At 42.0% G+C, this 262070-nt stretch overlaps 2 protein-coding genes across 3 annotated transcripts; both read right to left on the bottom strand.

The window, feature by feature from the left end:
• Window positions 1-12005: 12005 nt before the first annotated feature.
• FRRS1L (ferric chelate reductase 1 like) lies at window positions 12006-18751 on the bottom strand. Its single transcript, XM_059815713.1, has 5 exons — window positions 18544-18751; window positions 16675-16759; window positions 16063-16201; window positions 12645-12891; window positions 12006-12178 (listed from the first exon to the last, which is right to left on the bottom strand). Exons 1-5 carry the CDS (start codon window positions 18749-18751, stop codon window positions 12006-12008), a joined length of 852 nt encoding a protein of 283 aa, XP_059671696.1.
• Window positions 18752-44151: 25400 nt separating this feature from the next.
• EPB41L4B (erythrocyte membrane protein band 4.1 like 4B) lies at window positions 44152-229206 on the bottom strand. Of its 2 annotated transcripts, XM_059836006.1 has the most exons (25): window positions 228913-229206; window positions 174078-174182; window positions 156146-156188; window positions 153863-153941; window positions 150349-150393; window positions 149476-149528; window positions 145038-145158; window positions 144346-144433; window positions 143221-143309; window positions 142835-142904; window positions 142493-142662; window positions 142280-142389; window positions 139912-139942; window positions 139368-139401; window positions 138266-138333; window positions 120200-120381; window positions 114429-114544; window positions 104976-105101; window positions 93368-93435; window positions 80081-80185; window positions 75598-75736; window positions 75073-75150; window positions 54733-54801; window positions 50565-50728; window positions 44152-49001 (listed from the first exon to the last, which is right to left on the bottom strand). In XM_059836006.1, the coding sequence occupies exons 1-25, from the start codon at window positions 229204-229206 to the stop codon at window positions 48932-48934; spliced, it is 2517 nt and encodes an 838-aa protein (XP_059691989.1). In that variant the 3' UTR covers window positions 44152-48931. The 2 variants fall into 2 exon arrangements, with proteins under 2 accessions (XP_059691989.1, XP_059691990.1); XM_059836007.1 differs by lacking the exons at window positions 44152-49001; window positions 50565-50728; window positions 54733-54801; ... (5 more) ...; window positions 114429-114544; window positions 120200-120381 and adding an exon at window positions 135356-135504.
• Between the last annotated feature and the right edge of the window lie 32864 nt (window positions 229207-262070).

Genomic DNA, 262070 nt, shown 5'->3' with positions numbered 1-262070 from the left:
TTTTTTCTTTTTCCTCCCCTCTTCCTTTTTAGGATTTGCATGCAAGTTTAACATTATATAACTTCATGGTAGATTTGTGTCTACCAGGACTTTGGTGGCATATTTCTTGTATGATGCAGATGTCTAAAAGCTGAAATTACCCTAAGCACAATTGTTTTTAACTTGTAAAATGGGAATATAACTGTTCATAGCCCAGCTTTTAAAGGCAAAGCAATATAAAGACAAGAGGCTATAACTGAGACCTATCCCTATCATCACCCCAAGGAAGAAAGGTAGAGGTTTTTCCACACGCTTCCTGTAACCACATTGCATCCTACAGCTGGGGGGGGGGGGGGGGGGGGGGGGGGTGTGTGTGCTGGGCCCAGCCAGTTTCCTAGAGCTTCTACATTGTGGTCCTGACTTGTCCATGCTGCAAAGCCTTTCCTGTCAGTTACACACCCATTTGTGCTTATAGAGTTCCCTCTTGGCTCCTGCAGCTACTTGTTTTCCATTGCTGAACAGATCACGTGTAGGTTTGATAAAGTGCTTTAATTTCATGCAGTGGAGGCATTTATAGACCTACAGGTGCCTCGTTTGATCCTGATTGTGATGAGGCATTACGAGCAGTTGTCCATATGAGAACCTTTTATTGCACCTTAAAACAATACTGTCACTGACTGCTCTTTGGTCAGATAGATCTGCCTCCTGGCAGGGTGTTGAAATAGGTAAGAAGTATGGATCACTACCTGAACCTTTTCTCTTCAGTTCCTGCAGAGCAGAGGAAGCATGCCAGAAAGAGATTGTAATGGCTCATTATAATACATTTATTGCATTAAAGTTCAATTAGCAAGTGCCAATTAAGATTTACACAGCAGGGAGTTGGGAGTACAAATCCTCCTGTTGGACAAACAGAGATGCCAGCAAACCAAATCTTCACAGGCACATCCTTATTCCTTTGATTTTTCTTAACAGACTCAGGCAGTCATGTTCTTCATGAATAGAAATTAGTGTCACCTCTTTGACTTGAGTGAAGCTATAAATATTGATTTACATGAGCTGAGGATTTAGTCCCTACTGTTGAAAACCTTTCCTTTCCAACTCTTGTGTTTCACTATTCATTACAAACAACTAAACATATCACAAATAAAATTAAAAAAAACACACAACAAACCAACATTGTAATAAAATAAAGATTTCTAACTCCTGTATTACCACAACATGAACACTTAAGAACAGGGACATGACCATTTAAGAACAGGGACATGACCATAAACATCAGAAAACAGTCTCTGAGGTGACAGCTGAGGGAAGATGTATGATCTTCACAGGACACACCTCAAGCTCTGAAAAGTTAATTTCACAACAGATTTCAAACAGTGACTGCGGCCTTAACAGGTGGTTTTGTTCAAGTTTTAGGATGTTATGTGATTCTTAGATTAGATGCCTATTCGGGTATAAATTGCATTGATACATTGCAGTTTAGGGAATTCTATGGCCATAGATAAGTAGTGAACCTCAGGGTCCTATAGTACCAGAAATTCTCCAGTTTGGATGTATTTTTACAATTAGTAATTCTTCAAGGGTGAAGAAGGCAGCAAAGGAATGCTTTTGTGTCAACGTAGAAAACATGTATGAGCCTAAAAGTACACATGTGGTAAGTATTGATAGTCCTCAGTGCTCTCTTATGTAGAGGGAAATATAAAATGGGGTATTAACTCTTAAGAGAGACACTTGTAACTTCTGTCTGCTGCTGCAGTAGCACCCATGATTTTGTGCACTGAACTGAAGCTTTTTGAGTCCCCTTCAAGAGATCCCAGTCACCCGTAGTTCCTATTCACTCGATGTGGCCCAAAGTCACAAGCTGTCTTACACGTGATAAAAAAAATACCGGGTACTGAGGTGTCCCTGAAGCAGAGGAGACAGATAATGCTGGCAACAGCAAGTTAATCCTGATTTATACCCGAAATAACCACAGGATACTATGAAATAACTCATTAATGAAGCCACAAGGTGTCAGCACTGGTCTGCGTATTTAGAAAATAACTCTATCCGTGCTTGAGAGACTTTTTGTTTGTTTTAACCTGTGTTACTGAGCACTTGTGTACATTCAGTTGACGTTAATCTCGCTTCATTAATTCACCTCAGTTTAATGACAAAGTAATATTCTCTTCAGATAAATGAAAAATACCAAATGTGAACTACTATAGTTTCAACAGTAGCAAGACCAAAGAAAAAAATTAATCTTTGAAGTTCATCATTAAGGTATAAACTTTGTACCTTTAGGTCATTGGCACATACCTTTGTATTTTGGACTAAAGAAAAAATTAATCTTTTGTGCAGATCGACTGCTAAGATGAGATGACACCAAATTAAACATCACTTAGAAAATAGTAGTAAAAAGAAAATGAAAACCAGATCTCGGGAACTCTGGTTGTACCCAGTGATCATAGCAGTGCCCAACTTTATTGCGGAAAAAACTTTGTTCAATATCTCAGTTAAAGTGTATGATATTATCAGAAGTGCTACACTTGAATGATTCACGCAGAAGATTGAGTCTTATTCATTAACAAGGGGAAATGAAATGCATGGTCCTAAGGCACAGCAGTCAATAGCACCAACACCAAGATGTTCACTCAGTGGGCCAGCATGCAAAACAGAGCACCACTAAGACCTTGGGATGAACAAAATCCAGAGCACTCTCCTGCAGGGTTAGCCCACATGGTAGCTGCATGCATGGAACAAGAGTTGGATACAGAGAGATCTGAGTGACAGAAGAATATTTTGGCCTCGTCAGGTTTGTGACAAAATGCCTTAAAAATCCGTCAAGTGTTACGTGGCACAAACAAAATACGATTTAAGACCCTCTATTGAGTATATTTAAGGCCTCTATTGATCATGACCACTTGGATAGTGCACAAGTAGCTAACACACACAAGACCCATCCTTTCTTGCAGCCTGCAACTACAGGGTGGCAATACTACAAACACAACAAACAGAGCACACAGTGTAAAAGCAATACATTTCTTGGTGCCCTGAGCCAACTCTTCTTCTCAGACCACCGTTTTAGCAAGGAGATAAAATACCTGCTCAAACCTGAGAGATCTCAGAAATTGAAGCATCCCTGTTTGAGAGACTTCTACAGCTGCTTTTGCTTGCTGAGTATTATGGGACTTCTTCCTCTCTGTTCCCAATCTCTAATGTAATGGCATCGTCTTCTTTTCTGCACAAGCCTGTTCTGACTGCTTCAGGAGCTGCTCTGTCTGGCCAAGCAACAGGGCAGTGATGACAGTAGATAGAGAACACCCAGATTTGTAATATTTTATGCAGGCCCAAATCAAGTATTACGATTGATTATGGTTGCAGCAAATAGGTTCAAAAACTAAGCACAGAGGTCACCACAGGAACCTTTACATTCTACTTATAGTAAGTGACAATTGGGTTAATACTTTGTTAAAATACAGACGATTACATTCATTTACAACTTTACTGTGATTCTGATAGTGAAAAAGAAAAAAAATGTAGTCCCCCACATCTATTAATTTGCTACTGTGACCAGCCTCACTGACTTAAATGGAATTACTCAGAGTAAGAAATTCAAGCCCATGGCATAGGAAGGAATTGTTAACACAGGGCAGCAGCAGAGACTTCTTCAGCCTCACAGAGGCCTTTTTTTTTTTCCCTTTTATAAATGCCATACCACACATTTTTCTTAGACTAAAAAGGCATTTATTATAACAGGTTTCTAAATAGTTGTCTGTCACTGTCAAATAGCTAACAAGGCTCACTTGAACACCAACATTTAGTATAAAACAGATGTTACAAAGCAGTATTTTGGGGCATGCACTGATTGTAAAGCAGTCCTGTAGGCCACCATAATTTCATTATGTATTCATTCAGTGTTATTTTTCTGAAAAGACTAGTGCATAAATACAAATGAGTTTGATGATTATTTCTGGACTACTACAAAACCGCAGTTTTGCACTCCTACCCAACCAAATGCTCACTGACTTCACATGGATGCTGGGTATTGGCATACAGAACAGAGCCTAGCATAAAATATGCAGAACACCACTTAGCACTACAGTTACAAGTTGCTTATTTGTAAGTTTTATCTATGTATTAGTCTTGAGAACGCTGAACAAAGTCAAAAGGTAGAGATAACATTTCAGGTTCAACCATTACACTTCACGTAATACAAAACAAAGTGGCAAGAGTTAATATAGTTACGACAGCCTGCTTACTTGCAAAGAAGTTGAAGCAAACCGGACTTCAGGATATATTAATCAGAAATACCAAGGTGTACCAGACATCTGTTTTAACCTAAACAGAACTCATGATGCTTCAAATATGCTAACAAAATATATCTGCCTAAATAAAGGCTGGGGACATCACACACAAATATCAGGGTCCCACCATTTCATTTTTTTTTAATTAGTTAATAGGTTTGGAATTTCATCTTTGACTATCTGCATCAAGACTTGAATGATACTTCCAGCTTTAGAGAAAATCTGTTGTGGTAATTTTTTCTATTTCAATTTTTATCACTGGTTTTAGATCACCAACTGTGATAAACTGAAAAAGAAATCATTGCTTTATATATCAGCAGTCTAATATTCCAGAAGCAGATGTCATATAAGATTTTTTTCCTCCTAGATTTAAATATGGCATCTGTGCTTCCTTTCCTATTATCCTAATACTCTATATGACAATATTTTCTTGACTTATTGAACTTATCCTTGTTTCATCTTGTTTGGAAAAAAGTAAATAACACTGTAAAAACACTAATATGAGGCTATTTTTTGTACCAAAGGAGGCAACAAAAGGTTAGTATATAAAAACTGCAAACATAATACCCTATCAGGTAGCATCTCAGCTCTTGAATATTTCTCATTAATCTAAACTTTGCAGATCACTGTTGCAAAATCAGCAAGAATATTTTTATGCCTTCGCACACAACCTAATTGAATTGTTCCTTTATTTAGTCTTCTACTAGTACCATTTTATGAAATTGAACTGAATGATGTCAAGCTTAAGAGAGAGATGTGAAACTAAATTAGGCAACACATTGCAATCACTAGTTGCCATCAAATGGTCACTGCCCTGAGTAGGCATTGGAGCCATAAAAGATTTGCAGCTGGTCGGCACTTTTGAAAAATCCAATTACTTCTTTAAAAATGTAAACATGTATTTGAGTAAGTATCATTTAGAAACAGTTCAGAAAAGTACTGCTACCAAGTAATTCTGTAACACTCTAGTCTATAGAGAGCACAACACCTTTACAGAAAGTTTCTTAAGAGCACCATATAAAAGTTCACTTTGTAAGGACATTCCTAAATAGCCTCTAATTGCAGATCAAAACTAGCCTATACGGAGCAGCAGCTGTTCTAAAACATGGGCTGTTAAGTCCTGCACATATTCCAACCTGACATCAGTTTGAAAGGACATTCCTGCTTAGATAAGAAACACAGAAGTAGGGCAAAAGCAACAGTTGTGAATGACTATGAAACCGCGTCAGGGGAAGTTCAGGTTGGACATTAGGAAAAGGTTCTTCACTAAGAGGGTGGTCGGTCACTGGAACAGGGTCCCCAGGGAAAGTGGTCATGGCACCAAGCCTTCAGAGTTCAAGGAGCATCTGGACAACGCTCTTAGTCACATGCTTTAGTTTTAGGTAGTCCTGCATGGAGCAGGGAGTTGGACTTGATGATCCTTATAGGTCCCTTCCAACTTGAGATATTCTATGATTCTATGAGTGCAATTCAAACTACTTAGCAATCCAAGGAAAAAAAAAAACCTGCCCTTTCCTTATGGCAGATTCACTGCTATTTCCAACTCAAATCACGGATTTTCAAAGCAAGTAATGTCTTTGAAGTCCGCTTTTTCACACCTATCAACTCCACAAGCTGCACGCATCCTCCTTGACATTTCAAAATTACACCGGTTTTGCCTCACTATCTGAGCCCAAATTAGATAAGTTAAATAACCAAGTTTAAGATACATAATTTTACCAAACCTGCTGTAAAAATAAAAAAAATAGTATGGTAGTTACCCAGGTGATTATTTCATACTAATAAAACAGGTTTAGAAAAAGAAGGTTTACCTAGATCTTACTCTCTATCTGTAAAAATCGGATACCTCAAAATATAAATTTCACAGTAATAGCTAGATATGAAAAAAAACTTGTGGTGAAAAGTTGGCATATGGTAAAAAAAATATTTTGATTAATTTTTGTACTCAGGAAATCGAGATTTTCTTTAAAACCTTCCAGTTAGATCCGTATCTGTGCTGGGCAGACTGTGGGAGAGCTGCATTAGGACCTAACACACTGCTACAGAAATACTGATAATGAAATTTTAATTAGGGAAATAGACAATGTATAATGAAAGCTGTTAAAAAAAGATGTAGAGCCTCTATCTTTTGACACTTCAACTGCTGCAACAGGAGTTTGTAAAATGGCCAGTGAGCAGGTACATATGCAGTAGCTGACTGTCACTACTGTCTACAGGGTGTTGACAGGTTTTCACACCTCCAAAGGCAAGATCAAGCCCCTAGCTCTTGCCCTGGAGTTTGATGGGAGTACACATCTTGAGGCATAGTCTGACCTTGTGCCCCCACCAACCCTCAAACAGCCAGGGCCTGCATAAAAGCTAAATTCTTGTTGAAGTTAAACTCTGTTCCTTCTGTTCACATCAAGTAATACTTGCCTGTGATTAAGAGTGCCAGACATGCTCTGCCACATGTAAACTCATGCAAAAATAGGAAGTATGCTAAAACCAGTAGTCCTTCCTTGTCATTCAGCATTACTACCAGTCTCTCCACTCTTCTGTCCCAAAGTATTTGAAGTCACCTATGCCTCACTATATAGCATTCAAGCAAACATTACACACAGTGGAGTCAAGGTTGAAACAAGAGGTTGCTAATTCATACGCTGATTATGCACACACACAGCTCCATGAAGCACTGAAACAACTGTAACAGTTAAATGTGTTTCCAATTCTATCATAAATCAAGGCTCTAGAACAGTTATACTTCATATAAAATATTAGCGCTCTAACAATAGATATCTCTGAAAATGAGTGATATTAGACCTTTTGTAGTTCTGTGAAATATACGTTTCCTTCCCCTAAAGCTATTACCCAATACTTTTATTTGGGGAAACTGTTTGGAGATGTTAAAAAAAAAAAAGGGGGTGGGGGAGTACATCTGCTACACATCAGTGTGGCAAACCAACACAACCACGAGTCACAAAATGCAATTTAAATGCTAATAAAAGTTACAAAGTTTGCGTATAAGCTTTAATTCTGCCTCTGGAGTACAGCATAGTGCAAACTTACAGTGGACCCAGAAGACATCAGAAAGACCAGACAGAGGATCTATTCTCTGAAAGAAGAATAATTTGCTTCTTTGTAAATGCCTGATGCGCTGGATAGCTGGGAAAGAAAGGAGAAGACAGACAAAAAAATAGGGAGACCTGCGTCTTCCCTTAAGCTTAAAGCAGCCATTTACTTACAGATAACTGGAGTATCATCAATGACACAGATTTCTAATTGTGACCTGGATAATCATGAAGACAGCTGTGTCAGTCCTCCTTACCCACTAACTCCTCTTCACAGCTGGACTAAGACTTCCCAGGATCATCTCACTAAATAGCATAAGGCATCTGTGGAAATGGGGACAGGACATAGGCTAGTGACAAGGAGCACGGTACTTTTCAGAGGAAGACTAGACATTAATACTCACAGTAAGAACACCATCCACCATTTGGCAAAAGAAGATATGCCTATTTAAGGGATTTGGCGTTGGATGGATTGTGCTGTTTGTTATTTCTGTTTCACAGTAACCCTTGAGTATATTGAGGCAGTTGCAGGGCTCTTCTTGGTTCAGACCCAGGATATGGTGCCCCAAGGGAGCTTCAAGACTGCTGCCTGGGTGGCTTGCTAATGTACACCACGCTCCAGTCATTCTCTAATCCCTGTGTTGAAGACTGGAAGTCAGCGCCAAACACAGCTTTGACAACTTTTAGCCCTATCTGGGGGTTTCCTCAGATTAGGGAGACCAGAAGTGTTTATTTTCTTGCTATCCGAGTATTGCAAAACCAGTCAAGAAGGACAAGAATGCCACAGAGGGATTTCAAACTTTTCTCATCAATATGTTCTCTTTCAAAACCAGAGTATTTCCCTTATAATAGTAGAATTTTGAAGAAAGCATCATCCTGTATCCAATGACATAACCAAATGAGCTAGGCTTTTTTTGGGGGGGATCAATTAGCATCTAGGAGTATCTCACCTATACATTAGAATATACATAGTTATTTGATTTCAGGGAAGAAAAAAATTACTTTACAGAAGTCTGTCCTCTCCACTTTTTTTTCTCTCTTTCCTATCCTACTTATTATTAATGTCATCTCAGGCCTACCTTATTATTTGTAGCAGGGTACCAGTCAGACACTACAGCCACAAAACAAGGTCCCTTTGTGATAGGCACCATCACAAACATAAGCAGCTAACTTCTCTTCCAACAAGCTTACAAACTTGAAGTATAAAACATTCTAGATCAGGTGGACAAAGCGAGCAGAGGGTGATAGCATGGTTCATGTAACAAGCAATAGTGACAACTGAATTTTGTTCTGCATGGAAAGGACATATTCAAGGAGGGTAATTAATGCCTTATGGTTTTTGCCAGTCCTATCTTTCTAATTAATAAAAGTTAAATTTCCAAAGAACACCGTACTCTAAACATGCACTTTCTAAACTCTATGGCTCTGTATTAGGTCACCCTGCAGCAAGTAATTCTCAAAATAAAAGCACTTTGGAAATGTGTTCTTTAACAGCTGCTTGCTGGTAGTCACCATAAAGAAACTAAAAATGGTTTGGTTTGCAGAAGGAAACGTTTGCCTCCTTTTCCAAAGGAGACCTTTTCCAAAGGAGACCTTTTCCAAAGGAGACCTTTTCCTCTAGCTTGTGTTGGTACCCGTTAATTAGAAAAATAAAAAAACCTATTTGAAATGCCATAATCACTTAAAAATCACTTTGAAGAAAGTTACTTTGTAGTAACTTTGTGTAACAGGGATCAATCCTGCTTTTCAATATTAAAAAGGAAAAAAAAAAAAACCCCACATGAAAACCAAAATACCTTCCATGACAAGTTACTATGCCCACTCAAATGTTAAGACTTACCAAGTATCATACAAAGTTAAATACCGCTGAGTTAAAGCATTTTCATTTCTCTTATGGCCTTTTTCTTCTCATATGTCTTCCCAACTAGTAATTTCTGAACACTTGTACCTTCTTTGTCAACTTGAACCTCATATCCCGGCTTTTCCCACTCTAAAGAGCAACCCTCAGACAAACTCAGTACTAAACTCACCCATCAGTTGAAATGCCAAAGAATAGATTGTTTTGCTGCTTGTTGTAGCCTTTTATTTCCTCCCATTTGATTAGAAATACTTAATTAGTGCTAATTAAGTACTTTGTAGCTTGGGTGTAAGTTTTTATAGAAATGTACATTTCTGCTAATACTTCAACAAGAGAAAAATACGATGATGAAAACACCAAACAGCACACTGACAAGGAAAAAAAATACATGTTTTCTACCCTAACTGAGAACATGGATACAGCTGAAGACTGAAGCAGTTTATACTTTGCAGCCAACATATCCTTAAGCAGCTCTGCCTGTGCTCCGAATTTGCTGTTGTTCTAGAGCCTGAACTTTAAACCACAACTGACTCCATCTAAGTGGAAAACAGCTCTGTGGGTGTTGCACATTTACCTTGGTATTATTATTGTCATCTTTATCTTACCTCTGTGCCTGGGTCCAGCCAGACTATCCTAAATCCAGCACTGTATTAAAAAAGAAATTAGAAGCCAAAATGGATTTCTATCCTACTTCAGTACCTTTCAATTATTAGATTAGCCCTGTAGTGGGTAATCAGGTAAGTACCTGAAACTAAAACAGTAAATACAAGGCCATAAACTAAAACAACCCTGAGGCTACTTTAAATAGCTGTGATCCCCGAGAAGGAGCTGCACTATCTCAGCTGCCTACAAATTAGCACAAAGGAGAAAGAATTTCCCCTAATGATTTCTTCACTTCACCTGGTTGCTGAATATAAAACTCATTATCCAAGGCTTCAGCTCTCTGCTTCAGCCAATCTTAAGGCTAAATTTTACAGCCATCATGGACCAAAGCAGACCTTCCTTATTAGGTGATCTCCATTATGTATTTCATCAGATGATGAGTAGGTTATCCAACTTGAGAGAAGTGATTCGTACTAAATAAAGCTACTATATGCACTTTTAAAGTTCACTTCATTCTGAATTTCTCTTCCTCCTCCTGAACTCTAGTCCAGTAATTTTAAGTGAACAAATTCTTAAAGACATCAATGAAAATATGTATTACTAAGCAGTCTTCCTTTTGAAATAGTGATGAAGTGTTTGTGATGGAGAAAATTCCTCTCCAAACCTAATTCATATACTCTAAGCATAGATTTGAGGAATGCCGAGCCTAAAAAAAAATTAGTCTACAAACTTCAGTGTGTGAATAATGATGCAAACCCAGCAAAGCTAGTTAATTTACTCTATGCAGCAATGAAAATAGAAATGAGGTCCATCACATACTCTGCCAAGTCCTATGTTACAGAGTCCTCAAGTGTATCACAATAGATAGAACTTCGGCACAATTCAAATTTTATTTCTATTTAAATAGAATTTTAATGCAAGTTGGGAAGTGAATGAGCAACCTTATCTAAGCACATTTGACTACTACAACTATATATGTCATACACTACCTATTATGTGAAGAACAGAAATTCTCCTCAAGAAATCAAAGTTTTTCATAATATTCTGTGGCTCATAAATACCTTTTGACACTTCCATTTTGGTAATATTTAGTGCTCATCTTTGTAATATTTATTAGTGATAAAAAAAATCTAATGTATTTCCTCCTTAGCTCATCTTTTTCCACAGTAACTACATTTTAGCAATGGTTCTTATTAATCCCTATCTTTCCTTACAAATAATCTCAATTATATTTCCATTTCTTTGTAAGTTAACACTAGCTGCCCATATTCATCTTTAATATGAACGGAATATACAGGCATACAACACAGAAAACCAGATTACTTCATACTACTACACAACTGCTTAAAAACATATTTACATGTCAGCAATATTACTGTTTTTTCACAAAAAGAGAAAAATTTATTTAATCTATTGGGAGGACGTCTATGGCTTGTTGGGAACTTCTATATTCCCTATGTTTTACATCTGTTTTTCCTATGTATGGAGAATTTACGTGACTGTATTCTCCCTTCCCCTTGTTTAAATAACTTTATATCTCACTCATAAAAGAAGTAGCCATTTCTTTCAAGAAGGCTGTTGAAACAGTATTGTTATAAAGACATTCATCACCTCTTTTCCATTGAAAAAAGTCATGTTAATGCTTGATTATGCAAATTTAGTCTTGGAAAGTACCAGAGCAAGTGAACCTTGATAAATATAAAAAAATGTGGGAGAACTGTCCATTACTGAAGGGCAGGTTTTATACTGCTGTGTTGGTATCCTGATATTAAGTTCAGAAACTGCACTTGGAGTTGTGCTGTCTGCACCAGAACTACCAAACAGCATTATAATGTTTTCCCAAATTTGCTTTTTGAGAGCAATTCAGAAGGCAATTTTATTATTTGATAAGATGTCCATCACTAAATTCGCCTAAACACACATACAGACACCCCTCCCAAACACGCACACATGCACTCACATTGATTTTACAAAAGTCTCCTTTTCTTTAAGCAAGTAGTCACAACACTGAAAATATTCTCCTATGTGTTCACTGATTATTCTTAAATGATTTGTCACCACTCTGCCACTCATAGGAGATGGTTATTTCATTCTTCTGAGAAGCTATGTTCAAAAGCAGCTAGATGATGATGGTGGTGTGATATAAATTTCAATAGAAAAATGCATTGTTCATCCGTATAGCAGTCCATCCTGAGAAACTTCCACTGACAAATTCTTGCTGTTTTCCATCGGTCATGGAGTTCCCATCAATAAATAGAAGGTCAGTGCAACAATGAGAAGCAAGCAGAATGGAGAGGAGAAGGTCTGATAGGCAGCTGATGGCATGAAAATATCTTCGTACTTGTAAATACTGACAACACGCTCTGATACGGGTGGTGAGTCTATATCATGACGAGTTATAGAACCTTTAATAGGTAGGGGCAGAAAGAAATAATGTCAGATGCATTTTTTCTATTACTCTACCAAAGAAACAGGTAGAAAGCCAAGTAATTTTCAAATCTGCAGGAGCATGCAATATTACGCTGTCAGAGAGTAGGGTCATTTCTCCGCTTTCTGAAATTAAAATTCTGAATAAAACAAATGAAATTCAAGTAAACAATAAACATCCTTCAAAGGAATTCAGAACTTATAGTTACGAATTATCCTTACCTAAATTTAGCTTTGGGGAGAGGGAATAACTGCATAGTGAAGAAAACATGACATGTAGTACTCTGCTATTTATCTCGTCTTCCTTTTAATCTGTTTTTAAGCCTCATGCTGCCAGAATTTTAGTTCATTAAAAAAAAGGGGGTCTAGTAAGAATAATGCCATTGAAAGACATTTCTCAATTTTGGCACTCCAGTTCTGTCAGAAGCATGGAAATCAACTTACCCTGAATTGCTGGACCCCAAGCAAACAGATAGTACCAACTCAAGTGCAGATCTACAATGGTTTCCTCTCGGGGAACATATACAGGACGCTTGAATCTACATGTTACACGATTGTTTTCAAAAACCCCTTCTTCATCTCTAGCAGGATTTCTCTGGATTTCTTTAGCCCACTGACCGACATTATAGAAGTGCTGTATTCGGACTCTTCCGTTATCATCATGAACACAAGCCATGACATCATCTCCTCCCTACGTGGTAAAAACATATTGGTAGAAGGAAAACAAAAGTGTCACAAATTTATTTATTTATCTATATAATTTTAATTATTGAAAACCAATCAAGACCTGGGGCTCTCGTTCCCTTTTTCTAAGTTACATATACAGAAATATTTGTTTCCCTAATAATATGTCAATTAACCAGATTGAACAGCATAAAGTGGATAGTAATATTTACTTACCCTTACTATCTCTGAATTCTCTTTTGGATCTTTCTAAGAGTTATTTTACCTAACAAATGTAAGATATTTGTAAGACATGATATCACCCTGACATCACACAATTAATTGATCAGTGGAAGGCTGTTTTCTTCTGTAATTTGTGAAGTTGTGGGATCCTGCTTCATAAAAACTGACAGTCTTGAATCCTTGATGTGTACAAAATCCACTGCATGGACAGAAAACCAATACAATTTAGTAAAATAGAGGAGGTGAATCTGCTAAATCTTGGCAAATAATAACATAAATTACAGTCTGTCTTTTCTAATCTCTTTTCATGTTCACTTAAGAGAACATCACTTATGTCTCTTAAGAGAAAATGAAAAATGTTCAGCAAATAGTAACAGAATACAGGACACCATAAGATACAAGGAAAGAGTAAGCGACATGTGCTTCTTCACATATCATAAACAGCCACCAAGCAATACAATGAAGCAAAGAAACAACGGACAGAAGGAAGTGCAAGACAATTGTTTGTAGAGGTCATTTGTAGGAATATTAACCCAGTTGCTAGAACAGTTACTCAAGGTCACTGCCAAAGTGGTAGAGCACTGCATTACTCTGGGATTAGCTTTAATTTTAGGAGTACTATCTCATAGAAGCCTTAGTATGAGGAACCATTAAAACACTTTGCAAATTGGAGGAAGGGCATTTTACTGAACACCACTGCCACAGGTATCGGCACCACATTAAGTATAGATCCTACTTCTCCAATACTAATCTTTCTGATACGTCATGCTGATGATAGACAATGATGCTTGCTACTGTGATCATCTCTGAGTTCTTTGTTATAGGGAAAGGAGAGAAAAAGGGTGCAGTTCAGCTCGCTGGGAATATTGCTATGTGGATTTGTAAAAGATGTGCTGAAAGTGAGGAAAAAAGGGGACAACTAGGTAACACATAAAACACATGCTTGAACAGTTTCTGCACCTCGGTGCTGCTGCAGGCAACCTTGCCACCTTCTGTCTTGAGCCTATCCTTGCTCTCCATAACTTATTTTCCAAGTTTAATTTTTGTACATCTGAGTACAAATCCCTCATTCTTAAGCACAGAGTCAAAAATAAAGCTGTTTTCACATAGAAAAAAATAAAAAGGAAAGAAAAAAGTATTCTGAATCTCAATTAATAGAATGATATTATAAAATCCTGCCTAGGCACAAAAACCTGCAAGTGGAAATGTTATTTGAGACAAAGAAATAGGTCACAGGACTTAAAGAAAAAAAATCTATTGAGGACACAAAATAGCTTTTTTTCCTGAACTTCTGTAGCTATCCAGGCCACACCGTTTTGCTTAGGGCCTCCAAGGTACAGCCCACTTCCCACAGTCAAGCTGTTTTGACCCAGAATCATTTTGCCATTACAACCTCTGTATCCCAGGACACCAAAACATCCTGAAAGTTATGAAAAAGGATGAAGTCAGCAGGGGAATGAGAGGAAGGCAAATGCTAGCTGGTTTAGTCCAGCTGTCTGATGGGCATTAGAACACATACACAGCAAATTTGGTAGCAAAATCTTTTACTTCACACATACTTTATTCTTCTTACCAGAAGCTAAGACCTAACGTGCTGCTTGGTGTGCCCAGGCTGAAACATAAGGGGTGCTTTCCAAGGGGTTGATGAGGTGCAGGTGGTGGGACCCTGGGATCTACTGCAGGTATATCAGAGTTACAAACTGGTAACACAATCTCCGATAGCTTGGGGCTAAATACTTAAACGGGCTGAGGTGCTTTGAAAACCCTGTTGAGTACTTGCATTTCCAGGCATCTAAACTCTTTCCAAAATTTTGCTGTAATACTGTTCCTCACAACATTAAAAACATAAACTGTTTCTTGTGGCGTGAACTGTTCTTTATGACACAAAAGGCTTCTATCTTTATTGTGTTTATTTATAGAGTCATATTAACACATGCATAGTAATGACTGAAAAGCACCTGCCCTCACTTTTTCTTTCTATTTCTCATTTTGGGTCTGATAAAAACGTTGTTAAGTCAGTGCGAGTCTTCCCATTCGTTTTTGTGGGTCCTAGCCCAGGAGGTCTAAATTCTGTATTTTTTCAGACTACTGCTTACAACTGTACAAGAAACAGTCCTGTCCTCTGACTTGTGATTTAGGACATAGGCTTAGTATTGTTTTATATACTTAGGAGTGTTTCTGTATACAAACATCTACATTAAGAACTGCATTTTAATCCTAAACATTTTACCAAGGATCACAGACAAAACATCATTGCATAAGTTGTCTATTGGTCAGGTTTTTTAAAGTTTGCACAGTACATGCTCCGATTTTGCTCACTGAAACACAATGAAAAGCGAAGCTTTTGAATTAGAAAGTAAGGACAGGAATAAGCATAAAACCAAACCAAATAAAATCCAGCAGAGATAGAAGAAGAAAATTTTACAAGACTGCTTTCCAGGATATGTCTGTTTAAATTAGCAGGAGTCATTTATCACACATTTGTGGCTTCCCTGGAACAACACACAGGTATGAAAGAAACAAAAAGATATCCAAAGTTTAACGGTGAAAGCTAGATTTATATCACTGAGAGACAGCTGATTTACAGAAGAATAAAATTATTTGCTATTTCGTTTCTGGTGTGCCTTTTGTCCAAGTAACACTGGCACAAAGCACGACAGAACATTTCCATGTGAATTGGCTTATCCCTGAGGGCTTTTCTAATAAAAAGGCAAAAAGCTAATGACGTTTGGACATTCAAAGCTGAACCAAAACACGGTTGTAATTCTCAGAGAAGAAGGGAAAAGACATATTAGGAAGGATGAGGTAGTAGGCCTGCCTTCTGCTCCCAGGCTGGCTACGAAATGGTGCTTTGTCTTCAGCAAGTCAGTTTTTCCTGACCATTTACTTAAACCATTTACATCCTAGCATGTAAAAGTATGCACACTGTCAACATGAAGAACCGTACATGTCTTACCATTTTCTTGTCTGAGGAAAATCCCACTGCCACCCAGCCATCAGTGTCGGCACTCAGCTCAAATTCAACATCAGCTCCTATTCTACGGTAACTTAGAAAGTAGTCACAGGTCTCTGCATTGCATCCAGGTTTACCATATCTAAATGGAATTGGAAATATATGTAACTTTTCCTTGCAATTTCCTGCTATGGAACTTAATTACGTTTCTGCAAGAAAAAACTGAAAGAATGCATGCTATGTTATGCTATACACAAAGTACCATTAATTAAGTGTTTGCAATTATTACCTTTTTAGTGTAAGAATGTGTAGTATTTAAACATTGCAGCAAGCAATTAATTACACACAGTATCCCTCTGTTGACCTTCCTAGCCCCGGTTTTGTAAGTGCGTGCTTCATGAAAACACAAGAAACGTGAAATAACTGTAGGTCCATAACTATGACGTACATCCTTAAATATTTTAGTTTCCTCAAGTGATATTGTCCACAACTACAAAGTATGTTCTCAAATAATAATCATTTATTAAATTAATGTGGAACGTTTACCAAAGTCTCCAATCTGATCAGTCAGCATTTGCAAATATAAAGCTATCTGTACTCTTGTATCAGACTGACCTGAAGCATCCCTTGGTTTTCCCACAGTCATCTACTCTGATTTTTGCAAATGGATCCACAGGAGGAGCAGTAGGGAAAGGATAACCTGTATGATCAGAACAAATCATTACTAAATAAAATACAAGGAATAAAAATCAATAATACTAAAGAGAAAGGGTTCCCATAGCATTTACTTTGCCTGCTGGTAACTGAGCTGTTCAGATGAGGGACTACTTTGTCACATACACAATCCCTTGCTCAGACAGTCCTAGGTCCAGGTACCAAAGCAACACTGATAACTGGAAACAAATTTTTTCTCAGTTTGCCTACATTCGTCAAGAAGGGAGAAGGGTGCTGGAGCATGGCTTTGCTACACCAAGGGCAAAAGTTAACTTAAGGCAGCAGGAACACGGAATAGTGCAGTCAACTAACAATTAGGGATCTCCGCTCAGCTATCCCTTTGTGCACTCTTACTAGCCTCAGGAAATCCATAAGGGAACTAAATCTGACTCCTTAGCCATAAATGAGAGTATTAAGTGTAAATGCAGGGCATCAGATTCAGAGCTGTAGGAATGGATACAGAAAGGACCTTATAATACATGCTCCATTAAGAAGTAAAATAAAACATGCATTGTAATAAAAGGTAACAGAGTATCAAAATGCAGAATTGTCTGCAGCGGTGACCTGCAATCACTTACGAGGTAAGACCCAGAAGAGCCGGACAATGAGAGTTATGACTCCAAGCAATTCCCTGTCTGCTGTACGATAGTACACCAAAGAGAAAGTGCGAACATTTGCAAACAGACCTTCTCTGTCTTGGCTTGTAGAAGTTTGTGTCCGTTGCACAAACACAGATATTTCAATAGGATGTTCTTTTACTTAGCCGACTGAAAAACAAAGTGCTAGTTGTGAAACTAGAAAATCCTCTGAAAGTGCTTCATTGAATGGGAAACACACGGGAATGTTTACTGTACACAACTTTAGGAACATGTAACCTTGGGAGCCCTGATTCGCTTTCCTAGATTTCTGACAATGCCAATGGAGAGACAAAGTATGCCGTAAACTGCAAATGACAGCCTCCGTTAATAGTATCAGGGGCCTGGGTAAATTAGCCAGCTTAAATGTATGAAGTGAGCAAAATTTCACTGCAGCCTGTAGCGGATCATCACCGAAAGACTGGCCACTGGACATCCTATCTTCTCACTTCTTCCTTCTTTTCAAATGCATCAAACAACCAGGTTTCAATGACGCCTAGCCACAAATCGGGAGTTTTAACGTTCTGCCATTTGTAACTCAAAAACCCACAAAAACCGGACACGACTACTGCATTTCTTACCACTTAAGACATCACAGGGCATTTCGAAAACCACAAAAACCGGGACTCCTTTTAAGTTAGCAGCCCGGAAAGCTTTTCACGAGGGGGTTTGCGCCTTGGAAGGCGAGCCGCCGCCGGCCGGCCCCGCTCAGCGGGACGGGGAGGGAGCCCGGCCCCGCGGCCGCCTCCCCGGCTCGGGCCGCAGCCCCGCGGCCCCCGGCCCCGCCGCCCGGCCTGGGCTGCCCCGACCACTGCCTGGAGGAGATGCCCGGGCCCGGGGGTGCCGCTGCGCCGCAGCCCGGCGGGGAGCGAGGCGCCAGCCCTGCGGAGGGCCCGGCCGCCGGGCAGGGCACCCGGGGCTCCCCGCGCACCCCGGCCCGGCCCCGGCCCCCGAGCGGCAGGGCTGGAGGCCGAAGATGGCGGCGGGCGCTGGCCTTCGTGCTGAACGCCGCCGCCGCCCGCCCGCCGGCGGGCCGCCTCCAACCGCCCGGCCCGGCCCTCCCTCCCCCGCGCCGAGCTCGCCCAGCGGCCGCCGCGCCCCTCCTGGCCCCGCCGCCGGCCCCCGGCCGCCGCACCCTCCTCGGAGAGGTAGCGCAGGTCGTAGAACTCGCTGGCGAAGGTGCCGTACGAGGAGTCGTGGTGAGGCCGCGCCGCCTCCTCGCCGTGCTCCCCGCCGCCCGCCTCCCGCCGCCCGCCGCCCTCCTCCGCCGGGCTGGCGGCGGAGCCGGCCAGGAGCAGCAGCAGCAACAGCCGCCGCCAAACGCCGCGGCTCCGCACCGCCATGGCGGCGGCGGCGGCGGCGGCGGGGCGGGGAGGCAGCGGCGGCGCCCGAGCGCGCCTCCTGCGCGGCCGCCCGCGGGCTCCTGCGCCGCCGCCGCCGGCGGAGCGAGGGAGGCGGAGGGAGGCGGAGGGGGGCGCCCGGCCCCGGGGACGGGCGGTGCCGGAGGGACGGGGCCGCGGGTGAGGGGGCGGTGTGGGAGGGCGTTTGGCGGAACAGGTGCAGGGGTGCGGTGTGCGTGGGGGGTGTGCGTGGGAGGCGTGGGGTGCGCGTGGGAGCAGTGTGCGTGGGCGGGGCGGTCCCCAGCCCCCTCCCGGGCGAAGCCCTGGCAGCACTGAGCCTCCCCGGCGGGACCGCTCCTTCGGGGCTGCAGGGCCGCCTTTCCCCGCGGCCCCCCAGCCCCACACCGGGAGCACCCCCCGGCCCACCCCACCCCACCCCACCCCACCCCACCCAGCAGCCACTCTGCCGCTGGGAGACCTTCTCCCGCCGGCCGGTGCCCCGCTCTCGGGGGGCAGCACCGGGCCGTCCCCGGCCGCCCCTGTGGCCTCGGTTCACCAAAACCTCTCAGCACGTGCTTCAAGAGGACGTGGTAACTCCTGCTCGGTGACTGCTGGGCGAGCTCACCTCTCCTTTTTTATTTTTAACGACTTCTGAGACGGGACTGAAGGCGCAGCGCGACTTTACATTCGTTTCAGGTAAAGCCCCAGACTAGCGAGCGCTCGCTATCTGATCGCGTGTTCTTGATTTGTATTTTATGCAATGTAACTGCAGCGGTACGAATATGCTGGAAGCCTGGCAGAACTGAAAGAAAGCCCAGCTCGTGCCACCCCAGCCTTGCCTGGACTCTTGTCGCTGACGCTGGACTTGCAGCTAGGCGTTACGGATACGTGTGCGTTCTCGCTGTGCCGTGGTATCTACGGGTTGATGGAGGAACAATGACCTTTTGTCCCCCATGTTCACTGAAGTGGCTCTTTTCTCGGGTTTGGATTGCCGTCTTCTGGTTATAATTTCTTTTTTAGATTGTTATGCATGGTTACACTCCCTCCTCTGAGAGTCTGGAAGAAAATTCAGCAAAACATCAGGGGGGAGGGAGGGAGAGAGAAGAAGACGCAGGAGTCGGCAATATTCTGAAAATTAAAATAACCCTCAACTTAAATCTTTTCTTTTTTAGTATCGATGACTGAACCCAGTTACTTTTTGATAGGGCACCAAGACTGCTCAAGACCTAGGCTGTGTTGGGGATAAGTTCATTCCCTTGGGCTGTGCGGTTGCTTGTAATACCAGAGTGTGCTCAGTTGCATGGAGTGCAGGACGTTAATTCACATCTCCACACTTTAGTCCAGTGGCGTAGCATGCTATCTCTCACTCCAAATAGAGAAGCAGCCACACAGAGGTAAAAAATAAGTTGCAAAAGCAGTTTCAATCGCATGCAAATTCAGCGTGTTCCATAGTAGCATATGGAAAAAGCTACGGGAGAGCAACACCAAGCTCAAATGCAAAATAATGAGTCCCCTCTTCCCACCTCGCTGAGCCTGGCAAACTTTACCAGGCCAGTGGAAAACAAGCAAACAAATGGCAATAGAAAAAAACCCTTATAAATCAGTCTAACACGGAAATAAGGCCGCAGCTTATTCTTTCTGGCAATAATCAACTCTGATGAAGGCCCCCCGGCTCCTTTTTGAAGCAGCTAGCCAAGGGTTGTGATGCCTGTGAAGAAGCATTTGCTCAGCAAGGGAACAGCTGTCAGCTGCATGCCGGTTTTTCCTCCCTGGAAACAGGCTTTAGCGCACTGCGATACAGGCCATGCTTCGCAGTAGTAGTAAACACTTAGGATATTTATCATGTATTGCTTGTACCTACATGACGCCTAGCATTTTAAATCTGACAGCTAAAATAACTGTCTGTGATTACAGTGGAGCTGCACTGATTTTCTAAGGTGAAGATATGGCTGACCCTGTTGCAGGTGCTTCCCTCCTGGTAAATACTTAAAAATTAAAATAACTCCAGACACCTTTTTTTTCCCCTAAAACCTCTTGTGTTTTCCTGAAAGTTGTCTCTATCACAGAAGTGGGTTGCTTATAGGAAGCAACGTCATATTGAGACTGGTGGAGCGCTAATGAGGACCTTCATTTTTCAGCAAACAGGAAGGTCTACACTGGAACTAATAGCACTGCCTGTGCGGCAGCAGTTCTGCAGGGAGGATCTTTATCTGGTCAAGTGGTTAAGGTTGCCATCAAAAGAAGCATTAGCAGAAAGAATCCAAACTGCAGTTGCATGAGCAGCCTTAATGCTCAAATGCCTATACTTTCTGAGTGCCATATTTTGCAGCTTGCACATGCTGGTAACGCCTTTTTTAGATGGGACATACACATGCTGCCTCGTCTATGAACCGCGTGTTGGAAGGCATCGCTGTCCTCTGGCAGCAGGAGTCCTCCTGCTTTTGGTGAATTAGAGATGTGGTCATTTCCACCACTTCTTGCACCATCACCTCCTGCCTCAGGGGAATCCAGCACCCAAATTCCCTGTACAATTAAAGTGGTTTCCTTAGCTTGGGCAATTCTCTGGTGCTAGTGCTCAGTCTGGCCGTGTCTTCCCAGAGCTGAAGACTGGGATTAACCCCAGCCATTCCTTGAGGCTTGATCCGTTTTATCTCTTGGCTCCCTTTGTCACCCAAAGTACACCTTTCTCCTGGAGGCTCACACATTTTGGGGTATTATTTGGACTAGAAATTAAAGCTTCAGGAACAAGTCATAGCTTACATAACAGATACTCAGAAAAAAGTCTTGTCTCAGAGTCTCTAACTGCGTTATTCAGGAGCGGCTGCAGCTCCCATACTGGGGTGGGGGGAAGAAGGTAAAACCCCACTAGTCATATAAGAGCGTGATCTGACTAAGGAAGAGAGGGGTGGGGAAAGGCAAGTGGTGCTGGCAGACCATTAAGTCTGGAATAACCTGAACCAGAATTTGTAATTCATATGCAGTTTTCTCAAACCCTTACCCCAATCTTGTTTAATATGATGAATGTATCTATTCTACCAGTAATTTCTCTTGGGCTTTCCTTTATTAAACAGCAATACAAATTTTAGAGATTGAGAAATTACTCTGATTTTGTTAATAGTCATTCATCCCGTGCTCTAGTCAACTACCTGTGACTCTACAGAAACATGCTTGCTGTGTTAGTTACTTAGACAAAGATATGGGAGAAAGTACACTAGGAATTTCTTGCAAGCAGAGCTTTTTCACAACGTTGTACAAAACTGATTGATGAAGGAAAAAGCATCAAATGCCAATTCATTAAGAATATCTCCTATGAGAAAAGTAAAACCTAAGTGATCACCTTAGAAAAACCAAAACACTATGGAGGGAAAAGATGTGTGCTGTTTCTGAAAGCTACTAAACAAAGAGATGAGTGAGGTTTTTGGAGGTATGGTACTGCTTCGGGTCTTCTGGAGAAAGGCAAGAAAATATAAACTGTAAATATGTTACCATCCAAATAAAAACTGCATTGGATCGTTAGATCATCTATTGCTCAGTGCTGGTAAATCTTTCTTTTTCTGCCTCCGCTGAGTTACGTATCTGGTCTTGCTCCAAGGGCAATCGTGTCTTTGCAGCCAATACTGCTCACAACAGCACTCTTTCTATAAAATTCATCTAATGTAGGAAAAAAGCAACGTCTCCAAGTTCTTTTCTGAAAGCTTAACGTCCACCGATCTAAAGACTAAGTCCAGCAGTCTTAGGCACTAAATCAGTGTGAGTTTTGCTTCAATAAGCACTATGGACCCTTCCCAAGGTATATTAAAACGGCAGCTTTTTTATTTTGTGTTGGTTTACATCAGGCAGCTCATGTCTTTTCTCCCAAGATTGCATTTTTTTTACCTCTCTGGCACTCTTTACTACCCCAGCATGAATACAGTGCTGGGAGGTAAATCTACCCTGAAAGCCAGATCTACCAGATGGTGGCACAACGTGCACCAGGAGGTTTTGGAGCAAAACTTTTCACATTTTTTTAAAAAGTCCTTGTTACAAAGAGGCTATTTATAGTGTTATTCTAATAAGGAGCCAAAACAGAGCAGCCTTTTATTAGAACTCGCAATAGAGGGCATTACACTGAGGCCTCCCTGTGCATAAATACCATTTACTTATTGTGCAAAAATTGGCCCAGAGAGCTGAAAAATTCAGCTCATATTAGCAAAGAGCTCATCTAGGTAGGAATGTTTTAAGGAGTGTAAGCAGTACTGGCAGAATTCAATTAATTCTGTGTGTGACAATGTAATTTCATCCTAATTAGTTAAGAACTTGGAAATAAGAAAAAAAAAAAAGAGCAAACCCTGTTCACTCAGGAGAGTCCATCCGAAGAGTTATGATAAAAGTTTTGTAAGTTCTGCCTGTTGGAAAACAGTCATTTAAAACAGCCTTTCCCCAGCCCAGACTCCGACCGCTCTGAGTCTATATAATAATAACAATAACAATAACAATAACAATAATAATAATAATGAATGCCCTTATCTTCCAGGTGAATGTAAGCAGGCAGGAGAAATCAGTAGAGAAGTTCTTTCTGGCTTGCTCCTCTTGCAGGGAAGTGGTTTTCCGTACGTCCTAACCGAGGCAGCTCCTGCCAAGGAACCGGGCGACCATGGGTTATGCCTTGTCCCCTCCTGGGTATAAGCTACAGGAGGGGAATGCTTTACTTCAAGCACCCCAGGGAAAAACTTCTGGATTAGGGGAGCTTGCTCTTTCTCCTGGGGATGTTGGAGCCCAGGCGAAGGGCAGCCCCAGACCCCAGGCTCCAAGGGACACGCGCCGAGTCTGGTTTTGGGCTGGAGCACCCCGGTCCCCCTCCGCTGCCCCCCAGCACCCAGAGCCCCCCGGCCCTGCTGGGCCCCTGCCCAGATACACACAGTGCCTCCTCCACACTTCTTTTTGGGCTCGGGTGGCAAGACGGGCTCGCTCTCATCCGCCAGCGGCACAACGCGCTGCATTACAGCTACAATATGGCTTTCTTCTTTCGAGGCAGGGGGAAGGCGAGCAGAGGCGGAGAGAGAAGAAACGGGGGAGAAAGAGGCGCGTTTCCCCCGGACGCGCCCCGTGCCCGTGCCTGCGCCGGGGGCTGCAGCCGGGGCGCTGGCGGCAGCCGCTGCCCGGGGCTGCCCTCCCGCCCGCTGCAGGGCGCCGTCCCCGCAGCGAGTCTCACCCGCCCGGCGGCACCGCCGCAGCCTCCCGCCGCGCTCGCCCGGCGGCTCCCGGGGCAATAGCACCCGCTGGCCGCCGAGGGGCTCCAAGTCACCGGCCTACAGCGAGCGCCCCGAACTGCTCCTGCCCGCCGAGGCGGCAAGAGGAGAAATGGGGCTTTTCCAGGCCCGCCAGCCCGACGGGGGGCGGGGGGGGGACGGGGACACTGCCCTGTCCAGGGACCCACGGTGCGCCTGGGGCCCGAGGGATGGACCCTTACAGCCAGCTCGGGGGAAGCTGGGGCAGCCAGGGTCATCCCTGGGCATCCTGCCTCTTACAGTCACTGGATACCTACGAACTGAATAGGTGTAAAACAGAATCACAGCATCACAGAATCACTAAGGTTGGAAAAGACCTGTAAGATCATCAAGTCCAACCTAAAACGTAGGAGTACGTATAAACCCACATATTTGTGAAAGCCATCGGCCGCTAGAGGAACGGGCTGAGCGAGATGGACACCCAAATGACTGAAAAACATTTGTGGGACCACAAGAGTCAGACTTCTCTGCATTTAAACAGCAGCGAGGTAAAGGCTTCTCGGGCAGAAGGGTGAGTTGCACAGCAGCGAGGGGAAATTGCAGCGCAAATTCTGGCCTTTGTCTCAGGCTTCTCTCTTTGCATGTCATTATCTAAAGGCACGTCCATATTCATTATCTGCACTCACCCGGATGGCAGAGAGAGTCAGGTGCACAAGTGGCTTCGCTGACTTTAAAACGATCTGTTCCCTTGTTCGCATTTGAAACAAGTGAAAGTCAGTTATACTGAAGGCTTTGGTTACCAAAGGGGTAATGAATCAAGAAGAGTTAAGCTTGGCAAAAGCCTCACTGCAGGCTTTGTTAATAGCCACGAGATGCATGAGAGTCTTTGAACCGGGGTGAACTAAGCATAAAACAATTCACTCTGATGTAGAAAAGATCCCATAGGGCTGCTAATGGCATAATAGCAGCAAACAACTTTGGAGAGCTTAGATATATTGTTTTGAAATGCTTTTAAACTAAGTTAAAAAAGAGAAATTTTTGATGTTTTAATTTGCTTGTTACTAATATTTAAATCAGCAAAGTCAGGTTTACTTCTCACAATGCCAATGAAGTCAAAGTTCAACATGGTTTATTTATCCAGAAATGCTAGAATACAGGAATATTTTATAAAACATGGTGTTATCAAACAAAATGAAACATTGTGTAATGGCCAAGATTCAGAAACACTTATACCAGTTAGTGTGGGGATAAAAACATCATATTTGAAGGTTGTTAAAGGAGAAGTTGCCTCCTTGAGAAAGGATCTCTAGCCACGTTACGTCTCTTGTTTCTACTAACCAGAAAGATTGTAGCATTGACAAATGGTTGGGATTTTCTTGTTAAGATCTTCATGTGACACCAGCAATAAATAATACTAAACTTATGTTTTCTTGTTTCTACTGCGCAACTACGTAATATATCCTAAGGTTACTTCAATGTTTTTCACACAGATGTTTACAAGGATAAACCTAATTAAAGAACAGGTATTTAACTGGCTTATCTTCATTTGGCAGTCAATGTACACGGAGGAAAGGTTTCCAACAGCCTAAGGTGTATGCTGTGCAATAACCCCTTCCCTTACACTTCAAATGATTATGAATTCTGAAGCCATTTCAGTATGTCAAGTCGATGCTTTTGAGTTTTGTTCTGATGCTGTTGCTATGCCAATCTGAGACAGGAAGACAGTCTTTACAGCATTGAAAACAGTGCTCATCAATGGGAAAAAAGGAAAATGGGGAAAAAAATTCAGACATCACTCTGGTAGTTGGAGAAAAAGCCAAACTCCCCTGGTCTGATGGCCAGTTCTCCCACATGTGCACAGGGCCCTCTCCCTGACGCTGTAAAATATTCATATATGTCAACACCCCCAAAATGTAGCAGCGGAGAGCAAAAAAGCACTAAGCTGAGGCTTTCTCACCACTCCTGACAGGCAGTTGCAGTGTTGCTGTGCTGGTACCCGGCGCCTTTACCAAGCTCAGGCAATGCTGGGGCGAGGTCCTTTTTCCACATGCGAATAGACATGCACAAACCCTGAACCCAAACCCAGGAAAAGCAGTTAAGCTGGTATTTGCTGCATGATGTAGACACTTTAAATCTGCCATCTGAGTTTTCTTCTGGACAGCCCCAAGAGAAGTTAGTTGGCCCATTCCCTTAGCCCTTTTCTACCCACATGCTGAAGGGAGACATCCCAGGTGGATAGTGCTGTACAACTGGCTGAGGAGTGCCGTGATTTCATTGTGCAGGCTCCGAGCGAAATGGTAACGGTCAGGCAGGGACTGCATGCCGTTATAGTCCCAGCTCCAGCAGCCCTTAAGGATGGAGTTAAAGTTGTGTGGCACTAGTGCTTGCGAAGCAGCACAGTGTTTTCCATCCATAGTAAACAATGCTGCTTCTTATGAAATGTCTCAGCATTTAGTTGGAGCATTTTTAGAAGCGTTCATGTTTGCTAAAACAACACAAAGCAAAAAACCCTCAACCTCATCTAAACTCTCGAGTAGGGAAGTATCAATATTGACAATATTTTCAAAGTGAATGTCAATAAAAGGGCTTCAGTTTTCTTATTTTCTTTAGGGAATCAGAGTTCTTGTTTGATTCTAGCATTTTGCTCAAACTCATGGCATAATACTGTTCTTATTGTATTCATATCTATTTTGTTTGTCATTATCCAAAGAGTTTAGCGGCATCAGAAAACGGAGTTTGGATACTTTGTTTAGTTGTATCCAGGGGAAATTTTGACTTTTCATTCCCCATTCGAAGGCAGTTCTCAAAACACGAGAATCTCCTATTTCTGACCAGCTCTTCTCTGAAGATCAGTCCGTGCTGCAGTTCAGGTTGCCGGCAGTCGCCCCAGCCCCCCCGCCCGCTTCCCTGCCCTCGCATGGTGACTCAGCTTCTAATGACACAACCACACATGAGATTTTCCACAGCACCTGTCCCATCTGACAGCTTGCAATGAATGAAAGCATTGAGCAATGTGTATTTTTATCTTCCCTCTTCTATTTGAACTCTACTTCGGGAGCAACTGTGAAAAGCATATTTAGCCACTTACTTACTTTTAAAAACTTGCACACATCCTTCCAGCTGTGGCCTCAGGCTTAAGAAAGGAACCTTCTTCAGAACTACAGCTAAGCAAAGTCACAATTTCTTAGTAGAAGACTATTTTCTGATTATGTTAAAGAAGGGACCCAGTAACATTTTGCATTTCTCATAAAGGAACCGGGAGACCTGTGTAGGCTTGAGATGCAGTATTGGTATGTCAACTTTGGGAGAAGGGAGCTCTTCCAGCTCTTCCACAGCACAGTAGTTTTAACAGAGAGCGTCATCCTGCCCCATTTCGCAAAGCAACACTGTTAAAGGTATTGCACCTAAAACATCTAGTGGGACAGCTGGCCATGGGTCTGAGGGACGCTCGCACGGACAGCGCGGGCTGTGCCAGCAACTGCTGGCTTAACAAGTGTGTAGGCAGGACCGCAAAAATAAACATTTCTGGTGCTTCCTTGATCCTTGTTTGAGCAATTGACCCTCACATCACTTCCCCTTTTCTTCACTGATTGTCCTCTATCTCATCTCCTTGTGCTGCTTCCCTTCTAACTGTTCCCATCCTGGGAGGGTTTGACAGGTACCTGACCCCAGGAGGGGGCTGGCAGAGGGCCTGAATGGATGCTGGGTGCTCTCTGTAAACCCTCAGCACATTCTCCTGCCCCAGAATTTCCTCTTCAGTCCTGGCAGTTCCTCCCTGCAAGCCCACCCGCTCCCTCCCACTGCTAGATCCCTGCGGGCAGGAAACCTTCTTCCTCTGGCTGCACGCGACCGTGACAGGCAGCAGCTCACCCGGCTGCCTCCTCCAGCTCAGCAGGTGCGCGGCTTAGCCAACAGAAATGGCAAGCGTATAACCTTTTAGCATACGAAACGGACAGCAAACCTCTGCTACCTAATGCTTGCATAGGCAAGAGCACGAGCATTTTGGTCCATTCTTCAAGTGCTTTCACTTCTCCACTTTCCAGGAGGAGTGGATACGATGACCATTTTGGGGGTGTGTGCAATGGACTGAACCTTTGGCTTTGCACACTCTGAAATAACAATTCCCATTTGCTCACGTCAGCTGCTGCTTACAGATCAGTCCTGCAAACCTCTGTGACTGGGCACTAGAGGATCAGTTCACTCACAGAGGACCGTATCATTCATTAGCCCTGACCAGGTTCATTGCTTTCTCTGGGGTGATGGGTGAGCAAGCTGGCTAGTTTCCTAACAAACGCAAGCACCTGAGGTCCGTATTTGCACAGCTGCGCATCCTTCAGGTGAGCTGCTCACCTTACCTGACATCGTCAGATCCCCAAATTGTATTGCAGGTGAGTAAAAAGGAAAGCAGTCCTGGATGCAACTGTATACAGGGCCACAGGACATTGAAAGTGATGCCAGTTGTGCACCGCCTTGCTTTCAGCATGTGACAGAAGAAAATAGAAAATGAGTTAGGACAACATTTACAGTAGCCATCAGTGGAAAAAACTGGGAGGCTTTATAAAAAAACTCTTTTCCAATTATTATTCACATTTGCACCTAACAGCGGGTTTTCAGGAACCTGCCTGTCCTGTCTCCCTCTCCCCTCCCTGGATTTCTACTCAGTAGGTACCACAGGGGTAATGTGGTCTTGAACCAAGATTGCTATTTACAAGCTATCAGTGGTTATTGTCATACGAGGCCCACAGATGAGATCAAGGCTTCATTGTTCCAGGTGATGCAACCACACGGATGTCGCGGGTCCCTGCTGTAGGGCTGGTGCTGAAATGAGGCAGCAGATCACAGCGAGCTTTGAAATACTACGCCCAGCTGCTAGCTCAAGGTTCAAATAAGCCAGTGGAGTTCCCCAGAGAGTGACATTACCAAAATCTCTTGGTGAGCTGACTCCACAGGATAGAAGGGAAGAATAATACTTCAAATAAGTGGACTGGCAGAGTTCAAAGGGATAATAAGCATTTAAATTCAGCATGAAAAACATCTTCCTCTGCAGAGCTTTAGGATGGAATACAGCCAGGCAGATAAACTATTTAAAAAGCCCCTTTAATCAAGACTATTAACATGGAGACTTTTGTCTTAATTAAAAACAACCCCCTATTCAATCACATTAAAGAGAAACTGATACACAATGTAATTTATTTTTCTATTTGATTTTTTTTAAAAAGAACAGTAAAAACATTTTTCTCTGCAGAGAATCATGTCATCGTTAAAAGTTATCTTTGAGAGAAGATTCATTTAATCTATCCCATTTCTCACATTTTAACTTGGAGTGAACTGTTGCGCTCGTATTTCAATGGAAGAGGTAGAAAGCCTACTTTTTGGCTTCCCAAATGTTTAATTTTCTGTCCATAAGCAATAGTGGGACAACCTAAAAGGAAAATTTTTCTTCTCACACATTTCCTGGGATCTCAAAAGATCCCGTAGAAAACAATGCTAGCTCACATATAAAACACACTTTCTTTTTTTGTGCTTTTGGAAGCAAACCATGTTGAAAGGAGCCTATCCATTCTGCAGAAAGCAAAGCACCCAGAATATTACCATGCACTTGTATTCAGCAAAGCCTTTAAGTGAGCACCAAAAAGGGAAGATGACGCTTCAGGAGCCAGAGAGGACTTCCAACGCACCTCTCTCCTTTCCTCAATTAGGGCCTCAAAGTCCTGCCTGCCACTGGGCTCCCCTCTTACCTCCAAAATACCTGTTGACTGTTTAGCTTACAATGACGAAGAACAAGAGAAAAATGAATAGGACCAAAGAAGTCCTTACAGAATGGTCAAGGCAGGGATGCTTCACACGGAAACATGGCATCTGAATGGAAATACGCAGTCCTTAGCAGGGCAAGGGTTGCTGTTCACTTTATTTTCAGCCAGATTTGCAGACCTGTGTGTTTACAGAGGAAGGGCAGCATATGGGACATGCATGAAACCTCACTGAACCTCCCACATGGTGCTAAGCCTGCCAGCTGAGAAACCTAACCCCGGGCAGGGAAAATATCACCATCAGACAGAGCTTTGCTGGTGTGAAACAGCATTTCTCACACGCTGAGAAGCGGTTCTGTGGGACAGCTGTGGTGAAGCTGAGGACACACTCTGTTGCTGTGACTAGACCTGAAGAGGTTGCAGGATCATTTGCTCATCAAGGTCCTATTGCTTTGCACTCCTTAGACTTTTAGGTAACACCTTTGCTGTGAATCCATCCTCCTTTCCAAGTTGATACTGACTAAACTGGCAGATCCAGAAAAAGGAGCATATATGGCAATATATCAGATAAATCAGTGCAGTGCTACATCTGGTTTATAGCACAGCTGTGTGCTAACTCAGCTACATTGCTTTGACGCTGGGACTTGGTTGGTCAGCTTCTGCAAAAAGCCTTTTGTCAGATTGCAGAAAACCTAAAAATAGCTTTGGAAGTGCCCCGTGTTCTCCACGATGTCCTGAGCAGTGCAATGTCAAGGTGCATCTTACCCTCTCATGGTGCCCGAAGTGATCAAACATCCCCTCACCTGAACTGAGCAGCGCTAGAGCAGCAGCATAACCAAGCATGTACTTGATAAGGTGGAATGTCCACATACAACCACCCATCCACACAGCCTGGTTCTTCTGCACCCTCCTCAGCCCTACCACACTTTGCAAGGCTAGCGTGCCATTTGCAAATGGCAAACTTTTCAGCTTCACTGTCTTGCAGTAGTCACATTAACTTTGTCCTGGTGTAGCTACCCTGTTTGGGCAGAAGAACATATGTTGGATGGCAACTGCGTTCTAAGGTTGCTGCCTGCCAGGGCTCTTCAAAGAGCAAGGTTGCTCCCTGGAGCTCACTAAATATTCTGTATGTGTATATCTTGTCCTACAGATCTGTATGGGTACAGAGCAGCATCTACCTTTTTACAGGGAAGGACCATCTGCATTACCATAGCTATCTAGAAACTTCAAGTAATCTTTTCCAAGCGGGTCTAAATCACAGGCATCATCTTCCTTTACTTGGCAGCTTAGTCCTCTACCTTAGCCCTTAAGAAACTTGATGAATTATGCTTATTTCCACCAGGCTCTATTTGTTCCCACTTCTTAGAAGGTATTTGTGCAGGCCGTGAGCTGAACAGAGCTGCGCCAGCTTACGGCAGCAGGCATCTGGCCCGTACCCTCTTGTGAATGGTAGTAAGACTTGCTTACTAAGCCTTGAGCATTGCCTTGTGCATTACAGGCAACCTTTCCTTGAGCATTCACTTCTGGAGGAACAGAAAAGGCAGGACCCGCCTGAGGTGTTTGGACGGTTCCTAGGCATTAGATCTATTTAGTTGCTACTTGAAACTAAATCCATTTGAGGGTTGTTCGATGACTTTAGTTAATTAACCAGGCTTTTATTTGATGCTGGTTACTCTTAAATTCAATGAAAAAAAGATTATTTCCAGTATTGTCTCTTCAGATAAGAAGAATGAGCTGCTTTTCCTGAAATAATCACCTCTTAGTAAGTAGCCAAGAAAGATTCACTATTGTCTCTTGAAGCTAAAGAAATGTCAAAGGTATTAAAATATTGACATTTTGTTGCAGTGAGATCTGTGAGATCAGCCAGACAGCTGCCTGAAGGCAAGTTCCAAGATTGCTCATCCAATTTTGTTGCTGTGATATGGTACTGTGGGGCACGATTGCCATGACTCACTCCCTCCCCTGTCAAGCTGCACACAGATGGCTTTGCCCCATTTATTGGTTATAATGGACTCGAAAGGGCCAGCACTAGAAACCCAGAGCTGCTTGTGGTGTTGGTTTTGATAATGAAATAAGAGCTTTCTAGAATCTGTATTTCTTTTACTAGTGCAAAATGAAATGCTGTACATGACCTGATCAGCAGATGCTGAGAAAAACAGTATTAAATCCTTTGGGTGCAGGTGGTTTGGATAGCTCGGCAATGTCTAAATGCCCTAAGAAAAGATTTTTTCTTCTCAAAGACTGTCCGTCCTTCCTTCCTTCCTTCCTTCCTTCCTTCCTTCCTTCCTTCCTTCCACGTTTCCTGGTCCCATTTTCATTTTATTACAGTCCTTTCCAAGAGCGTTGAGAAGACAAGATGAAAAAAACCTTGCTTGGTGAGAAGAGGTCGCCTGTCTGTGTGTCCCAGATGCCCATTCTTCTTGATAGCCTACTGCATGCTCTGGCCACCATGCAGCTGTAGCTCTGTCCTTCAACCTTGTGCTGGTGCCTTTAGGCTTATCATCACCCATAGTTTTGATCTTGCTCAAATTAGACCGTACAAAGGCCGACAGTGGTCATCCATCATGTAGAAGCAGCCCTGGTTTCTCCATCTGTTGGCCAGGAGAGCCTGCAGGATGCCCTCGGCTTAATTCACCAGTTCTCCAGGCTGCCTGAAACTGTCGCAGGTCACAGTGGGACAACCATTTCATGAGCATATTTCTTCCTTTTCTCTGAGTATATGTTTTAGAGACACTGAATACTTCTGGGCATCACCTTCTTTTTCTCAGAAAGCAAACAGGACGAGTGGCTTTTTGACAGTTTGAAAAGAGCAGATGTACTTGTCTCTATTTCTTTGTTAAAGGAGGTGGTAAGACATGTGCTCTAGCAGTACAGCAGTGAGATTCAGCTGGTGGTGTCATTCCTTCTCCCCTAACCTACGATCTGGCTGGGCACACAAAGCAGTGCAAAAGCAAAGGCCTGAGTAACGTTAGGGAATGCCTTTCCTCAAATTCCCACTTTTGAATTTGAATGGATTATAAAAGCTCCCACCACCACCATTACTGCAGTCTTCACAGAGTAAGGGAACTCTGCTCAAGCTACAGCAAGACCTTACAGCCTTCTCACCGACTCTGTTCTTGGCCTTGGTGTTTCCACTGCACTTTGTGCAACGGTACAGTGCGGTGCAGTAAAATCCGGACAACCAGCGTCAGCTTCAGTAGGGCACCCTCCTCGTCGATACACCACGCGTGTTTACTTTCAGCTGGAGAGGATCACTTCAGTTCAAGGCTGGAAGTCCTCCCAAGAGCATCCTTGAATGCTCTGACTGCTGTTTGATAAGGGGGATGAGGGAAACCCACAGGATAATAAAAAAAAAGATCAGAAGCTACTGACCTACTGAAAAATGTTGATACTTAATAATTTAATCAGCTGAGGTTACACCTGATGACCTCTAGAGATCCCTTCCAACCAATACCATTATGGCTATATCTTATTAAGGCCACCTGAAATGTTAGAAGGGAAGCACTGGAAAATCAACATAAAATTTTTCTAAGACACTGAACTGTGTTTTCAGTCGTATCACAACTCTCTCCAAGAGATGTTACCTCCAAAAGCAGATAAACTGGCTCCATGCATCCATGGAGGATGGTTTTGTAACTCACTGAAGCCAGCCTAATTCTCACAAGGGACAATCCCACATTGCTGTCTGCCCCTGCAGTCCCACCACCTTCTTCCAGCTAACACTTGCATTTTCGGGTGTTGTGAGGTGGATGAACAAGGTAGTTGTTTTGTTACTGCATTAATTTTCAGGAAGATCAACTCCCTGACCCACTTGATTATACAGAGACACAAAGCTACCAGCAGTACAAAGCGTGTAGCAGGAACACAGTGGCAGAGGCAGGCAAGGCAAGGACCTGTCCTTTCCATGGCATCACAGTCCTAGGTCAGAGCAAACTCAGCATGACACTGTCCTCTGCAGCTGGACCACTCCCAGCACTCACACCGCTGGTTCATTGAGAGAGCTGCTCCCTCTGCCCTAACTAGGATGCTGCAGGCATCTCAGTGCAAGTTTAAAAGCAGTCTAGTAATTTATTTCAGCAGCTTTTGTGTACACTCATGCATGTACTTCTTCCTTTCAGCCGGTTATGTCTACTACCTTTTTTTTTTCTTTTTCCTTGACCACAGCTTAAGTTATGCTGACGCAAAGCCTGGTTTATGATTTAAAAAAAATTCCCAGCTTCTTATTAGCTTTAAACCTTAGGAGTGGTAGCAGAAGAAGCCACAGATGCTTCTACCTCAGTGTGAGCTATTTTGATATATATAAAAAAGATATTTAGGTGTCAAAGACACAGGCATTCATGGTATTTCCTGGCACGGCTAGATGGGTTTTACTCACCTGAATATTTTTAAAGTCTTACCTATCTTTTGAAAGGTTTGAAGTTCAACCCACACAGGGGCATGGTATGTTTAGAGATTATGGTTTTGTGTGGTTTTTTCTAAGTTAAGTAGTAGATAGTCTCAAGGTTTCTCTCCCTCTCCCTGACAGTATGCAAAGTCTTGTCTCCGTGGTCACAGTACAAGTCAAATGGGAAGACAGTTTCTTTCAAATCCTTTTCTATCCCCAAAGGCCCTCCAAACTCTTCTTCTGAGCCTGACCTCAAGGTAGACATTATCACTGTTTGTGCCTGATGTTCCCTGGCTGCCTTTTCTGCCAGTTGCGTTTCTTCCTTTGCCCTTGCAGACCACAGTGGGTCTGGAGAAAAGCAAACTGTAAACCCTCAACAGTGAGATTGGTGTGCAGCCTCACCTTGCTGGCTTTCACGTGTAGCAGGTAGGTCTGCCCGCAAAAGGGCTCTATCCTTTTGTATATTTACCCTGCGTGAGACGCAGCCGTTATGCAGAAAACTTCAATGAAGCTTAAAAATGCCAGTGAACCATCACCTGCTACCTCTGTGCAGTACAAAGCAGAGCAGGCTGAGGGTAAGCCCTTTGAGCAGAAAGGAAAGGAAGTCGGTACGTTAGAGAATACAGGTATGACTATGAATAAGCCTTTTCCGGCGAGCTGGGAAAGCCACCAAAGCAAATACACCCAGTTATTTATTCCTCATTGATACTGTATAGGTTTCTTCCCAAGTGTGGGCATGAGCGGTTGTTTATGTAAGGGGAGTTATCCTAAATCTGCCCTTTTATTTTCTAGGGTTTTAGGAGTCCTACTGGTTTCTCTCTTTAAGCATTGCTGAAACACACCGGTGGTGCTGTGGTATGACACCCCCCCAGCTACCAACCCTCAAGACTTCTTTCTCAGGAGAAGCGAGAGATCTTTCAGGTTTGAATGGCGGGCTTTCTTCAGAGTGGAGGCAACGCTTTATTCCTCTCCTCGGCTCATGAACAAGCCCGCCGACTGCAGGGTGTATCTTGTGCCCACAGGAAGGGGATTTACATCGGTCTCCATCCCCCTGGAGCTGTTCAGCCGAGGAAGTTCTGCCAGCTCCTCGCCTACCCACAGACTGCAGGTACCCCTGCGGTTACCCATGCTACCAACAGTTTCTGTCCATTTTAGACTGTTTTTTAGTGGCGAGCCCTCTCCCTGCCTCTCAAGAGCCTGAAGGCAAGGGAAGTCCATTCAGTAGGGCTGCCCTGACTGTGGGTTTCAGCCTGTTTTGTGAGTGCGCCGATGTTAATTGCCAGCCTTCGCCTTTGGAAGGATCCCCAACACCTCAATGCCAATGCACCCTGTTTATGCATCACTTGCTGGGGCTACGTCTGGGCTCTCTGCAGCCGAGCTATCTTCAGACAAGAGCTGAACCAGACTGCAGTTCTTTACATCCCGTTGATATTTTACCCAATAGAAATTCTGTTAACCACCTGCAGTTTTCACATTTTCACAACTTCAAGACCTCTATTCATGGTGCTGGTAAACCAGAATTTTTCAAGGTTAGCTGTTTAGACATCTCCTGTGGTGGCAGCCTGATTGCTCCAGAGTAGGCCACAGCTGGGCTGTTGTGAGGCAGATGCTGTGTTTGCCCAATGTCTTTCCACTGAAGGTTTTTCTTTACATTTCCCTACACCCCTTCTTTTTTTTGAGAGCTCATACTTCTTTGGATCAGTATCCAGTTGACATTTATATGCCCATTGCTCATCTTTCTGAAGTGAGCACATTTCCATGTAGATGCTTTAGATGAAATTCCATTGTTTAAAGTTGCACACATGTACACACAAGTAAGAGAAACCCAGTAAGACAAAAATAAGTATGACAGAGTAATTCTGCAAAGCAAAAGCTATTTTTTATTGCTTTCAAAGCAGAAAAAGGCCCGGAGAAGTATTTTTCCTGTCTCTCAAGCCCATTTCCACTTGCCAACACACACTTCAAATGCCATTGTGTTAATAAATAATGAAAAGAAAGAATCCCACAAGTTCACACAGCATGCTGGGCTCGTCTATTTGTTCTGACATATAAAAATCACCTACGAAGTAACCAAAGTTTTCCACTGCCCATGCAGACTTTGGTGCAACTCTCTTTCCCGTCCTCTTCCTCTCCCCCAGCTCACAAAACCAGGAGACTGGTAAGACCTCCGCCGTGCTTTCCCAGTACCTTTTCCCAGAGGCCACAAAATCCCTGCACTGCCTGTGCTGTGCTCCGCAGCGCTTGCAGGAGGGATATGGACCGGGCGCTTTTACCACTGCCTACTTCTCTGCTGGCCAAGGAGAACATCTCCTCTAACTGGTGGTTCAGCCAAACTGTTTTGAGGAACTTCCTCTAAAAAGACAGTCAATGTCTTAAAGCAGTACTTTCTCCCTGCTCGAAGAGTTCAGCCCCTACCAGGCTTTTGCTCAGCCATTGCTGAGTTTTGCTTTATGTTTGGGCTCTTACTGCTGCTCAGAAATGCTCACAAAAGAAAGTGGGGTGAGCTCCTCTTTCTGCAATTGAATTTTAGTGGGTCAAGTCTCTACAAGACATTCCATGAGAGCTCTCAACCATTCCCCACCTCTCCCTCACCGGACAGCAGCCATGGCTGCTATGGCAGTAGGTATGGTCCCTGCCCCGAGGAGGAAAGGGAAGGAAAACAGCCAGATCACCCTGGGCTCTGCAAGCCAGGGGTCACAGGTACGTTTTGATGTGGCCCGCATTTGAGTGGGAAGCTCCCACAGACTCAGTTTGAGAAACACATCCCGTCCCTGGGCTGCTCTCCACATACCCTCTTCCTCAGCCAAGTTTCATGCTCAAGTCTTGAGCTTGATTATCTATCTTGTGTTCAGAAAAGATATCCCAGAGCATCCCTAAAAGCCTCTCGCCACGTATCCAGGGCCAGATGCCACCCGCAGGCGGGCTCAAACCTGGCAGGGGAGCCAGGGCTCACGGCGAGACCAGGCTGGCAACGGCATATGCCACAGGGATGTAACCAGGAGAGGGACATCACCAAATAAAGAACAGTAGCTCACATCACAGCTTTTGGTCCCCCTCTGCCTTTCTGTAGCCTCCTCTGCCTTCAGAGTGCAGAGAAGGGGGCGCACACCCCATAGCACACACTAACAAAAGGTCAAAGTAAAAAAATATATTCTCTTCTGGGCTTTAGTTGCTTTTGGCCCTTCCTTCTCCCGAACCCTGGTACCTGGAGATATCCAACTCCCCTGAGCCAACCCTCTGTCATCAACAAAAAAGCATGCAGGAAAACAGCCGTGCATAACTTAACTTACTAACTGTGCCCGGTAAGAGTATCTCGTGATTTAAAGCCTTGGCACAGCACGCAGCACAGGCGAGCGCTTTCGCTGCGGCTGTTTGAATTACCCCCACCTATTTGGGGGCGAGCCTGGGAGACCAGTCCCACCCTGAAGCTGGGCATGTGTAAGTAAGTAAGTGCCTTGCTGAACCCAGGCCAAAGTTTCCCTGGAAGAAAAAGGCGGAGTTTGTATAAGCATGGAAAATACCCCAAAAGATCTTGCCCATTCTCTTTTCTGTAAGGCATGGAAACGAGGAAGAAATCAACAGTAAATTAGCTAGAGATGAACATTTGGATTCAGATTTCATAAGCTCGCACATCTGGCTGATAACAAGGCGTGATTTACTGCAAGCTCTAACGAGATGTATGGGCCTCTATTAAGTGATTAGGGAGAGGAGTCTCTCGCCCTCCCCAATCACTTCGTTTCCTGTTTTAATTTCATAACAGACCGTTTGAATTTTCTACAAACAATAATAAGATCTGTTTTCTCTCGTGGGATTTTGCTCCACTACATTTGGTAAACGAAGATATGAGAAGGAAGCATCCTTTAGCAGAAGATTGATGGCATAGCCCTGGGCGCAATCTGCCAGGATGGGCTCGGCAATGCCGCAGAGAACAACCATCTGCCTTGACGGGGAAGATTTTCTGTTTACCCCAAAGGACAGCAGAGCGTTTATAAAAAGACACGCTTCCATATTGATGACATAGCTTGCAGTAAGTTTGCTGAAAGCTGAGCTGAGCCCCAGGTGTCTGATGGTGACATTAGCCACCTCGGGGTGGGGGCGGCAATGCCACCCTGGGATGCTCTGGGGAGCTGCAGGTGCTGGGACGTTTTCACCACCAAGCCCTGTCCTCCTGTCCCATCCCTGCTGGGCTGCTGCAGTTCTTGGCCAACCTGTGGGTCCCACATAAGGCTTTATGCCCCAAAGCTGCAGGATGCTACCGCCTGCACGGCCCCATGGGGGCCAGGTATTGGTAGCCCACCCCACTGCTTTCCTTCCCAGCAACTCTGCGCCCCTAAATAGCGTGATTTTTAAGTCTGATGTACAAATGGCCTGAAAGGCAGTCTCCACCCTCCTGGGGGGAGCACCGGTGGGATGAGATTCGCGTCCCTTGTCAGGAGCTTGAGAGCGCAGAAAAGTGAGGTAACTCCAAGCAAACCCCATGCATGTTCTTGTTTACTCCTAGAGAAAATTCATCTGGCAGTGTTAGGTGTGCAAGTGAGAAATCAAGCAGCCATGTGTTTCACGGGGTAGCTAGAGCTGAATGTACTCACTTACTGCTTGAGCCCACACAGTTGGAAGAGATACATGCATAATTCATACACTTTTAATTAAATGGTAGCATCTTTCAATATATTGCATTTATTGTAATTATTTATCTCTTCACACTCTTTGACCTACTGAAGCATAACCCTTTTTTTTCTTTCAGTTACAATATGAGCATAGACAACACTAATTGGACTTTAGAACTAGACCTGCCCAAGGAGACTCAGAGCTGTGCCAGGCTCTCCCCACCGGAGAGAGCAGCACCAGAACAGGATGCCCGAGACCCGCTCAGGGAGATAGGAGCTGCCCTGAGCTGGCCCACAGCTTCAGGGGGCAAGTCCTGCATGTCCTAAAGCTCCTCTCTGGGGCTTGGGTGCGGTGTCCTTAGAAGGGTTTTCAAGCAAGCAAAGCTGTCCTGCAGGATCTTTGTTCAAGCAGAGACTGCCATGCAGCCAGGGCTCTGCAAACGGGTGAACAGGGCGGTGAGGACCATGGCTCGGGGTGGCAGAGGTGGCCCTCGGAGATCAACTAAGACATCTTACTGTTGCAGAAAGATTTCTTTCAGGAGTAGGGTGTCCCTAGAAAGTGGAGCCTGGTGCTTTTGCCACTCAGTTCATAGGTAATGCACACAGGTAGGAGGCTGCTGAGACCTGCCAAGGCATGCTCTTCTCGGCCGAATTCATGCTGAGCTCCCCAGGGTCTTACGACAGGACCCATAAGATGAAGTGGAGGCAGCAGTTTATCTGCACCTCCCAGCTTTTGAGTTTGCTGAGCTGGGCAGGTGATGAAGCAGCAGCCGGGGGGACAGCTCTTGTGTGGGGAGATGTCTGAAGCCACCGTGGATGGGACACAGGACCGGCAGTGCAGGGGTTCAAGCCGCTGCGCTAATGCAGCTTTTACAGAGAGTGAACCAAGACTGTGTTGCTGGGGGAGGATGGGAGATGGAAATCCCACAAGTGGAGAAAGAGTGCAAATTGCTTGGAAACATCCTTCTGACTGTCAGAAGAAGGTTTATTCCCCCTTCAGGAAGGTACTTCACAATTTTGGTTTGTTAGGTGCTGCTCTATCAGGCCTGGTTTTTGTTTTGTTTTGTTTTTCTTAGTGTGCACACACACAAAGGAAAAAAAGCCAATAAAAACAGTTTCACTAAGACTTAACAGTATGTTTCTCCTGTGAGACCAGGTGGGCAAATACAGAAGTTTGTTATTGATTTCATTGCCAGAGCAGTAGTTTGGGTTTGGCAGGTGAGAAGTTGTGCACCTAAAAAAAGAAAAAGAGAAAAAAAAGAAAAAAAATAAAAGAAAAAGAAAAAAGAGGGGGAAAAAAGAAAAAAAGAGGGAAAAAAAAGAAAAAAGAGGAAAAAAGAAAAAGAAAAACGAAGGGGAAAAAAGAGAAAGAAAAAGGAAAAGGAAAAAGAGAAAAAAGAAAAAGAGAAAAAAGAAAAAGAAAAAAAGAAAAACAAAAGAAGGGGGGAAAAAAGAGAAAGAACAAAAGAAGAACAGCACCCAGCTTGGGCTGCCCTTGTGATTTATTACCACATAATATGTAGCAAGATTAATTCCGTTTAATTTGCTTTGGGAAGAAAGCACTTACATTAGAGCACCTGAAGGGGATTAATGAGTTGGCAGTTTGGCTTTATGAAGAGATGAGACCTCTCGCGCTCCCACCCTGTCCCCCATCTCTTTCCAGTGGTTCAAAGTTTGGCACAGCAATATGGAGCAGCATAGCTGAAGACTTCATATATCTGTAGGGGAGATAAAGGGATGGCCGTGGCTACCCTGCAGGAGTATGGGGAGGAGGGGGAGGTTGCTGAAATGTGCCACCTGAAGCAAGAAGAAAGAAGGAAAGGAGGAAGGCAAGGGTATCTTTGGTCATGTTTCTTTAGGGTGTCTCCATTCACTAATGCCTTGTTGTTAAAATGGAGCTTAACCCTCCAAAATGTGAGAGCAAAATCACTCATTTTAAGGGTAGAGCAAATGCTAATCCCCCCTCTTTAAAAATACTCCTCCCCGCCCTTCCTGCCTGTGGTGCCCTGGAATAGGTAGGAGCATCACCAAGGCTGGGCGCTGCACCCACAGGTATTTAGGCTGGACCTGAGGAGAGCCTCCGCAGCCGTGGCTGACGGCAGACCCTCCCCAGGTAGCTGGTGCCTAATGAGAGGTCATCTCATGGCGGTTTTCTGGCTGACAAGAAAACCTGTTGCGCTGTAATGCCTGTCAGACTCTGCTCCCAGGGAAGGCTGGAGGCCTGATAGCGATGATCAGGCAGTGAGCCAAGACATCCGGGGAGAGGGAGGCAACTGTGACATGGCCAGAGGTGGGACAGACAGAGGGAAGATGAAGAGATGAGTGAGACACAGGGGAAGGGTAGAAGACAGGTGTGGATGGAGGAGCACCTACTAAGGGTCAGGGAAAGCAGGGGCTGGCAAGGGGCTTCAGAAATGCAGAAGAATTTCGTCTGGAAAGCGAACAAAGACAGAGGTGTTAGTGTGGGAAGGCAGGGATGCTCACGGGGGTGACATAAGCAGGCATCCGTGAACCAGTCAGCAGGTGAGTGCCGAGCAGAGGAAGGAGGAGGATTAGCAGGATGGCATGGAGAGGCATGAAGGGGCTAAGGAGCAGGTGGTTTGAGGCGATACCTTCTGCTCCCGGTGGCTTGCAATAACCAGGGCAAGTTGTCAAGCTGGCCAAAACCCACACTGAGCCGTGGCTTGTCAGGCTGGAAATGGCAAATGGGAGTGCTCTTGGGCTGCAAAGCTAAGTCGGCTCCAGCACTCCCTCTTCCCATCTTCATACGCCGACAGTCTTGGCAGAGGTGCTTCTTGGGGGCTGTCATCCCTGTGTCGCGTCAAAAGAGCCATGAGCCAGTGCAGTGGGAGTGCTGCTGGTCTTGTTCAGTACTGCTGAAGGCACCAGCCGCAGCCCTGCCACAGACCTCGCTCTGTTCCTTGAGCAAAGACTGGCCCCATGGGGTTTAGTCAGCTGCGGAGGGCACATGTACGAAACTCCTCTGCAGGAGCGAGGAGTGACCAGTCTCACAATAATGCCCCTGCCATCAAATCCCTAATTTCACATACTCAGGTAGAGCGCAGCTCACGCTGACCTCCCTCCTCAGAGCCTCACGCATCTCCTCATGCCTGCACAACCCAAGAGCAATGTAGCCTCCAAAATCTCCAGAGCCCCAGCTCTTACGCGTGCCTCTTACCAACACAAGCACCTCAGCTCTCGGCCCCACCAGCCTCAAACCCTCCCTGGGTGACCCTGGAGCTGCAAACATCTCCCCACCTCCCAGCAGGGCAGTGCAGGTCCAACCTTGGAGGACGCAGCAGTTGTGTCAGCCACAGCAAGAAGTGTACCACAGGAGGAAAGGAAGTGTTGGGGGGTGTTGGCAGTCCACCCCCTGCCCAAAAAGACCAACCCTTGTCCCCTCCTGCCAAGCCACCCTGTGCCCTGGCACGGCTCGAGGGGTCCAGCAGCCAGAGCAGAGCAGGAGGCAGTTAGCACAGAAATCACGTTTTTTTGTTGTTGTTTTCAAAAGCAGCAAGGCAAATAATTTTTTTTAAAAAAAAGATATTTGGGTTCTTCACATCATTGGGGCCCTGTGATGCTCAGCATCACTGACTAAATATCTTTAAAGAAAAGAATTTGTGCTATATTTTCCTTGGATTTCCAAAAGACTTTGCTAATGAAAGGCAGAGGAGGAACAATACAGAAGGGTAAGTGTCTCGCCACTTGAAAAGCTGAATAATCAGTGCATGAAACAGTAAAGATCCATGTGGCTTTTACGCCTCATTGCTGTGTCAGATACTCTGATGGCAGAGCTTTGTGGTCACTGACATTGTATACCACACACACTGTAGAAACATTCATTAAAATCCCATATAATTAGTGTCAATTGCATATTACCTATGTAATGATGCAATTTTATATGTGTAGTTTTAAAATAAACTGAAAAGTCAAACATTGTTTTAGGCAGTGCTTTGCCATCAGGCCACCCTGCAGGTGATGGTGTGGGTTGTTTGCTGCTCTCTTTCTCCCTGTTGTTTTCCTCCCTTCTCCCCTGACCATCGCAGACCCTAAAGCCCGGCGAGAAGACACCTTACATACCATATGTGCTACTGGCAGCACATAAGACATAGCTGCAATGGTCAGGGCTGTCAAACACATCTGATGCCACAGCTAAGCTGATCCCATGCCCAGTTTTTCACAAAAAGGGCAAGCCTACTCTCCTCATCCGACACCAGGAGCTGGGGGTGCTCCCATGAACGGGCCGTGGGGTGGCTGGGGGAGGGCAATGGTTGATCTTTTATTTCCCTCATACCCTGGTGTCTCCTCCGGCAGGTTGGGTTACAGCCAGCCCTGGCACTGGGTTTGCTGTAGGGTTGCCCCTTAGGGCAAGTTGCACTTGGGCATGGGGATCCCAGTGTCAGCCAGCCCCAGTCTTCACTGCGGTTGGTGAGAGCATGGCCATTGCCTTTCACAATGGCTGGGGTTTGTCCTCACGCTTCTCAGTTGCAGCCAAGTTACACAAGAGTCTGCTGATTTTTTTAGCGCACAGCTTCACATTCCCCTACACCCCAGAACACTATTTCTTTAGCAAAGACATGTATTAAGGGGAATTAATTAACTAGGTTTGCTGGCTAGCTAATAAATTTTCTTGGTATAAATTGAGTACTGATGGAAGAATGTTGATCTGTTGCTCCCCCTGCTTTCCCTGCACAGAGATTAAAAATAGATGAATACCCAGTTGGAGAAATTGAGATGGGATCATATTCCTTCTGAATAGAGAGTTTTGGCAACCTCAGAAAATGGGGTGAACATTACTGGGATTTCATTTCATAAATGCACTGGGAAAGTTAATGTCAAAAACGTCCTGATTTAGAGATTTTCCAACAAAAGAAAACTGAAAAGTTCCATTCTGAAGCAACTTTTCATTTAGGCATTTAAAGAATGGCAGAATCAAGGGCAAAAAACTGACTGAAATGTTTTAATTGTGTTAAACCAAAAAATATTGACAATGAACAGGCTTTGTTTGTTGGTTTGTTTTTTTTTTTTTAATTGTCCTTCATGGAGCAGTTTAATAACTTGAGGTCTCTCAGCCCTGTGTGAAATGGAAGATTTCTCCCCAGTAGTGCTTTTCGCTACCTTTTGAGCCCCAGCGGAAAGACCAGCAACATGCTATGTTTGGTGTTTCTCTACCTTGATGCTGCCAGTGTTTTTCCAGCTCTGGTATTCAGCAAAGCATGCCCCAGCTAATGACCCAACAGATAATTGGCACCCTACAATGCTGGTCTGTAACTTTAAGCTGGAGAAAACCCTCTGGGCTTTTTGAAGAAATTCTCTGCTTTTTCCTTAAGATGTATTTTTTTTATGACAGTGGATCCACTTCATTAGCAACCGAATGTTTCCTTTAATTGGCATACTGCCAATTAAATGACTGATTTGATCTACAAATTGCTCAGACTCTGTGATTTATTTTTCATCTCATTTATTGCAGGCATGAATACAGGAACAGGTAAACAGCTGAGCCGTAAAAGTTTCTCTCTAGGCATGTTTTCAACAAAATGCCATCATACACCGTCTGATGATACATGCTGCTACTCAGATGAATCAAAATGGTGTGAGCAATTTTACTTTAAAGCTGCTACCCACCAGTCAAAGCTGCAGCTGCCAAAGAAGCCTTCTCCTCCACTTACTCTCTCCCTTCCCTCCTTCTCTATGTCATCTACAGGTTCTTTTACGGCACTTAACTTTACAAAACACAGTTGTGAGGCTGATCTTACATGCAATTACAGATCAGCCTCAGTATATTTATTGCAAACTCCTTGAACATCAGGACATTAAAAGAAAGAAAATAGAAAAAACCAAAGAAACAATATTCCATTGCATAATTATGAGTAGGTTTTTGTAGCCAATGAACCAGAAAAGTATTCAGGGGGAAAAAAAAAAAAAGGAAAGAAAACCAAAGTATATTTGTAAACAATTCAAAGAAAACATGATGCTGCCTCCGATGAAACATTTCACTGCATTGCCAGCTCTGTTTCAAATGGGCACGTAGGCATCCTGTTGCAAGAGAGTTGTGAAGCCACGAACTGAAACTTTGGAGGAGTTAATTTTCAAACATTGCATTTTCAGGGCCTAACTATGTTTTAAACTTGAAAAATCTGCACACACTATGGGATCTGATAGAGATGTGGGATCTCAAACAACGTTTCTAATGAAAACCCGGTTATTCCTTTTAAAACAAAGTAGTGGAAACAGCTGAACCACACAAAGACAAAGCACAATTGGTTGGCTTCCATAAGAGACTGCAATATGAGAAAATATTTAACTCCTTGCATAGCTATTCCAATGGTCAATAAATTTTGCTGGAATCACCCAACCGTGACAACATTGCATTCTGCCACTTAGAGACTTCACGCTGGAAAGCTGGGATCTGCTGACTGGGTCAGAGCATCGCTTGGGGCACTGTTAAAAGCCAGGGCCACCCCTGGTAGGCTTTGCCAGCGTGGCTATAGCAGGAGGTTTCACCAACCAGCTACTCCCAGACTGGGCACAACTATAACGATGCCTCTGTGCTTATGCCACTTACGTTACTCCAGCTCTCTGTTCTCCCCATAAGGGGTAAAAGCTGTTCTGACAACAGGATGTTTCTGGTAGTATATTTACACCTAACGCGCAAGGCTTTTGCTGGCAGAGCTATGTTGATCACAAATCATACCTCAAAGCACCGCTGGATGATGTAGCCATGTCGGCAAGGGTTTGCAATGTAGACCTAACCAGAGGGACAGAGCGCAGGATTCACCTCACTTAACTTTAAGCAATATAAAGGTAGGCATTTAAAACAGAGGCACCTCCAGAAGGCAGTTCTTTTGATCTCTCGTCAGGTGAGAGTTGAGCATATTAACATTAAGTGAGATGAACCCTTTCCCAGGAGAGCTGAAGAGATGAATTCCTTTCAGCCACCCTTTTCTGTCACCAGCTCTGGAAACCATGCTTCAGAAGGCTACTGTTAAATGCGTTATCTTTACATGTGTCAATGTACATGATAATGATAGCCTGTGCTGAGCTTCATGCTGCCATAACTACATATGCAAGCTCATTAAAGCTAGCTCAGATACTTCTGCACTATTATATAGACGTACCCTCAGGCAGAGTATCCTTTAACACCTGTAAAGTTAAAGGCTAGGGGCAAATCTAGACTATCTGCCCCTCAGCATATATTCCTGTTGACATTGTCTTGTTTACAGAAGTTTATATTAACAGGTGTCCTAACACTGTAATTCCCAACCAGAGATGAGGCAGGAGTGTTTATTCAGAGGATGTGAAAACTGAGATGCTTAAGCGTGGCTGAAGAAGGTACCTAGTAAGAAAGAACAAGGTGATGACATTCCGCAGTTAAAAATTTAGTTTGGTATCCGTAAAATAGTTTTAATAAAGCCCCATTAGACTGCAGAATAAGGGACGGTGGCAGCCAGTGGATAAGACACTAAAACAAGACAAGGCAATGTACTTGGGGTTGTTCTGTGGAAAACATCCCACAGGAACTGAGTGGCCATGCAAGCCTTTCCCTGTTGTCCTGGTGGGAACCAAGGAGGGAGGAGTCCCTGCTCTTTCGCAGCTATGCCAGAGCATGCTTCAGCTGTAAACACCTGGCCACTGTAAAGTAACCTTGGTTCACGTTTCTTGTTTTCCAGTTCTGAATATTTCAGCTGAAGAATATTTATACATTGGGAGCAAAACATTGCATTTAAAATAATAAACTAATAGCTTGCTTACGAGCCAGAACATCTGATGGGCTGGTCTGAGTCAGGCATTCAGTTTTGCTGAAGGCTTTTGCTTATGTGACCAGACTGCCCTAATGTGGCTAATGGGATCTGTTTGCCCCGAAACCTGAAGGCACAGCAGGGTTCCCAAAGTCCACTCCATGTCAATCAGTACAACTGAAGTGTACGTTCAGATCTGTTTTTTCTGTTTTTCCTTGGTAATGACTTTGTGAAACTGCTGCCAGTTCACACACAACTGGGGGTTGCCTAATAGCGGGCAGCAGACCAGATTCAGCTTGAGTCAGTGCTGTGCCGTTCTCAACCTTACTTTGCTTTCCTCTCCCAGAACAGCACCTCTAATTACGATTTTCTTTTATTTGTTCTTCATGATGCTCACTTTTACTTGGGTGTAGACAAAATGTGCTGCCGCTTCTGCCTCCCCCACAACCTTCTGGGAAGTGGTGAGAAAAGAGTAACAGGACATGGAAGATGCAGCCTTTTTTGTCTGTTGCATTTTCCCCTCCTTTCTGATTTCTTGGGATTTCATGTTCCTAATCCATTTTTGATAACCTTGGATTGATGGAGTGGTACATTAAAACATAAGAAACAGAAGTGTCCTGGCACTGTAACTAGAAGGTGCACAGTGTACATGTCGTATCTGATTACCCACTAAAGTCACCTGAGTGGTCTGAAATCTGCAATTCAGGGGTGTTTCTATGGCTCCTTGTACCCGTTGCTCATGTTGAGCTTCTTCATTATATTTTGTACTGTGAGTTTCTAACTAACAGGTGTGCTATTTATTTTGCCCCATTTTATGGCAACCAGAAAGGTTTGGGTTTCGTGGATTTAACTGGGGAGCCTAATGCTAATCTCTTGTCCCTGTAAATATAAAATAGACAAGTCATTTTATACCTCCACATTGCAATCCACAGACCTACAATGCTCTCAAGACTTCTTGTTTCAGAAAAAGAGCACAAGCTAACCCTGAAGGAAACCCAGTCTCACAGCAATCGCTTCCCAGCCTCCACACAAACAAACTGCTTAAGCTGAGATAAAGCCATCACAATCAGTATCAAATTTAGGGCAATCTTTTATCTTAATACAAACAAGAGAACATAGTGTACAGAGTAACAGAAAAATATACATCTTCAGCCATACAAAACTCACAAAAGCTTTCCTGTTGGAAGAGTACCTTGTAGCTGACCATCAGTTGTTGGTAGCTTTCTAGATGACTCTGCACTACTGAACAGGGGGAAATGGAGAATCTCTTTCTTCTTTTTTTTCCTAGGAAATAGTTGGTAGCATTACCTGTATACCATAAACACCCTCCCTGGGGCTGTGGTTCTGCTAGCACTGACCACCCACCACACCTGATGCCTGAGATAGCTCCACTGAACATAGAGGCTGCTTGCGTGCCAGAGGTGAACAGGATGTATAGCCAGGCATACCCTCCACAGGTTTGCCAGTACACACGTGCTGATTAGTAGAGTGAAAAAATGGGTATAGACACAGCTATGCCATAAACTATCATTGTTATTGTTCTTTAAAGTGGTCAATCAATCCATGTCTGTCAGGAAGGTGGTTTATCTACCCAGGAAGGAACAAATGCTCCCTGCGTGAGCTACGTCCACACCGCTGAGGCTCTGCAACCTTCAATGCTGGGGCAGAAGCTGTCCGAGTGTGGGCAAGCCCTAATACCTAGGCAACCTGGAGAAGGTAAAACTTCTCACTTATGTTAAAAAAAGTCAGTATCAAGCTAGAAAGTCAGTAGCAAATTACTTTAAACAATGGATTTTTTTCATTAATGGAGATACAGTAAGATTTAGTTGAAGGTTTAGGTCAAGATGACGAACTATAGGGAGTGTTGGGTGCGTATACCTGTATGGTGGGGTGTTCTTTCCCCCTTGCAGCAATCTGTATCTCTGAGTGAAGGTTAAGGTTAGGAATTTAATAAGACAGCCGTTTATTTTTCTGTGGAGACTAACAGTCCTGGGGTTAGGCTGTAATAATAATTTTTCTGCTTTAAAAATGGTTCTTTAACAAATAGCAGTAGCTCATTGCAATTTTCAGTTGTACAAAATGACATATTTTCTATGTTACTATCAAAATATTCTGCATAACATTAATTTCTGTGCACTTATTAACATATGTACAGAACAGTGTTTCCCAATAGAAATCATTATGCTCCTTGCTGATCCTTTTTGCCCTAGATTTACCAAAACCAAACCTGAAATTAATTGTGTTAATAGTATAAAATCTCAGGAGAGATAAACAATTGAAGGTTTATTTCCCAGCAGCAAATGAATAAAGGAACTCCTTTAAGTTACAGTCGAGCCGAGACTTAATTTTAACCAACCGTGGTGAATCCAGGCGAGCCAGGAATATCACACATTTTCCCGATGCATTATGTTGAGTACACAGAAGCAGAGGAATGTAAACAGACAGAAGGCACATGAAAGGCCCCAATCCATTCTCCATCTGACGGAAGTGCAAATTTCATAATTCTGTCATCAAGAGTCTTTTCATCATTTTCTCTCTCTCAAGTTCACGCCTCAGAGTCTCAGCACTGTGTAATTAATGCACAAACAGCCAATTATGGGAACAACAATAAGTCTCAGATTTCAATTTAAAATAATTAGCATTTTCAAAATACCAAAGGAGGGGAAAAAAGGTCAGACTCGATTAAGTAAAAAGGCTGATAACTGATGGCTGATTCAAAAACAAGTACCACTTGGTATTTCTGAAGAGCAGAGGCAAGAAAAAGGACATAAAAAACCCCACATAGGAAAACAGTTTAGGATTTAATCTTAGCCCCGGTAAAGGCTACTGATTTCAAAGGAAGCTGGACTAGTACTCTAAAAATGAAACAGCTACAGTAAATGCCATCACACAAAACTGGTGTTATAGCCTTCTGCTCCTTGTCATGGTCTGATATTGAGGCCATCTATATACACTGGATTTACTATAGTCCTGCACACATCAGGGTGTGGGAAGTAGAGCCTGAAGTCCTTGCTCTCAGACACCAAATCACTCCTGAGCCCGCAGGCTCTGCAACACTGGGAATGCCCTGAGTTAGCCATTCCATTTCTTAATAAATAGTATGGGGAAAGAAAATCTGTTTACGCTGCTGTACTGAGAGTTAAGTATCTAATGCATGTAAAACAGTTTGGAGACATAAACTGCAATGCAGAAACTTTGCAACCCATCCATGGACAAGCAGGGGTGGAATCACCCACTTGTGCTTGAAGTTCAGAATACAGAAGCTGAGTTCAGAGCTACAGCTTCAGAATTACATTTTCACTGGAATGATAAATTTTTTTATGAGTTAGCAATGTTGAACAAGTGTGCAGGTGCAATTAAACCAACACCTGCAAAAAATAATTAACAAATTAAAATGGGAATTGACTGGGAATCCAAAAGTAAAAAAGGCTCATGTATTATGATGCCAAAGAGATACTTCTCTCTTCAACATAAGCCTAGGACTGTTTGTGCTCCAGAAGTATTGAGTATTTCCACTCCTACATTTATATTCAGTAAATTATCAGCTTGGGAAATTCAGCTTTGATTAAATTCTAGAATAAAAATCTAGCATGCAAAACCATTAGAATGGAAGAATTGAAAACTGAAAGCAGGTTGCCAGTGGAAAGGTGGGATGGCTTGTTGTTTCTCTGAGAAACTACAGGAAAGGAAAAAGAAAGAAAACCAGTGCCTGTTTTTCATTAAGAAGAGCAGACATTTCTCAACCTCAGCTTTCCCCCACGGACATTTAATTTCAAAAAACAAATTGCAACAGCAATTACTAAAAGAAAACCTTTGTGGTTCAGACAAAATGACTTGCCTGAGGAAAATCTGCACAACCCCTTCTCTCCAGGCCATTGGCCACAGAAATGGTACACTGCTGGCTGCAGCAGTTAATTAAGGCAGGTTTTTTTTCTCAGAGCAGATATAAGTTATAGATATTTCTCTACATAACCCACCTATTCTGAAGTAGGTGTCAAGCAGCAAGGGGAAATCTTTTGGTATCAGGGATATGGCACTTCATGGTGATTATGATAGAAAAAGAGAATTCAAGCTGATTCCTTTAATGCAGAGAGCATCATAGTATTTCTGTGAAAGAACTGCACAGTACCTGTCTGCCAGTGAAATTGGTTTATGCGACGTATATATTGTCTGGACTGTTGGAGTTGGTATAGTCTCTGCCAAAGATCTCAGTACAGGCGATGATGTTACCGGCGTTATCTTAGGAGATGACTGCACCGCACAGCATTGTAATTTGCTGTCTGTAAATTCTGCCTACAAAAAAATGCATACAGACACAGAAAGAAAAAAGTGTAGATTAGCTTCTACTGCTCCTGCTACCTTTCATTAATTGCCAAACACTCAGTAACAACAACTAATAACAAAAACAAAGGGGAGGCTGTAGCTATACCTGCTCAGTGCAACCTCCGTAGATGCTGAACAGCCACCTCTTTTGGCGGCTTTTTCAGAGCTGTGCCTGAGGGACAAGCCTGATGGCAACACACGCTATGTGAGATGAAATTCCACGTATGGTACTGGCAGCATTCGGATAAAAGACAAGATCAGTTTGGAGAATGCCACTTATCATTATTGCATTTTCCCTAAAAATAATGCAGAACACTGCCCACGTGAGATTCCTGGACTATTCTTCAGAAATCCTGTACAATTTGCTGGTGGGTCCTCTGACTACTCTGTGTTTTCTAACAGCCAGGAGTCCAGGCCTGTAGGAGTCCAGGTTTCAGTCTCCATCCCTTTCCCATGTTTGCTAACTGGAACATGCCTCAAGAGAAATATTCTGCAGTATCTAGTGACAGGCAACATTAAAGCAATATTGGAAGTGCTGGTTTAAAACAAACAGCAAGCAACCATCTCCTGTCTGTCAGGTGAGGCATATTAGTGCTGCAGTATTACAGCAAAGACTGGGCCACCCTATACAACTGGAAGGGGAGGATCCCTAAAACTAAACCAGCCCTGTCTTGCTTCTTGGCATGGACTATTTCTCATGCCAAACCACAGTGGCTAGTGCCTGTGGTGCGTGTATGACCCTGACCTGGGAAAAGCCCAGAGCAACTGCAGTTTTTCAGTGCATCAGGACCATTAGGATATGCTCCTACTGGTATCAGCTGCATTTCTTTCTTGACAACTTTTTCTTCTGAACTTGGTTCAGACTTTGAAGCAAGGAGGAAGAAAAGTCACCATCATAAGGGAGCATATGATATTTATCCAGCTATTCGAATAGCAACTTTTTTTCTTCTCTAAATTATTTTTCAAATTCTGCAAGCCACATAGGATTAATGTTAAACACAAACTAATCAGTTTAATCAGTGGGACAATTATTTGAGCCCAGGAAAGAATGGCTGCATTAGGTTTGCTTGCTTATTATCATTTTTTAACATGTCCCCGTTCATGTTTCAGCTAAAAGCATCTGGTACGCTCCAAAACAACCTTTGAAGCAGAAGGAATTCCATTAATTCCAGAAAATTAGTAAACTGAAAAATGTAAAGCCAACTAAAGAAACTCTCCCTCCAACCTTGGTCAATTATGTGTGTAAATACAGACTAATACAACCTCTTCAAACTTCTCTGTCATTCAGCTTTTAAAACTCAACCTTACAGGCTACAAGGATATCAAATTTGTTGTTCGTCATACAGGATCCCCATCCTCTGAGGACTGCCAGATCTTACTTCACAGCATGAGAAGGAGGCACCACTCTGTGAAGCTAATGTAAATTCTCCCAGCCTTACTGAAATCAGCAGAACAATGACAAATTACACTTGATGAAGATTTGCCCTGAGTCCTAAAATGTGTTTGCTCTGGATAATGGTTTTACAGTATATATCCAAAGCATCTTTTTATATATATCTGCTTGCACTGTATGTTTAAACCAAATATTTAACTGGTCTAAACAGCTGTAATTTCATTAACTTAAGTCTACATGTGACTCATACCAACCTGAGAATATGGTCGTTCAGCCTGTCATTTCTCTATGGAAATCTCTGAAATTCAGAGGGGTTCCTGGCATGAACCTTATTTTTAAACATTCCAGGCAACCAGGTTCTCAAATATACACCACCAAATTAGAAGCCCTACACAAAAGGTAAAGCCTTCTAAATCTACCGTTCATAACTTTTTTCCCCCTCAATAACATTTCAATGTTTTGTTCCAAGCAAAAAAAAAAAAAAAAAAAAAAGTGAAGGGGAAGCACGCAAAAGAAGAAGAAAAAAACCCAAACAAACAAGGAAAAAGAGTAAAAAATGTTACATCTGGGACTGCGTGTGACAGGAGACCGTTCAGAGTTAGCTGTGCCTGCAAGTCCTAGCACTGATCTAGACCCTTCCCTTACAGCTCCCACTTGCGGTGTAGCTATCCTCAAGCCCTTGCTTGCTCAAGCCCGTGTGTCAGGATGAATTAAAACACTGCGGGGGAGAACCACATCTCTTTGGTCTGGGACAGAGGACCATGAAACACAGAACCAAAGTGTAATTAACCTTCCTAATTGTTTTCCCATCTTTATGCAGCTCTCTGAGTAGTTGCTGGTTTACCACAGATATTTGTATGTAATTTGATTAAAGGTATGTATGATGGATCACACACTATTAGATTTTTATTGTAATGGTGTTTTAAATATTTGTGATCTGGATTCTGCACTCCACCCTGCTCAGGGAAATGCGACTCTATGGGAAGAGGAGGGAATTTCAGAAAGATTAGTTTGAACTTCTTCTTTCCTGACAGAGCATAACAAAAATCTCGAAATTTGAATTTGCCATGAAACAGCCATTTTCTGCAAGACGGGAATTTCTGTGGGAAAGTATATCAGGGTAGCTTCTGTTTATATTTTAAAGTTCTATCACCCCAATGATGAAAAAATATTTTAGATAGCCCTCCTAAATTTTGCTTTCATCGTAACTGCCATAGGCGGAAAAATAATTTCCTGACAATCATAACTAATTAGTGGGAAAGCTATTCTGGGCATATCTTTTTGCTTATATAAAGTAATACTATGATGGACACAAACACTGTATCTTTAGTTTAGCTTTTACCACAATTGTACTATCTGGACTTGGCTGACCTAGCGAAAAGTTGCGGTGACATGTTCCCGTGTATTTTTGGATACCTTTAATTAGAGCTCAACAGTGGCACTGACACAGCTTGGGAAGCCTAATGAACTTTAGCTTTAAAATACCTATTTGGAGAAAAACAACATGTACATCAAATCTCATTATCATGTTTATTGTGAAAGAAAAGTAAAAATCATTAAATCTTTAAATCAGTAAGTGCAGACAGTTACTGCACATGGCCCAACAGTGATTGAAGTTACTTATCTCTGATTATATGCCAGATACAGATTGATGCTACCAGTAAAAGTTAAGCTTAAAGTCTGAGATTGTTCATTTTGTGAATGTAATTTAAAAACTATAAGTCAGTTACTGTAGTTTATAATTATAATCAGAGAGTGTTTCTTACAGATCAGAATCACTTCTCACCCTGGAAAGGACAGAAAGGGTTATAATCAGTCCCACATTGACATATTCAGTTATATCAAGTCCTCCAAAAATCCTTTAAAATGCTCTGAATTGCCTGAGTAGATAATTTTTTCATACTTATTACATAATGCCTCTACCCTTAAAGTAGGAGTTAGATTGGGCTTATTTTTTAAATTGTCAAATAACTGTTTCCTGTTTGTATGTAGTTTGCCCTACCAGAAACTCTAAATCCCAACTTCTGTGAAAGTTTAACAAGAACTAAGTTCAATATTTGATTCAAGTAAACATGGGAGTTTATACAAGGATACCATTGTAGTCATTAACACACTAACTATAATTCTTCCTTAAAATTCAGACATAAATTCAATGAAAATCAGGCCCCTTCTTGTGATGGCACAGCAGGCAGTTTCAGGCAGGAGGCCATGCAATTGCTAGACAGAGGACTAAGTCTTCCCACCCCCTTATTGCTCCTTGGAAAGATGCTATGGAGCTTCACAAGTGTCCTCTACAGTCCTGAACTGAACAACATTTTGGAACTGACTGCATTAGTGGTGAGCCTTGACCTTTAACTCTTAGTCCTCTGTCTAGTAAGCAGCAATGTCTGAATGCAGCCAAGTTAATTATTTGTATAATGGGAATATTTGACTGATTTGCACTCTAATTTCTACTTGGAATTTATCTTTTTTTTTTTTTTTTTTTTTTGAGGACTGCTTAGCGCATAAGTTTCTGACACTGTTAAAACCTCAGCTGGAATTGTGTTAAATACACAGTTTTTTAGTTGCACGTTCTACTTACAGAAAACTGTGGTACTGTTGTAAAAGGATCGAAAAAAGGATTAGATGTATCAGCAGGGAATGTCTTTATCTTTAAAAAAGATAAAGAAAAAGATGTTACTTTCAGAGCATAAAAATGCAAAAGAAAAAAAAAAGCAGCAAAGCATTGCAACTACAGTGACACATCCAACAAATTAGAGCAGTTCAGCAGCGCTTGAACCAGACCAAAAAAGACCTCTCCAAAAATACATACAGAAACCTGATGATGAATAGTCAAAGCACAAATATGAAAACTTGATAGTTTAATTTTACCATATAATTAAATCTGTAGTGCAAATATGGAGCTGATTGCACACAATGCATCTTCCAATTCTGTCAACAGCCATTGGATCATTACCTGCTTCCGTCAGCCAGCACAACATTTTAAAATATAATATGTAATATTATAATATGTAATATGAAGTGTAGGAGCAAATTCTGCAGTGCAGGAACTTCGGCTAAAGAATTTGGGCTTTACATATTTTAGACTTCCAAATACTCAGTTACACAGTTGCTGCCAAAGACAAACAATTACATAAGGTGGGATCGAAAGAAAACCATATATAAAAAAAGCACCAGGGACAACTGTTTGTTTCAGGCAGCTACGAGGTCCTGTGTCAAGAAGAGGGCTGTGGATAAAGGATGACCTTAGGGGGGTTTTTTGAAAGGTGCCTGGAGATGGATAGGTGAGAGACCAACATGTCCATGTGCCAAGAAGCCTGAGAGGTCCCAGGGCTCGGTCCATGAGTGTACGGTCACCGGTGTGACCAGGCCCTGCTGGAAGTCACTTCTGCCCTTAAAATAATTTCAAACATTAACTGAAATTAAAGAAATATTAAAAGCAGCAACAATCTCTGTCCCACTTCATTGTGAATGCTGTTTCCCATGATTTTCCTTTCTAGAATGCAGACTTATTCATCCATTCAGAGAGGACAAAATACCAAATAAAGGTATCAATTTTGAACTGCACGTCATGCTTTCTATTTGGAAAAATGCATTTTTTCACTGTAAAGGTGTGTTTTTCACTTTATTATAGAAACTGCTGTGCATTTGTTTGTTATGCATGTCTTCAAGCATAATTCACTAACTATAGCTATGTAACTGTTGTTTAATAATGAGGAAAGCTACCCCAAGGGCCCTGAGCCCTTGTAGGCCAAAGCAAAACCTGAAATTATAATGTCAAATATAATTAAGTAAATGTATAGCGTTTGTTTTGTAAGTAAAATAACAGAAACATACTGGCTTATAAGGATGCCAAGAGAAATTAACAGCCATCTGTGTGCCCACTTCTCCAAACATGTGGAATTAAGCTTGGCATTAATTGTCAGGCTTCTTACACATGAGGATCATGGATAGCAAAGGTACAGTTAAGCATGTAAATACCTTTTTAACAGAACAGAGATGTTTATAAGTCAATTACACAGGCACAAATGAATAAAAAACTGTGCAAGGGAGAAATTCTTTTTAATCACAGTTTTCTATGCAAACATATTAAAGAAAATCTCACACTCCTTTTATAGTCCTACATTCATGTCTATTAGCAAAGTGTATGTATGCTACATTGCGTCAATCTAACCCACTCGTTAGCTCAAAGCAATAGCTCCTTGCAAGTTTGTTATGTTACGTCATACCCAGAGCCAGGTCTGTCAATGCAAAACATGGGCAGCTGTAGCATGTCTCTCTCTTCTGAGATACAGCAAATACCCATGAGCCCAAGTTGTCATTCTCAGGTTATGAAGGGTGTACAATATGATGTTACAGTCCAAAATACAAATGCACTCCATAACAAACATAATCTTTGAGCCAAAGCCAAACAGGGATGGGAAGTTGGTTGCTCATATGCAGTATGAGTTTGATATGCTACAGCCAAAACCTCTCTAATTTTGCGGGTTGGTCTCATTAAGGAAACAAAGCACAGTTACTGAATATAGAAAAGCAATATAACGCCAAACAATATTCAAGAGCACACTGGCATTTGGGACCAGAGGTGCATAAGAGGAGTCAGCCCTGTGGATGTGCCTGAGGCCAGCCGACGTATCAAACATGGCAAAAAATGGTTAATATCTGGTTTAGTTATCAGCATGAGTTCCTCTCTCAGGGAGCTGTATCTTAGGAATAAGACAATCTCAACAAATGAAAGGCTTTCTAGACTCTAAACCCACCAATTTCCAGCATTTTAAAGAAACTGAAAACAAATTAAATAACAGAGGGAAAAATTATACTTGTGTTCAATGTAAGAGTGACAAACACAAATCATCCTGCTCAGCCCTTAGGATTTACTCTTTCTTTCTCTCATCTTTTTTCCTCCTGAGAAGAGACCACTGTTACTCAAATGGCACAAGACAGTTTATTGGTTTGGCCCGGGGCCTTGATATGAGCGCTGCTGCCAGTTCCCACAGGCAAAGCAGAGACAACATTGTTGTTGTCTCCTTCAGCACTGGCAAGAGGTTCTTATCTATTCGTGGCTTGGCTCTTTTGAGTAGGTGGTAGGTACAACACCCTCATTGACACAATGGCAGAAAAATTTTGTATATTTGAGAATGCTTTCCAGACTGAGGATATGCAGGATGGGGAGACAGCAGTGTGGAAAGCATCAGTTAAGCAACTGGTTTATGTGACACTGTATTTGGAAATTTGAAAGATCTTTTCACCCAGGAATATACTTTGGCCTGCCTGTCCTGCATGTCTGCCATGGCCAGCAGTGTGCTGACAACAGGAGCAGTTGCCAGCACCTGGAAGAAGGAAGAAAACCCTCTGATTCCCACCCCACCACACAAGGAAAGCAGTGTCATGTGTGACTCTCTTCCTGACCCTTGTCTTGGGGTTGAGTTTATTGCATGGAGTCAAAACTCTCAGAGTAGCTCAGAAAGCAAAACAACTTCCTGACCAGAACAGGAGGTGAAGACCTAAATGTTATGCGTTCCCCACACAGTGCATAGTCTCTTTCCCTGCCCTAGGATGAAGATGTACCGTACCTTTAAATGTCTCCTAACTCATGTGGCAGAAGCAGTCCCTAAACTTCTCCTGAGTGCTTTTTTCTCCCTGCTGCAGCAGCATCTGTTGAAAGATGCCACCTGGGGACTGAGGAAGGAAGAAGAGCAGAGCCATCTCCACCACCTATCGCAAACCTGCAGTTCTTCCAGCCTCTGGAGACCTTCAGCAGCATCCAGGCTTCACCTGGGATTGCAAACATGAGGGGAAAAGGGAGAGGGAAGAGGAGGTGGGCAGCTCTGTGTGCAGGACGGTCTCGTGAAGCTGAATTGTAGCTGCTCAGACTAGTAAATCACAGTACATGCTAGCACGTGGGTTGCCTATAGACAAGCTGCTGAGGTATTCTATCTACTTTGGTATAAGACAAAACAAGAGAAACAAAACAAGAGACAGCTTTGAAGTTTACAACTGAGCACAAAAATTCCTGTGGTGGCAGGTGGAGCAACAATTATGTCCACATTGCAGAGCTGCTCAGAGGAGCACGTTCTGGCACAGGCAGGCTCTTCCACAGGAGCACAAGGCACTAACTGGTGTCACAGGGGCTACAGAAATACCATGATCAACAAAAGGACAGATCTGTGCTCTTGATAACAGCATAGACAGACTTTTAAGTATAAAACTTGATTTCAAACACACTGCTCTCTCTGCAGGAGTGAAAACAGTCTTGCAGCCAAAGTCACAACCATAAAACAACCTTTAAAGCAGGTCCCATAAGTAACTGTCACATCACAGGGGCATGGCATGAAAGGGAAGTGAAGGCATTCTGCGTTCCAGAGGCATCCCGCATGCTGAGGGCTTGTTTCACAACCTCAAATGCCCCTTTCTTGAAAGGTCAGGGTGCATTACCACAGCAGAACTACTTTGGACAAATATCTCCTTGTCTAGAATATTTAGCTTGGCAAGTTAAGAATTTACTAAGCTTAAAAGAACAGTTGACTCTTAACAAAAAGAAAGAAAAAAAGAATACAATAATACAAAAAGGATCAGCACAGTCTCAGGAGAAGTCCAGTGGCTGAGTAGTCTTTAAGGAGAAAAATCTGAAAACCTGTCAATATAACAGTCACATTGATTTTGTGGGAAAATAAGTGAAATTTTATTCCTCTGTGGATAATTTTCTGGTAGTACTCAAAGATTCTTATCACATTATTAGCTGTTCATTGGAGTGACATATTTTGGAGGTATCTTTGCCACAACCAGAAAAAATTAACAGCACTAATTTTCCTTGATATTTATACCACAAGAAAGAATGAAGGATGGTGAAGGAAGAAAAGGAACAACAGGAGAAGAAGCTTCCCCTTTTCTTTGCATTTGTGCAAAGCGTTCTTCTGGACAGGATTTAAAATCTCAGTAAAAACAATTGTACTTTACTGAAATACCTTTTAGATTTGTTAGGAGAAAAAAACTGTAACGTTCTCATAAGAGCAAACAGAAGTGGAGGGAGAAAAAGAAAGAGTATTCCCACCTGAAATGAAAACAGCAGGAGACTTGTGGAAAATGAGTCAGCAGTTGGAATGTATTAATTGATATAAAAATAGCTATTTTTGGTATTTCTGTCAGAGGGGAATACTACAAATGTCCTTGCTGTGACAAAAATAATACCACTTTTGGGAGAAGTGGGCTTAATTTGGATATGTTCTCTTCCACTTAGGGTAGTCAGTATATTCACTGCCCTGCCACAACTTTGTTTTCTTCTACAAAGGTCTGGTAACATTTTCTGCTGTTGACACTTCACTCCCATCCTCTGCACCTTGACTTGAAGGCCTTTACAATATGCTGGAGAAAATGTACCATCTCAGTGGGTTTGCACCGTCACTTTGTATACTGGCTAGATGGAAGACAAACTTTAGGCCAAACACTTCACTAGATTCCCGTGCATTGCAGCAGAAGCAGAGCTGCTGACACCTGAAGCAGTGTCATAAACACATCTCTCACATAAACGTCTCTCTCATCATAAACACATGTAGGCAGAGAAATATTCTGTGGTGCTTTATTTCAAAATACATGCTGTAAGTTGAATACCATCACATTCAAACAGCACAGAGACTTGTTTCTACTCATCAAATCAGAAAAGATCAGCAGCCGAAACTACTGGAGTACATTGCATTAGCATTTCCCAGTCCTGATCTATGACGTGACTTTAAAAACACCAGTTAACCATTAGACCTGTTTTCCAAAACCAGTGATATGATTCTGGACTCTGCAATTGTTCAGTAAAGCAACTTGTCTGGTGTCATACTATTTCAGTGGCTGAAATTAATAATGAGGTGGAAAATGTAAAACCAAAGAGTTTCTGGCATTTTTCACCATGCAATACCCCCATGGCCAAACAAATTCTTTTGAGTGAGGGTAGTTCCTGATTCCAATGATCGATCACCCACGTAATGTCAAACCTAGTTCACTCCCTTCACGTCCGGCAACAAAACCAGTGTGGTAGGTAGGCAGGGGTAATCCCTGTCTGGATGCACAGGGCAAAAATCAGACCAAACCAGTGCAGTCCAATAAACTTGTAACAGGATGGAGATGTAAATCAGCAATGCCATTGGCTAATCAGTCTTGGAAAAGGCTGTGCAAACTAAATCCCTTGATGAACCACACTTGGTGCAACTCCCACGCGTATTGCATCACAGACCACCTTCTTTTCATGGGATGCAGGATTTTTTCCACTTGTTGAATCAATATCCAGGTGTCAGTATCAGCAGACAGATTTCATTCATACACATTAAAGAGGGGCAGTTTTGCAGAAATGTACCATTGAAAACACCCTAAGGCACCAAATGTGAAGTTTACGAAGAGGATGGGGTTCTGTGCAAGCCGCCAAGCCAGGGAAACACTCCGTGTTCAGAACCTCTCTGCCTACTGTCACTCCCTCTGGGGACATAATGCTGTGAAATCTTCCTCCTAGCTCCACCTGGTCTTCGGGTCTCCCTTGGTCATCTTGCAAATAACTGGCAGAGACTGGAGTTCAAGGAAATTCTTCGAACAACATTCATTGACACCTAAGAACCAATGTAAGTGAATCCAGCTGTTTGACTCATCTGACATCTGCTTGGTGCGAGTTTCCACAGGACTGCAGGACTGCAGTACAGAGTCCCCCTCCCCACAGGTACCACTTAAGTGCTTTTGGCAAACTGAGAAATCTCCACCTTGAAAGTCACATTCATTCCATGGTATGCTTGCTGAACCGAGTTCTCTTGGGGTCCCCTCAAATGGTGAACTTGCCATTGCTCTGCTCACTGATGTATGCCAGCCCTTCTCTGGACCTTGCTGTAGGCTGAGTCCACCTGTCCTGGAATGTGCCCTGGCAGCATACACCATGTTCTTGATGCCTCACTGGGTGCTTGTACAACAGGACTAATACTTTCCGCTCCATCAGATACTTCCCTCCCTCTTAAAGTCACTTTGCATAACCCTTCCTAACATAGAGGCATTGTCAGGAGGTGGCTGTGTGGCTCCTTGGCTGTGCTCCAGTGACTTCCTACTCCCAAACGGATACTCAAGGGAGTTCATGGGATTGATGCACTGGGTTCAGCCTCTGCTAAAGCTTTGCTTTGCTGCAGCTATAGCATTTCACAGATACTTAATGCAGAGTAATTTGTGGCTACAGTATAAGCTATACACTATTTACAAGCAGGTCTACCTAAAATACAGTAGTTAAGATGTCCTGTGTAAAATCTTGAATCTTCATGCCAACTTTTGTACTAATTTGCAAGGGCAGCCCTGCAAATTGTGTTGGTGCTAGTATCCCTCTTATGCTGCCTTTAAAGATGGAGTACTGTGTTGATCTTCACCCTAAGGACTGTAATTATGGGTTGCTAGCAAAGTGATTTCAGAGGTATTGGGAGGGGACAGGGGATGATGGTAGTAATATTATTAAGACAGCCCAGCATCTCCACAGCACATCAGAAGGGAATGCATGTCCTGGATCATTTTTATAATGTAGCTTTGCCTTGAGACTATTTTTGAGAAGACATTCTTCAAAAGAATGCAGAATAACGACAATTCAGATGTGACAAAAGCAAGACAGTGTCCGCGCTCTCACAGTCCTCAGGATTTTCAGTAGTCTTGCTGATGCTGTGAAGGCGAGCAAGCTTAAGCAGAACATAACCTCAGCATGGGCTGTCAGCCCAGTCACCATCCCCAGAGGAAAACGTGGCAAGGCAAGATGATGTCACAGTCTTGATGTGTTTGCTAAAATGCAGACTAAAAATTGCAGCATTTGCTTGGTCTTTGTTTAAAGCACAGAAAGGAAGCAAACAAAAAGCAGTAGGTATACTCACTGGATATGGTTGCTCTCCAACATTGCTGCAGAATAAGTTAGTTGCATTGCTAGGACAGCTAATGCAAAGTTACCTTTTTTGCCCCTTGGTCTTTACCAATGAAATCAATGATGATCCAGTGCCAGGTGCCTAGATCACGTGCACAGCCAAAAAAATTATGTGGCATCGTCTGCAGATGGAGGCTGTTGTCATAGAAGAAAGTCACTAAAGATGGATAACATGAAGAGGAGGAAATGAGTACCATGATTCCTGCCAGTTGAGAGCACCCCAGGTAAGCCATGTATTTCCCAATTTGACTGCCAGCAAGTAGACTGTACATGCATTTTGTACCAGATGGAAACTCACCACTAGCCGCACCAGATTATTTCTAAGTATAGACACTGATAGCTCATCATCCAATAACTGTTGGTTTACCATGCCTCATTAACAACGGAGTCTTGAAACCCAGGGACATTTCAACAAGGGCTGACTAATAACCACATAACATACCTGCACTTTTTCAAAAGCATCAGGTTCACATTCTTCTATTGAAAAGTTATGATAGATTGACGCAAACAGTATACTGCCTGACCCTTGTCCGACACAAACAAATAGTTTGACTTTCTACTGTAATCAATCTCTACTTATGTAAAAGCAAAAGCTGTCTGAAAGTCCTTAAGTGTCCAGAAACTCAACCAATCACGGTCTCCTTGAATGTCAGAAGAGTAAGAAATACTTTGCATTAATTTTCTGTCCTATTTTTCTGGGCTATTGAACTCTACCAAAATCCCCAGGAATTTATACAGTTCATTATTGTAAAGGAAAAGAATAGCACAGGTAGATTAAAGTCAGTGGAGCTGCAGAAAAAGTGTTAAAATGACAAACTCGTTCACCACTTTTATATATCTATCCAGAAGGACACCTGAGCATATTTTCAACTTCAGCATGTGACTAGTCCTAGTGACTACTGCAACCTTAATCTGTGCATGTGCCTACAAATTCTGGTGACCTCTCATGGATTAGGATCTACTCAAATGCACACAGGAGTGCTAACTGCTGTGCTGCAGTTTGTCAGTCTCACTAAAACCCTGGTCTGAATTAAGCTTCCATATGACAATAATCCATTCCCATTCATAACATGCCACCCTTTCCAACATGCGTCATGGAAACAGAGCACTGCTTCTTTAAATGTAGTGGATGCCAAACTATTTGATCCTATCAAGAAGACCAACTTGAGTAGAAGCTAAAAATCTATAAGGAACAACGTTTAGCTTGGTTTAAGATTTGTGCATGAACAAATCCAATCCCGTATCTCGTAAATATTTTGTGATAAATGTTACATATAAAAACCTATTCATTCATAACCTCACGGCCTTGGCTATGGAATCATTCATGTTGCCATACACCAAGCATTGAAAAAACACAAAGGTTCTATCCTGACTGCAAGTAAAATCTTGTTGCGTTCAAACGCAACAGCTCATTAGGCATATACATTTACAGATTCAAACACTTCCATTGTAATACTTTGCCAATTCAGTGCCATGAAACACACCAGATACCTCTGTGTCTGTCGAGTCCCTCATTAAAGCAATCCAGCATCAAAGTAAATGTATTGTTCCTTTTCTCAGCTTATTTCCATCTTTTCAAGAACAAATTGGGATGCTACCTTAAGAGCCAGTCTCCCAGTCTGAGACACTGTACTCAGGCATATTCCATAGCTAAAGAGATTAGTCCCAGTCAAGGGATAATCCCAATTGATTAGGGCTATTAGCACACAGCTCACTCTTGCCCATCCTTAATTACAGCAGAAATTTCTCCTTTGGACAGAGAGGAAAAGTACAGAACTCTTCTGCTTGGCCCAGGAATGACAGCAGTTTGAATGCCAGAAGGCTGCTCTATCATTTGAGCAGAGCTCTGCTTCCCCATAATTTGTTTACTGGGCAAAGGATCCAGGGGATCCATTATTAAAGACATCTCTGTGAAAGCAACTGAAGAAGATTATAATGCTGCAGTGAACAGGAAAAGAAAAGGGAAATGGGAGAGAGGCCAAACAATGACAGTCCTCTCCCTGGAGGTCTGCTTGTGGCTCTTCTTTGGGGGAAGAAATACACTGTGAAAAAAACGTCACGGGCAGATCCTGCTCCCCAGTCACTGACTTCCTGCCCATCCCAGCAGGAGCTCGCAGGGGAGCCAAACTGGGAGCTGGGGATTTCCTGCGAGGCATGTTTCCAGCACCACTGCCTCCAAGGCCCCTTCCCAGGACCATGTGGTGATGGAGGAGGCCAAAACACACTGTTGTCTGGCAACCTCTGCTGATGTCATGGTCCCTGGGAATATTATAGTTAACTCATTCAATTCAGAAAAACCTTGAAAAATTTTCTGAATCAGAAAGAGGAGCAGAAGCTGCTCTTGTCCACCTCATAACCGGGGAACAATGAGGGGTCTTACAGCAACGGCTTTAACTTTCTCCCCAGGAGCACTGGGATAGCTGTTTTCTTGGGCGTGTTCTTTTGATTTGTTGTTGTTTGGCTTTTTTTTTTTGTAATCCTGTGCCTGCTGCTTTTGGAGTGTGCTCCCCGTGAGCTTAGGAACTAACTGTTATTGGTGCAGTAATATGCCCATTTCAGCCACATGGTAGATGTGAAGAAAAGCCTTTACGCACACTGCCTCAGTGGCCCTGTTCTTGCTGAGGGAGAAAGCACAGTTTCTTCAAGTCTTTTTTCCAAACCACTAGCAGCAAGACAGGAGAGATCTGAAGGACAAAGTCGCTTTACAGGCACACACAAACAGGGGCTCTGCTGACCACAGACATTTTGAAGAGAGCAAGCTTTGTCTGCAATCTGGGCATCTCAGCCATTGATGCAAACACATGGGCTCTATCTGGATGGGAGCCCTTGAGCTTCATAGCTATTGATTTTGACAGGTTGCTTGACTTGGATGCAGCATGAGATGAGTGCCAAATTATGCACAAATTCAGGTAGTCAGAAGCGCACTATACTTGGCACATGATTTCCCATCTCCAGCACTGCCAACAGGGCTCTCAGCAGAGCATGTGCACGTGGCTTGATGTGCATGCCAGACGACATGGGCAGTTCCTTCATCAAAGTCCATCTTGGTAATATCTGGCACTTTGCCCAAAGTGGCCAGGCGATGTTCCACAACATCAGAGCACTTGCAAGACTCTAGCCAAATTTTTGGCAGAGGAAAAATAAATGACATTAACTTGCTCAACAAGTTTTGTAGAGGTTCACTTTTCTGACCTCACTGGCTGTTCCTCCAAGACGTTGGGTTTGGTCTTGGGTTGCTGAACGTGAGATGAATGTCATGCCATACAGCAAGCCATAAATCCACAGTTCTTCCATAGTGATGGTTTTGTGGCCAAGTTCCAAGGAATAACTAAGGAGTATGAAAGAACTGTTTTCTAGTCAGCAGGCTTAAATTGGATGTACAGGACATCTACCTCTGTAGAGATTTTCTTCCTCAGCCCAAAACAGTTTATTATTTTGTTTTTCAGAGAGTGATACAAGGGGTAATGAACAGAAGAGGACCCCTGCTACTGAGTTCAGTGGTTTTTAATCCAGTTGCCGTGATAGTTGATTAGCTGGAATTAAGTAACCCCTGTTTTCTTCCTTCCAAAACTAAATTACAGTTTTCCTCTATGATCTACGATACTTGGGACAAGGCTCAGAAACTGCAGAATTACTACAGACATGCTGAGATTTATGCAAACTTCAATTTATCAGTTCAAGTTACTGGTTATTTCTAATATTACCACTTTTCTGAGTTATAAGATTTGTCCTAGGCTCTGTACAAAGTCAAAGAAAAAGATCTGTCCTCATGTAAATCTCACAAGCCAATGACTGGGACTCTGCTTTGGTTTTGATTGCTAGTAGACAGACTACAACAAATTAAATAGATAATATGCCTCGGGAAGGGATTTTCCCACTGTTGTGAATAACAGTAAAAAGCAGCAGACAAATCAGTAGACGGGCCACAAGAGAAAGTCAATGATCACTTAGGTACTGCTGTTGGTTCATCAGAAGAGATGCTATTGGAACTGCTTAGGAATTCTCATCAGACAATACCTATTTATTCAAACTGACTGTGTTACAAAAGAATCAGTGTGGTACAAAAGAATGGTTTTATCTCAACGTTTTTTTGGAGGAGGTTTTAGTGCCTAATTTAGAAATGAAATTTTGATTGGAAACATGAGTTCATTGAAATTAATTAACAAACATTACTTGAAATGGAAACACTTCACAACTGCTACAGTGAAAACATTTCAAATTGGCCTGATACTTCTCTCTATCCTTCTTACCACTCTCTGACATTTGATTCAGGGTGTTTTCCAGAATCCAGGCTTTTGAAAGAAAATGTAGACAACTAGATTTTACTTTAATCAAAAAAGAAAAAAAAAAAAAGATTTCCTATCAGTTCTGATTATTCAATTGAGTGGCAAATAAAAAAGAAAGTTTACTTGCTCTTTTTGCTGGTTTTACAAGTTGAGTCACCCAGCCAGTCAAAAAACAGCTTGGAAAGCAGATGTTTCCATTTTCTGTTGGAGCTTGGAGGCATTCAATTGAAATTCTACAGAACAGCCAAGCAGTTAGCATCACACTTGCTATCACACTGGAAAAATGTGAATTAGAATTACACATATATCAATTCATTAGTGTGTTGGAAAGAAAACAAATACACAATAGTTACTCACTGGAGTCTAAATGCAGTTGCCACTAATCACAGTGAAGAAGAAAGATTATGAACTTCACAGCTGCTGAGACAAAAGGAATTATGTACTTCTCAGGCCAAAGGAAAGGTGATTAATATGCCTTTATCAAAAGACTTTGAGACATGATAGCTTTATTACTATACTTGTCTCATTGAGAGCAAACATAAAAAGATATACCTAGTTTCAAGTAAGCTTTTGCACAGAAGCTGAACATTTTTCTATTACATGGGTTACTGTAGAGTGGAAAAGAAGGAGACTCAGTCAGTACATCCAAAAGTTGATGCTCTGTGTCTGAAAAGCCCTGTCTGTCTGTTGTTCACTTTTATTCTTCTTAGGCAGATGTTACACCTGCTTACTGCTTCTAAGGACATGAAACACAGTCACTTGAAAAGTAAAGCAATAATCTGAAACAAAAAAGAGATATTGAGCAAAGGTATGATTGAACATATCAGACCTGATTTACAACAATATGCAGGTTCTAAAAGATTTGCTAAAGATTTGCCTTCTCAGCTTGCAGCAGGAGGTAGATGTCAGCCAATTTAAAATCTGTTGATTTTAAGAAAAGAGAAAGCTGTTGCTTTCATGGAAGGATCACGTTTTTGATGGGGAGGCAGGAAAAAGGGATTGCAGGTAGCGTTTTCTTCTTCTTTTTTTATTTTTAAGCTACAATAATGTTTATGATCCTCAGGTTTTCTGACTTTACTAACCGCTGCGGAAGTGGTGGCAATCTATATCACTTCAGAGGCATGTAGAAAAGCTTTGGACTAAAAATTATTATTGCACTAATTACACAAAAAGAGAAGCACAGAGACAGTCTTGCACTGCCTCATCTATGGTGTTTGGCAGTTTCAGATGCTCTGCATTGTTAGGGAGCAGTGTGCCTAGGATACTGCCTGTCAGTTGGCCTCAAGACACTGTTATTGCAGTCAAGCACGTCCTGGACTCCCTCTCATAAACTGATGAAACTTCATTTTAAAGTTACTTCAACAGCCACAGTATAGTCCCATTTGGAGTACTACTTGAGAAACTACACTGCTTGCAAATGTACTTTATCGCTCCCACAGTCCTCAGGAGAAGCATCTGTGAAACCACAGGCTTTCACAGATGATTTGACCTAAAGATAAATCATTCTGTTTGTGGGGTTAGTGTTCAGCTGGATCAATGAGCTGATCAAGCTCCTGTCACAGCTCCACTAAGGAAGCTGGGACAGATGAAACCATCCAGCACCCATCTACGGAAAGACCTGCGTGTACAGCTGTGACACCACAACCTCAATCCTCCAGCTTCATAGACAAGTCTGTAAATGGCCATCAAACCACCCACCATAAAGGCACAGCAAACATCCCACCACAGGGCAACAATCTCACAGACTTTAGCTACAGAGCACTAGCAGCTCTCTGAGCTATTTTCCTGACTGTATCTCTCTGCAGCCATACAGGTGGTAGAAGACCCACCAGTCTTCTGCTGTAAATGTCTTCTCAAATGAGGTCCCAGCATGTGGCAGGCCTGCTATGGAGTCCAGCCAAAGTTTTAAGCTCCAGGACCAGCTCTGCTTGCATGATCTGGCAGAAAACAGATTTATGGATAGGCCTTTGCTTCTTTTATAATTTCTGTAGGCATGAGGCAGGCACATGGAATGCCAGAGAACGGTTAAGACAGCATCTTAAAATGTACAGAGATGACTAGAAGTAATTGTACATGTAGATTTTGTCACCTCTCCACGTAAAAGCTTACACCCTCTTGATCCAAACTACCTTCTGACATTCCACCCTTACCTTCATCGAAAGTTTTATATAAAGTTAGCCAAGGGGTCATTCAGTTTTTTAAAGCAGTGAATTAGAAGATACAAAGTAGGCACAGTGAAGCATCATGCCTGCATTTTTTCCCTCTTTTTGTACCTTTCCTTGCTCATGTACACATCGTATCCAATTTAGCACAGGGTCCACTGGTGCAAAGTCAGCAATGGATTTCACCTTGTGGATCTTTTTATTTCCTGCTGAATTAACTTTCAATTAATTAAAGAAATAGGGAAGTGCTGAATCATCTGTTATACATTTACAGAATGCACCGAGTTGTTCTGCTCAGCATACACATAATGGGGAAAAAAACATTCCTTGAGCCAATGAATTTAAATCACTTAAATAGAGGCAAAATAAGAAGTAAATCTAGATGTTTACAGTTCATCTTTTAGCATTCTCTCATTTTGCTTCTTCAATGACTCTGTGTGCCCTTCTGTAATGGACGAATGGGAGTAAATCCCCAAACAGTTGGGTAGCAGTCAAAGCGTTTTACATTTTTTAGTGGATGTTAAACTAAGATCCAACAGGCAGTCTCTGAGCCTGACTGCATTCCCAGACACTCAGTTATCTTGCATATTAGTAATTCAATAGACTGCTTATGAGACTGGCATCCACCAGTAAAGCCCCATGCTTGAACATGCAGAGCTACATATTAGTTGCAAGTCCTATTTATAGTTCTTTATTTGTGCAGACTGTAAGAATCAGGGAGTGTGAAAGTACAATCCAAAATGTGTTCACCCATTATTCTGGCTGCCCAAGTGGCATGATTGTCTTTAAAAACGTGCTAAGTCCCCCCTCTAGTTATTAGCGTGCTTTATATAATCTAAATGATGCTCAGGTAATTTGCATTTGCTTGATTCAGACTGTGTGCTCCCAGGAGTCTTGCACTGCATGCAGCACTGAGCACTTTCTGCAAACCCCCAGCCAAATCTCTCATACTCAATTTGACTGGCCATTACAGTGCACCCCTTCAAATTGTGTTCTTATCTATCTGGTTGATGCCCTTTTCTTGTGGCAGAAAAAAGGTCTTTTGCAATACCAGTAAATTTAAAGTATTCCTTGAGTTCCTATGGAACTAGATTTATTGCCTGTTGTTACAAGTTTTTGGCATTAAAGTTGTTCTCTTTAGCAATTGCTGCTTTTTGCTTTTTCTTAGTTTACTATGGAGTTAAAGGGCATGAACTTGAAACTGGGAATAAATGTGCATTTAACATATTGCTTACTGCTTTGAATTCTTATCTGTATGTATAGCTGTACATATAACAGACAAACTGCTTCTTTGTGCAAATTCTTTTGCTCATAATTGGCCATTGCATGTAAGCTTGAATGTGCAAATACTGTTAATTGAGAGGCCGGCTTAGAAAATAGCATTTTTGAATGTTCGCCTTTGAATCCACATCATATTTATTGTTTCCAATTCTTCTTCTACTAAGACATCTTTTTTTTGTTATGAAGATGTAAAAGTAGAAAGCTCCTAATTCTGAAATATATTGCACAGCCTTCCTAAGTTTTTTGAGAAGACCTGTTTTATCTTCAGTATGTAGTTCACCATAAATAAAGCATTTATAAATTTGTCTCTGACTGAGATGTTTTAAAGTCCTCTGGGGCATGCAGAGATACTTGATCTATACTTTCAGCCAGTTTTGGTAGATACATGCTATCTAATGCTCTTATCAAATATTAGTCTTGAATTACATTATAGCTGCTTTTGTTTAGAATTCAATGCCAAAAGGACTGGTTATGGAGCTATTAGAGTTTGATATGCTTGCCTGTCTTCCACTAAAAAATTGCTTTGCACAGTAAATGAAAAGATCTTCATTTTGAAAGAAATACTGACCTCATTTCCCACTATGTAATTTGGCTTATAGCAACCTTGCACAATTGTTCTAAAAATTTAGCAACCAAAAATCTAATCAAGTCTTCTTTATCAATATAACAAATGTTAAATGGGAATGGAATGAGAAGATTCTTTACTCATTCTGTTTCAGTGAGACTCAGTGAGATCACTTTTAATTCATAGGATTGCTTACACTAGCAATGCTATTAGTGAAATAAAAATATTTGTTTCCAACTCATCCTAAATAAAAATATCTAGTTTTACACTGAAGGCCATTTATTTTTCATTTTTAAACTATCATACTGATAGTTTATACCTTTTAAATGTTGTATCTCAAGTTCTGAAAAAGCAAATAGTTTTCTACTTACTGTTTTCCACCAATAGGTGGCAGGTGAAGCCCTAGAAATTGGTTCACTTGAAACAGCATGAAATAAGAACACATAGTTTGCACTTGCCAGCTGTAAATCAGTGCTCTTTGATATCTCTTCAGATGTGATCATGATTTAGTCCTAGCCCATCCATCTTGCATTATAAAACTTAGTCCAAGTTTAGGAATAGCTACGTTTTGTGTGTAAGACTGTTAATTCTTATTTATTTTTTCCTACTTGATTAGGTCAAACTGAAGTTTGTGCACATCGCCTTTCTCTCTTGGTTGGGAAGATATTTGACAGCATGGTGTAGCAGCTGTTACATTCATTCAGGGTCTTAGGACAGAGCTTTCTGTAATGAAACAAGAAAGTTCTGCATTCATACCCATGTCACAAATCATACTGATTCTAAGCTGGAACAGAATAGCTTGAAACTCAAGCTTTGATTTCCAGTTCCATAAAAGCTAGAAATGAAAGAGAGAGAGAGAAAGACTGGTGGCAGAAAGAGCCTACATCAGTGATAAAACTGATTTTAATAAACCACAATAGGGATGCTCATAATGTGATACTATAATACTTCATATATAATGCTGTATTTTTTAGAAAAATCCAGCTCTTCTCTGAAACATAGAAGCAGGAGGGATTGACTCTTGTTTACATGCAAGCCAGGTACAGTGCTTAAAGTCACAATGAAGTGGTATAAAAAATAAGGATTTTCTTCTGCACATGATATAATGATATTAAGGACAGCAAGTAATGCATTGTAATCAATTAATTGTAGGATTTACTTGAAAAATGAATAGAAGCATGCATAAATCACATGGTTTGAGGAGTGCAGAGCACAAAAGGATACCTTTCCTTCTAGGCAATCTGCATTAGTAAATGTGCATTATTTCTCCTGCAAAATGATTTCCTGAAATCAGTCTGCCTCACAATTGCCCTGCCATTACTGGCAGTCTAAGTATTGATGACTAAGTGACCATTAGAGCTCAGCTGGTTCTTGTATACCATAGTAGCTCCTCCAGGCTAACCGAGTAGACAAATTTGACTGCTCTGATCCCTGCATGGCAGCCTGGATGAATTCTGTTAATCCAATCCGTTCACTAAACCTTCCATTTTTATAAGTTAATTTGGTTTTGTGAGCTCCACTTCTAACTGTAACTCTCAGCATGTATTAAAGCTTCCACTGTATGGGCCACAGCAGCAAAACGTGGATAAAACCCAAGGCCATCAAGAAACATCAATGATTAGACACTACAACGAAGATCATGCAGCTGAGTCAGTGACTATTAATCACTCTCTGCCAGTAATGTTACAGAAGAGAAGGGAGGATGTCTGAAACTGCTTTAAATTAGCAGCTCTCCAGTGAACTGGAGAAGTTTGGCAGCATATATCATGACCAAAATAAAAAAAAAAGTTGATTTTAGGTGTCCAATTTAAGTTCCTTATTCTCTCTAGCCCAGACAGCAAAGAGAAGACAGCTGTTTGAATGCCCCTCTGCAGGAAACTCCTACGTAGGAACCTGAGCTTCCAACCCTACCACCTCAGGCAAATACCTCAAATCAGGCAGCATGAATGACCCCTTTAGATATTGTACCTGTCACTGAACATGAAACAAATGGGTGCAATTAACAAGCAACTTCCCAAGGGCCAGGTCATGGCATGCAAAACCAGCACACTGCACTAACTTGACAGTAACACCATGATAAGCTGTACATGACCTTGACCCTCACATGACAGCCCATGTTATCACAACAAAATTATTAAATAATCAATTGGCTCAAAGTTACGCATTTCCCCTTAGCTTGCTTTTGTTTGGAGCCTCTCCCCCTTAAGAGTAAACTTTCCATTCAAACCTCAATTGAGAGCAGCCTGTAGCCAGTGAAACTGCAGAGAAAGGTCTGTAAACAATAACTGCTCTGTAGAGAACAAGCTGACCTTTATAGATGTTAAACAAAACAAAAAGGGTTGATTGATGCTGTGCAGTACCTGCTCTCCAAAATATTAAAACCAAGAAAGTCATGGAAGGTTAGTTTATGAACATACAGTGTGATAAATTATGTCAGCAGATGGTGGGGTAGGAAAGGAGAAAGCAAGACTGGGTAAAATATTTGGTGCAAAAAGCCTGTATCCTCAGCTGGAAAAGGAAAAGTGTGTAATACTGACTTCTGTTAAATGGAAACAAAACCCAAACCTACGTTATCCAGAGCAGGTCAGTTGCTAAAGTCTCCATGACTCATTTTTAAAAATTCTGATTAATACAGTAAGATATGGCATAATATTTTTAGAATAAGAAATCTATTAGAAAACTCCAAAGGATAATTACTTACAGTTTAGCCATAAAAATGTTATTAATACAGAGAACGACAATCTAACCTATAGAGAATCATAGAATCATTTAGGTTCGAAAAGACCTTTAAGATCATCAAGTCCAACTGTTAAGCTAACACTACCAAGTCTACCACTAAACCATGTCCCTAAATGCCACATGTACCACTAAACCATGTCCCTAAATGCCATGTCTACACGTCTTCTAAAAACGTCCAGGGATGGTGACTCAACCACTTCCCTGGACAGCCTGTTCCAGTGCTAGATAACCCTTTCGGTGAAGAAATTTTTTCCGTATATCCAATCTAAACCTCCCCTGGTGTAACTTAAGGCCATTTCCTCTCATCCTATCACTTATTACTTGGGAAGAGACTAATATCCACCTCGCTACAACTTCCTTTCAGGTAGTTTCAGTTTCAGTCTGCCTGTGTCTTGTCAACCCAAACTACAGACAAAGGCTGCAGAATGCTGCACCTCTTTCTCTGTTTCCTTTGCTCCCTTTTAATTTTCCCTTCCCCTAGAAATGTATTGGGGGGGGTGGGAGTGTTCAGTTTAAATTCATCTCTTACTGTCACTTTCTGGAATGGGATAGTTTCATCATGCAGCACTTCAAGGAGGTTCCAGGTAAACCTTTTCATTTCTGTAGATGGTCCTCAGTCTGCAATGCTGCAAAAGCAGGTCCCCCTCCTATGTGGTGGATGTAGGAGCAGCAAGCACTGTGCTCTCATTGCAGCTGCTAGTGCTGGAACAGTTCTCCCACCAAGGGGACCCAGGGACTCAAGGAGCTAGAGAACCCCTTAAATTTCAATTTGCTGCACTTCAGAGATTCATCATCAGCACTATAAAAGTCTTGGGGCACAAAGACTGTTCAGCTGAGCCAGGTTGAAGGGCAAAGATAAGAAGGGGGTCAGCACGAACAGGGTGGATGCCGATAGCACTTTGATGGAAGGTGAAGAACATGCTTATTGAACCCCCTGAAGTTATAGAAGGACCATCAAGTGCCCTCAAGGACTTTGTGAAGAAACAATTCCACAAGCTCGAAACTGCATGAGAGAGAACAGTTTTGCAGATCTCTCTATTATTCTACAGTTGGTGTGCATTCCCAAACGGCAGTATACCAGTGACAATCTCAGCTGCTCCCTAGCTCCTGTCCAGTCCCCTGCATCAAACCTGTCTTCCCTTCCACAGCAGCAAATCTCTAGGCATAGTATGCCCCATGTCCACCTCAACATGGCTCTGAAGCCAAAAAGCCACAGGTGAATATTCACATCCTTCTGCAAGCAGGGAGGGGCCTAGGAAGGATAAGCCTTCACTTCACCAGACTTGCAGAGGAAGCCACATCTCTCATCCAGTGGTAACAGGACAACAGGACACAAGCAGTTATTTACAGACAGGTACTATACTGTCTCTGAAGCCAAAGGCACATCCCCACAGTGCCTTTCCAATGCTGTAAACTAGGACCTAACCTTGGCTTTTAAGTAAAAATACAAATCACGTACCTCTAAAAAAAGAAGTTAATAATCAACACATTATAGACTATTTTGCCTTAAAGTGAAGCAAAACACTCTGATAATGAAACATGAAAGTACAGGTACACATCCTTGGATTGGCTATTGGGCAAGGTCTGAACAAAACTTTTGGGGAGAAGAAGGGACTTTTCAGACAACTCCCAAAACCAAATCTGTGATCACATTAGGAATCTACGTTAAAGGGACGAAGCAGCTCGTGAAACCAATGCTGAAACGTTTAAAGGTACCCAGGTAGGAGAGAGAAATGAGGTCATCCAACAGTAAAAAATCACATTCAGAAGATCAGCCATAATATTTGTTGAGTTGGAGTGATTTTCAGAGATGCTGAGCTGACTTTGATGGATGCTCAGGATCACTGAATATCAAGGAAACTTACTTTATTCCTGTGCACTATCCAACACACCACATAGTATCTCATTCACTTTAACTGCAAACAAATTATTTAAAACTTTTACATTTTCCTGGTTGCAAACTGAAACTATTTACCATAGGTGTGGCCTCTGTGAAATCCATCAGGAGGTCACCTGGCTCCAAAGCAAATGTACTTCCAGCATCTGTGGAACTCTAAAAGCAAAGAAGAAACCCAGCATTGAAAAAAACATTTCATTTCTGTAATTCTGTTGGTTGGTTTGGTTTTGGTTTTTTGTAATTCCTTACAGCATAGATTGCCAAATGGATTTCAAATTTCACACCATGTTTTTTAAGTATGGTTACTCAGGAAAGACGGACAACAAAATTATGCACCTTTGAAATGAAGGTAAATATTAATTTAATCCTGATCCACCGCCCCCTAATGTTGATGAAAAACTATTATTGATTTTAGCTGGGTCTTGGAGCCACCTCTAAATTTTTCCTTACACAACAGGTTAAACATATTACTACAACTCTGCATTAAAAACTACTCCTAAATGTAGAATTACTCCATCTAAGGAAAACATGTTATCTGCAACTCCCTCCCACCCTTCCTGAATACCCTCCCAACTGACATAATCTTATCTCTTTGCATATTACCTTGCCACCAGGTGAAACCTGTGTTTGTCCTTCTGACGTCTGTGGTGTACACGTTTTCTGTGACCCGGGAGATGCTGAAGACACAGGTGTTGATGCTACTGCTGCTGCTGCCAATGCTGGAGGAAGGTCATCTTCATCACTGCAGTTGGTAAAAGCAGACAGATCTTCTCATTAGAAAATGTCACCGGACTTAGACCATACTTGTGCTGGAGGAGGCACTGGAAACCTATATGTCAGCTGTGGTGCTGCAGAGTAGAGTTTTGTGTACTCTTCCATCTGTAATGAAGCTAACTTTTCAAGTAAATTAGATTTTCTAAGCTTTAAAGATTCCTCAGAAGTCGATTGGCTAGGTAATTCTCATCTGCAAATGGAAATATAATGGATATGATGTACAAGTAGTGTTTCTGTGGAGTATGTATATATGAATAAATGAACTGATTTGATATTACTCTACTTTAAGGTTTATTCTTTTCTGCAGAGGCTAGCTGTATTGATAAGAACAGATCTGGTTAGATCTATCCATGGGACCGATTGCTTCATTGGCTTTAGATCAATGGGAGATTTGACACCCATTATGCAGTTAGTCTGTGCTATTGTTTTCAAACCGTTTTTATAGGATTTTGATTGACTCCAAAAAGGAGCTCTTTAGAAACATTCTTGTGAGGGTATCTTTTTCCTGTCCCATTTATTCCATTTACAGAGAAAACATTTTATTTAAAACCAGGTTGCGTGCTTCCCTTGGGCTCTAGGCCGTCAAACTGAGCTCCTTCCATCTCACCTACTGTCACCACTAAATAAAAGCCAGTAGAGAATATTATACCTTCATTTACTTTTGTAGAGGTAGGTAGGCATGGAGGTAGAGAGTCACAATTTGGCCTACAGAACCTTTATTACTGGGAATGATGTGTGAAAAGGAAACACTGCAGCTTGACAGTTTAACGTGCAGGGAAAAATGATGAGAAAAATGATTTATGCTAATAAAATGGCACCAATTTTAACTACCAATTAGGTAGTCACAATGCACAGAAGCCTGCCATACCAGTTTGACAGACACTCTAGAACAGAACTGTACTTGGTTTGGTGCTACTTGAAGGCAGCATGCCTGGGCAACACAGTACTTAAAAACTACATACAGGGCACACAGGATAATGGTGGGTTGTCTGGGTCATAACAATGTTTTTTATTATGGTATAAAGCTATGGTGATGAATGTTATCTTTTCCATGCTTCATTTTTTATTTCTTCTGGGTAAGGATAGAATTCAGCACCAAAGCAGGAAAAATACACTGTTTTAATGCTGGAAAAAAAATGCAAAATCTTTTGGAACTATTCAATAAATGTTTTATTAATGCAACAAGCCAGAGTTGGGCTGTTGACCCAGTTAATCTCTCTTTCAGAAACATGTAGCTGACATTTTTGCAGTCCTTGCTCCCCACTCTCAGCAGGAATACACTGGCACCCTCCCCATCCTTGCTGGGTAAAGCTGCTCTGTTGCATACAAGGAAGTGGAAAATTGTCAAGAACTTGCCAGTTCAGAAGGCTTCTTAGTTTCTGCGAACCAAAGCTAAGGGTTAGAGTCCAGTCTTATCAGTCACCAAGCTATTAGGATGCTAGCTATGAGACTGAGAATTGTCCTTCTTCACTGTATTGCTTTCACAATACTCCTTCACTATTTCTTTGCATTTCCCATATTTGCATTCCAGACAATGATAATTTAAATTGAATAGAATTTGGGTCTACAAAAAAAATGTTAAAAAATCACAGCCTGTATTTTTAACTAGGGAATCTTCAGCCTTACACATGGCCATAGCATAGGTGACACCTTTGGTTAGATGTGTTTATGTGCTGTTCCTCATGCCTAACACTGGGCAACTGAAAATCCACATGGGGGCAAGACATGCTCAAAACTGGTTGCTCAAAAACTCACCAATCAAAAACGGAGAATTCACTCCTGAATACATAACTATTTTTAAAAAAAAATTATACTGTTTAAATGTTGCTTCTCTCTATGTGTGTAATAACACCATTGCCTTTCCCACTGCATGACCCTGCCTCTACTTTCCTTTCCATCCCAGTTGCCTCCCACTGTACTCTTTGTCACTTCAGCTCTTGCCTTCCCAAGTTCTGCTCTTCCCAGACACTACTGAATTCTCCATGGTGCTGTTACTCCCAATGGCCCCTGGCATCCTTTCCCTTCTCTCTAGGACAACCTCTCACTCATTTTCATTTACCCTCTCCTCCTTTCCTCAGTGCTGTTCTCAGGTGTGGGGCCACGCATTCTGCAGGTGCTCAGCAGCTCTGGGGGACCGGCTGACTGTTCACGTAGAGAAGGATTTTCTCTTTGCCCTTTAAGAACAGGTTGGCTAAACACTTTCTCAGGCAATAATGATCTAGGAATAGCTGATTCTGCTTCAGGGATGACCCCCTGAGGTACCTATTTTCATTATTCTATGTCCTATTACCTATAGCTCTCCTTTGGTTGTCACCTTCTGTTTATTGGTAAACACACCCTCTCCAGCCCTAACCTACCCTAGAGCAATTGTTTTCACCCAGATTCTTAAAAACTGATTCCTCACTAGCCTTGCTGTCTTCAACACTAACTTATCCTACTACCTTACTTTGTTGGTCCCATGGGAAATCTGCTTCTGCATACATAACTTCACCAAGGTATCCTTTATATCAAAATTGTCTACACAGCATAACCCTATTCTCTTTGTTTGTCATGTAGCAGTATTTGAGGACCAAGTTTAACACCATGTTTAGGTTAAAAATTAAATCAAAAACTTTTCCAAGTGTCTGGACAAAACCTGTGACTATACCTGCAATAGCATATGAATTTCTTGCCTGTCCTTATATATCAGTGTGCTCAAAGAATAGGATCAGCCATCTCATCCTGTTCATTACCTGCCATATGAATAGTATCAAATAATTGGTCCTCTTAATGTCACAGCCTTTTCCTTTGCTGACTGCTATCTACAAGTCCTGCATTATATATAAAAATTCGAAAAATCAGATGCATCTTGAAATATGTAGGAGATTTCCTTTTCCTGGCTTGTAGAAAAAGAGGTAGTAGAAATGTTGTCTCTTTCAAGAAAAGCACACTGCTGTCTGAGCTGTGCTGGGCAGAGTGAGGGAGCAGGCTTCATTCAGGCCTTGGGAAACTGCTCCTACTCAAATGCTGCCAAGTTCCCCGTCACACATTACCTCCAGGATTAGCAAGCAGTAAGGGAAGCTGGGTTCTCTTCCCAGCTTGAGTTGTCAATTCCCAAGTCCTATCTCATTTTCAGGCCATACTGGTTGATGTATCATAGCGAAAGAGAGCATGTTATGTGGCCTGCTGACCAAGCTGAGGCTGTGTGTTCCCGCATCTCAGCCTCAGTCTCTTGGACAAATACCAATTTGGCTAATTTTTCATTTTGCTCCTAGTTTCAATTTGATTAATTTCTTCTGTTTCTTCTCCTAAATATTTTTTCAGTTTTGGTGATGAAGATTGTTACTTTTTTCCATAACAAAAGCCAGTGTTCTTAATAGTGAGACAGAAAATAACTACATTTTGATATTTATTAGAATCCTTTTGGAGAGAAGGAAAACTTTTGCTAATCATAGAATCATTTAGGTTGGAAAAAACTTCTAAGATCATCAAGTCCAACTGTAATGTTGCTATATATTTAGTGACACTAGAATGTTAAACTGCTGGAGGGGCTAACAGTTGCCATTCCACATAGAAAGCATACATATTTTTTTCTTCATTATGGCATTGGTGTTCTTGTACTAACAAGTTTATGCTGACATTTGTCCCTTTTTTCCTCAGTTTCTGGTGGCCTTGTCTGCCCTTTCATATGAAGGACAAATCAACAAACTGATTTCCACATCTCTTCAGTACCTCACATCTCTAGAGACTCTCAAATCGGATGAATTACGTGTAAATGCGATGCCAAAGTCCTATAGGCACACATCACTCTTGCCGGGACTGAGAGACCTAACTTTGCTGGCTGTAGCTGTAGCAGGCTCAGCAATTTCTGTATGTGACAAAATCACAGAGAGAGAGAGAGAGAGAAAGAGAGCGTGCACTTTCTGAGAGGCAATGCCTGACAGCATGGCTTGACCACCCAACAACTAAGGACTGTTTTCCTCATTTTGCAAATGGGCTTGTAATGAAGCAGACAGAGCTGCTTGCTCCAGCTCACACCAGGTCTTTGACATTTTGTGTGGAAAAGACGTTTTTAATTCCTAACCTATAAGCTCAAACAAAAGCAGAGGGCCTGCAGTTCTGAGGGTTAGCAACTGCACAGGGATGGCAAATTCATTTCATATTGCAAGCTTAAAGATTCTTAGTGATGAAAGGAATGGTATCAATATAAGATCTTTATCATGTAATTGCACTCATGCCTTTCAGAAGGCATAGCTAGAGCAATAATTAGCATCCCCCTTCATTTTCAGCTGTAGTAGGCAAAAACATAAAGATAGTGCTATATGTTACTCACAAACTGTACTGCCTCGTTAACTTCCTCACACGAGAAACTTTAATCTCCTGCTTTTCTGTAGGGCCAGTTGATGGTGTAGTTTCAGGTCGCACTGGAGCTGGACTTCTAAAAATAACAAGAAAAATCTATGTAGCACAGTCTTTATTTAAACTACTTCAGGCATATCAACAAAGTTCTAACTCATCAACACGTATTTATCTTGAAAAGTGGCAAGTGCCCATTGAAGTTCATCCTTTTGTTCTATTTATAGTCCAAAGGCCAGTGTGCATGAACAGAAAAGGATGTGCGAACTCACTCTCCTGTGCATTGCATACCATTTATAAAAGCAACAACTGATTACAAATACAGAGCCTATGTAAGAGACTATGTGGAAATGTCACTGTTTCCAAAATACAACATTTTAATAACAGCCCAACAATTCAGTCATATCAGAAATATTTTTACAAAAAATACCTTTAACAAAAACTATTTTACAAATTGTGAAACCTGTTCTGCTTAAAATAGTTTTTACCTGAAATTAAACATCATCCTTCTGCATTTGAAAGAGCTGCTCAAGGGAAATGAACTAATGGATTTGACCCAAGAAAAGGATACTTGCTAGGAAAAAAGCAAAACTCAGACATGTTTCAGATGCTTGTGAATGTGAAATACATCTGCAGGGCTCCAGCAAAGGACAGAAATGGGAATGAGGAGACCCACATAAGAGGATCTTCTCTTTAACCATTTATCAGTAGAGTTAACTAAGGCTTGACTACAAATAGCATAAATACTAAATACAAGAACTTCATGACCTTGGGAGGAAACCATTTCAACAGTGAGCTTGAGCGACGTGAAGACACATGAATCATCTTAAATGCTACTTTTATTTGAAGCAACACATTATGGTTAAATACACCATATGTGTATTACAAATGCTATAAACATAATAAATATGCCAAACATTAACAGAGTAATTTGAAAGTCTTGATTAATAATTTTTGAAATGGTATTCTGCCATCTCATCTGAAGTCAGATACTAAGTAGTTAAGCAGCCCTACAGATTGCTGGTGGGACTGCTCATGCACTGAGGTACAGTCCACAAATGGCAGAAGTGGCACAATACTGTCACTAATATTACAAGTTTGGGTTGAATTTTTCAAGTCTACTTGCATCATATTAGCCTTCTAAAGCCATAATAAGATAAGCATATTCAATCTTCACAACTGCTGTTCCCTCTGATGCCCCTGTGGGTTTCAAGCTTCATTAACTCTCTCTGATAACTTTTGAACCTGTTGTCCAGCTACAGCAGAACCTACTGGGATGGCACAGCCTTCAGATTATATCTTCAGTTTTCCTATGTGTTTTTTAGTCTTTGGGGAGGTCACAGAGCATAAGATGGAGCAATGGGAAGTATGAGAGTACAAAGGACATACATAAACCATAAACCCAACTTCACAACTTTTGTCGATTTTTTTCCTGCTTTTTGATCCCATTAATTTCAAGAAGTCAGTACAGATAGCAGCAAGATTCATATCTTGCCCCTTCCCGAATGCCAATTTCAGGGTCAGTCATTTGTATCTCAGATTTGCAATGAGATTAAAGCAGAACATTGCAGACAGATTTTCAGACTTTTTGCTGAGTTTGCTAGGCTGGCAAATAACGGGAGAATAAGAGAAGAAAAAAGCCCAAACCATCTTGTTTTAATCTTGAAGTCAGTATGTCTGATCTGGAAATCTGTGAATCAACATCATGATGGAAGCCCCCAGTGGCATTTTCATCAAGTCAGGCTTCAGAGTGGATGACTGCTCTAGCTATTCTTTTCTTAGACAACTTTTGCTCAACCAAAGGTGGCTTTTGACAACTGAAAAAAATTACTAGTTAAATTTACCCAAAGTGATTTTCAATTCAAGTTCTGACATAAGCAGGATAAATATGTTAAGACACGTTTAACAAGTGGATCTGATGGCCAAATCCTCAAGGGGTGTGAATGTGTGTAATGCCATTATTATCAGCTGAAATTCTTGCTCTGAATGAGTAGTTGTCACAATTCTCCAATACCTTTATAAGAGGGTACTTACAAGTTTTAAACCTTTTCATCAACCCAGTGAAAGCAGGAACAAAAACAGTGGTATAAACTACTTGTGAGTTGAAAAATGTTTCCTCAAAATGGTAACAAGCGATGCACTAATACTATCAAGGGGCTCAGGAAACAGCAAAGTGTGTAACAGCAAAGCTGGTAACAAATCTATTTCCAGTTCATGGCTACTTCAAATTTCTCAAGACAACATTATAATCTGTATTGAAAGTAAATCAGATATTTGCACGCAAAGAAAAATTTGAAATAATAATTTCAGTTCCTTTTAAAAGTTTCCTTCTATAAAGCCTGTATATCTCCTTTTGATTCTCACGATTTGCAATTTTAAAAAAAGGGGAGGAGGTGGGACTTTCAAAGCAGTTATTTCAATTGCCAAAATCAATTTTTTGTCTGAAAATATATTGTGCAATTTTGTAAGTAAAGCAGTTTATAATGATGTCAAAGCAAGTTATGAAACTGATTTCTATATGTGAAACGTTTTAAAGTTCTAAGTCTGAATTCATTCTGAAAAAAGTTTCACATGAAAAATTTCACTCAACTGTGATTAAAAGTGTCTGAGAACCAAAGAGGACCTACTCTTTAATCCACAAATAGATGCAAAACTTATTATCTTCCTTTGAATACTGCAAATTTTCAAGTGAACAATAAAAATAAAAGCCAAGATACAGTAACACTAGACACACCTACTCCTATTTCAGTGATTGTAACTGCTCAGATAAACTTTACTTGTATTTTGTATCATGCCAGTAAAATATCCCACTCACTTATTTTGCAAAAGCAATACAATTTTAAGAGCAAAACTTCTTTCCCTTTATTATAAAATTTTGCCGTCATTTTTGTTAGAGGCTGGATGCAGTGACTGTCTTTCCCCTGATGTTTATCAGGCCACAAGCACCATTTAATTGCACATTTCGAGAAGCTGTAGGTTAGCTAGGGTGTAAATTGAAGCTGCCTCTGAATGAAAAAAAGGAGCAGTGGCAATGCCTCAAGACAAAGAGGTTGACTGAATCCAGACTGCCATAAGCACGAGATGAAATATTAGACTAGGTCTACCAACTGCACAGCTGGATTTTTGCCCTCATTAAAGCCTTGATAGGTTAGTTCTTTCCACAACAGCCTAAAAAATCTGTGACAGCTCCTCTTTCATCTCCAAACACTATTTCTCAGTGTGAACATGATCAAAACGGTTGCTACTCTCACTTCAGCAACCAGATGCAAGAAGTGCTCAGCTTGATTAACTCAGAGCCTGATCTGTGTTTTAAAAGTGGCAGGCTTTTAATATCACACAAACTCTTACAAAAGATCTCATTGATATTTGTGAAAAAGAAGCAACTATAAAGCAGAATAATTTCTATTGTTATCTTTTGAATTCTACAGGCAGAATATATTATCTTCTATAGAAGAAAAACATGATTCTTGAAGAGAAGCCTTGTAATTATTTTGGCTAGTTAAATAGAGTCATTATGTGCAGATAACACCATTTGTAGTGTAAAGTCCAATATGCAGTAACTTATGTGAGCTTGAACAAAACTTGAAGTGCTGGAGGATCAGTGGGACTCAGACTTAAAAAGAAAAAGAAAATGTGCAGTGTGTTACAGTTCCTTTACAAGGTTCTGTTTCAATGTCATTAATTCATAAGAAACCTTTTTCCTATATCAGTATCCAACCACTACAGCATAAAAATGAAGGTACTGAACCAAGAAAGACTTACTTAATGTCCTGGCACCTTACATAAAAATCTGTCACTTCCTGATGAGAATGACAATAACAACCAGGAATGTCAGCATGCAGTGGCAGGTCATCAGAAACTGGCCGTGCAGTGAAAGCCCCAGCACACTGCTGAGCAGAAGCCAGCACGCTCTGCTGAACCAGCTTCAGCTCGTTTCACAAGCCTGCACAGAAACATAAACAAGTCCTAGAGAGAGATCCCCCCAAAACCAAGAAATTAATTTTGTTCTCAGAGTAGCAGCCAACAGGGCTACTGAAACCAAAACTGCTCACAAAAATTATGCACTCTGGAACATTACAGGTGACCACAGATGTCCACTGATTTAGCTTGAAACTTCCTCGGGGACATGATGTAGGTGCTCGTGCTGAGGGACTCGGGGGGTCCCACCCCGGCTCAGCTGTAATGGGGAGACCAGTTTGCAGGGCTGCGGCTATGCTGCTGCCTGCACCACCCCTTTGCATACCGTAGCTTCCACAGACTGACATGCCTTCCTCACCCCTGCTAAGCTGGCTCCAGGCAGACCTCTGTACTTGTTTGAAACGTGGCAAGTGGGCCGTGTGGGAGCAAACGATTGTGCACCTAGTAAGCTGAAAGGGATAAAACAACTTCTCTTTCCCTGGAAGATCCAGTTCAGAATTTTAAAACCATCACAGTTTGCTGGGGAAACCCTCTTTCTGCTTTTTTCTTTAACAGGCTTTATCCTCTTTGCTTCTGTCTGTGCCTTTTTTGCCATCTGGAACAATCTCTCTCCCTCCATACTCCCAGTCTAAGGCCAAGAGGTAGAGGGTAAAAGCTCCATGATTTACAAGGATACAGCCATCTGCATGAAGGTTGACCTGCCTTCAGGTGCTGACTCATGGGAAAAAAAAACCCCACTGGCTGATTTTTAGCTTCAGAACTCCCTTTGAGTAGGAACATGGTAGTGAAATCTTGGGGAGAAAAAGCAAGGAAGAAAGGAAAAATATGTGATAGCCTATGTCAAAGACCTAGTCTAACAAGCCTAACAAACTAAGCAAACAAACACAGATATGCAAATCTTTTCTCAGTCTGTGCTCTAAGTGTTTCACACTTTTATTTCTTTTCCAAAGTTATGGCCATCTGAAGCTAAGAAACAATAATATGTGCCTTTTCACTCTGATATGGTAGCTTTTCTCAGAAGATAGGTTAGCTCTCCAAAAGGTTATGTGGACTTTTGAAAGCTATTGCCAGCATCAAACTTTCTGAATAAAGGGTTTTTTTCTTTTTTTTTTTTATTTTTAAACTGGGCTTGTATATAGATTGCAGATGTACAACAAAGCTCCTTGCTACAGAGCAGCAGCCTGATCCAAAAACAGCTTGTGGGCTTTCCTTATCCTCCTCACTTCAGTTCTGTTTCTTTTAAAGGAAAAATTTCCCTCCCCTCCCTTGTCCTTGTAATGAAAATGTATCTGCAGTTGAGACGAAAATGTGATGCTCCTGTGGTCCAACAGATAGGTAATGATGATACAGAAACTATTCTCTTCCCCCAGCTCAGAGTAATGTTGCAGGTCAACACCCAGTATCTAAGGTCAAACTGAGCTACAAATCCTACCTCTCCACACAGCAACCAGGACAGCCATTATAAACACTGTGGTTTCCAAAGAGCCTAGGTGCAGTTTAAGGGACACAGCCAAAGAAATGCACCTCGAGTTCGGTATTTCATCAACTTAACCTTGTCTGAAAGGTCTGAGTACTGCTCCTTTCTCTGTAGTTCGGAGATTAAGAATACAATTGCAAACAGTTCATCAGCATCTGACTTCAGGCAATAGGTCAAAGAGGTCTTTAATACCCGAATGAAGAACATAGCTAGGTGTCCTATCTGCAATCTTTAATGCACACTGGCATGCAAAGGGTATGCAACAGTTCAGCCTGAAGTTATGACTTTGATGCAGAAATTACTGGGTGAGGTTCCTGTAAAAAGCCATAGTAGCAGATCCATTTACCTGTCCACTGGATTGAGGCCAGGCTGATGTGTATTTAGCTATTCACTTTGTGTTTGGAAACGCTGGTTGAAATGTTTCAGTTGGAGAATGAATGTTTCTTTATTTTTGAGGATGAAGATTGAATGAAAAAGCAGCTTTTTAAAAGAAATTAATATTTGTTAGGAAGAAGTCAACATAGATAAAGGTTTTAGTTTTCCTAGAATATTTCACAATACATTTAGAAGGAGATATGGAAATGTTATGTTTCAGACTCTACCTCATAAAGTCCATTCTGATTCTAAGAAAACACAACCTGCTTGGATTCACTGAAGTTCATGTCAGGTAAAACCAAGCACATAGTTTTTGATCAGCTTCAATTCTGACCTGCCTAAAAGTTCTTTTGTATATGTCTATTATTCTAGGGAACTGAAGTCTTTAACTTGAGGAAACAAGATGTCCATAATCATCCAGGTGACACACCTATTATTAGCCTCCAAATGGCAATGTGGGGTGATGTGGCTATTGCGTACCACGGCTATTGCGTACCACAGCTATTGCTGGATGGCTGGTCCAAAACTTCAGCTCTGTGATGCTTAGAAACCACCTACCCAGAAACTGTCCATGGATAAGGCCCCAGACTTGAAGACCTGGTGTTACTTTGCAATCTTTCTAAGAACTGCTGTTAGATACAGTGTCCAAGAGAGTTTTGTGGGCCACAGCCATCTCTATCAATTGAAATTTCTAAATAAAAATCAGTTCATGTGCCTTGAAGTCTTGAGCAGCTGATAAGTAGCTGTACAATAAATTCCATTTCTCTGAGAACACTACTACCACCACTCCAGAACCCTAGCTTTCCTTACAAAACAGAAAAATTGGTTTTTTTCTTAAAAAAAAGTTGTCTTGAGTTATGATTCCAAAGAGTCCTAAGTCAGTGCAACTGATAGAAAAAGTCAGTGCGCAGAGTACATATTGTTGGATAAGCTAGAACAAATGCCCTGTGCACATGCCTATATGCTGTTGGCAAGCTACCCTGACGTTCACTGGAAGTGTGTGTATAAAGACAGATACTGAGTTGTTAGTTTCAGATCCAAGATGTGTACAGATTAGGCAAATACCAGTACGCTTTGCACCTTGCTCATATGATCATATCACCTGCAGAGAGCCAAAGTTCTCTGAAAAAACTGGTTGAGATTCACGCTGCACCAGGTACTCCAGCAGGATGTTAGCTCAGATACCAAGAGATGATAATTCAGATATTAATATAGTCTGTGCAGGTGAGAAAGGAAAGGGAAAAGCACAAGAATGCAGACATTACTTTGAGGGACACACCTACCTTGATGATACACAAAAGTTATATCTAAGATGTATCATCACTTTGGTCAGAAAAGGTGTAGGAAATATTCACATAAATTGAAAGGCAGCAAAATTCAAAGACTAGTGTACATCAGATGCATGAGCCACAGCAGGGGAAGCTCATTCTGACAATCTGAATGACCAAAGCTTACTCTGCATTGGGCATTCAGACGAGTGCCTCCAATTACTTCTGATTCATCTGTACCCTGTATAACTTGATATAATTTAGTATTTTCCACCCTTCTTTTCTGGTGTGCAGCATCATCAAGCTCTGTGAGATAACATTTAATTTTATGTTACGTGTTGAGCAGCTCCTAATGTAATTAGTCCTAATGTAATAGCATAATTTGGTTTTGGATGGGAAGATTTACAAAGAAAATGAGAATAAATGAATGCACAAAGCACCAGCTGGTGCTTATACCTACTCCCACATAAGAAGAATATTTCTATTTGCAATCCTATGAAAGATGAGATAATTTGGATAACAAGGATCAACAAAGGGTGATGCAGCAGTTGGTCTAAACAGAAAGAAATCCACAGACAAATCCTCAACCATGTGGGATGTAAAGCACGCCAAAGCTGGTAGCAATCCAAAAGCATGTTAGAAGGGAAAATAAATATTGCAGTCCATAAAAGCACCACATGGTGCACAACAGCAAGTGGCAACAGCGACAAGAACAGTAATAACTGACCAGCTAACTTGAGGGCTTCAGTTGAAGAGGGCTTCTTCACTGACAACACTTGGGCAGCTGCTTCAGAAATGCAGGAATTTGCGTTTACACATTTGATCAGTATTTTGCATAAGAGGCTATATAATCTCCATCCTTGGAGGTTTTCAAAATTCAGCTAGACAAAGCCATGGCTGACCTGATCTAGTGTTTGTGACAGTCCTGCTTTTAGCAGGAGGGTGGACTAGATGACCTCCAGATGTCCCTTCCAATCAATAGTTCTATAATTCTATGATAAATAACTAAAATTTCTCAGAAACAATGTCAGTTACTATTTCCATTTTTCAAAACATAACCTCAAAAGAGTGTATCTAAATATTTTAACATCGGGATAGCCTTGTGTGTGTAACAGTAAACAACTACTCACAAAACAAAGACTAACTAGCCAATGATGAAGAAGGTGTTAGTGTTTACATGTACCAGCTCTTGAAGACCTGCAACCACCCGAATCAGACCCAAATCTAAACTTCCCTAAGCTCCAAGTGACCATGAACAAAAAAATACTTTATCAGCAAATCCAATAAATGCCAGATAATTCCTGTATTACTGATTTTATTTCAGTTGCTTACCAAACTTTCACAGAATCACAGAATCACTAAGGTTGGAAAAGACCTGTAAGATCATCAAGTCCAACCATCAACCAACACCACCATGCCCATTAAACCATGTCCCACAATGCCTCATCCACACGTTCCTTGAACACCTCCAGTGAGGGTGACTCCACCACTTCCCCGGGCAGCATGTTCCAGTGTTTCACCACTCTCTCAGTAAAGAAATTTTTCCTAATATCCAGCCTGAACCTCCCCTGGTGCAAATTGAGGCCATTTCCTCTTGTCCTTTCTTTAACTTTAGGCATTTTTGCTAACATTTCCACCGTTTGACTTGTCCCAAGATGAAAGTTTGGCTTGGCAAACAGGCTATGCCTGAGAACAACCAGTATTTTGTCTGGTTCCACAGTATTAGCAATTCCTGACGTCTGTACTAATTTGGTCTAATTCTTCACAAACTAGAATTCCTGAAGCTGGTGCAGCAGAGTTATACTGGGGATTACATTCAGACATATTTAAAGAAGAGATCAAAATAAGAAATGTATAGACCTTTATGTTAAATACAGCCAAACTCTGTGTGGGAGAATCTGTGTGCACATGCACACACTTATACACACTATAGGCTTACCCAGGTGGTTGTAGCTGGAGAGAAAACAGACACTTCAAAGAGTTTTCAGGAGAGGTTTGTGTATAGGCATTGTGGAAGTTGCACAGATGGTGCTTCTGTCTGGCAAAGCTTTGAATAAGGAGAGGAATAAGGGAAGGAATTATCTTGATGGGGTTCTGTGGTTAGCCATATATTTATTACATTTAACAAATGAAGCAGGCTGGCAATTAGGTGGGAAATTTCTGGAAAGAAAGTTCAAGAGGTTATCTTTCTAGCAGCCCATCCCTTTACTAAGAAATGCGTGAGGTTTATAAAAAGGTGAAAAGGTGACTATGTGATTCACATCCACTTGATATGCTGCAGGAGAGAAACCTCTGCATCCCTGATCGCTAGATGGGCAGGGCCTCTAGTCAAGAGGACAGTGCGACCAGAGGTGATAACAAACTGGGTGACTACATTTTCATTTTTATATGTCCTAGGAGACAGCCTGAACCCTGACCTCTCAAGGCTAAAAGAGTCAAATAAAAAAATCCCAGCTGGAGGCACGTGGTGAGAGCCTTACCAAAACCATACATAAGAACATGCAGTAATCTCAAACCTGAATTAAATTATATACCTAATCAGTGAATTCTCCCTGAACACTTCTCCCTCGACACTTCCACCTGGACACTGAGTTAGATACCTGGGTGTAAGGAATTTTCCAACAGACAGGGAAATACCTCTGTTACTTTCTCATAATCCCTTCTGGCCCATTTGGCACCATGACAGGTCCTCCTCTTACAACACTAAAGAAGAAAACGTTCTGTTGGAAAGGCTTTTCTAGCTCTAGTGGAAGATGAATTCCTCTTGTCGGTCATAAAAGAGACTGACATGATCACTGCCTCCCCTGCAGACTTGGGCCCTGCATCCCAAAAGAAGTACCTTTAAAAATCATTGCAAAATGACTGGCATTGCAAATTCCAAACTAGACCAATGTTCACATAAACATATTTTTACTACATGCCTTAACAAAGCATGCCTCACTATGCAAGGTGGTAACTGCAAACTAACAGTATCTCTTCTTGATTCGATACAGGCAGTATAAAAAGCAAAAAACCGCAAATACATAAATAACACAATTTTCCAGGTATTTCTTGCTCCATAAACCAACAATATGTTCTGCCTTGTCCAAAAAGCTTATGCCCCAGCTATATAGTTGGGCTGTACTTCTCTGTACGTATTACTCGGGTGTTGATGAAAATGTGTGTGCTCTCAACTCTGTCACAACAGAGCTGTAATAAAGATACATCAAACTCTTCTTGGTAGGACTCCTGTGTCTTATCAAGATAACTCGTGGCTCTCCTATTTAACCCACTTTCGAAATTCCCCTCCTGTTAGTTGCTCTCATTTGACTTTGTTCAGCTGAGAGCTCTGTCATGTGCAGCCTGGATGGATCCAGCTGAGGTAACCGTACAACTTTGCCTACTGTCACTGTCCGGATCTGCTGCTCTGCTAGTGGTTATCAGCAAAGCAGCAGGGTCAGCAAGGGGAATGTATGACTGTGTCCCAATTCATTGTGCACTATATCAGTCTTAACTGTGGAATAAGGAAAGTGTAAGCTAGGACACTGCAGCACGTGTTGGGGTACTGAGTCACCAGCTTTTTCCTCACCGAATGTGGGAACCAGCACTTGACACAATCTGGGAGGAAAAAAAATCCTATCCAGAGGAGGGAAAGCTACAGAGACACACATCACTGCTTTCCAAAAGCAGGGAGGAGAGAGGACTCTACTCTTCTGTGGTCCCACATCCTCCTGCAGCTTAGTCTGATGTGTACAGGTTAGCTATTAACAGGAAGATCAGGAGACGAACCTTGCACTTCCAGCCTGTGCACCAAATGACAGAGCAAATTTCACAAGCTTTCCCCTCCTGAAAGTTGACAAAATAGTGCAATTACAGCTTCAGCTGTGGGTTTTCATCCCATATTTAAAATGACTTTGATATAGAAAGATCCACAGTTTGCCAACAGACACAGAAAACAAGTGAATAAATTGACTGATACATGATGACTTTGCATAAGCACATTATACACCATTCTGAGGCCATGTCCAGCAAAATGGTTGGAGACCCGATTGTAGCAGAAGTGGCTATACCACACATAGATATGAGTACTTACTAGTTGAACCAGAACTAATTCTACAAAGAGCTATAGCAATTGTTAGCTAAATTGAGTCTGCCATGGCAGATGCTAAAATAATTGCTCAGGGGGATTACAGGCCATATCCAGGCAGTTAATTCATTAGAAGTGTAATCTTCAGAGTGGCAATGGATGAGCAGACAAAATGGTAGCAAAGAGAGCACAGTTCTTTAATCAAACAAGCACTACTGCTCTCCTTCCTCACCTTCTATTTCCCTATTTGTATGAACAATTCATACTTCAGTTAATGATCAAAACTGCATGTTTGCTTACTAGCTAGCCTGAACAAATTTCCCAGTGTCTTGTGTTTGGAAAAAACAGAGCATTTTGCTAGTGCATTGTACAGTCATCAGTAATTAAATAGGTGAAGTCACTGTCCCTGCTATAAATCCCTTGCATGAAAAGAGTGGAGTATTGTTAAATAGCTGTGACAGATACTGGTTTCAACTGGCAAGATATTTCAGCAAACAAACATTCCTCAAACATTCACACAGGTGTTGTCTACAGGAATGTCTGCATAGGTGCTTGCAGGAATAAAAATTATATTCCACAGGGAGGGTTTTTGTACAAAGGATATTTATGTATTTCTCAACTAAAGAAGAGAAAAACTCTCAGGTGACTTGCCTGACCAGTATGAACTAACCCTTAGCTCTACTCAGATGCAATTCCTAGCAGAGCAAAGGCTCATTTATGTCCATCCAAGTCCACAAAATAGAGGTTATAGAGGATATTATTGGCAAATAGGTCACATGCTGGCTGTCTGCAAAGGTGCATATGTCCCTGTAGAAAGGGAAGCCACTTGAAGGAGAAAGAGAATTGGTTAGACACTGAATTTATTTTGCATTATTCGCTGAGTTTTGAATGCAGGCTGTTAAAATTGGTCTACCCCTGAGCATTGATTACTTGTATATTTGCATGTCCAGGACACAGACACAAAGCAATAAAACAACACCATTTCATTTGGCACAACTGACTGTAGAGGAAACAACGCTTGACATAAACCAGATAAAAATAAGTATTAGACAAATATACATCGGACAGCTGCATACAGAGAACTCCAAAGTGACTTTTATGAATTTATAAGCTTGGATGTGTGCAAAAGAAAACAGTAAAATTAGCTTTGCAGCCAGGTTGCCATCCTTACTCATGCTGACTAGAACTTCACCGCACAAAGCACACAACTCATTTACAGCTTAGCATGATGAAGGGGAGAATCTATTACAAAATGTGAAATGTAAAGGCTTTTCTACAGATGTTATGCAGAAGTTCAGCAAAGGTGAGTAAGGAAAACAAGTCTTTAGCCACGTTCCAAATCACATGGGGCTTTACAAACCAGGTTCTCTTGAACCGCTTCTGGAAGTAACAGGAACCAAACAAAGGGTGTTGTGGCAAAGACAATACATGAAAACCATTTCTATTAAACAAAGAAATAGGTCACTGTGTAACATACTGGGGTTGTTCAGTCTGGAGAAGAGGAGGCTCAGGGGAGACCTTATCGCTCTGCTCAACTACCTGAAAGGGGGTTGCAGAGAGGTGGGTGCTGATCTCTTCTCCCAAGTGACAAGTGATAGGACAAGAGGAAATGGCCTCAAGTTGCACCAGGGGAGGTTTAGATTGGATATTAGGAAAGATTTCTTCACTGAAAGCGTTGTCAGGCATTGGAACGGGCTGCCCGGGGAGGTGGTTGAGTTGCCATCCCTGGAGGTATTTAAAAGACATGTGGATGAGGCGCTTAGGGATATGGTTTAGTGGTGGACTTAGCATGTGTTAGGTTAATGATTGGACTTGATGGTCTTAAAAGTCTTTTCCAATCTAAAGAATTCTATGATTCTATACGTGATGAATTTTCTCAGTGGTCCTAAGAAAGTTTTGTAGAGGTCTGAAAAGGGCAACGGCACAAGATAAAAGTGGGTGATTCTAAATATGAAGTAGACTTTGCAGCCCCTTGGTCAAACAAACAGGAAAATCATGGCCTGCCAGGCTAGAAGTTACAGGTCATTGCTTGGTGAACTTTACACAGCAACTTGGGATGAGCAAATTGACCAGTAACACCTGCTTGAGATAATGTTTGGAAAATGCCTCACAATATCCTGCATTTATTGATGTTTTCCCTACGGACAAGAAGCAACAGACCTTACATTAGGGTCCTGCAGGCTGGAGTTCTTACTGGGGTTTACAAAAGAGGTCTCTTCTTTCACAGCCTGTTAAAAGAAGGAGACAAAGTTTAGTATAACATCCATACACTTATGATAATACATCTGTTTATTAAAAAAAATGTTCCTGTAAGCACCCCAGAAACTGCAATACCCAAAATGACTACTCTGCCCAGATTTAAAAGGCACAGTATTTTTTTTTTTCACCTCCTACAGTTGAGATTTACTGTGATGAGCTACAATAGACAATGTGCAGAGCAATAGTGTTAGGAAGAAATTGGATAGGGATAAAGGAGGAGAAGGAAAGAAACACTGATATTTATGGTTCCTCCAGAAAGCATTTGAGAAGAAATAAAAATCCCCAGGCAAACATACTGTAGTTGAGTTGTTCTTTTAATTGGAGTAAAATAAATATTTATGTAGTCTAATCAAAACAATGATGCCAACTTTTTATTCAGTCTTTGAAAAATTAATTGAAAATTGGGATCCCCTACATATAATCACACTGTACATGCAATTCACAGAAAATCTCACCCACTACTGCTCTCTGCTAAATTAGAGTCCTGTCTCTCACATACCATTTGTCTATAGGGTTGAAAATACTAGTACTGGAAAATGACTTACATGAAAATTCCTTGATTACTGAGGAAACGCCCAATTCAGGCAGGTGTTGGTAGATTACACTCTTCAATTGAGATGCAGGGTTCCACAAACCACATATAAATGCCAGTGTCAGTGCAACACTGCACCCCTCTACAGAAAATACTGGCTGAAGACACAAGAGTATCTCCAAATTGGTAATGGACATTGCAGGCTCTGACATTTCCATTCTGCTAAATGCATAGAAGGAAACTGATACGGGCCTACGACAGAGTGATTTTTCAGTGTTCAATATCTAAACCACAATAATTTGAGGCCATCAGTCCAGATCAAATAGAACTAAATGTGTCAGTCTCATCCTCTTCAAAAAGGATGAGACAGGTTCCTTCAAATCCATCAAATCCAAATCAAAGGATTTTACAGGCATGTAAAAATATTGTAAATTTGACGTGAGACCTTCCATTCAACACAAACTGATATATTCCATTTGAGGGTACTCATAAGAAAAAGAAACAAAATGTAAGCTGAGTTTCTTCTGTACTTTAGCAATGAACTACAAAATATCAGTAGGGATTCTCAGTGCTTGGGGAAATTGCCCAAGTTGTGATATTTTTAGGTTTGTTTCTCCCTTGTGCCAGAGAGAACAAAACCCCCATTGCTACTTCCCAGGTCATTATTTACCAGAGCATCAGCCATGGTGGGAAGAGACTGTTCCAGCTTGTACACCCAATTAACTGTATGGGCAATTAAACTGGAACCACTGGGAGCGTGGCAGAAAGCGAACTCTGTCGTAGGCCTTCTCCAGCCTAGGAAAGTACCTGAGGTGATGGGTTAGGGAGCATTTTGAGATAAGTCCTTCTGTAACCCTTCCTATTAGTGTTGTTGCACCTTGTATATTAATACCAAAACAAACATCAGCAGAGAGGGGACCCTCTGAACCTCATCAGCAGGTTTGTCCCTCTCCTAGGGGGCTAGTTTACACAGATGAAGCTAGTTTACTCAGAGGAGAACAGGTTCAGCAGTGGGTATTGAAGAAGCTCCACCCCAACATACTGCTTTTACGTATTTGGGTTTAATCAGCCCCAGCCAGAGATTTCCTCAGTCCTGGGCTCTAAACATTAAGGAATCAGATAAAAGTGGGACATAATGACACCACCACCACCATTGTAACTCAGCCACCAAATGTTTTGCAGCTAAGGTTTTCAGTGAATTAGCGTCACACTGTGAATAATTTCAGGAGCAGGAGTGCAATTTTTAAATTTTAATAAATTCATAACTTTAAGAAATTTAGCTCAGCTCTAGAAAACTTTTTTTTACTGGTCTTCTAGTAGCTCTGTCTAGCATAATGTTTTTTCAAAATCTAGTGCTTTCTTGAAAGGAAAGGAAGTGTTTTTTAAGGAATTGAGGGAAAGCATTGAAAATCATTCTTTGTTGGCACAGATGAGCAGTGAAGTAGTATTTCTTTGTTCTACAGAAATTATAATGCTTTTTATAAAGCTGTTGGGTTTCAGAAAGCTGTAAACATGAATCCAGCTGTCAGAAACTTAATACACAGTCTGTTCTTCCATGCTGATGTCTTAACATTTTATTGTTAAGCCTGACAAGCTAGCTGCTTATTATGTGTCAAATTGGCTACTTTTTAAAACCATAAATTCTACTTCATTCCAATTTTCACCATATTAATTGAGCTGCATTTTAAGATGCACTTGCACATAACAATAGAAAAGAGAATACAGAGATCAAGGATGCAGTGCAGGGGCTGTGACCAGGAATGAAATGATTAAGATTCCCCCTACTTAAAAACTGTAAGTCATGGACCTCATTAGCCAGTCTAGAGGGCTTCACTGTACTAGTCCCTAACAGCTGACCCTTGGTTTCTTCTCAGCTCTCTGACTACATTACCACTCTCTTTTGTCTTTTCTACATTGGAAGGCTAAATCTGCATCTCAAGAAGTGGTGTATTCCTAAATGGCATAATCAGCATCCTAAGGAACTTCTCTTGGTATTAATTTTCTCGGTTATTACTCATGCTTTAGAGAACAGAAGAGACTCCTGTACCCACAAGTAAGTACTGCAGACCAGTGAGCAAGTAATCCCATGCCAAACTGGAGGGAGAGAGGGAGCATCTAAAGAAATGGAGAGGCCTGAACATCCTCAGGTGATGCAGGCATGCACACTGGGTGTCACGCGTGTGCATTGGCAGGTACACATTAATAAGCAGGGGGTAATTCTCCTTGCCCTGTACCTCTCCTCCATGCCTATGGATGAATCACAGAATCACAGAATCAATCACTAGGGTTGGAAAAGACCTGTAAGATCATCAAGTCCAACCATCAACTAACACCACCATGCCCGTTAAACCATGTCCCACAATGCCTCATCCACACGTTCCTTGAACACCTCCAGTGAGGGTGACTCCACCACTTCCCGGGCAGCATGTTCCAGTGTTTCACCACTCTCTCAGTAAAGAAATTTTTCCTAATATCCAGCCTGAACCTCCCCTGGTGCAAATTGAGGCCATTTCCTCTTGTCCTGTCGCTAGTCACTTGGGAGAAGAGGCCAACACCCACCTCTCTGCAACCCCCTTTCAGGTAATTGTAGAGAGTGATGAGGTCTCCCCTCAGCCTCAGACTGAACAACCCCAGTTCCCTCAGCTGCTCCTCATAAGACTTGAGCAGACATAGGAAAATGTTATACCTGCAAACATTTCTGCAAAGGGCTTCAGCCATCAAGAACTGTATGGCCCTTGTTTTACTTGTTGGCTTGTTGGGTTTTGGTTTGTTTGTTTTCAGAAGGAGACCAGTAAGTCATCAGGTGACAGTATGTTTCTTTTATTTTTTCCTCCTAACTCAGCAAATGACACTCACCACACAAGGACTTCCTCAGCCTTACTGAAAAGATGTGAATGTAAAACAAAGGTTACACTTGTACACAACTCTCACAATATAATTCCCAGATGGTTTGCCTTCGTTTGAAAACAAGTGCATGTGCTAGGGCCAGGATTTGTGTTTCCACTGCAGGATGCCTTCCATCAGTGGAACAAGGGAGTTTAGCCAAGGCTAGCAGGAAGTACCTGGTGGGGAACGTATATGGAGAGCCGGGCAGAGGCTCTGTCACCCACAGAAAGCCCAGCACTGAGCTGTGTAAGAAGGACAGAGGCGGCAGCAGCATGGACCTGCTCAGATCTCCTTAACTAAGGCAGATTCTCCCCTCACCCAGAGGCTGCTGCTCTGAGAGGGAGAGGTTTCAGGGCATAGCAGACCTGGAAACTTCATTTATACAGAAGCAGATTCATTTAATAATTACCCAAGAGAAACAAGCTGGCTCTTCTGACTATCAGACTGCAAACCAAACAAAATTAAAGGTCGATCCATATAATCCATCCGCAAAATGCCATTCTCTTTTCTTATCTGCACTGGGCCCAGAGCAAAAGAAAAATTATTGATGTTACAATTTCATATGCCATTAACTTTCTGGATGGTGTTAGAAACAAAGGTAAAGCATTACTTGATCATACTAGAGACAAGAAACATGCCTGGACAGAAATGCCATTGTACAGGCTCTCTTCGTAGATGATTGCTAAGAAAGACTAATTTCACCAAAAGATGAAAAGAGGAGAAAAGCATCTAAGTAATATCAAATTTTGCCCACAGCTGCCTAAGCGATCTACCTATGGGCTGCCAGGCTGATCCTGACAGTTTTCAGACTGCTTTTCAGTCAGCTCCTGAGCACCCACAACCCCTGCTGCTGTCCCAGCAGCCAGATCCTTTGGAGCCTTAGAGAGGGGATGGATGCTCCAGGGATGCCACATCAGACCCTGCTGAGCTTTCCAGCAGGGGTGGGAACACTTTCTGACCCATGGGAGCAACTCCACACATGAATTCATAAGCCCCGGTGGCTGAATTTGCCTAGTGAACAGCCTGTTTTCTTCTGAAGGAAGAGTTAGCCCCAGGATGATGAGGAACCTCAAAATGGGAATTGGTTGCACTGGGCATGTACCAAGTGAGAGAACACAGGAAAGACACAACTTTGGCTGCAGCTTTCTGTGCTTCTGCACAGACGACTAATTCTGGCTGAGACTGTGGGCTGGTGAGCCTCCAAGGGGCAAGGCAGGCTGTGTTCTTCAAACCTCAAGCAAGCACCTTGGGGAGCTAGTGCCCTCTGTGCCTCTCCTCCATCACAAGGGGCATCGCTGCAGCTCTCACCCCATCTGATCCACAATAGCAATATCTTGAATCAGCAAAAAAGACTGCATGAAGAATCTGATCACTGTCGCCAAGGGGGAATGTCAGGTTCTCATCTGAAAAAGACAAGGGTCTGGAAGGCTCATGTGCAACACATGATGTCTTTTATTCAGTAATTTCACAAAGTTCCCACTTACAGAAAGGAAGGGGGAGCAACACAGCTTTCACGTGTTTGGAGATCTTCAAAGGTAAGGAAGCAATGGCCCTCACTGCAGTGGCCTGGAAATACTTCTCTATCTTGGCTCTTTCTGGCTCTGTAACAATGCTAAGGAGGCCTGAAGCATACCAGATTTTTCAGCTCTGCATCAGCATTTTTGTCATTTGTCAGCCATGCCGATTGTTGGTTGATCTCGTTAGATAATACAGGCTAAGCAACACGTTATCGGAAAGAACGCCCTGCCAAGGTAAACCTACCCTGGGGTTTTAATATGTCAAACGTGTCCTTTCAAGGCAGAAAAGCATCACGTTTAGGTCTCTTGGGAACAGACTACTCTGTTTTTCTCCCTCTGAACAGGGCCTGGCACCATGTGTCTCCTGGGCTATGGTGGAGCTCCTACACATCACCACAATTAACAGTACTTGTCTCATCATGTATTAGCACTTACAGGCATGACAGCTAGGAGACATAGCTGACATAACCATAATGTCTTGTCACAGTCTTGTGACACCACTGCCACATTTGCCTCCAGTATCCCAGGGAATAAATTAAAGATTTCCCTTTTCCCACATCCTGTTTATCTAAATTCTCCCTCCCCTTCTGTACTTCAGCAAGGCTGCCACATCATTTCCTCAGCTCCTTCCCTGACTTTGAGGTATCATTGCTGACACACCTCTAATGAGCTGCCATGTATCACATATTGATCATCCTGGCCCACACACATTCAAAATCTTGTATTTTTACACCTCTGGCACCCTTCATTTCCTGTAGCCTCGCTTTTAAAGTTGAGCAAACCTGTTTCCCTGTAGTGACTGAACACAGAGGATTTGAAGCTGAGCCATTTCTAAATTCCATTGTTATGAGCAATTATAACTGATGTGATACTGCACTTGCTGCTGTTCCAGTCGAGAGTCCCAGAGCAGTTACTTCTTTTTACTTAGCCTGAAATTCACCAGTGAGTTTATTGCTCATCCAAGTGGGTGACTAACAGCAACAGCTTTAGCAAGGAAGGATCGTGTACGCAAGGAGCTGTGCAAGCTTCCCCCACAGCCTGAACACCTCAGCTGTGACCTGTTATACTCACGTAATTCCAGTTCTGATCTCTGTGTGAAAACTGTCAAATTGTGCAGTAGCTCTGTGCTGTGAATAGGGACAGGTGGAGGGAGGGAAGAAAGGAGGAGAGGGAAGCAAACAGCATCTAATTCATGATGGAAAGAGGTTAAAATATTGGAAAAGCTGATCCTTTCAAGGTACTTAAGTCAACATCTAGTGAAAGCTAAGAACTCCTCTGGGGATCCAGAAGGATTTGTTTAAGTCCTATTATAAGAAAGATCACCTAGGATTATAAATCCTCAAGTGTCTGCACCTCACCTACTCTATTTTCATTCATGACCTGATTAGGGTTTGAATCCATATCCCCTTAAGTCAATAAAGCTCCAAAGACCCAGCTCACATAAAGACAGTGATTTTTTTCTAGAAATACATGGCAAAAGCACGTGGACTTTGAAGTTGACAAGTCCTTACACTTGAAGCTTTCCTTAAAGGAGACAGCACAATGAAAAAGGCAAAGAATCATAAAAAATGCAGCTAAGACAGACTAGCACTGTGAGTCACCTCACTTATGCACCCTTTCTACCGTAAATAATGCATAGATCCCAGTCTCATTTACATTTGCAGCCATGGCTTGCATCTATGTAAAGAGCACATGCTGCAGGATGACACCTGTACCCGTGCATGTCCTGAGACATTTTCTGTATCACAGTCCAGTCCTTTCCTCGAGGCAACTCTAGGCAGCACAAGCAACCTGCACTTACTCACATGTTTGCAATACTTAAAGCAAAACGACATGATCATCGGTCTGTGCCTGTTTCTAGGACAGGGAGGAAGAAGAGAGAGATGGCTATCTATGTGGCCTAAAAATTTACATGTGTATAAGCTTGTGAAGAAAGTTAGTGTGTGAAAGGGGCTAGAGTCTTGAATGTCCCTTTGTTCAGTGTAAATGTCCCTTTGTTTACTGAGAATCAATGCAGGGGAATCAATTGCTCAGGAACCCAAACCTGGCTGATAGAAGATACCTCACCTCAGCCAAGAGTTTCCCTTGGGGCTGATAAAGCAGAATCAAATGGGATTTTGTATGCTCTTTCTAAATAAGGCCGCATCTCCAAACTACCTTTTCCCACCACTTTTTTCTTAACAAACAACCCATAATGGTCAGTGAGGAACAGCTCGCTAGTAATGTCACCTCTATTTGTCTTCCATAAACTGCACTGCAAAAATGTATCTTAAAAATGGGCTTGGCATTCCCGTGTCTGCAGACAGAGAAAGATGTGAGTAATGCAAAAATCAGCTGCAGTAGATGTCTGAGAAACAGCATCTCAGTTCTTTCCCTGTGCTAACCTGCTAGACTTACATCAACCCAAGGATTTAGGAAAGCTTGAGTAACAGGTGGAGAATACAAACATTGCTTGTAGAAGTCAAACTACTAGAACACAACACACACTGCCTGCCAAAAGAAAAAGCCCTGCTGAGATAGCTGTACATTTGCTCAGGAGCCTGTTCTTAATTCTAAGGATAATTAGGATTTGCCTGGAGCCAAAGTAGATATAAATAGCAACCGAAACCTGCTAGTATCTTTCCTCCATCAGTTGGGCCATGAACTGTTTGGCAAAAGGGACTCTTTGTGATACTAACGAGTCTGATCAATCACAGCATATCAGCACTGACTCATGCAAGCTGCAAAGGGGTTTTAAATGTCAGGGAGAGCTGGTCTTTTGTGTTCTGGCAGCTCCTCACTGCTGCTTTATACCACTCCCTCTCAAATGAAGAGTCTGGAATAAATGCAAAAAAAAGGAAGGAAAAAAAAAGAAGAAAAGATGTCAGTTGCTTCACAGTGTTTAGTGCTCCCCTGGAGCTTAATTATGTGGGAACTGTGATATGCAGTCTGTCAGCTAGAAGGTGGCAGATCCCTGTTGCACAGTTTGAAAGGTGTGTTGTGAAATACTGCTCCTTTGCTCTAGACCTACAGATACTGGATGGCATGCTCTGTGCAAACCACAGGTTCCCACAGTCGTGTGTGGGTTCCTGACGTTTCTCACCTGTGGTGTCTGTGGCAGTGCCTTCCTGGATTCAGCTTCCAGCATCCCCATGCACACTGTAGTTCGATTCTCCAGCTAGCAGAACGGCACATAAATATTTCCATCTTCACCAAATAAACAAACTCACTCATGTTAGTTTCCTGCTGCTTTATAACTCTAAACCACATGCAGGGCTCAGTGATCAGCACATAAACTTACAAATTTTCGGTCTCTAAGTCAGGACTATAGCCGTGGGAGATGGTGTATTGCCCCCTAGGAATGCAATAAACAGCTCTTCAGCATAGTTATGAAATGAAGCAGTGCAAAGACCATCTTCCAGTATATATTTTCAAATGTATCGCATAATTTTCCCTGTTCTTATTTTCGAAATCATAAGCATTGGAATCATTCATTTCTAAGGCGCTCTCTTGTGTTGGTGTCTAGCTGCCATAAAGAAAGAAAACTACAGAAAATTTCCTGTCTCATTTTGTATTTTCCACTTGCAAACATTCACTTCGTTCTCAGAATCAACAAGGACACAGCTTCTTCTACTACATGCAGGAGCTGCCTTCATAAACTTGTCACATCCTGATGTTAGTAGCATATGGTATTGAAAATATTCCTATTGCTCAGAGAGAGAGCTGTTACAAGTATTTCAAGCAACAGTTTGTTAATTTTGGATTCAATCCTACAGTGCACCAATATTTTTCTCATGCTTTTACACCTAACTGTACAATGAAGATGCCCCATGAAGTTTCATAAAGGATGAGTTAGACCATAGATTTTTGGGGCCTTTAAAAGAACATTTCATTTCAAACAGCATGTGCATAAGACAGAGTCTGGTTCTTTCTCCTGCCTTTTACAAAGTACAGAGGAGCAAATCCTCATCTTTTTTGTGACACCATGAAATAAAGGAAGATCTATGCTGCACATGAGCAAAATCAGCCTGTCTTGCTTTACAGCTTCAGGAATACAGGCTGTGCCTTACAGAACCTAGATATACTTATTGCCCTGGCTGCCTTGTAAGTTGAAATATGACAGCAGAGAAAACAAGAGATGAGAAATTCGAGTCTTAAGAATAAGGCCAGAAGGCAGGACTTCTCAGGAATTTAATATGGAAGTGGCATCAAAAGAGAGAATTAGGCAGAGGATAACAGTTAGTTTTGCAGATATACTGGGCAGAAGGGTATGTCAGATGGGGTCAAAGAGGGGCAGGATCACAGCCCTGGAGAAATACATGGAGTTAAAAGTTGTCTTCCATGAAGAAACTGTTTCTTATCTGCTCCCTCAAAACGACGTTGTGTCTCTGGGCAGTGTAATGCAATCCTGGCTCACTTTTCCTGGAAGGTGACTGAACTGCCACTGGGAAATGGCTTAGCTACTGGTATTCATCTAGTTGTTCTGGTGTGGGTGAGTAGAGAAGATAACTGGGTGGTTTTACGGTATGCTGGTACGGTGGTTTGTCAGGGCCTCCTGTAGCCCTCTCCCTCCTCCCATTTTCTAGGTGATAGATGGTGCGTTTCTACTCATTCCTTCACCCTGGACCTTTTGCCTACCCTTCCCAGTGCTTGTCTAGCCACAGCTTCTTACTGTAATGGCTGACCATTGCCTGGTCTCTGCCTACTTATTTTTGCAATGTATCTGGGAAAGGTAATCTTTCATATTTGACAGGAGGGGAGCTCAAGTGCAGAAGAACTCATCTCTAGTTGCACAGGCAATTTTGTGGCTAAGCAGGTAGTTGAATGAGGATTTCCATGATTAAGGTGACATCCTAACTTACTGGCTATAACTTTTAAGCCATACACTGTTAGCACTGAAAGCTTCAGGGATTTCAACCTGAACCATATGCCATTATTTTTCCACAATACATGCTATCCTACAACAGTCTTGCTTCCCCTCCTTCTCCCTGAAATCATAAGACTTTTCTCATTGGGGCCAAGCTTACAGACACCTACTTAATGCAATCTGATTGCTAAAGGCTTGTGCAAAACAACACAGGTGAGAAGGAAAAAAGGAATGCTCAGCTTGCTCTGAAACTTATTTACAACATAGCAACAGGTAAAGAATACAGTTATGGCATGCATGAAAAAGCAACCCAGGATGTTCTCCCTTGGAAAGCCTCACGGTGAAAAATTAAGGCAGGGCAGGTGAATTGAGAGATGGCATATGTTTAGCACATTTCCTATCTTGCCTTAGTAATGCTGCACTCTGAATGCAACAGCACACACCGCTTCCAGTCTTCAACTATCCAGTCAAACATAACCATTAACAATATTCAGGATAAAATACAAATGTGAGAAATATACTATGACATCCTGTAGAAAAGACACTCAGGAAAAACAGAGGGCAAACCCAAGGGCAATCAAACAAGAAACATGCTGCATAAAACACAGATGATACAACACAGAATTCAGAGAGGTGAGAGAACTGCTTTAAGCAAAAACTAAAAGAAAAAAACCCAACCTCCTTCCCCCACATGCTGTCATATTTATGGTTTCTGTTCTTGAAATCTAGGACAGTCAGAATAACCAAATTTTGATACTTCCTTAGGTCTAGCTAGACCAGATGTAATCTAGCTCTCAGATGAAAGATCTGCCAGGGAACAACAAATACACAAAGATGATTGTTAAAAAAATCCTTTACAGGGCAAGTTGACCTGATACGTTATTGTGAAAAGAAACAGAGTGTTGGAAAGACCAACATAATTTGTATTCAAAGGAAATAATATGCACAAGGATACCACAGGAACTTGGGATAAGAGTCATGCCAATCTTTCTGCCTCTACTTTTGTTCCTAAAGCATTCTATTTGGCTTTATTGTTTGGCACAAATGACATTATCTTTTGTCCACAAATTACACTTCGCATATTTTCGGTTTCACTTAGATTTACCACTGATTGGGAAATTAACTTTTTACAGTCATGCCACCCAGCAGCAGTTTTCAGTTGTGTGACATTATTACAAGACTTGTGGTGTTTTTGAAACAGGATGTATCCAATGTAAACACTGACCAAGCAGTGAAAAAAGCAGCCTGAAATTTAGTTAAAAGCACACAAACGAGTAAGAAAACAATAGACTAGCTAACATTTCACATTCAGACATCTAAAGTTAATGCCTTAAAATAAAGGTTGTATCTAGACGCACGGATATTATCTTTAGAACACCCTTAACCACAGTTTCCATGAGTGGTGGGTAGCCTCAGAAAACTCAAGAGGTTATTGTTTCTCAGCTGCAAAGTAAGTAAAAAAATCAAAACACGAAGATTTCCTGGGGCCTTCTCTCCTATTTTCTCAGCCTCTCTCGGCTGTATTTATCATGTCAGTTAGGACAAATTACCTACTTCCATCATATCAATCATTTTGAGTTACCTGAAGAAACTGTATAGCAGCTAGAGAAAGCTAGGTCAATGTGGATACTTGAGATAAAATGAGGTGCTTCCTCAGGATCAACGTGATTTTGGAAAACTGGTGTAAGCTATGCCAAAACTAGCAAGGCAAAACATTAAACCCATTACCTGGGCTCCTACTCTAAAAGCAGCTTCCACTTGAGCTTTAAGGATGTTGCACTTCATATGGTCAGGTACAGAAGAAGGGGACACAGGGGCATGAAGAGTCTTTTCAGACACTTTCTTGTCTTCACCCTAGATTTAATATAAAAGACAAGCACAGTGACATAAATTAGAAAGATAACTTAGCAAAATGGTCAAAGGTCAAATTTTTACTTGTAACAACTTGATTCAGCAATACTGGATAAAACTTCCATGTTCATACCCTGATAGATACATCTTACAATAAAAAGTTTTCAAAATATTTAATGACTGATACTATTTTCAAGACAAATAAAGCCTCAGGGAAGCCTAAGTAATAGAAGCAGGAAACTGATGTGGAGTGAAGATACATGGAAAAAGCCCAGCCAGGCCCTGGAGGGGTTGCCCAAACCTGTGATCACACTGAGGAAGGAAAACATTGTCTCAAAATATTCCACAGCAGGCAGAAGGAAAGGTTTACAACACTCAACTATAACAAACATCCGTTTCTTACATCACCCTAAGAATGTAAAGGGGCTTTGCAAATTTAACAAGAGGGATTTGAAGGGATCTCCATATAATTGCAAGACAAGCAAAATCTCCTTCATCAGAAAGAAAAGAAAAATCCAAGGAGTTTAAACACTGCTGCTGCTCTTTCCACTTGATGTCAACCCCTTACCTATGCAGTGATCTGGATCAGAAATCTAAAGCCTCAGGACAGCTAGTTTAGTGACCTGTTCAAACATGATCTAAAGGTTTTGTGCCTTGAACAAACTACATCCAGCAGAAATGCCAGCATGAATAAACTTCCCATGCAGAAAAGAAAAACAGAGAAAACAAAAAAGGACAATGTAATACTAGAGTATAAAATCAGGGTATAAATGAGACCAGGATTGTAAACGTGAACTCTTAAACAATCAAACTGTAATATCTTACATATTTTTAAAGAAGAATTGGGCAATGGCATAACAACCATTGCAAACTTTCCTATTCTTCCTGAAAATGAAACCTGAATTACAACCTATTAGAAGCCTAGACTATGCATTCATTTTCCACTCTCATTGCTGCAAAGAGTGAGTGGTTGTATACACTCCGACAGAACAGATATGTAATGCTGTCATTCAGATTACAGCCAAAACAGGTACAAGGCATCAGTAAACCAGGTCCAGCGCATCCTTGAGGTACACCTCTGGCAAAGTATTTCAAGAGGGAACTGGTCATTTTTTAGCCACTGAAATTACCATATGGTTAGCCCTTTAACTTCAAAACCTGCCTCCTTTATCCTTCCTTCTGCCCTCCCCCATGGTATCCCACTGGCTGACTGTAACTACGATCTTACTGACTTTTCTCTCAGGTCCACGAACAATCACAGACAAAAGGGAACATCAAGATTCGGGGGACGATTTCTGCAACTGGACCAACTCACAAATGCAATTATGTTGCCCGAGGAAACTGTTCTGCAAACAATGGGAGGGAAAGAGCCAGACCTCTGCAGAACTCTACTGAGACTGCAAGATATCTCTCATGTGTAAGCAAAGTTGGTCTAGCAGACTTCTGCATCCAAAATGCCATAGCTGCCAGGTATGATTTTGATCAACTGTCTGTTAAAGGATTGCCTATCATGAGATTCTTTTCTCTAGCAAATTTCTAATAATTCTTACATGTTTGTTTGCCAAGCCACATTTGCTGTTTTTAATGAACATAGTTTTTGAATTTTCATTCTCCCCACTTTTCTCCTAAGGGAAAAAGAAAATACTTAAATAGAAAAGCGACAGCATCTAGCTGGAGCAACTTATGGAACTGTAGTCATCTATTCAGTCTTGAATATAATGGTAGTTCTGGCAAACATATGAAAAAACCCCATGAAATATTCATTTGCCATAGGTGGCTTTTCTGGGGTACTCATGAAGCTGAGAAGTGGAGATACTCAAAAGGACAAAATTAACTGTAAAGAAAGCACAACTTTTCCTTCACCAATAGTCTTGGTAGCCACAGTGCACTACCACACACTTTAAAAGGGATGCTATTATTGTCAACTTTTAAGTGTATTGATTTCTAACAGCAGAAAGAACAACGCAATAAGCAGTGGCATTTCTAAAGGCCATGCAAAATCCCACATTTGTTTTAACACTGGATGCTAATTAAATATTATTTCAGTCAAGCAAGATTAAGCAACTGTATTTTACTAGCTAAATCAAGACAACTGATGCTTGTTTAGGACACAAGCTTGTTTCTTAACTTGAAAAGTTCCAAAGTCCTGTCCATTTGTTGTTCAGATGGATATGGATATTTTTCAGTCCTTATGTTCTTCCTTCCCTGCCCAGTTTCCCCATATCGACCAAGAGCAAGACAAAAGCCCTTGGAGCTGCCCTGTAGTTGGGAACCCTCAAAAGGTCTAAGCCTCCTGCTGTATTCAGGGTTATACCAGATGACTCCACGTAATGAAGATGTCCCCAGTGCTGTATCTAATGTGCAAGTCTTACATTGAAATTCTCATAACTTGAGAGGTCCAAATGCTGATGCTCACTGACCTGACTGAAAAGGCAAAGCTGCTGCTGTTGCAGCAGACTTTTTGGAAACCATTCCTGAGCATTCAGTTTTGCATTAGCCCTTGTTTGGGTCAGACTATAAGGATTTCAACCTTCAAGCAAGCAAAATTTGCTTTGCTTGCACCCCACTAGGAGCAGCAGCACCTTTAGTGACTGATCACACAGGAAGAGCAGACATTGCTGCAATCAGTTGCTTGGCCTCCTCCTGTTCACCACAAGCTGAGCCAGCAGCCACAGGCCACCACCTCCCCCTTTCCCAGTAATAATGCTACTGCATGCAAATCCCATATGAGAATTGGGAGTGCTTGACCTTACCCAGACCTCCTCTAGCTTCTGAACATATGTGAAAGGCAAACACTTCTTTGCCAGCCTGCCTTGGCAATGATGGACTTTTCTGCCACAGTGCTGCACATCCTGAATCATTACTGAATTCTGCTCTCACACAGCTGATTGGCTGAAACTATTACACATATATGTGCAATGGCACTGAAAATCCGCACTAAAAGTGACCTCAAATCACAGAACAAAGTAGCACCTCCTTACTGCAGACTACTAGCACTTCTAAGTATCTATATAAGTTCCCATTGTTCCTTAATACCACTAATCTTTACATATAACCCTGTTCATCCCCCAATTTAACTCGTAAAGAATAATTGTCATCAAGAATGCAAAAGAAAAAAAATATTTCAGGACTATACAAAACCATACAGTACCTTCTATGGTTCATTTCACTAGTTTTTAAGTAAATCAAAGATCCAAAACCTGCCTGCATTAAGAATCTCTATATACTATTGCTGCAAGAATGAAAGCTGTAATTTACCTTATTTTGCTGTATAATAAAGAAATCTTACATTTCCAGGATCCTTATTGCTTGGTGTGATGAGTGAAGCATAAAGATAGCAGCTGGGTATTCAAATGTTGTACCGATTCGGCAGTTATTAAAATTTTGTTTTCATTTATAAACTAAGAGCATTCTATGTGGAAGTCATTAGAAAAATAAACATGGTATAATGGTATAATGGTATAATGAAACTTCCAATTTCATCATTTCTTATTATGTAATTCCAAAAAATCTGAGATGTCCCTTTCAATTGAATGTCTGAGAGTTAAACTTGCATTTGAAAGAAATAATCTTCTAGCTTAAAATTGCAATCTAAACTCAACCTAAAAGGTTTAGAAATGAAGAAAAAAACATTAAGTTAAGATAACACTCCACTTTTCCATCTCCAGTTCTGCTGGTGCTAAAAAATAGCAATGTGTTCACAACACTGTCACCATTGATGCAGAACTTTATTTTTCCAGAAAAGAACACTGGAGAATTGCATTTAAATGGGTTTGATAGAAGTGGGTTGAACAAGCTCAGATATAGACACACATAAAACTAGATGCCTTTTTTTCTTTTTATAATTGAGGTCTTAGGTTTGTTTTTCTCCTCCCAAACATTTACTTTAAATTCAATTACATTTGCTGATACTAGAACCGAAGGCAGATTTGTACAGTGTTAGATAACAATGACACTGGCTTTGGTTTGCAAAGCAAACTGAATATTAAGTACACATATAGAATATAAAAATAGTTGCATGAAGCACAGCATTTCTGTACTTAACATCTCCATTCTCTCTGCTTTAAAAGGTTCATGCTTTGTTCCACATCAAACTTTGCACCAAGAGCAAGATTCATGACCTTTTGCCTCTGTGAATTTATCAATAGTCTCTTCTTAGCCAAACAGTATGTTTAAAACATGTATTTGGCTGGAGACATCTGAAGAACAGAATTAATATTTTGTTTAGGAATGCAGGTTTATTCTTTGTTGCTAGTCATCACTATTATTGGGAGGCAAAATTTTAATGAAGACAACACAGATATATAGGTTCTGAATGCACATTAGCTATGTAAGGTCAAACCCTTTGGTTTTCTGGGACTCGACTACAAATGCAAATGTGCATGAAAATCTACGGATTCTTTCGTCCCCTTTCCACCAGGAGATTTATTCAATTTTTTCCATGTGATAGCTAACACCAACTACAAACAGACACCATAATGGTAAGATCTGTATGATTATGTCTTACTCTTATTTGAGGCAAAGTTTGCAAGCAGAAGCTACATCTTTTATTACAGAAATAGATTTGGAAAAACAAACAAACAAAAAAACCCTCATTAAGCTGTCAGATACACAAGACCTTCCTCAGGTCAACTATCAATTGGTCTAATGAAAGACATAACTCCCAATAAATCTTGTTTTGCTTATATCCTTGGAGCAAACCTCTCTAGTTCCTCATATCAAATTTATTTTATAAAGTGCTGTTGCTCAATATTATTATATTCTGCTTTTGTCAGTGCCAAGCTTCACGATAGCCTTACCGGGTCATGGGAGCCCTGTTTCCCAGGGTATACCCTCTGATCAGTGTATCACAGAGAAGAGCCTCAGATAGATCAATAAAGTGAGTTGGTTTTGTGGGTTTTTTTTAAACCACAAATGATTTTTGGAACTGCAGTAGCTTTAGGCTTTGCAGTTGTGCATGGGGCAGGTAGTTCCACAGCTTTTTTGCAAGTGATATAATTTACAAGCAGTCAGCAGTGTAGCTGGGCAGCCCTGTAATATGGTATTGCCATGCTAGCGAAAGGCCATAAGCTTTGAACAGAGTTTGCAAAGCCATTTAGACTCATCAGGCTCTCTCCCTCTGAACCTTTCTTGATCTGCCTGCAGCTTCGTTTTACTAGGTTTGGCTGTAACAGCAATAATTTTATATAGAAACCCATAACACAAGCAGTTATTCTTTGTAGAATGAGATATTTATGACTCTCAACACAATGATGTAGCGTAAAGCAACACAGGACTGGTATGATAACAGAGGCCTTGAGAAGTGAGGATACAGGAGGTGGTGTAGAGGAGCGCAGGCATGGGGTGATAACGCAAGGGGCACAGGCTGGCCCTAGAGACCCCATGGTTATAAACCACTCACCAATGGTCAGTTAATGAAATGCAGACCTGGAGCTGGACAAAACTGGTTTTAGGGGCAATGAAGAGAGTGAAGACATAGTATCTAGCATATGTATGTAAAAGTCACCATGTATAGTAAATTGGGGTATAATGTGAAGATGCAGATCAATGAAGAAAGAGCAAGGTGTAAAAGCATGTTTGCAAACATACAAAAGGATCCGAAGTGGATTCTACCGTGGAAACCTTGAACATGACCATCATAAGACACCCTCTGTCCCCCACCAGAATGAAATCACCAACCTTAGGACCCAGGAGGGTAGGGGAAGGGTGAGCATAACAGCAGGAAAAGGAGTAGAAACAATTTGAACAGTATTAGTATTCTTTCTTTTTACGTAATAATTACATCTGAACTAATAATTACTAGCCTCCCAAGATTTCAGAAATGCTAATGATACATTCTTGGCTTTATATTATTTTTTATATATATATACACACACACATACACACATGGAGCAAGGGGGGATGGGAGAACATATTTTTCTAAGGGAAGGTTTGCAAGAAAGAAAATCAGAAATACATTCACAGCTACAATACTTAGGCTCGTCTCTCCTGGAGATTAAGGAGTCCGCTAGCACCAAAGGGCATGAAACGCATGTTGAAACTGACTTTTATCATTCAGTAGGTGGACAGACACATCCACTGTATCAAACAGCTCTGGAAAAGAGATTGGACACATCCATTCATCATTCCCATGAGACAAAGTTTGCTTTAGCGGACAATCAAATTAATTAACTGCTGAATCTAATTTACCCAATTTCTTGTTAATTCTCCTGTGGGTTGATTATTAAGCCTGACAAATTCCATCCCCAAAGCACTTTGCTTGAAAAAATAATAATTAGAAACAGGAAGAGAGCAAGTGAAAGTTGGGACTCCACAATAGATGTGGAAACCACTGCTTTATTTTCAGAAATACAGCAAATGAAGCAGCTTCATAACTGCTTCACTGGTTTTGTTTAAGCATAGTATTTCAGAGGATGCAAAACCAGGGAATAAAAAGCACTTAGTAGTATAGAAATCAATGGAGTGGTGCAGGAGAGCTGTTAACATTTCATTTTTTTGCCAGAAATTAGACACACTGACCACGCATTAAAATCTGTTCACTGCTGGACTGAGTAGCTGATTACCATAAACAAAGGAGATTTAAAGGCCACATTCATAGTGAGAAATGCTTGTCACAGTTCAGGGCTGTTCAATCCTGTCTAACCTGCTCTTGTGCCTTTTTGCTGGGCAACGCTCCACAGCCTTTCAGCCCAGGGTTAGCCCAATATTTACAGCATGTCCCTCTTTCATTGGAGAAGCCATCTATTGAGGCGACTCCAGACTCTGCTCAAAGCTCAAAGACCTTCGGTTTGTTTGTTTTAGCTTTATGAGCTCTGTGTACACATTTCACTAGGATCTAGGTCAGAAAATAGTGCTTGAGGAAGAAGCCACAAGCGAGGAGCCAAAAGAACTTCAGAATGATTTGTCGTTCACAACCCACAGCCTGTAATGTGAGGGCTTGATGGCTGAGGCACTTTCTTGCGGTGACTCTGGGCATGTTTCAAGAGCACATACAATCTTCAGATTGCTCAAAATGGCAACTCTAATAAATTTTGAGGGACTGGGCTCCTTTGCATTCACATGGTAATTGCTGTTCATGGGATTGCTGCCCAGCTATTAAACCCAAACCCTCTATGACTGCCAGGAGAGGCTTTTCGTTAGACAGTCCATGTCTCTAGCCTTGCCTTCTGCTGAGCTTCCACCAGAAACTGAAGCATTTAGCAGCTCCTGGTGCTCATTGCAAGACTTTTTCATCAGCTAAGCTTTGACTGATGGAAGTCTCACCACAGCAGACGCAGGCTGCATTTACTGTGCAGCTGCATTTATTGTGAAGCATTGACTTGCTGTGATACCGGGTTCTGCTAATTAGTCCTTAAATAAATCCATCTGACCGTGGACAAGATTCTAGAGCTGTCAGGACAAGCCAAAGAAAACCATTAATTATAGAAGAACTGAATTCTCCCTCCACGGATTTTCAGAGAAGAAAGAAGAGCAAGATGATCGGAGGTCAGGCTTTGCCAGGCAGAGTCGCAGGGTCTCTGTTGGGACTACTTGCACAGTACGGTGGAATACAGGACCAACATGTTTTAAGCTTTCATTTAAAGAAAGAAAAAAGACCACAAATCTACTCATTTTGAGATCATAAGGGTACCATTAAGATAATCTGTTCAAATCTTTTGCACAGCACAGGCCAGACTGGTTTATTCACTTGTGCACTGGGGTCAACATGGAGAGAGTCCTCTCACTTCTTCACTTTAGTCCTCTATATATGCTAAACTGAGCTGTCAATAAGCTCAATAGTGTAGGACCATCCTTTAAAGCATGTTTTGGACATTACACCTAAGTGAATGTTCTCAGCTGGGGTTAAGACAGAGTATTTATAATTACATCTGTACTACACTGCTCCTCTCACAAGACCTGGGTATTCACTGGATGAATCCATGAGATGGAGAATTTTCCTTTGGCAAACTATGTCAATGATTAATTAGCTTTGCCTGTAAAAAACTGCTCTTATTTCCAGTTAGGAGTATTTCTAGAAGGATTACTTCACAAATGTCCATGGGAAAAAAACCCTTATTTTCCATTTCACCCCAGTTTGTCTACTTTACTATATAACTTTTTATCCCCACTCAAACCAACCAGTCAGACAAAATGACAACTCCTCACAGCTGATAACCAAATAGATTTGGGAAAAAGTCCAAAATATTCCACCTTGATATGTTAATTCAGAAGTCTCCAAAAGTCAGGACAGAGGTCATTGCCTCGTGACCACATTCATAAGGCGTAAGGACTGCAGTCCTTAGCTGAACTACACCATCATCCCATGACACACCCTGAACATGGTTCTTCAAGCAAATCTTCATGATGGAAAAATCAGTGCATTACGGATTAACTTCAATTAACTAGAATGTTGAAAAAAAATAATTTCCAAGATTCCATTTTTATTGGAAACAACTGAATCACTGATTTTCAGCCTTGACTTCCATTTCCTGGATTCTCTCATCCAGAAAAAAGAAAGATTATGCTATATAGATATACAGCCCCTTTATGCTTGGCTTGTATTTTTTATACACTTTGCTACCTTCCCTTTCATTTTAATTTCCCTAACACTCGTTGAAATAATATCAATAACAAAAAGCTGTCTGTAAAACCAAGGTAAAGTAATTTAATTGAGTTCTCCCTTGAACTGACAGAAAACTCTCAAAACACCACTTTTCTTTTAACAGGTCTGCATAGTCAGTGGGGGCCCAGACCCACCTCATTTGAAGCCAGTGGCAATGCTCTTATTGACTTCACTGGGTTCAGCTCAGGACTGATGTGGTTGCAAACCAGAGCTCCAGGTCTCTGTGGATCTATTCAGACTCAGCTCAAGGCATGCCACAGCACAGGCACAGTGGATACAAGCAGCCACCGACCTGGTGGCTTCTGATCCCTAGCAAAAACAGTGGGACATGCCTGTTTTGCCACCCCTGCAAAAACTCCCTCATAAAACACCCACTAAGGTCAGATGCCAGGGGCGGTTAAGACATAACACAAACTCCTCATGTAGAAAAACAAGATTTGTTTTTTATCACTTCAAGTGTTGTTATTTTTTTACAGCTCTGGGTTGCCTAGATGACTAACTCTTCACAACTAAACTAAAACTACATTATAGCATTGTTGCAGCAGCTTCTGAAATTTTAACAGGCAAAGTTGAAAGAAATGCTAAATCTAAAACCCAAACCCAAGTACTGTAAGGAGATGGTGAGAGGTGATTAAAAGACAAGCTAGTTGCAGATGAATGCAGCAGCTTTGAATACGAAGTGACATCTCTGGCACATATATGTAAAAGTATACATGTATACGCTATACCTTGTTCATGCTGATGTGCAGGGCTGGCCATGGTCCAACTACCTTCACGCTCTCCGTTTCTATTTTCTTCAGATGAGAAGTTTCATCATAAAGAAGGGGAAGTCCTGAGCTCAGTTCTAAAAGATGCCCAAAAGAAAGAAAAAAGCACAGTCTGAAGTGAGGTTACAGAAGAACTGCAGAGCAAGACACTCAGCTGCGTTTGAAGAGACAGTGGTCAGCAAACCATCTTCCCTGTAAGACCATCTAAAATGTTTCATAATTATGCCTGTCAAATCATTTTTCCTTTTCCTATTTAGCAAACAACTTGTCCCCCTCCTCCTCTCTCCCATCCCTACATTTCAGCAGGGCTTTTGCCAGCTTTGGGCTAGATACTTCACTCCTTACACTCCCCCCCGCCTTCTCCCCCCAATATATTCTAAAACTCAATTGACACCAGAGGGATTATTTATGCAGCCAAGGTGCCACTCTCAGAACATGTGATGTGTAAAGAGATCAGAGTATAGCTTTTGGCTTCTTTCAGACATCTTTATTTATATGCCAGCCTCCTTAAGACTGTTGTCAGGAATTTGCTGTGCTTTGTCAACAGAGATATTGAGCAAAGCACCGACACAGAAAGACAAGGAAAAATGTTTTTTGAGACAGCCCTGAAAGGTCTCTGCCAGCATCTTGGGGACGGTGTGGCATATATAGGTATATTTGCAAGTACTCTGAGAAAAATGAGCTTCATCATGTGATAATTTAACAAATCCCTGCATCCTCCTGTATTTGTTTTTGCCGTGGAATCTAGGTAGTAACAGTTGAGAACAATCTGTGAATCTCTGGAGTCTGATTCAATAAAAACTTTGCACTGACTGCAGTTTTGTTTGGATCAGGTTCTTAAGCTGTCCTAAGAATATTAAATATTACTCACTCAAGATCTAATTCTACAGCTGTTTAAATATACATTAAGGGCTTTGCTGACGAGAGACAAACTGTTAAAACCAGCTTATAGGGATATAAGCAAAAAGCTGGTTTTGGCATTGGTGAAACATTATCAGACCCTGAGGTAATAATGTTCTAGAAGGGGTAACAATATCAGCATTGACCTCCCCTTGGTGGTCTCTCATCACAAGTTTGTGATGCCAGAGTTCAGCATTTCTCACATCATAAATTACCACAGCAGTAAGGAAGACATGATTTTTTTTTTTTTTTTTTTTTTTTAAGAAACAGTCATTCTGTTTTCCTGTTGAGAAAGAACATAGAGGGGAAAAAGTGCCTTATTTAAATTATGCAAGTTTACTGACTTTTAAGCTGTTTTTTTGTTTTAAGGGAGAGGTCTGGAAAACAAGCTAGCCAGTTTAGCCTTTTAACTCAACCTTGAAAATAGATTAAAAAAAAGGCAAAAAAATGAAGTCCTACGAAAGGCATACATTTCCTGAGACAGCATTAAGTCTTAGCAAATCCAGGCTTTCATTTCAAGAGAGGATCTGGCAGCACTGTTGTTTATCAAAGCACTGTTTTCAGCCTGAAACTCAGTCTGTATTACACCATTCTCTGCTCAGGGCTACACAAGGACTTTTGTATTGAGCAGTTCAGGGATAAAGGATGTCTTTTTGTAAATGATAACCTGCAAGCTCAGCCCAGAGTTCAAGAGACAAGCTGGGCCCCCTCTTCTCGTTCATCATTTTCCACCATAAAAATTCTGCGAGCTACATTGCGTACTTGTTGGCATCTGCTTTTGGTGATAGCCCCAGCTGCTGCCAGTGGATCTGCTCACGTGCACCTGGTAATCCGTGCACGATGTTGCCGTGCCAATTAGGCTTAGCAAGCAGCTCATCCTCTCTGTGCGGCGGTGCTGGCGCTGTAAGGCTAACTGCTCTTGAATACAGTGGTCCCTGGCACTGGGATTCTGTGAATACATCGGGGGAAGGTCTGCTGCATAAAAAGTTCCCATCTGTGTACGTTATCTTTGAGGTGAAGGGCAGCATCGCAAATACAATAATGAGGCTGAATGCAGGAAAACAACATCTTCTGCTTAACTGCCTTCATAAACATGCATGTCAGATTTGTTGCACCGGATTTCACTTGCAGTAATTGAAGCAGACAAATTACTTGGAATGTGAAAAATCAGGCAGGTTTGGTCCGGGTTTGTTTTCTGAAACAAAATCCCAGGCTGTGTCTTTGCTGTGAAACATGCACCAGTATTTAAAGGGAACCTTGGCCAGGCATACTGTCATTTCCCTCTCTCCTGCCCATGTTCTGCAAATTGCGCTGGAATTTTGGAATTTACTGAAATAGGTGTAAGTGGAGGAAAGGCAGATGCTTTCTCCCTCTCTTGACCTGATGCCAGGTATATGTGGGCGGGTCACTCCACATTCTACTTCAGATGAATTTAAAACCACCTCAGAGCTCAGAGATGAGTCCAGTCCATAGGAACTGGAATAAAGCACAAAATGCCCATGGTCCCTTGGAAAATCACAAGGTACCCAAACTGAAGTGCTGGTGTGCACAGCCTCACCTTGGTAAGCCTCACATGGAAGTTTCCACTAGGACAGCATATTCTCCCCATGAGACCTTTTGGCTCTCCAGGCATTTCCACTTGAGATATTTTGGTCACAAGCACTCTCTTCTCTGAGAGTGTCCCCAGGTTAGTGACCACTTACTTCCTAAAAACACTTCCCCAGCAGTGGCCTTTCCACGCGGCCTGGAGCCAGACATCAGTCTCCCGTGTCCCCAAGCTCCTGACATAGACCCCTGGTAGTGTCTCCTCTCTGCCTGAGTTTTCTTGTCCCGCACACTCTCCCATGTGTGCTGTCCTAGATAACCAACTGACAGCCAGCATGCTCCTAACCCTTTCGGCACATATACTCTGAGCCTCTTCCACAGGCTCACTACAAGACGGTTTTCTCAGCTGAAATAACCTGAGCAGCATTTTAATGAATCCATTAAAAACAAACCAAACCAAAACAAGCCCACTGAGCACCAACCTTTGAAAAGGCACCCAGACCTGTCACCCCAAACTGCAAATGAGTAACTTTGTTTTAAGGGAAGTGGTCCTATCCACAGCATCACTGATCTAACAGCGTAAACCTGCCAGGTCTAACGGTGGACTGGCCTTCCAAGGGAAATCAGCTTTGTGCCTCCAGCCGTGTGCATAGGTACAGGTCTCCTCAGGGGATCAGCAGTGGGTTGCTGTGGGGCAGCATGCCTGCTTTAAGACAAGCCAGCACATGGCATGCACAGCCGCCTGGACAGCTCAGCTGGACACAGCCGGTGGGCCCGCACCACAGCCTCCCCTCAGAGATGCCCCTGTCCCTTTCTGCTCCCTTAGAGAAACCGGGAACTGCCATTTGGCGCTACTGGCATTAGGCCATGACAGGAACCAGCACCGGTTCCCTTTTCTGTCATCAAATAGCTAGCACGAATCAGCTGTAGGTGGACAAAATGAAAAGAAAGGCAAATCTACCTCCAGGAATAGGTGCCTCACGCATGTCTCAGCTGTTGAAGTCCCCTTCAGAGCATCACATCTGCTGGACAGGCCGGAGAGGCTGCACCCCCCGACTGGTGTGGGGTTTGGGGACAGAGCTTGTCCTCCCCAAGTCTGGGGGGACGCAGCCTCCTGGGCTTCATATTTCATCTCACAGGTAACGCTCACTAGGCACAAACAGAACTGCTCCTGATGTTTGCCCTTAGGCTTTTCTAAGCTTTTCCTAAACTTATTTCACCAACAAGGAGGAGTAGGAAAGCAGTGCAGCCTAAGAGGAGACACAGAGCTGAAATAAACACCCTGTACTGTATTTTTTGCTGTTTTTTCTTTAATCACCTTCTGCTCTACAGGTGGGCCTGGCTCAGCGGGACCCACGGCAGGGCTGTGGGGAGCTGGAGACCGGCCCTGCTGCAGTGTCGCTGGGGCAGAAGCTGAGGCCCGGGGGGGCTGACATGGGGCTCTGGGCAAGATGGCGGAAGCCCCCAGGAGGGGGACAGGGGCAGTAGGGCCTGCAGTGCCCTCCGGGCCGGGACACTCAGCAGGAGCATAGCTGGCTCTGACTGAATTTCCTGGCATGCTTCAACTCTAATTTGGGAAAGAAAAGTACGGGCTGGCACACCCCTCAGAAAGGTCACTGCCTCCTGCTGCACCAGGCTGACAGCCCGGGCGAGGCTTTCCAGCTCAGCCTCGCCAGCACCCCTCCGCCGCCAGCGCTCCGCTGCCGCTCAGGGCGGCCCCGTGACCGGCCGGCCAAGGCCCAGCAGGTGCATGGCCAGGGCCCGCCGCCCGGCAGCTACCCAAGGGGACGGCCCGTGCTGCCCTTCCAGCTGGCGCCAGTCGCCGCAGACCACAGCCGAGATGCGGATACCCGTCAGCCGCACAGGAGTGCCCACTGGCCCGCCCCGAGCCTCCATGGCAGCACCAGGCGGGGGGAGGCCATGCTGGTGGTGCGCCATGCCGGGCCCACGCACTTCGCAGCAGGAAGGTACGCCAGCGTGGAGCGTACAATCAATGAAAGACAGGAGCACAGCACGTCTCCTCCGGGTTGCTCCTAAGGGACTAGCTTCACTGAAAGCCCCAGCAAGCAATTTGTATTGCTGCTTAGGATTCTTTCCTTAAACGTCTGTAACGCCTTGCATTTTATTTCTTGAGCTTCCCTCATAAAAACTCTTCGCTCCCTCTCCTTGGGAAATTAAAGTAAAATAAAATGTTTCTGGGTTTCTGAAAGAAAGTCTGATTAAAGTGCCTGTGCCGGTAGATGCCTGTGCATTACTGCTGAGGTGGGACAGCCTACAGTCAAGGCCACCCAGCACAGTCCATGACAAGATCCTGGTTTCAGGAATTTGAAAGTTGTCAGGCCCAGGCTGAAAGTTTCCATAATGGATGCCTATCTCAGGGTGATTTACGATTATAAAGGCAAAAAATGGGCAAAGGAAGAATTTATCATCCCCTTCAGGCAAGCAAAACAATAGATCATACCTTGTTTTCTTGCCCATCTTCTGAAAGTCTTACGCAGCTTCAGCATCTCACACACTGCAGAGTGCAGAGATTATAAATTTGAAGAGCAAGAAGTAGAATTGCTCAATGGCACGGATGTTCTCTTCCAGTTCCCATGTAAACCCACAAACATTTGGCTGAGCTATGTACCCTTAAAAAATCTTGTACATGTTCAGCAGCGGAGACTTACACCCAAACTCCCCAAGGTTGCATCAGGAACGGATAGGTTTCTCTCCTCTTTGCTTTCTAAGTGCCAAGAATTTCTCCACCGAGCAAGCGAGCGTACTCCAGTCATGGTAACTGGGGCTGAGCAGGAATTATTCCCATTACCCAAACTGAGAGCAAGATGCCGTTTGTCCAGTGGTCCAAAATTTCTGCTGTTTGTGCCCAGACATGAAAGCAAGAGTCAAATCCAAACGAGGGCTGAAGGCCAGCTGGGCAGATCAGCAAAAGACAATAGTAGACGAGGATAGGTTTGTGACACTATACAAATAAATAGTAACAATATAAAAATACCCTGTGCCAAGTGGCTAGAGACTCAATATCTGTGACTAATTGGGTATTTGTTCAGCTATGGAACACCAGTCTAACACCAAATCCCGCAACCCCATAGCAAAGCCAGGAAATTGTAGATCTTGTCTCATGTGCACATAATACAAAGCTGGCAAATAATCTAACAGAAAGCATATTCTTCAAGGAGAAAAACTGAAACTCGTGACGGTTTCTTTTCCTTTCCTTTGCCTCCTTGACAGAGACATGTCTGAAAGCAGCATAGTTACTGAAATGACATTTACTGCATTGGACTTACTGTTTGGGTTTGGAACTCCAGAAACAATGTCTTTGCTGTCGGGAGCAAGGGCGCCATAATTCGCGTGGTGGTGGTGATGACGGTGGTGGTGGTGGTGCCTTGCAGGCATTTTTGTGGTATATGGTGCTCCACCATTCTCCTCAATGTTGAACTGATGCAGGTCACTGTTGTTCAAGGGATAGCTACAAAATAAATTCAGTTCAAATTAGAGCAGTAAACAGTAGGACAAACTGTACTTTTGGAGAGACAGAGTGCAAACTTTCTTGGGAAAAAAATGCATTGCTTTTTTGCAAATAAAATTTTTAATGAGGTATATCCCAAATCTTTACAGTTTTCTGTTAATAGGAGACTCATAAAGTGAGGAAAAAGGATGCCTCTGCTTGTTTGGCATGGCTTTAATATCAGAATTATTTTTGATTTTACACACTACCTAATCTCTGCTAGACTCTTACGCTGAGTCAAATTCTGACTGACTTATGGAATATGATTCTCAAAAACATCAAAATTCGCTCTGCAGGAATTTGCAACTTTACCTGGGACAGGAAAGTGGTCAGGCAGCAAACAGTAACTCCTTTAAAGTGAAATTGTCAGAAGAGCAGACCACGGAACAGTCCCAGAATAACATTACATTCCGGAGAAAGTTCGGGCCTCCGAATTTATGGTGCAAAATAGCTGTATGAAAAATTTGTGGCTTGGGAAAAAATGGAGAAAGATCCCATTGGAAAGAAAAGGTTTTACAGGTAACAACATACAAAATAGCACTTGGTTAAAAAGGAATCATACCTGTGCTGGTAAACTAACTGGGGTTTTTTTTTGCATATGTTTAGTTAAGAGACTAACTGTTGTCAGTCTACAATACATGGAGAAATGGAGACACGTTGAAATTTTAATTCATCATCTCTTAACTCAGAGGTGTCAGATGACACTGTTGATTTTCTTCAATAGTTTTAACTAATGCTGTTTCAGTTTATTGTTTGAAATGTCAATGAATTTCTAGAAATGATATTTTCTCTCCATGCCGGCAACCAAAAAAGACTGAGATAACTCTACATAGATACTGCAAATTACTTGAATGTGCTTTCCTCAGAGGAGTGCTTAAAATTTTTATAATGTTTTAACTTATTCTATAGTATCGCATTAGAAAGTAGTTGCAGTAAATAAATTCATTCCAAGAAAGGATGAATCCCCTGCCCATTTGAAAAATGCTAAAGAAATAATATTTTCAGCTGCATGGGTTTTCAGTTTGCTTTTATTACTAACAGCAGCTGAAAACCTGACAAAATGGAATAAAGACAAACAGAATAATTAAAGGAACAATGAATAAATTATACCTAGCTACTTGCTACATATGTTCTCTGCAGATTACTTACTGATTCAAAGCAAAATGAACCAGTCATCTGCAAACAAACACATCTGTATCATTTCCAACGATATGCTGAAGTATGCAACTTGGTACATCATTAATAACCACTGTCGTCTTCGTTACAACTTCTGACAACACAAGGTTTCTGACTTGATAGTAATTGAATAACACTTTTATGCTGGTTACTTTTTGAAAGCAGGAGGTGGGGAGGGGAATGCTGTGTATATTAATCTTGGCAGATTCCCGGCATGTAGCAACAACTGCCAATAATGGCACTTCTGATGCCTTATTTGCCTTAAGGAAACAATACAAATAGGGGTCTGATCCACAGGGGACAGGTTTGGTGAGCTCAGAAATCCATGACTGGTCTGTCTTTTGAAATTGCACTATATCTTCACTGTTATAATCAAATCAAGCAAGTGCCTACTGGGGGAAAATGGTACAGGCTAATGAATTGCACACTAATTGTAACAGCCCTCCTGCACTCTCCCTTCAAGCACCTTGGACTGAAGTGACATTTTTTGACTGAGAGGACAGCTGGTTTTGTTCACACAGTTAAAACCCTTATTGGAAATAAGATCAGTTTTGGGCTGGAGCCTCAGCATATCCTTTTTTTTCAGTCTATGATGCAATTTTTTTTCAAGACACAAAACCCCACGTGCTTAGGAGTTGCTTTCATTTCACCTGCTGACAGGCTGTTTTAGCAGATTTTTGACTGCTCTTTTCAAAACGAATGAGATCACACCAAATCCTTACATTGACTCCTCATATTGCTATGGGCATGAGGTATCTTCCATGCTAAAATGGGAATGAGCTGAGCAACTGAATGAGCCAAAACCCCTCCGGCATGAGGTCAAACATGCACCAGATTCTCTAGATGTGTTTCTTGACTGTCCAGAGAGGAGTGCTCACACCATGTAAAATGCAGGAAGACCATTACTTCAAAGAAGTAAAGAGCTAGCCTAGCACAGCTCATGTTCAAGTGTGCACTGAAGTCCTTGAGGACAGAAAGTCCCAAAGTTCCAGTCAGGATGTCAATATCCAGGCAATGCACTCTGATGTGAAATCCTATGTCAAAACTGCTGGCCCATGTAAAAGTCTGTGGTCATCTGCACTCCTCCACGGCTGACAGCAACTAGCAGATATTTAGGCAAACTCATCTCAGCTGTCAGTCAACACTTGCACTTCTGAATGATATGGGGTAGAGCTGAGGAAGACTTTTGCGCCCATACCCTCACTACTAGACTGATGAGTTACTGAACAATCATAAACAACAGGGCTTGCAGCAGCCCCAGAGCCAGTCTACTAGAAGAGTTGACAGTACCCAAACAAAAATATCATGAGTAGTCCAAACCCCTTTTCTGTGTACTCTCCACTATGCAATTTAGGGGCACATTGGACATCTTAGTGCAGTTTCTACAAGGTGGCATCATTATTATCATGTGTCACATCTGTTTTTCACTTATTTTTCTGTTCTTCCACTGTCTTAAATCTAGAGACTTGAGAGTTTTCCCCTCAATGCATCTTTTTGCCATTAACTTTTATTTCTATTGCTTGCTTCTATCTGACTTACCTGAATAGATAATGTACTCATGCATCCTTCCCAACCCATTGATGCAAATAAATCACTGTTTTCAATAAATCAACTTTCTGACCATATCCTAAGCCCTCCATGTTTTCATACTTGCTCCCCAGACATCAAGTAATGCTCTCAGACTATGTGCATACATGCACAGGTATCAGTTTTCATCCTCTCTTGTATTTGTCTTTTGGCCTTCCTAGTATGCCAACGTTACACCTTTGTTTTACCTTTTAATAGTCAATTGGCTGTCCTGCAGGTTCCCTCTTTTTCCTCCGTTATTTACCTGTGTAGTTTTCTCAACGAGCTCCAGCTGTTTCCTACACATTCAACTCCTGTTCTTCAAGCAAAATGGGGCAGGGCTCTACAGGCTATTCTGGAAAGGAAGAAAACATTTCTTCCTTCTCTGTCCCTCCCTCAGACAAAGCACTCCTGAGGATTCAGTTACTGGAGGCTGAACCTTCAAAAAATCCATTCAAAGTTCACAAGACACTTGGTATTGCCTTTGGCCTCAAACTCATATAATTACTCTCTTCTGACCAAAAAGGCAGCATATTGAGGAACAGGGCAAGTAACATGTATCTTCTGATTACTTTTTCCATTTAAAAAATTTCATGTGCATTACTAGTCCTCTATCCCAACTATATACTCTGCATCCTTTGCTTTCAAAGCTATTTTCACTTGACATTCTTACATTTCATGTGCTCCATCCATCTGCTGCCTTACCAAACCATGCCTCTAGTGTACAACTCGCACATACAACAGCGTTAGGAGATCATAGAAAAATGAGGAACAGAAAGGTATTTGAAAGACTGAATTATCCACCTCTCCCTTCAAAACCGAACTAAACAGGACTATGTTACCCCAACCAATCAGCTGAACTGAATCTTCAACACCTTCAGTAGCAGACTCCATGACCTCCTTGTGCAATCGATCTCGGTGTCTCACCATGCTTACACTTACTTTCTTTGTTTATCCTGTCTCCTTTACTGTAATTTAAGCCTGCTATTTCCTCTCCCATCCATCACAGACACAGTGAACAGGTTACTTCTTGCTACAGAAACCTGTGTTTTTGAAAATGGCTCTTCACATCTCCCTTCAGAGTCTGAAGAGCTCTGAATTCTTCAGTTGCCCCTCACAGGTCACACATTTCCTACATATCTGATACATCTTGCCATCCCCATCCGCCCAGCTGCCCCCTGCTCTGCCTCTGACATGTGGCGCTCAGAACTGGGCACTCCATTCCATTTGAGGCCTTGCAAATGCCTTGGAAAGAGGAAAAGTTGCTTCCCATGTCCTATGGGATCTACTCCTGTTTATACACTGGAACATGACATTTGCTTTTTCCCAAATAGCCTGGGGTTGTTGACTCATGTTCAATTTCTGATCCTCAAGAACACCAGATCCTTTCCTAAACTGGCTAGGTTTCCACCTCCCACAACCTCAGCTGTGAAGCAGGTTATTCCCACCTAACAGTACAAACATACTATCATTCCTTCTGAGCTGCATTCGAAACTTTCTCATGTGCTAAGATCATAACCCATTCAGGACTTTTCTCTCATCCATGACAGGCCTGGTGTGAGAGGACTTCCCATTTTGGTGTAACTTGTGAGTGACAAGAGATTTTTTTAAAAAGTAAGCACCTTTCTGTGCCATCCTGCCAGCTGCCATCCTCATTCTCCTGTAAAACATAACTATGTAGACCTGCATAAACATCTTTCACTTGTGTCCCAGAGCAGGCTTACTTCTGCACCCTGTCCGTGTCTTCTTCTTCCACACTCTTCTTGTAGGCATCTCCCACCTGTCTGAAGTTACTCTTCTCTCCCCTCCTCGGTGAGGCTGGTGGGGCAAGAGCAGAAAGCACGCTCAAACTGTCGCGCCTCTTGGATGACTCTGCATTGAGTTTAGACCCTCCCTGCTACAGCTGAACAGTGGTTTAAAAAAATCCCAGGCTTCTAGGTCTGGTTGTGATAAATAACCTTCAGCAATTACAACACCTACCTCTATGCTTTGAACGCTGCTTCTGCACCAAACCACTGCAATTTTCTAATATTTAAAAATCCTCAAACTTTACACAAACATCTCCACAACCACTCTCAATCCTTCCCCATCCGCAGCTCAGAGAGCAAGTGTGAAGGTGATTTGTGCAGCTTTCGGCAGCTCACATCCACACTGCAGGCTTTGTGCTGAATGTGTTGGGAGGTCCTCCCAAACGCTTCGCTCCCTGATAGGAGACGTTTCACCCATCGCCATATTGTAACAATACCTTCTCCAACATTGAAATGGGCTTTAGATGTGCTCCCAAATGGCAGTCAGTGGAAGTGTTAAAGTGTATGTTAACATGTACGTGTATTAATGTGTATACATGGAGGAGAGACTCAGAAGTCTAACGAAAGCAGCCAATGCACATGAAGCTTCAGTGTGGCAGCTGAGGGGATGAGACTTAACAGCTATGGTAAGCCAAACATTCATTTTTAGTCTCTCCCTTTGGGGGAAAAAAAAAAAAGACTTTGGGTTTATTCCCTGCCCATGCTTCAAAAGAAGTTAAAAAAACCCCAAACAAACCCAACTGAAATTTTAGCCAAACTTACTTTAATTACGTTTAGAATCTCACACAGCCCTTGTGTTGCTAGAACATGTAAAATGGCACAGAGAGCCTAGGAATTTTGCATACTCTGGAAATTTCCCTGCAGAGAGGAATGAAGAGGGAACGGGGGGATAGGAAGAAGGTGGTGTTCTGCATATCAACTAATGGCCAGAACCATTGGATTGAAGCAAAAGACTTTGAGAGGGCCCAGCGTTATACAAGAAGGGAACACAGACCATGACAGGAGGACTGCTTATAAAAGAGAGAGGATGAAGTTTCATTTTTGCAGCCAAAGACTGGAACATATAAAAGCAATGAGTGTTCCTAAGTAAAGGAGGATTGGGATCACTAAAAACAAACCTATGTTGGTTTTTTTCCTGCATCATGTAACTAAGACCTCTTTGCTGGCCAGAACTGGCTTCCTAAACTGTGAGGAGTATAACTAAAGCTGACAGCGTTGTTACACTTCCATCCTCTGTCCTGACACCACCAGATAACAGGAGAGCTGGCCCATTTGCTTCCTTTAGGGACGGCCTGGGAAGATGTGTTGCAGATTTCTCTCCCCACTGCTGGGGATGATCAGCAGTCCCCATCCATTCCTAGGGACACCTCAGAAAGCAGAGTGGACAGCCAGAAGCCTTCTCCCAAGCAGACAAACCAACCTTGGAAGGAAGGAGAAAATGGTGATGGGAAAGTGGGTGTTGAAAAACGGTGATGGGAGTGGGGAGAATTTCTCCTGTAGGAGTTGAAAGTACATGCAGCAGCTTCCTGCATTACAAGATGCTGAACTAAGTTTTGAAGCCCGAGTAATGTGGAATTCTCTACAAGAACAGAGCCTGCGGCAAAGCATGTTCTAATAAAATACCAAGAAACAAATCCCAACTCGACAAAGCCATTGTCCTCACAGATTTCACCTTATCTACATAAAGATCATTTAAAAAATACTGCCTTGCAAAACTGTCATGCAAAATACGCCCACTGGGGAACCAAACTTGCTTTTCTTCATTTCCAAATGGTTTTAATTAATGATAACGATAGCTAATGATATTTAATCACCTGTCAAAAAAATTCATTGTCCTAGACGTCCTTGCAGATGAGAAAAACTCTGAAAAGCAGACACAAAATTTTCTAAGACAGATGCAATCCTCTCCCAAGTCAATGCTGCCTTCCCCTTTCAGTCACAGGCAGACAATGTATGCCTGGCCTTGGGAAATAAAACAACTCGGGGTGGCTAATCCAAGCAAGCTAACTCAGGTTGAAATAGGAGCAAAACCAAGCAATGAACTTAGGCCTCCGAGACAGCCTGCAGCTGACCTCGGGTTGCTAACCATGCTACAGCCTTTTCCGCCACTTAACCCATTAAATAAGTCAGGTCCTCTGAGCTAAGCACACCCCTGTCTCTCTCTCCCTTCCTCAGTACCATATACCTGCGAAAGCACGCAGACAGAGAAGCAGGCACAGTCCTGAGGCTTAGCTAACACAGGAGTACATGAGAAACCACGGGATGTGACAGAAGTTGTTGCTGAACGTAAGAGACGAAAGCGTCAGCAGCTAATATATGTTACAGAGCGTGCCCTGAAGGATTGCCGGATTTCGCAGGTAGTTAAGGGAGAGCTACATGAGAAATGGCCAAACTTCAGAGAGCACTGAAGCAGAGTCACAGGGACTTCTTGGTGAGAACAACCTTGCAAGGCCAGCATTGCCTAGGAAACCCTATCAGTAACACCACATAAGGTCCAAACTACCTAGGTAGCCTTGGGAAATTTGAGTACGGACTTAGCAAAACTGGGAGCAATGCGTGGAAAAAGCAGGGGTAACAGAGAGGAGACAAGGGAAGGGAACAGGAGAATCCGTGTGCATCAGCAAAGAACTAGCATGGGAAAATGGAGAGGAGGGGGAGAAAAGGGACTGGCCACATGTAAGCAAGCTACTGGTCAGCATGCTTGGCTGGTCAAGCCCCAATCACTGCAGTCTAGGCCATCTTCTTAACTGCAGTCCTACATTCTGTGGCGGTGTATGCGTACAGGGTTGAGCTCTCTGTGCTGCCCCATGTTTGTGTGCTGCTGTTCGTGTCTGCGCTGACGCTGCTCTCCACCTATTTTGCTGTGCATGGCTGGCTGAATGTGTGCTCTAAGTGTATTTACATCTCTGGAATACATGCTCAGCATCTCTACAGGCTGGGCTCAGAAACCATGAACTACAGCAGCCTCACATCTAGCAGATGAGGAAGGTGAAATCACTTTAGCCTTAAAACCAGTCCACTGCATTTGGCTTCCCTTAACAATATGCTCCCATCTTACAAAATCTCCTTTCTGTCTCTGTCCCTAAAAAGCTGAAATTCCTTGAAAAAAACATGTTTTTAAAGACATTAATCAAACTGTAGAAGTTTCACGCTTCTAAATTATTCAGATTCTGAATGATCCTAATGCCCTACAAAGAAACATGCGGTCTTCTGAATTTTCAGTAATTTGCTGCAACTTTGAAGTCCAGCATGAACGTACCTGACACCATTGCCACACAAATTACTTCAGTTTACATTACAGATTTTTACCCTTTTAACACGCTACCAGTAAAGCCACTGAACAGGTACAGTGTGCAGCAAGTAAAAACTCTTACCAAGGCAGGACAGAATTTTTTACTTAGTTGCTCAGAAAACAGTAATAACAGGTAAAAATAACACAAAATCAACCACTCAGCACAGCAAGGGCTTTCTTATTTACAAACTTGCAACCCGACCTACCTCTGTTCTCACTGCAACACTTGGGCAACTCATCTGAGTTACTGCAAGAAACTGTTCGGTTTCTCTTAAAAGCAATTTTCAGACTTCTTTTTTTAAGTCAGAAATTGAGACTGAGAGAGACACATTAAATCCAACAGTAGAACCTGAAAACAAATGACAACAAACGGATCCCTCCTGGCCTTAAAATTTTGATACAGAAGCATAATCCAGTTTTACATTCAAGTTTCTTGAAGCCTTGCTTCAAATCAGCCTTGCTTATCAATTCAGTGAGCTCCAGGTCCTGAAGACACAGATATTGAAGTCTCAACGCACCCTTGCCTCTTTCATTCCTCTTCTCCGTTCCCACAGCCTCTAGCAGCGACTTTGCTTTTCCTTTTCCAGTTCCTCCCATTGCATGTTCCACTGTAAAACTCTGCTTCTCCTAAACCCTCTACTTGAGCTTTTTGTTTCCCTGGATAATTTTTTTCCTAAGCTTCCTTCCTGTCTGACTCCTGCAGTCCTACTGATGAGAAAGACTTGGCTTGGGGACACCAAGATGCTGGCCCTGCTGCCTGCCAACAAGGCCTCAAAATTCAGGGGCTTGACCCCTGGAGATGAAAAGGAACACAGCTACTTTGTCATCCATCTGTTTAGCAACTACTGAGTTCACTGTTACATCATTACACAATTTAGAGAGCACTGGAAATGTACTAATGTTTTGTATTTCTACTTCTCCAAGGTTCTCAAAATTGCAGAAATTGGTAATGGCAGGTAAACCATTGCGATTATAATTCCAGCACAGATTATTGTGGGTGGGTGGGTGGGGGGGAAGTATAAATAATTAGCTTCTAATCTGGAGTTTAAATTGTATTAGATCAGTACTTCCTACTACTAATTAGGCCTGGCTACTACTTTCATTTTCTTCAGGACGCAGGAAGTAAAAGATGTTTTTCATTGCCTCATTTAAAAAAAAATACCGTTTTTTATAATCTTTCAACATATGACATCGCTAAGCCAGGAACTACAGGTTTTCCAAACTGTTCCTATTTGAAACATCTGTTCTTGCTTAATTCAATACATCTTCATCCTTGATATGATCAGCTGCAGGTTTTACTGTTTGATAGTTCAAAGCTAAAGGTCATACTACAACTAGGAAAAGGAAAAAACCAAGCACATTACAAATGTAGAAGATAAAAAGTACAAAAACCAATCAAAAGTGAAATGTAATTGTGGTGGCAATTTGAAAACAGAGGCCTAGGGGCATTTCCAATAGTTCTCCGATAGCCTTAGTTCAACATTTGTCTTATTTTTAAGTTGGAAGATTCCTCAGTTCTCAGAACATGTGATGACTAAGGCAGTCATCATGAATGCTTCTTCTGCCAGAGAGAAAATGAACCAGATTTCTTCTGAAAAGATACACGCAACAGATCATGGACGATAAGACACCACCAAACCAAAAGGAGTAGTCCCACAGAGTCAAGAGAAAGCTATTATTCCAGAAACATAAAACAAAGAAGTAACATTGGGTCAGATATCAGGCTGCTGGAACTTCCCATCTCCATTAATCTTCCCTCTGTGCCAAGCCTGCCAAGACCCTATCCGAAAAAAAAAAAAAATCACCATCTTTAGGGAAGTTGGATGGGAGATACTGTATTTTTTTAAACACAACCTGTTCCTCCAGTTTCAAATTGAAGGTCATTACATACTGAAATTAAAAGCAATATGCAAGTTATTACAGAAATGCTTGCATTTTCTGTAGTGGCCTACTAATACGTGCAGTGGACAGTGCACAGAAAAGCTTGATTTATGAATTTTACAACTAAATTCAGATTACCGCTTGTGAAACCAACTGTTTGAAAATAAGTTGTTTTGCTTTACAGGACAGTCATGAAACAGTCATTAGTAAGTAGTTGAGAGCAGCATTTAGTCTGCAGCAGCTTTATTACTGGAAGTGACTCATATCAAGGGAGGAACTCCAGCTGAATCAAGTTTTAATCTGTTTTTTGTGAAGCAGTAGCAACAAGAACAGCAGCACATACACTCAGAAAGGAAGCCTGTTTGGCCAGTCACTTCCAGGTACAAGAGTATGTGATAAAAAAGGGAAGCTGAACAAGGTCTTCCTAATTATAACACAGTTCTTTGCAATGCACTCTTGCAATGCAAGAGACAAAGGTGTGGTCTGTCCCTTCACATTATGATTTTTCTTATCTACTTTCACTAGCATTGTTTTTGTCCAAAAGCTGCATCTTTCTATGTGTCTGGTGCCTGCTGAGGAAGGAGGACTGATTTTCCTGCAGGTCCTCCAACACTAAAACTTGGGAGCGAGCCTAACAGCATTGTGTTTTTCCAAACATTTGCAGTTTGACTGTAAACTAGGAAAAGGCATTTATTCTGAAATGGTTTGAAATCTCCATCCTCATAGTGTAGCACAAGTTTGGTTAGAGCGCATAGGCTTGACCAGCAGAGTGACAGTTCAAGCTGGTTCTCAAAGGAGATTCTTGGCTAGCACAGTCTTAACAAAAGGAGCTAGGGTCCCTTTTCAAAGTACCACACACACGGTCTGAGATCAATTTAAAAAAATACAGTTCCTATTTTACGGCCATTAATGCCAGCTGGCCTGTAGCAGCTCTGGCTTGAACAGTCTCTTTGGCTACCATCAGCAATGCTGCAATGACAGCATTCCCCAACAAGCCTGCTTTCCTTGGTTCTCCTTTGCAGAGTAAGAAGAAAACCACGCATCATCAACAGTCTTTCCAGAGATCTGGTGTGTCGGGTTAGACGGATGTGCGATAAAACTTCTCTCCGTTGAGCTAGGTAGTAGTAGCCTGCCTACTTGAGACACAAACTGGAATAACTGGTGGAAAACCTTCTCTGAAAACAGATTATTGTGGCACTGAACTGTCTTCCTCCTCCCCGTCAGAGGGCTCCAACTAGGCAACTTGGATGCCTGAGAAGCAAGTAATATACTCAATTTCTTTTTTTTTTTCCTTAGACGTTCCCCAGCTCACTCCTTGCCAGCAGCTGAAGTTCCATTTCCAAAATTACTTGCAAGCTCTAACACTCTTTCTCTTGCAGGCTGAAGAGACATCTTCTGCAACATGCATCCAGAAGGAAGGAAAAATGACGTTTTACATCACAAGGCCGTAATATATGCTTTGTTCCTATCCACAATGTGAGAAAGCAATCCTCCTTTCTGTCAATTTGCACATGGGTTCACTAATAAAAGGGTCTAGAATGACCTGTCAATTCTTTTCCTTAAGTGTGCAAACCCCTGACTGCCAGCTTTGGAAATGCATCACAAAACCTGATCCCTTTGTTCACTTTGCGAGTGACTCATGTCAGCTAGAGAAAAATAGCTGAGAATGAAAGTTTAAAGAAAAAGCCAACACTAAAACAATTTACCGAAAGCCCCACCACTTTCAGTATTGTATTTCAGTATTCAGTATTACTCATTAATTTGCATGCCAGGGCCTGGCTGGGGCTGAAGAGTGATATATTTCAGCCCAAGTTACAGATGTGGTATCACCAACTTTTGCATTCCTGCACCAATTGCTGGGGGAGAGGACCCAGGATTATGGAGTTATTACAGGGCAAAAGTAACCCCCCTGCAAATCCAAATAGGCAGAGTGGAGAGCCAGGCCCGAGATCTGCTGGGGCAGAACTGGTTTCCAGCTTTATTAAACGCAGAAGGAAGGTATGCAGAGAGACAATCAGAAGATACCCTCAGCCAAGATGTATCAAGCAACTCTCTGGTGTGTGGAAGAATGCAGCCGATTACACACCGGACTTCAGATCACTGTAATTTCTCAGATGCCTAGTACTGTACTCACACACGTGGCCCCCCACCCCTCCCAAGTTGACGCGAGGATAGTGTTTATCACCCGTAATCAGATTACAGAAGAGTTTCTGAGTGTATGCTGGACTTGTAAAAAGAAGATTTTAGACTTGCACAATTAATAGACTTCAGAACAGGGTGGGGAAAGTTTGCATGCACAGTTCCACAGGTACCCCCGAGAACATGTTTTGTTTGGATTCAGGTGGTACCTCCTTCAGGCAGTTTGCATGGCTTTTTTTTTTAAAAAAAAAAAAACAACTTCCCTGTATATTTAGAACACATTCAAAATGTGTTGATTTCTCTGTACCTAGAATGACTGTATAACATGCTCTTTGGTAAAAATGGTGTGGCATTTCCTCATGAGGAACTCCTAGTTAAAATAATTCAACACAAAGTATAAACACTCACATACCAGGGCTATCAAGTCCCTGTATTGAGTTTGTGCATCGATAAGCTACCAGCGACTTCCTGTAGTAGCATGAATCTAGGATGTAGCATTGATTTATATTGCCAGAGCTTTCCCAATATTTTATTTTTAAACAAAAGATGCTACTACATTTAACAGCTGAGTTAACCAATCATTTTCACCTTTCTCCTCTCTCCCCTCTCCCCACATAGTTTGGTTTTCACCTGCAGTGTTTTGTGTTGCTTCAAACAAGAAACTGTAGCCCTAACATCACAAGGCCTGTATTAGTCACTTGTTACTTACAAAGTATTGTTTTTAACAAGTGTGCTAAATTTTAGGAAAAAAAAACAATTTGCTTTTAAATTTAAAGCAACTTATTTGTACTACCTAGTTTAGTGCAAGGGCACCCGATTCCATCTTTGTTCAGGTGACGTAAGCTGCACGGGTCAGTCAGCACAATGCCAGGGTCAGAGAGGAAACGGGTAGAAACGCTCCCTCTTCCCAACCGCAGCCCAGCCCATTTGCTACAAGAAGGCACCTAAGACTAGAGCAAGGACAGAGAAATTATCTTGTCTTACCTATCTGATCACTCGGTGACTTTGCTGGTACCGATTTCTGCAGACAGCAAGGAGGATGTGGGATGAAAAAGTTAAAGGGGAGTGCAGAGTGTGTGAGCTGCTTTGCCAGAGAAGCAGAATGACAAGTCCTTCCCTCGAGGTGACCCATACAAACTGCAGAACACACAAGTCCCACAGGTTGTTCTTCACCCATGTGCAGACCTCCTGTACGAGGCATTTTAACACTTAAGGACCGGTTAAGGCCTTGTGCTGTCTTTTCTTGTGATCTGTCAGGGAAATCCCTCATTCAGTGCACCTTCAGCAATAAACCAAACCACAGATAACAACACACGATGAGCAGGAACACTGAAAACAAACCACACAGAAGCCAATGAAGTTTTAAGACAAGAACGATATTGTACTATGAATTAGGTGTGTGAATCATGATGCAACAACACTCCGCTTTAAAGTGAGTATGCAAAAAAGAACTCCTCCAGAGGGCATTCAGAGCAGCAGCTAAACTAAGCTCTTGTTACAATGGCTCCAACAAAGTTTCTCTTTCTTCCTTTCCCAAATAAAACATTGCTGAAACAGAGGAACACTAGCCTGGGGAAACTGAAGTCAGCCTCTGTGATCACCCACCTTAGGCTTACTCTGGCATTTTCACATCTCAGTGCACAATTGCTTTATTGTTTTCCCCCCTGTGCAGACTACACTGAAGATGTTGATCAGCACAGCATTAGTGATTCCAGGGCAAAACAGGTACAAGTATAAGGTGTATCATATCTATCCACCCTCTCCCAAAATCTTTCAAAAAGAAATGATGCATCATAACCAGAATAAGAAGATTGAAAGTTTTTATTTGTACTTAAAACATACAGGGAAGATCAAAAAAAATATTAAAAGATAGCATTTGTAAACAAATTTCACAAAAAGTTATACACTATCAAATTTGCTCTGAAAAAATTCATGGCTATAGCTGTTTATAAATGTATATTTATCAAAATCAAGTTAAAAACTACTTCATTTTTAAAATATCCCAAATGAAGGTTTCATTCATTCCAACAACTTCAGAGAGACCACAGATGTAAGGCCTAATTAAAACAAATGCATGAGTAAAGATGGCACTGTGATTTCCAATTTTTAAAAAAATAAATCGGCAAGTGATCAAAATATCAGCCAAGCCTATTTGAAGACCTAGGTTTCTAAAATATACATTCAACTTTGCAAACGTCTAACTTAAAAAAATAGAGCTATTTCACTGGATTGTTCTCATCTTGTAGTGTACCAATCATGAGCTGTGTTTTTGAATCCACTCAGAGAAAAGTTATCAGTAGGTAGTTTTATGCGATTGTATAGTTCACTTCCATAATCACATTAAAAATAAGACAGCAGCACCCTTTTAGCAAGGATTCATTTTTAACATTCTTGCCTTTATAGCAGCAGGTATGGTTTTGGGGGATGCTATCAATATAATTGGTATGTCAAAAAAGGAATACACATACTCCATGAAGTTTATTATAGTGTTCTTTCCCTACACTTGTTTTCAAAGTTAGGCAAGCACCTCTATTTTTGCTGCAGAACACAAAAATTAAAAACAAATGACACCCACATCTATGACTAACTCGGTAGGCTCCCTTTGTTGGTGGTCCACAAGCCATTTTGATTGCTAGTGTGAATTCTGTTTTTTCCTCCCTCCAATCTCCTACTTGCATGTCAACTAAAAAACAAAGTTTCTCAAACTTCATCTATTAATTTGACTCAAAAGAAAAAAGATAATAAAAATAACTAAGGCACAAATGGCCGACCTTCAACAGCAGGCAGAAGGGTCACAGATTCAAAAGTATGGTAGAATGTAAATTCCCAGAAATATTTCCGGTCTTGGGGCACTGAAAATTCTTACCAGCTTGCACGAAAGGTTTTTCAAGATTTTTTACAAAGAGATGGGAAATACTTTTCCCAAGAATGTCCATGAACACTAAACAAGGATGGATATACATACAAAGACACACACTTTATGCACAATACACTTTGAACATACTGCAGACAGACAAGGACCATGGAATGCAATGATCCTCTAAGATGGCAGGTGAAATGAAGATGACTGTTTTTCAGAGAGTCGTCATGAGTTTATCTTGGTACACCATACTTTGGACTCCTCCTAAATTCTTCTGGTTCTGTTCCTGGATATATCGTAAATTGCTGTCCTCTCCACTTGTGGGGGGTTTCCAATATGGCCTGTCATCATGATAGGGTGGCCTGTACCATTTGCACAGTTATTGGTTAGTGAGAGATGGAAGTAAACTTATGAGTGCTACACAGTAACATGACTTCATCCAGCAAGCGCGAAGCATGCATACGGTGTGGTGGGCAGCTATCAGTAATGGTGACAGACCTATAGGTCTGACGCACAAGCCACTGAAGCAACTGGGAATCTTTCAGCTGATTTCAGAAGGCTTTGAATCAGAGCTCAGTCATTAAAAACCCGCTCTGTTGTCAAGTGTTACAGACCAGTGTCGTGTATCAATGCTCCCGAACCCCAGAGGGATGGTGGCGAGGGAGGAGGAGGCGGCTATAGGAAAAGTAAATGCGTACAACAAACAAGTAAAATAAACCATATCATGCAAAAAGTTGAGGTCATGAAAATATCTCCCTAAGGCCTAAAAAATTAAGAAAGGCATTCCTATTAGGCATGAAAATTGCTCTTCTGTATATATTGCTATTAGTTCAGGGCTGGTGCAGTTAATTACACTGAAGCAGCCTACAAGTTACATGGTTGCATTTTGTTACTACCAACACCTAGAGTCTATAGCTAGTACAGGTATTTCTCTGTGACTACCTAGTGAAACTTGCAGAAGTACTAAAAGGCAAATTATTTTTTCCTTATTTGTTCATTACTTATTGCTGCCTAGAGATATTAACCTCAACCACTCCTACAGTGTCTCCTGAATCATTGGGGGGGATCAATAAATAAAAACTTTGAGCCATATGTAGGAAACCACAATATTTAAGATTCACTTACTACTAAACTGAAGTTGCACTTTTTATTTTGGTAATTTTTTTAATGCTCGCAGAAATATAGGCAGATTTAGATTTTACCTTCTTTTTTGACGTATTTGAATGTTATAATGACAACTGTTAATTGGAATGAATTTTCTCAGAAGACTGAACATTAAGTTAACTGCAAACAAATAACTTCACTGAAACAATTTTACTAAGACGACTGAGACACAATCCCACATATTATTTCACAAATTATTCAACAAAAAAACCCATATATAACATGTATTGCACAGGTAGTTTCATTTCAGCCCTTGGCCCATTCTAGACCTGCATGCCCAGCAGAAAGCATTTCATGCATCTGTGGTTTGAGCTCAAGTTCATAGCCAGATGGATTAAGCTTTCTCAAATTAAGCTATCCAAGATGTTAAATGTCCAACTCTTCCACTTTGACTCCAAGTTAGAATAACTTGAAGCTTCCACTTTAACCACACGTTTAAACACTTCTACCTGACTGGGACAAAAATTCTGAGCACGTTTTCTACCGAGCTTGCATGACTGAGTTTTTAAGTATGGTTTTTAGACTTACAAGCCTAGCTATAAAAAAAAGCCATTGTTCATATTTCACTGACCTTAATCTTTGCCCAGGCAGTGGAGAGGCTGAAGGGCAAGGTTGTCTACACACATTACAATACATCATTGTGCTTATTTCAGTATCACTCTGCTCCAGGGTGAACTATTTGGCTTTAAAATGTTACAGACTAGTATCGTAAGTGAAGAAATCTTTTGAGGTTTTGCTGGAATTTTTCTAAAGATTTATAAAATCAATTAACCTCTCTCGGCAATCACTCTTTTGTAATGTGAAATCGTAAATTTTAAATCACACACACAAAAAATGAACATGTAAACCCTAAAACCAGGCAAAGTTAATTACCCAATTTAAATAGTCTTCTGTTTCTAGTATAAATTTAGTATCTGCTCTACTGCTATATGCCAGGAATTTTGAGATGACAATGAGAATGTCTGCTTCTCTGCCTAGTAAGTTTTTCTAATAACATATTTGCCTTTTTCCTGCATTCTCAGACTCAAACTTGGACCAAATTGTCTTTTCATCCATTTTAAGCCCAGCCTCATCTCCAGAGCCTGCCTACACTAAGTACAAAGTCTACCTGTCCTGATGTAAGAATATAGAGATAAAAATGTAAGATGAATAGGAATGAAGATTAGGGTATTAGTATTTTTCAGTCAAGACAGTAATTGTCTAAAAAACTGAGTAACCTAAAAGGTTACTTTTTATTAGTATAAAATAGCAGCTGATTTTTATCACATGTACATGCACAGACACGTATCCACCAGCAGGTGCGTGCCACCAAGCTGGTTCTAACTGGGACTGAATTTCTTCCAAAATTTCTTTTCACTCAATTTCTCTCATCACTAGTTACAAAATAAAAAAGTATGAGAGAAGTTAGCACAATAGCACAATAGCATATACAGGAATATTTTCGTGAAACAGTTCTCAAAAACTCAATGGTATGATTTCACTGATAATCCGTAAAGTGCCTAATACCTTGTTCCGCATACATGTTATTTTTCCATACACATTTCTGCAAAAGATTCAAAAAGTGCTGCAATGCAAGAATCTATTCACTCATAACTTAACTTTACCCTAAAATGAGTTTCTTCTTTGTCTTAGGAGATGAAATACTGATCAAATTGCAATTAGTTTTATTGAAGCTACTGAGCATCTTCCCATCCAACATACTCCCTACAGAAATACACTAAAGTTGTATTTCAAATTCTGAATTAAAAAATCAACCTGAAAAAAAATTTTCATCAAGGTGATTAGGACATTCCAAAGCAAAATCTAAATTAAAGTTATTTAATACTGCCTCTACATCATGTATTTCTAACTTCTGTTTGCTTTTCATGTGCAGGAAATCGCCCAATACTTCCACCAAAGCTTCATGCCAACAGATAAAGAAAAAAGTAATCATCTTTTCACAAAGTGAAGACTGCTTACCTTACATTCACAGGTGTATGTGGATGCCAGTGTGGCTGAGCAGGATGTATATTAGGATGATACTGTGGCTGCAAGTGAAAACATTGAACCCGGTTAATGAAATCATATAAAAACACCCTATTAATTTTTAACTTTTTATTTTCCTGGGGCCATGAGGAACATGCTCCCTTTGAGCCCTAGAAACCCCACTGTTTCAGACCTCCTTCCATGCCATTCAGCATATACATGAGACCTCTTGGTGATGAGCTTGCTCATTAGGACACGCTCACAGGAAAATACAAAGAAAATTGCTTTTCTGTTTGAGAGACACCCTGGCACATCCAGTGCTTCTTGTAGAAAGCACATCAAAAGAATGTCAGCTTTAATCAAAGGTGGAGAGTGAGAAAGGTTACTGTTACAATAGCAGTCTTCAGGAGGTCACCTGTCTTTAGTGACAGCATTTCTCTCTCATATCCATGAGATCTTGAGGGGAAACAGTGAAACAAAATCACTAGTGAGGCTTTTAATAAAAACAAGTGTTAAGACTAAGTTCTCACGCACACACTCGGTTTGGATGAAAGCACAGTTTGCTTTCTCAGTAGCACTGACTGCAGTATCACAGATGAAAACCGGGTAAGGTTTTTCCTTGAAGTGTCTAAAGGAGCTTGTTTAAAAAAACAAAACAACAAACATTTGACCAGCAATTAAATCCTGAAGTGTTGTGATGGGGAAGGTAATTGCAACTTTGAACTTGTTGTCACGGATCATCCAACGTGAGAGGCTGCTCTAGACAAAAGCGTTGCTCACAGAGCAGTCTCCTGGGATCCATCATACTCACAGTCCCAAAAGGTTTAATGTGAGATTTCACAGAAAAGGAAGGGAAAGGAAAGAGGGTGGCAAATGGAGTGTATTCAGCTTGCAGAGCATCCAAGAACATTGGTGAAAAAAAAGAGAAGAGTCCCTCCACTTTCCTCTTAACTCCCAATGTGATGCTGTTTATTTCTGAACCACCACAGACTATGGAAAGGGAAGCAAATCAGCTGTATTAATTGTAGGGAGCAAAAATATTTACCTCTAAATAAGAAAATGACAATACTCTTTTCAACAATTGTTATGCTCTTACCTGGTAGTTATGGACTTCAGGAGTATTTTTAGCACTAAGGGAGAAAAAAAACATTAGCTTTTATGTAATAAATACATCTATGTCACAATTTCCTATAGTTTAGGGTTCTACTCTTCAAGGAAGTATTACAATGAAGTAAAATTCATATTCCTAAGGACATCAATATTTTATTCAAGATATACACCACAGCAATTAAGGTGCAAGAAAGAGGGGTGCAAAATTTTTTTCTTCATTTTATATTTATTAAACAGGAACAAATAATGCTAGATAAGTTAGCATAATAGCAACAAGCAGAAAGGAAGTATGCTTTACTTTACTCAGATCTCAAACAAAAACAGAAAAAAAAATTTAAAAAATGGAAGCACTTAAAGTCTCATAGGCAGCCCCCAAGAAGAATCTGATGCTGCATAATGAGAGATCCCAAAGCAATTCAACCCACGCCAGAGAATTTGTTTCAACAAATCCTAATGCAGAAATGGTTTTCAGAATCCTATTTACCTGACAACAGTAACTGAGAGGTAGAGAAACTTGGGTAGTCACTTACCACAGTTGTGCTGCTTTCACAGGATTGTTTGCTTAAAAAGAAACAAACAAAAAACCTTAAGACAGGTGAAAAAAATTAAGACATGAAACATCAGTCATTTTGCAGATATTGTGATTGGGATGTTACACTACAGCTTAAGTGAATCCTCATATAGACACATTTGCACAAATGCATCAGAATCTCAAGTGCAGCCCTGTGCTTTCTAGTGTTCCTGTATGAGTATGTGAAGTATGAGGCAGACGTGAACCTCCCTCTTTTTCTGCAAGAGTCAAAGCCCACTAAAGATGACAGCAGACGAGTAGTCTTCCCAAATGTCACAACAGAAGGACTTTTAGCAGAGCGAGTTCTGCACAACCAGAGCACTACTCTTCTCACCTTGCTGTAGCTACCATGTCAATACCATGGAGTCCTTCGGAAATCAGAAGCTACCCCTCACAGCAATTTTGCATCTTATAGAAACCAGAGTATTCCTGAAGTTGGTAATGGCCTGTGTCTTATTACAGTGGTAGCCAAAAAAGCCCAACATTTGGGAATATGGGAAGGCACTGAGCAATCTTGAGCAACAAGGTCTTGCCTTGTGCTTTGGACAGGCTGGAAAGAACGGTGAAGAAGGCAGCTCACTACAATAAGGACATTGAGGTGCTGGAGTGTATCCAGAGAAGGGCAACGAAGCTGGTGAGGGGTCTGGAGCACAAGTCTTATGAGGAGCGGCTGAGGGAACTGGGGTTGTTCAGTCTGCAGAAGAGGAGGCTGAGGGGAGACCTTCTCACCCTCTACATCTACCTGAAAGGGGGTTGCAGAGAGGTGGGTGTTGGTCTCTTCTTCCAAGTGACAAGTGATAGGACAAGAGGAAATGGCCTCAAACTGCACCAGGGGAGGTTTAGATTGGATATTAGGAAAAAATTCTTTACTGAGAGAGTGGTGAGACACTGGAACAGGCTGCCCAGGGAAGTGGTGGAGTCACCATCATTGGCAATGTTCCAGGAACATGTGGATGTGGCACTGTGGGACATGGTTTATTGGGCATGGTGGTGTTGGGTTGATGGTTGGACTTGATGATCTTACAGGTCTTTTCCAACCTTAGTGATTCTGTGATTCTGTCAATAACCGGGATGTATCATTTCTTTTTCCTGTCAAACAGCGTATTTTTCAATAGCATTGAAAAAATTTTGAGTAATACAGCTGAAAATCAAAGTCTCTGCTGAATGCAGGAAATGGATGACAAACTTAATGAGATGCAGTAGAAGTCTCAAAGAGACTGAGCTAGGACAGAATCCAATGCTTGTGGGCTGCAACTAGGTACAGGTCTCAATGGTCAAGAGATGTGTAAAAGACAATAATCTAAAGGGAGTTTTTGCATTAACTTAACAAACATCTATTCTTCCACTTATGAAATCATCCACACTTACCATATAATTGACTCTCGTGTATCACATAACAGTATCTCACAAATTTAATAAATTTGCATTTCCGTAAAAAAAAATGACATGTACTAAGGGAGGGGTTACAGCTTCTAGAAAGCATGCATGCTTTTCCTTTTCCCCCCTTTGTACATGAGAAATAGAAGTGTCCCCATAATACCAGAAGGACTTTTCATGGAACTGAGGTTCATACTCTAGGAATGCAAAAGGGTGCAAAGACATCCTAAGGGAATGTCAGCTCACCCCGCTCCATACAGCAACTACACCTCCAGCCTCAAGTAATACAGAATTTAGATGGGGCTGTCTTGTAGTGCTCCTTCCTAGGTTTTTCTACAAGGAATAAAAATCTCAGCTTAAGTTTTGAAGGACAAATGACAAAACCACAAGGAAAATCAATTCCTTGTCCTTCCATTCAAATTCAGCACATTTCAACTCCCAGAGAAAGCTGGTTAAGGTCAGAGTCTGGACAGGTGAATAACATGCCATTACAGTCAGCAAGACAGCAACAACTGCATAATGAAACTGCTCAATAACCCTAAAACTGTCTGGCTAGATAAGCAAGACAGCGAGGCTTTTGGATACTGCTCCACTCTACATGACAAATGAACTTTTTAAAAGAAAGTGTTACATGCTTTCCCTCATTGAGTTTGATGCAACTTTTCTTCCCTCCTCAATTGAGCAACAAAAGAAACCATAGGTACCTCCTTCTCCATAGATGGGGGATGGAAGAATTAAGTGTAGACAGAGATTAAAAACGGTAGACACGAACAACAGACTGACTTCGGAGGAAGAAAAAAACAACCCATGTATGTCCTGATTTTTCAGGTGGTCTGACATGCTTTCCTTTTTACACTGTGGTACAGATTTTATGGTTGTAATATGACATTTATATGAATTAACAGGACGCCTGCATGACCGGTTCAGTGAACACTTGTGCAAACACTTACCCTTAAAAGTTGAATGCCTTCGAGATGGATATCTCTTGCTGGGCCTTCTTTCAAATGTACTAGTTCTGCGTAATCTTGTCCCATGTGTTGCTTGATACTCTGTCCGCCCACTTAAAATACAGAAATAAACAAAGTTAACTATTGCCTTTTGCTGGATGCTGTACCTGCTCCTTTGTATAAACACAAATATATTGCTGTTACTTCGCTAAATACCTGAATCTGAAGCGTGATCCCAGCCTTATGAAGTCGGATCTACTAGATTTACTATTTGCTGGGGCTCGCAATCTGAAGAAAGCATGATGCTCCACGGCACACTTCCACAAATGTTTGCACGTTTTGGCACTGTCTAACCGGAAAACAAATGTGTGCTCTTGCTCTCTGCCCTAAATGCAGAAACAAAAGCTTTGGAAGTTGGCATGCATGTTATCAGTTACTGTCCTTGGTAGGAGAAATACAGCCTGGGCCAACAGTGTGCTGAGCCTCCCTTGTGTTCTTACCAGCCTGAGCACACACCACACTTTGTTGGATCAGGCCCAAGTAAGGGAAGAAAGTTACCTGTTCATCATCTTCTACAACCACAAGTGTTAGTTTGCTCTTTTTAAAGTCCATTTTTGTGATTTTAGGCCTAAACACAAGAAGCAAAAAGAAAGTTAATGGAAAAATAGCATTTTGTAATCTAGGAGAATCCTCCAAAACGTATGAGTGAACTGCCATCCTGGAACACTTCAGGAATAATGACAAAGTATGACTTCCTGGAAGTGTGACTATTTTTCATCAAATATTTCACATTTGAGAGTGGTACTTCTAACCAGGCCAATTTACCTTCAGCTTTAACCTTGTAGATTCAATCTACATTAGAAAATATAGTCAAGACCCCATTATGTAAAGGAGAAAGATTTCAGCATTTTAACAGAAAGGAATATAACACAAAAACAGATTACCAAAAGAATAAGCCTATTTTGTTGGCTCCTTCAAAGATCAATATGCCTGTTGGTGTCAGTCCAAGAGCATATTCACAACCGTCTCTTCCCTGTAAGCAAGCACAGGATCAATAATCAATATGCCATTAGTAATGTAAATCTTACTACAGTAGTACATCAAAATCCATAGGTTTTAAACTAAACAATAAGGTTTGCGTATTTTTTTAACATTACGGAGCAGAAGAATATGTATCTGTATTGGGTGCAAACTGGCAGGTTTTGGCCACGGGGCTGCAGGGTGCCCTGCGTGGGAGGAGGCCACGTGCTGCCCCAGGTGGCTCTGACGCCCGTGGAAATGGCACCGCACCAAGACGGCAGCCAGGACAGCCCAAACCTCAGCTCACACGTGTTTAAGAGCAAGCAGGAGCTGCCAGGGGAGGGAGACACAGAAAGAAAAATCTGAGGGACATGGGAAAAGGCATGTGGAAAGGGACACTGTGGGTGATGTGGCTGGAGATGTACTCTTGGGAGGGGCCTCTCCCTGCAGGAGGAGGTACTTCTGAGGGACCATGGACCAGGGGCAACCCACACCACAACAGGGACAACCCTGAGGGGCCATGGCCCATGGGTGCCTCACGCTGGGGCAGGGACAGCCCTGAGGGACTGTAGCCCCCAGAGAACCCCCACCAGGGCAGGGATGGCCCTGAGGGACAGTGGCCCGTGGGTGACCCGTGCAGCAGCAGCAGAGGAGCAGTAAGAAGCACAGGTCAGCAGAGGAAAATGAGTGAGAAGCGGGAAGCAGCATAAAGAAACTGTTGTGCAGATGACTCCAACCTTGTGGGCTGTCTTAAGAGGGACTGAGTATAACCTGCAGGGAAAACAAGGGGAGTTGACAGTAGAAAGACGGGATGAGAGGTATTGGACTGAAGTTGAGCTGGGCAAGGGGAAGGAAAGGCGTTTCTGTGCTTGTTTTATTGTCTTCTTTTTTTTGGTCAGTACCCAAATCCGTAATTAAAATATTATGCTAATTGGCATTATAATTAATTAAGTGAAATTCCCTGAGTCAAGACTGTTTTGCCCAAGACAGCATCTCCATTCAATGTTCTGACCCCACGTTAATAAAATAAAGTATAACATGGATCTTACCTTAACTACATGCATATCTACACCATACATTTCTAGCCATTTAGCTTTGTTCAAGTAGCACAATTCAGCCTGCGCTGGGCTCTTACCCCTAAGAACATAAAATATATTTATACTTTACCATATGAAATTTTTGTCTGTTTTAAATATTTTAAAATTTGTTCCCCTATCCCTTTTCTTTGGGCCCTCAATCTTAATGACACTAAATGGCATTCCAAGCTTAGCTTATATTTTTAACCTCTTCCCTCCAAATGAAAAAAATTGGAGAGACACAAATTGAAAAAGGTCTAAAACTGCCAATAAGTCTGAGGGTTCAGGAAGGACAGCATCACAGAAATGTACCGTATTTATTAACAAAAGACAGCAAAAAACTTTGTGTGCATGCATGAAAGAAGGAGAAAAAGAGAAAAAGAATTATTTCCAACATAAACAGAAAAAAAGATCAGACTGCTTAAACTGTTATGAAATCATCTAAAGAAAAACAAACAAAAATTGAAAACTCACCCCACCAACCTTCCCTAAATTACTGCTTGCCATTTTTGGGGAGGGCTCAAATTCTATTTATAATACTTCTCAACTGACAAATATAATCACCCTTTTACATCTGTTGAAGGGGTTCTTGTGGACATATTTGACTTTGGAAGAGAAGAAAACCTCCTGTTGCCAGAGACACCACTCCCACACAGGTACCCTACCTGCACTCTTTCCATTTCTGAAAAATGTCAAATTCCATTGCTTCGGTCTGGTTTGGTGCAAACCTGAATTCAGACACGAGTTCTGGTGTGTGCTCTGGGTGCTCACACTCTCCCAGCTCAGCTGCAATCAATCAATTGAAAAGTTAAAAACATAAAAATCATGGGATGACCAGAAACATTTAATTCCATAATCTCCACAAAGACAGTAATAGTTTGTAGATTCCTAAGCATGTTGTAGTAGAATACACTTGTGATGATGTTGTAAGTCAACCCCCCTGGCTCCCAAACTCAAATCAGATTTTACAGCAAAAGTCAGACAAACGCATTTTCAGGAGCAGTGTAAGGTTATGGTACAGAATTCTGACATTCAACAATGTTAGAACTAAACCTGCTTAACTAAAGCTGCTTCTCTGGATTTTAAAGCATTTAGAGGAAATAAAGTTTCTACTAAAACCAAAAATCAATGCACTACTGTTTCACAAGAGGTTACTTTGAAACTTCCTCTCATTACAATGAGGTCATACCTTTCATTCCAAAACACTTCCCATTCTATTATTGCATGCTTTGTTACATTACTGTTCATGTCAAAACATGAAGATAATACCTAGTCTCAAGAAACCAGTGATAAAGTTGTGCAGTTTTTTTTTTTAAAACCACAGTGGTGGTGTAATAATCAGATTAAGTAATTTTTAAGGAAAAAAATGCTGAAGCGTTAACAGAATTGAGGTGCCACTTTCTACTTATTTACCTTAGGGCCTGGTATCTTCTTTTCTACAAGCAGAACACTTTCAAACTACTGAGCTTAGCAGGAGATGCAAGTGCTGAGCATCTCAGTGACTGATGCCCTTAACTGTCTCGAGCCTGCAACATGCTTTGCTCCTGGAACCTCTCAGCTATACAAAGAGCCTGCAATGTCACTGTCCCAGGACGGTGAGACAAACATCAGTGGCAAACACACCGTTCAACAATACCACGTGTCACCGGACATACGATGTGATTCCAAACCAGGCCTTTGTCAGTTGGTGTTTCTTGACTACTATTACTACCAAAAATAAAATAAAAAAAGCATAGAGGGAAATGAAATCCCTTGAAGAAAACAGTTTTATTGCTTCAGGGCAGTTTTACACATAACAGTTGCAAAAATTTAATTCACTCTCAGTCTTCAAAAATACCTAGCAGGATGCATTAGAACATAGAAGTTACATTCAAAATGCAATCTGTTGACTGATACACCTACAAGGTGGTTTTGAGCACTTGAGCTTCGCTCAAACATTTAGCATTCCTGAGTATATTAGATAGATCAAGTTCACTGATGTTCATTTCTAACTACTGCCTCACACACATTTTTCCTCTTCAACAGTAAGCTTCCATGATGAGTTACAGTAGTCTTATCTATATGTCTTTTTCTTTACCAGAGATGTCTCAGCTCTGCTGCTGTTTCATCTAAGTTGGAAGCCTATTTAACACAGATGTTGCTAAGAATTACTGACAGTCCAGTCTCCAGTACATAAGAGGGAGCCACAACAAACACATTAGCAAGGAGGACTTCAGGGAAAAAAAGTAAGAAACTGAAGTTTGATGTGTTGACAACCATCTAGGAAAAACACGGGAGATTTCTCTACTAGTTAACTGAGAGAGAAGGCGGGGAATGAAGGCTGACTGGGCTGTAAAGAGGATGTGTAAAGATGAGAAGAATCATGAGTGCGTAGGACAAAAGATACGCAGAGAAGCTAGGGCAGAAGTATCAGGTACAAGAAGAATATCACCCTTGTTTCTCAACAGCTGCACTCACTATGTATTTACTTTCAGGCAGGCAAACGATGTCATCGTTTTGATCTCTACGAAATAGGTCTTGACAGTAAGAGGTAGTATGAGCCTCACCAGCTCCCTGCACAGGGTAGAAAGGCAGCAGAAGAAGGGGGAAGCGCAGGCTCCATACAAGGATGCTCACTAGTGTCTCTCCTGGTGGAATTATGTTCCCTGAATGGCTCAGCAGCACTAATATTTTTCAACACAAGGGCACAGCAGAGGGCCCATCTCTTCATTTGAGGTTTTATGACAAAGTACCATGCTTTGATATGCCCCTCTTCTGTTTGGTTTTTTTTTTTGGGGGAGGGTGTTACATAATGCATTTATATACATTATCCGTGTTGTTTAATAAATAACTGCATAAACTGGGGGATGTTTTTAAAAGGAAGTTTCCTAGAAAGTTTTTGAAAACTGCAAAAATGTGTTTATCTGTAAATATATTGTTGATTCTTTTACACAGAAGGAAAAACAAAGTTTGCACTATCCCATGAAGATGTCTTATCATTAGAACCAAAAACTGGAGATCTGAGAAAAAAATTTTTCCTTTTCAGTTTAATTAGTAGTTACAAAAGTATACCTGGTTAAATATGAAAGCCACACAAGACTAATGAGGTAGTTCAAAATTTATTCTAGCAGTGATGATTCAAGTTTGATCACAACCTTTCTGCAGATAATCCCTAAGTGACGCAGATGATTATGCATCTGCTTCACAAGATAACATCGATTTGCAGTATGGGGTATTTGCTACAGAATTTCCTTCACAGAACTGACAACAAACCAACAATTTATGTTTGAAAGATGATTCACACAAAACGCCAGCCTATGAAACTTTTTTGAAGCAAGGAAAGAATTACTGTAACAGAACAACTTGCTTGATAAAGAAAATGTATGAAGTTTAAAGCTGTCCTGTAAAGACAAAAGGCCTTTCTTTCAGAAGGTTAGAGCATCAGTTCCTAAATAGCCTTTTACAACTTCTTCCTCACTCTTAGGAAAGCAACACTAAGGAGCAGGACTGGATTTCTCAGAGTACATGTAACCTACTGAAGAGGGAATAATCATTTGACATTACTTTAAACTCTTCTGCTTAATTAAAAGCTTCCAATGTCAATAAAATGTAAGAAACGTTATTAAAAAAATGCTAATTATAGCATATGCCAGCAGAGATAAATAAGTTAGTTGCAATAATGAAGTAATTTTGGAGGAACTTATTGCAATGAGGTCAAAATAGTGGAAAACTGAAACTGAAAAAAGGACAGCAGGAAAGTAGAAAAGCATAAAAATGCTACCACAATTTAAATATGTTCCCACAGACAGTGTCAAGAAGTGTTAGTTTTGGTACCCAGTTGGAGACATTAGAAACGTGATGGATGGCTATTGTATTACATTTGCATGGTAATCACAGGTTTTCATTACTACCCAAGATGTTGAGGCATCAACCTATTAAGTCTTTGCTTGTTCTCCTTGCTTAGACCAGGGGTGAGGTTACTGGTGTTTTTATCTGTGAAAACGGAAGTAACAAATCAAATATGGGCTCCAGATTTTCTCCATCTCAAAAAGACAAACAGAGTTTGCCTGCAGCAGCTCTTCGCACACCTAACAACCAGAGCTGTGCCAGACTGGTGCAGATAGAAACTGAAAAATAACCCACTGCCTTAAGATTTACACCTGCTGCTGTTTGGAACTGAATTCCCAGTTTTGACTGTCAAGTTCATCTAGAATCACTGAGTCATCTCCATTCCTGCATTAAACTTAGAGACTCTTCCTAAGCATTCCACGCACCATTGCCAACCACCAGTGGAACAGCAAGACTATTCATTTCGATTCATTTTGCTGCTGATATGCCTGGAATGATCCAGATCACTGCACTTTCTTTTAGGAAAAAATGAACTTGATTTGAGGTTCATTACACAAGTTTCCCCCCTATCTGCAAAACAAACTGTCTGAAATGGAATAAGTATTTATATTAACGTGTTCACAGCAATAAAAAAAAAAAAATGCTTTTTCCTACAATAAACTAATGAAACCTAGTGTCCTAAGATTTCTTTGTCTTGTAACCCTTGCTCCTGACGCAGAATTAATCTTAGTTCTTACCTTTCCATATAATTTTCTCCTCTCTAGTACCTGCCATACCCTCCCTCCTGCCCTGTAACCATCTCCTGTCTCACACACCATGGAGGCTCGCTCTCCCAAGCACTGGCCAGGCAGCAGGAAGACCATGTTCAAAGCTACATCTGCAGGGACCTGCCTGCCGCAAAGCGTGTGCTGATGGGCCAGCTCACTCTTCAGGCTGAAGAGGTAACTGTGCACAGACCACAGCTTCTCCCTCAGTGGGGAACTATTTGGGGTCTTTCTTCCCTAGTCAGCCCACAGTTTCCATGAAACCTTTGTCTAATCCATGCTTTTCCATCTCCTTCCCCTCGGCAAGTTTGCCAATGGTGGCTAAGGTAGTTCAGAAGTTATGAACGGAGGGAAGGCAAGGAAGTGAACTCCCCAAAATTCTTCTCCTCAGGTACAGGAATGGCATTTATATATGATATTGAGAAATCACTAGTAACAAAAGAGTGAAAAGAAACTAGTAGGTGAGTCTTTTTAATACATTAAGACAAACCACTTTCAAAAGATTGCATACCTTGAAGACACAGAGCTGCTAGTTCAACAGCAGTTTCATACGGGCATTTCAGTCTTAAAAAGAAAAAAAAATAAGCTATAAAAATAATGTCTTTTTTTATCATTGAGTTCTTCTTGCAATAAAACTAAAAAGTAATCTGATACACGAAACTGAAATATTAACTTCCATAAGATTCCTTAAACCACAAGCTATTAATGATATGAAACATCTACAATTAATTTTTACTTGCATATGATTATTTCCTAATTTGATACATCCTAATTAGCACTAAACACATGATATGCTCCACCGTAAAACAAGCTTTAACCAATAGAGACAACACTAAATCGACTAAGAAATTATTTTTGTTCCAACACTGTATTTTAAAACGTGGTTTTGGGGTTTTTTGTTTTTGTAATTAAAAAAAAATAAAATGGAGCAGGTGTGAATTTACTGGCCAGGGTGAGACTATAAACACGCAAAATATTTCTGCAGGGTTGACCTGTACAGGAAGTGTGGCACTTCATCATCTTTTCCTCCTCTATTTTACCTACCATACTGAAAAATGGCAAGTCCATGTCACATTTTCAAGTCATAAAAATCAGAGGACAGTCTTTGCTCTCTTTATAAATTTCTATCACCCGGTCAATCCATCAAAGGTCTTTACCCATTCTATTTGTCAATAATATAGTCATGATGAACACAAAGCCATAGATCTCTGTATTCTAAAGGACAAAAAAATGCATGTGGAACTGTAAATCATGTTTATAATCTGTGCATGAATACCATAAAGAATTTAAAAGGTCATGCAGTTAAAGTAAAATTTTAAATCACTGAGAGATTAACTGTTATAAACAGTTTAAGCTGCAGCTGCAAGAGCAAAGAGGTACTTACTTCCCTGAAAGAATGTCTTGCCGGAGCTGTAATACAAACAGGTACCTGACAAATAAAAATTCAGAAAGTCAAAAGTACATATAATGTAATCTTTCTAGCCCCAATAGCTGGAAAAATATCATTGAGTAGTCACAACATTCTCATTAACTTGGTCTTGGTCTTAAAAAAAAAAAAAAAAAAAAAAAGGGCCTTTGGGATCACTTGGATACACCCTGCAACCTTCAAAGTTCCCATAGCTTTCACCAAAATCAAAAAGAAGAGAACATTCTTCACCTATTGGCTGTGTTCAGGACATTATCCAAAGCCTTGCTGTTTGGGGATGTGCTCTACCTGAGCATACAACACAGCAACCTAAATATTATTGACACTCCAGTGTTGTCCTGAACTGGGTGTTGCTCAATTCAAGCAAGTAAGATCTAAAGACAAAATGCAGATAAAGGCATGAGGAATTCAGGGCTACCTTCTCAAACAGAAATACAGATCATGGAAAATGTTCAAACTAGGCAAAAGGAAAAGCTCAGAGTGAATTTTCACTTAAAATAGCAGAAGAGTTGTGAATAAAAGAAATCTGAATTCCATAGAGCCCACACATTTATTTAGGAGGCCAAGTAGGAATTCACAGTCTTCAAACTGTAGTAGTATTTTAAGCTCTTGCTAATCTTCAGTTCTAGGCATGCTTCATGTTTTACAGCCACTCAGAGTTGGGGTGCAGAAGTGCCCCAGGCCATGCAAGAGCTCTGTACAGGACAGGACGGCACAGGCAGGCTCTGCACTGCTCTGGACACTGCGGGGTGAGGCTCGCAATGATGAGTGACTCAGGAGAAGAAAGCATGAAGCACTACTGAGAGTCAACCCAGTAAACGCAAACATAAACCTCTCCTATTTTTACAAAGGATGCTAGAAAGACCAAGTGTTTTTCATCACAGAGGATATGCTGTGAACGTGGTGGAGGATGAACAGCTGGAATTAGACAGGACAACAGAAATGAAAAGGAAGATTAAAAATTAAAAAGACTTCTCATGCTACACTAAAGCAGAACCAGATTTATCCACGTTAGCTCTGTGTCTCATCTCTGATTCACATACTTAGCTAATACCTGACTTGCCAATCAAACCTGGGTATTTGTGTGCATAGATTAAGGGTAGACAAGTTTATTTCCTGCTCTTACAGTCTTCCCCTGATGATTCGCAAATTTAGCAGAGTTTCATGGGATTGTAAGAAAAATCTGGGTTGTGCTTTTATCAGTGTCAGCTGGCCTGTGCAGCGCTGCAGCTCTGCTCTGGTTGGTATGGCTTACTCTTGCTCCTTTTCTGAACGTAGACTGACAAGCATTGGCATCTCTATTCTTGATATTCCAAATCAGCAAAATACCTCATAAAATTCTCCACAACACATATGTACAGACACATTCCTCTGTTGTTTTTCTAACTAAACTAACTAATCAGGTCCCATAAAAGTGACAGAAGATGTCTTTTGAAATGCACTGGATTTCAACTGTGGTTTTAAATTGAAAAAAGACAGAGTGGGTGACGGGTTTCAACATTTCCCCCCATTACTGTGTTAGTTATGAGAATGTGATGTTTACAGCTTCACTAGAAACTGGAGTCTACTAGAAAACAGGTCTCCACCAGGAATATTGGACACCGTGTCCCCCCCCCCCCCCCCCCCCCCCCCATCAAGTTCATGGTTACTGTTAATGATAATTTTTCTTCCTCCTCTTACTCCCATTCCATTTCCACTTGGAATAATTCTGAGTATATAGTTGCTAACCTTTACTTTTTACTCAGCGTACTACATGGAAAACATGATCCACCCAGCATAAAGACTCTTAAGAAAACAGCAACATTCAAAATTACTTTCCCCAACAAAAAAGAAAAATGCAACTATTTAGTCACTGTAAAATCTATTTCCGGATCATTTTCATTCTCTTTCCAGTGGTCTTCTGTCAAGCTTATAGTTAAAAAAAATTGTTCATAACACTGAAAATTTAGCTGACTGAAGTGTTTTTCTAATTAAAATAGTCTTCTGAAATGCCACCTTTTAGCAATAATTAGATCACAAAGCATCAGAGGTTAATACTTTCAGAGGAAATGTCTTACTCGATCACAGCAATGATCATATAGCTCAGAAACACACACCTCACAGTTACTAGGATCATATGCTTCAGAGGATTAAGCAAGAAATCTTGTAGTAGACAGTAATGGAATAATTTGTCCACAGGGAAAACGTAATACTTGTCAGACATGCACCCTGATGTATGAAGACTTACACTGATTTTCAGAAAACACATATTATTCCTACTAATTTAACTGCATTTTCTCACTAGAGATGCCCAAAAATCATCCAGGTTTTTGGATTCTCTAAGATCTTATACTCAATTACGTAAGTGGCAGGGAGTTCTATAGGTTAATTATACATTGTATAGGAATATGCCCTTTTATTGAATTAACAGTGCTGCACTAAATTGATAATGGATATTAAAGCCTCCACGTCAGTCTCATAAGGTGGTGACAATTACCTCTTTGATCTTGTCTCAGGCGGTGAAAAAAAATACATGGTCAACACAGCAGATATGAAAGGAGAAAGTAAACATATGCCTGCAGGCATAAGTTTAATGTAAACATCACATGCACTACAACAATCAACAATCTTTAAACACCTTAGGTTGATTGGGAGTACACTGATTATTGCCAAGCAAATCAAAGACAGAAAGTGCCCTATGGTGAGAAACAGAACAACAACAACAAAAGATAAAATAACATTAAGATAGATGATTACTATACAAAGAAGACACAAAGTTGGCAGATACAAAAGATAAGCAAACTCTTTTCCTCCAGCTGCTCCTTTCCCAATTTTCAGAATATCCTCTAGATCACACCAGGGTGCCACAAACTCAGCAAGGTATAGTCCTCACAGCCCAGAAAACAGACCACCAGACTGAAACAAAAGATCTCCAGGTATTCTAAGGTGACTTTATACAATGCAGTCTTTACACCTTTTGCACCACAGAGAACTTGAAGGGAAGCGGAATAGATTCAATCAACCAACTGTTAACCAAGAACTCAAGCTGTCTGTTCCCACAATTCTGTGGCTTTTATACCATTATTAAATCACCCCCAAGTCTCAGAGGAAGTGGGACAAAGCAGAGCACTGGCATTTTAGCAGACATGATGGAAAATCCTCTCGAGGTATGGCAGGTGTCGCTGGTGTAAAGAGCGGCTGTCTCCCAGCTGCAGCTCTCCCCACCCAACGCTGCCCTTCTTTGCTAACTTCAAAGCACCAGAAGGCAACGTCTCCTATGGACTAAAACACTTGGAGAGGCCCATGAATGGTTTTTTGGTAGCAAATAAAAAAGATGATGTTTCTCTGTCAGTAGGAAAACACCTAAGAAGTCAGGCAAAATGACCACTCTTAGTAAGTAAGCTCAAATCACCTGCTTACAGTACCCCCATGTACCTTAGATGTCTTATTTACCCCTCTTCCAGTCACCCAGTTAACCATGCATAGTTCCTACCTTGTAAACTCCTCATGAAGGTTGTTCGGTTCTGATGAATAGTACTTAATTCGAAAATGCAATGTGTACGGAGGTCCAACTGTATATGCAGAGATTTTAAATGGGGAAAAAAAGTTTATACTAGTTGCGGTTCTGCTAAGGCACAACAACAGCCACCACCCCACAACCCAGGAAACCCAAAATGAAGTACGTTTTTCAAATTCTTCAAAGTAGTAAATAGTTCATGTTTTTAAATTTAAAAATGCATGCATTAATTAAAAAAAAAAAAGATGATTACCATACTTTATGATACTCTAATCATTAGATTAGTCAAGCAACAGTCCATTTGGCAAACACATTTTTGTTCAAAGAGGTGTGCCCTGCAGCACGCTGTGAATGACAGCAAGTTCCAGGTATGCGCTGCCTATTGCTGGGGGCAGGGGGAGATGGAAGGAAGAGGGAGGGAGAAGGTGATGCTTCTTGTTACCAGGCACAAACACAAGTCCAAAAAAACCCCCACCCAATAGGTCAGCTTTCGACTGATACACGTGAGTGAGAAAAGGTAAGATAAATAAGGCGAAAAGTGCTGGAGAGGTCTCTGGAAGGCACCCATGAACACAAAAAGCTAACAAATTCCACGAAGTGGAGTTGCAAGAATTGTTGTTTTCTAATGCCAGAAGGTGAATGCTAGGTCTGACTTTCTGTGTAACACAGATAATAAAATGTTACCCAGCTACCATGAGACTGTGACCAATGCATCCTTATCTGCCTAAGCCTCATCTTCCAGTCCAACAGCCTGCTGGTATATTAAGTGCTGGAAAAATTACTTTTTCTCATGTTTGTAAGGTCTTCTATAACACCATATCAACACAGTATATACATGCCTATCAATGATCCATTCTACTAAAAGACGTGCAGCCAAAACTCTAATTATTAGAGCTTTGACGTTGTCTCCAACGATCGTTCCCAGAAGGCAGGTTATAGTACCCTAGGCTGACAGTTAGGCACCACTGGTAAGGTCCGCATCAGCAAGATAAGGACTCTTACCTGCCCACTGCTGGGAAAAAAAAAGAGCAGTGAGCAACATCCATCATGAAAGAGGAACTCTTCTCAAAGCACCTGCTGAATGCAAGGTAAAGAATAGTATCCCGTTGTGAGACAGACCCTTTACAACACTCATCAAATCACTTCCCTCTTTGGCATTCCTCAGGGCAGGGCTTGGCCAATTTCTTTTTAAAACAGGCCCTTCACAGATTAAACACAGACAAAACAGTGCAACTGAACTGGCTGAAGGTGTTACAGAATTGTTGATTTTCCACGTTTTAAAAGAGATCAAGAAAAAGACAAAGCTATCACAGATTGCACCTGCAAATCACTTAGTCACTTAAGGTAAAGCAGTCTGTGATGTGATGAAAAGGTGAGAGAAAGCCAACCACCAAAACCTTACCCACAGCAGCTGTCTTTACCATCTATTCCAGCAGACTGACACCCACACACCATGGGGTGAAAGCAAACTGTCCTAAAGGCCTTTGAAGAACTCCACCATTTAAAAAATTGTATAGATATTTGGATACTTATCAGTAAGGAAGGCAAAGCCCCACTGAAGCAATGAAGACCCATCCCTGTGAGGTCCTGCAAGGGCATCAACAATTTCCTTGCAAACCACTATATTTTAATCTCACAGAAGCAATATTATCAGTTGGCTTATGGCTGTTGCCAACTGAAGTATATTAACAAAACATGCTAGTGCTGATGCTGTACTGTACTCAACCAGATTATTAGAGATCCAGGAGCAACTTGCCTGCCTTAGCCAATTTCCACAAAAAACTCACTGGCCAAACCCACCCCCTCCACCCAAAACTCCCTTTGATGAAACAGCAGATATTTCTGCTAGTTTTATTTATTAAAAAAAAAAAGTTAACTGTTACACAATGAAATATTTTCCATTTACTCTTTGAAAAAACCCCAAGAAATCTGTCGGATCAGAAGCAGTGATAGAAACCGCAGTCTGTGTCCAGGCAACCTGATTTCACAGATCAAACTGAAATTACCTGGCAACCTACCCTGCCTCAGACAAACAGCACATGTTTAATGAGGGCTACTGAAGGCTTGTCTATTGCTTGTAAGTGCTTTTGCATTTAGACATCATATAGCCAGCCAATTAGCCATTAAATTAAATCTATTTCCTAAGAAATATTTATTCCATTAAAGGCCATGTTTAAACATTCACAATCACATTCAAATACTCTAAGTTCAAATTCGTAAGGAAGGATTAAAATAAACAGGCAGAGACATAGTACTTACTTTTTATTTGCTTCTTAATGAATTTTGAATGGTCCAACCAGTGCTAAAAAAAGAAAATCCATGTTTAAAAGCAGTTCCATTTCAAGATTTTGTTGACATAATAAACTAATTACAGTAAAATTTAACAGATAAAAATCTCTTAAAAGGAAATATTGCCATATTTATTTGCTAAACTTCTACACATCTGCAAAAGCGTTTATCTGCACATTTACCAACTTACCTTCTTTCACAGGGGAAAGCTTGACTTACAAATGCATCAGTACTGCCAAGGAAGTTTTACTCTTCCAGAGGGGAAACCTCAAAATCCAAAGCCGCAAAGCAGTGGTGTGTAAGGAAAATACCCTTTCGTCTCCAGGTTTAACTGTTGCCCAAGTGCCCCCGAGGACAGCAGGCCAAACCCCTGGGTTTCATTCTCCTTTCAACTCCCCTGTTTGATGGAGACCCTCCAGATCCTGTACGGTCCTGCCTTCCATTGCTCCATAGCCAAGTTTTTTCAAGATAAGGATGAAGACTTAACCCCCACTAAAAGCATTTGGGAAACATTGATGCATACCCCCCCCTCCCCTTTTTAAACTAACAGCAAAAGATCTTGAATAGATGCAACTATGATGACAAAAAAGTATGCTTCCCAGCAAAGTTTATGCACTCTCTTGTCAGTCCAAGTTGCATCCAGAGAAGAGTAGCAATAAACACTCTCTGGTGTACATTTAGCTTAAATCTTTGACTGTCTCTGCGCAATGTCCTACACAAGGCTGCAATCTGATTTAAAGCAGCCCCATATAAATGCTCCTGTTGCACAAGGTAATAAAACAGTATTTGGACTTCCTTGAAACAAATATTTTTCTATCTTCATGTATATATTTATTTTAAAATAATAAACTAGGTACTATGGAACAAAATCATAGGAGAAAAAACCTCTTCCTTCCTCCCTATTAAAGCATTCATGCTTTCAGAAAAAGGAGAATCTCTGAATGACTACTTACCATTCCACTAACACTGTGCTACCATGGTTAAATAAATGTGAAAAATTATTTGTTGGATAGTAATGCTGGTATTTATTCATAAGTATGTCCTAAGCCAAGGCAAAAATTTATCACAGGTGTAGAAGGGTATAGATTGAAAGTCTGACACCTACGACCTTTGAGGTAAATAAATGTCACAAAAAAAGGGGAGAGAGAAAGAGAAATGGAACAATTATTCTGAAGGTGCTTTAATTTGCATGAGACTTGCTGGACTCCCTTAGGTGAGGCTGCCAAGGAATCCATCCTCACAATCTGAGAAATCTCTGCCAGAGTGGAAATAAAACATTACAGTAGCTCATACAAATATGTTCGTTAGAGTTACAAGTAATTTACTCTGTCTCTACTTCGCTCTCTTATGAAAAATTACACCAGAAACCATAGCAGTTCACAGAAGCTTTGTGAAATTTCAAATTTTTGATAAGGAAAAAATATCAACATAGAAACTTTGCCTTTTTAACTGAAATGCTACAAATCTGTTACTTTCACACCTCCAGGGCAGATTAATTTTTTATGCTTCAAATCCCTACCTACAAAAATGTCTCTCCTCAATATTTATTTTGGCTAAAGACAAACCACTCACAAAGACAAATATACTGATTCCATTAGAAGTTCAGCTTCATGTTAAATAAAACCAAAATTAATAACATCTATACTACTGGCAAAAATCCTCCAATAACTTTTCATCTGTGGCTCATGTTAGTACGATGTTCAGAAATAAGCACCATGCAACCTAAACTACAATAATTCCCAATGAAATAGCAGCTGATAGTCCCAATCTCGGAATGCGGTGTTCTAGGTGTATTAAAACTCAAATAACAGCAAGTTTCAAACTGATTATTTGTAAGTGTAAATACTCCAAAGAAGGTTTAAAAATTACTAACAAGACTCCAGCAACTACTTGCGCAGACCATTAAATGATACTATAGCCTAGACAGGAAACTATTGTTCTATAGTATAGTATAGTTCTGTGGTATCGTATCCCCATCTAAACATCAGGAGCAACTTCTTTGAGTGTGGCAGAGCACTGGAAGAGGCTGCCCAGAGAGGTTGTAGAGTCTCCTTCTCTGGAGATATTCAAAACTCGCCTGGACACATTCCTGTGCAACCTGCTCTAGGTGAACCTGCTCCGGCGAGTGGGTTGGACTAGATGATCTGCAGAGGTCCCTTCCAACCCCTGCCATTCTGTGATTCTGTTCATTCTCCATACCCAAGCAGCCAGAGGCAGACTGATCCAGGAGATAAAACACAGCAAGCATTAAACTCATCTCTCTTCAGAAGCAAGAATGTGCTGCCATTTTACCCCCATCCCACATTGCACATCACGATTGTGTGTGATGTGGCCACCACACAGATCACTAAATAAAAACATGGAGGTAGAACATGGACTGGCAGTATTATTGGCCCAGAGTTCCCAGGCCTGGCAGTTTTCATGCAGATTTGTGAACCAACACCAATCTAAAAGTCAGGTGTTTTGTGCAACTTCAGTGAAAATCAGGCTGAATTTCAACACTCCTTTGCATGAGATAATGTCAGAGGGCTCCTTCACACTGGAAGTCACACCAGCTTTCCGAACGTCCCCGAGCTCAAAAAAATTTGTCATCCTCCTCCTTCCTTTCACCTAAATTGTCTAGACAGTTGTCGTAAGCAGGAACACAACACTTGTGTCAAGAAAAGCTAGTCCTGTCTTGCAGGGTAATGAAGGCTACAAGTGAGAGCTCTGAAGTCTTTAACACGTTGAAAGTGTAGAAAGTGACGTCAAAAACACTTGTCAATGAACCAGAAGAAAGCCTCCAAAAATCGAGTTGAAGATTTCATAGCATTCTAGCTAAAGCCAAAAAAAAGGTTTGGGCTTGGATACATACTGCTTGCTGTATGAAAGTGAAAAATATGTATGAAAGGAAAGTGAAAGCAATGAATTCTAAAGTCTCACTAGGAAGCTGAATAAAACCAGAGGGGACTTTTGCTCTCTCAGCACCTATGACTGTAGCTCCGCCTATCTTGTGCTCTGGCTAAACAACTGTACATCATTTCAGGATCCAAACTCATCAAAGAAACTTAACTATGGATCTTCACAGTACAGGACTGAGGCTGACCACAGTCATTTCAACTATACAATGCCACATTCCCCATATCCAGTCTGGACTCAGAAGTATCAGTACAGAACAAGGAGGAGGAAAGGGATTAATTGGTTTAGGACTGTATTACGATACGAAGACAGTGTCTAAGCTACTTAGCCCACAGTAAGGGAAAAAACCCAAACCCCAAACCTGGTCAAACTGAGGTTCTATGATTACTTTAGAATAGAATAGAACAGAACAGAACAAATAGTTCAGTTGGAAGGAATCTACAATGATCATCTAGTCCAACTGCCTGACTACTTCACGTTTTCAAGGGCATTGTCCAAACGCCTCCTAAACACTGACAGGTTTGGGGCATCGACCACCTCTCTAGGAAGCCTGTTCCAGTGTTTGACCACACTCTCGGTAATGAAAGGCTTCCTAATGTCCAGTCTAAATCTCTCCTGACGCAGCTCTGAACCATTCCCATGTGTCCTATGCCTGGATACCTGGGAGCAGAGATCAGCACCTCCCTCTCCATTTCACCTCCTCAGGAAGCTATAGAGAGCAATGAAGTCACTCCTTTAATTCTGTCAGATAAACGGGCAGTTCAAATGCTGGATTAACTTCCATTTATTCCTGTTTAATCCCAGAATAATTTCTTGACTTGCCAAATTAATAGTATGTTTCCTATGGTGTTAACTGACATAAAGCAGTAGTCACTCATTGGGATTCCTGTGTTGAAAACACACACCAATCAATTTTACATGAAAAAACCCAAAAGATTTCTTAAAATACCAGAAGCGCATATTTATCTCAGCATGCTCTCCTGTTGATCACTCACTTTTTCTAACTGAAGAGGAAAAAATAAGTACCTCAACACTTTGTAAGTGATAGCAACCAGTATTTTCTCAAAATAGTCATGCAGGAAGGGAAAGATATATTTGTGTCAAGATACAGCAGATAAACTACAACTACTGGAGCAGTCTATGTAAGGGCCACAGTGACTGCCAAATGAAGACTGAAAGGGGGAGTACCACAGTTTGACACAAACCCATCACACACCTGAGCTTTGCAAATTCCACCGCCTCTCTACTTGCTTCCTAAAAGAATGAAAAATCCTTGTCTTGATCTATACAGCCCTCAAATGTGACCTGAAAAGGAAAAAAAAAGCATTTGACCCTTTCTGGTTGGCTTGCTTTGCTAGTTTAAAATGCATGAAGAATGTCTTGAATAGACTGTTTTCCCTTATGCTTATTTATATACTAAACTATCAGTAAGAGAAAGCCCATTCTTACTGGAAGTTTTATTTGCTCTCTGAAAAATATTGCTTAAATGCTTTCTCAAGCCTTACCTGAAGGTACAGGAGGGAGAACCATGCTAAATGCTCAGATGCAGAAAAGAAGGTGTGCTAAACAAAAGCTGGCACCTTTAAAACCAAAAATCAATTATCCCTTCAGCTGTCTTCTCACTGTCTGATTTCTCAGGCACCTGAATCCTACTAAGCTGTCTGCCATTAGCCACATGGACTTCTAAATCAGAGAGGATAAAAACATATGTAACACATGGGAGGAAGGAATCACCAAAACCAAGTCAATAAAAACCCTACCCACCAAACCACAGTTTGGGGACTTCTCTACACATATAAAAGTAAAAAGTAACAAAGGAGAAAAAGCTCTTTCCTCTTTCTTCTGAAGGTCACCTTTTAAATATTATCATGGTAGTAACAGAAAACCAAATGAGAATTGGGGTCATGTAGAAACTCAGGGACTACACAAGCATATACTTAGCAACGGTATAAGCTCCCAAGAGTTCACAGCTTAAAACAATGAGAAGATTGTTCTTATACTCATTTAAGTTTCTTTGATCCATTCTAGAAAGTTATGTTCCTCTTGAACATGTAGATGCAGAGAAAAATTGCTTTTAGATAAATTGCTCAGGTACAACTCAAGATTTAATGAACACCGGGGTGATTACTGGTTAGTATTTTCAATAGGAAGCAGTGTGATGGGATACAACGCACCTCCATAGGTTTACTAATGACTCCAAACTGCAGAGGAAGAGAGAGCTGGGACACAGAAAGGCATTCCTAATCCAGCTGGAGAAATTATTTAAATAAGGATTCCGTAAGAACAACACAGACAATTACAGCACTCCCAAATTACAGGCTCAGCCCCAAGGGAGGGGGAAGGAGAGTACCTGGCTTCCATTGGGCTGCTGCACCAGGGTGACAGGAGGAGACTCTCAGAGGGCCACTGAGGTCCTTGGGGCCTGGAGGTGGGGGTTTTTCAATCTGAGGACAAGAATCCTGCCCAAGGGGTGACTGAAGATGAAGCCAGACCCTCCACGGCAGTGTACAACGAATAGCAACAGATGAATCAAAGAAGTTAGAAAGACAGCTTCTGCTCTGGTGTGGTGGTTTGACCTTGGCTGGATGCCAGGTGCCCACCAAGCTGTTCTATCGCTCCCCATCCTCAACTGGACAGGGGGAGTAAATACGGCAACAGGCTTGTGGGTCAAGTTAAGGACATGGATGTCGCTTAGCAATTAACATCACAGGCAAAACAGCCTCAACTCAGGGAAATTAATTTAACTTATTACCAATCAAATTGGAGTAGGATGAGAAACATGAACAAATCTTAAAACGCCCTCCGCCCACCCCTCCCTTCCTCCCGGGCTCAACTTCATTCCTGATTTTCTCTACCTCCTCCCCAGCAGTGCAGGGGGATGGGGAATGGGGGTTGCAGTCAGTTCATCACACGTTGTTTCTGCTGCTCCTTCCTCCTCACAGTCTTCCCCTGCTCCAGCGTGGGGTCCGTCCCACAGAAGACAGTCCTCCACAAACTTCTCCAACATGGGTCCTTTCCACAGGCTGCAATTCTTCACGAACTGCTCCACATGGGTCCTTTCCATGGGGTGCAGTGCTTCAGGAACAGACTGCTCCAGCGTGGGTCCCCCACAGGGTCACAAGTCCTGCCAGCAAACCTGCTCCAGCGTGGGCTCCTCTCTCCACAGATCCACAGGTCCTGCCAGGAGCTTGCTCCAGCATAGGCTCTCCACGGGCTCACAGCCTCCTTCGGGCGCACCCACCTGCTCTGGCGTGGGGTCCTCCATAGGCTGCATGGTGGATACCTGTTCCATTTCAGATCTCCATGGGCTGCAGGGGGACAACCTGAGTCACCGTGTTCTTCCCCACGGGCTGCAGGAGAACCTCTGCTCCGGCGCCTGGAGCACCTCCTCCCTCTCCTTCTTCACTGACCTTGGTGTCTGCAAAGTTGTTTCTACCACATATTCTCACTCCTTTGTCTCAGCTGCTGTTGCGCAGCAGATTTACCCCTTCTTAAATATGTTATCACAGAGGCATTATCAACATTGCTGATGGGCTCAGCTTTAGCCAGCAGTGGGTCTGCCTTGGAGCTGGCTGGAACTGGCTCTGTCCAACATGGGGACAGCTTCTGGCATCTTCTATGAGAAGTGACCCCTACAGCCCTGCCGCTACCAAAACCTTGTCAGGCAAACCCAATACATTTGGAGAAGTAGTTCTGCCAGGAAGAAGTGCTGGATTTCACCCTTAAGGTCGCTTCTAGCTGCTTCACTGGGAGGTGTTTTCAGGAGTGGGCAATAAACAACAACAAAAAACTAACAAAACCACCCAGTAAAAATGCTTTCCTCCTCTCTTATTCGGCCCTTTGGTGACTGCATCTGGACTCCTGTGTCCCCTCCTGGTCTCCCCAGTCCAGGAAAGACACTGATGAGTGTGGTGTGGGCCCAGCGCAGGGCCTTTGGTATGGCGAGGGACTGGGGCACATGAGGGCAGGCTAAGGGAGCTGCCTCTGGTCTGCATCGAGAATGAAGGCTCAGGGGTGGACCTGACTGGTAACTTCAGCTGCCTGCTGGGAGGCTGAAGAGAAGATGAAGACTGACTCTTCTCAGAGGTGCTCCGTGGTGGAAGGACGAGTGGCACCACACCCAGAAGAAATCCCAGCTAGACAAAAGGAAAAGATTGTCACCATGAGGCTGCTCTGACAAACCACAGGTGCCCAGAGGGACTGTGGAGCTGCTTCCTTGAGGGTATCCAAACATGACAGAACAAAGCCCGGAGAAACTGGATCCAACTGGGACTGCTCTGAGCAAGAGCTTGGATATATGCATCCCCTTCAACAGCCAAGTTTTGGAGGCATCTTTCAGGATGCTGCTCTATAATCTCACCTACATGACTTAGAAAAGAAAAAAAAAAAAAAGAAAAGGAATGCACCTTCTGCTCAGATAGCATCACAAAACCAAGCTGGGATTAATGAGGTGAACAGTTTGCGTTTGGGCTCAGATGAGACCAACTTTTCATAAAATACTGGCAGGATCTTACAACTACAAGAGTTTCAAGCTCGGTGGCTCAATCTTATTTTAGACCCTCCTCAGGTACTGCTGCCACCTTCTTGTTGAATGGAGCCCGGGCACAGAGGTACAGTGCCACATCAGCGCTGTGGAATGCATCAAGAGCAACCTAATCAAAGTGTGAAGTTACATCGGTTTTCCAAGTTGTCTCTGCTCTGAACAAGGCACTGGACCAGCTGACCTCCAGCAGTCCCTTTCAACCAACATTATTCTGTGTGTTACCAGTTGTACAGGAATGAAAACAGCAGTTCTCATGCCAAGTTCTCTCCTGCCCTGTGAAGAAAGGCAGCTACCTCCCACAAGTCAGAAGCAGTGGGACGGTGCAAGCAACGCTGTCCAGTGGCAGAAGGGCAGACAGAGCTGTGGTAAGAAAGCTCTGGGTCGTGATCTTGGGAAGTACAAGGCCGTAGCTGCTAACTCTAGAGCCCTGAGGGCACCGATAGGCCTTAACAGCCCTTACCAGCCTTAGCTGGGACCTCCAACCACATATCCTGTAGTGATCATGGAAGCCTTGCCAGTCCTAGCTTGAGTCTGCACAGAGCCATCTCGGAAGCATCCTGACATATGACGTGGTTTATCTGCAGTCCAGACAAACTACACATGAATAACAGAGAGCTATATGAACATCCTTCAAGACCATTATCCCAAGGTGCACAACGGGAGGTGGAAGGCGGTCCCTGTGCCCAAGGGCCAGCCTTTCTCTCGGGCAAGCAACATGGCAGGTGGCAGCAAGCCCCAAAAAGAGGGCCTTCACCTCCTATGATCCTCCTCCTTCTCCCCTACATTTGGGCATCTTTCAGGCCACAGGACCCCACGCTCAGCCACCTTTTGTTCCGGCCCTATAAAAACAGAGGCCCCTGCAGCTGGCCCACAATTCTCCAAGCTTCAAGGCCCTCAGATGCCAAGCATGCTTGGAAGGAAGAGAAGCCAGAGCAGCGAGGCAGGTGGCTGTCCATCTTGGTGTGGGATAGCACAGAGGTGGTTCCTGCAACCACAGAGGAGGAAGGCACCTCCCAGGAGGAGGAAGCGCAATCAGCGGAGGAGGAACATCACCCCTCATGGCACAAATGTGATTGACCTTGCTTCTGCAATCAGTGGCATGCAGTGCATGGCCGTAGGCCCACCAGGGAATGGCACAGAGCCCAGGCATGTCTGCCTGCCAGGGAATGGTATGAGGCCCAGGCATGTCAACCCACTCAAGAACAATGTGGAGCCCACAGGTGTCAATCCACCAAGGCATGGCATGTGGCCAACGGCTGCCAATCCGCCAGACAATAGTGTGGAGCCCATGGAGGTGGATCCACCTCAAGACCAAGAACCACCAATGAAAGTGGGTCCACCTGCCACAGGGATGAGCTGGCACTACACCTGCGCACCCTGGCTCCTTCCGTGAGATCGCACCAACAGCATCACAGGAGCACCTGGCTGGTTCCCTACTGGCAGCCCAGCCTCTGCACCTAACACTGCTGGGAGAAGACAAACTCTATGGACATCCCGCAGGCTCACCTGCAACATCTCCCACCAATAAACACTTCTTTTGTTGATTGTCAAGGGTTGCGCGGGCCCTTCTTTCCCACCTCCCCACCACTGCCCTTCCTGAAGAGGTGCCATCTCTTATGCACCGAGCCCCAGGGGAGAGGGGAGGAGAGGGCCTGGCTTCCATTGAGCTGCTGCCTTCCTCAGATGGCAAGGGACATCTCCATCAGCTGTCTTGCCTTCCTCAGATGGGAAGGGACACCCAAATCCTTGCGGAAGGTGGCCTGTCCCACTACCACCCAGGCCCTACTTCAGACCATCACCAGCACCAGCCCCACCACTGACCTGAGGCACACCACCACTAGCAGCTGCCCTGCGGGTGGGATTTGTCCTGCTGACCACAAGGCAGTGGCCCTCCCACCATGTAGTTCCCTTCTCCTGTCCACACCTCACCCATCTGGATACCGTGGGAGGCTGTGTCATGCGCCTCGCTAACATCAGAGTAAATGGCAGTCACTGCTCTCCCCTTGTCCCGCTAGAACAGTCACCTCCTCAAAGCAAGGCTCATGTTGGTCCTGGTACAACTTGTCCTTGGTGAAGCTGTGCTGGGTGTTCCCTGATGTCACCGTATCCTTCCTGTGCCTCCAAGCGATCTTATGGCAGATGTGTGAGACAGGCAAGAGCTTCCTCCTGGAAAGCTGCTGGAAGGCTCCAGTTCAGGAGCTGCCTGGGAGTCTTCCAACAAAACAGGAGAGCTCTTTCTCAGAACGGGTAAGCAAGAAACCACAGAAGTGCTGAGAAGCTTTGTCCTTCATACTAGTGAACAGAGCAAGGGTGCACCTCAGATTGAATCCACCTGCACCTCCAGGCCCCCTACTCACCCCCCACTCCCACCATGGTTGGTAACCTAATGAACCGACAAGTTTATTTCTCTACAGCATTTTTTTTTTTTTTTAATCTGACAACTACTTCTAAGATTCCACAAATGGCAAAGGCACACAAGAATTTTCCATAGGATTATGTTCTCTATGGAGAAATCTGTACTTGCACTGAAAGAAAGTTTTTGGGGTCCATTAGTGGATGAGGCAGAGGCATTAATAATAATCTTAGAAATGTAGGTAAATAAGATGACATCAGCTGAAAACAATTTCTGTCACATTCCTAGAGTACAGAAGTTCCCAAATACACTACTAATGTCTGGCTGGTACCATGAACAGAGGCAACCTCATTTCAAATTAAAAAACAAAAATGCTGCAACAGCCACTCGTACTGATAATGTTATAGATGTAAGCTAAGATAAATATGTAAACACAAAGAATGTTTGGAAGAAAAATGTTATCTGTTCCTGTGGTGCAAGAAAAGCACTAGCAGTATGCCAGCAATTTTCAGTCTTTCACTAAGCAAGCTCCTAAAAATGTTCCATTAGAGATGAAGATTCTTGTACAGTAAATTCAAAGCTGCTGACAGTAGCTTTGGTTTTTTCCTTAGTTCACTTTTTTAAAGTCCTTACAAACAGTCCATGGTACCTTGTGGTCTGCAATTCCAGGCTGAAAAAGTACTCTAGTATGTAATCGTCAGAAAGGAGCACAAAAATAGTAACAATTACATGCACCTCAAAGGCAACACAGATGTCTATATTTCATGCCTGTTTAGAACACAAAAAAAACGAGGAACAGATTAGTCCCTATTCCAGGAGCCCTGTTTTCTAATCACAGTGTGTTGAGGCCCACATACAGAGCGTTTTCTTGGTGCTTTTCTAGAGGCAGTAAGAAGTCAGGAAGAGAACCCTACCTGGCCACAGGAAAAGCACAGGATGACAATCAAGTTAAAATGATCGAGGCCTACAAAATAGCCATTTAAGGGAACGACAAAAAGCACAAGCAAGTCACACATGCCATTACCATGATGTCAGAAATAATTTGAAAGCAAGAGAAAAATTTTCAATGCAATGTTTTGCATGAACCTTCATGAAACCAGTTCTTACCATTTCTAGTATGCAAACAGCCTCTGAATAAGCATATACAAGAATGTGGCCAGGTGTACCTCTTATTACTGTTTCAATACAGAACAGCTCCTGAAAGCTTTGGCCTTGTCAAAGCACTGGGTTTTGTGTTGCTTTTTTTAAAATAAACTGACACATTCAATCAAGAAGTCTGATGTTCAGCATCCAGATTCCACCACTTCCTGATGTAAGCAGCCTCTTAAATGCAGTTAACTAGTTTCAGCTGTCTCTTGCAAAAATCTGACTGCATGCAGTTCTATGTCTTCCTCTTGCAATCAAGGACCCCTACAAATACTAGTCTAGGTTACAAAATTTCGATGACTATTGCAAACATGCTTCTATGAACTAGCACCGCTAGGCACTCAGCTGTCTTGTGCCACCTCTGCAATTCACCCTGTCTCCCTAGAGACACCATGACCACTGTTATCAGGAGACAGTAAGGTCCTTCTTGGTTCACCTCCACAGTCGGACTGACTCAACTCTAGCTTGCACTCCAGTGAAAGGTTCCCCTTTTCATGAGAAGGCCCTCAAACACTTCAGCTATTCTTATCTCCTACCCTTCCAGAGTTCTTGATAAGACCAGCAACTCGATTAATTTTAAAGGAAGGAGGAGTACTTTTCTCCTGCATCTTCTAAATGTATCAATCAAACATCCCCTCTGTGCTGGGGCTTGCCATCCATCATTCTTCTGTTGCAAACACTGCTGCTCTTCTGAAGAATCCACTTCATCTTCACTGGACGCACTCTGCAGACCCTTGAGTGCTTTTGTGAAGCCATGCAAGTGCATGCATCTTTTTCCAATGACGAAGTGTAGTATCAGCTCATCTTTGCCGTAGCATAAGTATGTTCAGTCACTGCTTTTTGTGGACTCCAATTTTATGATCCCCAACCATAAAAGTAGTTCTTTGGCCAACTATAACTACTGTACAGAGCAGAGCAAAAGCTAGTCTAAGTCTTTTAAGTGAAATGTGTCTCCATGTGCACTGGAATTTTCCTGAGTGCAAGCTCTGCAAGTGGAACTGTGACACTTCAAGCCACACTTCACAAGTCCAGGCTTTGGTAAGACTCTGAGAGCAACACATCCCTATGTACTTACTGGCCTTCAGAGAAGGTTTGACCCCTACAGCACTCTCAACAGTGACCATGAATTAAACCACAGTTTTGGCTACCAGGGAGTAGTAAATAAAATTTTATTTGCAAAAAAGCCTAGTGTCTTAATTTTATCATTTATTTTAACTTAATTAGGGCTAAGAGATGAACACAAGCAACTGGAGGCTAGTTTTTTCCAGAAAGGACTCACTTAAGACTACAGCATAAAGGTGTCAGTAGTATCACTTAAGACTTCAGTTCATCACTAACAGAAATACACCTGTGTTGTGTTAAGCTGAAATTGGTCATAAGGACACTTAGAGACAAACTGCTAGGACAGCATATACTGAACGCAAAAGTAAAAAGCTCTCAGCGACACCAGAGACAGCAGGATTACACCCCTTGGCTCCTACTAGGGAACATCCTTCAAGACCATTATCCTACCTCAATTCATATACATGTGATAACCTACTTCAGCCCAAGGAATATATTGCTTCGCAGACCTGAGGTGACAGAAGCAGAACTTATAATTGAATGTGAACATAGATGAACACTACCACACAAATCAATAGTGCATACAAGATTACTCCCTTTCTCTTCTCAGCAGTGAAACTTCATATCCCAGGGCGGGGGGAGGGAAGAGATATTCAGGTAGGGGAAACAGTCTCACTGATTAATTTCACAGTTTATTCATGGGAAAATGGGATGTTTCTACCAGAATCAGAAAAGGAAATCTTTTGCATTATCAAAATATTTACCAGTCTCCCTTCCTCTCAACATTCAGTGTATTGAACAATAAGGCTTGCCCCTATTTTGTTCTGACTAACGAGCACTTGTTGTTACAGTATTAAGCAGTACATAAGGAAAAAGACTCCCAGACATCACACTATAAGGCTAATTGACTGGTTTGAGTTGCTCATTTTTCCACATCCCTCACACCCTTAAGAAGTCACAGCAGTAATACCAAAAGCAAGCAGTTGAAAAAACTCTTGATTTGAATGGCAATGAGCCCTTAAAAGAAAACTCAGATGCAGGAGAGGCAGTCATGAAGCACCAAGTCCCTCCAAGGCCCTGACCCAATACCTGCTGAAACACTCAGGAATCTAGTTCATAACGTGTAAAGAAAACAAAGGCGTTCAGGTATTATCCTTTGTTGTCCAGCTTGTTTCACCCCTGACCCTCACACTGCATTGTTGAAAACCTATGTCGTGAAGCATACACGATCCTGACCCTCCCAAAAAAACCTGGCCGCAAGGCCACCTCCCACACAGGTGAGGATCTCAGTGTCTGGATCAGTGGGTCCTGACACATTGCTGCTGGCTAGGCCCAGTCTGGACAACACAGTTCTTGCCCCTTTTTTTCCCTTCTATTTTTGTACTTGGAACACTGCTTTCACAAAAGCCTCTTTTAGTTTCTACACACTTTTCTCCATCTCCTATGTCTACTGTCTTCTCACCTCTCACAACAAATGAATCAAAACACAATTTAGGAACTGGTCAATATTAAGAAGTTCTGATGAAAACGCAGCTTGTGAGGACAATTCACTGCAGGTCGGTCCTGGCTCTCATCTCCCCAGGGAACCCTGGTCCCCATTGTAGCCATGGGGACCTGCAGAAGGTCCTGCTGTCCTTGCACAACAGCCTTGCTGTACACACTCTGTAAATCCAGTGCTTCCCAATGTGCCAGATACATTTGGTGCATGCATACATCCTCAAAATGGCTCAGCTGGCTGCATAGCACAATACATCTTCCCAGCTGGGAAAGGCTCTTCCATATAGACCTTCTTTAAGCCAAGGGGCCTTTGTGACATTAGAGATTGGACATAAAGGATCACTGAACAAGTTGCATGTAAGGAAAGTGGTATTTTAATTCTTTTGCTTCCATGCATTCCCAACTAAAGTTTCACACCTCAAGGACTATAGCAGCTCATTTGCAAAAAGAAAAAAAGAATTTTAAAGATGTATCTTAAATCTTCTTCTCCTTCAATTACTCTATAACTGTTCTTGTGATCAGAGAAAAAATGGTGAGGGAAACAGAAGCAAATTCCAAGCTAATCAACATGGGCAATCCTTCTGTTCTGAATTCCCATAAAACAGGAGGGGCTGGGAGGGTATCCATGTTTTGCTATCACAGGACAGACAACTGGAACAAAGAATCCAACTGTAGAAATGGAGATATCTATATCCTGAGAGAATCCTGTAATATGTTGCTGCTTATAAGGAGCTGTAAACCACAGAAGCCCTTTTTCTTTTGATGATCTGGAATAAGAGGCAAAGAAAGGACAAGCCTGGAGAGAAGATGAATAAACATTAAGCTACCAGCAGCCTAAAATAAATGTAAAGTACCCAAACCAACCATAGAATATGTTGCACATGACCAGTTTCTGCAAAGATCAACAAAATACTTCCTCATGGCAATTCAACTTCGATAGTATGGTCTCACAAGATTTTATTATTGCTATTTCCAACCTCGACTAAAGCTTTCAAGGCTTCCTGCTTTGCTAGAACACACACACCACAGTAAAAGTAATTAAAAACCCAAGAAGCTTTACATTTCCTCTAAACCATTGCAGAGACCTCCTACATAAAAGTGACACTCTTCAACCGCCCCAAGCACTACTTTCCTATTGAAGTCCTCTAACAGTTAGTTCAACAAGAACTTATTTCTTTGATTCTCATTTCCTTCCTTCACTCCTCCTTTTCCTCTCTATCTTTCTCTCTTCCCTCCCTTCCTCAAATGGGGTGAACAGAAAAGCAGAGCAGGGTTTTTATTACAAAACGATGGAAATATTTGAAGGGCCTTAGAATGTTCCCAGACTCACTAGAGCTGTTCTAGAGCAGTAGTCTCCAACCTTTTTTGGTGATGCAAAAAGTAAAGACGTTTTTGAGCATGCACCTCCAATATATGCTTATTTATTTGTAAATTACATACATGTCCCACTATACTACTATATTATGCACATTATAAAACACACACAAAAATAGAAATTAAAAAAGGATAAGAATGGTGAAAGAACCACCACTACAACAGCTGCAGAGCACGAAGTCTCACGAGTTTTTTTTACCCAATCTGGTAGAGAAACAGAGTTGGTCCAAAGCTATTATAATGCAACTACAGTAAGATGCAGTTTTATTCCTCACTGTAACCTATAAATTGTGATTAGTCAAGGTGCTGAACATCAGCAGGCATCTGTGCCACTTTTAAAACCTCACTAATGAATAAAGGTTCTCCACTGGATCAAGTTCTTCCACACACTAACAATACTTAACAACCTCTCTCCCCACAAGTATTTCTACTGCTGGAGTTAAAACCAGGTAACTTAAAATACAACAGTACACAAAGCTTTGCTTTAGAATAAACTACTAGATGACTGTCTACATCCTTCTATTCATGGATACCTTCAAAGAGCACAAGATACAAACTGATGCAGAGGTCACTGAATAGGATTTACAGTATTTTCTGCCTTACTGCTGACATCTTGCCTTTTACAACTTCTATGTTTTTTGGTTGTGTTGAAAAATTATTTTTTGGGGGGTAATCAGCTGTTCAAACAAAGTTTTTTTTATCTTTCAAAGTAGATATGCTTTAATCATGTTTTTCTTTTCTAATTCACAGCTATCATCACTGCTTGTCCCAACTCTTTGGCAAAGTTACAGGACTGCAAGAAACACTGCACTCAAAAGCTGCTGGCCTTTGAGTGCACAGAAGCAATCTCCACTATTCAAAGACTATTCTGTGCTCTCTTATTTATAATGGTGGCTTAAAGATGTTTAGCCCTTAACAATACATAATAAAGACAAAGGATTAGAGTCTCAAGGATTTTACACAACTTTAATCTCCCAGTCCCGCAATTGCAACTGTGTGGCTGGGCTGGCCCGAAGCAGAAGCACATGGAGGCTATGCATTAATTGCTATGCAAATGAAATGAGTGGGTCACAAGTTCAAAACAGACCAAGGAAGGCTGTTAACACATGGAAACGTTTTGCACAGGGTGCTGGGGAAGATAAAAGCTTGTGCCTTGAAGTTCTCTAAGCTCTACTCTCTGCCCAGCTTGAGCCAGACAAATAAAACCCCAACAAATGAGAGCTTTCAGCCTTGCACTCCAGTGAAGGTGAAGAACTCTGCCCTCAACACTCCTCTTAATCCAGGAAACCATAACCCTACTACCAAAGCCCTGCAACCAGTGTTGGCTTTTTTAGGCCCCCCAGAAGCTGTTCATAGCCCTTATCCCTCTTGTAACTGTAGATGCTATGATTTACATGCACCCCCCCCGCCCGCTCCACTGATACAGAATCACAGAATCATTAAGGTTGGAAAAGACCTGTAAGATCATCAAGTAAAGAAACATCATACAAACAAAGCTAAAACACTTCCATATATAGGCACATTTTGCCCTGAACACCAGGGATAGATACCTACAGCAAACACACTTGGCTCACATCTCTGCTTCATCTTTATTACCATTCAAAAGAGCCCTTCAGTTTTGCAAATATGCAAGAAAATGATCATTCTCTGCTTCCTCTGCCAGGTGCTTCTGCTTCTGATCCGTGCTATTTCTTGCTAAGAAAGGATGTTTCGCTCTCCCTTTCTGCTTCCCTTATTTCAAAACATTACAGAACTCCTTGCTATGTAACTATTCCTAGCTATTAAGTTCCCTATTAGGTGATTTGACAATCAGTGACAATAGCATGTGTTTTTCCTATTATGAGTAAGCTCTGCTCTATTAGCTGTGTCCTTACGATCAGGTCCATCATAAAAGGACACAATTCATGTAATACAAATTTTATCAGGAACACACACTAAACTTCCTAAAAACCCCAAAACCATTATGGACACATTTCATTCAAACATAATTTTCCAGTGATAAATGCATACCCTTAAATTAACTGGGATACTAGGACAATGTTTAAATACATAATACCGGTTTTCTCTTCCCCAAAAGCATAGATTCCCTTTCTCAATATCAAGTTGTTATAATATCTGGACAGGTTTTCTGTTTGTTGTTTGAAGTCATTGGTAAAACACAGATCACAGTGCAGCTGGTAAAACACTGATCTGACCTAATCACATGACCGATGCTTGCTGGAGAACAAAGCTGAGAATTCTGAGACGATAAAGTTAGAACCTACTTTTCACATTATGTCAATATTGCGGCTACATTTTCCCATTATTTTATTCTAATAGCACAGAATACATCTGTCTTCTATTGCTTTATGGAAAAAACATTTACATACTGAACAGATAACCTAAAAGCAAACACTTATTTTCCAAGTCTGTATATTCTTTATCCACAACCCAGGTTGCTGTCATACCCATATCTCAGCACATAAGGAAAACAGACAAAGGAAAAGATTAAATGTATAGCAATACAGTTTAAGCACAAGGTTGCAGTCTTTTAACTCTATCTTATTAATATATCTATCTACCTGCATCTGTAAATACGTTCCTTTTTTTTTTTCTTTTACCTGTAGATGCTGGCGGTCATCAGATAGGGGAGAGAAGGAAGATTTTTCTCTATTGCAAATGAAACTAAATCTACAGAGCAACATGATCTGTGCATGGAGCAGCAAGGATAGGCGTTACAAGAAACCCCTGCTTGCAAGAGATTTAACCCATTTTTAATACCATGAGCCTACTAAACATAAAGCACATTTTTCTTTACCCACTGTTATTGCTTTTTCACTTATGTGCGATCAAGTCATGTGCATATCATAAAATGACACGACTCATTTAGAGGATTTGGTTTTATGTGCAAGAACCAAACATAATACCAATTGTTTCAGCATTATATCCCCTGATGCCTACATCTCTCCATGAAACAGTACTGGTAATACATTTATAATAGGCAACACAAACCACTGCAGAAAATAAAAAATAACTCAAGTTATACTTACTGTAACCTGGGAAGCATCCATGAATTGTAGGCCAAAGTAATCAGTTTCCACAAGGTCCAAATGGTATACAATCTGATCGAACAACTCCTGTCCCTTTGCATTTTTCTGTAACAGAAAAGAAAATTGGGGTTTTTTTGTAGGTGGGTGTGGGTTGGTTTGTTTGGGTGGGTTTCTTTTTAAGTTCAAATGGGGGAGAGGAGATGCACAATGGAAAATACTATCTAAATAGTAATTCTATTTAAAGAATTGCATTGACATTTCTTTTTATTTTCTTCAAGAATGATATAGTGACATGTTGCTCCTGTCTGCAGCTATTCCAAAGGCATCAGACTTTGCTCTCAAAGAAAACTTTCAAAGTTCGCTGTAACTGGAAAGTGTAAGAGAGAAAGAAAATGTCCTAAGTCCCAGAGCCAACCTTTTAAACCCCAGGAAGCCAAATTCTCCAGTAAAAGCTTGCTTGACACACTGCCTGAAATCTGCTGGCTGTTATCACATATCAGCTGCAGTTATACAGTGCCACACCACTATTCAAGCTGCAAAAGAAGTTCTGGACAGCTTGAATTCTTGAAGAGCACTATGAGGAAAATTAATGGGATTTGAGAATAATCTTTCAATAATGTTCCTAATTGCAATCACATTTACAGCTTTTAAATGGAGAAACAAAAAAGGCAAAAAAAAGGCACTACAAAATTATTACTTGGCATGCCATTTGAAACACATAGGCCTGGAAACAAAACTAACCCCAATCATGGGCTACAGGTACGAGTAGAAAAGTTTGCTGATCTTAAAGCTAGGCTGCACTGGCCTGTGTACTTGTTCTGAGGTTAAACCAAGAATTTAGATACCCAGTGCTTCAACTTCAAACACCAGAAGAAGCAAACCTGGAGGTTACAGGTGGGTAGGGAGAAAAGGAAATAACAAACCAATTTTTCACGCAAACCCTGTTGTGTTACCTGGGCAGGAAGTTTTCAAGTTCCTGAGAAGAAAAAAATACCCTTGGCTAAAAATACCTGAGATGATCATAAATCTCCATAAGAGACTGAAGCTACAGGAGTATTTTATACAGGAAAGTACAGATCTGGAACCACTTTTGTTCCTGCTGTGCCTCATACATCTTTGAGGATTTTTTTTTTTTTTAATTTTTATTTCTTAAAGCTCTAACATATTAGGCATTCCCACTTCATCCCAAAATGTAGCAAAATTCACTGATTTCGGCTGAAGGAGAGCTAAATAGCGTTTCAGTTCCTTTAGTTTGGCCTTCTGCACGAAAGCAGCATCAATCCTAACATGCAGAACTCCTGTCCAGGATTCCAAGCTGTCTAAAATCTGTCTTCTACAGCAAAAGAGAAGATGAAGAGTTTTATCTCTCTATAGTTTTCCAAAAAGGTTAAGCAAGCTTAGGTGTAGGTAACAAATGTTATTTAAGTTCAGTTTTTTGGGGTTTGTTTGTTTGTTGGTTTTGGGCTTTTTTTTGGTTTGTTTTTTTTTTTTTCCTTCTTCTTCTTCTTTACTAACAAAGCAGAAGCACAGAAATTGAATTTTATCAAATTTCAAGAAAAGCAATAGGAGCTCCATTAAAACAAGCATTAAATTATCATCATAAGATACAGCTTTATTATTTTTGGGGGGAGCAAGAGGTGAATAATAGACAATCAAAGTTTAACATGCTATTGAGAGCTGATGAGAATACAACAGCTTCTTAAAGCAGTACATTGCTAAGAAACATACAACAGCTTCTTAAAGCAGGACATTGCTAAGAAACCATCATCTTTAGATGTACAATAATTGCTTTAAACCAAAAAGTTCGCTAAAAAGTATCCAGAACACATTTTCTCATATGTAGTAAATTCAGCACTTGTTAAAAGAAGTCAAACTAAAGCACAACACAATTTAAACTGATTCTGCTCAAATGAGGGAGGAGAAGACCCTCCAAAGCAATAAAAAAGAAGTGGCAAGACATGAGGAATTCACAAAACTAGGAAAAACTGATTTGATGCCCTATGATCACTCTGTTCCTGGTTGCTTGCTTTATAGCATTAGCTACCAGTATGCTTATCTTTGACTGCCACACACACAATAAAAACCAGAGAGAGCACACTTGACCTTCTGTACCCAGATAGTAGTTAATGTTCAACATACATGTTACACGAAGAGTAGCGCTGCACGGCTAGACCATAAAATGTAGTATTACATCACAGCTTACAGGAGATTATAAAGTTTAACTTGTCACTAAATGAGCTTTCCTAGCTACTCATACCACTTAGACAACAAAGATGCTGCAGCCAACGAATTGCTGACAAAAAACTTTGAGATGTTGCACTAAAGGGGGAGATCAAAGTGACTTACTCATTTCCTCTACTAACAGTAAAAGATGTTCTGCTCTCCCTTCTTCTGCCTCTTCACTGCCCGACAATCTAGGGAGTCAGATTGCAGACTGGTAAATTGGTACCTGTGCATTGAGTGAAATGGGTGGTGGTACAGGCAAAATAGAAGGCGTTTTCCTCAGGAATTACATAGGCCCACATGCATAAAAGTGGTCTCTAATGGAAAAAATGTCCATATTATGGGAAACTTCTGATTTTCATGGTCTTTTCCTCTTCCCCTCCTTCTAGATAACACAGAAGCTAAAAAAATGCTTCCTGTATCAAAACCTGGTACCACATAAATACTATGAAACTGATTTCATACAAGAAAATTTTCATAGTAGATCTAATCAGTTGGAATTTAACAAACCACACTTTCTCTACAGATCCTCAACTTGTGCATATTTCTGGAAGATACATGTGAAAAAAAAAAAGGAACCTTAAACTAGGAATATTTTACAGTCCTACCTTGCTAGACAGATGGTTCAGAACTGTCAGATGTAAAAGACTTCCATAACTTCCATCTCAAAAAAGGGAGTATATGGCAACAAACAATATACGCAGATTATTATATACAGTTACTACTTTGTTGTTATGAAAGTTACTATAATTGAGAACAGTGATGTACAGAAAGCTGCAAAACCTTGTTTGTTTTTTGGAGTTTTTAGTTTGTTTGAATTTATTTTTAAAAACCCAATAATTAAACCACTGCCAGTTTCTGCTGGAGTGTTCCTTGGAACCCGGGAGAACTCGTGTGAGCACCGTGAAACCTCACAGGCAAACCCTGAGGGGGCATTTCAGATGTCCAGCTTACAAACAAAACTACAGCCGCAACCCAAGGTAAAACTGAACTAGCATGAGGCAGTCATTTGTGTTCCCTTTTGTCTCTTTGTCCTTGAAGAAACATAGAAAGACTGAATTACACTTGCAGGATGGGAAGCTCCATGATACTAAGCAACTACTGAGAGAAAGGAAAAAAAACAGAAAAGGTGTTTCTCATGTCAGTCAGCCCTGCCTTGCCTGACAGTCATGCCAGTTTTCCTCCACTCTGTATCCTGGAAGCCCTTCTCAAATAACCTCCCATCATATTTTCTTTGGGACCATGAATCATGGCATCAAGGAAAATTCTTACATTTAATGAGGACTTATTGCTGGGTCCTCCTACCACGATGCAAACTGGCATGGGTATAAAGCACCTTGTGAAGCCACAGTGACAGCTGCAGCAGCCATTTCAAGTAGGCTAAATTTTTAGCTGCCAAAAGACTTCCAGTCTCAAGGAATCTATGGAAATTCTTGTCAGCTAAAACCTGACAAAACCAAAGATTAACTTCTCTAACTAGAAACTCTTCCAGACTTGACATGTGAATAGGCAAGAAGTTTTAACATGCTTTTGGTGTGCATGAAGGAAAGGGCAAATTCATCGTCCAGGGACATTTTACACTAACTGGCTCTGTCCAAGCAGGCTGATCAGTGTTGATTTTAGCTATTCCAGAATTGTTTGAAAGGTTCTGCCAAAGGGCATGAAAAGGGGACACAGAAGCCAGAAAAGTCCCAGTTTAGTGCAGATACAGTGCAAGCATGCCATTGATCAGTCTCAGAGCACACACAGCAAACCTGGAGAGCTTCTGTGCACGCCTTCCCCAAACAAGTGCAGTAGGTAGCAACCAAGCACAGTGCTTTATATGAACCCAAGTGGAGTGGCTGAAATTATTGAGTTATACTAGAGAGTTCAGACTACATCATTACAAATGAACTATTAACAGATTTCAGAAATAGTTTAAGTTGTGCTTGGGAAACCAACCCATCAAACAGACCAGGAGTACATGAAATAGCCTACAAGTTGACAAAATAACAAAAAAAGGGAAAATCAGTTACTGTCAAGAAAAAAGTCAAAGCCAATTAACTGTAATGTGTACCAAACTGAATAGTCAGTGGTAGCAGAAATGAGTGGGTAGGGTGCATTTAGTTTCTTTTTCTAAAGAAAGCACAGGATTATGTATTTTGCAATACGTCAAATATTTTTGCAGAGTGGGCTATGATCTCACAGTCCCAGACACCAGGTTTTAGCTTCTAGTAAGTTAGTAAGGGAGTATTTCTAGCTAGCAAGCCCCTGCACTGCAGGCCTGACACTGCTCTATGGCAATGGCATCAGCATTTCCTCTCCTTGGCATTTCCTGGAACAGGGTAGCTCAGTATGTTCTGATCTGTCCTCTTACACCTGAACTGTTATTAACTCATTTTTCAAACCTACAACTAAGGCTTTATCTGCTGGCCATATTGCTTAGTAGCGAGAACTTACTTTGCCCTTTAACAATCACTGGCAATGTTGTTTCCCAGCATTTCAGACATACTACAGGCTAAACATGCATAAAGCCATCTGGGCTTCTAATTAGTCTTGACTCCTGGTGCTCGTTATCATCTGTCCTTTAACTTGCTTTCTTCTAGATAGTCAAGCCCTCAGTTTCTCAAACACATTCACCTGTACTGAAAGAAAGCAGTATTTGTGTAATTTTAAGCATAACAATGCAACTCTTTCTATAGTCCTACAAACCTGTTCATTAGGTCCCTTGGGAAGAGTGTGGGACAGACACCACCCTCTGCACCTTCTAAGCTTGGTCACTGGGGGGGTATGTGAATACAGTGAAGTCATCCTTTGGATCATGACTCTTGTAGGCATGTCAGAGTTAGTTCATAACTAAAAAGAGCTGTGTATTATACATCACAATTGCTACGATATCTAACAGCTTCAGCCAAGTACATAGTTGAGGCCATGGCTAGGCTTGAAAAAGTTGCACTGAAAACCGTACTATCCAGCCCAGCAATGCTGCTATAGTAAGTATTGTCAAAGACGGTAACATTTTTTTCAGAGATGACACTCTGAAAGAGGGCATGCTGCTCTCTGCAAACCAGCCATGACCTTGGTGCCTGTCTCACCCTCCTCCCAGGGGATCTAATGAACAGATTTGCAAGACTACGGAGAGAGTTGCATCTTTGTGCTTAAAATTATGCAAATATTGCTTTCTTTCAATATACAATAAATTCAATATTAAGACTAAAAGAAAAGCAAGTTACTTCTTAAGACATCATATTTCAAATGGGGCTAACTTGCTTAAGCTCCTTGAAGATGTGAGGTTATTTTCTTACCAGTCAACCATTGACTCAAGTTTTCAGTTCTGGCTCCAAGCTCACTTAAAAATATGTCACTGTTCAAATGACCATTAAGCCTCTTCATAGCAGTAACAGCAGCAGTGGTTCAGAGCCTGCTACTGCATGCCAACTATGCTTAAATGTAGTATGCGCCACAGAAACAAGCAGCATTCCTGAACGTGCCCAGGAGAAAATGCAACTGATGATGCATGTGAACTTTTAGCTGAAGGAGAACAAAATTCATTCTAACCCCTTTGAGAAATTAGCTAAAAACAAAAGCCAAAATCACCTTAACCTCCCCCTGCAAAAAAACCCCAAAACAATAAAAATTGCCAAATGCATACACACACCACCAAAACCCCAGCCCTTCACCAGGAGACAAAAAAAATCCCCTGAATGGTATTCATTTATTATAACCTTGAAAGCACAAACACTTTGCTCCCAGTCATTTTTGTCAATATCCCGAACTAAAATTGCTATTTCCTGAGCAAAAGAAGCTTATGAGCAAAGCAAAAAAACCCCAACCAACAAACCAAGCCACTTCCTTCAAATTACTCTCAAAGTCTATGATACAACCAGGAATCTCACAAGTCACATCCCATCAAGGGGATAGGGGGAACCTCAGATAAAGAAACAGCACATTACCATTTAAGTACATTCCCTCTGCTGGTAGACTGGCACCAACAGTGCAAGTGAGCTGGATTTCTGCAGCTAAGATGCCAGTGAGAATTTGCAGACAGATATTAAGAAAAAAAATAATCCCCAAACAGTGGGTATAGTAAGCCTCACTATTGCTGCACAGTAGCATTTTTCAAAAGCACTCAAACTCTCATCTCTCCATCAATTATTGACAAGAAGAATCAGTGTTCATTCCCTGCTAAAGAAGATGGAAATGGGGATTAATGACTGCAAAAGACAACTAGCACCTTTGTTCCTTTTCACAGGACAGCAAGGACTGAAGGTCGAAAGTCTATAGAACTAGTATAGAGAAGAAGCCTGAACAAGAACAAATAAATAGATCACCGTATTTTATATGTACCAGGCAAGGCACTACATAAACCCAAATGGCACTGGGCTTCTAGTCACATCACAATACCTTTACCATGCTAGCATGACGTTGGCCAAGTCCCTTGTATCAGCCTAAGCTTTCTACCTGCTATGTAAGGGCAGTCACTTGTGACTTAAAAAAACCCAAACAAACAAACAAAAAGAAGAATAAACCCAAGAAACACAAACCACAAATAATTAAGGGTAGGGAAAAATAACATGCTATTTTCAAGCTCTGCAACAGGAATGAAGAAAAAATTTTTAATTATTGATAAAGGACAAACTCATTGAGATGAATCAAAGATTGGAACGGCAGCACAGCGTCGTAGAGAATATACAGAAAATGTAGTAGAGAGGCAATTACCTTACATACAGAACAAACAATAAAGAGCCCAAAACCATGTCAAGTAACCTGTTGGAAACATGTCATATGTATAGCAACAGTTAAAACGTAAAACAGATTCAAGAAAGTTAGGTGAGATTTGAAGGGTGAGGATAGGGTTTCCTTTGCCTTTGCCAGTTTGAACATCCAGTCACTTCCTTCTCCACCTCTGAAACACATTCTGCCTCCTCCTCAAGCGGGCAAGCACAACAAGTAGACAAGCTTTGTCAAATGATCTGTACAATGCTAACTTTCTCTGAGAGCTGGTTTTGCACATTTTTTTCCCCAATATATGCACTTTCACTAACTGAGCTTTAAAGTACAGCCCTTCAAAAACTAATTAAAGTAACATACCTAGAGAGTCTCAGAAGTCCATTTTGCTGGTGCAAAATGGAGCATGAAACTATGATGTCTCAAGACCTACATTATCTGGAAGGGAGAATTTCACCACTTCCTCAGTTTTTTCAGGGAAGACGTTGGGCTGCCCCACGCTGGACACAGCTGGTTCCAGTCATCTCCACAATGGACCCACTGGCCACTGGTGGTGGTGGGAAGAAAGCAGGTACAAAAGTCAGGAGCGAAGGAGTGGATTTGAGCCTGAGAAAGAGCTGTCATTACCTTGACCCACAAGCTTTCTTGTTCCTGTTTTTTCTCCCTATTTTCTTCTCCCATTCTGCTGATGGGGGCACTGAATGAGGGGCTGGGTGGGAGCCTGGCTGTTGGCTAAGGCTAACCCACTGCAGTGGAGAAACTGTTATGCAGGGCAATTTTACATTTCAATCAAGCCAGTGGTCATCTGAAGGGCATGCTGTCTTTGAAGAGCCTTTAATCTCTCCAAAAACCACATGAAGGGCAAGCAGATACCACTGCGATAGGTGCCCTATAAATGCAATTACTATTGGCAACATTAATATCAGCACTGACATTTTTATTTTATTGGACTCAGATGAAGGTGAGAGTTTCTGTTTACTGTCCCCATCACCTACATGTACTACTGGCAACACAGACCTCATCCAAGAGAAAAGCACTGTCAGCACTTCTAAATGGCATTCTCGGGCAACAGATAAAAACTACCATCAGCCACAGAACAAAATAGTAAAAAAATCCTTACTTCTAGAAGTGGGTCCAGACTCCTGTTATTTCAGATACAGACAGATTACCCCATCACACTTCTACACTCAGAAGCAAAATAAAAAAACAGTTATTTGTATGGAAGGAGGATTCTTTTTCACCCCTAGACTGCCAGCTCCCTCTCCTGACCTGCTTGAAATACTACATGCATCTCAGGCTCAAGCACATAGCTGAAGAAACACAAAGTAGCTAGGATGAGAACAAAAACCTATGCTGAGGCTTCTTAACCTACGTGATTCCACTTGAGATATAATTTACAGTTCTGCATCCCCGGAGGAAGAGACAGAACTTCATAAAGCTAAGCTGTGGGTGTTGAAGTGGCAGCCACCTCTAAGAGACGATACCATCAAACACAACACATAACATCATGCTTCCCTTGCGTGACTTGCCCATTGTCCTCCTGCACAAATCATGGTGCGATATAGGTGCCATTTTGCTGTAGAGCTAGGGAAGATTCTACATGATGACTTTAAATGGCATTTGAGAAATAACACAGAACACCATCATAAGCTAAGTTCACCTAAAAGAGAACAAGGAGAAAGAGGCAAATGCTACTACAAGAGAATCCCAGGAGAGTTTAGCAAAGGCTCTCTGCTTTCTCATGCTAATGGTAGTACCAAAGTTTCAAAAGACATCTTTGCTTTCTTATACGTCTGCATTTGAATGCTCCATAAGTAGAAATGGTTTTAAATAGATGCAATTGTACAAACAGAATTTTCTATATAGACACGTCTTTCATATACATTTTGCATATATGTGTGCCTGACTCAACTCTTCCCAATTTTTTTAACTTGTTTTTAAATAGGACACGTATGACTGTCTATAAGAAAACAGTTTACCAACAAGGCTCTATTGGCAGCCTTCTTCTGGCATAGATGCAGCTAAGACCAGCGGTAATGCCCGGTCAGACATACATGCAATACAAGCCAGAAGTACTTTATATAAAGGAAGCCTGCGGGTCCCTGCTGCCCCAGCCAGCCAAGTCACAGGTTCTGTTTCCAGAGGTTCGTCAGTGCAGCTGTACAGCTGTATGCCTAGTAAAGAACTGCCTACAGGGGGAAGTTACAGCAGTATCACTACTGATTTAAGCTAATAGTGCTTTCAACCCCCCTCCCCACACAAACATTCACTTATGGGCCTCACTGTACAGCCTGGTATGGGGCCTGTCGTGCCAAAAGGAGTTTCTTGAACGCTGCATAAGGGGGCAAGGATGAGGCCGCAAAGCTGTGTTGTGGCTGCGAGGCAAAACCTAGAAGGACTGCTCTAAGAACAGACATCTTATACAATGCCTTATAGACCATTGCTTTTAGTGTATAGAACAGGACCTGTAAAAGCAAAAAGGTGCAGGTTTCTTTAGAACTATCACATCATGTGTACTGCAGGAATTTACTTTTATCCATATCTACGTCTGGATAAAACTAGAAGTTCCTTAGAACCACTCCTCTCTTACAGCATAAATATTACATACTGTTTATGCTCACATAATTAATATTCAATTGTTTCTATGTATATTTTTTAAACTTAAATGATACATACTATTTGTGGCACTTTTCATAGCAGAAAATGAATTCCACGTGCATGCTGACATTAGCATTAATTACCTATTCCCTTATCTGTCACAAAGACTTATAAAGTGCTAAACCTTCCATATAAATCATATTAATTATTGATCACCCTGAGAGTTACAGCCACTAAACGAAGTTCCAAGATGTGAAACGTAGAAGCAGTGACCACAAAGGGAGTTTAGAACCTGAGGACAAAGCTCTAAGGTGGTCCTTCTGCAGAAACTCTAGATTTAAAATGCAAAGACAAACTCTATTAGAAGTTACCTATTTATTCAGACAGCCAACAGACTTCAGCGCTCTACACTCTTTGTTCTTTCACACACTAAGCCCCAGGACCTCTCCAAAGAATCAACTCCAATTATTTGCTTTTCTCTGAAGAGAACCAGAAATCCAGGGATTCAGAAAAATCAGTAAAACCTCTTAAACTGCAGGTTTATAATCAGCAGTTTAAAAAACAGAGAATGGCCAGGGAAGTTTGCCAATAAAAATATTTTATTTAGTGGGCAGCTGGGAAGACATAATTCTTTTTAAATACAAGCATAATTAACCAAGTATATGCAAATTAAGGAAGATCACTACAAATTACATTTCTTTCTAGAAAGACAGAAGACACAATAGGAACAGGCATGTGGTTTTCATAAAAAACCCTCACTAGTACCATTTAAAAAAAGTTAGAATAAATAATAGTTTAAGCTTAGAGGAATCATCTCTCTCAGATGATGCCACTGCTCAGTGAAAAAAAACACTAATGCCAGACCTAGGTTTATTATATTGAAAAGAAGTCGAGTACTCTAATCTCCTCACTGCTGTAAAGGAATTATATGAGACAAGATAGATCTTCATCATGCTATAGAATTTAACTTCTTGCTCTGTTATAAATACTCGGATCTGAAGAAGAAATGGACACCTTACAGCACTGAAATAGGCACGGCAGCACAACGTTCTGCTTATCTTCATTCTGAAGAATGAAAAAGGTCTGATGTGTCTGGGTTTTTTTTAATTAAAGAAAAAACACATTTAAGTTAGAAGTTCTGAGTGTCAACATGAGGAGCAGAAAGACTAGGTTATAGCTAAAACTGATTTCTTGTATTTCATGCCAACCAACAGATCATCCAATCAAGTCAAGTAAGAGGCTGAGAAGATAAAAGTAGTCATTATTAACAAAACCTCTGATCCCATAGTTAGTACACAGAAAAGCACAGTATTAATCAGAATCTGGAAAAGTGACATTTTCAAAACAGACAGAAAAGATGAACCACCAACACGCACAAGTGTCAGACTTTTGCCCTGTCAGGTTCCGTGCAAGCTGCCATTTTTGCTGCCTGCTTGGAGGGAATATCATATGCCAGCACTTCCTTTGGATGCACTTTGAAAGACTGCCTTCAGAATTATTTAGACAAAGATACAGATGAAAAGGAAAATATATTATCCAAGGTACATGCTACATGTATGTACATTTCAGAGAGTATAATAGATAGACTAGCAATAGTTAGAAGGCTACCCCACGTATGGTTTGATTTGAAAATCTGTCTGCAGCAAGCTGCAGATTTAGTAATTTGCAGGAAAGTTTGAGTTTTGTTTTTCACTTTGAGGTTTGGCTGCCCCATCTGTCTCCATGCCATTAAATGGATTCTGGCCATTTAAAGGTCAAGGGAATCCAAAAGACTATAGTGGAAATTAAACCCAACCACCATAAAGGAGTAAAAAAAAAAACATCATCTTTTCAGCTTGCTTGTTTTACCTGTGTATTAACACCACCTTAATAGGAGCTTATGCTCTTGATTCAGACCACCACACAAACACAGGAAAACTTCACTACTGCCACAGTGATTGCCAGAGATTCAGCAGGACTTAAGCTGGCAATGCTTCCAGTTTACTGTGACGGCTTAATGAGGCATTCCTTGTGTCTGGCTCTTTCCACCTGGGCATTTTACCTCAACAGAAGTTTTGCTATGCTTGACAACTTTTGCAAAACCCTTTTTCTCGGAGTCTAGATCTCAAGACAGATCACATCAAACACTCTGAATTGGCCAGTCACACATGGCTGAACTGCTATCATCTCAGTTGTTTAAAATGGTAACTTAGTCTTTTAGTCAAACTTTTAATTTTTTTTTTAAATTCAGGGAAACAAATGGCAAGAAATGCACCAGTTCCTTACTCCCAGTATGAATATATCTGTCCATGCTAGCACAGTCAAGTTCATATCCAAAAGCCACTGTAACATGAAGCCACTTCACAGCATAGCTTGTAGTTGGAGGGATAATGAACTAGTTAAAAATGAAATCACTCTGTGGTGGCCCCAGCAAAGGCTGTACCAGCAGTTCTTTGCAGTTGCAAGACAGCCTCCATGCAGATATTAACAAAAACCTTTGTTTATAAAGCAGACAAACAAAATCAGTAAGGGGCTTGCTGTCTCAGAAGAATTTTATTTCACAATGAAAGTGAACAGAGGTGCAGAGAATTCCCACAAGCTCACAATACTTCAACTGAATATTGAATTAAACTTAAACCACCAGCATTAATAGCAAGCATTCTGACCATTTCAGAAGTGACTAAGTCACTGGAGGATCAGATTTTCCTGTCCTAATTCCCTATTCTATTGCTAATAGAAGCAATGTTTCACGCTTCCAGACTTGCAGACTTGGACAGAGTCAAGAGCAAACTCTGGTTCTTCTGTTGGAGCAAAGTTATGCAAGCCAAACTCTGACCGTAGTGACGATTTTGCTGCCTAATGGCTTTTAAATGACACCAACAACTCAGCTGACTTCAAAGTCATACACATGTAGCCAGCAGAGGCTCTAACTGCAACCGAATACAACACTGTACCAATGACGCAGGAAAGACAAGTGTCAACTCACTTGTTCAGCTGCGTTGATTCAGAAGACGACAGCATGTGATGAAGTTTATTCAGGCTGAGCAACAAAGCACATACAGCCAGAGAGTCTGTAGATTAAGAGACGCAGTTTTTTATCTCACTGTATAGAAAATACCATATGTTGGGGTAAAAAAAGCAATTCAGATGAAGAGAGTGATAAGTTGAATGCTCAATCACTCACTCATCATGCACACTGAAGATTTTAAATTATACCCTCTTCTTAAATCTTGTATGAAAGACCAGCAAAAGCTGTTTATCTCAACTGTTGGGCTTTCAATGTGGTTTCCCACAAAATCCTTGCATCCAAGCTGGGACATTACAGTCTAGATGGGTGGATTACTGTGGGTGAAAAATGGCTGGATCACTGGACTACCTGGAAACCGGTTATAAGTGGAATTCCTCAGGGATCCGTCCAGGAACCTATCTTCTTAAACACCATCTACCACATGGAGGAAGAGAAGGAACAATCTTCATTGACTTCTCTGAAGACAGCAAGCTGGGGTGTGCAGTCAACTTGTGTGAAAGCAGTACACAAGGATGCTGACAAACTAGAGTTCAGGAAAGGGCTGCAATGGTATTCAGAGACTGGACCATATGCCCCATCAGGAGAGGCTCAGGGAACTGGGCTCAGTTAGTCCGGAGGAGAGAAGGCTAAGGGTACTTAAAAGCAGCCTTTCAACACCTGTTGTGTTGTTACTGAAAAGCCAGAGCCAAGCTCTTGAAGATAAGAGACTGTGAATACCAACTGAAATAGTAAGGTTCCAACTGATACAGTGATGTGTGGAAAAAAGTTATGCTATGAGGATAATTAAATAATTGGAGCAGGTTGCCCAGAGAGGGTATGGAATCTTCATGCTTGGAGGTTTCCAAGGCCTGACTGGATAAGCCCTGAACAACCATGTCTGAATTGAGTGATGACCCTCCTTTGAGCAACAGAATGGACTGGATAGGTTGGAAGGGACCTAAGGAGGCTATGTAATTCTGTGGCTCTGATTTGACTGACCTTACGGTTTCCCTTTCAGTTTTACCTATAACTAGCTAGAATTTCTAACAGTCTTGCACCTTGTCACATTGATAAAATAGATTCAACATGTTGCACTAACATATGCTCTAATGCTACCTACATTTAAAAAAGCACTTTTTCACCTATTTTAAAACAGCTTGGAATCTGCATCCTTTAATTTGAAAGAGGGGAGAGGGGGAGGGGGCATGACCAGTCTTTATTAATTCTAAACATTGTTTCACAAATGTCTCCAGGCTTGATTCTCAACTCCCAACAGGAACAATTTATCTGTTGTAAGCACAGTTAAAACTAATGCTCAAGAAGAAAAGCAGACTGCTTGACCCTGATGCACAAAAAGCTTTGGAAGCATGCTGCTTCATCTCTGTGTCTAATTCTAGGATGCTGTGGTGGGTTAACCTTGGCTAGCCACCAGGTACCTACCAAGCTGCTCTCTCATGCCCGTGCCTCAGCAAGACTGGGGGGGAAAATAAGATGAAAAGCTCATGGGTTGAGATAAGTACAGGAAAAACACTCACCAACTACCATGACAGGCAAAACAGACTCCACTTGGCAAAGATTAATTTAATCTATTGCCAATTAATAGTGTAAGATAGTGAGAAATAAAAACAAAATTAAAACCACCTTCTCCCCACACTTCCCCTTCTTCCCACGCTCAACTTCACTCCTGACTCCTCTACCTCCTCCCCCCTAAGTGGCACTGGGGAAGGGGGGTAGCAGTCAGTTCGTAACACTTCATCTCTGCTGCTCCTTCCTCCTCACGCTGTTCCCCTGCTCCAGCATGGGATTCCTCCCATGGGATACAGTCCTGCAGGGTCTTCTCCGACATGGGTCCTTCCCACGGTCTGCAGTTCAAGAACAGCTCCAGCGTGGGACCTTTCCATGGGGCATCGTCCTCCAAGAACAGACTACTCCAGTGTGTGTCCCCCCCTTCCAGGAGCCTGCTCCAGCGTGGGGTCCTCCACAGGCTGCAGGTGGATATCTGCTCCACTGTGGACCTCCATGGGCTGCAGGGGAACAACCTGAGTCACCATGGTCTTCAGCACAGGCTGCAGGGGAATCTCTGCTCCAGGGCCTGGAGCACCTCTTCCCTCTCCTTCTCCACTGACCTTGGTGTCTGCAGGGCTGCTTCTTTCACATTTTTCTTGCTCCCCTCTCTCACAGCTGCTGCACAGTGGTTTTTTTACCCCTTCTTAAATATGTTATCACAGAGGTGCTACCAATGTCACTGATGGGCTCAGCTTTAGCCAGCAGCGGGTCTGTCTCGGAGCCGGCTGGAACTGGCTCCGTCTAACACAGGGACAGCTTCTGGCATCTTCTCACAGAAGCCATCCCTGCAGCCCCTCTGCTACGAAAACCTTGCCATGAAAACCCAATACAAATGCCTACCCTCCCTTGCAGACTCCACAGTCTTGACCTCGGTTATCTAGGCTTCTCATACATCATGTACAGATTACTAAGCCTTCAGTATGAGACTCAAAATAGCCAGTGTTCAGGGGAAGGGTGGAGAGCAGGGAGTCACCTCAGTCACTCTTACTGTCCTAGCTCAAGACAAGGTTGTCTTCTATCTGCCATACTCATTACCGAAAGGCAATACTCTCTACTCACAATACAGAGCACTGAACTCATGTCCTCAATGAGTGATAAAAAATGTTTCACCCTCTGAGAAACAGGATGGCTCCTTTCTCTGTCTCTCTCATCCTCCCTCCCCACCCCCAACATTCAGAGAAGGAAATGACCCTACTGTGTTATTCAATAACTGTAGGCATTAAATTAAAAGACAACTTTTTAAATATATTTACTGACACAATCAACCCACCAAATATAGGTTATTCTGATGTGAGAGCACTCTCTCCTTCCTGCTCAGAGATTCCAAGCAAAGTGAAGTGCCAAGACTCCACAGGCCAGAGAGAGTCAGCTGGGAGTGCACACATGCCTGCAAGCAACACCAAATGCTTTCCAGCCTCATTTTCTACACACACAGGCTCTGCAAAATCTTGTGTATTTGAAATTGTCCTTCCCCAGCCTAAGTTATTTTCTCATTCCCCGTCAATCCATTTTCCCCAGTGAATCATGAAAACACAAAAATTTACAAACTACAATATGACAAATACTTAACACTTCAAAAGCATTTTTAAAGCTTTATGTTAACTTTAAATGTAAACATAGGTTTAGATTTATTACCTCCCAATCCATGAGTCATAAACCCTCCCACTTTCCCCCACCCCCTGATTTAAGCTTCCTGCAAGTGAACAGACATAAGATTGACAGTTTGTTGGTAACAAGCCTTTCCTGACTTTGTATGTAACTCATACTGAATTAATGCAGTTTTGTTTACAATGCAGCATTTAGAAACAAAGTATTTTCTCATGTTATGTTCCAGTTGTCTTCTAGCTTTCATCACTGTTAAAGCTGCTTGTTGTTTTGAATTTTCAGTATAAACGGTAAACTAGGGTGAGTACTAAATTGCAGGAATTTGCTGAAGCACAAGGATCATGGTAGACACCAAACTCTAACTTAAACAATCATCTCTGTTATTCTACTCCAAAATGCCTATTTAGTCAAGTATAAGTGCATGAAAAATGGAAGCCTAACTACACAAAGCAAGCATTTAAAAAAAAAAAAATCCATTGGCGTAATACATCTTGTTCCCAAGACACACAAGATGAAATAACAATTTTCAGAAAGGTGCACATCTAACCAATTTGTTTTAACCCAACACAGTCAATGCTTAAAACACCACCTTCCAGAGAGCTGCCAGTTGTCTTCAAGACCCTGCAGGGGATACACGGATGAAGGAATGAGTTACAGCTTGTCTACCTTTTGGATACTGACCACAGAAGCCTGGGAAAGCATCCCTCCGTAAGATAACTAACATTCCACTTCCCACATGGAGAGGTTATGCTACAAGTGGTTTATTCTGGAGTAACTTCTGCACCTTGGAAAGAAGTAATTCTCAGGAAGTTAAGCACCTATGTCAGAATAGGAGGTCTGCAAGGTAACCACAGCAGAACATCTCTGCTAGAACTACTATGGCTAAGTTCCTTATGCTATGAAGCCTTCATACTAAAACCTAGGTTAAATGCACATCATTTTTCACTGCATAATGAGACTGACTCACCAAAGATTAAGAAGGGTTCAAAGGGCATACCGAAGACACTGCTCAAAATAAAGAAATCCCTAACAAAAATAATCTACCAACAATCCTGAATCTAACTTATGAAGACGAGTAAGAACTAAGTGTACTATGTAGAGTACTCAGTGGTGTTTTTCACTAGTGACGTTCACATCATACTTAGAGATGAGAATTTACACAAATTGCAAAAGTCTTCCTCACTTTGGAAGACATCAGCAGGCATGCTACACTATTTACAAAGCTTCATAAGGAAATGAGAACTGGCTTATTTACATGTCAGAACAAGTTGGCGCACATGTAACACTATGTAATGGAACAGACATCACATACCATATTTTTATCACGCACTTAAACCACATCTTTTTTTTTTTTTTCAACAGCTGTAGATGGCATCTGTATTTTTTGCACTTTGTAGCAGCTCAGCTATAGATCCTGTATTCTTTTTCCAGCATCTTGATGAACTGATTAAATCTTACTCATCTGTTTTAGACAGGGTGGGGGCTAGTAGAGCCAAATAATCTTTTGTTCATGTAGTATTATGATATTAATACAGAAATATTTTTGTCTGTATTAAACATAGCAGGCAGATCAGCTACCTGGCAAAGAAAACATGCAATATCACGAGTATACATTTAACATCTCATACGTTGCTGATCCAGAAACTGAAGAATCTGAAAGTCACTGCAGTAAAGTAGAGGAGAAAGACTTTAACTGAAAGAAGGGAAGGCTGCAACTATGTGGAGCATTTAAGAGTCAAGAGAAGACAGCAATAAAACTGAGAAGAAGGAACAGAAACCACAGAAGCAGGTGTAAATTTTGACATATACAAGGTATAATTGAGGAATACAACTTGGGGAAGAGACAATGTGGAGAAAGACAGGAAACCAGCCAGTCATCTTCTACTAGCCTGGGACCCACAGGGATTGCTAGTATTAATACAACAAACACCCTTCTCTATTAGATGGCATATACACTTTACTGAGTCTTACAAGATCTGTGTAAGCTCATGAATTTATCTTGCTGCCTGATCCTGCAGTGCTCAGTACAACCATGCCTTAATGGTGCCTGGCTGGGCACCATTAGCATGATCTAGATGCTCATACCACAGGCCTTGCACAGCTGTAAGACTTGACACATTCTAACTTTTACCTAAACACCGTTATTTTAAGTTTAAGCTACTTAAGAATAACTTCTTTAATTACAAAAACAAATGTAAAAGCCAAAACTGGAGGCCCCAGAAGTGGAAAGTAGATGGCATTAGAAAAATAAAGCAGACAAGGTATTTATGGACAAATTTATTAGAACTGAAAAATTTTCCAAACCTAACAAAATTCTTGCATATGTAAATAATTGTACTAGAGAACCAATTGCAATACAAGAATCAAGGTACAGGAGGGAAAGGAATTGGGCAATCAGTTGGCAGAAGGCCCTGAATCAACAGCCCATACTCAAAGCATTGCCCAAGTAACACACTGCCCAGACAAACAGCTTCAGAAAATTGTGCAACGAACTCTGAAGTGCCAGTGCCTCAAATCAAAAAGAAAGGAAGTACAGCTCTCACACAACCCACTACCCTGCTAAGGCTTTCAAACACAAACTCATGAGCAACTCAGGTTTTGTGCTTCAGGTTCACAGCACGTGCCCATTATGGAATAGCTGGACTTAAAGATTATCGTAAAATTACTATCAGTTTCAGACAAAAAGAGCAGGTGTAGAGGTATAACATACTACTGAAAGATAATAATTAAGCAGCAACTAAGATGAAGGCAGGGGGATAATCAGTGGTATACTAGTCAGAATAGAGCGTTATATGTCATATTAAACATATTAAGCACAGAGATTTGGACTATGCTGCTGCAGCAAGCCAATGTTTATCCTCAAAAAATATACATAGTGTTTACTAACTCTTGAAGCCACAGACAGGGATTACTAAACATACTCTGAGAATTCACAAGCTCTCTACTGCTTCCTATATTATGCTGAACTTGAATTGCCATCCATCAGTGACAGAGAAAGCCCCTGTGACAGAGATTCTGATTTACTGAAATACAAGGATTTTAAGACAAAACTGCTTCTGAGGAATTCCCAGCTCCCCAGAGTAGTCAAATGTGTGCATGGGTGCACATGTGAAGATACCCACGCACACTTAAGAGCCCGCTTTCTCAGCCTCGTTTCAGTTAAGAGGCTGATTCGAAGCAATGAAGCCTATAAGGATACTAAGTATTCCCCAACAGCACTATTAGAGTTCCGTTATTAGGAGGAAATTTCTTATCATTATGGGGAAGATAAACAAAACAAACAAACAAAAAAATCCAAACCTACCTGCCTAGTAGAACTCTGCCTACACTCCAGTCCCTTGACAGGAAGAAAAGCCAGACTGCAGTCCTGAAGCCAGAAAGATTACTGTGCTCCCCTAGGACAAAGCCCAAAAGACTACTGGTGCCAATGCTGAACAAAGCGTTCTTGTTCAAAGGGACACAACTGTGTTTTTTTCTTTCTCCACCTCTCTCCCTACACATTGCAGGTACATTAATTATCAGCAAAGCATGCTGCTAGAGGATGTTAAAACATCTCCACTGAATTCAAACAGGTTTCACATCTATACATACACACTCCCAAGCAAAATAAAAGAAAACCAAATCAAAATAAATGTAAAATTATCAAAGGACAGGAGACTCCAATATATCCTTTGTCTTGCAGATCCAGACACAATAAGGATGGATAGATAGACAGATAACTCCTGAAAACCTTTACGGGTAGAGATTCTCATGGTTTCTCTGAATAACCCGCTCCAGTGCTACACTATCTTCCCAGCAGAGAAATTTTTCATAACGTCCAATGTGAACCTCTCAAGCTGAAGACAGATCCTTGTCTTGTTGCATCATCTGCCAGTACCAAGACAAACTTGGCTCCATCATCTTTGTAACTGTTCTCCAAATAGTTGCAGGCTGCAATTGGATCACCCCTTAGCCTACTCTACATCAGACAAAGCCCACTCCCTCAGCCTCCCCTTGCAGGTCATGCAGACCACATCTGCAGTTTCTTAACATTTGTTTTAAACTAATGGGCCCAAAAGGAGTGTTTCTGGTGGAGGTTCATCAGTGCCAAGTACAGAAGAACAATAATTTCCCTTGATCTGCTGGCCACACTCCTAATGTAGCACAGTACCAGATTTATTGACAATGAGAGCACACTGCTGGTTCATACTCAACATAGTTTCAACCATCACCCCCAGCTCTTTTGAGCAAAGCTGCCACTTAGCCCATCAGTTCCCAGCCTGTACTGATTCACGGTACTGTTATGCCTCAGGTGCACAACTTTGCACTTTGTGTTCAGCTTCATGAAGCCTCTCAGTCCTTAAGCCTTTCAAGATCTCTTGGGATTTATGCTTTCCATACATCATGTCAGCCACTCCCACTAATTTAGTGTCATTTGCAAATATATGTCATCACCTAAATTACTAGGTATTGAAAAATATGGACTCCAGAATCAACCCTTGGCATACCGCACTCAGCTGCCAGCTGGATGTTGAGCTATTGATAACGGTCCATCTGATTTTCAACCCATTAAGCAGATTGTTCATCCAGCCCATATTTCCCTGAACTTCTAAATGAGAATGTAGTTGCAGACAGTGTCCAAAACCTTAGTAAACTCAAGAAGTAATATATTCACTGTTATTCTGTCATTCATATAGCCAGCCATTTTGTCACTGAAGGCAAAGAGACTGGGTAAGCATGCTCTTGTTAAATGCACGCTGACTATTAAGTATTAATTTCTTGACCGTGTATTAGGAAACAGAACCCAAGTGGAGACAAGCCATGATCCTTCCAGGGACTGAAATGAGGCTGTCAAGCCTGTACCTTTCAGAGTTCTTCCTGACTTTCTTGCAGATGGGTATAGCATTAGCCTTTTTCCATGATTTTTCACCTTGCAGTCACATTGCCAACTCTTTCAGCTTCCTAAGGTGAATTTGGTCCAGCACCATGGATCTCAGTATATCCAGTTGCTTTAAGCAGTCGTTAACTTGTTGCTCCCTAATGCGAACTGCTCATCATCTTCCCAGTCTGTACCAGTACACACAAAGGTATGAGAACTGGCTCTTACCTGCAAAGACCAAGGCAAGAAAGGCATTGAATACACCAATCTTTCCCACACCGTCTATCACTAGGTTGTCTCCCTCACCCCATCAGTGGATCTGCATTCGCCTTGAACTTCCTTTTTCTACTAGCATACCTATAGAAGCCCTTCTTGTTAATCTTCATTAGCTCTAACTCTGTCTACACTTTGGCCTTCCAATTTTCATCCTTAAATACCTGAGTAATGATTTTCTACTCCTCTTCTGTTGCTGGTCCATGTTCCCACTTCTTCTATGCTCCTTTTCTGTGGTTTTGTTCATCAAGAAGCCTCTTGCTCAGTCAAGTGGGATTTCTGCTCAAAGTCCTGATCTTCCTGGAAAATGAGATGGTCTGCTCTTCAGCTGTCCATGCATTTTCTTTAAAAAGATCTTTAAATTTTCTTTTTAAGCCCCTTATTGACTACCTCCCCAAGGATTCTAATTTAGCAAATCCTCAGATAAACCACAGTCCACATCTTACTGCTAAGCTTCCCAGACTTCTCCAAATCCTGAACTCAGTCATCTCATGATCACTTAAACTCAAGATCCACCAGCTTCTTCCATCGTTGTGGTCAAATAGGCCAAACAGAACATTACCCCTGGCTGCTAGGAATTCATCATCTACACCTTCTAGGAACCTCCAACATTGTCCGCCCAAAGTTTTGAGGCTCTCCCAGCAGATGTCCGGATGGCTGAAAGCCTCTGTGAGGACAATGGGCAGGAGACCTCTAGTTGTTTGCAGAAAGCATTAACCACAACTTCCACCTTGTCAGGCAATCTGTAAAAACTCCCAAACAACATTGCTTGTGTTCCCTCCTCTCTGATTCTGCCCCACAGACTCAATAAGCATGTCTCCACTTTCATACTGGAGCTCCAGGCAGACAAGGAGCTACCTAAGAGTACAGCTTTCCCTCTCTTTTCCTTCTGATCCTTCCTAAACAGCCTACACCTATCCGTGACTGTGTTCCACCCATACATGCAACCTCACCATGTTATAACCCTGCAACTCTACTTGATAAAACTTTAATTTTGGGATATGTCCAATTCTTTGAAAAGAAAGATGTAAACAGAAACCCATGGCAGAAAGTATTTGTGCCTTTTAAAAGGGACTGACATACAACATTCAGATATTTAACTGAAAGTGTTCTGAAAGTGTTCATTTTGTTACTCTTTTTAGATTAAAAAAACTAAATAATTTCTCCACTGATTCTTTCTGCCTACAAGTACTTCAAGGCAGGAAACAGTCACTGTAGATTGGTTTTACAAACAAGCATGGGACAAGTACTTTCTATAAGAAGTTTTTGACCCTTCCGTTCACTGAACAGGTGCTTCAGATCCACCCAATAATTCCCAGTTCTTGAGACACTTTGAAAAAACTGTGGAGATTGGAGAAGATTCCAATGACTAGGGAAAAGCATGTGCTGCATGCATCTTCGAAAAGGGTAAAAATCCAATCTGAAGAACTACAGGTTGGTCAGCCTTGCCTCAATTGGAGTGAAAATCATGAAACACATCCTCTTGGAAAATACTATAGGGCACACAAAGGTGACGATGATGGGGAAAAACACTAGCATGGATTACCAAGGGTAAATAATGCTTGATCAACCTGATTAGCTGCTATGACAAAACGACTAGACCTGTGGATGAGAAAAGAGTAGCTGATGTTGCTTACCTTGACTATACAGCTTTCAACAGCTGTCAGTGACAGCCTCCTTGAATCCAAATTGGTACATTAGAGTCTAGATGAGTTAACTACCAAGTGGATGAAACACTGGTTGGATGATCAGGCTCAAAAGACAGTAGTTATCAGTTCATACTCTACCTAGAGGCCAGTTACAAGTAGAGTTCCACAACTGTAATGCATCCTCATTGAGTTTTTGGAAGACATCAAGCTGGTGGGGGGGTGCAGCTGACATCTTCAAGGGCAGGGCTGCCATTCAAAGCAATCTAGATGGGCTGGCAGAATGGACCAATAGGAACCACAAGAGATTCAAACATAAACAAAGTTCTGTTCTTGGGACAGGCCAACCCTCTGCAGTGGTATAGGCTGGGGTCTGATTAGCTGGGGAGCAGCTCTGCTGAAAAGGACCTGAGGCTCCTAGCAGACAGCAAGCTGAACCCAAACCAGAAGCGTGCCCTGGCAACAATGAAAGCCAACAAGCATACTGGACTGTATCAACAGAAGCACAGCAAGCAGATTGAGGGAACTCACTGTTCCTCTTTACTTGACGCTTGTTGGATCACTTCTGGGAGACTGCATCCAGTTTTGGGACAAGCACAAGAATGACAATCGTAACTGGAGTAGGTTCTGCAAAGGGCCACCAGTCATAAGGGGATTGCAGCACTTTCCCTGTGAAGAAAGGCTGAAGAAACTGGGCTCGTTTAGCTTAGAAAAAAGAAGGATTTGGGGGACAGAAGGGCAATCTTCTGACACCTAAGCAGAAGTAACTGCAAAGACAGACAGAGCCAGGCTCTTCACTGAGATGCATGGTAAAAGAATGAGACACAAACTGAAACAGGAAAGGTTCCAACTAGATACACTAAAAAACTTCTCACTAGGCTGCCTGGAGAGGTTGTAGAATCTCCATCTTCTAAGTTTCCAAGACAGGGCAAAGCCCTCAATGTCAATTCAAACAAAAACCTGGTCTAAATTCAGTTTTGACTCTGCTTTGAATAAGAGTTTGGACTATCATTCCAACCCACACAACTATGAACTGAAAGCGTCTAGAAAGGTCTCTGATAACAAGAATATTCTCTAGTTATATTAAGCATTTTCCTGTCTGAGTTCCTCTGAAGAGACAGTTTGGTACAGCAACTTTACCTCTTTATATACCACATTTTGTTTCTTCCCCTGGAAAAATCCAATTGGTTTCATAACTTCAGGATTTTACAGTTCAGTAGCTTACACAGTATCACCTCATGACACTTGATTACGGCCTCTAAACTTACATTACACCAAAGAAAAATCTGAATTCAAAGATGGAGGGAAACATCAAGATAGTTCAAGGTCATTTTGTGACAAAAAACAAATCAGAATGAGTATCTCTATCTACTCATAGAAGGGGGGATTTGAAAATACTTCCAAGATTTTAAAAGCACTTCTGTATTGAGAAGTACAGAAACAACAGCCAACGCATTCCAACACAAGACATAAGAACATACACCACAGTATTCCCTGCTCCCCCAACAGAGGAGGGTCACTTTTTCAATTCCTGATCCTTTTCGACAAGAGTAGAAAGGCTAATAAAAATACTGTGTTGACCAGCAGTCAACAGAACAATGCTTAATGTATGCTCAGAGATCTCTGCAGCAGATGGCATTTTCTGCTGGAAAGAAGAAATGGCATTTTCTGCAGAAGGCTGGAATAACTAATTTCAAAATAACAATGAACAACTCTGTGAGGTATCTCTTGATTTGCAGATACTCCATGAAGCATCTGCTTTACTGGGTTTATAATTCTGTCCAGAAGGGGCCAAGGTGGGAATCTTTCTGCTCTATTACAGATGGTGGGATCCACATGCAATTATATCTCAGCAACACAAGCCTCAAAAATGCCTGCTGGCTTGCTTCTTCCAGAGATTCAGAGTGCTCCAGGACTGTGCACCTGCACAGCCTCACTGTCAAGCAGGGGGAACGTTCCACGGGTGTCTGAACAGCTTAGAAACCAGCAGTTAGAAAGAACATTTGTGCTGCTAATGCCAAACAATCTTCCATAGATATGCCATTTTCAAGAGTTCCTACTATTAAAAAGGAAAAATCATCTATTTCTCTTCCTTTATCAACTTAAGATACCAGAACAGCAAAGCTGCTTCCGTAACTAATTCTTCTATGAGAAAAGTTACCACTGAAGTGGAAAACAGCAATATCCAAAGTAAACCCTCATAATAACACAGTGGCACTTCAGTCAGATAAATACAAAGGGAAAATCTCCCAAAATATAAAAAGGTCCACTCCAAGAAGGCAGTTTAAGTAAGCCCTTCCAAACTACTGGACCCTATCTCTACTCATTACTAGCAAGCAAATCCACAATAAAAAGAACAAAGAAAAATCCCCTCTGATATACAAATCACATACCACGTTCCCTTAGAACAAAGGTCCTGGACAAATATTTTTAAAATTTATTTTTTTATTCTCAGTTTACCTTGGAGGGGGGTTGATTTGTCTAGGAAATGTAATAGCAAATCATATGATGACAACTGCATTTACAAGCCAGGAGCCTACTGATACACTATTTCTTCCATCCTGCTACTTAAATAAAAAGCAGAAACTCTTAACTGCTACTTTCTCCAGCTTCTGGCCTCTATCAGAGTAGAAGAGGACTGCCCTCTTTCCATAGTTAGAATGGGTTTCTTCTGCAAATGCTCAGTGTTTTGGGTTTCACTGTAAAATACTTGGCTTCTCTTCATAGGACGAGACGTACATAATACATGTTACTTTTCTTTTTTCCCCTCAGGCAAGGGCATTTCAAGTATTTCCACAGGACATATTACTTACAAGGTTTCCACAGGGATCCAAGTCTCCCAATTAAGAGTCCAAATGACCACAATGCAGAAGATATATCTGAGGGGAGGATTAAGATGGATGTTACCTCATCTCAAAGACTATTCTTTCTATTCCAACATAGCAATTAACCCAAAGGTTGAAAGGAAAGCTATAGGTGAAGTGTAGTCCAATCTTAATAGGCTCCCAACATAAATTTCCCTAAATACTCTCATAAACAAGTTAGAGGAATATGATGTAAAATACAGCGATGTGGGGACTCATGTTGTTAATCAACTGCATTCAGAAGACAGCAGCTAAATAACCAGCAGAAGGGCATTTAAAGTTATTTTCTGGATCTGATTCTTTCCAACAGTTTAATTAGTGGTTTGGATGACAGAATGGGTATGCTTTCAAATGTTTATAGATGGCATCAAGACAGACTGTAGCTCAAATAACTTTGGTGGAAATGTCCAAACCAAACAATTCTGTACCAATAATTTTTTTAAAAAATTACACTAAAAAGTCAAAGTGTTGCTAATAAAGTATCAACCAGAAGAGGTTTAAATACAAAAAAAAATCTCACCAGATACAAAATATACTATACAAAGGAGATAAATCGATGAAGCAGTACAGCAGAGAACGGGGTGCTCACAGTGGATTAAAAACTGCATAGGGCCAATACTAGACTGTTGCCAAAAGAAGCAAGTCCCATTTCTAAGTGGAGTGTTATACTAGACAATCAGCGAGGTCTGGAAAGCAATTATAGTTCCTTGGTGCTAATAACACATCACAGTGGGAATCCCATACTCAGTTTGGGGCTCCATGTTTTAAACTGCTGACAGATAAAGAGAAAGCACTCAAGAGAGAACTGCAAGGATACTGGTTTTAGCAAATGTGGCTTATAAGGAACAAGTAACAAGGTTGCTTGGATGTTTGTCTCAAAAATGCAAAAGGCTATCCTGCCTACCGCCTAAGAACCCACAGCCAAAGCAGAACAATCTAAACATACACTCTTTCAATACACAGACATGCATTGTGAAGAGGACAGCAATCTGCAAAGTTCTAGATGGAACTGAGATGATTTGGATTAGAATAAATTTTTAACAGTTAGAACACTAAAACAAAGGAACAAGATACCCAAGGATGTTGTGGCATCTCTTGCCTTTGACGATTTGCAAGAACAAGACTGACAAATAGTCCAAAGAGACTTGATTCTGCCCCAGTATCATGGACAAATGAACACCATCACTTGTAATTCTGTGGTCCAAAATGCCTTTGCCGTATTAAATCCCTGATATCTTCAGAGTTTGTTTGTTCTTTAATTTAACAAATGCTCATGTTAGGAACAGAATCAGAACAGTTGATGTTGGAAGGGACCTCTGGAGGTCTTCTGGTCCAATCCCCCTGCTCTAGTAGGGCCAACTAGAGCAAGTTGTCCAGGACTGTGTCCAGACAGTTTTTGAATATTTCCAAGGATGGAAACTCCACGACCTCTCTGAACAACCTGTTCCAGTACTTACTCACCCTCACAGTAAAAAAAGCTTTTCCTGATATTCAGACGGAGCTTCCTGTGTTTCAGTTTGTACCCACTGCCTCTTGCCGTGTTGCTGGGCACCACTGAAAAGAGCCTGGGTCCGTCTTCTTTGCACCCTCTCGTCAGGTATTTATATACATTGGTAAGATCCCCCCGAGCCTTCTCTTCTCTAGGCTAAACACTCCCAGCTCTCTCAGCCTTTCCTCCTATGACAGACACTCCAATCCCTGAATCACCTTAGCAGCCCTTCATTCAACTCTCTCCGGTATCTCTATATCTCTTTTGTACTGAGGAGCCCAGAACTGGACACAGCACTCCAGGCGTGGCCTCACCAGTGCTGAGCAGAAGGGAAGAATCACCTCCCTTGACCTGCTGGCAACACTCCTGCTCATGCAGTCCAGGATGCCATTAGCCTTCTTTTCCGCAAGGGCACGGTGCTGCCTCATGTTCCACTTGGTGCACACCAGGACCCCCACGTCTTTTTCCGCAAAGCTGCTTTCCAGCCGGTAAGCTCCCAGCAGATACTGGTGCCTGGGGTTATTCCTCCCTAAGTGCAGGACTTGGCACTTGCCTTTGCTAAGGGAAAGAAACAGGAAGGTAAGACTTCCTACCAAATAACAAGCCAGTCTATGACTCCTAACAAAGATAAAAGATTAAATAGTTTCTAGATTCTGTCTCCCTACCATTGCTGTAAGAAGAACTTGAGAGTGGGGACACACGCTCTTTCCATGCCTTAGTGTAAGAGTTAGGAGTCACAAAATTGTTAGGAGAGACAAAAGAAGGTCCTAACAGATCAGTTCAAACCACTGAAGTCTCACCCACACATATATGAGAACGGACAATGTCACACAGCATTTAGGCATACTTTAAAAGGAGAAAAGACTGAAAACACTCTTTTCTTCTTGTTTATTTCTCTTTTTAATTTCTATTTCATAATTTTTATTCTTCTTCATCCTTTTTAGTAGCTTAGCTTTACGGTAAATAACAAAATTTTCCTTCTATAAGTTATAGTCTTCTTTTCAAGACTGACTTGAGCAATCTGTTTCCTAACTGTTATTTTATATTTTATCCACTCTCTATTTTCTTCCGTATTTTTCATCTTCTACCAAATCCTTCTTCTGTTCTCTGCATCAGATCAACAACTCTTTATACTGCTGTTCAGAGCTATAAACTCCTTACAGATCACATCTGCCTTGCTACAACTTACACTCCAAGATCTTGTCAAGCCTGTTCTTCAACACGCACACACCTTCAAGCTAAACGAAATGTATTTAAATGAAGTCTGAAATTACTACTTGATAAACAGCACGGCACTTGTACGGTGTCTCAGATGTGACTCATCTCTACCAGGGAGCTAATATACATGCATGCCAAGATCAAATATAACAAAACAAATGCTATCAAGATTAAAAAGAAACACACATACACAGAGGTTGGTATTTACAAGGCAGCCCAAAGGAGTGTGCACCCAACTGAAATGAAGTGAAATTTGGGCACATGCCACCACCCTCCAAGGCACATAACCTTCAGCTATACTTCAGGTTCAAATGAAGAACAAATAAATTAAAAAAAAAAATAAAATCAAGGCAACAACCTACAGAAATAACTCATTGCTGGGAGGCAGACTTCCGATTTTAAACCCTAGATTTTGCTATTGCTTCAGTCCCTTATTTTTCCAACTTGTTAAAACAGCTGTCTGTGAAGTTTTGAGATGTAAACAATGTAGAGCACAGGGGAGGTCTATACTGCTTTCAATTAAGCTTGCACAAAGTCCAAATAATTTCGTTTGGAACATAGTTTATAAAGAGCTGTATTCGTTCCCAATATTACTGCTAGTAATAGTGTTCTTTATTCTGGGTTACTTTGCATGTCTGTGTGCTTCCAACGACAGAAACAAATTCTCAGTTATCACTCTGCTGTTTCAACACCCAAAACTCAGATGGCGAAATTCAGGTTTGTAATGATTCTTTCCACATTAGTTTCTCCTGTGTATTACACTCTGCTACAAGCAAGCTATGACTGGTAGAAGCCTGCTTTATTCCAGGTTATTTAATAGCACTGAGTTTATATTTCCTCTAACATACGAGGAACATTTCTTGATAATACACATCAGATAATCCTGGAATGTGGGTTCAGCTTTCACTTGAAGCACTGCTGCTTTATTACAAGCAATCAGGACAGTTTCTACATACTCAAAATGCTCTAATTTACTGAAATTTCTAACTTCTCTGCTATCTGGGTTTTTAGCACCTTTACTGGCAAAAAAGTACTCCATACCCTTTTGGTTTATTTTGGGGAAAAACATATTTATCTGTGCTAGCTATGTTACCGTTCCTATGGCTCTAATTGTCTCAGTAATTCATTCTCAGACATGAAAGCAAAAAAAAAATTATTAAACTGTTTTTGTTTTTTTTAAATGCTATCGGCTTTCAGGAAAAGATTTACTGTATTCAGAAAAATCAAACTGACATGTAAATATTTATGTGGAATAAGATTAAGAGTCCTTTATTCTAAAAGTGTAACTCCTTAACATCTTAGAGTAATTAGATCAAGAAATTCACCAAAATGAGTTTTCTTCAAAATTACAAAAAAAAAAAAGCAACCCTTCCTGGCATGTGTCATTTAGGAGTAGAAAGAGAGAACAATCAGGAATCAAAACAGGTGTCACTAGTAAGAGCTGTAGCGTAAATGTCATTTTCAAATTGCACACACACACACAAGTACAAACAACATTCCAGCCTCATTCAAGTTTAAATTAAGATTCAGAATACCTAAGGGCTGGTATGAAAGCATCCATTAATTCAGCCTTTTTTGAGGGGAGGAGGGGGAAAGACACAATCTCTCATTTATTTAAAGCAGCTATTCCAAGAAAACTGATTATCTTTCTAAGGGAATGTTAATTCTTCTATGTTTTCATCCAGCAACTGAACAACAAGTCATACATACCTGTATTACATAACAGGATTGAGGCATGCACTCAAAAAAATAAAAAAATTTTTATTTATACAGTAAGAGATTAAAAAGAGATGGAAGTGTTTGTACTACTAGCTCCTTTACAGTAGATCACAGCAGAAGTGCACAGCGAACATGCTGGAGATCTGTCAGAGTACAACAGAAGTGGAACACCACCAGAAATCTGTGCCTTAGCTTGAAACACAGCAAAACCTACCCTGTAAGTACATATGCAGGTTCTGAAACCCCATCTTGTTATCACAGACAAGCATGGTAACTGTGTGAATTATAAATTTTCTTGCCAAAGGTCATTTGTGATGACCAGACAAAGTTATAAAGCTATCTGCAACTGATACATCAATTTTGTGTGGATAGTGGTGTGTTTTTTTTTTTCCCCTCCATACACAAACATTTAGCCATGAAATAAAATTAACTCCGCAACACAATTAAATTAATAAAAATCATTATATGCTTCTCTTATGTTCCGGATGGCTAATTATCATACAATAGATTACATTACGACATGAAAAGGCATATACCACAGGTCAGAATTGCGAAATTCAGCTGCAGTTTCTGTGTTTATCAGAAGGCAGACAGGAGATAAAAGACTCAAACGCTCATTTTGGTTTCGGTGCCCAGAAACATTCCTCTGTTCTGAACCTGTACTCACCACAACAGCTTCTATGCTCTCACTCACCCTTGGAAAGAGCAGAATATGGTGCCACTTTGTACACAGGAAAGAAGCTCCCCACTATTACCTCTCTTCAGTAACTGGGTCTCTATAAAGAAACGGTATCTCTGTGGATTCCACGTCTCCCAGGCAAGCATCTCAGACTTTTCAGACAGTATCCAACTGGCATTGTCCATGGAGACTGCTCACTTGTGCAGAGCACAGACTCCAGAACTTCTCAATCACCCCAGATGCGTGTAGCTTCTATATAAAGGTAGCTTAGTCTCTGCTGTCTCACTTCCCTTGCTAATGCCTCACCTCAGCATCAACTGTGCTGAAGAAACAGGGGCAGAGGAGGAATGCAAACCAAGTAAGACTCGCACAGAGTCCCAACAACAGGTTGGGTAAGATCTGTTCCCTCACATTCTGCCTGCTCTCGTCCCACTTGTGGCAACAAATCGTAAATCTCAAAGTCTGCAAGATAAGAATTGGTTGAGTCTTAGCTACCTCTAGCCACCTAAATAAGAACAGAAGAACTGGGCTCCTGGTGAATTATTTTGGGGAAAGGAACACCCAGGATGAAGCAGCAGCCCTGCAGACATCCAGTACACAAACACTATTTTTATGAAGACAGATGCTGCCAGGACTTCTTTTTGAAGTGGAAAAGAGCACCTCTGTTAGCTAGCAGTCTCCTTGGACAAACCAGAAACAAAGTCATCATTTGCTCATGCTTTTCTCTACCAACAAAACTAAAGGATGTAAAGATCTCCCAGGTGTAAAAGTGACTTGGGGAAGGATGAGTACAACTAACATTCTGGTTTAACTGAAAAAAACCCAACATGCTAAGCAACTGCAAAGTGAAGGAAAAGGATGTAGAAGGATCACATCAGCACCTTAACCCAAGTTAACTAATGCAGACAGAGGCTTTTCTAACTCTTCAGACTGAATTGATTTCAGGGAGTAAGCTTCAAGATGAGCAACTGAAGACAGTACATAAGCAGGGCTCAAAAATGGCTTACTATATAGGCTGTAATATTGGCAATACAAAAATTGCTGAAGACACGGTAACTGAGCTACCACAAAACACCCCTCCTAGAAATTTTTAAATAGTGAAGTGTAAGGAATGAGCTCAGGTGAGAAACACCTACTTTTATTAGTAATGCAATCTTGCAAAAGGTTTCTATTGGCATGGTGGACCAGTCTTGGTCTATTCTCTTAACAAACCGGTTTCCAAAATGGAAGATAGTGAATCTGAGGGGCATCTAAATGCTGTTGACTGCTAGACTTGCACTGATTCTCCATTTTCTCAAATCCCCACCCCTCAAAACCATACTTAAAAAGAAGTAGGCATCGAGAAGACTGAGACAACAAAGGCAATCTGAAGCTTGACTTCTGCTTCAGAGCACAAAGCATATTTTCTGTATAGAGAAACAGATCTACACTGAATCTGAACTATGGAAGAGAAATTTATCATGGTTGGCTGCATATCATCTGCCAAGATAGTCTACCAGATCTGTGTTTGTTCTAGGCAGGTGAAAGGCCTATTGAGATATTACTGTTTGCACTGCCTGCTTGCCTCCTGACAAGGGTGGAGCACTGGAATAAGCAGGTCCCAGCTTGTTGGCACCACAGTAAACTCAGAAATACTCATCTTACTCTGGTTCTGTCCAGAAACTTTACTTGTGTCTTCCTAAGTTTCAAGTACAGTGTTGTGGAGTCAAATGGCTCTCTGTGACCAAGAACTAGAATGAAGTAGGACCTGAAACATGGTTTCAAGGAGGGGAATGCAAGAGCGTATACGCTATATACATGATGCTACTGGACGAAAAGAACACAATTTCAGTATGCCCAAAGTGTACTTCATCAAAATATGGATCCATGCAGGTAAAAGTACCCAATTATGAACTACTGCAATTCACTGACATTAGCAATGACACACTTTCACCGCAAGCCCCTATTTAAATAGCAGTCCTAAGACCACTCACATTTAGTATCAAGACTGATAGTATGCCACCAGATCAACTTGCTTAGGTCCCTTAATTAAGGGGACATACTACAACTTTTCCTTAAGTGTCTTTTTTCCCCCCTGCTTCCCACCTCTTACCTCACGCCCTTTGGGAAAATAAAATCATCATGCAACAGCTAAACATCCTTCCAGTGTGACACGCAGCTACCTTACATTTTCAGTATGAATGAACACTGGCCTTATGTTCATTTCTAAGGCCCGTTTACAATACAGCTGGATCGGTTCTTTCCAACTTCATTTGCTTTCAATAGGAGCTTCATTCTCAATTCAAATGACAAATTGCTCCAGCAACCACACATACACATGGCTTCCTCAATCCTGCCATTTTTAGGTTTAATAGATCCTTTCAAATTGCCAATGTTTTCATTGCTATATAACAAGATATGCAGGTTAATTGCTTTGGAAGACCTGTACAAAACAGACAAGTATTCGACTTTAATATATAAATATTGCAGCCAAGAAAGAGGTTTTAGCTATTGAATAGAGTTCATATTGTTGATTTGTTTCATCTTTGATGCATTTTCCTGGCAGAAAGCTTCTAACAACATGAACTAAAAGAACATAATCCCTTAAACATCAGGAATAAACCCAACTCTGTCGACTTGAATCTGTTCCCATCAACTTTCTTTATCTGAAAATAGGCACTCATGCTAAATGGATAATATAAGTAACAGCATTTAATGATTGGTGTTTTCTGGATAAGCTGCCTCTACTTTTTCAAATCACTCTAGGAGAACTGTATTTGTTAAAGTCATGATCTTATTCAGATATTGCACCCTACTAAAGACTTTCCTTCTTGCTCATTTCGGGCTGCCAGAATTCTTCATTTCTGAAGAAAGATGGCACAGTCATCCCAGTTTCTCAGCAAAATAACATCACAATCTGTACTTTATCTTTGCTGGACTTTAAAATTGTACAAAGTGCTTGTAAAAACCTTTATTGCTAGACATCACAATTCCTGCAGGAGTGAGGGGGTAGGAAGGAGAATCGGGATTGGAATTTGTTACAGATACGTACCTTGCCTTCATTTGTTATTAGCAAAGTGTAACATTCAGTGTGATTAGTCAGGAAGCACGAGTCCTGCTTCATTCTATGACACTGGCAGAAGTGCACTGAGGTAATGACTATCAACAAAGTGAGCTTGTGGTCTGGAGCCATTAAAGGTGCGCACATGCTGCAGCCAGCCACCAAAGTCACATTCTTACTGCCTTTGCCCTTCCTCTCACTTTTACTGCTCTTTTATTCATGTGACATTTTACATTAACGCAAGGTTCCCAACCTTTACACCACACCTTCCACAGCAGAGGCTGTAGTCTCATTAGTTTCCAGAAACCTTATGTCAACGCTGATTTTAAAAACTGTTAGCATAAAATTAAGAAAAAAAAATCCAACAGTAGAAAATGCAAGCATGACAGTTCAGCCTAACTTGTAGACAGAAAAGATCCTCTGGCTGTCTATAACAGAACTTCCGTAATAAAGGCAACCAAAAATTATTTGACTACTACTTGACCATAGGAGATGATTATCCTAATGACAGCAGTCAAGTTTTTCCCCTATCAAAGAATCTTTTTCTTTGAGGAATGCAAGTCTGGCTTTGACCACAAACTTTTTCTTTCTTCTTCTACGTCTCCCCTCAAGCTAAACAACTACATCCTCTACGCTGGAAGAACAAAGGCAACTTTCATTTTTTTCTTTTTCTAAATAAACTCATCATTTATCTTCCCAAGTTCAGGTTTGCTTTTACATCAAAGACAGTTTTCCCAACACTGTGCGCTAAGTACCGCTGCCAGTTTATTTATCTACTGATTTAGAAGTAAGTTTTTATCACTCTGTAAATCTTTAGGTCCCAGAGCTGTACTTGGAGTTTCCTTCGCCCAAAGCAAATACAGAATGCACCAACATACAATTAAGATAGGAAGTCAGGAAACAGTTATTAAAAATTCATGTGAAGAGCACAACGGCTTCAGGAAGAGAATGTAAAAAACCAAAAATTGTTAAGTGTCATGAGTTCTGTTTGTCATCACAGCCCATCCCCAAATGAGTCATGGTAACTCAAAACAGAGATCATTAGATAGTCACAAATCATACATAATGAAGTTTTATTGGAACAACAGGTGCACTTCAGCATTATTCGAGTAAAAACACCAAGTTACTACATTCTGTGAGCTTAAGATCACTGAGGAATGCAGTAGATTTTATTCAAATTTACCAAGTGTTGATATATTTAAAAAAAACCTTTCCAAACTCACGTCACCTCACATTGGCACCTATTTCTGTGCGAGTTAGCAAACACTTTCAAATTCTTAAGGGTGGGGAAAAACACACACTTGACAATCTCAGGTTGATTTTTTTTTCCTAAAAGCGTGCAGCAAATTGAAGACACTTTTTTTTTTTCAAGACTGCTGCGTGAGAATGCAAATTCAATGCGTCAAAAAGAAGAATGACTATGCTGAGTTGCATGGTTTGTAACATTCTTTCTTACTATTATAAACAAATTACAATAAATTACACAGGCTTCCAGTACAGTTAATGCAATCTCTGCCTTTACTACAAAAATATAAGAGTTCATCTTTGTTTAGAAAAATGCACTTCGAATGGATTGCTATAAGCTGTTCAGTTTCTAACTTCGGTATTTTGCCATTAATCTTTTCATGTGTTAATGCTTAACATTCCATTTAACTAAATCCCAATATCAACAAGGTTATAAAAACCAGTTTAACCCACCTTTTGACTGTTATTTTTTTACTGAGCTTCAAGACATGATCTTATTCACTAGAAGGCCTAAGCAGAGTAACTTGTCAAATCTTTTCCCCCAGGATAAACAAACTCTGCACACCGAAGTACCAAACTTCAGAGTATCATAAAGGTCTCTACTGCTTGACTGACTGAGTAATACTTTATTTGCCAAGTCTCCATAGAAGCCAGTTTACAACATTTCTCCTCATCTAATCAAGACAAATGCAACAGTCCTAGTTCACTTAAAGTATCATCTAAAATTACATTAGCAGTCTCAGGCTGGCAGCATCATTCTCCTGCCTTTGTTCTTAAAAGACGCTTTATAGATGACAGTCATAAGGTACGCCCTCCCCAGAAATGAAATTTCCTCCACAGATTTACTTTTTGAAGAAGCCAGATTCCTCAAAGGCAAGGTCGCAGATAAAGTTAAGACATGGGTGGTAAACACTTCTTCCACACACTATCATCAAGTATCAAAAACACACTTCACATTGTAAAAACCCCCCAAGTTCTAGCCTTGAAACATTTCTAACAAAAGATGAAGTTCAACACAAAACATCAAGAGAAAAAGAGTATGCTTCTGGAGACGGGAGAAGGTAACTACCTACCATTTGACTGACTCATGCCCCACAGTACTTACACAAGCATACATTCTGTCCACTAGGCTGGAAAACAGTGTGCTATGAGCTTGGCGTACCAGAACAGAGAGCATTTCAAATTCAGAGAAGGAAACACAAAGCACACAGAACTGATGTGAGAAGGACAATCACTGGGGAAGAAAGTAGAGCTCTGTTAGAGCCGTACTAAGACGAAAATCCAGCTACAGCACCAGTCACATTAATGCACAGTCTTGAATATATTGGCCAACACAGCTGAATCCGATGGGAAAGGATTATCACAGTAAAATAGCTGTCTCCTGTGTCAGCAGCATGAAATTTGGAGAAGGCTGCAGTGATCACTTGGCAGATTCTTACATGTTTATGTATCAAAATAGTGGAACATCCATGTCTTAAATACTGCTCAGGAACATGCAGAAAAAGAACTAGAGATGACACGAAGAAAAATAAGAAGTGGTGATATCCCTCCCGCATCCTTACCAATGAGAAAAAACACTAAAAAATGGTGGACCAGCCTGAAAAGCAGTTCTATTTAGATGGTATCTTTGAGAAAGGACATGATCTGAATTCATTCTTTTGAGCATATTCTTTAAGTTCTGTTCAATCCGTTACCCACATACAAAGCCACTAACAATTCAGGTTACATGTCCTGCTGATAGCAAATTTAAGACTCGGATGACAGCTGAAATCTTGATCAGAATTTACTGTGACAACTTCATACTAAAAGTATCAAAAAAAAGAAGGAAAAGGTCTAGTTTGAACAAGATATCAGGTTGAACTTGAAGGATGATCAGCTTAGAGACACAAGGGGAGGAGGAATAGAAGAAAGGGAAAGAAGAGGTTGTTCTTCCTCTCCTCAGATTCCTTAACATAAGATTCAATTAAAAACATTCAACTCCACAGCACTATAGGAATGGCACTTTTGAGACCGAGACTATCCTTGAAAAAACATGTAGAGATGGTAAATTAAAATACTGGAAGCAACACTAACTTTACCGTTTTCTACTCTGTAGCTAGTTACCCAATGCAGAAAGTACTATAAAACTTTTACGGTGGGGGCCTAGCACACCCAACTAAAGGCAACAGAATTTCATATTTAAATGCAGAAGCTTAAAAGCAGTGTCAGCAATAAGTAGGGATAGCTTTCCTTTTCTTTCTAGAGGAAAGGAAAGAGCTTAACTACAGGGTTTTAGCAATCCTTAGGGCCAATGCAGCTCTACCAAAAAGTACACAGAGATTTAGTTAAGTCAGTTCCCTACCCTTAAACACATGGTTATTAAAAAACATATACAAGCTTATATACATATACACACATATATAAACAAAGTTAAACACACACAAATGGCACAGTGGACTGATTTGTCATCTTTATCACAACTGCAGACAGCCCTCATGCTACTAGTTTATCTGAACTGCACACTCTGAACCTAGCAGTTAGAGTGAAAACCTGACAGAAGTCGGCCAATTTACAAGCACACACCTAGTTCATTGAGACTGGCAAAGTTGTAAATAAAGTATACTAAAGCATTTTAGATGATGCACAAGATACAAGTATTGCATTTAACCTTTGACTATTTTGAGCTATTTTACACTGACAGAATGAACTAGTAATTTGTGTGTTTAGACAAGTTATAAACTTACATAAATTCAGATGAGAATTTTGTTTCCTCCCCCTCTCAGAATCAGCAGAAATGTTTAACAAAAGTCTCAAAGCAATCAGAGGGCTTAACTTCATTAATTTGGAATTGCCTTCCAACCCCACCTCTCCACCCTGTTAACCTAAACCTCTTGGGCTGGGGGAATATCAAACCAAATTTTATCCACCAATTTGAAATGTTCATGACAAATGTTTGGTTTTCTGTGATTACAAGTGTGTAACAAGTCACTAACACATACTTATAATACCTATAACCTGTATAGATTAAGTTGTAGTACAGATAGAATCTTATTTTAGTAAATTATCAGCTTTGTCTGTGCTTTAGCACTACTCTTAACCAAATTCTTCATGGACAACTTCATGTAAAAAGCTTTAAGGTTTTAATTTCGGTTTACTGGGTGTTCCACAAGGAAAACTCATCTTTTCCACCCTACAAGGTTATCACAAGACAGTCACTTCAATCCGATAAAGAATGTCAAAGCAAAAGGTACTTTGTACTGTAACACTGCAATACCTTTAGTCAACTTCCAGTATTTGTGCAAGGTGAAATTCTGCTTCTGGAACAAAGTCCAGATAAAAAGGCACTACAGCTAAACTAACTTCCTCAATCTCACACTAGTCAAGAGGCTTTGCATCTACACAGTTTGTCTTATGTTTTTGTAGCTTATCAGTCTAATGAAGAACCCGTTTCTCTTGCAGACAGTGTTTCAGAGCCCATTTCGGCCAGTAAAAAAAACCTCAAAATTTGTTCCGGAAGTCCATTTGTAGTAGTTTCCAGGGGTATCCCAGACAAAAAAAAATTAAAAAAGCCCTAAAGGGAATACTGTGGATGCAGAAGAGCAGTCCAGAATCATACCAAGCAGCCTGACAGGGCAAGCAACTGCTGCTCCCAGCTCCTCAGAGGACCACAACAGAGCTTGACTCCCATGACATCTGTCGAACTACAGGCATAGAGCTGCTAAACTAAAACAGCGAGACCATGGTAACACAAAAGCAAAGGATTTGGTGACTCTTTGCTGGTGAAGCATGCTAGAAGAGTAGACTTTTCCTTAAGATGAAGGCCTAAATTGTCAATCTTGCTGCAGCTGTTGAATAGATCAGTACTCTCTACAAAGCACATGCTCCCATGACTCTGCTGGAGATCCCCGTTTTCTCCACAATACAAAACATACGCTTTTATCTCAGTTGCTGCAGTGCAGTATCTCACGGTTTAAACTCATATCCAGTTATTCAACAGACAGGCTAAAATACACATCCTTCTGCCAGTTCAGTCACAGAACAAGACAGCTGAAGGCAGTAACATCTTAGGCAATCTCCAGTAATCTTGCGGAAGTTTACCAAAGCCTCAGGTTTTTCTGTCCAGAAGGGGATTACAGACTTTGTCACCTTACTACCCAGACAGTAGAACACCTCCAAAGATGCTTTGGGAGCATCACAAGAGGAGTAGCAAATGCCTGTGGCTCAAAATAAATAAATAATAATAATAAAAAAAAAAAAAAAATCTTAAATTGGAAACCTTCACCCATGAACACTAAAAACAGCACCTCAGCCCTCTGGTCAGCATGCATTCACCCTTTAGCTTCCCAGACCAGGAACTAAAGTTGTTCTCCCTCACCCTGCAGTTGCAGCACAACGCCCCTGACTGTACATGGATGCAGGCGTGCATGTACATAGAGAAGCATCAGATGGCCTGGGAACTCTGCTTTCTCAGGCATTTTGAAAATTGGGTTTATTCCACAAGCCATCAGAAGAACACAACTAGTTGGTCATAAGAAAGAAAATCCTGAAGCAAAACTTTGTTCCCCTGTCTTTCTAATGTAACTTGTGGATTTGGAGCTAAAAGCATATTTTCCACTGGAACTTTTTCAGCATGATTCAGAACTGTCCATTTGTGCTTTCAAGACATAAATAACCTTCCACCTGCTTCTTAAACAGTGTTGGTTTAGATCATGTTCTTAAACAAAGTTTCTTTCCACAAATATAATAATTTAATCATTCAGCCTTGTAAGGTTAATTTGGAAAATGCGACATGAAGTCAAACTCATCCACAGTTTAGTTTCCAAGTGAGAGACAAAACTAATTGAGGAATTAGAAATTTCAATTTTAATTTGTTATCTTTCCATTTTACTCCCAATCAAGAATTACTGAATTTATACTAGCAGCAAGACTCATTTCTGGAATATCTACAAATAAAGTTTTACAATTAAACTCAGACCACTTGAATTTTATGGATCCCTGAGAGGTTACGAATGCAGGCTCTGCTCAATGGAACATCATTTTTCCTCAACAGCACAGTCGTCTTTCACCTCACTTGCAGCCAGCCTCAAAGGGCTAAGAAGTGTAGGAGAAGTACTCCATCACAGGATATCTGCATCAAGTAATGACCATCAGACAACCTTTTCAGCCCTGGTTCTACCTGAAATTCCACAGGTAAAATGTAGAAAAAGGTGACCTTCTCTAAAATTCCTAGAATCTTTCTAACTTCAACATCAGTTTTGTTATTCTTATCAGTTCTGGCTCCCTATCAGATTCTGAAAATAAAAACGGCTGGGTCCAGTCAGCAATAAATTAAATAACAGCAGCATAATTTATATCACTCATCGTGATTTCAAGAAAATTAAGTCTCATAAACCAAGTCTAACTTCTTCCTCCAGAAGACTACACATTTATTTCATTGCAGCAACAAGGAATATTAGAATCTGTTTCTGCAAGATATCCGACTTGGGCACAGGTGAGCTTTTGCAGATCTAGCTTGAGCTACTCGCCACGATTTCTGTCACTGAATCACACTGCTGCAGCAACTAAGGATTTCTTCTCCACTTCATGCTAATCTGCCTGACTTCAGTGGGGCAGACAAGGAGCACTCACATGATCAAGCTATGAGAGCATTAAGTACATGGAATCAAACCATTCCTAAAGTGATTATTTATACCCTCAAGGCCCAACTCAACAACACAGGCACTTTTTCAGCACTTTCGCCTTAAAGAGCTCCCGTGTCAGGTTTTTCCTTACTGGCCCCTTACTTATGCCATACCTTTAATAAATTTCTGACATTCAATGCTGCAAAAGCGTTTTTTAGAGTTGCAACATCCCTGGATCTGATCTCTGACCTGGCTTTCAGCACAGCCCCTCCAACAGCTGAAAGGGCAGGTATCTGCCTGCAGCACCAGGATGGGAATGAGAAGCCAAGAACTCTTTTGAACTCATATTGACCATGAAACACCTGTACTCTCAAAACACAGCCTATGAGACAGTCTGACAAAAGCAAGCATAAGCATTCCTAAAACAGGTGTGTGTAGTCCATGACAGGCAGATTTAAAAAAAAAAACAACAAACCACATATTAATCAGGAAGGGAAAGGAGGAAAGCAGCCAGCCAGCAGCACTGTCAGTGCAATCCTGAAGTGTTCTGCTCACAGTCAACCACCGGACAATTTTCCCTCGGAGGGAACTAGTAAAATCACTCATGCTGAACTTCACAAAACTGGCACAGTAGCAGGACATGATGGGTCTTGTTGGTTGTACACACTGATTTGCATCTCTTGGAGATGCAGAATTGCACCAACACACTGTAGCTGAGTTCAGTGAAACCACAGGTCACACACAGAAGAACAAAAGTGTCACTCATTGGGTCAAAGATAGTGCCCTGGATTTCAGCAGCACTATAATAGCTCTGGTGTAACAACAGAAACACAACTGACCATGAGCTCTCAGTGTAAAGCTACAGCCAACAAAGTAAACATGAGCCTTGAATGTATAACAAGGGGACATTAAGTAAGGAGCAATGCCATTTCATGTAACATTCATCAAACCATTATAACAACATCGCTGTGCCCAGCTCAAATGTCTGTATATTAAGCACAAAGTCAGAAAAAATCTACAAAGAATAATTTTGAGTTTGAAAAGCATCTGGAAATAAGTTTTGGTTTTATCTATTTAGGCAATCAAAGGTAAGACTAAGAGGTGGTTTGCATGTGAACTTCATGTACCTTCATGGGGAGAATATTTTTCCCCATAGTCCCAGGACTGCTCGTCAACATGCCTGCTCAGGTACCAAGACAGGGTATACAGGGACCATAAAAATATCAGATACAATAAAAGACCTGTTATTATTCTGAAGAGTTCATGTACAACCTGAATAAGCAACTGCTTCTCATTAAAGACTCTTAAAGGCAGACAAACTAATGAGATCCAAGGAGACAGCTGATGCTAAAAAGTGACAGGCTTAAAACACATTCTTGGAAGATGTTCTAGAGACTGATCAGGGAAGGAGAACAGATTAAGTGTTCACAGTGATCCGCTTCTGACCTGAAACAAATCTACCGATCAGAACCTATTCTTTTACAAGCCATCCATATGACTAACTCTCCAATATAATTTAAAGAGTGATAGTCCAAATGATATCTAGGGACAACAGTCAGTTCACTTCCATTTAACTTCATCGTAATAGCCTTAACAAAAGTTGTTAAAAGGAGGAACAAATGGGAACAGAGACAGCTGGAAACTCGGCTAGCCACTTACCCAAAGCAAATTTTCTTAGTTCGCAAATGTGGTAGCTCTATCGGAAGTGGCGATGAAACTGCCAGGGCTTCGGGGGGGGAATGCAAACAGGTAACAATAGTCATATTAGTGATTTTCTGCAAATCCTACATTCTAACAATTCCCTTGGAAAAATAATTGTTTGTAAAAACAAGAAGTCCTGTTAGTATGTATAACTTTGTATTCATTTAGTCAGGCCGTAAGAAAACTGTCTCACTCCCTACCTACTCAAGCACAAAAGTACAAAAAAATAAAAGTGCATCATAAATCTTAGCGACCTCAAACATCAATTCCATTCCTTACTGCCACCAGGAATCAGCAGCCTCACAAGGACTTTTGAGATACGAAAGTCGCTTTGAATAACACCATAAATTCACTTAGCTCTGAAACCAAAGCTGCATGTTTGCCTTCTAGCACTAACTATGGTGCCTGTTTCTGCATTTATAACCTATCCTTTAGCTATAAAACCACTTCAAGTTTATTAGCACTGCAGGGTAAGTTCATGTATAGGACAGAAACAGTGGCATACTCCAGAGCATACATTTCCTCATCGGCCCTGCACCCAGTCTGCCACACTGGTTCGTCTCTCGAAGAGCTTCCACTTCCACCTGTGCAGAGAGAGAGGTTAGCCAAGTTTGGAATTTCACAGAACATACTTTTCAAGCAAAGCAGGCGACAGTCTTGGAAGTAGACAAAGTGGTCACATCTTGTCCCTCCGGAACTGCACTGAATTCATATTTTGCCTTCAGGGACATTTTTTCAGCACCACAAACTGCTGCTGGATTGCACAGGGTCAGTCAACTACTTGGCTGTTTCTTTCCAATGAGTGCTTTCACTTTATGAACAAGACCACAGAAACAAAAGAACTTCATTCTCCATCTCACCTGTATCAGCTCTGCAATGCAGACAGACTATTGCGCCATTTTACAAACTAGTACAAAAAGTTTGTGGCTTTCCAAGACTCAAAAAAGGAAAAGCGAGAGAAAAACTTTCTTCCCAGATACATACCAGGATTTAGAGTCTGACTTGAAACTCTTGCAGGAAAGCAGGCGGCACTGTTTGGAGAGCTGCTCTCTGTAGGGAGAGCTCCCCCGGCCTGGGACTTTTCATGGGATCTATATTGGGTAGCTCCCACAAGTCATTTAGTGCTGCCCTAGGCTTGACAGCCTTACCCTGTTACTGAGGTTAGTGCATACGCAATAAAGAGGAATTTGTACTCTTTAAATATTGTCCTATCTTCCCTTGCAACCTAACCATGCATTTGCCCTGTAGCTTGCAAACAACAGCTTTTCTGAACAACTTACTGAAGATTTTGGTATTACTTAAAAAGCTCTATCTGCCTTAAATTAAGAAGTAACTTTTGATTTCAGTAAACAGTAAGATGCCTTGGAAACCCAGAAAGCAAAAGAAACAAAGTTGATTTTGAGGGCTATCCTTCAAGATAGCACTTGCACGTCAGCTTGGCCACATTCAACAGCTCCTGAAAGTCACTGTGAAGCCATAGAGGTTCTTCAGACTATTTTATCTTCCTAGAAAGCTTCCAACACTCAGCTTACTGAAACAGGTGGGAAAGTTCTCCACTCCTGGCATGACGTAAATGGTGAGAAACTGACAGTTGTAACAGGGAAAAATCTGCTTTCTGAAACAAACTTTTGATTAACAGTATTTTCTATTTATGAAAGACCACATATTTTTGCTTTGTCTGACAATTTTTCAGATTATGATCATGCTGGAAATGTTATCAGATGATCCGCTTCTCCCTGTCAAAGTAAGATCAAATTCTTCTGGAAGAAATACTTCTCTCAACATCTAATACCATAACGTGTGGGGGGAGGAAATCAAGGTCCCCTTTCCTGGCAATAACCATATTCTTAAAGCAAATTTTTTGCCGAAACAGCTGAACTCTTTAAAAAATACACTTTACAATCAAATTATAAAGCAAAATATGCTGGGTGTTTCATGTGAAAATACAACAAAATCCAAGCACACAAACTGTAAAATGAGAATATCTGCTGGCAGATTTCATTAGCAGCAAACAAAAACCACTTGTTTTTGTTTCACAGTGCTGAATTTTTCTATTCCCACTCCCCTCTGATAAAAATGCAGTCACCAACTTCAGTCTATTTTTTGCTAATATACAGGCAAATGCTTGAACTCCTTCCTCATTTTCCCCATACTTTGTAAACATCTTTACTTTTTAAAGCCAGAAATGACACAGAGAGGTTTTACTATAGGAAAATTTATAATGCAAATTGTGCATCAACATGCTACACAGGAAAAAAGCAATTGTAAGCAATACCAACAGAAGAGAGGGGATGGATGGCTCAGAGAATTCAAGAGGAAAAAGAAGTGAAGGCGGTGAGTTACCTCAGCTTATTTCCAATGCTAAATTTAAGAATACTATAAAAGTATTTGTTGTGCAGGTTATTTTGTCATAGCTTGACCTCCTAAAATATATCAAGCACCTTTCATGAACTACCCAAATCCAGCAATTAAAAAAAGTTTTCCCCTCCAAGGGCCTGCTGTTTGCAACAAACAATTTGAGTACTGCGGCAAACATTTTGATGCCCCAAAGGCTTCCCCATTTTCACACCTAAAAACAAGGGTTTGATTCCCTATTTTACAAGTTTTGCAACAGTTCAGCCAACAGAGAAAAGCCAACTGTGAAATATCATTGTATGAGAGGAGGGGAGTGAAAGGAGACTGAGCAGATATACAGGCAGATAACAGCTTAAGCAATCAACTTAAAGGAGAAAAGGAAAAGTGGTACAGTCAACATTTAATGGCTTCACCGGCCTCTGTAAAAGCAATCAGCAATTTCTGCTGCCTTAGTAAGCAGGTCTCCCCATTAAAAAGAAAATCCATCAAAATCAACATCTTCTAATTAACTGGAAGTTAAGAACAGAACTCCAACGCGCTGCTGAGAGCTGCGTGCAGAATTAATTGTGCAAGGCAGACACTGGGCACACGTAGAGCCACCCTGCACTAGGTGTTCCAAGCCGCAGCTCACAACATGGCCTTGGCAGGTGGTGCTCGCGGGCTCAGGAACAGTCACAGAGCAGGGCTGGGAATGCTCCTCCTTGGAGAAAGGGGATGTGGGTAACAAATAAGAAAACATTTTGCCACCCTCTCTTCATTGCTGAACAGCAGGGAAAGGAAAAGAAAAACAACTTAATCAAGCCCAATATATGAAGTAGCAGGAAGAGGGAGGAAAAGAAACGATGTCTTTTGCACACAAACAAGTTATATTGCTGCTTTATTAAACCAGCTCTTCCCTCCACAGAGCTACAGCAGGACGTCCGAATTCACACAGATACACCTCGGCATCCAAAGATCACAACATGAGAGAAGGTAAGTGGATACTGCCCACTGGACTTCACACTTCCAGGGTGCTGCCTATCCTAGTGATAGGACCTATTTTGAAGAATACAACCACTCTTCACTTAGTTGCTTAATTCAAAAAGGTAACAGACTCATCATTCATCATCTCTCAAAGCAAAGCACTCATGGAAGGTTCATTATTCAGGAAGAATTTCTATCAGTAAGTAGCCTGAATATAAAACCTACATACTGAGGATTTGCATTTCTACTGAATAGTGATCTTTGTTGCAACACAACGATTGTACAGAGTACTGGTGTTTTCAGATCTGCTTACAAAAATGGAACTTCTTGGGTTTGGTCTTTTTACATAAATGCAAGCCCTCAATTTGAAGTCATACGATATCACAGCTCCGGGAACCACTAACAAGGTATGAAAGAGATTTATTTAAATGACAGAAATCAGCTTTCATCAATTCTGGATGGGAACAAGGGAGAAGAAGGAAAAACTTAATAGAACTGCTCCCTTTCTCAGAAAATGTGGAAACATTCACTTGCACAATTAAAGCAGGTAATATTTGGACATTAAGTAATTTTGTTCAGACCAACAAAAAACGTGATGCAGTTAGCATGTTTATTTTATCCATCAACATTAAAATGAGAATTTATTCATAGCCATGTTATTTATTCAAGCCATGTTAAAGCTTAACAAAGCCAACTGAAATTGCCTATCATCTCACAGACAACCTACAAGACCTCACATAGTGAAATGTACACAGTAAGAAACTTTAAACTTAAAAATGGGAAGCAGTTTACTTGTTTAGTCTCAATTTAGGCAGAAAAAGAAACAGGTGTTTTCTCAGCCAAGACTGCTAAGCTATAAAATTCCTCTCGAGTCTACATTTTTTTAATATATATATATATATATAAAAAAACCACCAACGAAAATAACACATACAATCAATTACTAGTACTATGAAGAACTACTATGAAAAGCATTATTTTCAAACAGCCACAGAAGAATTCATCCTTGGATAAGTTATCCTTTGAAATAATGTTGCAGTCTATGATAATTTAATTACAGGTCACAATCCCTAAAGTATAACAGTATGCTTTTCTAACTGTTTATTTGATACCAGTATGTTCATATGAGTCTGGGTTCTTCAAAAGAAAGGACCTACATAGTGCAAGTATTTGTGTAGCATTATTTGTTGTATTTCACAAACATTAAATTGGATCCTCTGTCAGGATTTCCAGTCTATTTATCATATAAACTGCTCCACATATATTAAAATCATGAAATACAGTAACATCTCAATTCAACGTGCTTGTCAGTATACTAAAAAAAAAACCCAAAAAAGATGACATTTGGTATTTGTTTGGATAAACTATCTGTGGTTCCATAACAACAAGGAAGGGAAATAATCTGAATCTGTACAGATCAAAACCATAAACAGCCAATATATATTAACTCTAAATATTTTTCATGCTTCATCGCTGGAGTCTTAATCTGGAACTTCAAAAATATTTCACAATATTCTCACCACAATATAGCTAATGGTCCAGGACATATTTAAATTGATGCATAGAAATAAATGGAAATAGCAAGACAAATGAAGAGCAGATGGTCACTCTAAACACTTCATTACCCTCCAACCCTTTTATTTCTAATGCGGAAAGAAAAAAAGAACATTTACCGTAGTCTGCATTGGAAAACAAATACTAAAAAAGCCCATGTGTTTCTCAAGTAATTTAAAACACTAAACCAGCAACACTGTATGTACAGTTAACAGCTGTCGACTTCATCATTCTAGCAAAAAATAAAAGAAATTACTTGTACTTCTCCTTATAGTTTACTTTGCAAAGGGTCTACAAATTCAACAACATTTATGTTCTCCCTTCTTCTCTCAACCTCCTTCCCACACTACTTGAGTTTTCAGGTCCATTTTTGTAGTCTCACATGAAACCATGCATTTTTAAAGTGAGGAGGATTTAACCTTTGAATTAAGTATTTCACCAGTCGCCACTGGCGTTCCCCTAATGTCTGCTCTGCCACCGGGAATGCTCAGGACAAGCGGTCACCTGCACTATTTGTGTCCTGACAGACAGGGGCACTTTGCTACTTAAGCTGGCTGAATGAGCTGCTGAGCCAGCCACAGACCTGCAGTTCAGACCCCTAGCCCTGCTGGGAAATTGCATTTTTGTGGGGAAGGAACAGGAGTGAAGAGTTTGAAATTTCTGACAACTGCAGAGAACCACAGAAACGATCGAAACCAGTAGGAGTGAATGGGACAGAGAAATATGCTCGAGGCCCAAACCAGAAGGAAGCAGACCTCTAGTGCTCTTTAAAGCACCTCCCAGGAGAGATCTTATTAAAAAGAAAATTCAGTAGGTATCGTGCTAGTAATACAGATGATATCCACACAGAAAAAGTACAGAGAATTGCTCAGGTAGGAGACTGCAAAGGAGAAGCATGGGTGAAAATGGTTGGGAATTTAAAAACAGAAGCCCTCAATAGGAAAATGGACCTATGCTTGCAGAAGAAGAGACACTAAATGAAGGCAGCCTCTCAAAGTTATAGGAAGAGAGATTTACAGAGGGGCTACAAGTAGAAGCACAAGGAAGCACATGAGGAAGAAAAACATGCACAGAGAAGCAGGAGTAGAGATATCTGTCCCCGCTCCGTTTCAGAAGAGACCTGGATAGACAGGACATCCCATACTTTATATACCATTTCTGGTTTCTTCAACATTTCATCCTGTTTCTTCCTGTACTACCTTTTGCAATCCAAACAAAACTAGTCCTCTGCTTGCTACTTGGGCTGCACTTCCAAAGTCTCTTTACTCTTATGTCCTCCCTTGTAAGAGCTTTTTACATGCCCAGACATTTTTTTTTTCCCCTCTTCAGGACCACTACTAACAGCTTGAAGCTACAGGTTTGCTACCCAGCAATCTAGTCTGGAACACAACCACTGGGGAAAAAAAAAAAAAACCAAACATATTAGATGTACCCTGTTTACAAATAAACATGTATTTTCCAACTGTTCTGAAAGTTTCCTTCTTACTGACCCTCTCCATTCACATCCATGGTGGTCTTATGCATTTTTGTGCTAATAAGAGGCCCAGCCTCCCTGACATTTCACATGGTTACTTTCCTAAGCGTAGTTGTGTTCAAGTCCATTGTAAAGAGGCTTCTGAAAGAATGCATACAACAACCTTATCTTCTCCCCATCTCTTCAAATGCATAAGCTCTCCATCAGAGAATTTGTACCAGGTGCTCATAGTTTTGCCTTTGCAGTATACTACTGTCATCTCTCATTGGCTTTCTCCCCGTCACTGGTTGTCAGCTCTTTGCAGCAGTGATCTTGTTATCCTGTCTATCTGTATTGCATTGAAAAAACAGTATTGGCTTCCATGTATAACTAATGGAACTCACAAGCAGAATTTATCTAACGTCTGCCAAAACAAAACACTATCCCTTGTCTCCCTCTTTTACTATGTACTGTTGAAATGTCTTTTATCTGCTGTACATTTATTGGGGATGTTTGGTGAGCATGTCAAGGGCCTAAAATTCCTTTTTCTCACTCAAGAACCTAACCTGAAGCACAGCTGCAGTCACACGTGCGTACCCCATCTCATTCCTATTTCTCTGGGGCTGCGTACGTCCCTGATTCTGTACATCATTCTACTATGAATGCTTTTCACACACCTTCAGTATACACAGCAATGCATCAAAGTATACGGTACGGTACATGCATAACACAATTAAAGGCTACTGCCGGAAGACCACACATGAAGTTCTAGCTACAATTACTTGATCAGAGCTGTAAGGTAATGAAAAGACATTTCAACACAAGCTGCAGAAACAAAATACCCAACCCCTTGTAAAAATGGAGCTTGATTGGTTTATGAAGGGGATTACAGGTGCTGGTGCCCACAGGAGATCATGAATGTGGAGAGGCCTTTCCAGTGCTGCAAATATGCTTGTAACATTTTCCAGCAATGTTGCTGGAAGGTAACTTCTGCATAAAGAAGGCATATTTATCGATTTCACAAGTGATAAAAGCTTTAAAGAATTAATAAAAAATCCTGTTCCTCATCTGATGTAATATATCTATTTGGGTGGGGGGGTAACTCCTCAGTTAGGAGACTCCAGAGAATCACTTGAATCGAAGTGTCTCCACACATATTAGTGCATTTCTCTAGAGTTAATACTCCTGAAATGTCATTAGGAAATTATGTGTGATGTAAAAGAAAGAAAAAATGAGTTATGCTTCTCAACCGATATATATAACTTTATCAAGTCAAATACATTAACCATAATTTTAAGATAGAGATGACTACAAGAGTTAATTTAACATTTACATTTGATGTAAGCATAGAGGCCAGATAGCAGATTTTGTTATGTTCATGTTACTCCAACAAAAAAAAGGATACAACACATAGAAGATTAGAGATTAGAAAAGGGTATTGAAGAACATTTACTATCCTTATCCTGAAGTGTTTCCATAGCAGCCAAAAGAATTATTGAAACAGATACACCAAAAGGAAGGCAAAGAAAGAATACAAAAGCTATCCATCTGAAAACAATTCATGGATTTGAAGAGTTATATTTAACTTGTTCATTAATTTAATCATTAAACATCACCTAGTTTCTAATATATCACACAGGTCTTTGTAATGATGTTCATAGCAGCACAGAAATTTATCAGAGCAAGGAGATTTTTAGAAAGGAGTATTTATGACAGACAACGCGTTGACTGCTGTGGCTTCATGTCACAGAAAATGAAAGTTATCCTGTATCTGCTTTGCAGGATGAGGATTTCCATAGTAGAGTAAGCTTACCATTTGTTCCCTCTTTTTTATCCCACTTAGATTAAACAAACCGAAGAACACCCTCCATGTGTTCAATCCCCTCCCCCTCTTCCCCAACTTATCACAGAATACTGTTTTCAGTGGCATTAAGGGGCATTAATTCCTGCTACTCTGAACAGTCCCACTGAATAGCCATCTTTCATATCCTCCCTTTAAGCTTTTATAAGATGCACTGAATTAAAAATCAGAGACTCAGTTTTTAGAAATGCCAGCAACCATGTCTTAAAGTCAACAAAAATTTGGCTATTTGGCCTCATCTGAGAGTCATCTATAGACCGTTCCATTTACAGATTAACTAGCAGGCATCATCACCGCTGCGTAAATGTCAACGCTCTTTCCCTGCATTGTTTATGTAAGAACACAGCATCATCCATAACCAGTTTTTCTTTCATTAAAGTCATGAGTCCTCCAGAAAAACAGAGGCAAGATTGTTTTGACAGCAGTGAGCAAGTGGCCTTCCATCTACCTACAGCTGAGCTACAAAAATCTAAACAAGTAACAGCCTCCAATGTAAGTGAAGATGGAACACAAAAGATACTAAACAGGTTCTCGATGGTAAAAAGAAATAGACCGATACCTATGTGAGAGGGAGGAAAGGATGGTTTCTAATGTAAGTACGTTTCTCCTTGCATCAATTCTTATAACTAGATTTCAGATGTGCAGACATGTGGTGTCAGGTCAAGAGGAAGTAATGACACCATTTATGCTCCCCCTTCCCATGGGAAATCACCCCACAGCAACAGAACTGATCAACTGCCACTCGCTCCTATACAACAGACCCAACCTTAATAGCATCTCAATCTCAGATTCAATACAGGGCCCTGAGGAGCTTGTGGGTTTAAAAAGCCATCCAGTGCATTATTCTACTTAGAAAGAATACTTTCAAAGTACACGATTCTTGCCTTAAGAGTGAACAGGAAAGCCAGCATCATTAAGCAATCCTTGAAATTTCATGCGAGAAGCTGAGTATAGAAACCATTATCCAGGGGTATATACAGTGCTCAGAATAATTTTATGTTTACACTTGTATGGGGACAGCCGGGTAGGAAACAAGTTCAGGAAAACTGGAGAACACCTACAAGTGAAAGAGTACACAGCACCGCAGGAGGACAGGCTAGCAGATGGGGTAGTCCGAGGGCAGAGGACATGCAGTAAAAAGAATCAAGTGCAAAAGCCCCAGAAGAAAGCAGGCGTGGAAACGCAGATAAACCAGAAAGGTGACTCTGGTCACAATATTCCTATATGGCTTAGAGAAGAGCAAGCTAAGGAAGGACTCAGAGATCAGGGTAGATCTCTACTTCTGTTACTACCATGAGCACACAAGAGCTTACCAGATGTGCAGTTTCTAATAGAGATAGCATCACGTAAATGCTAATGTTAATCCCAAAGATAGTTACCAACCTACTGATGATTTTTTTCCACCACCATCAGCCCCCACGTATGAGAAAACACTGTGGCAGAACCTGATACATTTAACCTGGACAAAAGGTTCAGGGTTTTAGTTTTACTTGAATATTTAAAAAAACCAAACAAACAAACTAAAAACCCACAAAACCAATAAGCCAACAAAAAACCCTGAAACTTTTTTCTACATGTACAGCTGAAGTTTTCCCTCAGTCATGTCTTTTCTGTCATTCCTCCACACAAACAATACACCCTGTAGTCTTTAAAATCTAATAAACCTTTCAATTACTTCTAAGTGAAGTCTTAGGTAGCAGCCTAAAAAGTTGTAGTTACAAGAGTATCATATCCTAATATCAACAAGTTCCTTTTTCCACTGGAAAGGCAACTGGGGTGTAATGTTAGCAGGTAGTAAAAAGAGCACATTTTACAGATGCCAGTATCTCCTGAAATAAGTGCTTGTGAACACAACCAGCAGCACAGTAAAGTCCTCTGCAATTATCTACATACCTGACTTCATGGGTAAGCTGCTCACTGGTGATGAAGCCCATGCTCCCTTTCTTTAAAATTTGAGCTGAAATGGAGAGAAACCACCACACACTGTTTTTTGTTTTTTGTTTTTTTTTTTTAATGGGAAAGATGCTACTCCATTCATTCAGCTTAATCAGTCCTGAACCACAGCTTCTGAGCATTAAAGCATGTTCTGTTTCAGGCCCTAATCCCATAAGAGAGCTGCAAAGCTCAAAGAAACTTTACTGATCAACTTCTATAAATGATGCAAGGCCTCTTTCAGTTTTTCGTACTCTCCATGTGGGTGTTACTTTCCGTGAAAGAAAGGGAAAAGCATGAGGAGCAGGTATGTAATTCAACAGAACAGTTTCTAATCCTCGAAGCATTGACAGCTGTTACGTGTTCCACAGTCCTCCACCAGTCTAGGGATTTCAGTGAAGAAAACCCCCAACTTCTTACCCTGTCTTTGGAAAAATGAATTACAACCACTACATGCGCAGCTCACATTCTGAAAACACTGGCAGTCCAGGCTTCATTTGGAGGTCAAATTCAAGCAAGAGTGCTCTACGGCTGCATTACTGAACCAAGCAGATACTTCCATATACTTTCAATACTCATGGACTAAGAAGAGTGCCATTACCTCATTTTCTGCTGCTTCAGAACCACAGACCATCTTAAAAAGGCTCTACAGCAAAAGCTGAACTCTGGTAAGTCAGAGGGAGTATAACCTTAAGCACAGTATTTACTCAGCTTATCTACACAGACCTCTATAAGTAAATCCTTAGCATGCTGATAACATTCATCAAGTCTTCTTTAGAAAAGATTTGTGCTCAGATGTTAGAAGGACTGCAGCAAGTTGTGAAGGAGATGTGAGGAGATGAAATACGTTAGCATTTCCAATATCTGGAAATGTGTGATCTAACCTGTAAGGCAAGGCAGGCCTGATAACTCTGCAGCAAGTATCTCTAGGTGGCTCTATTCACATACTTCTATATTCACTTGTAAAAAGTCTTACTCCATCTCTTCAGTTTCTTTTAAGCAGAAAGCATAGGGTTGCAAAATTCCATTTTGGTGAAATGATGCCAATATATACAGATAATTATTAATGTGAAAAGCACCTAACAAGATTCAAAGGGCATTCTGAAAAAAACACACTTTCACACTACGGGAGATTAAAACAGTGCACAATTTATCAGGTTGTTGCACTCATTAGCAAGCTCTCCCCCCGGCTTTTGTAGACCAAGCTTAATGGCTTGTGATTATTTGGGTTGAAAAGGAAAGATTAAATGTTTTTCAAATATGATTAACTTCCATAGCATTTCATGGGAAACTTGGTTTTCAAGAGGGAGGGGAAAAGGGTCAGCAAAAAAGGACAGGCGTCGAGTGTTTGGCAGCTGTGGGAACGAATGTCTGGCAAAACCCAAACTAACGTTAGTAACATACACCTTGCCACTTCCTTTCAGAGAGACAGAAGGACACACAACGGGCTCTGGGGATGCTGGAACACCCACAAACGCAGCCCCACTTCACCAAGCAGGGAAACACACGCACGCAGCGCCGCAGGCCGGCGCCGTCCCTTCCTCATTCCTCCAGCACAGCGGCAGGAGGGGGAAGAAGTTCAGCGCCGGCACCGTCCACGCACCCGCCCGAGCCGCGGCTCCGGGCCCCGCCGCCGCCTGAGGCGCTGGCGGCCCCGCCGCCCCCCGCGACCCGCGGCCGGAGGGCGGGCGGACCCGCGGGGGCCGGGCCGGGCTGCCGGCGCGGGCGTGCCGCGGGGGTTAGCCGGGACCGTGGCCCTGCAGCCGGGCGTCCCTGCCCGGGCGGGGCGGGCGCTTGCCCGGGACGGGGGTGGCTCCTCAGGCATCCCCCAGGCGGAGCGCAACGCCGGCTGTGCGCGGCTTCGCGTCGCGCGCCCGAGCGAGGCCCCCCGCAGCCCTTCAGGCAGCCCCGCTCGCCGCCCGCCGGCAGAGGGGCTGTGGGGGCGTTAGAAAACAAGCAGTAAGGAGGCGGCGCCCCCGCACAGCACCGCCGCGGCGGGCGCAGCGCGGCCTCGCCTGACGGCCGGCCTCGCCCCACTGTCCCCGCCAGCGCCACAGGTGCTGCCTGCGGGGCTAGGGGCCGTCCCTGCCGGCTGCGAGCCGGAGGGCAGCGAGGCCAAAAGCGCCGGTGCCCCGCAGAGGCTCCCGTGTGTCCCCCCCGGCATGCCGCGGTGCCCCCCAGCGCCGGTGGTGCCGTCGGGTGGGGTCTGCGGGCAGCCCCCCCCGCAGCCGGGAAGACACACAGGTAGCTCCCCGCACCACAGGGGCGGCCCCTCCTGGGAGAGGCGCCGCCGAAGGCATCGCTGCAGGGGGCCGTTTTTTTGGCTGCGGGGGGGAGGAGAGCAGGTGCCCGCCTCCACACTCGCTCCGGGGAAGGGAAGAGGGACGCAGGCGGCTTCAGCCGGCAGGAAGGGGGCGGGCAGCGGGGGGCGAGCGGAGCGGCGGTCATGGCGGGGAGGCACGCCGCGCACCTGGCAGCAGGTGCATGCAGGCGGGGACAGCGGCGAGGACGCCCGCGGAGGGGAGGAAGAAACTAGCGAGGCTTGCCCGGAGAACGGCGCGTGTTGTGCAGCCAGGGCGGGGGGGGGGGGGGGCACTCGCAGGTGCCTGTCACCAGGAAGGGGGGAACGATGCGGAGGAGAGCTGAGGGCAGATGCAGGCGCTGTTTTGCAGGCAGGGGAGGCAAGCGCACGTTACTCACCGGCAGCTCCACGTTGACTTCGGTCCCGTCCAGGAGGAGGACGCGGCACTGCAGCACCGGCTTACTGCCGCCGGCCGCCGGGATGTGGACGGGGGCTCCGGCGCTGTGCACGACCCCTCCGGGGTGCGGCGAGGAGGGGAAGCCTCCCGAGCCGACGGCGGCGGCTCCTCGCAGCCCCCCGTCCCGCTCGTCCCCCTCGCCGCCGAGCCCACCTCGCCCGGCTCCGCGCCCGGCTCCGCGCCCGTAGCGCTGCATCGACCGCCGGCCAAAGGTCCTGCGCAGGAACCGCAGCATCCTGGGGGCGCCCTGCCCGGCCGCTCACACCCCGCAGCTCCGCGCCCGGCCCCACGGCGCCTCCCAGAGCAACGCAGCAGCGCCGCCCGCCGGGAGCCAGCCCGCGCCGGGCGCCGGCCGGCCCGCCCCTGCCGCCCGCTCCGCCCTCTGCAGCGCCGCCCGCCACCGGCACGGCGGGGCGGGCCGCGCGGCGGCCCCTCCTGCCGCCGCTGAGGTGGGGGACCCCGAGCGGCGGGCAGGGGGAGCTGCTGAGGCGGGCGGCGGGAGGCCACCTGTGGTGGCGGCCGCGGTGGCGGAGCGGTCGGGGCGCTCGCCCTCGGCCCGCCGGCTCGCTGCGCCTCAGCCCCGCTCGCCGGCGGCCGCGGCCCCGCAGCGCGGTGGGGGGAAGCGCCGAGCCGAGCCGCGCCGCGCCGCTCCTCCAGCAGCGGCGCCGGCTCCGCGGCGGCTGGGACGATCGCGCCGGCCGTTGGGGCGGCGTCTGCGCGGTGGCTGCCCCTCGCCACCGCCCCCGGGCCGGGGAGGGGAAAGGAGCAGCGGGGCGGGGGCGCTCCCGGTCTCACCTGCGGGGCTGCGGGGCCTCCGCCGGCCAGGCCCGCCACCGGCCCTGTGGCTTCCGGGCGCCTCGCTCCGCTCCGGGGGGGCGGCCCGCCGGGACCCGCCGTCCGGCCGCGCACTGGGGGGCCGGGGGCGGCCCGTCCTGCGCGCCGGCCTCGCTGCTCTGTCCCCCCCCTCCCCTCCGCGTCTGCCCCCCGGTCGGCCGCATCCGCCCCTTCGGACGGGCGGGAGAGGGGATGGGGGAAGTTAACAGCGAATTAAAAAACGAGGACGGGGGATGGAGAGCTAACGAGCCCTGGCGCAGCCAGAAGGACGCGTCTCGCCTGTGCTAGGGGAGGCCGAAGCGGCGGGTCCCGCGGGGAGCAGGAGGAGGAGGAGGAGGAGGGGGGCACCTCACCGCCTCTCCCGCCGTGAACAAACACGTCTGCCCGGTGGGTGAGACTGGTCCCGCATTTGCTTTTGCCGTCACCGTGGTCTGGTGGTTTAAGGAAACGGGAGAACGTGGTCCCGTGTAAAAAGCAGACCCTCCAGACCTTCCAGGGGTTTCGCTCCCTTTCATTTCTGCAGCCGTAAACGAGGTCGGAGTATGGGTTTATTTAAGCGTAATAGCAAATCCACAGGTACAAATGCTCTCTCACACAGTCGATCTGCCAGTTAAGTTTTTATGTATTCTGGCTCGGGTGGGAGCGCTTTTGCTGAATTGCCGTGTGTGAAATACTGGATGTGAATCATGTCTCATGGAAACAATCAGTGGGACTAATTCTGTCACCCAATGGTCAGATGTGGTCTAAGGGGCTTTGAAACGGAAATAATTTGCTGCTTCTAAAGTTTTTTTTCTGCTGTGGATTTATTTCCCTTAACCTTGCTTCCAGGCCAGTTTACACAAGCATTGTCCTATTAGGTATTCGGAAAGCCTGCCAAAATGTCTCAGCTTGCATTTTTTTTATTGAGACTTGATAGTATTAGGTAACTGCCTGCTGTTTTTGCATCCTTTTCCGTGCTTCTTCAGTGCACTGGATCAAGTCTTGAAGTGTCTCATCAGCCAAGACTGTCAGTAAACTGCATGATCTTTGGCAGGGATGCATCCGCAGCCCTTCTGCACTGTGTAGCTGTGTAAAAGAGCTTTTACAGAAACGGAGCGGAAAGGTGCTAATCTTTGCCTGCTAACGTTCACAGTCAAGAGTAGACACTTGTTATAGATGCTCTTTTTCTCTTCCTGATTTTTTTTGCAATAGGAGCAGAATTTGAGTTTTATTTCAGATCCTGAATGGTGTAGCATACCTTGGGGTTCTTTCACTGCTTTGAACACTGTGAAAACATCACAGTCCCATAAAGCTCATTTGCATACCAAAACCAATACAAATCATCTTAAGGGTTGGAAATTCAGCAAAAATACTGTTGTCTCTTGAGGGAGCTACAGCAATTCTGGTGCAAAGGAGGGTGGGGTGGAAGGGAGGTCTGGCATCTCTCAGGACTGGCCTGGCAGAAAACCAAGCAAGTCTTCTGCAGTGCTAAAAAGATTCTTTACTCAGCTGTGAGACTTCATCCCTTCGTCTCTTTCAACATTTGGCATGAAAGCAGAAGTCTGATATTTTAAAATACGTACAGCTAGGCTTGCTTGACTTGCATTAGCAGCACACATGATAAAGGCCAGTGGCCATACAAGAGAGGCAGTCCGGTATTTGCAGAACAGCCATAGAGATGCTGAGGTCCCATTAAATCTCATATTGAACAATATGAGATAAAGCTCATGGTAAAGGATCTTCTGCAAGGAGCTGGTGGTGGGAGGAAATAAAGCTGGTTCCTTAGTACCCAACCTCTCTTGGAGTAGAACAATTCCACCATTATTTTGTCTCATGTTACCAGCAGAGCTATCTTTAGCCCTGAAACAAGAGCCTTGAGCAACTGTGGGTACTGAGGATGCTGTCATACATTTATTGCAAGATGAGAGGTATTTAAACTAATATTTGCATTTGGGTTTGTCTTTTTACGTTCCACCCATCTACATCCTCTTTTCATTTTCAGGTGAGCAAGCCCTATGGTGAGGTTTACTGGTACCTCTGTCTGGCAGTCCCTCCTCAGAGTGCCTACTACTTGCTTACGTTCCAGTGAGAGGCACAAGCAGAAACTGCTGTGGGCCTCATCTGTGCTGTAGTTAAGGGCGTTACTTTTAAATCTTTATCAAAATAGTCCTCCACTGCAAGATCCACCTCCCATGGAGTACTCCTGTCTCCCCTGGGAGTCATGATTTGATCACTGCCACAGGAAAGGTGGTGACCTAGGTGAACCATTGGCACTAACCCATATCGCAGTTCTGGTAGCAATCCCTGCACGTAACCAGCCTTACCAATCGTTTTGCCATAATGCTAAGCAGTGTGTAAATGGGAGGGTATTTATCAAAATCCTTACTGACATTTCTGTAGTAGCAGCAAGAGGGGGGATCTGTCACCATTGGAGACACTGTTGCTGGTCATGGCTAAATAATAAAAGTGTGATAAGCACTTTATTCTTGCCCTTTCATTCAGAGTTTTGGTTTTGTTCAATTTTTGTCCTATTGCTTTTTGAAAGCTTCGTAATGGGGGCAACCACCTAATGGGGATGGGGAGCAAACCACTGACGATCCTGTGATGAGACTTCTCCCACATTGGGTACACATGTGCTGCCTGGACATCAGAGACCTCTTTCTTGTTTTACTTTCTGTCACTGCAATCACATTTATGGATTTTTCTTGGCCTGCCAGACTTTCACTATCTGCAAAGGAGTGATCTAAATTTAATTTGCGTGCAGCTGGAATTTCTTTTTCTGCAGTTTTGAAGAGATGTTATCTTTACTGAGTAACTTAAACAGGCTTGTATTTTGCAAGCTTCTGCTGGGATATGTTTTATTACAGGCATTACTAAAGGAAACATACAAAAGGATTCAAAGAGCAAGTACTGGTGTGAACCCAAATGTCTGTGTTAATAAAACAAGGGGGAAAAAGAAACTTGAGAAGGCATGACATACATTTACTCAGGCTTTCAGATCTGAATTTGTTGGGCTTTGTTTTCTAAACCTATAAATGAAATAATTAAATTGTTTTGTCAAAAAACTCATTTAAGGAGATACTTTTCAGCATGAACATTCATTGGATTACAACATTCATGTAGCAGTTGACAGATGTATCTGTTTATTTTCCCCAAAAGCATGTCAGTTATATGGGCAGGCCTAATGTCACTGGTTTTCAGGATTTCTTTATATACAGATACAGATCAAGAATAAAATGCAAAGGTAATTCTGAATTATGCGGCTAAGGATAATCTGCATTTCTATGCCATCTTTCAGCTAGAGAGATCCCAAAGCACTTTCATCAAAAAAAAAAGGAAAATTATATGTAGAACTATTTCACCAACACCGAAATGCAGCAGCTGTTTAACAGCAGAGAAGAATACTAAGAATCTCTCTTACACAATTGTAATGGAAATATGGATTGGGATAGGCAGAAAGTTATTATGCAAATTGTATGGCCATGATGCTGGGGCTAGTGGCTGTATTCCTGCAAAAGGTACCACACGATCGTAGGTAGTCAGGGCTTGCCTGTGTAATACATCAACTGTCTCCTCAAAGTGTTACAAAAGAACTGCATTAGGAAAGACATTTAATACTTCTGCATTTGTAATAATACCAGTGTTACAGTAGACATGAATTTCGGCAGCTATTGCTGTTCATGTTAATCCTTATATTCTGGTAAAAAATTTTCTTTTTTCTGTCGGAATAAATAAAAAAGTAACTCATTCCAGAAAAAGCATGTCCTCTTAAAGAGCTGTTCTAGTATATCCAGAGAGGTTTGTTGAGAAATATGTAAGAGCAAAAACCTTTCCATTAGAAGATCTACAGAAAGAAAATGTTTCTTGCTGAGTGAACACTTTGCAGTGCCTCCCGTCCATCTAATAAGCAGGTTCAGTATGACTTAATCAGATGTTCTTTCCTTTAGTGAGGTTTTTATCAGGTTTGTACTGACTGCAATTCATAGAAATTATTTATTTTCAAACCTATAATTAGGTTTAAAGCATTAAAGAAAAAGGTTTCAATGCTGTGTTAAATTGCAAAGATACCAGATGCTCAGCTGAAAAATCGAGGCATCGTTCCACTGATGAACTGTTTTGATTTTATTCTTAGGGCAGCCTAGAATACACCAGTCAGAATATTACCTATAAACAAACATCACATGCTGAAACGCTTTTCCTTGAAATATGTTCTAACAGTAATCATGTGTCTTTTAATTTTATCTCCACTAAAAAGAGATGTCCATGGCTTCCTGTGCTATGCAGGAATTAATAAGATCTAAATTTTGCAACAAAGATCCCTTCGACTGACACAGCAGTGCTGGATGGTACCTTGTATAGGTATGATGGGGCAATGAACTGCTTGTGAAAACTGCTGGATACCTTCAACATGTATTGAAAATCATCCTAGAAATAAAACAAAGGTGAAAGTTTTAATGAATAAACATCACATTAGATTTGGATAATTAAAAGACACTTAAGTCAGATGCTCAAGAGTTTTTACTCCACTGCCAGGACATTAAGCTGGCAGCAGAAAGGAGATTCTGGAGACTGGGACTCTTTCTCTCTTGGGCTGTTTCAGAGCCAGAGAACAAGGGACAGAAGGAGGACAGGGCGCTGTGCTTGCAAGAGGAGGAACTTGTTGGAGGCAAACTAGTCAACAAATGAAGAGCTGAGTCAAGAAAAGTAAGTATTTCTAAGGGAACGAAAAAGGAAAAGCAACAAAAAAGATGCAGCCACTGACATGGCTGCTGAGTCAGTTTATTTGTCTACCACTAGCAAGAAAACAGGAAGGAAAAATCAGGACTGAAAGAACTGAACCATCAGTGCCAATATTTCTAAAAAAAAAAATTAAAAAAGAATACAATCTTTATTTCCAATTTGTAAACTTCCATTATCTAGCACAGATTTCGCTGAAACGTGAGGGATGTGGAACCAAGCTGTTGAATTATTACAAAGTTCCTTCATAAAGTAGAAATGTTCTGTAGCTGTTGTTTTTTAGAAACGGCGTTTTCCTAGACAGCAAACAGCTCATCTTAGAATATAAAATATATATTAATTAAAATGTAGTCTTCATCTGTCTGATAACCTGAGTATAAAATGAAATAACACCATCTACTTTCCACTGAACAAGAATCTGACACACAAGTGGAACCTGCATTGATGTTCAAAAGAGGAAAATCGAAGGAGGACTGAATCACTTATTCACCCCACAGCATAGCTTTTCATTTCTGTTGTATAGCATATAGATGCGGGTATATGGACTTTAGCTTCCAAGCTTGATTGTCAGACACAAATACAAGTTTATTTTACAGTAAAAAAATCCATGGTAGGGTTGGAGAGCTGTATCTCTTTGTAATGTATGACCTGGAGGGGAAAAATATTTTAAAGATATTAAGTGACTTAACAACTACTTGATCACTTTAGTTTTCTGACATACTGTTTTCCTACCAAGTTTGTGGGGTTTTTGTTTTGTAAGAAGTACAGCTCCAGCTGAAGGAAATCTTTTCTGAATCCTTCTCCTCTCCTTCCCGTTCTCCATCAAATATTAATATGTACACATACTGTCAACAGAGGTTCCTTCTTGCCCAACATTTTCCTGTTCTTATTGCCCTGCACTGTGCTATGCACGCTGTCCTATGCCTTCTTGCAATGACGGCATCAGAACGCTTTAATGCTCTTCTGAGGCTGTTTTCTTTCTCATCACATAAACACATTTTTATTTAAAAGTATTTTTATTCTCTCTAGATCCTCTATCAGATGATGGCAGTGTAAGGCGTAGAGATGCTTAAACCACAGAAAGAGACCTGATGCTGCTGAGGGTAGAAGAGGGTTCTATTCACAGAAAGGGTCTCATCTTTCTCTTGAGATCTTCCCATGCTTATGTCAATTTACCAGTTGGAGTCACTGAGCAAAACTTTTGTCGGGTTTGCAGAAGCCCTTTCCTAAAACCAAGAGTAAAATGCTGTAGACTGGCTGGAGCATGCAGAAAGATCAGAAAGATCCTTCTTATATGACTGGAAGGAAATGTGTATCCTGTGAATTTCATCAGGAGGAAAGGCGGTGAGTCTCAAGCATGCAGAGAAATTAATTTATTTTTCTCATCTTTCAAAAGTCAGACAGTGATACAGAAAGACATGTTTTCTCTAAAAAACAAACATTGAAAGGCATTTGGTGAAGGACTGCTGCTGCTCAGAAGGCATGGCTGCATAATGACATACAGCAAAGTGCTGGGTACCACATCTTGATCAGGGCAAGTTAAAAAAAAGAGGATGATTAATGTCATACGTATCCCTTGTATGTATCCCAATACTCAATTATACAAAAACGTTTTCATGGTATTTTCATAAGAAAGCTTGATAGCTTTGGTAATATTGTAACACATTGCTGATGAGACAGAAACAGCTACATCTTTGTTTACCTAAATTTCCCTTAAGTGTAGTCCAAGTTACAGCACACAAGAAATCTATCTAAAAATTAAGTCACTCTAAAATCGAACATGACTGATAAAGAGAATTCTGCCTGAAATGAACAAATCTATTTACGCACCTTCATTTTTTATAAGAACAATAATCCCCATAGGTATTTTCCCCGAAATAGTTGGCATGCTTTCAGCCACACCTGAACTCAGTTGACTGGGCGCAGATGTATTTCAAACACTGTGGCCTGACTCCTTTACAAGTTTGAACATATGAACTCTTCTGACAGCTGTAGCACAGAAAACATCTGTCTTAAACCCTGATGGATGGGACCAATTGCAGACATGGCAAAGTCACTGGGTGGCTTTAGGTGAAGCTTGGAGACTCAGGGAGCATTCCTTTCTTGTTCACTGGTGTGAAGCCATGCAGAGAGAAGTTTGCTGGGCTAGTCGGGATTTTTTTACCCTGGCAGCTCATGAAAGAGTAAGGCATGTGTCATCCAAATTATTAATATATAGTGAAAATAATTGTAAGCCTATTTAAATGTAAGTTCTTTTATATTGTGTGTTAAGATCATTGTGTTAAACCTCTTAGCGATTTAGGAAAAAAAAAAAATCCAAGCCAGAAATGCAGAAAATGTTAGTAGTTGTACCTCACTGTAATTCCTTCTCCTGTTGAAAGCACGGCAGATGTTTGATTCCCATGTTTACAGTTTTGGAGACAGGCATAAAAAAATTGTGCTAACAGGCAGGCAACCATAAGTATTCTCTGTTTGGATATTTAAGTATTCTCACCATCATAGATGAGCAAAATGAGGTGGGAAAATAGACTGGGCTGTAAACTTTTGTCCATCGAGGTTGCCCTGCATGGAGCAATGCAGAGGATCAGTGATATGCGGGAAAGATTTCTAGCTGCTTCACTGGAACAGGGCCTGTGGCGGGCAGTGAGGGTTACCAGCTGCTCCCCTCCTCTGCTCCAGGGAGGTGAGGGGGCCTTTTGAAGAGAGGTGGGAAGAAAAGGGAGATCTCAACTCCGCTAGACCTGGTCCTCCACAGGGGTGTAGCACCATGCTACTGTCTCAGCCAGGGCACTACTTGTACAAAACTTATCCCAGGACCATCAAGCCACTCATTAGGGGCTACCAACCTGGAACCCTGTAACGTCCAGGCTCCGATGTGTTCAGGCTGGTATCCTGTTCAGTGGAGAACTGGAGTCAGTGTGTTTTATTTGACCTGAGTGAAAAAGAGTTTCAGTGTGCTACTGGTATGTCTCTTGAATGTGGAGAAATGGACTGCTTTTCCTTTTTGTCAGGAGCTCTAATGTCTTCTCAGGCTTTGCTGGGAGATTAAATTAAAAAATGAAAAAAACAGGGGTTTGTGGTTTTTCAATGTCTTTTGAAACTGCTGAACAGGTTTATACAGTTATCCAGAAAAGGTAAACAGAAAGTTACTGAATTAGGTTTATATGTAGACATTGAGATAAAGCATTATGATTAAAATCTTGCTTTCACCATCTCTCTTAAATGTTAGCAGCTGATGTTGTATATTCTCAGCAATTAATGTTTTATTGCATTTGAAAACTGGAGCAGAGAGACTCTCAAACATAGAGCTGCAACAAGTACATCCAGTGACAGAAGCTAGCTAAACCCAAGTCAGAACTGAAGTAGAGGCAAATGCTGATCACAGTGATCCAGTCTTCAGTGGTGGCAGAGCGCACAGCCATTGGACATGGTGGGAAGCTGGGATCGAGTCCCTCCCCAGAGTGTGGGAACACCAGAGCTGCATTTGCATAATGGTGCAAGCTAATATTAGGAGCGGCTGGGCTCCCAAGCGGCAGTTTACCAAGGATTCCTTCTCTGTGGGAGGAAGACTCACCTCTCAGGTTAAAAAAAAAATAAGTAGGACAGAGATGAGTGTTTACTTGTTGATGCACAAGTTCTCTGAAAGAGCAGCTTCTTGGAAAACTGTGTTTTGGATGAATGTGCCTGGCCCCCTTGGCCAGTTAGACAGTGTCTGTGAAAGACCTGCTTAAGCACGGGGAGAAAAGGTGATCTCATTTTATTTTCCAAGGACAACAGAAGAAATGAGACTGTGCATAGCCTTACCTAGTGCCGGATCACTCTGTCACCGTGTGCTTTCTCTGAACATCATGCCGTAGCCTTTTGTGCATCATCCTTCCATCGAACGCTGAAACTAAGCATGCATTTTATTCTTTCTCCAGCCCAATCATGAAAATTTGAGTTTTTCGTAAGAATGAAAACTCTGAATTTTTCAAGCACATTGAACAGAAAGATCTTACTTTAGTCAGTTAAGAACATTGCCAGGTATAAGCTGGAACTGAGATGTAGCTCTGGAAAACTACCTCTTATCTACCTACATAAAAAGGGCCATCTCCGTCTTGCACAGTGAAGTAACTCCCTACTTGCCAAGATCAAATGTGTAGCTGAGTTTTATTCAGTTCCTAAAGTGTACCTACACCTGCCTGGAGGCACATCTACACAGACTACAGAGTTGCTTACATAAAAACAAGAAAGGGAACCCAGAGTGATATTGCTTCCTCTGGTAAAAAGTCAGACCAAAAAATCCCACTGATTTGTGAGGACCAAAAACCCTTCAGGCCTGGCTTCAGGCAAAAAACCTCCACAGATAAGATAAGCCTGGCAGCAGTCCCAAACTGGATCCCAAACTGGAGGTCTGCCCAGCCAAATGGGAGAGCTGGGAGCCGTCCAGGGGTAATACCTCCCGCTCTGAGATACAGAACAAGTGTCAGGAGGGCTGAGAAGAGCTCCCCGTCTGCTTCTGCGGCTGCCGGCAGAAAAGGGTGAGCAGGGAGGTAGCCACAGTCCAGATCATAAACAACCTTACTACAGAGTAAAACCACAGATTGAGCAGACACTGCAACCTGTGAGACACCAATGCTGAGTTTTCCACAGCGGGAGTACATCGTGACAGACGGGTAGCCGGGCTGCTGGTGTCTGTGGGTGGCCTTGAAGTCCAGTCCCTGGTAAAGTGCATCCTCGATGCTGATGCAGTACAGAGCTAATGATCATACTAACAAGAACGATGGTCTACATTTGGCTTTCTAGCCTAAATCTTCCTACTGCCTCCTTTGGCAGGCGTAGTTAATAGCACAATTATAGATCTCGGCTATCAGCTAATGTATAATTTTACAAATCTCAATCAGCAGTTGATGAGAACCCCACTGCCAGCATGAAACCTGGCTCTCCACCCATCAAGCAGCAGGGTTGTCTAACATGCCGCATCACAGCAGGAAAAGGGCCCATTCTAGTCTTCCTGAAACAGATAGATTTGGAGGAGATATTTGGAGGTCATTCAAAATCATCAAACATCATAAGATCATTCAAAATGAAAGAAATTCAAAATCATTCAAAATCATTCGAAATAAAAGAATCAAATAGTATTTTAAATAATTAAAAAGAAAATAAATTATATATGAACATGGCGAAGAAAAGAGTAAAGCTCCAAAGAATAAAATTAAAGAAATATAGGACTGCTTTTCTATTCTCCCTCATGTCCACCTGGTGTTGTTGTAGCAGCATGGAAGAGAGTTAAAGCTACGCTAGTCTCTCTCCCCAGAAGCATCAGGAGAGATGGGTGCCTGTCCTACCCCTGTGCCTCTAGGGAGCTGTATTGCTATTGCTTCCATCCATCCAGAGGTGGGCAAGGTCTGATATCCCATCTAGAAGCGGAGGAGGAGTAGTCATGGTCATACTGCTTGCCTAACAAGGTAGTGAATCACTTTTAGTTGGTTCAGAAACAGCATTATTTGTGCACTGGGAAAAGGAAATGTTGCACTCTCGGAGCCTAGTCGGTTGCTAGCTGGAAGCTCATGCTGACCCTGAAAGTGGCATGCCAGGATGTATCAGCTCATCAGACCTCTCTACTTGGGAAGGCTGGTTCTCTGCTTCCTTCCAGCTCTGCTGGGTAGGAAGAAGAGGGTATTGTGTGGGTTGCTCTCTCTCTTGTATGAAGGGAGAAGGTTCCCATGTGTGGCCATAGAGGAGTTATCATTCTCCTCCTTTTCCTTCTCTCCCACAAGCACATGAATAGATGTAGCAAGACATGTCGGGGAGTGAAGGGTATGCTTGAGTGGTAGGGCTCTTTTGTCAAGTACAAAGCAACTGTAGCTTCGGTATGCTTTGGTTTGCCTTATTTAGGTAGAAGTAAGAGAGTCCATGTATACCCCCTCCCTCAGTCTGTTCCTGGGCTTTGCTAGTTTATGTAACAAAACTTTCACATCAGTTTGCACCCGGATCCTGTAAGAGTATTCTGGCCAAATGGAAAGGTTACCTGAAGGTCATAAGGAAACAGAAGTAAATATAGAGCTGGGAGCGCGCCGGTGGCAGAGCAATGGACCGGATGCCTTTGCTAATGATAGGCTCTGCAATTTTATCTGGCTTGGCTGTTCAGAGAAAAGTGACGGGAACGTTTGAGAGCTACCCACTCAGTATGCCACTATGCAGGCATCTTTGTTTTCCTGAGCTAGAACTCTGTCATCTGATGACACCCAAAAATTATAAAATAAAATGAACCAAAACCCAGATATAAAAACTCACAGCAGGCCTGAACTTTGCACAGTTTAATTAAAATGCCTAATTGGATTAGCAAACAACAATTTGGATTATTGGATTTGCCACACAATAGTTCTCAAATGCATGACGAATCCCAGCACGTGCAAATACACTCTCTTAAGTGGGGCAGCAGTTGGAGTTCTCTTATTCCTCCTGTATCTTGGAAACATCTTTCTGAAACCTTCATTAAAAACAAATAAATGAAAAAGGGGAGTAGGGTGTTTCTCAGGAGCACTTTAAAAAAAATAAAAGAGTTTGACAGGAACTTTGCTCTAAGTCCGTGATTGTCAATATCATCTACTAATTTGTCATGCCTGACTTGTAGCTCACTTCAGCAGCTTGATTTTTCAGGCTATGCTAAGCATTTCTCCTTTGAAAATGCATGTCCACGTATACCCTGTCAAGTATCTAAACTGAGCAGCGACATCAAACATTTAAAATCATTAGTCTTGGTCTGCGGTCATTGCTCTGACTCTGTATCCGCTGCTCTGAACAATCTTGCCCAAAAATTAAAAGAAGATATTGTGCTAATGCTTAATCTTGAGAATACCTGGGAGCCAAGGTGTCTGTAGTAGAACCAGCAATCAAGCAGCATGGATTTAGCTAGATTAGTGGCTGCTGAACTTTCCAGACAATAATCTTTCATATCTGGCAAAAGGAAAACTTATTTAGATGTCTGACATTTTGCAAACATGGTTAAAATTTAAAGAATAGAAACACAGGGAGGAAGTCTGGCACTTGTCAGAATACAAAACCCCAAAGCCAGTCGGGTGTCTGATTCCTAAAGAAATGCCTAGGAATTCAAAATGCTGTGGACTGATTTGCACCATAGAAGCTTGCTGGAAATGTCACCAAAATATGATTCCCAGTAATTATTTCTAGCCCTGGTCAAGTATCATTGTTCCTGACCAGCAGCGTGAAAGTAACATAAAGTGAATATGTGGAATTCTGTCTAAAACAAACAGTTCAACATTATTTGCTCAGCTAGAGAGGAGTATTGTTTCTGTGAATACCAGCCATAATAGAAGTCTGAGCACAATATTTCGGTAATAGCTTAAATAATCCTTGATCAAAGAGCAACGGGGTGGTATTAAGAGCAAGACTGATTAAATCTTCCTCAGAGAAGAATATGGAGTCCCAGGCCTCACCACTGCTCCAGATGAATTAACTGGAGGGACTGGTCTTTTCTCCTTGCTCCTGGGGGATGCAAGCAGGCAGTGAGCGAGCAGGGAGGGAGTGGGGCAGGGCCACACTGAGAGGCACATTGTCCCCACAGCGTCCCTGTGACCATCTGCCTCCTGCGGTCTGAGGGACCTGAGGCACAGCTTGGCCCTGAATTACCTTTGGCTGTCAGATTTGAAGTACTGGTCGCAGTTCTGCGTCTGGTGGGGATGCCTTTCTCCGTCCACTTAATTGCTCATGGCAGTAAATTCCTTCCTGGCCCCAAAAGTCATCTCCCTGCAGCTCACTGCGGAGACACCGCTTGCTTCTCTGCGAGAAACTCTGCCTCAGCCACCTTACATGAGTTACAGCCCAAGGCAGGGGAGGGTCTGTGCCTGCCTGGTGACAGCAGAACAGAGTAGCCCTATCACAAAACGTTACTCCTGCTCACACGCTAAGGAAAAGACGTTTGGCTTCAATGCTGTCGCCTTGTAATACCTGCCATCACTGTGCAGAAATTGTTCAGTTTCCCACCTGTAACGTGTATGTACCTGTGGCTTTCCCTATACCTAGAAACAGGGGATCAGAAAGGACATTCTGCATTCAGTCCTTGGTATTGCAGACAATCCCACCATCTGGCTTTGTACCTCATTTTAAGGTGGCTCTTGGTAAATCGAAGTTGTTTGCCATCTGCAAAATAAAGGAAAACAAGGTGGGTGTTGAACATAAGTGCTGTGCACCAGTATGCTTAGGAAAAGGCACTCCCAAACTGAATCCTGCCTGCCCAAAACCCTACAATGCTTATCTTTGAAGGCATACAGAATAACAATCTGTAATGTGTACATACAGATCCTGAGTTATTCAGGCAAGTCTGGCAGCACCACATCAGCCAGCTTAACCAAATAATCTACTCATTCTTAGTGCTTTCCCTCATTAAAGTACTTTACAAACCCTGCCTTAATTAAAGTTCACAGCAGTCCTGTGAGTTAGTAAAATGTCATTATTCCAATTTTACAGATGAAAAAATTGCAACAGAGAGGTGAAATGCTGTGCTTGGGGCCGCAGAAGGAGACAGTTGTAGGGGCAGAATTAGCCATCAGGAGCTCTTTGCTCTGTGCTACATAGGCAGCCTCTGAAGGCACTGAATGGGGTCTCAGAGAGAAGCTGAAAACACCGCTCCCCCCGTAGGGCTCCCCTGCAGCCTCTGTATGCTGACTCTAAGGTGGCAAAGGAGACTCATCCGGGCGCTGACATCTCCTGTTCTCATGCTTACTTTCCAGAACTGAGCCATGCCAGGTATGTGCCAAGGAGAAGGAAGAAATCAGCAATGTGACTTTGCTCAGGCTATTGTTGAGTCTCAGACAGCTGCCCCGTGAACAAAAAGGGGCCACAAACAAGTTACAGCAGCCGCTGAGGCTGGGCCAAGCCACAGCAGGCACTGTACCACCTTTGACCGCTGCCGGATTCAGGGGTGGCTCAGGACTTAAGCCCCAAACCATGCTGCCTCGCTGAGCCAAAAACATAATGGTGACAACAGACATGTCAAGGATGGTTTGCAAGCTGATGCAAACACTGATTCAAACGGTGTGCCATTTGCAACCCATCTGGAGTGATGAAGGGTGCAAAGTTCTACTCTGAGTCATGCAGCAGAGACTTGAACGTGGGTCTCCCACCTTTCGAACCACCACCCTAGCCAGAAGGCTCAGATGGGTGCAGCTGACACTCCTACACCTTCCATTTTCATGTAAATGTTCAAAAGGTTTCATTTTTCCCAGTAAGAAAGGAAAACCCCTTTCTACACGTTAAAAAAAAAATCACCACAAAGCAGGATCATCACACACTACTCAGATGAACATAAAACATTCGGGTCAAAAGACACCTCAGGACATCTCTAGTCCCACCTCCTGCTCAGAGCAGGGTCAGCTCTGTGATCAGGCCGGGTTGCTCAGAGTTTTATCCAGTTGTGTCGTGAAAACCTCCAAGGATGGAGATTGCACAACCCTGGGCAGCCTGCTCCAATACCTAATTTTCCTCATGATGATTTGTGTTTCCTTATATCCAGTTGGAACCAGTTGGACTGTTGTCCTAGAAAGAAATGTGTCATTTCACCTGGTTGTGGCCACCCCCAGTAATTTTTTCCTTTGTTTGAACCTCTGCTTAAAAATAGTGAAAATAAAGACTGCAGAAACTTTTCAGTATGGATTTTAGCACAGTAGCACACTGTCAAGATCTCATGCTGCAGGCTCATGATTACCTCAGAAATCTGATAAGAACATACCTTTTTTGTGGCAGAATGCAGCAGCTTTTTAAAGAGTCAAGTGTTATTTCATTTTCCCCCCTTGTTTTAATGAGACACTGCTTTCAGATCCCTGTAATGGAACACAGATCAGAGGTCTGTAAAGCTCTCAAGTTTACATCATGTCTTAATACCCTAAGGCATAGGTATCATGATTATGATTTACTGCTGAAACTCACCTATTATATTCATGTTGCATCAGTAATATTAGACACCTGTTACTTTCTGGAAATTCTTTTATGGAAACATAATACTCAAATTTTCTTGTGGAGTTCTTTCTATGTTTACTTTCCTGACTTGGGGGTGGGGAAGGAAGAAAAAAGTGTAACGCAGGATCTAAACTTCACCTGAGTCATCACATACACCGAAGCCAGGAACTCAGTATGCCATGTGAGTGAAGGAGGAACATGGGTCTCATTTGGCTTTGACTATTGTAACAAACTGCACCATAATTCTGTGTTGGAATAACCCTAACATCAACCCGCTTGTGCCTGTAACTGTGCATCGCATAGCTGTGAAATACTCTGCTGTGTTTATTTTGCACAGGCACCCGGCGTGCAGCTGAGCGTGCACAAGAGCTGCAGCCACAGCCACCTGCGGGAGGACCGTAAGGTGTGCCACCTACCTGGGACATTAAATGCTGATGTTTGAAGAAGTGCCAAAGGGAGACAAAATGACTTGTTTAGTCCACTGGTATTTTCCTTTGCCTGGTAAACAAGAGAAATGTGGCATGGTCTCTACCAGAAATCAATGGACAAGAGTGTGAGGAGTTGGGTGTAACCGATACGGGGCTGGGGGGTGTGGAAGTGAGAACAGGGTATTCTGCCATTGTTATGTTCTGAGGGGGTTAACAGAAGGATCCTTCCCGTGGAATAAAATACAGAGGGATCCTGGGCTAAAGCTGGCATGGTTCAGCCTTCAGACACTGCTGTTTGCTCATGTATCTTGAGGTCCATGGTCTCCTACACCTCAGACACCGCAAATGAAAGAGTAGTAACCAGTGGCCACACTTACCGGTGATCGCTGAAACCCCAGTGTGAGTCATCCAAGACCTTGCTCTGCTTTCTCCTCCCTTGTGAGTTCCTCGCTGCCGTCGCTGTCTTTCCCCTCTCTCTCAGCTTTCATCTGATCTGCACTGCATCAGCAGGAGGAAAGTGTTCAGGGCAGCCAGCTCTGCCATGCCTGGAAAAGAGAAATGAAGCAGGGAAGCCTGATCGTAATAACCAAGTGATGTCCCTGAGTAGCAAAGGGAGTCAGAGTCCTAAAGTGTGGCTCACCGATTAGCCCAGAGCAGCTGCCATGACTGCCCTTGTTCCGGAGAATATTGATTTTTATCATTTTCACTGTTCCTTTTCCCCCTTTTTTTTCTGTTTGCACTGTTTCTTCACCTTGGTTAGGGTCAGAGAGACAAAGCTACGAGCTGGCTTAGGCACCGCTTGGACCATAGGTGCGGCAGCGATGCTGCCCAAGGAGCTGGCTGATCGGAGAGGTAAATCCTCACTGAGCTCCCTGCTGCCAACGCAGGCCTGGGAGCAGTATCCAGCCAGTGAGTAGAAGCCTAACTCAGGTTTGCTCATGCGACCTGCAGTGACTGCAGTGTAGACATATGGTCTGTTTTGCTGGAGGCCAAAAAGTGACATTATTTATACCTCAGTCTTAAGCATGGGACCAGACTCTTTTATTCCTCACCGAAATGAATAAGATGGAATAAGAGACTCTTATTCTCACCCTCTTTTTCCTCCCCTCCCTCTTCAAAAGAAGGATTTTGGTTGTTTTCTATTATGTTTGTTTTGAACAGTCGTGTGGTTTCAATGTGAAAGTGTCTGACGTGAAAAATACCTCTCTATACTCTGATAGAAGTTGACTAGTATGTCAGTAGGATGAAGTCCCTGCATTTGTAAGCGCAACATCGGTGTTTTCTGTTCGAAGATGTATAGTGAACCAGCCATATAACCACTAGTATTTCACTGAAAATTAACACAGAAATTCTTACCTGCTTCTGTGCACATACCACTTTCGGACAAAATGGTTGAGGGGTGCCCATGTCCTTTTAAAAGCAGGCAGTAGCTGTCTTGGAATGACATCCTGGTAAATGGGACACGCAATCCTATTATTTTATTATCCTTCTAGAGTGAAGTGAAATTGAATTAAGTACTGGAAAGAAAAAAAAATCAATAGAGTATTGTGGAGTTTCCCCTAAATTTAGATGGGAGGATCTTATTTGTGCTAGAAGCTTCAGCCTGCTGTCCCTGGCATCTCACTCTGGAGCCCAAAATGCACTCAAAGCATAGGAATAACTTCACCAAAGCTCATAAATGGGGCAGGGCAGCCCGCTGATCAGGACCCAAAGGTCTGCAACCTTAAGAGACGGGAGCAGTGCACACAGCGGCTTGGGAGAAATGCGCTGCCAGTGCTCCTGATGATTCTTGTAGCCTCAAAAGAAGAGCTGATGCTGATTTTCCTCCCTCCTGCATCAAGCATGGCTAGGAAGCAGCACCAAACACACTAATGGCTGTCATCCGCAGAGGTGCCCAGGGCTTTTCCCAAACACAGCTCGAAAGAAATTTTGCTGTCATAATATACATTGTGCCTGAGGCCAGATTTTGACAGCTGAATGGGTCCTCGCGCTGTGAGCAGACTCCCTGAAGTCAGTGGAAGTCCGCACAAGGTAATGTGTTACCCACCATGAGTAAATGCATCACAACATGTTTCAGATAATATCCAAGGGCCCAAATCCAAAAAGCACATCTCCAGCTGCTAGAAACTGCATCACAGAGAAGTTTCAGTAGCATCACCTGCGAGGATAGAATTGCCCACATCCGTAAGTCAGATCAGGGCCTTGAAGCATATTTCTCCTGGGGCAAAATTGCATATCTGCATCTTGTGAGCATAACTGGATATTCTGCCTGTGCTGAAATCACAATAATACACCCAATCTCTTGAATATGGAAGAAGGCTCACAAGCCTGCTGTCTTGAGCTGCCCTATTTTCATACGCCAAACACCCGCTATAAGAAAAATACACAAAAGAAACAGCAAAACCCCATACCTTCTGCTAGAAGGTACTGCTAGAAATGTTCCAGTTTCCAATGGTTTGTTCTATAACCAATAATTAAGTGCACTCTCAATCCATAAGATGTATATTGAAAGCAAGCAAATTATACAGTAGCTTATCTATTTGTCTTTCCACAAAAATAAAGTAATTTTTTGCAGTAAGCAAACACAGCAGGGTTTGAATCCTACCACTATTTTATTAGAAGTATTATTTGGATTCTACATTATTTTCATATCTGTGGTGAAATATCTTTAGTTAGGAAAGAAGAGTTATGTAAGGAAGTGCTTATACCTGTAAATCCATAGTGCTGGGGCATATAGGATATCTTAGGCACATTTGGTCATTGAAGTTGTAGATCCTCTCCCTCAGTCTGAGGAAAGCATGTGTGGGGAGACAGCTATCAGTAAAAGTATCTGTCACAAAACAACACCTCTAATACTAATGTATCAGTAGTTCCAAACTTGAAGTTTGAGAAAGGTGATTTCCTTTTCTTCCCTTTCCCTGTCCCAAAATTGCCACATATTTCATACCTATTCGAAGGGGGAAGGTATCAGCTGCCTTTGATCTTTAGCAGGAAAACTTGGAAGCAAATGACAAGGTATAAAGGACATGTTTAATAGATACTTAATGTTTCCCCAAATAGGTGCAGCCTGGAGGAGCAGAGGCCAGCAATGAATGCGTGCTCTAGAAACTCCATATTCCTGCAGCGGTACATAATTTGCATTAATTATGTCTACAGCCATTACATTTGGCACTAGCCTGGACTTCTCGAAGCAAACGGGAGATGCCATAGATGTATCAAGAGTTTTGCTTTGTCTGTCAGTGAATTGGGCTTTCCGTCTTTGAGCAGAGTGCCCTTTTATCAGGTGTTTAATAGACTTTTTTTTCAAGGCCGATTTCACACCAAAGGCTCTCTGTTTAAAATTTTCATCATTGCACAGAGAGCATTCTGCAACCTGGAAGTGATTATATGTTTGAAGGTATTTAAACGACGTTTGAAATGCTGAGTTGCATTTTGATATATAAGATTTGCAAGTTGTGGTTAGTTATACATACCAGAAATAGCTTTTCAAGGTCCTTCAGCCAAATGGTTTGCTTTTATACTAAAATGTAGACAGAGAGCAAACCAACAAATGTTCAGATTTAGTTGGGAAATTATTGCTTAAAAAGAATTCAAAATTTTCACATACCTGCAATGTGAGATGAAGAAAAAATCTTAACGTGATTTTGCTCTGAAGCTTTGTTAGCAGTGCTTTGAATTTTTTCCTTCTCCCCATGGATAACTGTGAAGTCCTGCAAGACAGCTGCCTTGTTATACTGGCGAGTGTCCTGCAACACACTGCACTAGCCTGCAATGCAGAACTGATTGGGACTTTCTGTCCTGAGGCAAAACAAGTGTAACAATCATTTACCTGTTTCACTGTCCATTTCATATATGAAAAAAGAAATATTCTAGATATGTAAAATGTATTATATAACTATATATACAATCTATAATATATACAGTATATTCTACATAAAATATAAAAAAATATATGGACAATTGAGTCCACTGTCTGCAGACCTTCTAAAAGGGGAGACTGTTCTGACACACAGAAACTCTACTAACCCTCTGTTCTTCAGGAATCTATTTTCTAAACATTTGAGTGACTATTTCCACTGCGGTTCTCAGGCTAAAAATGAGTAAAATGTAACCATTTTTACTACTACCCAGAATAACATCATTATTCCCCATCAATTTCATATACTCATGAATATGCATGCACTACTACTTTATTCGCAAAATGGAAGAAATGTGAGAAAACTAACTTTTGTCTCCAGAATATGCTAGATACTTCACTTACAGGAATCCATGAAGACAGATATTTTTTGTCCCCTCTGGATTCTACCAACAACAGAAATGCTGCACTCTCTTCAGAGAAAAGGTGTTTGGCGTAGCTGCAAAGCGGGTCTGTCTAATAATAATGCATACATAGATAATGCATACGTGCGTATATACATACAATAAAGTACCATTGCTTGGAAAAGCTATTGGAGGCATATTCGGCATTTTGCTTGGGCCTACCCGACCTAGCGCTGAGAATAGCTGCCGGAGATGTCGGGAAGTGAAAAAGAGAGAGTCCCACCGAGAATAGCAAAACCACCCGCGGCACCATCTACCAATTAGTTCTCATTGCTTATGCATACTAAAGAGTACTTGCAATCCTACATGTGGTTGGATCAGTCAGCATCAAAGTACGTCCAAGCCGATGGTTTGAAGAAGGATATATTCCTTATGCTTTTTATCTCTTCCCCTCCGCCAGGTTTCTCCTCAGCTCCCCACCCCCAGGAGACGTGGGCTAGCAAGGGAAAAAATTGCGCCGCCGTTGTGGGAATTGAGAAACGGGCTATTGTCGGTCCCGCCAGGAGCTGGTGTTGCCTACCTGACCGGCTTTACCAACCAGCGGGGACACGCAGCGCATTTTCAGTGCTGCTGCTGCCACTAGGACAGGCAGAAGGGTTTTTACGTAGCACCGTCAGTGCTGATTGCCTCACTTGTTTAAAAATGAGCCTGCAATATTTATTAGATGGAGCCATCTGCTTCTCAGCCATTCTTCTACACTACCCATGACAGTGATTGACAGGAGAGAAACAATGAATTTACAGCAGTGGGTGAGAATCAATTGCATTTCTGATCCCTCTTCCAGAGCTGCTGGCGTCCTTAGAGTGCAACCTGGGGTATCTGGTAACACGTCTCTCTTTAACTTTTAAGGAATAGAGTAAGTATTCACGGTCACTTTTACCTTGCTCCTTGCAAGAGCCAATGAAGAAGAGCCTGCAAAGGAGTTAAGTGTTTGCAATCATTATTTTTAATCAAGCTAACGAAGGGGAAGCTTCACCAGTAACAGCACCGTGGTTTTCTTTTGTTTTTAAAAGGAACCCGTTCAAAGGTCATTTGGATCATATTGAGATACAGCCGCTGATTTCAATAGGTTTTGAATATGGCTATGAGTGTATGTCCTTTGAATAAGGAGTTTTCATTAACTAATTCCAGTCTGAAACATCCATTTTTTGTCAGAAATATGTAATCTTCATGGCAAAACGACTTCTGGTTGTGAATGGTTCTTTTGACTATGTTTATTCCATTACTAATGAAAACTGAAAAACATTGTGGTTTTTTTCTGATATTTACCTGATGTGAAAATCAGGTGCAAAAAATTATAAAGTTCTGTCAAAACAAGAGAAGAAGTCACTTTCATTCACTTGTATTGCAAAAGAAATCTATTAGTTATGCTCCTTCCATTCCGGATCTAAAAAAGAAACCGTATGTCCCAAACCTTGGCTACTTTTGAAACTATACCGGTTGATCTAACTAAGAATAATACTTTGGCCTGCAAACCTCATATGACAACAATATGGACTCCGTTGAAGTTAATCAGTGATTTAAGGCAGCAGCATAGCTAATTCATTTCATCTGCTCTAACAGATGAAAGAACAGGTGAAAGAAGTTGCTGCCATTTCTAAAAGCTGATTCATGTGTCCTTAGGAGTTAGTTGGTTACCTGATGCATATTCTGTGCATATTCTTGATAGGCATTTATGGAGGAAGCTGTTCATGAGCAAAGAGAAGCATCAACAATACCTCAGCAGAGAGAGGAGCCCTAGCTGCCACGGAAAGCTCTCATTGAAGGAAGGTGCCTACCCTTGCAGTGCTTGCATGCTTAGAGGCGCACACAAGATCTGCTGAATTGGAACTGCTTCTCTCATTAGCCTGGCCGCCCTTGCAAAAGGGCCCGTCTTCACCCCGGGCTGGCCGCACTGCATGAGCTTCCTCTTCTCCTGGCAAGCAGCACCCCACCGGCATCTTGCTGGCCAAGCAGCCACCAGTGGCCAGCTGTCCAGGGCTGAAAAGTCCCGGGACAGGGAAATTGAACTCCCTCTTGAGCAGGATACTTCCTATTGCATGGCTCATGGGCTCTGCCTGCCTAACGCGTTGCTGGTGCTGCTGGCATGGCCACCCACTCGCAGCCATGCTCACAGCGGGCTGGAAAACAGCGAGCATGGGTAGGCCAAAACTGGGCAGCACCCTGCCTGAGCTGGCTGCCACTGCTACTGATGCAGGCAGGGCTGCCCATATGACCAGCGCTAGCCTTCTCGGGGGCTTGTTTCACGTATCACTGCGTGGTCAGCTGCTCTTCTCTATTTTAGGATCCTCTGTGAGTGGCAGCTATGCTCATTCACATTTAAGAGGGCCAAGCCCAAGGCAGGGCAGTGCCCATGTTGAGTTGGTGACCTGTGCTGGAGCTGATGGGTGCTGGAGGAGTCATCGTGCCAACAGGGAGACTTGCAAAGTAGCCCAAAGAAAACCTTTAGGATAGAGTGTGCCTTAAGCCATGCCCACCTCAGGGCAGAGTGCCAGCAGCCACCACTCTCTCCCAAAAATTTGCAAGCCTCTACTCTCTTCTGGAGGTGGATGTCTAAAATCCTTGTATTTTCCTCCCTTTGGAATCACAGAATGATATGTGTTGGAAGGGACCTCTGGAGATCATCTAGTCCAACCCCCCCACCAGAGCAGGTTCACCTAGAGCAGGTTGCACAGGAATGTGTCCAGGCGAGTTTTGAATATCTCCAGAGAAGGAGACTCTACAACCTCTCTGGGCAGCTTGTTCCAGTGCTCTGCCACCCTCAAAGTAAAGAAGTTCCCCCTCATGTTTAGGTGGAATTTCCTATGACCGAGTTTGTGCCCGTTACCTCTCGTCCTGTCACTGGGCACCACTGAAAAAAGACTGGCCCCATCCTCCTGGCACCCACCCCTTAAGTATTTGTAAGCACTAATAAGATCCCCCTTCAGTCTTCTCTTCTCCAGACTAAAAAGACCCAAGTCCCTCAGCCTTTCCTCCTAAGAAAGATGTTCCAGTCCCCTAATCGGCTTTGTAGCCCTTTGCTGTACTGTCTCCAGCAGTCCCTTGTCTTTCTTGAACCGGGGAGCTCAGAAGTATTTTTGAAGTATTTTGGTGTTTTGAATATGTCAGTAGCCAGCTCATGAAGCCAGGTGGCAAAAAGCTGTTCCTTGCTCAAGACATCTTAGGTCAGCGTCTCCCACCTCCCCAGGCTGTAACACATGGAGAGATGGGACTTGGGGCACTCACGCTTCTCCTGGAGAAGCTGTCCCTCTTTTCATGGCATTACTAAATGCCAAGTGGAAGAGAGAAAGAGATCACGGGTGACCGATGGACAGCATGGTCACAGCATTCGTCTGGGGACAGGGGACGGGCTGTGCTCCAAGCCCTTCCCCTGGAGCACATCTCAGATCCTGCCTCACTGTGCAGAAACTTGCCAGCTGTAACCGTGGCTTTGCGGCAAGTTCATTCTTGCGCTCTTTCTTGCCCTCAGTAAACATTCATTTAGCCCATGCAAAGGGGAGCAGCATAAATAGGGGACTGTGCCTTCCTGGAGAAAGGCAGTCACGTATGCACAGCCGTCGCGGCACATTCCTGGGCAGGAGTTTGATGCTGCCCTCGTATCGGACTCTGCTGGCGGGACAGGCAGAGGAGCACCTGGCCCGTGACTCCCCAGGAAGCGAGGTGTGAGATAAAAGACCAGCCGCCGCGCTGCTCAGCATCATCCAGGCAGGAGCACGTCAGGGCGTGCTGAGGAGCAGAACATGAAGATGCCGAAAAATGTGAGTTTGGGAAATACTGGCATATTCAAAATGAAGCTGCTACATCGATTTTGGGGAAAAGGAAACCTACAGAAACAGTTCATCTATTGTTTGTGAGTAGTTTGTGGTATCAGGAAGTGCAAAGTAGATAGATTGAAACCAAGAAGTATTTGCACATTGTTAGATTAGGTCACCAGAGAAAGTGAGAAAGAAACATAATGTTGTACTGAGTGACGTGACTGGGCGACGATTATATTCCTAAGCCTACAAGACACAAATAAGTGATTTATAAAAGAAAGGTGAGAAAAATGTCATGTTATCTGTTGGAATTGCTGCAACATCAGGAAAGCGTTTTGCAGAAATACCCACGACTCACCAAGAAATACCGTGTGTGTCTCATCCCATCCACAGCTGAAGAAAGCCGGCATGTGCAGAGCTTCTTGTTGAAAGCACTGAGCGCATCCTCCTCCTTCTTCTGCCTAGCCCGGTGGTGTAACAAAGCACTTCTAGCTTTTGCTGAAATCAAGAGTTGAGATTTCACATCTACCTGAACTGTTTTGCAAAATTAGGTACTACGGGCTTTTTTTTCTTTTTTACCCATGCTGCACAGGGTACTTTTTTACCCATGCTGCTACTCTTGCATGAGGGCAAGTGCTAGAAATCAGAGGCTGAAGTATTTTCTGGTATTCTCTGGAGCAGTTCAGCTCTAGCTCCAGCAATCTGTGTTTTCTTTTTATAACAGCACCTCTTCCTCTGGTATTTTAACACTTGCTAAGAGGTAATCTCAGAGAGTAAATACATGTCCACTCCTCTGAGTTGCCTAGATTGGATTTGTCCTTTAATTCCATGTTCTGGTGGGATTGCTTATGTAACAGATTTTTTTTTTTTTTGTTCATTAAACTAAGGTTATAATTCCACGGTATGGAGAATTAGGCAAACATTTCATATGATAAAACTACAGCCTGTGGGTGTGATGGGCTTTGGGCCAGCATCTCTGAACAGACAAATGTTTTTTGTCATTTTGAGGAGTTAGGAAATCAGACAGATCACACAGAGATGATAAATAGTAAATGTGTTTCATTAAAAATTATTTTCTCAAGATGCTTTCAACAAAAATATTGAATACTGGAAATGTTGTTACACCTTTTTCAGCATTGCAAATGTAGGCCACCAGGCCTATTTTAAAGGAGTAAGGGGGAGGTATAGAAACAAAAGTGGATAAAAAGCTTCCAAAAATCCCAAATGTGTATTTATTTCCTAGGCAAACAATCAGTTATCACACGTGTTGATGGAGAGGATGATTTCCTAGAAAAACCCCCACCACTTTCCATTCAGAAAAAGGACTTTGCACGCACAGTTTTGAATGGCTGCATGAGGGACATATGCATAGTGTCTTTTCGGTGTCTTGTGTTGGGGTGGCTTATCAAGGAGTGGTGAAAACGACCCATGAGCAAGCTGGTGAGCTGCCCTCTCTGATTCTTCTCAGAAATGCTTATTAGGCTGACTGAAAAGGTCGGCCTAATACATGTAGGGTAGTGTCCTCTTTCTGTAGACCTGGGTAGGATCTGCAGAGTCTGAATGGCAGCAGCTCCCCATTCAAAGAGGGAAACCCCACAAATCCCTGGCAGGATAATGTCTTCTAGTACCCCGATTTTACCTGTTTTCTTTTACCTTTTGCACGAAGGTTGAAATTAGCACAAACCAGACAATTCCACTTGCAGAAACACTGCTCTGGCCAGCCCCGCAACTAGAAAGGACAAATCTTTGGCTCAGGGCAGAAGGGCTCTGTGGCTTTCATCTCTTCGATGGCTTCGAGACCAACCATCCTGCTCAGCTGGGATGGGGTATGACTAGGGCTGAAGGAGCACTTGGCATAAGGAGCCAGCATCACCTCCCAGAACTAGCCAAGCCAAAGGGGCACATGAGCAGATTTTCAGTGGTGTGAAGTAAAGCCGACACTGCCTTTCAAAGAGGGGAAGAGGTGATTAATTAGCTGCCCAGGCAGCGTTGTTTTCCTCTGCAAAGTAATCTCTCCTTTGGGGCGGGGAGATGCACTGCTGACGGTGCTTAATCACTCATTCAGGACGCCAAGGTACAGGCTCACCGCAGCCCTGGGAGGACAATAAGGGCTTGGGAGTGTAATGCCGATCCCTGCGCTGTTGTCCCAACTCCCGCAGGTTTGCTATGGGGCCACAAGCTGGGCACTTCTGTCTTTCTGCCTTCATTTGCCCACTTGAATGAGTTAAAAGATGGGCTTTGTGGATTAGTTATTCAATAAATTCTATTGTGCTTTGCATATGCAGCACAGGATTTAAACATCCCTGTGGCTGCGCATGTTCATTAAAAGCCCAGGAGTTGTTGTATTACAACAGGTGAGCGTATTTTGGCAGCCCCAGTTTCACACATGCATCCGGTTGCAAACAGAATTTAATGTGATTTCAAATAAACCCTCTGAAAACGTTACGAGCTCTTCCATTTGTTTGGATTAGCATAAGCTCTTCCTCCCCTCATCTCATTTCCCACATGTTTAAACTACAAATACAGCTGAATTTAAATGTAATCCTCATGTCTTTACCAACTCATCTTCACTGACAAAAGCACATCATTAAGAAATAGTAGTGTAAGGGGGGACTAGCCCCCTGTTTCCAAATGTGATAAAAGCAAACCCATCCAAAACTGTGCTAGTGATTTAAATTTATCCCCCAAGCACAATAAAATTGGTATCACAGAGCTTGCAGATACAAAAACCCCTAGGTTCAGGTTTACCAAAGCATTTCTGTAATTTTGGGATGCCTTCCTCAGTTCATAAACACTTATTACATGTAAGCAGACCCAGTGTCTGAAGGAAATGTGCAGTTTAATCTATTATTGATTATTTTTACAATCTTCAAAAGCAGCCAGAGTGTATCTTGGGGCAGAAATGGCAAAGCTGAACGTGCAGTGCATACCCTGGGGAGCTGCCAATGCCAATTCCACCTGCGAAGTAACAAGGGGCTGATCCAAGCCCTGGGAGAGAAGAACTGTCATTACCCAATACCCTGATTCAGTAGCAGTGTGCAGTCAAACAGTGCGTGTTTGTTTTGGGACTGGTTTTTTGGGGGGGTTGGTACAAGATGGGCTTCTGTGAGAGCCATTGCTTTTAGCCCAAGGAGTGTCTAGGACCTGAAGCAACTCGACACTGGGAAGTTGTAGAGAGAGCCCTGAAAAAGAGCCCAGGTGTGGCTTGCTTTGCCCAGGCCAAGGCTGGGACCATGGGAACTACAGCCAAAGGTACCACCACCCAGACCTGAACGAGATTTTTCAGAGTGAGTGACTTCAGTGGAAGAAACTAAAAATCACTTTTCAGGAAGACTTCTTACCAGAAGGAAGATGTAAGCGCCAAAATCTTTAGAAAAACTCTCTTTTTTACTAGAATTTGGACACTCAGATTCCCCTCAGTTTCTGCCTGCCCCACCTTGGAGAAGATAGTGACTACTGGAAGAGATGGTCACTGGAGGCACAGAAATGCATAGTTTGGTCGTGACCAGCTGTCTCAATAAAAGCAGAGAGAAGCGAGGCACCAGGAGTGGCCTGGTGCAGCTCTCGTGCTGTGGCAAGAGAAAAGTACAGGGAAACCTGTGGCACATATACATTGTCAGAGACGTCAGCGTGGCCGTACTGAGTCAGTTTGGCCCAGTATCGAGCCTCTGTCCATGGTCATAGCAGACACATAAGCAAGAGTACAAGAACAGGTTAGGCGTGTTTTCCCAGAATATTCTTCCAGCCTTCGAAATTTGCAGCTCCTGATCCAGAAGGATTATTCTGGCATTTAAAAGCCTGCAGTGGATGTTTGTGAATTCACCCGGTTGCTTTTGATCCAGTGCGAAAGTTTTTCCCTGTGTCTGTGAAGAACCGTTTCCTTTCGCCAGTTCTGACCTGGCCACCTTCTGGGGTCACCGGGTCCTGGTGGGATGCCAAGCTCATGTGGGACAACCAACAGTCATTCCCTACCCACCTTCCCATGCCGCTTGGTGGACCTCTAGCACATCCATCCTTGGACACATCCTTTCCTGGGCTGGAGAGACCTGGGTCTCTGTGGCTGCTCCTGGTGCAAAAGCCATTCCACACTTTTGAAGATCCTGGTTACCCATCTCTGAAACTTCTCCCATCCTCTCGTATTTGTGATGAGGACAGACATGCCCTCTGCTGAGCGATACCACAGTTATGAGGTGCCAGCACTATCGCTGTAGCTGAAGACCAGCTTTGCACCCAGCACTAGTCAGTGCAGGCCTGCCTTACTTCCTCTACCCCACTCCTCCTGCTCCTCCTCCTCTCCCCCAGCTGCTCTACGTTACCTGGGGCTGAGCAGGGGATGGCGCATCTGTATTCCCCTTCCTGTCACCTCTTCTGACGATGCCCGTCGCCTCTGCAGCTGAGGACCAGAGCACAGCCGGGCTGCAGGGCACTCGCCAGCTGCCCAGCAGGAGTGAGTGCCCCAGGGAACCCCGGCTGGGGTGGAAGGTTGTGCCACCACAGCTCCTCCTGGGAAGGGGTTGCCCCCAGGAGCAGGTCCCTTCCCTGCAAAATTGGGTAAGATGGGGAGGGGGAGAACTCAGAGAGGGAGGTGTGTGAGAGAGAAAACCTTGGCCCTACAGTCACCTTTTTCGCAACTTTAGTACTTGATGGCATAGCAGTGGTCTTTTTTTCCCCAGCATGTCAGTCCTGTGAGATAAACATCACCCTTCCCACGTTGCCCAGACTCACAACCATAACCCTTGCTCTTGCAAACTGCCCAGCCTTATTGCTGTGCCACACTGCAAGCCTACAGCTGATTTTCTGGGTCTGCCCCACACCATTCTCCCCAGCACTTTTCCAACATTGCCAATTTCCAAACACCTCCAGCCCCATCAAACAGCTACACATGTTGCTTCATTTCTTCTGGGTGTATTAGCTTGTGTTGTCCAGGTTGGGTTTTATTACTATATCCTCCAGATAAGGCTACTGCCTGCATGATAGAGTCTTTGCCTCCTACTATAAGATTAGCTTCAAATTTAATTTGGGAGCTATTCATCCCCTCTTGATACCTACCATTAACAACAATAAAAGTAGAATTCAACAACTGAGATTCCCAGCACCCTTCGGGTGCCTGTCCTTATTTCGGTATAGGGTTGTTGATTGTTCGGTTTTATCTATTTACAGTCCTTCAAGTAGTGTTCAGTATACAGAGTGGCTCTCTGACATGCTATTAATCACCTTCTTTGAAACGACTGCAGAAAAGATATTGGGCTGTGAGCCAGTGCTTTTGGGATCATGTTAACGGTTTGCTGCCGTATTTCAATCACTTGTGCTGTGCAAAATAACCCAAGATGTCCCTCCCTCAGGGTATTAAGTAAAGATTGCAGGCCCTGTGATAAGGGAAGATTCTGACAAGCATTAATCTGCAGAGAGCTGTTTGGCGGGAAATAAAGGGCAAGAGCATCGCCAAACGGCCTTTTCTTGCGCAGGGGGTGCTTTACATAGATGTACGCACATTTTGGGAGGAACCCTGTTTCCCCAGCATTCTCTCCTTGCTATGAATATCGGGGTGCGTTCAAGTGGTTTTCAGCATCCAGAGCTTTCAGTTTATGCAGATTTAGAAAATCCTTAATTAAACAACAGAAGGCATATTATCCTGTCTCCTTTCATCAGCTTGGTATCCATCAACTACAGCTGGCACAAACCAATTATCCCTGTGGCAACCACAGCTTTTGACAGCTCTTGACACAGACCGCTATCAACTTGTAGTCACCCCCTGCTATTTTTGTGCTTTTGCAGATGATCGAAGGCTGTGCTGCGCAACTCCTTGTCGTTGGGGAAGAGCTGCTGGACTTGTGCAGTGATGGCAGTCAGGAGAGGGCCTTCGAGACTGCTCTGGTGGCGGTGGTGCAGCGGTCTGCGGTGCAGCGTAGGAGAAGCTGAGTGTCCTCACACCCGGGAATGAAGATGTTTCCATCAGGTTGAAGCTGATGCTCCAACTTTCTTATGGTGGCTGTCATTCCCTGCAGCCCAGCGCTGCCAGGGTCGGTGACGGATACCCTGAGATAAGCCAGTGCGATGGGCAGCCCTCCTGTTGTACGGTAGGAGTATGACCCGTCCCACCGTGCAAGCTCTGGGAGATGGGATGTGGTCTCAGGCTGCCTACAAAGCGCTGCGATCACCTGTAGGCTGTGGAGCAGTACACAAGGCAACAGAAACGTGTTGCAATGTTTGAGAGGAGGGGGAAAAAAATACCGGGAGGTTTTTCAAGGCACTAATGTCAGTTCACGGCTAATTAGAGGGCAGGAGGCGCTTCCGGAGCTAGTGACCGGACTGGCTCTGCTTCATGACTGCTCTGCAGCTGACAACAAGCCGTAGGTGACCGGGAGCTCAGGCAGTGGGCTGGGCATCTCCACCCCATATGACGACACAGCTGGCCAGCAGCCCAGCAGTGGCTTCCCATGCAAAGATGGTTTTCCAGCTCAAAGGGATATGTAGCATTTTTCTTAGCTTGATCCACTTTTCCTTCTCCAAGAGCCCAAGCCAAGATCTATCGACTTAAATTACTTTGCATTGGGTTTCCAGTTTGTCGGAATGAGGCACAGATGAAATGGTCCCAAATGTCCTAATTTATAAAAATATTTCTTATTCTCCCTCTGTGCTTAAATCCATGATCTAACAGAAAGATGAAGCAAGTAGTAGGACATTGTCACTATCTTAAGGACAAAAAATTGTATTTTTCTTTGCACCACCTCCCCACAAATTTTTAGTCCGAATCTCCTCTCATAGAAATCAATGAGCATTTTAGAAGTGAGATCAAGGAGGATCCAGACCAGAGTCCCTCAATGCTTTTTGTTTGCAAAACCTTTGTTGGCATAATTTCTGGATAAATCTGTAATATACAGACTTTTAAAGAATCGATATAGAGATTGTCAAGGAGTCAAGAGTCTGATTTCACACGCACACAGAGGTTGAGTTTTTTTGGGAATAAGAAACAGAATACCAAGTACCAGTCTGAGGAGTAGGAGAACAATTCTATTACCAAATACAGAACGTTCTCAAATTCCTGGAGTTCACACTTAAAGGAAGATGTCTAAGAACTTGAGGTTGATATTTTATATGTTGCATTTGGGGGTGTTTTCTAAAAAGAACTTTCAGGGAAATTTTTCCCCAAGTACCTTCATGTGTACTTAACTGGATTGACCTTTTAAAAATTGTCTCTTCAGTAAAAAGGTAACATTTTGTAAAATTCCCTATTAAAATTGTATGGATTTTTGTGACGTCTGAAGACACCATCAGATGTTTGGATACCTCTTTAACACACTAGTAATTTAGGCTCTATAATTTTAGCCACTGGAGGGCTCCCCAATTTTTTAATTAATTTAGTAGGACATACAGTATGAAAGAATGGAGGAAGCAGCTAAAGCAGAGTGGTCCTAGTCACTACCACAATCTCTACAAATACTAAATTTCATGCAAATTCCAGGTACTCTTCTGTGTATTCCTCAACTGAAATACTGGAAGAAAATAATTTTAGTATTTCTGGTAGGATAAATATTCCACTATGAGCTGGCCAGCCAGCAAGTCTGGGTGTAACTGACTAGCTAGATATGCATAAAAATACAAGAAAATTAAAGTTTTGGGACTTGGTAGCATCACACAATCAGGCAAATTCCCCATGAGTTTTCCTTTAATATATCAGTCATTTACTTTATCAGTTTTTTGTGTTGATGATTTACATTATCCCATACTCCCAGCCTTCCAACTCACCCCTGTGCTGCCTATTGACTGATATGCTCCGCAGAGACAGCTGGCCAGAGAAGCTGTCTTGTTTGGTTTTTTTATAAATCATTATCTACATTTTCTGTACTGAGGATGTTTGCTCATGGCCGGATCAGGTTGCAGCACAGAACAGCGTCTGCTCCTGCATCCTGCTCTGGCTGTTGCACTCTGAGCACTGAGCTAACCATCTTCCAAGATCCTATTCTTCGCTCAAGGAATCGCTTCCCTTTAAATGGAAGAAAGGAGAGCAAAGAAAAGAGAGGAGACATCCCAAGATGGAATTGTATTAAAAGTGCCTGGTGAACTAAGAACATCCTGCTTTTCCAGAAGCGGAGATATCCCAGACTGTGCAAGGCACAGACTCGTCATATATATAACATCTGCCTTGTTGGTATATGGGTGACTATAGAGGCAGCACCCCCCCCGCCCCCCCGTTTCACCCCTCTGTATGCATAGTCAATCCAAGAAACTAACTGAAAGTTTGGCTCCAGCTTCACAGCGTTAAGCCACAGAAAAAAGCAGTATCTCCTCAAATAATGGTGTTTACCTGTGCCTGCTGTGGTCAAGGGACTTGCTGGTTGTCCTACCACATCCATGCTCCATCCTGTCAGAGACCTGGTGGTGTGCCTCTTGACAGAGCCCAGTGCGCTGCGTTCCCTACAGAAGAAGAGGCTGATAACCCTTTGCAATGAAACATTTGCTGATGAAGACAGGAGGACAAATCATGGGCGCACCTGTCCCACTGCCAACCACTTTGTCAGAACTAGGCTTGAACTACTTTTATACATAGCGTTTCAAGTGTTTCAAAAAGTCTGGTGCGGTTAGGGTGATGCAGCTATGCAGAGGTGGTTATGTACTGCAGAAAGCAATGTGAATGGGGAAAAAGCTGAATTGTATGGCTCGGACTTGCAAATCAAGGCCCAGAGAATGCAAACAGCCATCAATGTGGATGTGTTCAGTGCATCCTTAGGAAAGGAGAAATGAGTGGCATCAATGTTTGCCTCAACTCTTGTCTTTCATACTACCTTTGTGCAAGGCCATCCGTATCTCACCATAGTGAGCAGTAGTTGTAGACTCCTTAGCAGAGAGGCATATTTGCTGCTAATAAAATATTAACCCGGATGAAAGGCTGGTAAAATATTTAAATATCAGACATTCCTCTACTCTTCAGCTTCCCACTTGGCACAAATCACTGCCATGATTTGGAATCTGATCAAACGTGTTTCATAGGTACAAAGAGGCTAATTTATAAAGAAGGATTAATCCCTTTACAAGACCAGGCTGGTTGGAATTTCTCTTTCCCCTTTTCATGCTGCAAGGCTCTCAGACTT

The sequence above is a fragment of the Gavia stellata genome, chromosome 3 (genome assembly GCF_030936135.1).
Source record: "Gavia stellata isolate bGavSte3 chromosome 3, bGavSte3.hap2, whole genome shotgun sequence".
Taxonomy (NCBI): Eukaryota; Metazoa; Chordata; class Aves; order Gaviiformes; family Gaviidae; genus Gavia; species Gavia stellata.
The sequence above is the reverse complement of the archived record's forward strand: the minus strand, read 5'-3'. Positions and strand labels throughout refer to the sequence as shown.

Coding starts and splice junctions, on each gene's coding strand:
- FRRS1L (XM_059815713.1), bottom strand. CDS start 18,751: ATGGCGGTGCGGAGCCGCGGCGTTTGGCGGCGGCTGTTGCTGCTGCTG. Junction 16,202..16,674: donor AAAACCAAGGGATGCTTCAG/GTCAGTCTGATA, acceptor AATTCCATTTAG/ATATGGTAAACCTGGATGCA. Junction 12,179..12,644: donor TTGGGGTCCAGCAATTCAGG/GTAAGTTGATTT, acceptor TACCTATTAAAG/GTTCTATAACTCGTCATGAT.
- EPB41L4B (XM_059836006.1), bottom strand. CDS start 229,206: ATGCTGCGGTTCCTGCGCAGGACCTTTGGCCGGCGGTCGATGCAGCGC. Junction 156,189..174,077: donor TGGATGCTTCCCAGGTTACA/GTAAGTATAACT, acceptor TTCTTTTTTTAG/CACTGGTTGGACCATTCAAA. Junction 144,434..145,037: donor CAGAAATGGAAAGAGTGCAG/GTAGGGTACCTG, acceptor TTATGTTCTTAG/GGGTAAGAGCCCAGCGCAGG.